The sequence below is a fragment of the Neovison vison genome, chromosome 8 (genome assembly GCF_020171115.1).
Source record: "Neovison vison isolate M4711 chromosome 8, ASM_NN_V1, whole genome shotgun sequence".
In the NCBI taxonomy this organism is placed as follows: domain Eukaryota; kingdom Metazoa; phylum Chordata; class Mammalia; order Carnivora; family Mustelidae; genus Neogale; species Neogale vison.
Genome location: NC_058098.1, coordinates 105,025,602 through 105,275,606, shown reverse-complemented (window position 1 = coordinate 105,275,606; position 250,005 = coordinate 105,025,602). Strand labels below are relative to the sequence as shown.

The following is a 250,005-nucleotide window of genomic DNA, read 5'->3' as shown; positions in this document are numbered from 1 at the left end:
GAAACTTCAACATCCCTTTCTCAGCAACTGATGGAACAACTAGCCAAAAAATCAGCAAGGATATAAAAGAGCTCAACGCCAACAACCAGCAGGATCTTGTCTTTATCTATTGAATACTTGACCCAATAACAGCAAAATACACATGCTCAAAATACAAGTGCTCATGGACATATACCAAGATAGATAATTTCCTGAACCATAAAACAATTCTCACTTAAACAAATCATACTAAGCATGTCATCCAAGCACAATGGAATCAAACTAGAAATAAATAACAGAAAGGTAATAGGAAAATATCCAAACATTTGGAATTAAACAACACATTTCTGAAGAATGCATGGGTCAAAGAGAAAGTCTCACCTCAAGAGACTCAGAAAATGAGTGCAAAACAGATTCAAAGCAAGCAGAGTAAAGAAATAATAAACATAAAAGCAGACAGCAATAAAATTGAAAATAGGAAAACAACAGAGAAAATCTGTAAAAGGAAATTAACCTCTATCAAGATTGACAAAGTATAAAAGAAGACACTAATTAGAAATACCAGGAATGAAACAGGGGATATCACAATAGACCCTGCAGACATCAAAAAGATAACAAGGAAATACTACTACAATTCTATATATATAAATTCAACAAGTTATATGAACTGGTTTCCCAAAAAACACCCAAACTATTACAACTCGCTCAATATGAAATAGGTTATTTGAAAGGTCCCAAGGCTATTAAGGAAATTGAATCCATAATTTTGAAACTCTCAAAAAAGAAATCTCTAGACTCACATAGTTTCCCTGGAGATTCTGCCAAACCTTTCAGGACCAATTAACACCAATTTTGTACAGTCTCTTCCAGTTTAAAATATGAGAGACTACTTTCCAATTCATTCTCTGAAACTAGTCTTACCCTGACACCAAAACCAGATAATGCTGGTAAGCCAAAAGAAAACTATGGGTCAGTCTATCTCATTGGATGTGAGGGCGATCTGGCTGCGACATCTGTCACCCCATTGATCGCCAGGGTTGATTTGGCTGATCTGGCTGGCTAGGCAGGTGTCCCCTTCCTCCCTCACCGCTCCATGTGTGTCCCTCCCGAAGCTGCGCACTCGGTGGAAGAGGATGACCTTCCCCGATAGAGGAGAGGACCGTTCTTCGGTCAAGGGTATACGAGTAGCTGCGCTCCCCTGCTAGAACCTCCAAACAAGCTCTCAAGGTTCAGTAAGGTATTTTGTAACGTATGCAATTTTACTATAAAATTTATGTGTAAAGGTACAGGAACTCTAATAACTAAAACAAAATTTTTTTTTATTTTCAGCATAACAGTATTCATTATTTTTTCACCACACCCAGTGCTCCATGCAATCCGTGCCCTCTATAATCCCACCACCTGGTACCCCAACTTCCCAACCCTCCGCCACTTCAAACCCCTCATATTGTTTTTCAGAGTCCACAGTCTCTCATGGTTCACCTCCCCTTCCAATTTCCCCCAACTCCTTTCTCCTCTCTAACTCCCCATGTCCTCCATGCTATTTGTTGTGCAGCCTCTTTGGAGAACAGTGTGGAGATTCCCCAAGAAATTAAAAATAGAACTTCCCTATGACCCTGCAATTGCACTCCTGGGTATTTACCCCAAAGATACAGATGTCATGAAAAGAAGGGCCATCTGTACCCCAATGTTATAGCAGCAATGGCCACGGTCGCCAAACTGTGGAAAGAATCAAGATGCCCTTCAACGGACAAATGGATAAGGAAAATGTGGTCCATATACACTATGGAGTATTATGCCTCCATCAGAAAGGATGAACACCCAACTTTTGTAGCAACATGGACGGGACTGGAAGAGATTATGCTGAGTGAAATAAGTCAAGCAGAGAGAGTCAATTACCATATGGTTTCACTTATTTGTGGAGCATAACAAATAGCATAAAACAAATTTTAAAAAGAATAAAATAGGAGGAATCATTCTATCTAGTTAAAATCTCAATATATATTGACAGTGAGCACTGTATGGTATTGGCCCAGGGATATGCATATAGCTCAATAGAATAGAATAGAGAACCCAGAAATAAGCTGACAGAAATATGTCCAAGTGATTTTAACAAAGGTGCAAAAGAAATCAATAGAGGAAGGATAGCCTTTTCAAGAAATAAGGTCATCAAGTAATTGGGTGTTCATGGGTGGCGGGGGGCGGGGGGAAGAAACAACATTAAGTCTCACACTTTTTACAAAAATTATCTCAAAATAGATTACTGACTTAGATGTTCAGCAGGTAAAGTAAAATGTAAAGCTTTAAAAAGTAGGCAAAAATTGGGGCACCTGGGTGGCTCAGTCGGTTAAGCATCTGTTTTCAGCTCCGGTCATGATCCCAGCATCGTGGGATAGAGTCCTGCACTGGGTTCCCTGCTCAACGGGGAGCCTGGTTCTCCCTCTCCCTACCACTTCCCCTGCTTCGACTCACTCTTTCTCTCTCTTTCATATAAATAAATAAAATCTTAAAAAGAAACTTTTAAAAATGGACAAAAATTTTTAAAAATGGACAAAAATCATTGGGACTTAGAGCTAAGCAAAGAATTTTCAGATTTGACACCAAAAACACAGTCCATAAAATGAAAAATTGATTAGTTGAACCTCATCAGAATTGAGAACTTGTGCTCTGTGAAAGATCCTGTAAAGAGAATGGAAAAGGCAAAGCTTAGACAGAGAAAACCGTAGATCTGCCAAAGCTCATGTATCTAGAATATATAAAGAACTCTCAAAATTCAATAGTAAAAAACTAAACAATCTAATCATAAAAAAGGCAAAGGATGTGAACATACTTACCACTGAAGATGGTATACAGATGGCAAATAAGCACATAAAAAGCTTACCAACAATCATTAGCAATTATAAAAATAAGAATGTAAACAATAATGAGGTATCACTACACACCTGTCAAGATGGCTACAATAAAGCATAGTGATATACCAAATAGGTAGGGATGCAGAGAAACTGGATCACTCATACATTGCTGGTGGGGACGTAAAAAGATACAGCCATTTTGGAGCAGAGTGTGGCAGTTTTATACAAAACTGCACATACACTTGCCATATAACCCAGAAAGTGCACTTTTGGGCGTTTATGCCAGAGAAATGAGAATTTATGTTCACACAAAAACCTGTGCACAAACGTTCACAGACGTTTTATTTGTGATAGCCCTAAATAGGAAATAGCACCAAGGTCCTTCACCAGGTGACTGGTTTAAAAAAACTGGTACAGCCATACCAGAGAGTACTACTCAGCAATAAAAAGGAATGAACTAATACGCAGTGCCTGGATGAATCTTAGGGGAGTTACACTGAGTGGAAGAAAAAAGCCAGTCTCAAAACTTTCCATTTATATCACATTCTTGAATAATGAAATTATAGAGATGAAGAAGAGATTGAGAATTGCCAGGGATTGGGGATAGTAGCAGGGACAGGCTGGCTGTGGCTGCAAAAGAGTAACATGAGGGATCTTTGTGATGGAACTCTTCTGTATCTTGATTGTGGTGGCCGTGCAATTCTAATATGTAATAAAATTGCATCAAAGTTTGTGTGAACACACACACAAGTGCGTGTGGAACTGGTGAAAACAATAAACTCAATGAAGTGTATACCAATGTGAATTTTCTCGGTGCAATATTGCACTATGCAGGAACTCTCTGTGTGTGAATCTCCAGTTGTCTCAAAAAGTGGTTTTTTTTTTTTTTGAAGATTTTATTTATTTATTTGTCAGAAAGAGAGAGCACAAGCAGGCAGAGAGGCAGGGAAAGGCAGAGAAAGCAGGCTCCCCACTGAGCAAGGAGCCTGATTCAGGACTTGATCCCAGGACCCTGGGATCATGACCTGAGCCAAAGGCAGCCAGCTTAACCAACTGAGCCACCCAGGAGTCCCAAAAAGGTTTTTTTTTTTTTTTAATTGGCCTTTTAAGATAATTATGATAATGAAGGGGGAAAGGCAACCACTCCTTCTACATCCAAAATTATTATAGCTACAGTCACTTCTCTTTGTTTTTAGGGTTACCTGGTTTACTTTTTCTAGTGATTAATTCCAACTTATGTTTAATCCCCCTTTTTCTCTCCTCTCCATTTTTCTTGTCAAATAATCAATAGGTTATTTTGGTCTGATGCAAGATTATTTAGAGTTACATTTCAGTATAGAGATTTGTGTTTCTCAGAACTAAGACTGGTCTTCCTCATCATCCCAAGGGCAGGGAGAGCTTTATGGATTTTGGATACTCTCTGGTGGACAGCACATAAAATGTGTGTAAGGAGCGTGCTTTTGTTGCTTCAAAAGACAAATGCCCCCATTACAAATCCTCTAAATCACCTTGTATGTTGAAATGAGTAGGGAGATTTTTCTGCTCAACTCATTCAAAGCTGCCTTTGCCCTTGGTTGAGAATTAGGCATTACTCTTTTCTAAAAAGAGTTGTGGCTTATTAGAATTCAGAGAGTATAGTGTTTACCAATAGAAATAAAGGTCAGAATTTGAAGAAGACCACATAATTGATTACGAACATCTGAAAGGAAAAGTAGCATATGTCCTTGGCAAGTACAGTGTTTTTTGTAGCAACCACACCTTAGCATATGCTATTCCATCTGTCTGGAGTGCCTTCTTTTCATGTTTCAAATTTTGCTTAGGTGTCTGTGAATCCTTCAGAGCCCTTTATCCTACAGATAAATAATAATTTACTATGCTGTACTATCACTTTTTTTTAAAGATTTTATTTATTTATTTGACACACAGAGAGAGAAATCACAAGTAGGCAAAGAGGCAGGCAGAGAGAGAGGGGGAAGCAGGCCAGGCTCTCTGCTGAGCAGAGAGCCCGATGTGGGGCTTGATCCCAGGACCTGAGTCAAAGGCAGAGGCTTAACCCACTGAGCCACCCAGGCATCCTGTGTACTATTTCTATGAAGAGTATATAATTCTATTATGATATATAAGACTGAAAGAAACGGTACAATATAGTGATTAAGAACTTAAACTCTTAAAAAAAAAAAAAAAGAACTTTCTGACACCAAACTGAGTTTGAATCCCAGCTCCACTGGCTGTGTGACAGTGAGAAAGTTATTTAATCTCTTGTTCCCTCAATTTCCTCATCTGTAAAATTGCAATAGTAATAATACTTCATAGATTTATTGTAAGGATTAAATTAATATATGTAAAATGCTTGGAAAGATACCTGGCATATAATAAGCACTACATAATATTAACTCTTCTCTTTATTTTTACATTTATTTCACTTAATTAGACCATAAACTACTTAAGGGCAGTATAAATTATCTATTGCTATATTTGAATTATTACAAAATTAATGACTAAAACAGCAAACATTATCTCATGGTTTTTGTGGGTCAAAAATCCAGGATCACTTAGTTGAGTCCTCTGGTTCAGGGTTTCTTACAAGACTGCAATCTGGGTGTTACCTAGGCTAGTTATCGGAAGGCTCAGCTAAGGAGGGATCACACGGTTGCCGGCAGGATTAAATTCCTCATGGATTATTGGACTGAGACCCCAGCTGCTCAGAGGCTACCCTCAGTTTCTTGCCAGTGGGCCTCTCCATAAGGTAGCTCACAACACAGCAGCTGGCTTCCCTCGAATGAACAAGCAGGAGAGGTTGAGCAGGACAGAAGTCACCCTATTTTAATAAGCTCACCTCATCCCTCACCTTTCCTGCATTCTGTTTGTTAGAAATGAGTCACTAGGTCCAGCCCACAGTAAAGTCAAAGGGATTATATAAGAGCAAAAATAGAGGAGGCAGGATCATTAGGAGCCATTTTAGAGGCTGCCTCCCAATTATTCCCATTATTCTCATTCCTCCCACATGCAAAATATACTCATTAGCTCCCAAAGTTCCCCAAAGTCTCATCTCCGTACAGGTAGGGACTATATCTTTTTCTTTCTTTCTTTCTTTCTTTTTAAGATTAAGAGACACAGCGAGAGAGGGAACACAGCAGGGGAAGTAGGAGAGGGGGAAACAGGTCTCCTGCTGAGCAGGGAGCCCAATGCAGGGCTCAGTCCCAGGACTCTGGGTCGACCTGAGCTGAAGGTAGAAATTTAATGACTGAGCACCCAGGCAGGGACTGTATCTTATTCATATTTGTAACTACAGCCACTTTTTTTTTTTTACTGATTTGATCAAAGGAAAAAGGGTAATACGCTTCTTTGTAATGAAAGAAGAGAATCTCATGTCACTAAAACTTAAGCTATACAAATAAAATTCTGTAAATAAAAATGTAATAAAGAACAAGATTTTGGGGGGCGTCTGGGTGACTCAGTTGGTTAAGTTCTGACTCTTGATTTTGGCTCAAGTCATGAGCTCATGGGTGATGAGATTGAGCCCTGCATCAGGCTCCATGCTCAATGGGGCATCTTATTGAGATTCTTTCTCTCCCTCTCTCCTCACCCCTCACCCTGACTCACTCTCTTCCTTTCTCTCTCTCTCAAATAAATAAATAAATCTTTAAAAAAAAATAAAGAACAAGATTTCTCTTATCTATTATTTTGAATGCCCTGAAATTTTTGGAGAATTTAATAACTACACAGATTTTAAGGATTCATCATTTTATTTCATTTCCATGTTTGGTTTGAGTATAAATATATTTCAAGAAATCAGAAGTCAAAACCTAATCTTGCATCTTAAATTTCTACAAGCTCATCCATATATTGTTTATCTTTTCTGTTTGCAGTTGGATTCATGATAGCAAGGAATATAGATATTTTAAGCTCCGTTTTTTCAAATCAGCACCTAGTCGTGGATGTCCAATAAGGTAAATACCAACTAAAACACAGCATTGCATTGAAATAGAACTTTTCTCATCCAGCCATATCTAGGACACGTCTCCAATCTCTAACTATAGGTGCATTTTGGAAGGAACACAGTAGGTATATGCCATACCATGTGATTCTTTGTCTCTATCCCTCGTCTTATCATCCACATTTTTCTGAGGCATAAGCAAAAGCCACAGAACCAACTGCCTTGCCCTTCGACCCTCAGCAGCCTTTTGGAGCAGGACATTTGGAGAAGGGACAGGGGAAGGGGATTTTTTTATCAAGAACTGGATTCAACGCCATGAGGAAAACCAAAGGAGTTGAACCTGGAGTATGTTGAACCTGGAGTATGTATGGAGTACAAGGTGTATGTTTGGATGGCAAAATAATTAAAATCAATTTTCTTGTTCCCAGTCCAGTGGGCCAGAAAACACATTGTTCTCTTTAAAAACTATGGGATTTTAACTTAAGTTTTTAGATTTAAATTATCTAAATAACAGGAGGTTTTTGAACTACTTCATTTATCAGGCTAAAGATTCTGGTACCCTGTTCTTATTTATTCCTGCCCCCAAAAGGTTATTAAAAAAAAAAAAACCTGTAAGGATCTTTAGGATACTAGTATTATTTTTTCATGAGAAACTATGACAGATATTATTCACAAAAAAAGATCAAACAAGGTTTAAAGAGAAAATAGTCTGTCCATGGGCCACCAGTCTCCTGAAATAACATTTCTAGGGATCTCCTTGCATGGCCCACTTACTAAATCTAGTAAACTTTCTTATGCTGCTCACTACTGACCTGTTTATTCTCAGAACTACTTCCTAACACGAACTTTCAGTTCTATTCTAAATCAGTCTCCTCCTTCCCTCTGTTCACACTGTTGTTGCTCCTGTCCCCATCCCTCTGCTAATCTAATGCCCTTCTCTCAATCCCCTAGTCTGATCCTATGCTTCAGAGCCCAGATGGTTTTTCTTCAAAGCCCCCCCACATCATGAGAGCTGTCCTCTAGACAGAATGTTCAGTGCTTAATTTGTTTCCTAACCAAATACCTCTTTTTAGTTAACATATAACCTTTTCATGAGTGAGCACCTATCATAAAGCTGTACCCTCAGGATATTTGTTATGTAATTTTAGACCTTTGGAGATGAATGGGTTATGAAGTATCCGTTATTCCCACAGATGCTGTATAGTGCTACCAAATGGTGGTAAACAGTGCTGCATATTCTTGACATTGAAAGGTCCAGGAGCCGAAGAATACGTTTTTCCCAAATTAAATAGTGGGTTTCTACATGACCTCATATCAAATCAGACTTTCAAATCAGAGTACCTAAATAAACTAAAACAACTTGCAATTTCATGTTGCCTAAAGGCGATATATCTTTGGAGCATGTGTGTATGATCTGTATGTTTGTATTTCATGATATATGTGGATTCTCTTCCTCATGGTTTTTATTTCTAAACCTCTTTAACTTTCAAATTTTCCTGAATACTGACTAAAACTAAGTCCTTTTCTGGTCAGTTTGTCAAGTTTGCTACTTTTTCTGGCAAGAATTTTATGCAGCTACTCCTGAGGCTCGGAAGAGCTACGTGCTTCTGAACTAAATTGCACTAAGAGTGACAGGTTTTTTTCACCCTTCCTTGGGCGGCTTCTCACATAATTTTCCAATCTCTCTAACTTTGTTCTCCATCTATTTCTCCATATAAAATACGCAGAACACTTTTATAGTCAGCAGCCAAAATTGCTTGTCTATTTTCCACCAAACAGAAGATAGTACTAAGCCAATTAGGAAAATCCATCTTAATTTTACCCTCTCCCATGGCCATCTCAGGCAGGGAGCCAATTAGCCAATTTGGCAATTTTTATTTACTGACCTAAGTTACCAATTTAACAACTTTTGCCGGTTTCCCCTGGCAAATGTGTGTGTGTGTGTGTGTGTGTGTGTGTGTGTATCTTGGTTCAGTAGTTTGCTTCATATTAAATTTAAAGTGACAGTCTCCCTTTCAGAGGAAGAGAAAAATAGCTGGTTTTATCACATTCCATGACTAAATTGTAGGTTTCTCTTTAATTTTCTCTTTCTTGTACCTCTCCCAACTTAGTACAAGTGTTTAAGTAGTACAGTAGTACTGAACTAATATTCTGTTTGTAATACAAAAATTGTAATATGTCAGAGTACTGACTATTACAAAAAGTTCTAGGGGCACCTGGCTGGCTCAGTTGGTAGAGCATGCAACTCTTGATCTCAGGGCTGTAAGTTTGGGCCCCACATTCGATATAGAGATTACTTAAAAAACAGAATCTTCTAAAAAAAACCTTTTAGGTGTCTTCTCCTATATTAATTAATGTTAACCATAATTCTATGAATTTCATTTGCTCTAAATGAAATTTTTTATTTTAAGACTAATGTATAATTAGCAATTTGGCAAATTATATTTTAAATATCTGATAATGAGGGTTCAAGACAGTGACATTCTTTAATTTCTTAACACATTGCCCTATACACACACAAAAAAAAGGAGAAAAAAGCTGTCTCTCAGACAACCCATGTTCTTGCTATGATCTGAGCCCCAGTTCTTTCTTTAGACTTAATGGAGTGCCTAAAAATAAAAATTAATTAATGGAGTGCCTAGAATCCATGACTCAACATAGAATAGAAGAAGTGATAAAACATTGATCCAACAACTCCCAAGAATGAAAACTCTTTAACAGTTTCTTGGGCTGGTCTTCCTCTCTCCAATATCCAACCCTTTGAACCCAGAATTAGTTGAGAATAAATGTCGTGATAGAGTTGTTATATTGGTTTTCTATCGCTGCATAGAAAATTATCCCCAAACTTAGCACCTTAAAACAACAAACATTAGTTATCTCACATAGTTTCTGAGGTTTAAAAATCCAAGAGTGGCTTACCTGGGTTGTTCTTGCTCAGCAGCTGAAAAACATGATTCTTTTAAATACATACATAGGGGACGCCTAGGTGGCTCAGTTGGTTGGACGACTGCCTTCGGCTCAGGGCGTGATCCTGGAGTCCCGGGATCGAGTCCCACATCGGGCTCCCAGCTCCATGGGGAGTCTGCTTCGCTCTCTGACCTTCTCCTCGCTCATGCTCTCTCTCACTGTCTCTCTCTCTCTCAAATAAATAAATAAAATCTTTAAAAAAAAAAAATAAATAAATACATACATAGAATTGCAAACAAGGAGGGGTGCCTGAGTGGCTCAGTGGGTTAAGTGTCTGCCCTCACCTCAGGTCATGATTCCAGGTTCCTGGGATCCAGGCACTCATTGGGCTCCCTGCTCAGTGTGGAACCTGCTTTTCCCTCTCCTTCTGGCTTGCACTCTCTTGCTATCTCTGTCTCTTTCTCTCAAATAAGTGAATAAAATCTTTAAAAAAAAAAAAGAATTGTAAACAAGCACACTTAATTTTACATGAATGTTACACCCAGTCAGAATGTATCATGTGTTTCATTGTCATTTCAATTGATTTCTGGTCTTTTAAAATTGAAGTATAATTAACATACAATGTCATATTAGTTTCAGGTGTACAAAGTGTTGATTCAACAATTCTATATCTTTTTCAGTGCTCACCGTGATAAATATAGTTGCCATCTGTCACTACACATTATTGCAATATTATTAACTATATTCCCTTGGCTGTACATTTCATCTCTGTGACATATTTATTTTATAACTGGAAGTTTGTACCTCTTATCCTCTTTATCTATCTTATCCTCTCCCCCCTCCACCTACTTCCCTTCTGGCAAACACCAGTTTGTTCTCTGCATTTAAGAATTTGTGTTTGTTTGTTCATTTCTGTTTTTTAGATTCCACATAAAGTGAATTCTTATGGAATTTGGCTTTCTCTGACTTGTTTAACTTAGTATAATACCTTCTAGGTCTATTCATGTTGTCACAAATGTTAAGATCTCGTTCTTTTTTTTTTTTTGGCTGAGTAATACTCCAGTGTATGTATATTACACATCTTTATCCATTCATCTATCAATGGACACTTGGGTTGCTTCTGTATCTTGACTATTGTTAAGAATGTGGCAATAAACATATGGGTGCATTTATCTTTTTGAATGTTTTTTTTTTTTTCATTTTCTTTGGGTAAATACCCAGGAAAGGAATTAATGGATTGTATAGTATTTCTATTTTTAATTTTTTGAGGAATCTGCATACTGTTTTCTACAGTGACTGCACCAATTTACATTCCCACCAACAAGTGTATGAGAGTCCCTTATTCTCCACATCCTTCCCAACACTTGTTATTTCTTATCTTTTTGATAGTAGCCATGAAACCATCATCAAAGTGCACACAGTGAGTGCAGTCATCACCCCCAAAAGGTTCTTGTACCCCTTGATAATCTCTCTCTCCTACACTGCCCTACCTTCTGTCTATCTACATGATCTACTTTTTGCTATTATAAATTACTTTGCTATTCTAGAGCTTTATGTAGATGGACTTATATAGTATGTACTCTTTTGTCTGGCCTCTTTGCATAATTATTTTGAGATTAATCCATGTTATAGCATATATGAATAGTTCATCCATTTTTATTGCTTAGTAGTGTTCCATTATAAGGATATACCACAATTTGTTTATCCATCCACCCATTTATGGACATTTGGGTCATTTCTAGTTTGACAATATTAACAAATAAAGCTGTTATATTTGTGTGCAAGTTATTGTATGGAGGTATACTTTAATTTCACTTGGATAAATACCTAGAAATAAAACGGATGGGTTATATAGTAAGTATATATTTAAATTTTAAGAAAGTGCCAAACTGTTTTTCAAAGTGGTTGTACCATTTTTCATTCCTAGCTCCACATCTTTCCTCCACATCCTTACCAACACTTGATGTGAACACTCTTCTAAATTTAAAACATTCTATTGGGGTATAGAAGTGTCTTACTGTGGTTTTTAGTTTGCATTTCCTTAATGACCAATGACTTTGAGCATCTTTTCATATGCTTATTTGCCATCTGTGGGTCTTTGGTGGTGAAGTATCTTCTTTTGCCCATTTCTATGTCAGATTGTCAGATTTTTTTTTAAGATTATGTATTTATTTGAGAGAGAGTACAAGTGGGAAGAGGAGAGGGAGATAGAGAAGCAGAGTCCCTGCTGAGCAGGGAGCCCAACATGAGACTTGATCCAACTGAGCCATCCAGGCACTCCTCAGATTTTCGGATTTTTTAAAACTTTAATGGTTTTGAGAGTATTTATATATCCTAGACTCAAGTCCCTAGCAATTATAGTGCCTATATCATTTATTTCTTATCTCTCAGGGATCACTGCCTATGGTACAGTGTTGAAAACTATTGTTTCAAATATTTTGTCTGATTCTGTTGTTGTTTCAGGTAGGAGGATAAATCCATTTGCCATCGCTCCATGTTGGCCAAAAGCTCAAGTCCATTAATCTTTTATGAAAGCAACACAAAAACCTTAAATAAGGTTAAATTTTACAGAGAATTCTGTGTGATTTTAAAATAATTAGTAATTTGAGAGTACCAGTTTATATGAGGACATGGTAAAAATTACCTTCAAAAGAATTCTCTTCAGGGAGAAAGTCCAGAAATAATAACAGAATATTTTTAACAATGAAAATCCTAGACAAAATATTTAAAAATCTTTGGGATAGAGCCAAAAACAAATATAAATATTGTTTTAAAAGCTTACATTGACCAAAAAAGAGAAAAGAAAACTGAGAAGATACAGTAATAAATTTAACAGTACAAGTATAGTATTAGAAAGTGATAACTGGGGCACCTGGGTGGCTTTAGGCCTCTGCCTTTGGCTCAGGTCATGACCCCAGGGTCCTACAGTCAAGCCCAAGTCAGGCTCTCTGCTCAGCAGGGAGCCTGTTTCTCCCTGTCCCTCTGCCTGCTTCTCCTTCTGCTTGTGCAGTCTCTCTCTCTCTCTCTCTCTTGCTCTGTCAAATAAATGAATAAAAATTTTTTTAAAAAGGAAAGTAATAACTTAGTATGAAAAATACAACTCCAAATTAACTATGATTAAAATGCAAGTAAACCACCAGCCCAACAAATTTTTTAAAAGATTTTATTTATTGGGCGCCTGGGTGGCTCAGTGGGTTAAGCCGCTGCCTTCGGCTCAGGTCATGATCTCGGGGTACTGGGATCGAGTCCCGCATCGGGCTCTCTGCTCAGCAGGGAGCCTGCTTCCTCCTCTCTCTCTCTGCCTGCCTCTCTGCCTATTTGTGGTCTCTCTCTGTCAAATAAAAAAAAAAAAAATCTTAAAAAAAAAAAAAAGATTTTATTTATTTATTCATGAAAGACAGAGAGAGAGAAAGGCAGAGGCAGAGGGAGAAGCAAGCCACCTGCAGAGCAGGGACTCTGATACGGGATTCCATCCCAGGGCCCTGGGATCATGACCTGAGCCAAAGGCAGACACTTAACCAACTTAGCCACCCAGACGCCCCAGCCCAACTAATCTTTAGAAGGCACAGAAAGTACATAAATTAAGAAGACCCAAATGAGAAAGAAGATATTGCACTGATAAACATACATAAGGAAATGATGTAGCCAAAATATTACTTAATAGTTATCATTGAGGGATGGGATTATAGGTAACTTTTATTTATCTTTTCTATGCCGGGTGGATGTGTGTTTTATATTTTTTGCAAAGAACATATGCTACTTTGTATAGAAGCAGCGTTTGGGAAAAAAATTATGCAACAACCATATTTAGAAAACTTAAAGAAAGAAAGAAAAAAATGTAATGTATCCAGTTGACTGACCAAAGGAGAAATTGGAGTAGCCAATAAAAGGCTGAAAAGATGTTCAGCCTCACTATTAATAAGTAGAGCACAAAATAAAACAATGTAAGACCATTTTACATCTTCGGGTTTGCATAAGTTAATAAACCTGATAATGTGATGTGTTGGCAAGGATATGAAAGCCTAGAATTCTCATATTCTGCTAGCAACAGTGTAAACTGGTAATGATATATCTTGATTCCCTAGGAAACAGGTTCTGAGACAGAAAGCTGTATAAGGGGTTATTGGGGAGTGTGCTTGGGAAAAACTCTTGTAAAGAAGGAGAAAAGTAGCATTCAGCAGAGGAAGAAGTTGAGCCACTATTCAATTGCAAAAGAGGAAACCATTGGGGATTTTGGAAGCTAGAGTGGCCCCAAGGCAAGGGGGCAGGACTTTGTATTTTTGTGTGGACCAGTTATTAGATATGGGCTATTCCTGAAGAGGGGACATAATCCTGGGTGAGGTGACTCTTTTCAGTCAGGGATAATTTCTAGAGAGAGACTCAACTATAAGCCATTAGCATGAAACAGTAGCTGAGGCAATGAGTACCTTGGTCCTCCAGGGGTTCTGTGCAGAACTGCACAGAATCCACGATAGGTACTGTTGGGTCCATGGTCAAAGGAGCAAGACTGATACAAAGCGAAGGTCAAGCAAAGCTTTATTTCGCGCCAAGCATCGAGAATCAAACTGACCAGTCAGGGCCGTCTCTTGCAAAGAGACGACCCCTCCCAGCCTCACAGACTAACTTTTATAGAGTAAAGGTCGTGTGGTTGAGCCTGGCCACACACAGGTGGCCAATTGAATTACAATTCACCCCATGTAGCTATTTGAACTAGCCTATCACCCTGGTCAGAATTGGCACCCAAAAGGCAGGGCCCACATTCTTGGGTGATTAGGGAGGTGTTTTCCTGATTGGATGTCTCCACCTGGCTTGACTCATCCTTGTATTCTGGGCTCTGTTACCTCCCCCTGACCTGACATGTCCTGGTATATGGGCTCTGTTATCAGGGACTGGTCAGTCATATTTTACTGGTTTCCCAGACTTGTTTCTAAGTAAGTTCCTCTGGGGAGACAGGGTCAATCTAAGCTTACTGCATAAACAACAAAATTGCTCGCTCTGGCTAAGGAGGCCCTTACAGTACTATGTTACCCTAGATAAAAGCCTCCCAAATTTGTGCACACCCTAATCCCAGGAACCTGTGACTATCAACCTGTGAATATATTGCCTTATGTGGTAAAAAAATTTGCAGATGTGATTAATTTAAGGATTTTGAGATGGGGAGATTATACCAGATTATTTGAACAAGCCCTCTGTAATCATGAGGGCCCTTATAAGAAGAGGCCAGAGAATGAGGGTGAGTAGTAAGATACGTGACAATGGAAGCAAGAGGCTGTAGAGGTATAAGGAAGGAGCCACCAGCTGAGGAATGCAAGCAACCTCTAAAAGCCGAAAAAGGCCAGGAAACATATTCTCCCCTGAAGTCTCCAGAAGGAATACAGCCCTGCCAACACCTTGACTCCAGACTTCTGGCTTCCAATACTATAAGAGAATACATTTGTGTTTTAACCTACTTAGTTTGTCATGATTCATAACAGTGGCAATGGGAAAATAATATAATTACCATCACTCAGACACCAATTTATCAATATTAATAGAGTTTGGACATATACATATTCTATGATCAGAAATCTTTTTTTTCCTTCTCCATTTCCCTTTCCTGCTCCATCCTTCAAAATGCCACCAAAAGTATATTGCTAAAATACATTTCATTCCTTTCTGCAAACATCTTCTGTGCTTATCCACCTCCTGTATCACACCTGCTCTGGCATTTGATTCTGTCATTGTCTGCAACAAAGCCCTTTTAGGCACTCTGTTCTGCAGCTATATCCTTGTAGTGCTCATTCCTGAATAGCACACTTTCATGATTTGAAGTCGTACTGGGACTTCAACACTACCTGAGAAGTACAGGAGGAGGAGAATACAGGGCTAGGATGGGTGAAACCAAAGAAGCTGCTGTCCTTTGAGGGTGGCACACCAGGCATGTTTGTCAGTTGTCCTTGTCTGACACTGCGGCATTTCTGGATGAGGGTGTGGCCATGTACCAGGATTCAATCAAGCATATTAGTATGCAGGGCCTCAATCTAGTCCCAAATGAGACCTTCTGTTCAAAGCAGGAGCCTGGCTAAGACATAGGAGATGCTTTCTTTCCCTGAGCCCTTGAGCTAGCACTACATCCAGAGATTTCATCTCTTCTACCTCTCTGATCTCATCTTTTACCCTTACACCTTCTACCCTTACACCTTTCCCACCTTGCTGGCTTTCATGTACTGCCTCCAATATGCAATGTTTATTCCTGCCTCAGGACCTTGGCACTTGCCGTAGCCTCTGCCTAGAATGCTCTTCTCCTATATAATTTTATTTTATTTTTTTAAAAAGATTTTATTTATTTATTTGACAGAGATCACAAGGAGGCAGAGAGGCAGGCAGAGAGAGAGAAAGGGAAGCAGGGAGTGCTTCACTAGGGAGTGAGCAGGGATTCCAGGACCCTGAGATCATGATCTGAGCTGAAGGCAGAGGCTTTAACCCACTGAGCCACCCAGGCTCCCCTCCTATATAATTTTAAAATACACATAATATAAAAGTCACCATTTTTTAAAAAGATTTTATTTATTTATTTGACAGACAGAATTCATGAGTAGGCAGAGAGGCAGGCAGAGAGAGAGGAAGGGAAGCAGGCTCCCTGCTGAGCAGAGAGCCCAATGTGGGGCTCAATCCCAGGACCCTGAGATCATGACCTGAGCTGAAGGCAGAGGCTTTAACCCACTGAGCCACCCAAGCACCCCCAAAAGTCACCATTTTAACAGCTTTAAAGTGTACAAATCAGGAGCATTTGGTACATTCACAATGTTGTACAATTCACCACTAGAAAATTCCAGACAATTTCCTCACTCTAAAAAGAAATCCTGTACCCACTAAGCAACCATTCTCTATATCTCTTCTCCACAGATCCTGACAACTGTAAATATGCTTTCTGTCTCTATGGATTTTATTTCATATAAATGTAATCATATGATACATGGCCTTTTGTAAATGGCTTTGTTCACTTAACAAAACTTTTCAGAGTTCATCCATATTGTAACATGTATTAATACTTCATTCCTTTTGATGGCTGAATTATATTCTATTGTATAGATATATCACATTTTGTTTATTCATTCCTCAGTTGATGAATAGTTGAGTTGCCTCTATCTTTTGGCTATCATGAATAGTACTACTATGAACATTCAGGTGCAAGTTTCTGAATGAACACCTATTTTCAGTTCTTTTGGGTATATACCCAGGAGTGGAATTTCTGGGTTGTATGGCAATTCTATTTTCAACTTATTGAAGAATTGTGAACTCTTTTTTGTAGCAGCTGCACCATTTTACATTCCACCAGCAATGTATAAGGACTCCACTTTACCTGTATCCTTGGCCAATACTTGTTATTTTCCCAACACTTGGTATTTTCTTGTTGTTTTTTGTTGTTTCTTTTTTTAAATTATTGTTATAGCCATCGCACCATGTGTGAAGTGGTATCACATTGTGGTTTTAATTTGCATTTCCCTAATGACTAATGACATTAAGCATCTTTACATGTGCTTATTGGCCATTTGTATATCTTCTTTGGAAAAATGCCCATTCTGAAGTGTTTTTCAACACCATCAAACAATTTGATTCTCAGCAGATGCTCACAAAGTGTCCTACAAATTTAACTCAATTCTGACATTCTCTACCTGGATAGAGCATCAAATCTCACAGGCTCAGTTGCACAAGACTGCTCCCCCCATCAGATACCAACTGTAAGTCCAGAGGTTCCTACAACCCCCACCTCCAGTTCAGTTATTTGTTAGAACAGCTTGCAGAGCTCAGGGAAACATTAATTTGGGTTTATCAGCATATTATAAGAATATTATAAAGGATAAAGATCAACAGCCAGATGAAGAGGTTCATAGAGCAAAGACCTGAGGGGTCCCATGCGCAGGAGCTTTTGTCCCTGTGGACGTAGCATGTGCCACACTCCAGCATGTGGATCCCTTCAGTAACAGAAGCTCATCAAATTATATGTTCAAGAGTTTTTATAGAACTTTATCTGCAGATCCTCCATGCTCCACACTCCCATACCCCCATGCTGTCCCTTCTCCAAGGTTGGTAGATGGAACTGAATGTTCCAACTTTCTAATCACTTCTGTCTTTCTGGCGATCAGTCCCAACCTGAGGCTATCAAGGGGTTCCACCCTTATTACCTCATTAGCATAAACTCCGGTGTGCTTTAAAGGGATGCTTTATGAATATCAAAAGACACTCCTATTACTCAGGAAATTCCCAGGGTTTTAGAAGCTTTGTACCTGGAACCCAGAGCAAACTCCAGATATATTTCTTATGATATCACTATTTATGCATTTGCCCATTTTTAAATTGGGTTGGTTGTCTATTTTTTGTTAAGTTATAAGTGTTTATGTATTCTGGATACTAGATCTTTATCAGATATATGATTTGCAAATATCTTCTCCTTTTCTATGGGTTTGTGTGTGTGTGTGTGTGTGTGTGTGAAATCTACTTTATGTATTTTTTTCTTTTGTTGCTTGTGCCTTTGGTGTTACATCTAGAATCCATTGCCAAATTGAGGTCATGAAAATTTACCCCTATATTTTCTTCTAATAGTTTTATAGGCCTATCTCTTATATTTAGGTCTTTGGTACATTTTGAGTTAGTTTTTGAAGGTAGTGTGAGTAAAGTGTTCAGCTTTTGCATGTGGATATCCAGTTTTTTCAGCACCATTTGTTGAAGATGATGCTGGCAGGCCGGGTCCAAGAACATGATGGGAACATAGAGGGTCCTTCAGGACCCTCCAATAGAGTCCTTGGCTTCGTGCAAGATGGAGATAAGATGTGAGCCAGCAGAAGGTGAATGCAGAGTTTATTGAAGATACAGAGAGGGAAGATAACATACAGAGCATCCAGGAGACTGAGAAAGGAAAGGAGCATCAGTCTTATCTTTGTTCAAGGTCTGAGATTTTTTAAATTGCGAATGTTGATCTGGTGTGGTGATCTGGTGTATCAGGCATCCAGGAACTGGTTAGAATAAAGACAGGGCCCAGGAGCCAGGAGGCCATGGCATCAAGTTGGCTAGCTCTGGTGGTCTGAAATATGCTGATTTCTTCATCTAGTCATTCTCACATGGTCCTTCCTTAGATGTTATCTATTCTAGAGAAATCATTAATTCCTCGTCCCTTGCAAGGAGGACATACGCTACTTGCGTTAAAAAGGCATGTGTGTAAGAGAATGGTCGAGTTTCATTCTTCTACATATAGCTGTCCAGTTTTCCCAGCACCATTTATTGAAGAGACTGTCTTTTTTCCACTGTATATTTTTTCCTGTTTTGTCAAAGATTAATTGACCATAGAGTTGAGGGTCCATATCAGGGCTCTCTACTCTGTTCCAAAGATCAACTCAAAATGGATAAAAGACCTCAATGTGAGACAGGAATCCATCAGAATCTTAGAGGAGAACATAGGCAGTAATCTCTTTGGTATCAGCCACAGCAACTTCTTTCAAGATACGTCTCCAAAGGCAAAGGAAACAAAAGCGAAAATAAACTTCTGGGACTTCATCAAAATCAAAAGCTTCTGCACAGCAAAGGAAACAGTCAAAAAAACAAAGAGGCAACCCACGGAATGGGTGAAGATATTTGCAAATGACAGTACAGACAAAAGGTTGATATCCAGGATCTATAATGAACTCCTCAAACTCAACCCACACGAAACAGACAAACACATCAAAAAATGGGCAGAAGATATGAACAGACACTTCTCCAATCAAGACATGGGTGGCTCAGTGGGTTAAGCCGCTCCTTCGGCTCAGGTCATGATCTCAGGGTCCTGGGATCGAGTCCCACATTGGGCACTCTGTTCAGCAGGGAGCCTGCTTCCTCCTCTCTCTCTCTCTGCCTGCCTCTCTGCCTACTTGTGATCTTTCTCTGTCAAATAAATAAATAAAATCTTTAAAAAAAAAAAAAGACATACAAATGGCTATCAGACACATGAAAAAATGCTCATCATCATTAGCCCTCAGGGAGATTCAAATTAAAACCACATTGAGATATCACCTTACACCAGTTAGAATGGCCAAAATTAACAAAACAGGAAACAACATGTGTTGGAGAGGATGTGGAGAAAGGGGAACCCTCTTCCACTGTTGGTGGGAATGCAAGTTGGTGCAGCCTCTTTGGAGAACAGTGTGGAGATTCCTCAAGAAATTAAAAATAGAGCTTCCCTATGACCCTGCAATTGCACTCCTGGGTATTTACCCCAAAGATACAGATGTCGTGAAAAGAAGGGCCACCTGTACCCCAATGTTTATAGCAGCAATGGCCACAGTCGCCAAACTATGGAAAGAACCAAGATGCACTTCAACGGATGAATGGATAAGGAAGATGTGGTCCATATACACTATGGAGTATTATGCCTCCATCAGAAAGGATGAATACCCAACTTTTGTAGCAACATGGACGGGACTGGAAGAGATTATGCTGAGTGAAATAAGTCAAGCAGAGAGAGTCAATTATCATATGGTTTCACTTATTTGTGGAGCATAACAAATAGCATGGAGGACAAGGGGCGTTAGAAAGGAGTAGGGAATTTGGGTAAATTGGGAGGGGAGGTGAGCCATGAGAGACTATGGACTCTGAAAAACAGTCTGAGGGGTTTGAAGTGGCGGAGGGTGGGAGGTTGGGGTACCAGGTGGTGGGTATTATAGAGGGCACGGCTTGCATGGAGCACTGGGTGTGGTGAAAAAATAATGAATACTGTTTTTCTGAAAATAAATAAATTGGAAAAAAAAAAAAAAGGCATGTGTGGAGTGCAGTGGGATACAGGTCCTGGCAAGAATAGAAGCAGGAAAAAGAGCAAAAAGATTTTATGGCGTCCTTCAGTTTCCCCGTCTTAAAGAGACTGCTCTTTTCCCAGTTGTGAATTGTCTTGTCACCTTCATTGAAAATCAATTCACCGTAGATGTGTGGGTTTTTTTTTTTTTTAAGATTTTATTTATTTATTTGACAGACAGAGATCACAAGCAGGCCGAGAGGCAGGCAGAGAGAGAGGAGGAAGCAGGCTCCCCGTTGAGCAGATGGGATGCAGGGCTCGAGCCCGGACCCTGGGATCATGACCCGAGCTAAAGGCAGAGGCTTTAACCCACTGAGCCACCCAGGTGCCCCAGATGTGTGGGTTTTGACTAGAATTCTATGGTTGGAATAGTAGCCTCTAAAGTGAGTGTATGCACACCTAAAAGTATTCAAAATGATCTAGTAGGTTACAGAAGGAAATGATTTAAACTATATTTTTATTTAATATGTAATATATAACTTATGTAATATGTAATTTGATTAAATATATATCCATAAACAACAAATTAAACTCCTTAATGTTTACCTTATCGTTTAACACTGTGATACACTTTTCTTTCTATATATCATGAACTATCACAGTGCATTTACTATAGGATATCATGAACATGATTAATTTTACTTAAAAAGTGTTAAAGGATAAGGCCTATACAATACTTTGTATTGATATGGGAAGACACAAGGCAACTTTTTGGTACCACAGAGAGAGTTCACTAGCAGTCTTTCTCAATCTTTTCTCTCTGGAGGAATTCTTGAAATAATTTTCAGGTCTCAGAGGACCTCTGTATAAAAATTATTTTACCTGCAGTTCATAGTACATTAGCATGATCAGTAAATTATGATAGAAAGATTCAATGATAATATCCAGTGTTCCTCTGAGTAGAGAATGATCTATATATTTGTGAGGATCTGTTTATTTTGATGAACTAATTAGCCTACACTTTTGTGTCATTCCTCCTCCTGATAAAAGATATTAACTCATAATACCTGCTTGATTTTTTTAACCTTGTCTGTGTAGATCTGAAATTCTTATCACAAATTCCTACTAAATGAGAGTCTAATGAGGTTGGTATGTGGTATATGATGTATGAAAGTGGAGTTATTTTCCTTATTTACCATTAAAATATCTTTTTAACCATCTATTCTTGAAAAAGAATCAGATAGTTAAGATTAGCTTATCTTTCTTGACATTTATTTCCTTATTGCCTTGTCATATATATTTCAAACTCACAAGGCAAAATAATACAGTTTTGTTAAGGAACTGGCTTAAGACAAAATGAAACTTAATTTTTTTTAAGGGAAAAGAAGTAGATTTAACTTACACAAAGGCTATAAATAGATTTTAATTAATGTTATTTACAATATGAAATTTATTGGCAATGTTGAAAAGAAAAGCTACTAAAGCCATAAAACAAGCAATATGAATAAAAATATGGCCTAAGACCATGTAAAAGCATTTCTTTAATGACCTACATGATCAGGCTCCCATTGCAAAATCACAAAATTCCTAGAGACATGTGTTACTTCTTGATCTCTTTTATCAGACTACTAGAAAAGAATTTAAAGTATTCTTTTTGAAACTAAAACTAAAGAATTACATTTTTATTAAAACCTATGCTTGTTTTTTTGTTGGTCCGACACAAAGATTTCATTTTTAACTGAAAAAGACAAATTCTGATGCTTGTTAAATAAGAAAAAAAACTTATTAACGTATTTTAAAAAGTTAAACTCTTCAGCAAAATGTTCGTTGCTTTCCCTTGAATAACAGGATCCCACTTTTGCACAGAAATTCAAAACTTGTCCAGAGACAGATCAGTAAATCTCATTTTGGGACTGCAGCTCACAAAGTCCTTCTCTCAAAGTCCTATTTCCAGGCTGACCAGAAGCTTCAGTATAGTTATCCAAGTCACTACCTTGTGGTGACAGGAAGGGAACATACCATCACAGTGGTTCTGTGGTATTCAATAAGATGTGAGATTTGAAAAAGCCCTTCTCACCTTAAAACCTAAACAACAGTGGAGACATGTCAAGATTTCCTTTTGCAACATAATTTAACAAAAGATTCCATTTCTTTTAAATCCAAGAATCTTGCCAGTTGAGGTCAAAACATCTTCTCTGAGCTTTTGGTTTACTTTTTTTTAGTCCAAAACTCCTCCTGAGAATTCTTCCTCTGCTAAACAAGCAGATTTCTCTTTGTAACAGATTTATGCACTTTTTAACCTGGGTCTTCACACCTTTTAAAAAACATTCTCCTGTGAATTGTTCTGTCCTTAATAAAGTTGACATTTTGGTCTCATCATCTGGACTTTTAACATTTCTTCATTAACAGGCTTCAACACCAGCACCTCTCTGTGAAGAAAACAGTGTGCTGTGAACAAAGTCAGATTTTCTTTGTTCATTAGAGGTAATGAATGGCTCTCCTGGAGCCAATTATTGGTGGGCCCTGTCAGTACAGATGTCCACAATCTTCCTCCAAGGACAGATCTCTTGATTTCCAATGAAGACTGAACATTAAATGTTATCTTGGTCTTAATTTGTTTGCACAGTTCTTTGCAACAGAAAAGCAAAAAAAAAAAAAAAAGTTCTCAATTTTCACACATCTTAACAAATGTTATAAGACATTTAGTGATAAATTCTGTTGATTCATCAACCTCTATAGAAAAGCAATTGTTCAACTTATTACACAAAACTTGTTTGGCATAATGTTACATGTCAACAGTATGTTGACTGATTGGGCTGCTAGCAAGTAACATTTTCATTGTCATACTACATCTTATCCTACCATTTTACTCCTCTAATTTTACACACTGGCATTATTAGGTTCCCACCAACTGGATGCCTTTTACTTTCTGGATAATAAATAAGTGCTATTAAATAGTTTGCTTCCTGACCCTCGTCACTGATTATGACTTTTTTAAAAATAAGAACTTTACTCTCATGTGTTGTGATGTGCACTGGGTGTTAATACATAACTAATGAATCATTGAACACCACATCAAAAACTAATGATGTACTATACAATGGTTAACTGAACATAATTTTAAAAAGATACATTTTTTGCAATTTCCCTCTGAAACTATAAGACAATAAGTCTGTTGTTGTCTTAAAAAAAAAAAAAGAACTTACTCTGCTTTGAGATCCTAATAGCCATTTAAAATACTTGTCAAATGACTCTGATTTAGAGCTGTCTTTGCAATCTAGGGGGTAACATTGCTTAATGTATAAGTTGTTTAATACACACAATGCATGAAGTAATAGAACAGCTTGGATTACCAGACTCCCTTGTCTCTGAGTGCAATGAGGTGCCTCAAAAAGAAGTGCCTCAAAAGATTGGAACACTTCATCATTAACTGTATTAGAAGGATCTATAGATGTAAACCCAGAATTGTTCTCTTCCATCTGACCCCTTGTCTTTAAAAATCACCATGTTGTTGGGAGATTACATATATATATATATAACATTTAATATATATGTGGTGGAATATTATTCAGCCATCATAAAAGATGAGATCTTACCATTTACATTGATGTGGATGGAAATGCAGGATATGGTATTATGTTGAGTGAAATAAGTCAATCAGAAAGATAATTACCATAAGATCTCATTCATATGTGGAATTTAAGAAACAAACAGAGCATCATAGGGGAAGGGAGAGAAAAATAAAATAAAATGGAATCAGAGAAGGAGACAAACCATAAGAGACTCTTAACCATAGGAAACAAACTGAGGGTTACTGGAGGGGAGGTGGGTGAAGAGATGGGGTAATAAGGTGATGGACATTAAAGAGGGCATGTGATATAATGAGCACCAGGTATTATATACAACTGATGAATTACTAAACTCTACATATGACATTAATTATATACTATATGTTAATTGATTTTTTTTTTAATTTATTTGACAGAGAGATCACAAGTAGGCAGAGAGGCAGGCAGAGAGAGAGGAAGGGAAGCAGGCTCCCTGCTGAGCAGAGAGCCCAACTCGGGGCTCGATCCCAAGACACTGGGATCATGACCTGAGCCGAAGGCAGAGGCTTAACCCACTGAGCCACCCAGGTGCCCCAAGCTAATTGAATTTAAGTAAAATAAGTTAAAATTTTTTCTTAAATAAAAATAACCATGTTGGACAACCACAAATGTTTAAAAACACAAACACCGGGGTACCTGGGTGGCTCAGTCAGTTAAACATCTGACTTCAGCTTGGGTCATGATCTTGGGTTACTGGGATAGAGCCCCGTGTTGGGCTACCTGCTCAGTGGGGAGTCTGCTTGTCCCTCTCCCTTTGCCCCGACCCCTGCTTGTGCTCTCAATCTTTCTCAAATAAATAAATAAGTAGTCTCCTTTAAAAACCCCAAACTGATAAAACATAAAATGGTAGAACAATAAGTACATGAAAAGAAAGGCTATCCATTTTCATTTCACACAGGGCCGTGCAAATTATGGAGCTGGTCCTATCCCAGGGTAGGAAGAAAGAGCAAAATCCAAGTACAAACTGCTCTCACTCTTTCTTTTTAGGACACCTACAAGCTGCCAGAACTCTTAGATGCTCCTAGGGGGACTTGGTGAGGAGAAGTTCTCCATCTCCAATGAAAATGGGTTTTGGCCAACTCTGGCAAATGGGGGATGAGCAAATTTTGTTTGATATTGGAACACTAAAGAGTATAACATTTCTTGCCATTCAGGTGTTACAGAGCAAATTCTTACCCTTTCCATGAAGATTTTACTACATCAATCTTATGTTTAAAATTCTATAGTGAAGGGGCACCTGGGTGGCTCTCTGAAGTTTTCCCAAATCTCACAAATCGCGATGGAAGATTATGTTCTTGGGAAACTAAACAGGCACTTTAAAATTAAACTGTAGGGGCCCCTGGGTGGCTCAGTGAGTTAAAGCCTCTGCCTTTGGCTCAGGTCATGATCCCAGGCTCCCGGGATTGAGCCCCGCATCAGGCTCTCGGCTTGGCTGGGAGCCTGCTTCCTTCTCTCTCTCTGCCTGCCTCTCTGCCTACTTGTGATCTCTGTCGGTCAAGTAAATAAATAAAATCTTTTAAAAAATTAAACTATAATTAGCTGTTTAATAAGTCAGATAGTGTCTTGGTTTTTATTCAACATGGCAAAAGACAGACTATATTAGGGAAAAATCATTTGGAAGAGCTGTTATTTGATAGTTTTGACTTAAAAATGGCATTTCAGGGGTGCCTGGGTAGCTCAGTCAGTTAAGTGTCCAACTCTTGATTTCCACTCGGGTCATGATCTCAGGGTCATAGGATCAAGCCGCATGCTGGCAGGCTCCACACTCAGGGTGGAGTTGGCTCCAGATTCTCTCTCTCCCTCTCACACTATCCCCTCCTCCATTTGCTCACTAGCTCTCTCAAATAAATAAACAAAATCTTTAAAATGGCATTTAATACAGGTAATCTAATAGATTTGAATTTAAATAAAACTTTCCCCTACCTCTTTGGTTTTTTTTTTTTTTTTAAGATTTTATTTATTTATTTGGGAGAGGGGGAGAGAGCATGAGAAGGGAGAAGAAGACTCCTCAAAGAGCTGGGAGCCTGATGTGGGACTCGATTCCAGAACTCCAGGATCATGACCTGAGCTGAAGGCAGTGGCTTAACCAACTGAGCCACCCAGGCATCCCGTCCTCTTTGGTTTCTTATAGGATTCTTTCTTTAATAACCAACAAGCCCAGCATTTAGTGACCTATTATCTTTTATTCCAATACTTCCCATCATTATATTAACCTTGTATGAATCTAAAGCTTTCTAGGTTTATGACTGTCTTTTATTTCCATATTATACATGGCTCTTACTCAACAGTGTAAGACCTTCTTTGACTTTCTCCTTCTTTGACTATCTCCACCATCATTATCATTAGCACAATCTGTAAATATTCTTATCAACTTTACAAATCTACTGCTTTGATAAGCAAAGCATGAAATCACTCAGATATTTCAGCGGGTGCTGCTTCCAACAATATTTTTCCTGCTCTGCTTACTAGTTCTAAATGAGGCTATAACAACAGTAGTTGGTGCATGCCAAATATCATGTTCAGGTTAGAAACTTGTGCTGAAGTTCTCCTCTTGCAGATGCACTCTCCATCCAGAGCAGGGAGCATGCCCTCAAACTTCTCTGGGCCCTCCGCCAAAGAATTCAGTGACGAACCCGAAGAAAAGAAAACCAGCCCAGTTAGAAAATGTTTGGACAAGGAATCTGATTGTTCTGGCTGAGGTCATATGCCTATCCCTGAACCGTCATTGTGGCCAGAGGGATGGAATAATATTATTGCCCAAGCACCAGGTTATTAACAGAAGAAACTTGGAAGGCAAAGGTATCCTGAATAGATAAGAACACTAAATACTATTCCATGTTGAATTGGAAGATTCCCCTACCTTCCCCTTTATCTTCTGGGATTTGTTTTACCTCTTCTGCTATATAAATACATGTTATATAAATAAGTTTAATCTCTTTTTCATAAGAAAACCTTCAAGTATGTTAACAGTGCATGTGTTTCCTTTGTTTCTTCCCTTTTCCAACCAGTGACCCCCCTGCTGGTTTCCCTCGGGCATCTAGCCATTCCTTCTTCCCCCTCTGGACTTTCTACCCTTGATGTTGCCTTGCCCTACCCTAAGATGTTGGCCCTTTTCTTCACCGTGCACATTCTCGCTGAGTTAATTAGCATTGTCCACTGCTCTATCATTAGCACACAGCAGCATTTCCTGTGCTTCCGACTCTCTCTGACTCTCTTCTAACAGGATTTACCCAAGTTTCATTTAAAATCTTGCAACACCCACCCTTAGGAATTTTATAAATTATTTCATCATTTGAAATAATTAGGATTTTATTTGCCTACAGGTAAAATATAGTTGGTATCTTAGTCCATCCAGGTTGCTATAACAAGAAAATATCATAGATGGGGTGTCTTAAACAACAAACATTTATTTCTCACTGTTCTGGAAGCTGAGAAGTCCAATATTAAGATGGGGCCAGACCTCCCTGAAGTCCCTTTGTTCTTCTGTAAAAAGAATATATTGATAAAAGCAATTTACAAGATCAACAGCAAAGATACAGTATTGATTTCTTTGCCTTTCCTTGAGTAGGATTTTCCTTTTTTCTATTTCTTCTATTTTCATCCATTGTTTAATGTTTCAAGCTCCCCAGCCCTGGAGAAATCCATCTGCCTAGCCCTGATTACTGTGAGCTGCCTACTCTAATCCCAGGAGAAAGCAACTCTATTTGCATTGTATGTGGCTGTTCACAGATAAAAAAGGACATACTAATAATACATGAGTCTTCTTTTATGGAGCTTGTCTTAAAGTGATAGTATGTGCACTAACAGTGGGAGTTGTGAATTGGTGCTATTTCTTTGAAGGGCAATTTGGAAAATGTATCAAAACATCTTTTAAATGTTCATCACCTTTTAAGAGAATTTATCCTGATTTGTAGAATCATGTGATAGAATCAAAGAGGTCAGCAAAGTCTTGTTTGGAATCTCAAATAATTGGAAATGTCTAAAATTAGGGGATCGATTAAATAGATACTTGTATATCCATACAAGTATTAATGATGTTGCAGAAACGCACCAACTAAAATGAAAAAAATTTCAGACTATATTGCTAAGTGAAGGAAACTATTTAAAAAAGTATATGTGGATCTGTTATTCCATTTTTTTTCTTTTAAGAATGTGTAGAAAAAGTTCTGGAAGGACTTCCACCAAGACATTAATAAATAGATGGGATCATGAAACTATGATTATGATTTTCTCTGCTTACTTGCTCATGTTTTTTTATTTTACTTTGAAGACCACAACTTACTTGTGCAATCAATGACAACAATAAACAATGTTTTGATTGCTGGAAGAGTTATGTGAAAAGTTAATGACCCTGCCAAGAGGTCTAGCATCACCTGCTCCTCCCAGGCCAGCTAAAGTAGGAGTATTCCACTCTAGGTCTGGCCTTCTGGCAAAGGGAGATACGTCTTCAAAAACCAGTCTTTGCATTTCACACCCTGACCATCAAGCAACTAACTGCAGAACTATCAGGAATTACAGGTTTCACAACTGGAAGCTCTGACACAGACAATTTTGCCCAAGTTTCAACATATTTGCCTGTTTGTTAAAGGAATGAAGACTTCAAACTTCATTCACTGTCTCCAGAATTAACTAGTATTTTGTCAAAATTTGGTACTGTTTCCATAAAAAAAAGAGCTTTCTGTATTTAACTTCTCTAAGATACACAGCAAAATTGGCAAAGCATCCCATACATCCTAAATTCTCTCAATTACAGCTTCAGTCTACATGGTTTTGGGATTATCATTGCCCTACTATAAAACTGTTATCATTATCAATCACATTATTGAGTACATACAACACACTAGTCACCACACTATATAATATTGAACATATTATTTAATTTGACTTCCCAACCTACTTTAAAGCACATGCTTTTATTACCATGTAAAATATATAACAATATATATGTGTATAATTTGTAATTATTAGCCCTTGTGGTAGACAAGTATAAATGGATAACCCAGGATTTCTCTTCCCATTTCCTAACAACACCCTGGAAAATGGGAATGATGAGAGCATCTATTCATAGGATGGTGATGAGCTTTATATAAGTGAATACATGACTATCACAAATAAAGTTGCTACACACATTCATTTCCAAGGCTTTGTATGGATATGTATTCTCTTGGATATGTATGGATATGTATTCGCCCCAAATGAGTAGAATGGCTGGTTCATATGGTTGGTATATGTTTAACTTTTTTTTTTAAAGATTTTATTTATTTATTTGACAAACAGAGAGAGAGATCACAAGTAAGCAGATAGGCAGAGAAAGGGGGAAGCAAGCTCCCTGCTGAGCAGAGAGCCTGATGCAGGGCTCAATCCCAGGACCCTGAGATCATGACCTGAGCTGAAGGCAGAGACTTTAACCCACTGAGCCAGCAAGGTGCACCCATGTTTAACTTTTTAAAATAATCTGCCAGGTGGTTTCTCCAAAGTTGACATACCATTTTATATCCTCATCAACAATGTGGGAGTTCAAGTTCCTTATATTGTCATCAACACTTGGAATAAGTGATTTTAGCCATTCTAGTGAGTATGTAGTAATATCTCATTGATATTAATTTATAGTTTCCTAGTAGCTAATGATGCTGAGCACCTTTTCATATATGTATTTGCCAGCTATATATCTTCTTTAAGTGTCTGTTCAAATCTTTTGCCAACTTATCATGGGTTATGTTTTGCTTATAACTGAGTTTTTTAAAATTTTTGTATATTCTGGATCTAAGTCTTCTATCAGATATGATTTAAAAATATTTTCTTTGTGGATACTCCTTTTATTCGCTTAACAGTGTCTTTTGAAGAATAGAAATGTTAAATTTTTACCAAGTCTAATCTACTAATTTTTTTTAATTTATTTGACAGATTACAAGTAGGCAGAGAGGCAGGCAGAGAGAGAGAGAGGAGGAAGCAGGCTGCCTCCTGAACAGAGAGCCCAATGCGGGGCTTGATGCAGGGCTCGATCCCAGGACCCTGGGATCATGACCTGAGCCGAAGGCAGAGGCTTTAACCCACTGAGCCACCCAGGTGCCCCAAATCTATTAATTTTTTAATGAACTGTACTTTTGGTAGCATCTCTAAGAAATCTTTATCTAAACCATTGCCACAAATATTGTCTCATATGTTTTCTTTTAAAAGTCTTATAGTTTTGGGGCACCTGGGTGGCTCAGTGGGTTAAAGCCTCTGCCTTCGGCTCAGGTCATGGTCTCAGGGTCTCAGGGTCTCTGCTCGGCAGGGAGCCTGCTTCCTCCTCTCCCTCTGCCTGCCTCTCTGCCTACTTGTGATCTCTCTGTGTCAAATAAATAAATAAAATATTAAAAAAAGAAGTCTTATAGTTTCAGGAGGTACCTGGGTGGCTCATTTGGATGAACATCCAACCCTTGATTTTAACTCTGATCATGGTCTTAGGGTCATAGAATTGAGTCCTGGGTTGGGCTCCATACTCAGCAGGGAGTCTGCTTGGGATTTTCCCTCTTCCTCTCCCTCTGCTCCTCCTCCTGCTTGTTCTCTCTCTCTCTCAAAAATAATAACTAAATAAATCTCTAAAATAATTTTGTAGTTTCAGATCTAAGATCTATTTTGAGTAAATTTTTGTATATAGCACAGATACAGACAGAAGTATACTTTATTTAGATTTCTTTGTATATTGATACCCAGTTGTTCCAGTACCATTTAAAAACGCTAAATTTTCTTTCACCTTTGTAAAAAATCAGTTTCCTGTATACATATGGTTTATTAGTGGACTTTATTGTTTCATGGATATTTTTCTACTTTTGTACTAATACTACACTGTCTTGGTTACTTTCATCTTACAATAATTTTTTAAATCAGTGTAAGTTTTTAATCTTCTACTTTTTCAATCATGTTTTCACTTTTTTTGGTCCTTTTCATTTTCAATAAACATATAATGTATTTTTATCCCCAGGGGTACAGGTCTGTGAATCGCCAGGTCTACACATTTCACAGCACTCATCATAGCACATACCCTCTCCAATGTCCATATCCCACCACTCTCTCCCATCCCCCCTTCCCCCCAGCAATCCTCAGTCTGTTTTTTGAGATTGAGTCTTTTATGGTTTTTCTCCCTCCTGATCCCATCTTCTTTCATCTTCTCTTTTCCTACCCCCCAAACCCCCCATGTTGCATCTTCACTTCCTCATATCAGGGAGATCATATGATAGTTGTCTTTCTCTGATTGACTTATTTCACTAAGCATAATACCCTCTAGTTCCATCCACGTTGTTGCAAATGGCAAGATTTCATTTCTTTCAATGGCTGCATAGTATTCCATTGCGTATATAAATACCACCTCTTCTTTATCCATTCATCTGTTGATGAACATCTAGGTTCTTTCCATAGTTTGGCTATTGTGGACATGCTGCCATAAACATTCGGGTGCACATGCCCCTTTGGATCACTACGTTTGTATGTTTAGGGTAAATACCCAGTAGTGCAATTGCTGGGTCATAGGGTAGCTCTATTTTCAACTTTTTGAGGAACATCCATGCTGTTTTCCAGAGTGGTTGCACCAACTTGCATTCCCACCAACAGTGTAGGAGGGTTCCCCTTTCTCTGAATCCTTGCCAGCATCTGTCATTTCCTGACCTGTTAATTTTAGCCATTCTGACTGGTGTGAGGTGGTATCTCATTGTGGTTTTGATTTGTATTTCTCTGATGCTGAGTGATGTAGAGCACTTTTTCATGTGTCTGTTGGCCATCTGGATGTCTTCTTTGCAGAAATGTCTGTTCATGTCCTCTGCCCATTTCTTGATTGGATTATTTGTTCTTTGGGTGTTGAGTTTGCTAAGCTCTTTATAGATTTTGGATACTAGCCCTTTATCTGATATGTCATTTGCAAATATCTTCTCCCATTCTGTCAGCTGTCTTTTGGTTTTGTTAACGGTTTCCTTTGCTGTGCAAAAGCTTTTGATCTTGATGAAATCCCAATAATTCATTTTTGCCCTTGCTTCTGTTGCCTTTGGCGATGTTCCTAGGAAAAAGTTACTGTGGTTGAGGTCAAAGAGGTTGCTGCCTGTGTTCTCCTCAAGGATTTTGATGAATTCCTTTCTCACATTAAGGTCCTTCATCCATTTTGAGTCTATTTTCGTGTGTGGTGTAAGGAAATAGTCCAATTTCATTTTTCCGCATGTGGCCGTCCAATTTTCCCAGCACCATTTGTTGAAGAAGCTGTCTCTTTTCCATTGGACATTCCTTCCTGCTTTGTCGAAGATTAGTTGACCATAGAGTTGAGGGTCTATTTCTGGACTCTCTATTCTGTTCCATTGATCTATGTGTCTGTTTTTGTGCCAGTACCATACTGTCTTGATGATGACAGCTTTGTAATAGAGCTTGAAGTCTGGAACTGTGATGCTGCCAACTTTGGCTTTTGTGATGCCGCCAACTTTGGCTTTCTTTTTCAATTTTCCTTTGGCTACTCGAGGTCTTTTCTTGTTCCATATAAATTTTAGGATTATTCGTTCTATTTTTTTGAAAAAAATGGATGGGATTTTGATAGGGACTGCATTAAATGTGTAGATTACTTTAGGTAGAATAGACATTTGCACAATATTTATTCTTCCAATCCAGGAGCATGGAACATTTTTCCATTTCTTTGTGTCTTCCTCAATTTCTTTCATGAGTACTTTATAGTTTTCTGAGTATAGATTCTTTGGCTCTTTGGTTAGGTTTATTCCCAGGTATCTTATGGTTTTGGGTGCAATTGTAAATGGGATTAACTCCTTAATTTCTCTTCTGTCTTGTTGTTAGTGTAAAGAAATGAAAGTGATTTCTGTGCATTTACTTTTAATCCTGACACTTTACTGAATTCCTGTACAAGTTCTACCAGTTTTGGAGTGGAACCTTTTGGGTTTTCCACATATAGTACCATATCATCTGCAAAGAGTGATAGTTTGACTTCTTCTTCGCCAATTTGGATGCCTTTAATTTCTTTTTGTTGTCTGATTGCTGAGGTTAGGACTTCTAGTACTATGTTGAATAGCAGTGGTGATAACAGACATCCCTGCCGTGTTCCTGACCTTAACGGAAAAGCTTTCAGTTTTTCTCCACTGATAATGATATTTGCAGTGGGTTTTTCATAGATGGCTTTGATAATATTGAGGTATGTGCCCTCTATCCCCACACTTTAAAGAGTTTTAATCAGGAAGGGATGCTGCACTTTGTCAAATGCTTTTTCAGCATCTATTGAGAGTATCATATGGTTCTTGTTCTTTCTTTTATTAATGTGCTGTATCGCATTGATTGATTTGCAGATGTTGAACCAACCTTGCAGCCCTGGAATAAATCCCACTTGATCGTGGTGAATAATGCTTTTAATGTACTGTTCAATCCTATTGGCCAGTATTTTGGTGAGAATTTTCACATCTGTGTTCATCAAGGATAATGGTCTGTAATGCTACTGCCCCTCGGAACAATTTGTTACTTAAACTATAACCCCTGGAGGATTTTACTAGTTGCCAAGCACATTTAGATATGGCCTTAAGAAAAACATACTGGCAACAGGGATGGTAACAGAAGGATGATACAAGACTGTGAAGCTGGGCAGCTGGGGATGCCTGGCTTGCTCAGGGCAGAAGGCCACCCCTTCACAGAAGCTGGGCAGCCGGGAATGCCCGGCCTGCCCAGGGCAGAACACCACCTGCTTCAGGGAAGCCTAGCACCTGGGAATGCCCAGTCAGCTCAGGGTGGAACAAAATACCGCCTGCTTCCCTTTTTCATTGTCACTCCTTTCTCTTCCCAGAAGTGCCTGCTGTTAGTTAGATGAGTTCTTTGAATGTGCTTGGTTAACTATAAACTTTATCCTTCTTGCTTGTCCGCAAGACATGTGACTAACGTTTGACCTTTGTTGGTCCTTCTGTTGGCTACTGTTTCTATCTAATAAAAGTGAGACTGTGGAGTTGCTCATGGCAGCAGTCTTTTCTACTGTTGTCCCCTGCTCCCAATCTCTTGCAGCTGACTTGTTTGTGCCTAATTCTTCTCCCGTCACCAAATGGAAGCAGCACTGTAATTCTCTTTTTTGATGGGATCCTTGTCTGGTTTTGGGATCAAGGCGATGTTGGCCTCATAAAGTGAGTTTGGAAGTTTTCCTTCCATTTCTATTCTTTGGAACAGTGTCAGGAGAATAGGAATTAATTCTTCTTTAAATGTTTGTTAGAATTCCCCTGGGAAGCCGTCTGGCCCTAGACTTTTGTTTGTTTGGAGATTTTTGATGACTGTTTCAATATCCTTCCTGGTTATGGGTCTGTTCAGGTTTTCTATTTCTTCCTGGTTCAGTTGTGGTAGTTTATATGTCTCTAGAAATATATCCATTTCTTCCAGATTGTCGAATTTGTTGGCGTAGAGTTGCTCATAGTATGTTCTTATAATTGTTTGTATTTCTTTGGTGTTGGTTGTGATCTCTCCTCTCTCATTCATGATTTTATTTATTTGGGTCCTTTCTCTTTTCTTTTTGATAAGTCTGGCCAGGGGGTTGTCAATCTTATTAATTCTTTCAAAGAACCAGCTCCTAGTTTTGTTGATTTGTTCTATTGTTTTTTTAGTTTCTATTTCATTGATTTCTGTTCTGATCTTTATGATTTCTCTTCTCCTGCTGGGTTTAGGCTTTCTTTGTTGTTCTTTCTCCAGCTCCTTTAGGTGTAGGGTTAGGTTGTGTATTTGAGACCTTTCCTGTTTCTTGAGAAAGGCTTGTACCACTATATATTTTCCCTCTCAGGACTGCCTTTGTTGTGTTCCACAGATTTTGAACTGTTGTGTTTTCATTATCATTTGTTTCCATGAACTTTTTCAATTCTTCTTTAATTTCCTGGTTGACCCATTCATTTTTTAGAAGGATGCTGTTTAGTCTCCATGTATTTGGGTTCTTTCCAAATTTCCTCTTGTGATTGAGTTCTAGCTTCAGAGCATTGTGGTCTGAAAATATGCAGGGAATGATCCCAATCTTTTGATACTGGTTGAGACCTGATTTATGACCCAGGATTTGGTCTATTCTGGAGAATGTTCCATGTGCACTAGAGAAGAATGTGTATTCTGTTATTTTGGGATGGAATGTTCTGAATATATCTGTGATGTCCATCTGGTCCAGTGTGCCATTTAAGACCTTTATTTCCTTGTTATCTTTTGCTTAGATGATGTGTCCATTTCAGTGAGGGGAGTGTTAAAGTCCCCTATTATTATTGTATTATTGTTGATGTATTTCTTTGATTTTGTTACTAATTGGTTTATATAATTGGCTGCTCCCATGTTAGGGGCATAGATATTAAAAATTGTTAGGTCTTCTTGTTGGACAGACCCTTTGAGTATGATATAGTGTCCTTCCTCATCTCTTATTATAGTCTTTGGCTTAAAATCTAATTGATCTGATATAAGGATTGCCACCCCAGTTTCTTTTGATGTCCATTAGCATGGTACATTTTTCTCCACCTCCTCACTTTAAATCTGGAGGTGTCTTTGGTTCTAAAATGAGTTTCTTGTAGGCAGCATATTGATGGGTTTTGTTTTTTTATCCATTCTGATACCCCATGTCTTTTGATTGGGGCATTTAGCCCATTAACATTCAGGGCAACTATTTAGAGATATGAATTTAGTGCCATTGTATTGCCTGTAAGGTGACTGTTACTGTATATTGTCTCTGTTTCTTTCTGATCTACTACTTTTAGGGTCTCTCTTTGCTTAGAGGACCCCTTTCAATATTTCCTGTAGAGCTGGTTTGGTGTTTGCAAATCCTTTCAGTTTTTATTTGTCCTGAAAGCTTTTTATCTCTCCTTCTATTTTCAATGATAGCCTAGCTGGGTATAGTATTCTTGGTTGCATGTTTTTCTCATTTAGTGCTCTGAATATATCATGCCAGTTCTTTCTGGCCTTCCAGGTCTCTGTGGATGAGTCTGCTGCCAATCTAATATTTTTACCATTGTATGTTACAGACTTGTTTTCCTGGGCTGCTTTCAGGATTTTCTCTTTGTCGTTAAGACTTGTAAATTTTACTCTCAGGTGATGGGGTGTGGACCTATTTTTATTGATTTTGAGGGGCATTCTTTGCATCTCCTGGACTTTGATGTTTGTTTCCTTTGCCATATTAGGGAAATTCTCTACAATAATTCTCTCCAATGTACCTTCTGCTCCCCTCTCTCTTTCTTCTTCTTCTGGAATCCCAATTATTCTAATGTTGTGTCATCTTATGGTGTCACTTATCTCTGAAATTCTCTCCTCGTGGTCTAGTATTTGTTTGTCTCTCTTTTGCTCAGCTTCTTTATACTCTGTCATTTGGTCTTCTATGTCCTAATTCTTTCTTCTGCCTCATTTATCCGAACAGTAAGGGCTTCCATTTTTGATGCACCTCATTAATAGCTTTTTAAATTTCAACTTGGTTAGATTTTAGTTTTTTTGTTTCTCCAGAAAGGACTTTTATCTCTCCGGAGAGGGTTTCTCTAATATCTTCTATGCCTTTTTCGAGCCCGGCTAGAACCTTGAGAATCGTCATTCTTAACTCTAGATCTGTCATATTACCAATATCCGTATTGATTAGGCCCCCAGCCTTTGGTACTGCCTCTTGTTCTTTTTTTTGTGGTGAGTTTTTCTGCCTTGTCATTTTGTCCAGATAAGATTTGCTTTCTCCTCCTCTGAAATTCCGCTGTTCTCCTTGGTAAGTGAAGCTGGTCTTGGCTGGGTTTCTTGTTGATCTTCTGGGGGAGGGGCCTGTTGTAGTGATTCTCAAGTGTGTTTGCCGGAGGCGGAATTGCCCCACCCTTATTGGGGGCCAGGCTAAGTAATCCGCTCAGGTTCGCATTTGGGAGCTTTTGTTCCCTGAAGGCTTTCCGTAGATTTCTGGAGGACGGAATGATAATGGTGGTTTCCCAATCTCCAGTCCGGAGTAGCCGAGAGCTCAGGGTCCCGCTTCTCAGTGCACACTCAGAGAAAAGTGCCCAATCACTCCTGTCTCCCTGCCCTCTGGTCGCGCTTGGAGAAAAGCGCTCAATCCATCGTGCTTGGAGAAAAGCGCTGGGTCGCTTACGTCTCCCTGGCCTCCACCCACATGCTTGGAGAAAAGTGCTCAGTCACTCTGTCTCCCTGGCCTCTGGCCGCGCTCTGAGCTCACCCAGCCTGTGCCCAGTTCAAGGTAACCCTGAGCTGAGAGCTCACTCCTTGGCTTTGTCACTGTAGCCAGCTTCCCCGCTCTAATACCTTCAAGCTCTGCGACATTCAGACACCCCTGGTCCTTCTGTGACCCCACGGGACCTGGAGTTACGCTGACCCCACGTGGGCTTCCCCCTGGAGCAATGTCCCTCAGTGGAGCAGACTTTTAAAAGTCCTGATTTTGTGCTCCATTGTTCCGCGGCTTGCCAGGATCCGGCCCCTCCCCCCACCGTCTATCTTCCCATCACTCTGGATTCACTTCTCCGCTGATCCTATCTTTCAGAAAGTGATCAATTTTCTGTTGCTCTTGTTCTCTTGTTCTGTTGCTCTTGTTGCTCTTCTTCTCTTTGACTTCCCGTTGGATTTGTAAGTGTTCACAATGGTTAGATAGCTATGTTCGCCTCACACAATGGTTAGATAGCTATCTAGCGATCCCCTGCTACCTGATGTTGTCTCAGCCTGCTACTTCTCCGCCATCTTGACTCCTCCTCTCCTTTTCATCTTCATATGAATTTTAGAATCAGTTTGTCAATTTCTACAAAAAGTCTGATGGGATTTGCATTAAGATTTCATTAAAACCACAGAACAATTTTGGGAGAAATGATATCATAGTATTGAGTCTTCTGAGCCATGAACACAGTATATCCATTTTATTAATTTCTTTAATTTCTCTCAGTGATGTATTATCATTTTCAGTGTACAAATCTTTCATATCTTTTGTCAGTTATCTCTATTCAATACTTTTATGTTATTATAAATGGTAATTTTTTACTTCAGTTTTCAATTGTTTATTGCCAGTATAAAGGACAACAATTTATTTTGTCTGTTGGTCTTATATTCTACAACCTTGCAGAACTCATATATTCTAAACCCATAATGGAATTGGGAGATTCTTTTGAATTTCCCACATAGACTCTCATATCTCAAATAAAAATAGTTTTACTTCTTCCTGCCCAATCTGGATGCCTTTCTAAAAAAAAGATTTATTTATTTATTTTAGGGGGGCCGAGTGAGAGAGCACTGAGCGCAGAGCTGGACATGGGGCTCAATCTCACAAGCCTGGGATCACAACCTGAGCTGAAAGGAAGAGTCCACCTCTTAACCGACTGTGCCACCCAGATGCCCCTGATGCGTTTTATTTCTTTTTTGTGCCTTATTGCACTGGCTAGAATCTCACATAATGTTAAATAGAGAGGGGGGAAAAAGCATTCAGTCTTTCTTTCTTTTTTTGTATTCAGTCTTTTACCATTAAGTGTATTACGGGTTTTTTGTTTTTGTTTTTGTTGTTGTTGTTTTTATAGATGCCCTTCATCACCTGGAGGAGGTTCTCTTCTATCTCTTATTTGCTGTATTCTTGGGAATTAATGTTAGATTTTGTCAAATGCTTCTCCTGCATCTACTTAGATAATTATATGACTTTTTTTTAGTTTATTAATAAGGCAAATTATATTGACTTATTTTCAAGTATTAAATGAACCTGGCACTCCTGGGGTAAGTTCCACTTGCTCACCATGTATTGTCTTTTTAATTCTTTGTTGATTTGAATCACTAAGATTTTGTTTAGAATTTTTACATGTGTGTTTACAAGGGATATTGTTATGTGGTTTTCTTCTGTAAAGTCTTTCTTTACCAGAGAAGAGTTTTTATAATACTATTTCTTTCTTAAATATTTGGTAGAATTCACCAATGAAGTAATTTGGACCTGGAGTTTTCTTTGTGGAAATATTTTTTAACTGCAGATTCAATTTCTTTAACAGATATGGGCTACTCAGCCCATCTATTTCTTCTTGAATAAACTTTAGTAGTTTGTGTCATTCAAGGAATTTGATCATTTCTTCTAAGTTTTTTAATTTATTTACAAAAGTTTTTTTAAGATTTTATTTATTTAACAGACAGAGATCACAAGTAGGCAGAGAGAGGAGGAAGCAGGCTCCCCACCGAGCAGAGAGCCCGATATGGGGCTTGATCCCAGGACCTGGGATCATGACCTGAGCTGAAGGCAAAGGCTCTAACCCACTGAGCCACCCAGGCGCCCCGCAAAAAAAATTTTTATAATAATCCCTGTTTATCCTTTAATATAATCTGTAAAGTATGTTGTGATGTCACCTTTCTTTTTTTTTTTTTTAAAGATTTTATTTATTTATTTGACAGAGAGAGATCACAAGTAGACGGAGAGGCAGGCAGAGAGAGAGAGAGGGAAGCAGGCTCCTTGCTGAGCAGAGAGCCCGATGCGGGACTCGATCCCAGGACCCTGAGATCATGACCTGAGCCGAAGGCAGCGGCTTAACCCACTGAGCCACCCAGGCACCCGTGATGTCACCTTTCTTTATGCTGTTGTCTTACATTTGCTAATACATCTGGTATAAGCCCCATAATGCATTTTTATTATTATTTCGTCATTATTTTCATTAGAAAGTAAGTTTTATTTTATTTTATTTTTATATTTATTTATTTATTTATTTTGAAAGAGAGAGAGAAAGAGATAGTGATAGAGATAGCGAGAGAGAGAACACACAGGGAGGAGAGGGAGAAACAGGCTCCCGCTGAGCATGAAACCCAATGTAGGTCTCAATCCCAGGACCGCAGCATGATGACCTGAGCCGAAGGCAGATGTCCAGCCAACTGAGCCACACAGGTGCCCCATACGTTCTCTTTTAAAGAGACCTAATAAGAAAATGTGATATGTTTACCATACAGTTGCCATTTACAGTGCTTTTTATTCCTTTGTGTAGATCTATATTTCCATCTGGTATCATTTTTCTTGTTTTAGGATTTTCTTTAACATTTCTTTCTTTCTTTTTCAGTGTACTTTCTTCTTTTTTATTTTTTGTAGTTTCATATACAGTGTACTTTCTTTTTTATTGCAGTTTCAAGTTTTATTAAAATTACAGTTAGTTAACAAATAGTGTAATATTAGATCCAGGAGTAGAATTTAGGGGTCACCTGGGTGGCTCTGCCTTCAGCTCAGGTCCTGATCTCAGGGTCCTGGGATCGAACCCCACGTTGGGCTTTCCACTCCATGGGGAGCCAGCTTCCCCATCTAACCCTCTGTCTGCCTCTCTGCCTATTTGTGATCTCTGTCTGTCAAATAAATAAATAAATAAAATCTTTAAAAAAAAAAAGAGTAGAATTTAGTGATTCATTATTACATATAACATCTAGTGCTCATCACAACTGCCCTCCTTAATACCCATCACCCATTTAACCCATCTTTCCATGCACCTCCCCTCCAGCTACCCTCAGTTTGATCTCTATAGTTGAGTCTGCTTTATGTTTTGCCTCTCTCTTTTTCCCTCCTATGTTCATCTGTTTTGTTTCTTAAATTCCACATATGAGTGAAATGATACAGAATTTGCCTTTCTCTGACTGACTTATTTTGTTTAGCATAATACACTCTAGTTACATTTGTGTTGTTGCAAATAGCAAGATTTCCTTTTTTTTAAAGATTTCATTATTTTTTATAGTTGAGTGATATATATACATATATGTATATATATCACTTCTTCTTTATTCATCAGTCAATGGACATTTGGGCTCCTTCCTCATCCTGGCTATTGTTGATAATGCTGCTATAAACATCAGGGTGCATTTATCCCATTAGATCACTATTTCTGTATCCTTTGGGCAAATACCCACTCGTACAATAGCTGGATTCATGGGTAGTTCTATTTTTAACTTTTTGACGAATCTCCACACTGTTTTTCAGAGTGGCTATATCAGTTTGCATTCCCACCAACAATGTAAGAGGGTTTCCCTTTCTCTGCATCCTCACCAAAATATATTGTTCCCTGTGTTGAGCATGTTTTCATGTGTCTATTAGCCATCTTTATGTCTTCTTTGGGAAGATGTCTATTCATGTCTTCTCCCCATTTTTAACTGGATTATTTGTTTTTTGGGGGGTATTAAGCTTACTAAGTTCTTTATAGATTTTGGATACTAACCTTTTATCAGATATGTCATTGAAACAAATATCTTCTTCCATTCTGAAGGTTGCCTTTTTAATTTTGTTGATTGTTTCATTCACTGTGCAGAAGCCTTCCTTGATGAAGTCCCTATAGTTCATTTTTGTTTTTGTTTCCCTTGCCTCAGGAGATGTATTTAGTAAGAAGTTGCTATGGAAGATATCAAAGAGTTTCTTCTGTGTTCTTCTCTAGAATTTTGATGGTTTCCTGTCTCACATTTAGGTCTTTAATCCATTTTGAACTTATTTTTGTGTATGGTTTAGAAAGTGGTCCAGTTTCATTCTTCTGCATGTTGCTGTCCGGTTTTCCCAACACCATTTGTTAAAAATACTGTCTTTTTTCCATTGGATATTCTTTCCTGCTTTGTCAAAGATTCATTGACCATAGAGTTGGTTGTGGATCTGTTTCTGGGTTCTCTACTCTTTTCTATTGATCTATATGTCTGTGTTTGTGCCAGTACTATACAGTCTTGATCACCACAGCTTTGTAATATAACTTGAAGTCCAGAATTGTGATGCCTCCAGCTTTGCTTTTCTTTTTCAAGATTGCTTTGGCCATTCAGGGTCTTTTGAGGTTCCATACAAGTTTTAGGATTGTGTATTCTAGCTCTGTGAAAAATGCTGGTGCTTTTTTAATAAGGATTGCATTAAATGTGTAGGTTGCTTGTAATATAGACATTTTTAACAGTATTTGTTCTTCCAATCCATGAGCATGGGATATTTTTCCATTTCTTTGTGTCCTTTTTGGTTTCTTTCATAAGTGTTCTATAGTTTTCAGAGTACAGATTATTTTTGTCTTTGCTTAGGTTTATTTCTAGGTATCTTTGATACCTAGGTTTTGATGCAGTTGTAAATGGGATCAATTCCTTGATTTCTTTCTGTTGCTTCATTATTGGTATATAGAAATGCAATAAATTTCTGTACATTAATTTTTTTATCCTGCACCATTATTGAATTTGTACATCAGTTCTAGCAATTTTTTTGGTGAAGTCTTTCAGGTTTCTACAAAGAGTATCATGTCATCCACAAATACTGAAAGTTTGACTTCTTCCTTGCCAATTTGGCTTTTTGGGTTCCTTGCCTTTCATTTCTTTCTGTTGTCTGATTGCTGGAACTAGAACTTCCAGTACTATGTTAATTGACAGTGGTGATAATAGACATCCCTTTCTTGTTCCTGACCTTAGAGGAAAAGCTCTCAGTTCTTCATTGAGTATAATATTAGCTGTGGGTCTTTCCTATATAGCCTTTATGATGTTGAGGTATGTTCTCTCTATCCCTACTTTGTTAAGATTTTTTTTTAGTATTTTATTTATTTATTTGAGAGTGAATAAGAAAAAGAGAGAGCATGATCTGGGAGAGAGGCCGAGGGAGAAGGAGAATCAGATTCCCGCTGAGCTCTCCGAGAGACCAATGTGGGACTCAATCCTAGGACACCGGGATCATGACCAGAGCTGAAGAAATTGCACCAAAGCACAGGAGTGTGGAATTTGGAGTAAAGCACAGCAAAGAGCCAGTGTCCGGGTTAGCTTCCCTCAGCAGATATCTCAGCACCTATGCTTTGGGTCAGGGAGGGAAATGGCACCCACCAGCTTTTTTGTCCCTGGAGAGGCAATGCCACTTCTCCCAGATGTGCTCCAAGAAAGGGAAACTATCTCTTCCAGTGCATCCCAGGGGATCATTGGATTGAGCCATCTGCCTCAGGGCTGTCTGCCCTCCTTCTCCACAGGAGCACTGCAGTGTCCTCAAGGCTCTACACTGGCCACCAGGGACTTCTAAAACTCCAGGCTTTGAGCCCTGCTGCTTATAAAAACTCACAAAAATCAGCCTCTCTGGTTTTCCCAGTCAGTGGCTTTAGGTAAGTGGTTTTTTGTGTGATCCCCTATGCAGTCCTCTTTCTCTCTCTCTGTCTCTATCTGTTTCTCCCTCCACCCTCAACCATGACCAGGGCTCCCATACCCTCCATAGGCCAAATAATATTCCATTGTGAATATATGCCACATCTTCTTTTTCCATTCACCTATTGATGGACACTTGGGTTACTTCCATATCTTGGCTATTGTAAATAATGCTGCAATGAACATAGTGGTGCATATACCTTTTTGAATTAGTGTTTTCGTTTTCTTAGAGTAATTACCCAGTAGTGGAATAACTGGATCATATGGTATTTCTATTTTTAATTTTTTGAGAAACCTCCATACTGTTTTCTACAGTGGGCACACCAGTTTGCATTCCCACCAGCAGCGCATGAGGGTTCCTTTTTCTCTACATCCTTGCCAACACTTGTTTCTTGTGTTTTTTATTTTAGCTATTCTGAAAAGGTGTGAGGTTTTAGCTCATTGCACCTTTTGCTTTACATTTCTTTGGCAATTAGTGATGTTGAGCTTCTTTTCATGTGTCTATTGGCCATCTGTGTATCTTCTATGGAGAAATGTCTGTTCATGTCTCCTGCCCATTTTTTATTTTGGCTTATTTGGGGTTTCTCTGGTGTTGAGTTGCATAATTTTTTAAATGTATTTTGGATACTAACCCTTTATCAGATATGTCATTTGCAAATATTATCTCCTATTCAATAGGTGTCTTTTAGTTTTATTTCCTTTGCTATGCAAAAGCTTTTTATTTTTATGTAATCCTAATAGTTTATTTTTGCTTTTGTTTCCTTTGCCTCAAAACATATCTAGAAAAATGTTGCTATAGTCAATGTCAAAGTAGGAGCACTGTCTGTGCTCTCCTAGTATTTTTATGGTTTCAAGTATCACATCGATACTTGAATCTTCAATCCATTTTGAGTTTATTTTTGTGTATGATGTAAGAAAGTGGTCCAGTTTCATTCTTTTGCATATAGTTGTCTAGTTTTCCCAACACCATTTGTTGAAGAGACATCTTTTCCCCATTGCTTTTTCTTGACTCCCTCATCAAAGATTAATTGACTAAATAATCATGGGTTTATTTTGGGGCTTTCTTTTCTGTTCTATTGGTCTATTTGTTGTTGGGATTTTTGGTGCCAGTACCAAACTGTTATGATTAATTATAGTTCTGTAGTGTATCTTGAAATCTGGGATTTTGATACCTCCAGTTTTGGGGGGTGGGGGATTGTTTATCTGTTTTTTCAGTACTGCTTTGGCTACTCAGGATCTTTTGGAATTCCATATAAATTTTAGAATTATTTGTTCTATCCTGTGAAAAATGCTGTTGGTTTTTTCATAGGGATTGCATTAAATCTGTAGATTGCTTTGGGTAGTATGAACATTTTAACAGTATTTTTTCTCCCAGTCCATGAGCATGGAATGTCTTTTCATTTGTTTACATCATCTTCAATTTCTTTCATAAATGTTTTATAGTCTTAGAGTACAGGTCTTTCATCTCCTTGATTAAGTTTGTCCCTAGGTATTTTATTATTTTTGGTGTAGTTGGAAATGGGGTAGTTTTATTAACTTCTCTTTCTGCTATTTCATTATTAGTGTATAGAAATGCAACAGATTTCTGTATGTTGATTGTATCCCATGACTTTGCTGAATTCATTTTTCAGTTCTAGTTGTTTCTTGGTGGAATCTTTAGAGTTTTCTGTGTGTGTATAATATCATGTCATCTGCAAATAGTCAAAGTTTTACTTCTTCCTTACCAGTATGGATGCCTTTTCTTTTTGTTATCAGATTGTTGTGGCTAGGACTTCAGTACTGTGTTTAATAAGTGGTAGAAATGAACATCTTTGTCTTGTTCCTGATCTTAGGAACAGTTTTTACCCATTGAGTAGCTTTTCCCCATGGAGTGTGAGATTAGATGTGGGGTTTTCAATCTTTTTGAATTTGTTGAGACTTGTTTTGTGACCTAATAGGTGATGTATTCTAGAGAATGTTTCATGTGCACTTGAAAAGTATGTGTATTCTGTTGTTTTAGGATAGAATCTGTTCTGAATGATCCATGTGTCATTCAAAGCCACTGTTTCCATGTTTATTTTCATTTGGGTGTTCTATCCATCAGTATAATTGGGCTGTTAAAGTCCCCTACTATCATGGCATCATTATCAATTAGTTCTTTTATGTTTATTATTAGCTGCTTTATGTATTTTGAGTTCATATGTTGGATGCATAAATATTTATAAGTGTTATATTTTTTGTTGAATCATTTCCTTTATGATTTATAGTGTTCTTCCTTCTCTCTTCTTACAGATTTTGTTTTGAAATTTATTTTGTCTGATAAAAGTATTGGTACCCTGGCTTACTTTTCACTTCCATTTGTATGATAAATGCTCTTCTATCCATTCACTTTCAATCTGCATGTATCTTTAGGCCTGAAATGAGTCTCTACTAGGCAGCATATAGAAGGCTTTTACTTTTTTATTCATCTGTCTCTCCATGTCTTTTGATTAGAAAGTTCAGAACATTTACACTTAAAGTCTTTATTGATAGGTATGTACTTATTGGCATTTTGTTGATTGTTTTGTGTTTTTTTTTTTCCCTAGTTTTTCCTTTCTTTCTTCCTTTGCTGTCTTATCTCAGTTTGCTGGCTTTCTTTAGTGATATGCTTAAATTCCTTTCTCTTCATTTTTTACACATCTATTACTGTTTTTTTTTATTTGTAGTTACCATTAATTTTGTATATAACATCTTCTGCATATAGCGGTCTATACTGAGTTGACTCCATTACTTCTCCCCTTACACACACACACACACACTCGTTAGGTGTATGATGTCCTACTTTATATCCTTTTATTTTGTCAATCCCTTGACAGATTTTTTATAGATAAACGTATTTTTATTCCTTTTATGCTTCCTGTTTTTCTTACTCCTACTTATGGTCTTTTCTTTCCACACTTTCCCTATGGGGTTTCCCTTGTATGTAACTATTTTCTTGTCTCTTGCTCTTTTACAATTCTCTCCTTATCACTACTTTTTTTATTTTAATTACTATTTGTCTTGGCATGGACCTCCTTGGGTTGATTTTGTTCGGGTCTCTCTGTGTCTCTTAGATCTAGATTCTGTTTCCTCCCCTGGTCTTGGGAACTTTTCAGCTCTTATTTCTTCAGATAAGTTTTTTGCCTCCTTTTCTCTCTTCTCCTTCTAGGATCCCTATAATGCAAATGTTATTATGCTCCTTGGTGTCACTGAGTTCCCTAAGTCTCTTTTCACTCTGTTATTATTTTTTCTCTCTCCTATTCAGCTTAATTGCTTTCCATTACTCTGTCCTCCAGATTGCTGATCCATTCTTCTGCTTCCTCTAGTCTACTATTTGTTCCATCTAGTATTTAGTTTCATTTGTTGAGTTCTTCATCTCTGATTGGTTTTTTATTATGTGTTCTATCTCTTTGTTAAGAGTCTCACTGAGGTCCTCCACTCTCTTCTCAAGTCCACTGAGTATCCTTATGGCCATTACTTTAAATTTTCTATCAGGCATATTACTTATATCATTTCATTTAGTTTTCTTGCTGGGGTTTTCTCCTGTTCTTTCATTTGGGACATAGTCCTTTGTCTCCTCATTTTGTCTAACTCCCTGTGTCTGTTTCTATGTGTTAGGAAAGTCAGCTACATCTTCTGATTTTGAAAGTAGTGGCTTTTCAAAGAAGAGGTCATGTAGTGCCCTGTGGTGCAGTTAGTTTCTCCTGTTCACCAGAACCTGGTGCTTCAGGAGTATCTCTTATGCATGTTGCATGCATCCTACTGTTGTGGCTGAGCTGCTTTTACCTTCAGCCCAGTCATCTACAATGGCTTTCTTTAACTGTTGTGGGCAGGATTTGGCCCCTATGTTGTTATTGGGCCAGTCTGGAGCTGCCTTGTGTTTGAGTTGATCCAGATCAAATGTTTGCCCGAGATGCAGTAGCATTAAACTCCAGGGCACTTTCCCTTGATAAGCTTTCATTGGTGAGTGGGCCCTGCAGTCATACCAGATGTCTGCCCCCAGCCCACTGTGGGGACTTCAGTTGGAATGGTGCGTATGGTTATCTTTCCCCCTTCCCAGGATAGAAGTCACTTTGGAGTGGTGCTGGTCCCACTGGTGCTGCTTGCCCACTGCTAGGTTTGTGGCACCATTTTGGATGGGCTCAATCCATATATAGGAAAGGATAGGTCCACAGAAGAACATGGTGGGCAGAGGCCAGCAGTGCTGGCAAGGTTTGTGCTGGCCTGCCCAAAGCTCCTGTCAAGACCACCAGGTTGGGGGCGCCTGGGTGGCTCAGTGGGTTAAGCCTCTGCCTTTGGCTCAGGTCATGGTACCAGGGTGCTGGGATTGAGCCCTGCATCGGGCTTTCTGCTCAGTGGGGAGCCTATTTCCACCTCTCTCTGCCTGTCTCTCTGCCTACTTGTGATTTCTCTCTCTGTCCAATAAATAAATAAAACCTTTAAAAAAAAAAAAAAAAAGACCACCAGGTTGGAGGTGGCAAATCCACAGAAGCACACAGGCAGAGCGAGCAGTGTTAGCAAGTAGGTGGAGAGTGTTGTCCCTGGGCTTGTTCTTGCAAGTGTCCATTTGTCCAGGCTGTGGGTTGAGGGAGGGAAATGGCACCCCCATCTCCTTTGCTCCTAAGAGGTCTCCCAACAATCCCTGCTCCTCCAGCACACCTCTGGGATTAGTAAACAAATCCACCTCCCTACAACCCAGGAGTTTTTTGAACTGCTGCCTACACTGTATTGCCCCAAGGCTGTTTGTTGTGCTGTCTCTTTAAGAGTGGGGACTAGGTTTCCTATCTCCCTCCAGCTCTCTCAGATCCCAGCATGCTGATTTTTAAAGATCTAGGTGTTAGACCTTCCTAATAGTAAGAACTTGCAAAATTTGGCTCTTCTGGTTTTCAAAAGCAAATCTTACAGAGGTTCATATTTCCTATGCCCAGGTGCCTGGGATGTCTATTTCTTCCCCCTCGTCTTCCCAACTATATCTCCACCCTTCTTACCCTCTTCAGTGTGTGTTCTCTACATTTAGCTATGAAGAGTCTGTCTGCCATTCTTTGGGTCATTTTCTGGGTTATTTACACTGATGTGGGTGCTATCTAGTTATATCCATGGAATGAAGTGAGCTTAGGGTCCTTCTACTTTGCAATCTTCTCTGGAACCCTCCTTTTTCTTTTTAAAATTCAACTTTCCTCTCTGTATTTCATTTGAATAGTTTCTAGTGCTGGGTCTTCACATTTACTAATCTTATTTCAGTCATGTCTTATCTGCCATTGATCACATCCAATGTATTTTCCATTCTAGACACTGTAGCTTTCAACTCTACAATTTCAGTTTGGATGGTTTTCTGTCTTCATGTTTCTACTTAAATTTTGAACATGAAGGATACAGTTATAATAACTTTTAATTTAGTTGATTGCTTATTCTAACAGCTGTGTCAGTTCCAGTTCATCTTTTATTGATTTTTCTCCTCATTTCAGGACACATTTTCCTGCTTCTTTGCATGTCTGGCAATCTTTGATTGGATTACAGACATTGGAAATTTCATCTTTTTGGGAGATAGATTTTTCTTAAGACTTTATCTTTTTTAGAGCAATTTTAAGTTTACAGCAATTTTGGATGGTACCAAGATCTCATATGCATAAGATATGCATGTTTCCTCACATGCTAAATTCCTCATTTTCAACATCACTCACCAAAAATGGTACATTTACCAAAGATGGATCTACATTGACACATAATCACCCAAAGTCCATAGTTTATCTTGTTTCACTTTTCATGTACATTTTATGGGTTTGGATAGAAGTATAATGACACACATCCATCACCATATTATACAGAGTATTTTCACTGCCCTAAAAATCCTCTGTCCTCTGCTTACTCATTTCCCCTCCTCAGTCCCTTTCCCAGGTGAATATTTTTGATCCCTACAAATATTCTTAAGCTTTGTTTTGGGATGCAGTTACATTAATTTTAAAAATTTAATATTTTTAGGGATGCCTGGGTGGCTCAGTCGGTTGGGCTGTTGCCTTCAGCTTGGGTCATGATCCTGGGGTCCTGGGATAGAGTCCCGCATCAGGCTCCTTGTGCAGGGAGCCTGCTTCTCTCTCTGCCTCTGCCTGCCACTCTGTCTGCCTGTGCTCTATCTCTGACAATAAATAAATTTTTTTAAAAATTAATATTTTGGGGTCTTACTTTCATGATTTGTCAGGTGGGACCAGACCACCTCTTAGTTTGGAGTTAAGTATTCCCCTATTGAGGTAACATCCTTCTTTGTATGCTACCCACTGCCCTGTAAATCATTATTTTTTTCAGTTTGGCAGGTGGAAAGAGGCTGTTCTTGGTGGAAAATGCCAGTCACTGTTACCAGCAATCTCTATGGGTGGTTCTTTACCTGACTTTGGGTACTTCCCTAAGACACATGTGCTGATCTATAATCAAGGGGATTATTATGAAAATCCTCAGAGTAGTCTTTCTGTGAAACTTCCTCCTCTCTGATAGTCTATCCTGCAAACTGTACCCCCCTTGGTCTTCATGAATCAGCTTCATATTCTCAATTCAAACACACCACTGACCTCTCCCTGGGCTTCTCCTCCTTGTCATTGCCTTGAAACTTTCCCCATACAGCGAATCGAGACAAGAAGCATCCCATATATACACAATTGTATAACTAAATAATTAAGGATATATAAGTAGTTCAGAGGCATGGATTTAGCCAAGAATGGGTTTGAGAAAAGGGGATTGTCAGCATGGGCTGAAGAAGCGGCTTGTGGCTTGAATGACACTGGGCTTGAGCTAGTCTCAGTAGAGGAAGAAGCAGGCCTGGGAGCAACTTTAGGAGAGGTTATCTCCTAGTGGGTAATACCATTACCTGAGATTCTAGTGACAGAAGAAGCAGCAAGATGGGGACATGAAGTAGCTTTGTGGAAAGGAAAAGAGTTAAAAATTTAAGAATGATTCTAAACTGGAAAAATGGTGAACAGAGGAAGATATTCCAAAGAAATAGTTTGAAGAAATGCTAATGTGTGGGAAAGTAAAGGTGAATGTAAAAAGGAGATCAGGAATGAGAGATATTTCCAAAGAAGGCTCTATGGAACTGGGTGTTCCATTTAAACTCAGATAGATCATGAATCCTGTCTCTACTTCTTACTACCTCTGTGATTCTCTCAAGTTACTTTCCTGATATATAAAATAAAAGCATATCTTGTTCTAAAGCCTGAAAACAGCCCCAGGCCTTGTTGGTCATCAAAGATCTTATCAAAACACAGATTATGCTTGGTTCATAGGATTTGGCTCTGTTAGGCACCAGGAAATTTCTGGAGTAAATAATACAGAGCTATTAAACCCTTACATTTATTCAACAGATACTTAAACCAGGTATCATTCTAGCTGTTGGAGATAGAGCAGAGAACAAATCAGGCAATAGCTCTACCATTTAAGAGTTTACATTCTATAAATGAAACAAGATGGGATGGGGTAGGAGACAAACCATAAGAGACTCTTAATGTCACAAAACAAACTGAGGGCTGCCGGGGGAGGGGGATATGGAGAGGGTGGTGGGGTTATGGACATTGGGAAAGGTATGTGCTATGAAGTGTGTAAACCTGGCTGTTCACAGACCTGTACTCCTGGGGCTAATAATACATTATATGTTAATAAAAAATTTTTTTAATTATTAAAAAAAGAGTTTACATTCTAGTTGTGGGATGTCAGATAATGTGTTAGTAAATTGGACATGATAATAAACACTATGGCAGAAAGAAAATAGGGTACTATATTAGAAAGTGACTTGGGAAAAGGCAGAGCAGGAAGAAAGTTACTTCAGCCAGGATGGTTAGGAAAGGCTTCTCTAATGAGGTAACACTTGAGCTGAGTTATGAAGGATAAGACTGAGCCAGCTATATGTATTAGTTACCTATTGCTGCATAACAAACTACCTCAAAACTTAGCAGCTTTAAACAATTAATGTTTATTGCCTCATGGTTTCTTTGGGTTGATGATCAGGGTGTGGCTTGGCTGGGAGTCTGTGTCTTGGCCTCTCACAAGACTAAAATCCAGATATTAACTGGGCATGCAATCAACTCAAGGCTCTACTGGGGAAGGATCAGCTTACAACCTCACACAAATGGCTGCTGGCAGCATTATGTCCTTGATGGCAACTGGCCTGAGATATCAGTTGCTTGCCACATGGGACTGTCTCTAGGGCAGTTCACAATAGGCATCTAGCTTCCTTCAAAGCAAGGCAGTAACAGAATGAGAAAGAGTGCACCCTGAATGGGAACCACCTTCTCTTCATAACCCATCACCTCTACTGCATTCTGCTTGCCAAAAGCAAGTCACTAAATACAATGCATACTCTAGGGCAGGGTATTACACAAAGGTATGAATACTAGGAGGCAGGAATGGTCAAGGTCATCTCAGAGGCTGCCTATCACACCATAGAAAGAACTGGGAAAGAGTTTTTAAGGCAGAAGAAAGAGAAAATGCAATGGTCCTGAGTGGGAGACATCCTACTAGTGTTTGAGGAAGCCAATGGAGGTAGAATGGACTAAATCAAATTAAAACAAAAGAAGTCATAGGATATTGGGTAGTCAGAAGGCACACCATGCAGGGCTGAAAAGAAGATTTGATTTTATTCTAAGTGCAGTGGGGAGCCAGTGAAGTGTTTTAAGTAAGGAAGTCAGCAATGCATTCCAACTACTTAACATTTTCCAGAGCTCTATGGTAGATGTGGCCCCAACAGAATTTGATGGAGCAAATGTGGTAGGTGAAGGAAAGGATCTCTTCTGCTAAAAAAAAAGTCTCAGTGACACCTAAGTACCTATTCAGCTAAGTAAAAAGACTTTAGGATCCTAATAAAATATTCTCAAGCTATCTCCAGCCTATCTCCCACTATTCCCCTAACCTCCAGTCAAAGTGAAGTTTCTTGAGCATATACTATGCTTTCCTGTCTTGAGCTTATGCCATTTCCTCTGCCTGGGGGTCTGTCTCTACCATCTCTACCTGTCAAACTTAAACACTTTTTGTCAATACCCTTCTTGAGTGCCACCTCCCATGTGAAGACTTTCCTGATTGTTTTCTTCTTTCAGTCCCCTCTGTTCTTTGTTTAATCCACTTTGGGATTTTACCAGGTCTTTTCTATTATCAGTAGTTCATTTCTAACTTGTTAAGTTCTTTGAGATCAAGAGCTCTGCTTTCTTTATTTCTGTAGCCTGCACTACCCAGAGCCTTAATAATCAGTATTCAACAAATGTTTGTCAGCTTGAATTAAACTGGGAACTAGATGATTACAGCACCTTTAGTTGGCCAAGAGGGCTTCCTGAGAAACAAGATTTTTTCTTTGGTCGATATTAAGTTATAATTTTCCTATTACAACTCACAAGTCCTACATGGTACGTTCTTTGACTATAATGGAATTATTATAGATTATTGTAATTATTATTAATTATTAGATATTAGTAACAGACATTTTTCTTAGAGAAACCTCCAAATATTTGGAAACAAAATAGCACATTTCTAAATAACACATGGGTGAAAGAAAGAATTAAAGGGGTAATTAAAATATATTTTGAACTGATAAAAATAAAAACATAACAAGTGAGAATTTGTAGGATGCTACTAAGGAAGTTTTGAGGAGGAAATTTATAACAGCAAGTATTAGAATAGAAGAAAGATTTCAAATCAATAACCTTAAAACATATGCATGCATACGTGCGTGACACACACACACACACACACAGAGCAAATTAAACTAAAGTAAGCAAAAAAAGAGAAAAATAGTAAGTATCAAAATATAAGTCAATAAAATAGAAAATAATAGAGGAATCAATAGAACAAAAGCTGCTTCTTTGAGAAAATCAATAAAGATAAAACACTGTGAGACTTATAAGAGAAAAAAGAAGACACAAATGACAAATAACAAGAACAAGATAGGTGACATCACTTCAGATTCTACACATATAAAAGGACAATAGGGATTATTATAAACAACTCTATGTCAATAAGTATGACAACTAAGATAAATAGTTTCCTTGAATTATAAAAATGATCAGAGCTCACTCAAGAAGAAATAAATGTCTCTACCTATATTCCTTATATCCATTTAGGAAAATGGGATACATCAAAACGTCCTCCAAAGAAATTTTAGGCTGAGATGACTTCATGACTAAGTTCTAGAAAAGACATAAGGAAGAAATAATGCCAATTCTACACAAACTCTTCCAAAAATAGCAAAGCAAGGAGAATCGTTCCCAAATCATTCTAGGAAGCCAGGATAAGTTAGTATCTTTAAAACGAAACAAGACAAAGTCATTATAAGAAAAGAATACTATAAACCATAATCCCTCATGAGCAAAAATTCTGTACAAAATGTATAACAAATTGAATTCAACACTGTATATATATATTTAACACTGTATTAAAGAGATAAAATATCAGGTGACCAAATAAATTTATCCCTGGAGTGCAAGTTTGAAAATCAGTCAATATACTTCAGCATACAAATTAAAAATAAAAATCATGTGCTTATCTGAATAAATGTCAAAAAAGCACTTAACAAAATCTAACATTTGTTCCTGATAAATACTCTCAATAAACTAAAAAGGGAGTTTCCTCAACTTCAGAAAGGTCATCTAAAGAAACCTACAATTACCATCATACTTGATGGTTAAAACCTAAATACTTCCTCCATAAGATCAGAAACCAGAAAGAATGTCTGCTATTATTACTTTAATCCAACACTCTTACTAGTAGTTCTAGCCAGTGCAATCAGGAAAGAAAAAAAGGCATTCAGATTCAAAAGGAAGAATTCAAACTATTTTTGTTTGCAGGTGACATGATCATTTATGTAGAAAATATGATGGAATCTTTTTCAGAAAAGCTATTAGAACTAATAACTGAGGGGCACAGTGGTTGGTTAAGTGTGACTCAGTTGATTAAGTGTCTTCCTTTGGCTCAGGTCATAATTTCAGTATCCTGGGATTGAGCCCCACATCTGGCTCCCTGCTTGGTGGAGAATCCGCTTCTCCCTCTCCCTCTGCCCTCCTCCCACTCATGCTCTCTCTCTCTCTCCCCTCCTCTCTCTCTCAAATAAATAAATAAAAATATTTTCTTTTTTTTTTTTAAGATTTCATTTATTTATTTGACAGAGAGAGATCACAAGTAGGCAGAGAGGCAGGCAGAGAGAGAGAGAGAGGAGGAAGCAGGTTCCCTGCCGAGCAGAGAGCCCGATGAGGGACTCAATCCCAGGACCCTGAGATCATGACCTGAGCTGAAGGCAGAGGCTTACCCACTGAGCCACCCAGGTGCCCCCAAATCTTTTTTTTTTTTTTTAAATAATAACTGAGATCAGTAAAGTTGCAGGTTACAAGATCAATATAAAAAATCAATTCTGGGGTGCCTACGTGACACAATGGGTTAAGCCTCTGCCTTTGGCTCAGGTCATGGTCTCAGGGTCCTGAGATCGAGCCCCGCCTCGGGCTCTCTGCTCAGTGGGAAGCCTGATTCCCCTCTCTCTGCCTGCCCCTCGGCTCACTTGTGATCTCTCTCTGTCAAATAAGTGAAAAAACTCTTTAAAAAAAATTCCATTTCTCGGTACTGGCAACAAGTAATCAGAAATTTGAATAGAAAAACATTACCAGGGGCATCTGGATGGCTCAGTGGGTTAAGCCTCTGCCTTCGGCTCAGGTTGTGATCTTAGGGTCCTGGGATGGAACCCCACATCGGGCTCTCTGCTCAGTGGAGAGCCTGCTTCCCCCCTATCTGCCTGCCTCTCTGCCTGCTTGTGATCTCTCTCTCTATCAACAAATAAATAAAGTCTTTTTAAAAAGAAGAAAAAGAAGAAAAACATTACCATATATAATAACATAAAAATATGAACTATTTAGAGATAAACTTGAAAATGAAGTGAAAGACTTGTACACTGAAACTATAAAATATGGCTGAAAGAAATTAAAGAAAACCTAAATGAAGGGAAGGGTATAACTTGTTCATGGATCAGAAAACTCAATATCATAAAGATGTCAACTGCCTTCAGATGAATCTGTAGATGCAATATAATGCTAGTCAAATTCCCAGTTGGATTTTTTTGTAGAAGCTGATTATAAATAGCTGATTATAAAATTTTTATGGAAATCCAAAGACTCTAGAATAGCCACACCACTCTGAAAAAGACAAACAAATTTGGAAGTGTAACACTGATTTTAAGAATTATTATGGGGCACCCGGGTGGCTCAGTCAGTTGAGTATCCAACTCTTGATTTCAGCTCAGGTCATGATCTCATTGTCATAGGATTGAGCCCCATATTGGGCTCCAAGCTCAGAAGGGAGTCTGTTTCTCTCTCTCTCTCTCTGCACCTGCCCCCACTTGCACACGCATGCTCGCTCGCTCTCTCTGTCTCTCAAATAAATAAATCTTTAAAAAAGAAGTTATTATAAAGTTACACTAATAAAAATAGTGCAATATTGATGCCTGGGTAGCCCAGTCAGTTAAGCATCTGTCTTTGGCTCAGGTCATGATCCTAGTGTCCTGGGATCAAGTCCCGCATCAGGCTTCCTGCTCAGTGGAAATCTTCCTTCTCTCTCTGCCTGCTTCTCCCTCTGCCTGCCACACCCCTGCCTTGTCTGTGTACTCTTTTTCTGTCTAAAAAATAAATAAAATCTACAAAAAAGTACAATTTTAGTGTAAGTTTAGAAAAATAAATCAATGGAACAAAATAGAAAGTCCAGAAATAAACCCATACGTATACCTGGACAACTGATTTTTGACAGAGGTGCAATGATAATACAAAAGAGAAAAGATAGTCTTTTCAAAAAATTGTGCAGGAACAAGTGCATACACATATGAAAAGTAGGAACTTAGATCTGTATCTCACAATCCTATGCAAAATTTAACTCAAAATGGACCTAAATGTACGGATACCTTGGTGGCTCAGTTGGTTAAGTGTCTGCCTTTGACTCCATCATGATCCCAGAGTCCTGGAATCCAGTCCCACATTGGTCTCCCTGCTCAACAGGGGCATCTGCTTCTCCCTCTCCTTCTGTCCCTGTTCATGATCTCTCTCTTGCTCACTCTCTCTCTCTTAAATAAATAAATAAAATCTTTTGGGGCGCCTGGGTGGCTCAGTGGGTTAAGCCGCTGCCTTCGGCTCAGGTCATGATCTCAGGGTCCTGGGATCGAGTCCCGCATCGGGCTCTCTGCTCAGCAGGGAGCCTGCTTCCCTCTCTCTCTGCCTGCCTCTCTGTCTACTTGTGATTTCTCTCTGTCAAATAAATAAATAAAATCTTTAAAAATAAATAAATAAATAAATAAATAAAATCTTTTTAAAAATGGACCTAAATGGAGATATATAAATCTGTGAAACTTCTGGGAGAAAATAGAAGCAAATCTTTGTGATCTCAGGTTAATCAAGGATTTCTTACATACAACATCAAAAGCATAATTCATAAAAGAAGAAAATGATTAATTGGACTTGGTTAAATTAATAGCTTCTACTCTTTAAAAGACACTCTAGGGGCACCTGGGTGGCTCCTTAAAGCCTCTGCCTTCAGCTTAGGTCATGATCCAGGGTCCTGGGATCGAGGCCCGCATCGGGCTCCCTGCTCAGCAGGGAGCCTGCTTCCTCCTCTCTCTGCCTGCCTCTCTGCCTACTTGTGATCTCTGTCTGTCAAATAAATTTAAAAATATTTTAAAAAATAAAAATAAAAAAATAAAAGACACTCTAAAGATAATGAAAAAGCAAGACACAGACTGGGAAAAAGAATGTTTGCAAAACCTACATCTGGGGATGCCTGGGTGGCTCCCGCATTGAGCCTCTTGCTCAGTGGGGAGCCTGCTTTTCCCTTTTCCCCTGCTTGCATGCTCTCTCTCCCTCTGACAAATAAATAAATAAAATCCTTAAAAAAGAAGTACATCTGATAAAGGATTTGTTCCAGAGTATATATTCTCAAAATTCAGCAATAAGATAAACAAACCAATAAAAAAACTGAATAAAACAGTTGAACTGACAATTTAAGACACATAGGCAGCAAATAAACATAAGACAAAGATGCTCTATGTTTTTAGTCATTAGGGAAATGCAAATTAAGACTACAATGAAAAATAAGCCATAATGAATAACACTACATAGCTATTAGAATGGCTAAAATTTAAAAAAAAAATTTACCGTACCAAGCTTGACGAGGATGTGGAAGAGCTGAAACTCTTGTGAACTTCTGGTGACAATGTCAATGTTACACCCACCCAAAAAAACAATTTGGCAGTTTTTTAAGAAGCTGAACATATGATGAATATATGATCTTCCCAGTTCATTCATAGGTATTTATTTACTCAAAAGAAAAATAAATTTATGAGTACACAAAGACTCGAACACAAATGTTTACAGAAGCTTTATTTGTAATAGCCAAAGTCTTGAAACAGCTTTAATCAGTAGGTAAACAATGACATATGTGGAATCCTACTCAGCATTAAAAAAGAGTGAACTATTGCTATGTATAACAACATGGATGAATCTTAAAATCATCATGCACAGTGAAAGAAGCCAGCCAAAAAAAATGTATGTATTACATGATTAAACTATAGAAAATTTAGAACTAATTGATAGTGACAGGAAAGCAACTGGTGGCTTCTTGGAGATGGGGATGAGGAGGTATGGGAGGGAGGAATTATAAAGGTACAAGCAAAAACTTTTGGAGATGACAGATAGCTTCACTATCTTAATTGTAGTGATGATTTTACAGGTATATACATGTGTAAAAATTATGTACTTTATTTTTTTAAAGATTTTATCCATTTATCTGAGAGAGAAAGAGAGAGAACAAACATGAGGATGTGGGCAAGGCAGAGGGAGAGGGAGGATCAGACTCCCCACTGAGCAGGGAACCCAATGCCAGAACCTGAGATCATGACCTGAACCAAAGGCAGACACCTAAACAACTAAGCCCCCTAGGCACCCCAAAATTTTGTACTTTAAACGTGTAGTTTATCGTAGACTCTCTATATAAGCTTTAGTAAAAATAAGTATGTATAAACTTCAGCTGTATATAAAATTATACCTCTTTATTGAGTGTACCTGAGATATAATGAACTATACATATAATTTTCTTTTAAACTTGGACCCAGAAATGAACATGTCACTTCCTGTCATGTTTCACTGGCCAGTGAAAGTCATATGTCCACTCCTAACTCCAAAGGGCCAGGAAAGTGTGTTCTTACTATGTGCCTGGAAGGATAGAGTTGGCTATTTGTGTATATTCCTAATGACTACCATACTCAGCAGTAAGCATGCTGGGTTTTTTTTATAAATAGTATATGTGCTGCCTAAGCGAACACTGGTTTTTTATAAATAGAACACTTGTCCCAGTTGTTACGTAAGAGAATTCACATGCATTTGCAGAACCACCAAACAATAGTAAACTTAGTAACCCTTACTCAAAAGTGCTGCTAATATTCAACCAGTTTGTTTGCAATGGTGAGGAACACAATTTAAATAAAATTGGACAAGTAACCCAGAACTTTTGCTACTAATTCTGAAATTAGTGCTTTTTAGAATCTAAGAAAATAAATGGAACTGGGAGAAAACGTGTACCACCATTTGGTGTAGCTTCTGTTTCCTAGTCATTTTTTTAAAAAGATTTTGTTTATTTATTTATTTATTTATTTGAGAGAGAGAGAGAGAGAGAGCATGAGCAGGGCAGAGGGAGAAGCGGACTCCCCAGTGAGCAGGGAAGCCTTTATCCCCAGGTCCCTGAGATCATGACCTGGGCTGTAGGCAGACACTCAAGCAATTGAGCCACCCAGGTGCCATTTTAGTTGATTAAGTATAACAGGAGTCCTTTAAGACAAAGGAAGGGTCAGAGATTCCATTATGACAAATTCCTTTTCTTTCATTTATTCTCTTCACAGTTAAGAAATTGTTTCTCATGTCCAACTAAAAAAAATTTTTTTCTAATTTAAACTAATTTCCTTTTGTTCTGATCTTACCAGTGACTTTGATGAACTGGTCTGACATATTAAAACAAACACTCTATGGGATAGGAAAAGGTTAACATTCTTAATGTACTAAAAACTCTTGCACATCAGGATGCATAAAAGACAAACATTTTACTTATTTTTCTAACAACGTGGCAGACTGTTAATACAGCACGTATCTCATTTCACCAGGGCTTCTTTCTGTAAAACACATTGAAATGCAGTGTCTGTTATATTATCCTCAGTATTTTGTATATAATTTTAAATATTTCTAATTTTTTAAAAGAAAAACATCCTAATTAAAAACGATCTAAGGGTACAGGAAATTCACAAGAGAAAAAATTATGTATCTGAACAATAAACATAAGAGATAAAGAAAGAAGTAATTTATTATTAAAAAGAAGTAATTAAGTCAAAATAGAAATTAGATGCCACTTCAGGTGTACAGTTGGAAAATACTTTTTAAAATGAAAATGTCCAGTATTATCAAGGGGATCCCACCTATATTCACAGTAGGATCCTCAATTAGTACAAAATTCTTCATTGTGTGAGTGATGGGATTGAGCATATTTTCGATTTTCTTCTTTTTGCTAATATACATCTTCTAAGTTTTTTAAAATAACCACATACCACATTATTAACAAAACAAACACTTTTAATTGAAAGCAATAGTGCTTTTAAAAAAATTCTCTCTTATCCTTCTCTTCTCCACGTTAACCAATTCTGATTTCTTTCATCTTTTCATACAAGCCCTTCTTTATTCTGAAATTGTATTTACCAAGATTTTCAGAACTTTCTTCATTTTCTCTATGTGCTTGATTCAGTTGAGCTTACTTTCTAAAATATTCTACCATAACTGGTTTGAATTTTTGAAAAATGCTTTCCGGTTTCTCTTTTAAATAAAAAGCGTAGTCAGGCTGCCAGTTAGTTCAGCTGGTTAGAGCGTGCTGCTAATAATAAAGTTATATTTGCATTGCATTTCACCAAACGCATCCATTTGCCAGACTGACATTTAAGAACGTGTCATACCATGTTCTTTTATCTAAAAGAATAGACTTTATTAAGTACCTTTTAGGTGTTCTGATACTGTTAGAGCAGAGATGTATGGGTATCAGTGTATGTGAGTAAATATATATATGTGCGTATGTCCATTTGTATAAAATATGTGCCAGTCACTGATCTTAGTGCCTTCTAAGCTTGGCTTCACTAAGTACTCACAGCAATCGGATGAGATTACTGTTATCATTTCTATTTAACAGATAAGGCTTCAAGGGGGGGCTATAATGTGCCAGAGAAGAGCTGGTAAGCTAAGCCTTGCAGATGGCATCCAGGAAAGGAAGCAGTTTATGCACAGAAATAAAACTATGTACAGGCAGCCTATGAGAAATGCCACAAAATTTTATCATTTTTTATCAGAATGTAGAATTTTCTGGACCTTCGTTGACTTCAGTAAGTCTACCCCACACAATCGGCTTCCTGGGTGTGTGAACGAGCAGTTGCACAGGACCCCAAGTGCAGAAGGACCCTAAACACTTGGAGTTTAATGTTCTGCAGTTGTCATCTTGAAATTCTAAGTAATTTTTCCTTTGAATTTGTGTTTTGTAAGTGAAATCTGATGAACATCAGAGCATGTGCCAAGACCTTGGAGCCTTCAGCTCACATGCGGTCTGCCGGCTGTCAGCTCCCCACCTCCTGGCAGCCAGCTAGCTCCCCAGTCTCGTTGGCAGTCTGCTTTCTGTCACCTGGTGCCTGGAGCCCTGCCCACCTTCCCCCCACTTTCCCCCACCCCTCCCCAGGTCAGCATTTCCCTCTGTGAAGGGGGCAGCAACAGAGCTATTTCCACAGTATGAAAGAAGGTGTGGGGGTGTCCATGTTCTGCTGTGGCCCTCTGCACCCAGTGGGGTCTTGGACTCAGGACCTGGAGGATTGGGGTTGGGCACGCTGGGGTGTTCTGAGGCAAGGTTGGCAGCAGCCATCCTTACCCAGGGTTGGCAGCACCACAACTATTTCCAGTGAGACTCTTAGGGGACACGTCTCTTGCCCACCTCCAATCCAGGTACTGAGCAAGTCCCAGTGTTGAGGTTGCAATTGTTTCAGAACCCACTGTCAGCTGCAGGGTCTAGGGCAGGAGGGAGGGAGTCTGGGTTCCTGTGAGGACCTGCGCTTACCCCATGAGTAGCCCCTGACCCAGGGAGAGTTAATTAAATGGCAAATCAAAAACACCATGACAGGTCAAGAAAGCCACCAGAAAAGAAAGGAAAAACTCTATATTGTACCCTTTTTTGAAGATGTATTTATTTGAGAGAGCACCCCCTCCCCACCTTCCACCCCCCTGGGTCAGGGAGAGGCAGAGGGAGAAGGAGAGAGAATCCTCAAGCGGACTTCTCCCTGAGTGCAGAGCTAGGTAAGGGACTTGATCCCATAACCCAGAAATCAAGAGTAAGCCACTTAACCAACTGAGCCATTCAGGTGCCCCTCTATAGTACCTTTTAAAGGTGACTTTTTCCTGCATTTTGAACAAGGAAGCATGCATTTTCATTTAGTACTGGGTGGGGGATGGTGGAGGGGGCTTGTACTTATGTAGTCAGCCCTGTCGGGCTCTAGTCAGACCCTGTGTCATTGTAGCTTCAGGTGATCAGAGGAGGAATGGTTTTCTCCAGGAGGAAAGGTGACTTTCTATTTGCTTACTCCACCCTTATTTACCTTTGTCTTATGAGTGTTTATATAGAGCTTTACAGCTAGATGTTCCTGGGTTGGAAGATGAAATCTCTGGTGACTCTGGCTGGCTGGCTGGCCCAGTAGTGGAGAAGGGCTGTTTATCATATGGACGGAAGTGTAGGGAGCAGCACTCCCCCAGGGTGCATTCATTTCAGTGTCCTGCAGGTATCTCTCAGTGAAAAGAGGTTTATTTTCTTTTTCTTTCTTTCTTTCTTTTTTTTTGAAGATTCCAGCGTGAGTGCCAAGTAGGTCTCTGAGTATTGCTTTGGGACATCTTCTATTCCAGCAAATAATGGCCTTAATGCACTGGAAACCCAACTTACCGATGCCATGGTGATAGTCACTAGGGTCATGTCCATACGGAAAGGGCAGGTTGGACAGTTCTCACAATCATAGCAGGGGATGCTCCTGGTGAAGGCATTTGGGAAACTGCTTTTCTCATGGAAACAATGTAGTAGCTACAGGCCTAAAACCTTAATCGTAATGCTTCTCTTTTAATGAACATAAATGCCATATTCAAATCAGCTGAAGTATGTAATAGTACCCTGTCCAACAGTAACCTTTCAAAATGTGAATCATTTGGCCTGGCAATAAAGAAATAGATCATTTCAGTTATCTTTGCTTGGTTGTTTGACAATTGTTTGCTATGGACAGAGAGGGGGAAAGCCCTCTCTGTCATCATCTCATACGAGAGCGAAGAGCTCCTAGGAGACAGAGCTGAAGGTGAGCTGATCTAAGTCAACGGCTACCCATATCATCATTTTATTATTAGTTATGAATGAAATGAACATTTCTGTGCTGAAATGGGAAATATCAAATATGTTTATATGCTGGAGACAGACTTAAAATGATTCCCTTACCTGCCTTGAATCTGTGCTTAGCAGGGTGTATCAATCAAACGTAAGATGATAAATACTTAACCTACCCACATAGGACTAAGATTTCTAGCCTTTCTTTTAACCATTGCTAGCCAATTTTACCACCTTCCCCCCTCCCTTTTTCTTTTTTTAACCAAAATGTGTTCTTCATAATGGGGTTAGAGATCAAAGCAAAGAAAATGGGGTTATTTCCTTTTCATAGGTCATTCTCCTTTGTCCTCACCAGAAGGTAAATTGGTAAATGTTGGCATCACTTCTCCTATACTCCTTGTCTACCATTCTGAGCTTCTTGCAAGCCCCACTCTTGCTCCTCTGGCTCAGTTCAACAGATTGAGTCTCAGATTTAGAGATGTAGAGACAGAAAATAGAAACTTAAGAACAAATCCGAGGGGCCCCAGGCCTGCTGCAGTACAAAGGTCTCAGGGCTGTTCTCTCCGTCATCTCTCTCCCTGGCTACCTAATCTTCTCAGGCTGGAGGCCGTTTATGAGGGCCAGGCTTGAAAGAGGTATACATCCCTACTTGCCTTCCACTGCTCTCAATTCAGTCACTTACCCAACCTAACTACAAGAAAGGCTAAAAGCTGTTCTCTGTCTAGACCGCTGGTCAGAGGCCGTGGTGTAGGGGACCTGTGTCACTACCTCTACTACACTAAACACTTGGTGCCACAGAATTCCAGAAAGGTTCTGAAATTGGAAGCATGATATTTTGGAAGCCCAAGGTGGTGGGTGGGGCTGAAAACAGGAAAGCTTATGAAAAATTTCATGAGGTACAATTTGATCCTGTTTAGCCAAGCACTTGTCCCTCTCTGACCCTATAGGAAGACGGGAAGTTTGTCTTCTGAAATGAACAGACTGGTTCTGGACTTAGAAATTCCTGTCATGGTCATATGAGGGAGATGAGGAACCCTAATGGCTGAGACTTGATATTCCCAGCCTCCTTCTCCCACTCAGTCCCAGGATGCTGATAACCATACCTGAAGTTTCCAGGCAGGATTTCTCTCTGAAGAAAACAATCAGCTGAGGAGAAAAATTTATAGATCCTCCTAGTGAAATGGCTGTAGCTTGGCCATTAACCCTTCAGTGAGCCCCACTCACACTCAGAGAACTTTTCAGTACCTCCCATTTATGAATCTATGAACAAGGAGAGAGCCAGGGGTCACAAAGTAATTAAAGACAGCCTCTAAGGTGAAAGACTAAGTCCAAAATAAAGAGATCGAAAATGAACCCAGGTCTAAGAAGCAATGCAAAAAGCAAAAGAAAATTTAGGGGGGAAATTACAATTAATTAATATCTTCAGAGAGATATGAGAACGTATTGCATGCATTTTTTTAAAAAAGGGAACAGAGTGTTACAGAAAAGGCACATCCCTGTGACAAGAAAGAACTTTTGAAAATTAAAAATAGGATAGACAAAATTAAGAATTCAGTAGAAGGGGTGAAAAATGAAGTTGAAAAAAAAAACTCCCAGAAAGTAGAACAAAAGGCAAAAAGAGGAAAACTAGAGAGAGAAAAGAATAAAATTATAGGATCAATGTAGGAGTTTCAAAATCTCATTAACAGGAGTTCCAGAAAAGTGAGAAACAGAGGAAATTATCAAAGAATCTCGCTGAACTGAAGGTAACGAGTGGCAACTCATATTAAAAGGGCCACTGGGCTCAATACAATGAAGGAGAGGAGACTTGCACTCAGGCACGTCATCATAAAAGTCCAGAATACCAAGGATGAAAAGAAGAGTTGAGAGCTTACAGAGAGAAAACACAAGTCACAACAGAAGCCAGAAGTTTCAGAATTCTGAGCGGAAGGGATTTCTAATTTAGAATTATATGCTTGGCCAAGTTATCATTTAAACATGAAGGGTAACTGAAACCAATTCTTAAATGGCTCAAGGAAAAAAAAATGTATATACAATATAGAGAGCAAACATGGCAAAAACGTTAATTGGTGAATTGGTGAAGGGCATAAAGGAGGTTTTGGTAATAGTCTTGTAAGTCTTCCCTAACTTTGAAAAAAGAAAAGAATGAGGCTAGAGTAAAAGAATTTTTAGATATGTAAGGTCTCTGAAGCTTATCTCAATGCCCGCTTTTTTAATAAGTCACTGCAGGATGAGATGTGTTCCATGCAAACAAAGAGGTGAAAGAACAAACATGCAACCATGGGATCAAGAAAACAGAATCTAACATAGAAGGGTTGTGAAAGGGAAGTCCTGGGATGAAGCTGCATATAGTCTGGAGAGGAGTTGGTCTAGCATGGAACAGGAAGACCTGGACAGAGGATTTAGTTCCAATAAAATATGGAATTGATACATTAACGATTTGACCTGTTTTGTAGTTCAGACAGAGAATTTGGGGATGAATAAATGGACAGAGCCATCGAAGATAGAACAAACCAAAATCTGAGTTAATTATTAACCCCAGGGAAAATGGACGATTGCACAAGAAAGGAAATATAAATGATGTAGTTTAGCCATCAACGAGATTTATGTGGTCACATTAACATAAAAATGAATGTAGAATATAATCACTGGGAGTGAGAGAGGGAAATGGAGTGTGCATGAGGGCGTAAAAGAGATCATTCCTCATTTTCTGTAGTAAGAAATCAATAGATAATGTAACAAATGAAAAGATTAAGAAAAGTAATAGAAACCGCTAATTTGGAAATATAAAGAAAACATGAGAAAAATACTTCAAAGAATTGAAGGTAGTTTTCTCTGAGAAATGGTAGTTTTGTCCTAGTGGGTAGGAATAAACAGAGGATGTGTTTTTTCATAGATAGGGTTTGTTGGGATAGTCCCAGCTTACCCTTGTTAGTCTGGTATAATTTTATTACCACTGTCTTGGGATGCCTGGGTGGCTCAGTGGGTTAAGCCTCTGCCTTCGGCTCAGGTCATGATCTCAGGGTCCTGGGACTGAGCCCCACATTGGGCTTTCTGCTCAGCTTCCCCCTTCTCTCTCTCTGCCTGCCTTTCTGCCTACTTGTGATCTCTGTCAAATGAAAAAATAAAAATCTTAAAAAATTTTATTACCATTGTCCCTTTCACTTTCAAAATTGTTCTGATTTGGATGAAGACTTGAAGTGTTATTTGACTTTTTTGTTGTTGTTATTTGACTTTTCAAACTGTGTATAGGTGATATTTTGATAGAAGTAAAATAAAAAGTGAGAACTCTTTGGATCCTAAATAAAATAACCATATTCCATATTCCATCCAGCTCAGCCAAAGACTTTGATTTTTTTCCTCTAAAATTAATTCTTCATTTTAAATTAAATACAAGCAGGCTTCCAGTTATAGAATGAAGTCACAAGAATAAAAGGCACAGCACAGGGAGTATAGTCAATGATATTATAATAGTGTTGTACGGTGACAGATGGTAGCTACACTTGTGGTGAGCATAACACAACGTGTACAGAAGCTGAGTTACTATGTTGAATACCTGAAACTAATGGCTGTGTGTCAACTATATTCAAATACAAAAAATTTTAAATTATTTTTTAAAGATTTTTATTTATTTATTTGAGAGAGAGAGAGAGAGAGAGCATGAGCAGGTTGAGGGGCAGAGGGAGAAGCAGACTCCCTGCTGAGCTGGGAGCCCCATGCGGGGCTTGATCGTGGGACTCTGGAATCATGACCTGAGCCAAAATCAGATGCTTAACCAACTGAGCCACCGAGGCGCTCCTCAAATACAAAATTTTTAAAAAAATAAATGAAAGTTATAAAAGAAAACAGATGATGAAATATATTCATTGAAACCCATAAAACCAGGAACTAGCTTCTATTTTTTTTCTATATTTTCATTTGTACCTCTAAATAGATTCTGCACTTTATATTACTTTAGAGAACTTGTATCTGTATTTTTCGTGTATTTCTGCTATAAGGTCTACAAGAGGTCTATACTTTTCTTTTAAATTTTTTTAAAAATATGCAATTTTGGAAAGTTTTCCCTACTAGACTTCAAATAACCTGGCAACAAGATCCTGTTTGACGTCGTCTCAGTAACAAAGCTCAGTGATTCGTCATAAATATTGCTTGAATAAAGGAATGAATGCAAAATATCTACCTACCTACATATAAGCAATATGTCTGTTTCGAAGCACTTTTTACACTCACTGCCTCATTTAATCCTTACAACTGCTTCATGGGATAAACATAGCATCCCATTTAGCAGATGAGAAAAATGAGGTTCGGACAGATATTGTGATTTTCTAACAAGGCGATACAGCTAATAGATACTAGGTGACACTGGACCAGGCCCATTAAGATGGTTCCCATGTTCTTGCCACAATATCACATGATAAGGATTTATGTCATCCCACAAATAAACAGAATCTGAGAAGCAAAATCAAGAACTCAGGTTAATAGCCTGGCTGTTAGAGAAACAGATTATGAAAACCAATGAATAATTCAAACATCCTTCTGTCAGACTGGTCTTTGAACAGAAATTATAATTAGTCTGCCCAGTTAGGCAACGTGGAAACTGAAATCACCCTCATGGAAAGACAGCCCACCCCTCAGAGTCTCAGAGGATAAATCCCTGCTGCAAACCTCTAGACCAGGGAAGCAGTCTTAATGGTTGTTTTATTTTTTAAAACATATCTTAAAATTATAAAAATAATGCATGATTATTTCAGAAAAAATAATGAAATAGAGATAAAACACAAAATTAAAGAATTTCAATTATCCAAATCCCATCATCTAACAATGAACGTGGTTTACATTTCAGTGTATATATATCTCTACCTTTGTCTAATACTAACACAAAAAATAGGATTATATGATCCAAAATTCTTAGTAACCTGCTTTCCTTCTCCAAACACTCTCTCTTTTGGACATAGGTTCATGTCTACAGTCATTTGTCTATATGGTTCTTAGTAGCTGCCTAGTAGCTCACCATTTAGATTACTGTATTTGACTAGTCTTCTGTTGCTAGATATTTGGGTTCCTTGTTCTTACTCTTTTTTCCTATTATTAGTAGTTAATAATTATTTTTTCTATTATTTTCTATTATTATTCTTTTACAGCAACAACAAAACTCTGCACACATATCTCTGTGCACATGTCCAATTATTTCCTCAGGATAACTTCCCTGAAGTGGGATTGCTGGGCCAATCATCATGTATTTCGGGGCACCTTCTAACTCCTATTGTAAATTGCCCTTTGGAAAGTTATACATCCTATTGAAAAAGGATGTAAATGCCCCTACCACTGTATCCCACCAGTCCTGTTCATTCTTTGATCAGTGCTGTTATTTTTTCTAAGAGCTTAACCAGGAGGGAACAAGGCAAGGGGATTGAGATCACAGGCAGATGAAACAAAAAGAAATGCCAAAAGAGTTCTTTACTTCCTTTTTTGGAGTCCCTCCCACACTCTAGTATTTTTCCAGTTTGAAACTCTAGCCTGGATGGTTCCCTCCTCAGCTCACAGTCCAACCTTCCCCACCTGTCCCCCTCTTTTATATTATTTGATTTGGGGTCAGTCTCTCTTTACCAATGAGTACATTGCTTTGAGATGAGGGTTCACCTTATATGTCAAGGTTTGGACAGTAACACTGCCCAGTCACAGGGTCACTTGACATGCCTAAGGATTCCGAAATTTCAGAAACAATCTTGTTAGAATGAACTGTTTAATATAGCCTCCCAGGTTGATTTGCCAGCCATGGAAACAAAGCCACATTAAAGCTAGTTAAGACACAGGAGCAGAGGCCTAGAGCTGGGGATGCATTCTCATATCTGTTCCTCTGATTCTTCCTGCCTGCTCCCTTGGGTCCATCCCCTCCCAAGTTCTCCTCCACTAGCTGGCCACGGAAATACCTTTGTGTGCTTTATTTTAAAGGGGTGCCGTTCTGAGGCTACATTCTCATGGTCCGTTTTTTTGGTTTCCATTTCTCATTTGCTCCATGATGGAAGATCACACCTTCATTCTTCCTGAAACTACACCCTCTCCACTCCCTGGTTCAGGACATTTGACGGCTTTGCAGCTTTGCACAATTCCTGGGTCTTTTCTTTCCTGATCAAGGGAGCTGGTAGAAGCCAGCCTCCTCAGTTTAATTATGCAACCTCTTTCTCCCTCAAGACTGGTACAGGGTTTGACAGAAAAGAGTATGCTCCAAGGAGGTTAAATACAGAACTGGATAGTGCATAGTCACCCACATCACTCACTTTATGTATGTTCCTCTTGCTAGCAGTGGCCACACTCAGGAAAGGTAACAGAAGAAAAGACATGTAAACTTTGCCCAGGGACATATCAACACTCAGCCACGTTTGTCCTGGGAACTCACCGACCCAATACCCGGCTTTTAACACCCCTAACATTGAAGAGGGAGAGAAAAAATTATATACCGGAGGGACAAGTGGGCCTGGTTCTAACTCCCGTTTTGGCCAAACCTCCTCCAATACACGTCGTGCACAAACTACATTCTCACTCGAGAAACGGAAAATCATTGTTTTTTACCCTCTCAAACGACAGGGCCCAAATTTTTCCACTGCACCAGGACCTAGCATGAACGTACTCATCTAGTTTTACCGATTTTAAGAGGATCATTAACTGCCCTATTTGTACGAAAAATACACAAAGTGACAGAGTCCAAAGTCCAACCCTTAGCCCAAAATCATGTGCTGAACATCTTCAGGGCAAAAAGGAAAGAGTGAAGAAGGCACCGGACAGGCAACTTTGGGAGCTGTTCTGAAGCCCAACGGAGGCTGCGGCCCCGCACCGCTTTCCAGACCCCTGCTTTAGCCACCCGCTTCCCCCTCCACGCCCACTTGTCCCCAACGCGGCCCGGGCGAGAGCTCCATCGTGGCCCCGCCCCTGCCCCGCCCCAGGCCCCGCCCCTCCGTCGACGTCAGTTGTTATGTCTCGGCCCGGGCCGCGGCCCCAGCTGATCCTCCGCTCCCGAGGCGACCGCTGCGGCCTCGCGAGGTGGCGGGGGCGTAGGTGACGGCGGCCGAGACCCGCGCCGCCCATTTGAGCGGGGCGGGCGCTCCGAGGCCAGGAAGCCGCCCCAGGGCCGCCCGGGGAGCCCTCTCAGGCCTGTTTTTGCTTTTCTTCTTCAGGACCGTCGGCCCGCGCGCCCTATTTCTCTCTGCAGAGACCGCGACGCCCCCTCCCGGGCCGGGCCGCGGTGCCCGCCCGCCTGAAAGGCGCCGCCCGCCGGCCTGAGAGAACCTGGAGCCGCCGCCGCGGTGCTCGCCGCGCCTTTCGCGGATCCTGGGCGGCCGGCGGGGCCTGGGGCCTGGGCTCCGGGCGCTGCGCTGCGGCGGCCGCTCCTCCCCGAGCTGGGCCCGGGGCCTGGCCGGGCGGAGCCCCTCGCCCTCCTGACCAGCCGCCGCCCGCCGCCGGTCGGCCCCAACCGCCTCCCGGGCTCGCCGCCCCTCCAGCCCCGGCCTCCCGCCAGAACCCCGCTTCCTTTGTGGATCTGAATGATTTTGGGGGGGCCTCCTCCCTCCCCTTGAGATTACGGTGCTGGAAGGCCGACCCGCCACCTCGGTCAGTGCCCCCCGCCCGGGTAACGTCCCTCGTTTTGTTCCTCCCAGCCGGCCCTCCCGCGTCCCGCTCCTTTCGGTGTTTGACTGATGGGTTTTTTCTAGTTTTTTTCCCTTTTATTCTTCTCATCTCCTGACTGGAAGGCCCCGCGAGAGGCTCTGCGCCTGGGCCCCTCCTCCTCTTTTCCTCACCCCCGCACCGGGAGCCAAACCCCCAGCCCCGCGGCCGGCGATGGCGAGACAGTGAGGGCGGCGAGGCCGGACCACGCTGGGACAGTGCCCGCGCCCCGGCGGGCGTGAGCACACACTCCCCCGCTCTGCGCCCCTCTTTTTCGTCTTCCGAGCTCTCTGTAAAGAGAGAAGACGCAGGGGAAGATGTGGCTGAAGCTATTCTTCCTGCTCCTCTATTTTCTGGTCCTGTTCGTCCTGGCCAGGTTTTTTGAAGCCATTGTGTGGTATGAAACTGGCATCTTGGCCACCCAGCTGGTGGATCCGGTGGCGCTGAGCTTCAAGAAGCTGAAGACCATTCTGGAGTGCCGGGGGTTGGGATATTCAGGGCTGCCCGAGAAGAAGGATGTCCGGGAGCTGGTGGAGAAGTCAGGCGAGTATCGGACGCCCCTGGGGTCCCCTCCACCGGGTGGAGGGGGTGACTTGGGCTTCCTCGTACTTGCTGTTTCCTCCAGACTGAGACATTACCTAGAAGGGTTAAGCCGACTACTCCGAGAGCTGTCCAGGTTTTCTACCAAAAAAAAAAAAGTGAATCCAGTTTTGAGAAGAGGGCTGGAATTATTTGCCCGGGTGTTGCTGTGTCTTTTTAAGCTTTTTTTTTTTTTTTTTTAAATAACAGATATAAGTGCAAGTTCTTAACATTGTTTACTAAGAAACAATTTTTTTAAAATTAGAGAATGTCACCCAGTTGCAGGCAAACTAGAAAGCATTATTTGTCGGTTGAAATTCATAGGGATATAAGAAAAGGAAAACCCCAAAACGTTGTCTGTAGATAGCAGTATTTGTCAGGATAGTAATCATAGTATAATGACAGGAGGAAAAAATGTTGGAATCCTTAATATCTATCAAAGAGGCATTTAGGGCTAAGATTTAAATTTTAAATCATGAGTTTATAGAGAAAGTGTTAACTGTATACAGTATTAGTTTTTCATACTTTATGGTGAAAATAAAGTGAGTATGTTTTGTGAATGCCTACCTTGTTTTGTTTTGGAAGAGTTTATATTTCTGTCAGTGTTTAAAAAACCTTTATGTCTTGGATGTAAACTTTTATTTTTCCTTTTAGAAGTCGGATACAGCTGCATCAACTTAAATGGAATGAGAAATAGAATGGAAATAGCTAAGAGAATATTTATTTAACATCTTAAGCAGTGTATTGTCAGTGACTGTTGGTTTGGGGGTAGGATTGAATAAGAAATATGGTTAATTTTTTTTTCACCCCTGGACAAAATTTATCTTTGTTTAGGTAAATGTCTAGAAGGGGAATGTACTGTAACTTGAGAAAGACATTCTGGGTTGCTGTAGGAAGCAGTTGAAACTGATGGTTATCTTTATTGTTGTTTCAAATATATCTGTCTGTTGTGTCCTTTACAAGACAGTTTTTTTCCTTATTTAGTACCCTGTAGCCATTAAGAATACTAACTCCAGACGACTTTAGCACTACATATTTGTAGGTTGAGGGTTGTCAAATTTGTATCTCACTACTGGAGTAGAGGAGGGAACCCTCTGTAGATGTGATGCTTTTTTTTTTTTTTTTTTTAAAGAAAACGGTAAAACCCATTTTTTTTCCTTGCCTCTTGTTTACTTACTGGTTTATGGTGACTTCTACCACAGGGGTGGGGGATGGGAAATGGAGTAAAGTAAATCTCTAATAAATTAATTTTCTACGTTTAGAAGTATCAGAACTACCAAAGCCAAATCATTTCTCATGGTAAAAAAATTAGTAACACTTTTTTCTTTTGACTTTTATTTAGTGTTGCTTCCTTTGGGCCTAAAAATTCTTGTCACTGTGGGTATACAAAGAATGTGCATATCATTTAAAGAATACACACAGCTCACAACAGTATGACTAGGATCACACATTTTATAGCAGAGAGGTCTTGGTGTAGCAATTTAACTTTATAATTTAAATGTTTGTTGTAAATGATCTTGCTGCAGTCATGCTTGTTTTTACATTAAGGCAAAAATTAATTTGACAGTAGTGTTTACTTTTTATTTGATGACAAGCTCTCAATTTACACTGTAAATTTGAGTTTAATGTAGAGTTTTTTTTTCTTACAGGTAATATTTTGTATCTAACCATCAAGTCTTAAAAGCCTTATGCTATTTTAAGCAAGTGATAATGGCAAATTCTGTAAACCCATTTCTAAATCTTGTAAGTCAGAAGTATATAAATCATACTGTTTAAAAATTATTTGAAGCCCAGCATGTTACACACAAAACTAAATAATACCGTGATGGCTTTTTGGACTTAGCAGGAAATTAAGTAATTTCCTAGCAGGTTATGTGATGACCCCACTAGAATATATGCTCCATGAGACGGTGGATTTTTGTCTGTTCATATTTGCCTGATACTAGTAGGTTCTTATGACATATTTACTGAGTGAATCTTAAATGGGTATATTCAGGTTCTACTTTTCTTTTCTATAGACTGAGATGAAAGTACTGTGATATGACTTTTAACAGTGTAAAATGGATTTATTGAAGTTGGGAATGTAGATTTTTTTTTTTAAAGATTTTATTCATTTGAGGGAGAAGAAGCACAAGCAAGAGGAGAGGCAGAGGGAGAGAGAGAGAAGCAGACTCCCCACTGACGTGGAAGCTCATGACCTGAGCCCAAGGCAGACGTTTAACCACTGAGCCACCCAGGTGCCCCAGGAATGTAGAATTTTTGAAATCTAACTGGTGTTATTTTTTTCATTTCTTCAGGTGACTTGATGGAAGGTGAGCTCTATTCTGCCCTCAAGGAAGAAGAAGCATCCGAATCCGTTTCTAGTACCAATTTCAGTGGTGAAATGCACTTCTATGAGCTTGTAGAAGACACAAAGGATGGCATCTGGCTGGTTCAGGTATAAGAAACAGTGATAGAAGTAAAATTATTTTTTACCAGAATAGTATTCACTCGCCAGTTAGTGACACTTTTGTGTACCTGTGTCATTTTTCTTAAACATAAGTCAGCCCGCATAGGGAGGCTCCAGTGACCTCTTAAAGAGGTTTTGCAGACCAAGGAAAATGAAAATTGAAGAGAGGGGAGAGAAAGCTTTGGGAAAACAGAGTTGACAAATCAATCCATTGTAGTTGTTGGATCTTCATTAAAGTAAGAACTACACAGATATATTCCTTTTGTTGAGCTATTTGCACTGTTTCAGTTTTGGTTAACAGTTTTTAATTCAGTGAACCAAGCGGTTTTTGTATCTAAAGGAAGAACCTGGAAGTCAAAGTAAGAAAATCCTTCTATTGGGGAAATAGCCAACTTCGTGACTATAGAGGATGAGATATTGTGGGGCATGGTGGGGAGTGCTCATTACTCAGCTTGTGAAATTGATGAAATGATCATTTTAAACCCTAAATTCTTGTGATATCAAAACTGTGAAATTTAATTAGCATATTAGAGCTATGTAGAGCTATGAAGGGCCTAAAAAATAGTCTTTTATGCTTCACAGAGTGTGCTTTATATATCACTCATGGTAAATGAGTGGGCATACATCATCATTTATGGATTTTAATGCAAATTAGCCAGTATTATATTGAACATGTAATTTCATAAATATTATTTAGGGCAAGGCTAAAGTTAAATTTTTAAAAATATAAGATCACTTAAAATAAAATATCAAATAAATTAACAGCATGATTTTGGCTAAAATTATGATTATTGAATCAGGATCAAATCCCAGGGCCCCAGATTTCTTGTCTAGTACTCTTGTCATTTCACTCTGGGGTTGGCTAAGTTAGATTCACAGCTTCTTTAGATTTCTTTCTGAGGACAGTAATGTCAAAACATAGTAAAAAAAAGCTAGGAGTTCAGAGACCTTAGATGCAGATCTGGTCCTGTTGTAGATTTGCAATATAATTATGAATAGACAGATTTTGTCTTGTACATGGCCTCAAATAAAACATATACATGTAAAGAGAGTGGAATAATACTGTGGTCCACGGAGTTAAATATTAAAGAGTTGAGGTTTGGGAATTCTTCAGGTGATTACATAAGCTATTTGTCACTTTCCTTGACATGCAGTCTTCCAATTGTGTTTGACCTTTTACCTGTCAAATAACCTAATTCTGTAATTTTTAAATTCAGCAAAGGGAGAACCTGGGAGGTTATGGGTGTAGTCTGTGCATTATCCATCAAATTCTAGTTTATTTCTCTGTCAGTTAATTGTATTTGAAAAATAAACTAGCATCTCTAAAGCTTTAATTCATAAGTAAATAGTTATTCCATTTCCTTTCCCAGATATTTATATCTGATGGTCTGATCAAGAAAGACTTGTTGGCTTTGATAATTTTTAATTTTATTTACTGATCCTGAGTTGAATAGCCTGTCCCATTTATCTGTATTCTCTATCTAAATGTTTCTCCATACATTGAGTGATCCCATAAAGATGAATGATAAATTGATGCTGAACACCTTCCAAACTTGAAAAAACCATGTCAAAGTTTAAATATTCTTTTGGTATGTAGGATTCTGCCTATAGACAATGAACACATTCTGGTTCACTAATTAACATATATTCTAGGCTTATAAATGATCTACTGTTTTTTAATGTTCTTTTTTTTTTTTTTAAGACTTTTTAAAAGAAGCTTTTATTTACTTATTTGAGAGAGAGAAAGAACATGCACAAGCAGGGGAGACTGGGCAGAAGGAAAGGGAGAAGCAGGCTCCCGGCTGAGCAGGGAGCCCAATGTGGGACTGGTTCCCAGGACCCTGAGAGTAACCTGAGCCAAAGGCACACACTTAACCCACTGAGCCACCCAGGCACCCTCACTGCTCTTTAATGTTCTATTAAAGATAACCGTCAGGGGGCACCTGGGTGGCTCAGTGGGTTAAGCCTCTGCCTTCAGCTCAGGTCATGATCTCAGGGTCCTGGGATCAAGCCCTGCATCAGGCTCTCTGCTCAGCAGGGAGCCTGCTTCCCCTCTCTATCTGCCTATCTCTGTGCCTACTTGTGATCTCTCTCTCTGTCAAATAAATAAATAAAATCTTGAGGGGGAAAAAAAAAAAAGATAACTGTGGGGGCATCAGGGTAACTCAATTGGTTAAGCTTCTGACTCTTGGGTTCAGTTCAGGTCGTGATCTCACAGTTGTGGAATCAAGCCCCTCATGTGAACGTGGAGCCTGCTTCACATTCTTTCTCCCTCTCCTCCTCTGCCTCTTCTGCTTGCGCTCTCTCTCTCTCTCAAATAAATAAATAAAATCTAAAAAATAATAATACAGATAAACATAAATTAAACTCTGTTAATAGGTGACAAAATTCAACTAGTTTATTTAGCAGCTAGTTGTATGCCAGGCCCTGGAGATATACCAGGAACATACATCAGGCTAAGTCCTTGCTTTCTCAGGTGCCTCACATTCCAGTTGGGAGAGGTATGCAATAAATAAGTAAGTATTTAATATAGCATCAAGTTAGTGGAAAATACTAAGAAGAAGAATAAGGAGATAGAGAGTGGCAAAAAAATTCTGATAAAGGGACACCTGAATGAAATGTAGAACAAATAATGAATGATAGTGAATGTTAGCATTATAAATTCTAATCACTAAATTATTTTCCTCTAAAATATTTTTAAGCCTCACAATGTATTAGTAGTTGAAAAATGACTCCTAAGGAAAATGGAATATATTTATGTGGTTTTCCATGTGTTAATGATAGTAGGACATACATTTAATTTTTCTAATGACATTCAGTGTTTGCACTGATCACCAGTGTCTGGCTTGTGTCCCTTGGGGCCAGTCGCTTACATCTGTCAGATGGCTGGCTTGGGTTAGAACAATCATCTCTGGCAGGACAACTGACAAGACTGAGATTGAAACTCTGTATTCTGGCATTCTGAAGTCACCAGCTAAGCTAATTAGCACAAACATTGGTTTTAGCTCTTAAGAGAGAGCTGTTGGTTTTTGTTTTTAAATTGAAAATGTCTGCTAGAATCAAGATAAGTATTCTCTCGGTTGCTTGTCATTCTTTCAGCTCAGGTCATATTTATGATAACTTTAAAAAATTTTCTTAGTGATTTGAATTATTCATTTCTATTTACTTTAAAAGAACCTGACTAATTTCAGTTTGCTCTGTCATTTTTTTAAAAAATTTAAAAAAATTTTTTCAAAAAATTTTGAATAGATCCTGGCCAGTTCAATCCTCCTTAGATTGCTTTTATTTTAGGTATGCTGTTTAAGAAATATTGAAGCACATCAGAGTTCTTTCCTCTCATCCCATTTTTCTAATATTATTCCTTACTCCTATGAATTGTGGTTTTCTTTTGTATTTATTGAGAAAAAAATGTATTTTTGCTATATGCTATGTATATTTGTTATATGCTAGATGGCATATAACTGATAATAAACACTTTGGATTTATAAATCATATCATTGAAAGGATGTCTGGATTTGCTTATTTAGGGAAAATGTAACTTTAATAAATGGGTATTAGTTATTACTTAGTTATTCTATCACGTGGTCATTTCATTTTTCTGGAATAGATTAGTAATCTGGGTTGATTATAGATTATAGATTGGTAATCTAGGTTGATTATCTTTTTTGGTGACACCACATGTGGAATTGTGATATTACACAAGAAAAATTGAATTTGTATAGTTTATTTAATTCTTCCTATATTTCTTATAATTTGTATCTTATGTGCAATTCATGCTTTTATTTTCTGCATGATACATGTTAATGCCTTTTTATTTTTCTCTTAATTGTTTTAAGATGTATTAATGCTCATGAATTATCTTTACATTGAACCAGAGTATTAGGATGCTCCTTTTCATGTCAAGGTTTTCCATGTCTGTCCTGTATTCTCTGTAATATGAGGTGAAAAGAAAGGAGCTAATTTTAGTTTTCCAGGCAGCAACACATATGGGACATCTTTATCATCAGTATACTATGTAACCCATGGAACAACTGAGTCCTCTTTTTTTTCTAACAGTTCTTTGTAACATTCGGAGTTTTCCTACTTTGTTCCTAACCTCAGCTCATATCTCTCGTCAGTTATTTATCACTTAGTTTGTGGATTCTTTGGTTTTTACCACCACCCAATCTTCTGAGCGTCACAAATTAAAGATAGTTATTTTTTTTTTTTTTCCTGTTCAAAAAACGCTTAGAGAGGCAGATGGAATAGTGGTTAGGCTTCTGAAATGGAAAAGTTAGCATGCTCTGTGGGTTTTATGGGTTCATCCTTATCTTAACATTTCTATTTCTCCTTTCTCACCTTGTTCAAAGAAGGACTGTGATATTTTTTCCCTACTGGCTTTATCCCCATCATAAGGAATTTAACGTCACTAGACTTGAGGTAGCAATGAAAAACATCATGTGATTTAAAGTAAAGCTTTGGGTCAATATTTGCTGAAGTATTATGTTACTATATTTCGTGTTTGGCTAAAAAGAGTTAATAGCTGTCTTAAAACTTGTTTAGCTTTGTTCTAGACAATCGTCTTTTCCATGGAGAGCCTAACCTATTAATAAATAAATAAAAGTAAATAAGTGTCTTTCTTGACACTACCCTAAAGGTAAAATACATGGTAAGCCATTTTATCATTTATTTTGTACTAGTGAAAAACTTTTACTTTTGTTTACTCATAAAGAAAGCTAGTGGGGATACCAAAGAAATAATTAAATGCCATTTAATTTTGTTTCTGTCAATCAATCACTTGTCCTCACTTTTAATGATCTTATATAATTTGCATATATTTATTTAAGTTGGGCTATGATTTTGAAAGTAGAAACTCCCCATTAGTAATGAAATATAGGGGGATACCTGGGTGGCTCAACTGGTTTAAACATCTGCCTTCGACTCAGTTCACAGTCCCACGGTCCTGGAATCAAGTCCTGCATGGGGTCGGGGAGGCGGTGGGAAACCTTGCTCAGTGGGGAACCTGCTTCTTCCTCTGCCTCCTGCTCCCCACTGCTTGTGCTTTGTCTCTCTCCCTCTCTTTCTTTCTCGGACAAATAAATAAATAAATCTTTAAAAAAAACAATGAAATACTGACAAATGCAGAAAATATCATAGCCCAGCACTCCTGTTCTATGGAGTTTTATTTAATTTAGCCTAAATTTATATGGCACATGTTCTAATTAGTAATAAAACCCACATCTAAAAATTAGGCAAAAGTATATGGTTTTTTTCTTATACAATTGTAACACCTGTAATACAGGAGGAAGGGAATAGACAATAACCCGAGGTGCAGTTTTTCTTTGAAGGTTTAACCGGACCACACTAGTTTGACATCAGAGAATATGGGCAGTTAGCATCACACATTATCCAACACAGTTCCATGCGTGGTGTGCTGGAGCCAGCTTATACTGCTTCATGAAGGATGATTGTTAACATCTCTTCCCAGTTCCATGTTCAGAGATAGCATGTTGGGAAATTGAAATCACCATATGGTAGTATTTATACCAACTGAATCAACAAGTAATAGAAATAAGAAGTTCCTTTTTCTTTTGGAGAGCTAGTTATTAAATGTCTACCAGCAAACCAGTGGTTTCATCCATTCATCTAACCATGCAACAAATATTTTTTGAAATCTAATGTGAGCCAACTGAACCTTGGGATTAGCACTGAGGGCACAAAGGTGAATAAACTATAGCCTGTGCCTTAAGACAGCTTAGAGTTTGGTTTACTGAAATGTGTAGACCAGTAAAAATCTTAGTATATGATTATCTTTCAGCTGAGTTAGATGGCCCGTGATGGTACTAACATCTTGATGCTAAAGAACTCTATTAGACTGTGAAGTGGAACCTAGGCAGAAAGAAAGGAGGTGCAGGCTCTCCGCTGAGCAGTGAGCCCAATGCCAGGCTCAATCCCAGGACCCTGGGACCGTGACCTGAGTCAAAGGCAGCCACTTAACTGACTGACCCACCCAGGCACTTCTGGAAAAAGTGTATTTTTAAATTCATTGAATTGAAAGTCCTCATATCTGACTGGGGTCCAAAACATTAATATACAATTGCATAGCAAGGTACTGTTTATGCTGATGTTTGTCCAGAAAATATTCCAGATGATAGGTTGCTAGGGAAGAGACTTATAACACATACCAAAAACTTGGTGGCTTTAGAGAACTTTAGTCAGATATAGAAGAATGAAGTTACTAAGCTGTAAAAAGCTGAAATAATTTAGGTCAGCATACATGTTTAATGAGTACCCAGATGAATTAGACACTGTATTAACTGCAGGAAATGCAATGGTGAGCAAGTGTAGGGATACCAGTTAGAGAGGCAGATAACTAGGGAAGAAAGAGGGTAAGATTCCTTCACTTCCAGCTTATGCTACCAACTCTGTTACAGACTTGGAACTCAGGCTGCACTTTCATCTAGTTTTTTTCTAGTCCTGAAAATATTTCCCACAGAGAACACAACATCTTTCCTGAACTGCCAAGGAATATGTCTCTACTTTTAATAAGACCAGCAATGTGAGTGTCACTCAGAATCGTCATGCATACTTTTGGACATGAGCTGGTGTGACATTACTACTGGTGTGACACAGTAGTAATAGGCCTAGAGTATTTGTTAGTGCCATGTGACTCAGCCAGGTGGGCTATTTTGTGAAAATATTAAATTTTTTAATGGTGATTTAATTCAACTTCTGTAAAATTTAATTTATGCCAAGCCATAAGTTGAATAATAGAACTATATAGGACATTGAACAGAGCAATTTCTAATTGCATAAATAGAACTTCAGAGTTAAATAAAACGCTTTCATGCAATGAATGCCTACAGGAGTTTTCATTTTTGTGTGGCCCTCTGTGTTAGGGGTGATTAAACTCTTCAAAAGCAGGTGTGGGTACAGCTTGCTGAATAAATAAGGCCCTGGGGTTACACATTGTCATGTACCTGCTCAGATGTTCCTACCTCTGATCACAAACTTGTGTTGTCTATGCTGTAACCAGCAGTGCCTGCCAATGACCCCCTCTCATTCCTACTTCCTTTCCTAGAATTGTGCTCTTTTAAGTCTGAAAGATACTTGTACAGTGGACAGGATATTCACTGAAAGATGCCCCTAGATATAGGGCATAACTTACATTGATTAGAACAACCTCTTAATTAACCCCTTGGTGCAATGTCATTATAAACACTGACCTGAAATGTTTGGGTCATTTGCAGCCTTGATCAGGAAATGGGAGTGAAAAGAAATTCTTTAAGAGTTATTTTAAAAAGTAGGGAGTAGAGTGGTATATGATTGCACGGAGACTTCTTAAACATTCTTAGTAAACTGAAAAATAAGTTTGAGCTTTCTTTGATTACTTGTTGGAAAGAAGAACTACCATATTGATTCTTGAGTAGTGGGGGGGGGGGAAGGAAGAGAAATGCCTGCCCTGCTTTTTCTCCTGACTATTCAGATAAAATGTATCCAAACCTTTTGGTCCACGGAAAAATGAAAACTAGGGACTTAGTGGGTAACGTAACTGGCATGAACCTCCTCAGAAAGAGCTTTCATGTCCCCAGATTACCCTCTTTCTGCTTACCTCCACCATCTGAGCATTTGAATAAATAATTCATGTCTCCCTTGGGCACCTGGGTGGCTCAGTGGGTTGAGCTGCTGCCTTCGGCTTAGGTCATGATCTCAGGGTCCTGGGATCGAGTCCTGCATCGGGCTCTCTGCTCGGCGGGGAGCCTGCTTCCTCCTCTCTCTCTCTCTGCCTGCCTCTCTGCGTATTTATCATCTCTCTCTGTCAAATGAATAAATAAAATCTTTAAAAAATAATAATAATTCATGTCTCCCTCAACAAGACCTCTATTTTTACTAAAAAGCACATTATAACCATTTGTTTAATGCTCTAAATTGTGTATATGTTCGTGTATTTATGAAGCATCAGAGTTACTACAAAATGTTATGTATAGCATGTAAGTCTCTATAGATGTGGGGATGATAGTAGCAATGGTGTAGGGCAGGGGTTAGTGGACATAAAGTGAATTTCAAGTCACTTGTCACCACCACATGCTCTGTCTCTTTCTGCTGCCCTTTGTTAGGCTTCCCAGCAGAGAGGCCACAATGAGGTGCTGTACCACTCTTGTGTCTCCCAGGGGTATATATTGGCACTCATTTCACTCATGCACCTGGGATTTCATTTCCTGGAGGCATTGTGAACATGAAAATGGCCCTTCCTCCTAGAAAGGACCCCCGAGTATTGTGTTGTAATTTTGAATTAGATAACATCAGTTACATAGCCTTTGTAAAAATAAACTTGGCCTATATACCCTAGGTTTAAAATAAATCAAACAGATGGTTTTGTGAAGACTAGAGACATTCTGACTTTCCTTTAAGTTCCTATTCAGTTGTTTTTGGTTTTAACATATAATTTTGTTTTTTACTGGTGTGTCTGTTGAAGTCCTGCCTTCATTCAAAGCAGAAAGATTAGGGAATAAAAGGAAAAGGTGTTAACGATTAGAAAGTCTAAGAAGCCATGACTCATTTTGGAGGTTAACTTATTAGAGTTTTTTCTTTTTCCTTCTTTTCTTTTTTTAAAATATCTTTTACTTCTCCCAGTCTTACTTGTGTTTGAAAGCTATTTGCAAATTTGAAGTAGAAGTTCAAGGGTGTAGAATTCATTACGGCAATTTTTTTTATATGTTAGAACCTTTTCATGATTGTTAAGAAAAAGCTGTAGAAGTAATAGTATTGGTTTAGTTAAAGCATAGTTTAATAGAAAACATATGTTTGACTCTCGGTTCCTTAATAAAATTTTTAAAAAGTGAAATTTGAACTCATTAAACCCACATATGATAATTTCTAGTAAGCCTTATTTGGATTATTGTTTAAAATTTTTGGAGCCGAGAAATGCCTCCAAAGGCCATTTACTTCCTGTGTAACTTATTTCTAGAGAATAGACCTACAGGGTGAAGAATGTGGCTAGCTTTTTAATATGGTTTTGATTCCCCCTCTATGTAACTGCCACAGAGTGTGGAAGTTTAATGCACTGTATTCAGTGTTTTAAGCCTTTTCAGCTGGACAGTAGTTCTTTCTACAAGAATTGCTGTGATGATGTAATTGGGAACAGAATCTTTTTGCAAAAGATAAAAGTGTATTGTAGATAGTAAGTGGTTAGTTCGATTTCATTTTAGGTAATTAAAGTTTCTGTTTTTCTTTCTGGGCAAACAGGTCATAGCAAATGACAGAAGTCCCTTGGTTGGTAAAATCCACTGGGAGAAAATGGTGAAAAAGGTGTCAAGATTTGGAATACGAACAGGCACTTTTAATTGTTCCAGTGACCCCAGGTGAGTTGATTAGGCATTTCTTAGAATTTGAGTTCTGACCAGAATTGTCTTAACTAATGAAGACAATGATATGAGAAGCCTATTTGAACTAAAAGCTAACTATAATGTTTAGCACACTGTTAGTTATACAGGTGCTTGATTAATAGTTTTTGATAAACTGACAGCTATTTACTTTCTTTCTGAGATGACTTTCTCTATCACATTCTTCTATATTCTTTCTAGTGGAGGTGACTCAAGACTATGTCTTCAGTCCTTCTAGTTTCACTTTTCTTCCCAAAAAGAGTTCAGCTCATTTATAGCTTTGTACTGATTGAAATCTTTTGTCATAATTCTAACCTCTGCTTTGCGTGAGGATGGTCATTTCCATCTCCCCTACTCCTAAATGTGTCCTTCTCCCTAAACTGTCCAAATTCAGATTCATCCTTTTTTTCTTTCATCAGGCATGTACCCTTTCTACCTTTCCTTTTTCTGTTCTTTACTGTTGTGTTTTGTTTTGTTTTCCCATTTTCTCAGACAAGAATCCTTGCGGGCATTTCTCTTTTTTCTTTTGTCATCATCTACAGTATTTTATTTATTGTGTTATTTCTTGTTTCATTATTAAATTATTTCTTTGAAATGCTTCTTATTTGGGGGCACCTGGGTGGCTCAGTGGGTTAAAGCCTCTGCCTTCAGCTAGGGTCATGATCCCAGGGTCCTGGGATCGAGCTCTGCTCAGCGGGGAGCCTGTTTCCTCCTCTCTCTCTCTCTCTGCCTGCTGCTCTGTCTACTTGTGATCTCTGTCTGTCAAATAAACAAATGAATGAAATCTTTTTTAAAAAAATTTTTTAAGAAATGCTTTTTATGGGCGCCTGGTTGGCTCATTGGGTTAAGCCACTGCCTTCGGCTCAGGTCACGATCTCAGGGTCCTGGGATCGAGTCCCGCATCGGGCTCTCTGCTCAGCAGGGAGCCTGCTTCCCTCTCACTCTGCCTGCCTCTCTGCCTGCTTGTGATCTCTGTCAAAAAAAAAAATAAAATCTTTTAAAAAAAAGAAATGCTTTTTATTTCAACTTCTAGTGCCATCAAGTTTTAACTTTTACATATATTCATTCATTTAATTACTCTTTCAGTAAATATTAATAAAAGATTAGCATGTACAGCATGTTCTGTTTAGTTCTGAGGATAGGACATATGATGTGTATGTAGAAAACCCCACAACATTGGATAGTTTCTAATGTAAGTAATAGATCTGATTTATCTGTGTCCCTTTTATGTGGCCCCAGTGAGAAGTCCGTTAGCTGTAGAAAACCCTTCAATACTACTGTATTATACTACTCAGATTTTCCTTTCTTCTTTAAATCCATGTTTGCTTCATTTTACCTCAAGATTGTTTTGCTTATTGGTATTATAGGGTGTGATCCACACCCTAAGGTGTAGAGTCCCTAGAGAACTGGAGATAAGAAAGAAAGTTCTTGTATCTCCTAACTCACAGTCTCCTCATCTACCCACAAAATTTGCATTCTCATCTTCACCACAGAATCTTGAATATATCTAATGCCTTTTGTTGAAATGTCCAGAACAGCCCTAGTGTTAATGTTCTGATGAAAAGGAAATTGTTGTTACTTTTTTCCTTTATTTATCAAAGATAGTTGCATTTGGTCTGATCTCATCATTCCCAAATAGTCTCTGAGTGAAAGATCTTTCTCCCCTGTACTAGTGATTGCTATACCAGAACAAATTAAAATACCAATATTTTTATTTTTTTTCAGGTAATCCCAAAAGTCAGTATCACTCTTGTTTTTTTAACATTTTATTTATTTATTTGACAGGGATCACAAGTAGGCAGAGAGGCAGGCAGAGAAGGAGGAAGAAGCAGGCTCCCTGCGGAGCAGAGAGCCTGACGTGGGGCTCGATCCCAGGACCCTGGGATCATGACCTGAGCCAAAGGCAGAGGCTTTAACCCACTGACCCACCAGGCGCTCCCAGTATCACTGTTTTTCAAAAAATATTCAGAATTGATTGTAAAAAATCCATGAGCTAATTAATACATTTCAACACTGTAACTTATAAATGTATTAGAAAATATAAAGGTTAAACACATAGTCTAATATAAATTGTTATATAACATTAAGAATTCAAAAGTAAACTAAGCACAACAGAAAATGATAATCTATTAATATGAAAAACTGAAGGAAACAGTAGTATTTTACTTTTTTTGGTGTAATCTTATAAAGCAGAATGCATCAGAAGTATCATAATTGAGTCTAACAGATTTTAATGCAACTTTTTCTAGCTTTTCTTTAGAAAAACTCTGAGTCTGTACTAGCTGAAGATTGGTAAAGAGATAGTAAAAGCAACCTCCATATATTTTTCTCTAAATCCTTCATCTTCAAATAATCTCACCTCTTACTTATGATAGAACAGATCATTTTTAAGAAAATTTTGCTTTTTTTGTTGATTGCAACTATTTTTTGTTATTAAGACACTTTTCGGGGCACCTGGGTGGCTCAGTCAGTTAAGCGTCTGTCTTGTTATTTCCATTCAGGTCATAATCTCATGGGTCATGAGATCAAGCCCTGTGATGGGCTCTGTGCTCAATGCAGAGTCGGCTTGGAATTCTCTGCCTCTCCCTCTCCTCCTTCCCCTTCCTCTGCTCATGCACATATGGTTCATCCAAAGGTGAACGTTTTGATGCATAGTTACTCATAAGTTTCTTTCTTTTTTTTTTAAGTTTTTTTTTTTTAATTTTTTTGACAGGGAGAGAGATCACAAGTAGGCAGGGGTGGGGGGGAAGCAGGCTCCTTGCTGAGCAGAGAGCCCGATGTGGGACTTGATCCCAGGACCCTGAGATCATGGCCTGAACTGAAGGCAGAGGCTTTAACCCACTGAGTCACCCAGGAACCCCTACTCATCAGTTTCAGTATTGTCATATTCATATTTCCTTTTATTGGGAAGGTCTTACAACCAGAGTAACAACTATTGTTGCCATAAAAGCTGTGCTTAGTCAGGATCATTTTTTTTCTCCTTGTGAGGATTTTGGAGATACAGAAGAATAAAATAGATATGGAAAAGTGTGTTCAGAATGTCAAGGCAGGGGTGCCTGGGTGTCTCAGTCTGTTAAGTGTCCACCTGTTGATCTCAGTTCAGGTCTTGATCTCAGGGTCATGAGTTCAGGCCCTGCCCTGGGCTCCATGTTGAGCGTGGAGCCTACTTTAAAAAAAAAAAAAAAAAAAAAAGGAATGTATACCCGGGCAGGGAATAGTGTTTTTCAGCAAGTGTTTTAATCATATGTTGAATAATTAAGTCATCATCTTCATTTCAGATTTTTATAGACACCAGGCTCTCTGCTCCACTATTTGTATTGGTTTCTTTACTGGCGTTTCTTCTCTGGGGTGGTCTCAGGGCACCCTCTTCTGATGTGCTGGTCCCATTGGATAGCAGTACTTTCCTGACCTTGTTAGCTGCCCTAAGAATATTCAGGGCCACCACCTTTGGGCAGCACCTGACTCTGTTGGATAGCAGTTTTAATTTCTTTGTTCACATTCTCAACTTACCTCTCATTCCCCAATCAAGCAATATGGCTTACAAGGCTAAAAAACCCCTCTGTTACATCTATTCTCTTGCCTTTTCTTGAAGAAAGTAGAAAACAAGGTGGGGTGTGTCTTTGAGGGGTTGGAGAGATGGGGGATAGTAAAGAGCAGATGGAGAACGTTGAAATTGTAGGAGCTAAAAGGCAAGTGGGTCAGAAGGGCTTATGGTGAGAGTGAAAGGGTAGAGGGCCGGTGGAATAAGCAGAGAAGGGAAAGCGAAGGGGAGATTGGAGAGCAGGCCTGCAACGTCAGTGAGGCCAATGACCTCATCTGAAGAAACCACATTGCCTAAACAGAAAACACTAAGGTTTCTTTTTAAGTACGGAATGTCACACAAGAAACTGGAGTAACAAACTAACCATGTTTTCTGTCATTTTTAGTCTTCAAGTTCTCTAAGAGATCTCAAAAGGCTTACTTGAAGAACTAGAGGTTATTTTTATGGTATTATCAATCAGGATAACCTTAAAGCCGTCACCCAACTGTGAACTGAAAAGAAAGCATGTGATACTTTTTTTTTTACATGAAGAAATGTATGCACTAAGACCTTCTTTGCCTATTTTATTCAGTAAGGTTTCCTGTCAGAAAATTGGCGTTTAATTTATGGCACAACTCAGTAGCCAATATTCTCTGAGGTAGTTATAGAAAGATTAAAAAGAATGACCTTGAGTAGAAATGTGTCATCACAAGTGTCATATGAAATTTAAAAATTAAAGCTACTTAAAGATATTTAAGATGTAAATAAGGCAATTATCTATTTGACTTATTGCTTCTGGGGGTGGAGGGTAAAAATAGAATTCATGTCAATGAATTATTACTTTGCATTTTACAAATACAGGGTTAAGAGACACAGGATATTTTCTTTGTAGGAATTCATTATTCCAGAACCGTTTCACTTAAAGCAGTATTGATATTAGTGGAATCTATACTGTTAAGGAAGTGAATCAACTCAACAAGAAGCTGAATCATGGTCTGTGATTCTGAGTCACCCAGGTAGTTTCTTAGAGTCATTACTAATCTTGTCTTTATGACATAACATACTCTCTTCATTTATCTGAAGTTGTATCACAAAATTCCTGAGATACAACTAATTGTATTATCAATACAAAACCATATGACCTATGTTGAGACTTTCACTCTGATCATATAAATGTGTAGTGTGCTTATTTCAATAAAATATAATACATGCTGGGGCACCTGGCTGGCTTAGTCAGAGGAGCATGTGACTCTTGATGTCAAGGTCCTGAGTTTGAACCCCATATTGGGTGTAGAGATTACTTAAAATAAATCAAACTTAAAATATATATGTGTGTGTGTGTGTGTGTGTGTGTGTATACACACATGATGAAGTATACACACACACATAATCCATATTTACTAAGTAAAGTGTAACACTTATGATTTTATTTTTTTTAAGATTTTATTTATTTTTTGACAAATCACAAGCAGGCAGAGAGGCAGGCAGAGAGAGAGGGGGAAGCAGGCTCCCCGCTGAGCAGAGAGCCCAATGTGGGGCTCCATTCCAGGATCCTGAGATCATGACCTGAGCCGAAGGCAGAGGCTTAACCCACTGAGCCACCTAGGCGTCCTGATTTTATGATTTTTATATCAATATTTTAAATAGCAAAATAAGAGGTTAAATATTCATTACTATCCATTTACAAATCCGTAATGAAAAAAATGTACCTGCATGATAGATTTTCTTTTTTCCAACTTTATTGAGTTAAATTTACATATCATAAAACTTCACATGGTAGGTTTTTGGGGAAAAAAATACATTTTTTTAAAAAATGGGAAATGCTGCACCTACAATCTCTCCACTGTCCTACAACAACTGTTTTTGTTTTTCAGTATTTCCTTTTATTTCTCATCTGGTTTTTTAGGGGGAAGGTGATGTCACAAATTATATAGCAAGAACTTGTCCATTTCCAAAAGGATTGGAGTCATGACCACACTGGTTAAATCTAAACAAATGGGGGTGCCTGGGTGGCTCAGTCAGTTAAGCATCTGCCTTTAGCTCAGGGTATGATCCTGGGTACTGGGATTGAACCCCGCATCAGGCTCCCTGCTCAGCAGAGAGCCTACTTCTCCCTCTGTCCCTCACCCCGCTCATGGTCTCTCTTGCTCTTACTCTCTCTCTCAAGTAAAAAAAAAAAATCTTTAAAAAAAACAACAACAACAAATGATTTAATTTTAATTAAATTCTTCTATACTTACTCATCCTCTAACTGAATCTCTTCTTAATCTGAAAACTTACTTTGTTTCATCTGCATTAAATACTCCTCTTCATGATCTTCATTAAAGGGATGAAAGAGTACAAGAAAGTATGGGACTTGCTCCTTCTTAGGTGAGCTTTTTGTATGAATTGCTTTTTACCGTGCCCATGTGTGTCAGGTATTCGGTGGGTGCTTGGGTTAATAAGTGGGTAGAGCTTGGCTCCTACCCTCAAGGAGCTTGCATTCAAGTCAGGGACTTGGCATGTAGGATAATCTATTCTCTCTTCTTTGCCCATCTGAATCTAACCACCTTCGAGACCTCATTCAGTTCCCAAACCTTTCATGACATCTTCACCAGCTCAAACTCTCAGTGATACTCCTTTTTTGAACCTTTTTTTACCTTATTTAGTAATTAAATATATACGGTTTTATATTTCTGTTTTGTTTCCTTATTGGGATTTTAAATTCCTTATGAACAAGAATTATTTTCCTATTTTTTTTATCTTATAAGCACATAATGAAGTAGTAGGCACATAAAAGATGCTGAAGTATTTACTGATTTCCTTGACTAAAGCCTTTTCTTAAAAAAAAACAGAGTTATGAAACAAAACTACAAAAAGAGAGCTTGCTTTTGTTCTTGTATGACTGCCAGGTATTGGTACTGCTTTTGATTATTTGGATGTTATTTGGTTTTGGGGAGAGAGTATCTTTCAGTGCCAAAGAAGTTCATTAGGGGAAAACAAATTGTGCGACAGTAAAGATGAGCAAGCTAGCTCATCCATGAGCCTACCTTTCACTTAAAGTTTACTCTCTTACAGATACTGCAGGAGAAGAGGCTGGGTACGATCCACACTCATTATGTCTGTCCCACAAACAAGCACTTCTAAGGGGAAAGTCATGCTTAAAGAATATAGTGGACGCAAAATTGAAGTAGAGCACATTTTTAAGTGGATAACTGCTCACGCAGCATCTCGGATCAAAACCATTTATAATGCTGAACATTTGAAAGAAGAATGGAATAAAAGTGATCAGTATTGGGTAAAAATATACCTATTTGCAAACCTTGACCAACCCCCAGCTTTCTTCTCTGCACTAAGTATAAAGTTTACTGGAAGAGTTGAGTTTATTTTTGTTAATGTGGAAAATTGGGACAATAAGAGTTACATGACAGATATTGGTGTATATAACATGCCATCATACATTCTTAGAACTCCTGAAGGAATTTACAGATACGGAAACCACACAGGTGAATTTATATCCCTTCAGGCCATGGATTCATTTTTGCGCTCATTGCAACCTGAAGTAAATGATCTGTTTGTTTTGAGCTTGGTTCTAGTTAATCTTATGGCTTGGATGGACTTATTTATCACACAAGGAGCAACCATAAAGCGATTTGTGGTTCTCATAAGCACTTTAGGGACATATAATTCTCTATTAATTATTTCCTGGCTACCTGTGTTGGGCTTTTTACAGCTCCCTTACCTAGATAGCTTTTATGAATATAGCTTAAAATTGTTGAGATATTCCAATACAACCACACTGGCTTCATGGGTGAGGGCAGACTGGATGTTCTATTCTTCACACCCAGCCCTGTTTCTCAGTACGTACCTTGGACATGGTTTACTAATCGATTACTTTGAGAAGAAGAGACGGCGCAACAACAACAATGATGAAGTCAATGCCAATAACTTAGAATGGTTATCAAGTCTGTGGGACTGGTACACCAGCTACCTCTTCCACCCGATTGCTTCTTTTCAGAACTTTCCTGTAGAATCTGATTGGGACGAAGACCCTGACTTATTCTTGGAGCGGTTAGCTTTCCCTGACCTTTGGCTTCACCCTCTGATACCAACTGATTACATAAAAAATTTGCCAATGTGGCGATTTAAATGTCTTGGAGTCCAGTCTGAAGAGGAAATGTCGGAGGGTTCTCAAGATATTGAAAATGACTCAGATAGCGAGAGCACAGACACTTTTAGCAGTGAAAAGGAAGTATTTGAAGATAAGCAAAGCATAGTTCACAATTCTCCAGGAAGAGCAAGTCACTGTGATGCTGAGGCTTGTTCATGTGCCAATAAATATTGTCAGACCAGCCCGTATGAAAGGAAGGGGAGGTCATATGGATCATATAATACTAATGAAGATATGGAACCTGATTGGTTAACTTGGCCTGCTGATATGCTGCACTGTACTGAATGTGTTGTTTGCCTAGAGAATTTTGAAGATGGATGTTTGCTAATGGGGTTGCCTTGTGGTCATGTGTTTCATCAGAATTGCATTGTGATGTGGTTGGCTGGAGGCCGACACTGTTGCCCTGTTTGCCGGTGGCCTTCTTATAAAAAAAAGCAGCCATATGCACAACACCAGCCCTTGTCAAATGATGTCCCATCTTAACTATGTGCAATTTGTCCTTTATAAGCTTTGAGTATCTTACAGCTTGCCTTTTTAATGTTAGTCACAATGTTTTTGTGGTTTGAAGTTTAGTTTAATGTTAGTGCAGTGACAGGAAATACACATTATGCTAATGTTGATGACAATTACTTGGTTGCCTTGTGTGTCAATTGAATGCATACTTAATTGTAAAAATTTTTATTTACAACATTGGAAATTCAGAAGTTAATGTTTTTTGTAAGCACAAAAGAAGTGTGATAGAAATTTATCCTAGCAAGACTTTACAAGGTAGGATCAAATTCTAATGGAATTGAGGCAGTTTCTTATCCTAAATGTTTCCTCCCTTTTTACAATCTCTGTCCAGCACCTCTTGGTTAAATAATGTATGCTCTGAGACATGAAATTAAAACAGACCTATGAAATAAATTATTTTAAAACCAGAAGATTACAGCTTTTCCAATGTTAAATTGTTTTGATGAGGTGGCTGAATGCTATAGGTGTTTTGCTAGTTTGTTAATTTTACAGGTAAGTCAAACATGATCCTTGACTCATGAGGAAAAACAAAAAGATGAATTATGTTGCCAATACTAGCCAGAGGTGGCATTAATCAGCCTCTTAGCCTGGTTAGCTTTGATGGAGAAGAATTTCATGGTGGGCGCTTGCTTTTTTTTTTTTTTTTTTTTTTAAAGTATTAAGTCATTTATGAGTAGTATATTCATCTAAGTAAAATCAACTATAGCATATTAGCCACACATTGATTACTTACATTTTTCCTGACTTTGATTTTTAAAAATTATAAAACTACAGAAAAATTGGAAACCATACAATGAGCATCCATTTTTCTAATTCACAAAGTGTATTTTGTTACCTTTGCTTTATCTTCTCTATGTGTTTATTTAACTTTTTTCTTTCTTTTCTCTGAATGTTTTTTGTTTATTGCTGATCCCTTTGAAAATAAATGTTAGTCATCTTAGTACTGCTTTACCACTGAATATATCACCATGTGTCTCCTAAGAATAAGAATTTTTTACCTAACCACTGTACCATCATCACACCCAAGATGTTTATTAACATTGACTCAGTAATACTTAATATATAATCCCTACTTCCCACTTGCTCCCCAAATATCCTTTATATCTTTATATGCTTTTGTTTTATTTTTGTTGTGAACCTCACATAAGGTTCATGAATTGGGTTGGTTTTCCTTTCATGTTCTCTCTAGAGCAGTTCCTTGCTTTTTTTTTTTTTTTAATTGTCTTCCCTGATAAATTTTTGAAGAGTAAAAGCTAGTGGCTTATAAAATGTTCTACATTCTGGATTTGTCTGTTTCCTCATGATTAGATTTAAATTAAACAATATTGCCTGGGTGATATGTACCTCCCATTTGTATGTCATCAGTAGACACTTTGTATTAGTTCATCCCATTACTGGTGAAGCTAAATTTGGTTAAAGTAATATCTATCCATTGTAAGATACTTTTTCACTTAAGAGGGAACCTGTGAGGCTATGTGAATATCCAGTTTAAAAAAAAAAAATTAATTCCAGTGTAGTTAACGTTTAGTGTTATGTTAGTAAACCAAAGTTTTTAACATCCACTGATGATTATTAGTCTAAATTGGGTATTAAATAGGAGTTGTACCATGGGGATTTTCTTTTCTTTTTTTTTTTAAGATTGGTTGATTTATTCTAGAGTGAGCGAGAGTGGGGGCAATGAGATGGGATTAGGAGGGGCAGAGGGAGAGAGAGAATCTCAAGCAGACTCCCCACTAAGCATGGAATCTGACTCAGGGCTCAGTCCCACGACCTTGAGATCATGAGCTGAAATCTAGAGTCAGATACTCAACTGACTGAGCCAGCCAGTTACCCCATAACAGGGGGTTTTCTTTTCTTTTCTTTTCTTTTTTAAGATTTTATTTATTTTTTGGACAGAGATTACAAGTAGGTGGAGAGGCAGACAGGAGGAAGCAGGCTCCCTGCTCAGAGAGAGAGCCCGATGTGGGGCTCGATCCCAGGACCCCGAGATCATGACCTGAGCCAAAGGCAGAGGCCTTAACCCACTGAGCCACCCAGGTGCCCCAACATGGGGATTTTGTAATTGCATCCTTTATTCTACATTTTTTAGGTGGCATTTGTGTGTGTATATGTATGAAAAACAGCTATTTTTCCATTTTTCTTTCTCACATACTTTGAATATTACTGGACTTACTTTCTTTTTACAGTCAGTGTGTAAATATTCATTATTCTTTTCTGTTTCCAAATCATCCCAAATCTGGTAAGTGGGAGCTCCTCTAGGCCACTCTTCTGTGCTATTGATATATCCCTTTTAATCTTGAAGCACTTGCTTGCTTTTTGACCAAAGGTGTTCCAGACTCATTTTGTATTTTCCCCGGCCCAGTGCTGAGATCAGGTCTGAGTTTCATGGTGCACTTTTAAAATCTTTTCTTGACCTCCAAAATGGTAAGAAAATGTAATTTTCTTATTCTGAATTACTGCTAGCTTATTAGCAGAAACTTTTTTTCCCCTTCGTGGTAGTCTGAACCTAATTTTCATACGTTAATGACAATATTAAGGACCAGCTGTTACTTAATGTTTGGGAGTTCTTTTTATTTTATTTTTTAAAATATTTTATTTATTTATTTGACAGAGAGAAAGAGATCACAACTAGGCAGAGAGGCAGGCAGAAAGAGAGGGGGAAGAAGGATCTCTGCTGAGCGGAGAGCCCGATGTGGGGCTCTATCCCAGGACCCTGAGATCATGACCTGAGCTGAAGCAGAGGCTTAACCCACTGAGCCACCCAGGTGCCCCTGAGAGCTCTTTTTAAATAAAAATGCAAACATTGCTCCTTGTGCTTTTAATTTTCCTTTTGAAAAAAAGGTAATCACGTTATTGTAAATGTTAGTGTTTCTTAGAGTTCTGCCATTGGTCCACTGTTCTTTCTTGTTTTCAGTGGATATCCCCAGTCTACATGTCCAGACAAAGGCCCCTCCCCAGACCTCCAGTTTTATATTCAGCCATCTGCTGAACAGCCTCTCCTGGATGCTTTTCAGTACTTAGTAGAACAGCTTTTCATTGTCTCTCCTACCCCCGGTCCTCTTAGGGTCCTGATTTCAGTTAGTGGGTCATAATATTGTCCCATTATGAGATACACAAAAGCATAGACATTTTAAAAAACAATTAAAATTTCTTTAGCTTCCTAGGGCACATCATACTTTGGAGACTACTACCCTAGAAGATAAACCAATCTCCTTAAAATCAGCTTTCAAGGCCCTTCATGATCTTCCTACCTGACTTCTTAGAGACATTACCACACTCTGGGCTGTTTATCTCTCCAGGTCCATGCTCTAGCTTTTCTCAGCTTGCTGCTTGGTTCTTAACATCTACCTAATGTTCTCCACCCCTTCTCTGGTTTGTCTGGCTAGATCCCACTTTATCCAGAATTTCTACACCCTCCTACCCATCCCCCCCCACCAGGCTTATAAAGAGATAAAGATATCTTTACACTGAAAGCTCAGCCAGCTGTCCTCTTACTCAAGTGATCAAACTTAGTATCACCAACAGTGGAGCAGATTGATATGTGCCCTTCTTCTAATCTCAGTGATACTTGCCCTTTCTTGATATGTGTGATATGTGCCCTTACATCCCACTGATACCTTGCACACATCTGTCATACTTAACTGCATTGTGTTGAAACTATGCATGTGCCTCTTTTGGGTGAACTACTTTAAGGTAGCACCTGTGCACTATTTATCTAAATATCAACAGGGCAGGGCATAAAATAAACATACATTTAGAATGTTAGACATACAGTAAAAACAATACAATGAAGTTGAGGAGGAAATAATTGCCAGAAGATCAGATCTCCCGGGAAGCTTAACTCTTCCCTTAATTGTTAAGCATAGCGAATAATGCTTTTTGTCAGATTTTCCTGGAGGCAGTGAATTGAAGGAAATAGTCAAGGTTGACGCTACACTTGAACTGTGTTTAAAAAGAAAGTTTGAATTCATAGAGCTACCTATTGAATTTAAAGAACTAAATTTTCCAAGTGTGTGGGCTTTGTTGTTACTGAACTCTGGTTAACTGTATAGTAGGATATATGATTGTGTTCTGTTCAAAAGTTTTTCTACAGTCTTCTCATGTTTTTGTGTAAGTCTGCTTTAAGGATAAGAGATCCTTGAGGGCAGGAGTAATGCTATAATCTACTGTTATAGCCTTAACATGTCAGACCCAGAGTTGATATTCATTAGGTAATTATTGGCTTGAATTTTAAAAATCTATTTTAATTTTGCCCTTTGCCAAACTTTTTATCACCCATCTAGTGTAGGTAGAAAAGATAAATTATATTTTTATTAGTACTGACAAAGACATCAGTATTTATGGCCTGCTCCAAGACAAAAAAATCTTGATTTTTTTCTTTTTTTAAATTTTTGTAGTCCCATACTTCTTTTCATCTCTAGAATATTTGGGAACCTGAAGATTATTTATGTGCTCTTTCTTCTTGCTCCCACATTTTTCCCCTTGGCCATTTTATTGTTACTTTAAAAACTATCCAAGGGACAAAAGGTAGCAGAGGTGAAGTGTTGGGTCCTTTTTGCTACTGGATTTGGTTAAAATATAGAGAAGAGTGCCTGGGTGGCTCATTTGTTAAACGTCTGCCTTGGATTGGGTCATGATCCCAAGGTCCTGAGATTGAGTCCACGTCGGGCTCCTTGCTCAGTGGGGAGCCTGCTTCTTCTTCTCCCACTCCCCTTGCTTGTGTTCCCTCTCTCACTGTGTCTCTTTCTGTCAAATAAATAAATAAAATCTTTAAAAATAAAATTTAGAGAAGAAAGAATGGAAATTTCATTGTTAAAATGACATTTTGAATCATCTGTGTTTTAATCATTCTATTCTGGTTCTTGTTGCCAAAATTTATCGATTAATGATCAGTTTAGACGATCTCTTTACTTAATTTTTTGTGCCATCTTCTCAGCCAAAGTTTTTTTTTCAGCCAAAGTTTTTATTGACCTGTATATAATAGATCATTTTACTTAATAATATCCATGTGCAACAGGTAGATGAGAAGGAATCCCCGCTAAATAGGTGGTCGAAATTCAGAACAACCAAGATAGTTAAAGATGTGACTAGGACACAGCTTCCAAATCTGAATGTCGTCAGGGCCCAGTGAAACAGTTTGAGAAGGAGTGGTGGGGGCAACAGTGTGCGTGTGTTTTAAGAGATGACATCAGCCAGTCAAAGCTGTGGTGGCGGCTTTAAAACCTCTGGATAAGATTCTATCTTGTTCAAGGCTCTTTCTACGATTGTTTCACTTAGAAATAAGTGCATCTGTGGAAAAGACAATAGGAAAAGTCTTTTGTCAAATTTGCATTATCCTTTATGCCGATGCTAAATTGTATACTTGTTACTGTCAAGTTCTCTTAGTTTATGTGATGATGGACTAAAAGGTGCTTTGTATTATATGCTAAACAAATAGGGCTTGAATATTCTCATATACAGTCTGTTTTAAAACACACTCTTAGAATTGACAATACCTAACTGAATTTATAACATATTTATCTAATAACAAAAATAAGCTTAAAAGTACAGACGCACTGAAACAGATGTCAAAGATACTATCTGTTTTCTTTTTTTGTTTGTTTTTTAATTTATTTTTCTAACTTTATTGAGATAAAACTGACATAAAACATTGTGTAAGTTTAAGATGTACAACATGTTACTTAATAGATAAATATATTACGGTTTAATGGCCATGGTATCATTAGCTAACACCTCCATCACATCACATAATTATTTCTAGTAACTTTTAAGATCCACTCTCTTAGCAACTTCCAAGTGAATAAGTACAATATTTTTAACTATAATCACAATGCTGTGCGTTAGAGTCCCCAGACTTACAAATCTACTAACTGGAATGTGTACTCTTTTTTTTTTTTTTAAGATTTTATTTAATTATTTGACAGAGAAAGAGAGAACACAAGCAAGGGGAGTGGCAGGCAGAGGGAGAAGCAGACTCCCTGTGGAGCAAGGAGCCTGCTGTGGGGCTCGATTGTAGGACCCTGGGATCATGACCTGAGCCAAAGGCAGATGCTTAAGCAACTGAGCCACCCCGGTGCCCGAGTCTGTACTCTTTGACAAGCATCTCCCCATTTCCCCCACCCTCCAGTCCCTGATAACCACCATTCTACTTTCTGTTTCTGAGTTTGGCCTTTTTGTTCTTTTTTGGGTTTTTTTCCCCCTTTTTTGTAGATTCCACATGTAAGTGATATTGTATAGTTTTTGTCTTTGTCTGACTTATTTCATTTAGCATAATGCCTTCAAGAACCATCCATGTTGTCACTAATGGCAAGATTTCCTTGTTTCTTGTAGCTGAATAATATTCCATTATATATATCTGGTATATACAATGTAGGGGTACAAATATGGTGATATATATATATACCGTATTTCTAGCCATATACCCATTGATGGATACTTAGTGTTTTCTTAAAGTATCTACTGAATGAATGAAGAGTCACACAGATGCTTACTCAGAATTTATTCTTACTTTACACAGAACTTGAATGAGTTTGGTGATTTAGCTTCCCAATCTATAGAACCAAAGCTACACAGATAGAGATTTTGGAAGGCAGCTATGCTCACCGTGTACCACCCAACGCTGACAGATAGGGACTTGGAAGTAGGAGGTGGAGCCTACTAGAGGCAGGGCAGGCAAAGAAATCATAGTTACAATAGTTTGACAGCTAGAGGTTAAAGGTATTAAGAAAGAAAAAAAAAAAACCCAAAAACGAAACAGTAGTTTGTGGCCAGTAAGTACAGTGTCAGTTTCCTGAATTTCACTATCTCACTGACAATGATTCTGTGTTTGTCCAGAAAAACATTTTATCAGTACCATTTGCAGAAGAAGTAAGGAAAATTCATTTTATTATATTCAAAATAGTTTTAAAACTATTGAATTTTAAAATGCTTTAAAACATTCCAACAAAGTGGAGTTTCTGTTTCCCACCCATTTAGGGAGATGGGTGGGACAGTCTCACCAATTATCCATGACATGCCCCCAGTTGTAGAGTAGAAAGATGATGTTCATGTATATTATTTATCTAGACACTGTCACTACTGTTGGTAAAATTCTATGACCTCTTCTAATTTGGGAATGTACGTTGAGACCATCGTCTATTTGTTGATGATGTGGGGTCTGGTGACATATTCCTACATGGGTAACTTACTTGGGGTTTTATGAAGTCCTTGCACAAAAACAAAGTGGTTGGATATCAGACCAATAAAACAGAAGTTAGAATTCTGGTATCTCCAGGACCGCTTTTGTTTTTATTATTTAAATGCTCCCCGTTTAGTTTCACTTAATTCCTGAGTCAAGTGGCTAAAACAGTAGGTTTCTGGAACAAAATGCCTCAAGCTGACTCCCAGCTTTGTTGCCAGAGGCTTGGGTTAGAGACACCTCTTGCCAAACACAAATATCTTGGGCTTTTAAAACAGTATTGTTCAAATTATTTGTTAGTATTGAACATGGTGGACTGTGACCAAACTTGATGTATATTGCTTTGCTTTAAAAGCACTTTAACTTGTCTGATGAGAAGGAAAAATAAAAGAAGAGTGTCATTCTTTTTTTCTTTTTTTTTTTTTTAAGATTTTATTTATTTGACAGAGAGACCGCACAAGTAGGCAGAGCAGCAGGCAGAGGGAGAGGGAGAAGCACACTGTCGTCTGAGCAAGGAGCCTGATGCAGGACTCAATCCCAGGATCCTGGGAAGACGACCTGAGCTGAAGGCAGCTGCTCAACCGACTGAGCCACCCAGGTGCCCCAGAAGAGTGTCATTCTTAACAGATTTCCTGTTTAAAATAATAGAATCTGAGTGTCAGAAGCAAATGTAAAAACTGTTTTGTCCAATCTTCTACCTTAGTTTAGGTTGTGAATGTCCCTGTCAAGAATAGATTGGCACACTCATCATCTAACAAAAGGCATGCTACGTTTGCAAAAATCTATAAACAGTCCCCCTGCCAGGATCCACAGAAAAGCATGCAGTTACCTGGCAATATAACCGTAACAGGTGCTGAATGGTCAGATTTGGATACATTCCATGTCACCATGGGAAGGAGAATGAAATCTGTTAAAAAAAAAAAAAAACTAGTTCTAATATAACCTCACTCTGAAATATATTATGATATCTACATCTATTCTTCAAAATGGCACATATTTAATCAGGATTTTTATTTAGAGAGAAACCTGTGAACTGTTAAGGTATTAAAGCCCAACCTCATGAGTCCAGCGACCAACTCATCCGGTTGCCCTGAATTATCTCCAAAACAGGGAAAAGGTGACATGAGATCAGCTTTCTTCTACTTCCGCTGAGCGTGTTCTCTGCTATTACCAAATCACGGCAGATCTACAGACCGCTGTATATTCATGACTGTGGAAAGGTTGAGTGGTAAAAGACAGTTTACAGCATGATATGCACCAGACTAGGTTATATAGAAATTGGAGAAAGGACCCTTAATTTCAGAGTTTTTGGGGTTTTGTTTGTTCGTTCGTTCTTTAAGATTTTATTTATTTAAGAGAGAGTGGGCGCTCAAGCACGGAGGAGGGTCAGGAAAAGGAGAAGCAAGCTTCCCATGGAGCGAGGTTGCAGGACACCATCCTGGGACCCTGAGATCATGACCTAAGCCAAAGGCAGACACTTAACTGACTGAGCCACCCAGGCACCCTTAAACCATTTTTTTCCTCAGAAAATTGCCTACGTGGCTCAGTTAGTTAGACATCCAACTCTTGGTCTTAGCTCAGATCTTGGTCTTGGGGTTGTGAGTTCAAGTCCTGTGCTGGGCTCCATGCCTAAAAAAAAAAATTTTTAATCACATACAAAAGTAGAGAGATTCATATAATGAATTCCCATGTATCCCAATTTCAACAAGTCTCAACTCATGGCCAATCACATTTCAGCAATTATCTGCAATAAAAGTCACTCTCTTGCATTGCCCTTATCTCTCCTTTTGTTTTCATTATTAACCCTTTAGGCCTTTATTTCTTTATTCAACATTCATTTGTTTATTATTCGTAACTATTTGGATTAATCCCAATTGAATTTTTAAAAAGATTTTGTTTATTTATTTGAGAGAGAGAGAAAGCATGAGAAAGAGCAGTGGGGGGTAGGAGGGTGGAGCGAAGGGAGAGGGACAAGCAAATTCCATGCTGAGCATGGAGCCCCAGGAGGGGCTCAATCCCACAACTCAGATCGTGGCCTGAGCAGAAATCAGGAGTCCGGGACTTAACTGTCTGAGCCACCCACACAGCCCCAGTTGAATTAATAATTAAATCTGATGAATGCATTTTTGTACTTACAGTACTTTCTGCATATGGTGACTTTATTCACCACTCCCTCCTTGAAATTCCTTTCCCTCAGGTTTCTCTGGTACTACTCTACCTGATTTTCCTCCTACTTCTTGGATCCTTTTTTAAAATAATTTCCTTCCTGGGATGGTCCTCCCTTGCTCCATCAGAGTCATTGTTCCTCTAGAGTTCTGTTCCAGTTCTCAACTCATTTGGGTGATTTCATCAATATTCATGTCCTCAACTCCTACTTATATGCTAACGGCTTCGGAATCCACCTCTCCGGTTCAGATTACTCTATTCCATACCAGGTCCCCATATGGAACTATCTGCTGGGCATTTCACTAGGATGACCCATACTCAACTCATGCCAGACTTGCTGATTGTTGTTCTCCCCCTCCCTGCTCTCCATTCTCCCATTCTTCCATTATACTAGAATTTTAGCTGAATAAATTCCTAGCTATCAACTATATTTCTCAGCCCACATTGTAGTTAGGTGTGACCAGTGTGACTAATTCTTAACAGTACAATGTAAGCAAAAGTGATACACGCCACTTCTGGATCTTGACTTAAAACACTGGGTATATGTGTTATCACTTTCTCTTCTCTACTTCTAACCTGCCAGGTATGGTGACAGCCGATGCAACCTTGGAAGTTAGGTGAGACAATTACACAGAGATGCCTCACCAGCCTGGGTTCCTGAATGACCTCAAACTGAGCTACCTGGCTAGAATCTTCCACAAAACAAATTTCCATTTAATTTAAGTCATTGCATTTTGAGGCCTTTCTGTGATAACAGATTAACCTTTAACTATGACAGCAACCCAGTCACAACGTATCCAAAATTTGCTGATCATCATTTCACCTAAATATCCTAAGTCTGTAGTTCCAGCATGCTTAAAGTCTCCTGCAATTACCTAGTGAGTGTTCCTCTCTCAACCGTTTTTCCTAGGTGCAGTTCCTACTACTTCTTAAAATAACTCAAGATTTCTACTCCTGACCATGATGCAGTAACTGGTACTGGACTGGTCTTCTTACCATAACTATAAATCCAGACAAAAGTACATTAGCAATTGTTTTGGGGCAGTGGACAACAGGGAATATGAGATTGAGATTGCTGAGAGGAAGGAAACAGACAGGGTAAAGCCCCTGATTACTTGGCTCTCTGCACAGGGCACTTTCTTGAGTACTTTACACAGAATTCAAGTCCAAGAAATGCATAGTAAGCAATTCCACCGAGATTCAACTATGATGTTGTGTCTACAGTTCTTTTTTTGTATTGCTGTATTAATTAGTATATTGTTATACGAATATATCACAAGTTGGACATTTATTTCCAGTTTTTGCCATTATGAATAAAGCAACTTTGAATATTATACATGTCTTTTAATGGACAAACACTTATGTTGAGTATATAATAAACCATGGAATTGCTATATCAAAAAGTTAATATGTATAGTAGCTTTAGTGGCTACTGCTAAAGAATTTTCCAAACTAAATGTACCAATGTGTACTTTAACCAGCAGTATATGAGTCCCCATGTTTTTTCCAGCACTTGGCATTGTCAGTGCTTTTAATGTTAACCATTCTTGTGGGGATGTAGTAGTATTTAATTATGGTTTTAGTTTTTATCTCTCTGATGAATCATGAAGTGGATCATCTTTTCATAATCTCAATAGCAATTTGAAGATTCTCCTATGAAGTGTCTATTCAAGTATTTTGCTCATTAAAAAATTGGGATGTGTCTATTGTTATTAATATGTAAGTGTCCTTTATATATGCTAGATATGAGTGTTTTTATTTTGAAAATATTAAGCAGTTTTTGGCTTTCCTTTTCACCCTCATCTTTTGATGAATAAAAGTTCTTAATGTTAAAAAATCCAACTTAATGATTGTTTTATAGTTGTTTAAAATTTATTTTCTGTTTAAGTCATCTTTGCCTACCCCAAAGTCAGGAAAATATTTTCCTATGTTTTGTTCTAGCAGCTTTACTTTTTTACCTATCATATTTTAGTCTATGGCTCCATCTGAAATGAATTTGGCATGAGGTAGGGACCAAAGACCTTTTTTTTTTTCTTTTTCTCATGGAGATCTAAATTGACCTTGTGGAATTTAATGGAAAGAATATAATTTTCCTTGATGAATTGTGGTGGTGTTTGTTATAAACCAGGTTCTGCTACTGGGTTCTCTACTCTGTTCCATTATTCTCTATAATAATTTTACACCAACACCTCACAACATTAGTTATTAGACTTTTATAATACTGTTGATATCAGGTAGCATATATCTTCCAATGTTAGTATTTTGCATTTCCACATGAACTTTTCAAATTGGCTTATCAAAATTCACTGCAACAAACCCTTCTAGGTTTTGGGATTGCATTAAGTCTATAGATCACTTTGGTGGTGAATTGATGTCTTTACAATACTGAGTTCCAGTTCATGAATACGGCATATATCTCCATTTATTTAGATATTATTTAACATATATCAGCAGTGCTTTGTAGTTGCCTATAAAGGGGTCTTGTATATTTTCATTCAATTTATTCCTACTTGATTGACTTTTTGTGACATTGTAAATAAGTGTTTTATAATTTTTTTAAGTTTTTATTTGAAGTCCAGTTAGTTAACATATAGTATATGAGCTTCAGAGGTACAATTTAGTGATTCAACACTTACATACAACACCTGGTGCTTACAACATCACAAGTGCACTCCTTAATCCCCATCACCTACTTAACTCATCTCCCCACTGACCTCTCCTCTGGTAACCATTAGTGTGTTCTCTATAGTTAAGAGCTGGTTTGCCTCTCTCTATTTTTTCCCCATGCTCATTTGTTTTTCTTAAGTTCCACATGTGAGTGAAATCATATGGTATTTGTCTTTCCTTGAGTGACTTATTTCATTTAACATAATGCTGTCTTGCTCCATCCCACGTCATTGTCAATGGCAAGATTTCATTTTTTTTATTGTTGAGTAATACTCCATTGTATCTATATGCCATGTCTCCTTTGTTCATTCATCAGTCAGTGGACAGTTAGGTTCTTTGCACAATTTGGCTAGTGTAGATAATGCTGCTATAAACATTGGGGTGCATGTATCCCTTTGAATTAGTATTTTTGTGTTCTTTGGGTAAATACCTAGTAGTTCAATTACTGAATTGTAAGGTAGTTCTATTTTTAACTTTTCAAGGCAACTCCACCTTGTTTTCCAGAATGGCTGCACCAGTTTGCCTTTCCACCAACAGTGCAGGAGGGTTCTCCTTTCTCCATATCCTCACCAACCCCTGCTGCTTCTTGTGTTGTTGACATTAGCCCTTCTAACAGGTGTGAGGTGACACCTGATTATAGTTTTGATTTGTATTTTCCTGATAAAGAGTGATGGTAAGCATATTTTCATGTGTCTATTGGCCATCTGTATGTCTTCTTTGGAAAAATGTCTATTCATGTCTTTTGCCCATTTTTCAATTGGATTACTTACTTTTTAGGTATTGAGTTTTATAAGGTTATATACTTTGAATACTAAGCCTTTATCAGACATATCATTTGAAAATATCTTCTCCCGGGCGCCTGGGTGGCTCAGTGGGTTAAGCCGCTGCCTTCGGCTCAGGTCATGATCTCAGGGTCCTGGGATCGAGTCCCGCATCGGGCTCTCTGCTCAGCGGGGAGCCTGCTTCCTCCTCTCTCTCTCTGCCTGCCTCTCTGCCTACTTGTGATCTGTCTCTGTCAAATGGATAAATAAAATCTTTAAAAAAAAAAAGAAAGAAAATATCTTCTCCCATTCTGTAGGTTGCCTTTTAGTTTTGTTGACTGTTTCCTTTCTGTGCAGAATTTTTTTTTTACGTAATCCCAGCAGTTTAGTTTTGCTTTTGTTTCCCTTGCCCCAAGAGACATACCTAGTAAGAAGTTGCTAGGGCCAACAAATTTTGTTCTTTAATTGTTAATTGTATACAGAAATAATGTATTTTTGTAGTTAGCTTTTTTCAAGGCAAGAATTGTGTTAAACCTGTATATTTATGTGGAGAGCACTGATATCTTTATCACATTGTGTTTCCAATCTCTGAACATTGTATGCATCTCCATTTTATTTAGATCTTTGATTCTTTCATGATTCTGTCAGTGTTATCTAATTTTCAGCATGCAAGTCCTATATATGTTTTGTTAGATTTAAACCTAAGTATTTCATTTTTTGAGTGATTATAAATGGCATTATATTTTTAATTTTGGTGTCCATATGTTCATCACTAGTATATAGAAATATCATGTAAAATATTTTTTGTACATTTGTCTTTTATTCTGTGACCTTACTGAAATCTCTTTTAGTTCTTTAGAGGTTTTGGGTAGATTTCTTGAAATTTCTACGTAAGCAATTATGTCATTTGTAAATAACAGTTTAATTTCTCCCTTTCTGATTTGTATGTCTCTAATTTGTTTTTCTTATCTTATTGCAGTGGTTAAAACTTTTCAGCACTAAATTGAATAAGAGTGGTGAAAGTGGATATCACGGTCTTAGGGGAAAGTATTCAATCTTTCACCATTAAATTTAATGTTAGTAGGACTCCTGGGTGGCTCACTTAGTTAAGCTTCAGACCTTCGCTCAGGTCATGAACTCAGGCTCCTGGGCTCAAGCCCCATGCCAAGTTCTATGTTCAGCCAGGAGTCTGTTTGTCCGCTCTCTCTGCCCCTACCCATGCTCATGCACTCTGTCTCTCTCTCAAATAAATTAATAAAACCTTTTAAAAAGTAAATTTAATTTTAGCTGCAGGGGTTTTTGTAAATGATTTTTATCAAGTTGAAGAACTTCCCCTGCTACTATATTTTGAAAGTTTATTTATTTATTTAGTCACAAAAGGATATTGAACTTTGTCAAAAAATTTTTTCTGCATTGAGTGATATGGTCATGTGATTTTTTTCTTCTTTAGCCTGTTACAGTAGATTATACTGATTAATTTTCAAATACTGAACCAGCACCCCCCCAACTTTGGAATAAACCCCTCGGTCATGGTGTTTAATCTTCTTACATATTACTGAATTATCTTTGCTGTATTTTGTTAAGAGTTTTTGTGTTTATATTCATGAGAGATATTGATCACTAGTTTTCTTATTTTATACTTTTTTTTTTGGTCTGGTTTTGGTATAGGATAATACTACCTGCATAAAATGAACTGGGACATTTGCTTCTCTTCTATTTTCTAGGAGAGTTTGTGTATAGTTGGTGTAAATTATTATTTCTTTTTTTTTCTTGTTTCCTTTTTTAAATTGAAATATAGTTGACAACCAATGTTTACATTAGTTTCAGGCATACAACATAGTGACTCACAACTCTATTCATCATCTTATGCTCACCACAAGTGTAGCTACCATCTGTCACCTTACACCACTATTACAGTACCACTAACTATATTCCCTATGCTGTACCTTTCATCCTCATGAATTATTCATTCTACAACTGGAAGCCTGAACCTCCCATTCCCTTTCACTCATTTTGTCACTCTTGGCAACCATCAGTTTACTCTCTGTATTTATGCATCAATCTCTGCACTAATTATTCTTCAAACATTCGATAGAATTCTCCAGTTTATCCAGCTGAGCTCAGAAATATCTTTTTTGGGAAAAATCCTTTTATATAGATTTTTTGTATTTATTTGGTAATTGTTTTTAAATTATGATTAAGTTTCCTTAATTGAATATTATCCATCATTCTACCTTCAATACTATCTATCATATTATCCATTTCATGTTAGGTGAGTTGTGGTAACATTTGTTTTTCTAGAAACTGTCCATTTCAACCCTTATTAGCTCTTTGGTGTCTGTAAATCCTGTATTGATATTCTACTTCATTCCTGACACTGGTCATTTGTGTTCTCTCTTTTTTTTATTTTTACGTCTTTTTTTCTAGAAGTCTGTCAATTTTGTTTGTATTTTCAAAGAACCAGCTCTGTTTCATTAATTTCCTCTATTGCCTTTCTATTTTTAATTTCATTGATTTCTGCTTTTTATTTTGTCCCTCCTTCTGCTTTAGGTTTACTTAGCTCTTCTTTTTTTATATTCTCAAGGTGGAAACTTAGATTATTGATCTAAAACTTTTCTTCTTTTCTAATGGTACATTTAATGCAATAATTTTTTCTTTCAATAATGATTTAGCTATGTCCCACAAACATTGATATGTTGTATTTTCTTTTCTTTTATTAATGATTTTATTTATTCATTTGAGAGAGGGCAAGAGACAGAGAGAACACAAGCAGGGGGAGAGGCAGAAGAAGAGGGAGACACAGACTCCTCACTGAGATGGGAGCACAATGTGGTGTGCTGGAGGTCATGACCTGAGATGAAGGTAGACTCTTAATGACTGAGCCACCCAGACACCCCAATATGTTGTATTTTCATTTTCATTCTGTTCAAATGCATTTTTAAATTTCTCTTGAAACTTTCTCTTTGTTCCATTAATTATTTAGAAGTGTGTTGTTTAGTTTCAATGTGTTTGGAGAATTTTTCTGTTATTTATTTTTTTTTTAGATTTTATTTATTTATTTGACAGAGAGAAATCACAAGTAGATGAAGAGGCAGGCAGAGAGAGAGGGAAGCAGGCTCCCTGCTGAGCAGAGAGCCCGATGCGGGACTCGATCCCAGGACCCTGAGATCATGACCTGAGCCGAAGGCAGCGGCTTAACCCACTGAGCCACCCAGGCGCCCCGAATTTTTCTGTTATTGATTTCTTGTTTGATTCCACTGTTGCTAGAGAACATACTTGGTATGACTTAACTTATTTTAAATTTCTTGAGATTTATTTTATGGCCCATGATATTGTCTCCCTTGATATGTGGCCTGTAGACACTTGAAAAGAGTATGCATTCTGTTGTGTGTAGAGTGTTCTATATATGTCATTTAGATCCTATCCAGTTGGTTGATGATGTTCTTCATCATGAGGTCCTTGTTGATTTTCTTAGTTGTTCTATCAGTATTTAGACAGTAGTATTGAAATCTCAAACTCTAATTGTGTATTTGTCTGTTTCTTTATTTCTGTTCTATCAATTTTTATTTCCTATTTTTTTTTACTTCTGTTGTTGGTGTGTGCACATTTGGGATTGCCATGTCTTCTTGGTGGATTGACACTTTTATCATGGTATAGTGTACATCTTTGTTTCTGGTGAATTTATTTGATCTTAGGTGAAAATTTTCTGATAATTTAGCCACTCCTGCTTTCTTTTGATTAATGTTTGCATGAAATAACTTTGCCATTCTTTACTTTCATTCTGCCTATATCATTTTATTTGAACTGAGTTTATTGTACTAACATATAATTGTATTTTTAATCCTTTCTATAAATCTCTTTTAATTGTATTTAGACCATTACATTTAATATAATTCTCGATATGCTCAGACTAAGTGTGATTGTTTTTATTTTATTTTGTTTGTTCTCTCTGTTTTCTTTTCCTCTCATCCTATGGATTACTTGAACATTTTTTTTAGAATCCCATTTTGATATATCTATATTGTTTGTTTTTAAAAAAAAAACTGCTGTACTGAAACAGAATTCACATACTACATTATTTGTTCATTTAAAAATCTTCACAGTATTTAATGCTCACCACAGTAAGCGTAGTTATCATTTGTCACCATACATTATTACAGTACTATTTACTCATTTTCTATGTTGTACTTTTCATCTCCATATGTACAATTCAATAACTTTTACTACATTCACAAAGTTGTGCAACCATCACCACTATATAATTTCAGAACACTTTCATCACTCCAAAAAGAATGCCCATACCTATTAGCAATCACATTCCATTTTGCCTTTTTCGCATTTCCTGGAAACCACTGATCTATGTTCTCTCACTATGGATTTGCTTATTCTATGCAAAATTATGTGTCCTTTGGATTTAATATAGTGTTTTCAATTTTTCATCCACATTGTAGCATGAATCAGTATTTCATTCCTTTTTTATGACCAAATAATATTTGATTACATGGATAATATATTTTATGTATCCATTTGCCAGTTGATGGACATTTGGGTTAATTCTACTTTTTGACTATCATGAACAATGCTGCTATGAATATCTGTGTACAAGTTCTTATGTGGACATTTATTTTCATTTTGATATATATGTTTCTATAGTAGAATTGCTAAATCATATGGTATCATACCTCTTATGGAACTGCCAAACTGCATCATTTTACATTCCCACTGTCAGCGTATGAGAGATCCAATTCTTTGTATCCTCAATAACACTTTGTCTTTTTTTTTTAATTATACCCATTCAAGTGTATTTGAAGTCATTTCACTTGGTTTTGATGTTCATTTCCCTGATGGCCAATATCTCTATGGTATTTTTTAGTGTACTTCTTCGTATAGATTTTTAGTGGTTGCTCTAGGTATTACATTATATGTATATAACTTATCACAGTCTACCAGTGTCACCATTTTACCAGTTCAAGTGAAGTATAAAAACCTTATTTCTTGGGGCGCCTGGGTGGCTCAGTTGGTTAAGCATCTGCCTTCGGCTCAGGTCATGATCCCAGGGTCCTGGGATTAAGTCCCGCATCAGGATCCCTGCTCAGTGGGAGACCTGCTTCTCCCTCTGCTTGCTGCTCACCCTACTTGTGCGTGTGCTCTCTCTCTCTTTCTCACTATCAAATAAATAAATAAAACCTTTAAAAAAACCTTATTTATCTTTAGATCTCTTTTCCTTCCCCCATTTATAATATAATTATCTTAAGTATTTCTTCTACCTTTATTTAGAATCACATTAGGCAATATTACAATTTTTGCTTCAATCACTGAACACAGTTTAGAAAACTCAAAAGGAGAGCAAAAGCCCATTGTATTCAATCCATATTTTTGCCTAGTCTGTTCTTTTTTGCTCCCTAATGTTCTTAGATTCCTTCTTTTATTGTTTCATTCCTGTTTAGAAAATATCTTTTCTTGAGGCACCTGAGTGGTTCAGCCAGTTAAGCATCTGTCTTCAGCTCAGGTCATGATCTCAGTATGCTGGGATCAAGCCCTGTGCCCAGCCCTGCATCCAACCCCACACCAGGCTCCCTGCTTTGCAGGGGAGTCTACTTCTCCCTCTCCCTCTGCCCCCACCTCATGTGCTCACTTGCTCTCTTTTTTTCTCTATCTCTCAAATAAGTAAAATCTTAAAAAAAAAAAAAAAAGAAAGAAACTATCTTTTCCTTTAAGGTAGTTTTCTGGGGACACATTCTCTTAGTTTTCCTTCAACTTGAAAATGTCTTCATTTCCCCTTCATTCTGAAGAATATTATCTTGGGATATAAGATTCTGATGATTCTTTTCTTCTAGTACTTGAAAAATATTGTGCTACTTCCTTCTGTCTCCCGTGGATTGATAAGAGACCCACTTCCATTTGAATTGTTTATCCCAGATAGGTAAGATGCCATTTTTCTTCGGCTGCTTTTGAGATGTTTTTCGTTTTCAAAAGTTGAATCTACCATTCATCTTGAGGTATATTTCTTTTTATCTTTTTTGGGGTTTGCTCAGTCTCTCAAATCTGCAGGTTTATGTTCCTTGCCAATTTAGAATTTTCAGTAATTATTTCTTTTCTTATCCTTGCCCATTATTTCTTAAAGTACTTTTTCAGTCCTGATATATTTCTTTTCTTCCATGAATCTGATGACATAAATGCTTTATCTTTTGTTACAGTCCCACAGGTCTCTGAGATACTATTTATTCTTTTTCCGTTTATTTTCTGTCATTCAGATTGGGTACTGGCTTATTGTTCTATCTTCCATTTCACTGATTCCTTCTTCTGTCTTCTCCATTGTGCTGTTGAGCCTACCTAATGAACTTTTTAATTTTAGTTATTGTGTTTTTTAATTCTAAAATTTCCCTTTGGTTCTTCTTTGTGTGTTCCTTTTTTCCTGAGATTTAAAAAATTTGTTTCAGTCATGTTTTAAGTCACTTGTTGAAGCATTTAAAAACTCATGGAATTTAATCTTTATTGAGTAATTTGAAAATTTTTGTTATTTCATTCTTAGCATCTATATTAAGTTTATTGGGGCTGCCACAACAAATGACCACAACTAGGTGGCTTAAAACAACAGACATTTATTCTCTCATATTTCTTCAGGCTAGAAATTAAAGTGAAATCAAGGCTGAAATCCAGGTTTTTGGCAGAGCCATACTTTCTCTGAAGGACTTGCCTCTTCAAGCTTTTGCTTCCTCTAGCTTTTGATAGTTCAATCTTCTGTGTTTCTTGACTTACAGATACCCACTCTCGTCTATGCCTCTGTCTCCACATGGTTTTCTCTACTATGTGCCTGTGTCCAAATTTCTCTCTTCTTAAAGGACATCAGCTTTATTGTATTTAAGACCCAACTTAATCCCATATAATCTTTACTCAATTTAATTTATGTGCAAAGACCCTGTTTTTTTAAGACCCTATTTTCAAATAAGGTAAAACTCAAAGTTTCCAGGGGACATGAATTTTTGGGAAACACTGTTCAACTTAGTAAAGCATATATTGATTTTATTTTTTTCATTTAGTTTGAGATCATCCAGATTCTTGGTATGATGAGTGATTTTCACTTGAAACCTGGACATTTCCCATTAAGTTCTGAGATACTGCATCTTATTTAAACCTGTTTCTGCTGTTCTTTTGTGGAGGCACCACCTCATTACCTACAAGTGAAGGTAGAAGTCCAAGTTCCCTACTTAGCCTTCAGTGAGACATGAGAGGTGTTCCTCTTTTTTTTTTCGTTTTTTAAAACAATTTTATTTATTTAAGTAATCTTTACACCCCACATGGCTCTTGAACTCATGAGCCTGAGGTCAAAAGTCACATACTCTTCCATCTGAGCCAGCCAGGGACACTGAGAAGCATTCGACCTAAATGCTAAGTAGAGATGAGAGTTCCAGTTCTCCACCACACTATGGTTAGGGTCATCTCAGTATCACAGGGTGATAGTGAAAGTCTTGAGTCTCTATTAGGTCTCCTCTAACTCCATCCCAGTGAGGAGAGGAAAGGTTGTCTTGTGACTACCAGGTGTGGTAGGAGTCCAGGCTCCCCAATTTCCATTAAGATCTATTCTTTGACTTATGAATTATTTGGAAAAATATTTTCACATTTCAAAAATAATTTAAATTTTGTTTTTTGTCATTGATTTTTAACCCAGTTGAAATGTGGTCATATAGTGGGGTGTATCAGGATGACTTCTTCATTTGTCTTATATTCTAGTACACAGTCAACTTTGTTAAACATTTGCTATGCGATAACTTGTTCTGTCTGTTGTATACAAAATATGACAATTAGATCACCAGTTCATGTCTTGTTTTTATGTCTTCTCTGTCTTTATAAAATGATTGTCTTCCTGATCACTTATTGAAAAAAAAGTTCAGATTTACCCCTATGATAGTGGGTTTATGTATTTCTCTTTGAAATTGTCAGTTCTTGGGGTGCCTGGGTGGCTCAGTCTGTTGGGTGACTGCCTTCAGCTCAGGTCATGATCCCAGGATCCTGGGATAGAGTCCCATGTTGGGATCCTTGCTCAGTGGAGAGTCTGCTTCTCCCTCTGCCCCTCTTTCTTTTTAAAATAAAGATAATATGATTAGCTTCCTGGTGGACTGAAATTTGTACATTATAAACTTCTTTGTACATAAAAAGCTATTTTGCTATAAAATAATATAGCTATAACAGCTTTGTTTGGGTTCATAATTGCTTGATAAATATGTTTTTGTAGGTCTTTCTTCCATTTTTTAGAAATTTTATGTTGCATTTGTGTCCCTTTTAAGTAGCTTAAACCTAAATGTAAAAAATACTTAGTCTGGAATCTCTTTTCAATGGTGAGTTTAGAGGATTTCATTATGAATACTGATATGTCTTTATTTCTAACAGTGTTTTTTGTGCCTCCTACTTTCCCCAACTTTTCTGTCTTCTTTTCTACCTTATTTATTTAAAAGGATTTTAATTACCTGAGAAAGAGACTGAGAATGCATGAGTGTGAGGAAGGGTGGAGGGAGAGGGAGAAACAGACTTCCTAGTGAGCAGGGAGCCTGATGTGGAGCTCAGTCCCAGGAATCCGAGATCATGACCTGAGCCAAAGTAGGACACTTAACGGACTGAGCCACCCAGGCATCCCTATACCTTATTTAGATTAATATTCTTTTTTAAAAAAAAGATTTTTTTATTTATTTAAGAGAGAGTGAGAGAGAGCACAAGTGCAGGGAAGGACAGAGTAAGAGGGAGAGGAAAAGCATACTCCTTTCTGAGCAGGGAGCCTGCCCTGGGTCTTGATTCCAGGACCCTCAGATCATGACTTGAGCCGAAGGCAGCCACTTTACTGACTGAGCCACCCAGGTTCCCCTAGATTAATATTCTTAATTCCATTTTTCCTCTACTATTTTGGAAATACTGTTTTTATTTTAGTGATTATCCTTAAATTCTAACAAATTTATGTAATATTTAAAATTATTCAATATCTTTACTCCTTCCCAAAGAATATTAAATTTTATCTTGTTTTCATTATCTCACTGTTATGGGGAAATAAGGGAAGATGTGTGACTCCGCTGTGATCATTTTAATTCCAATGACTTCCCACCCATTTATTTCATATTAGTGTTGTGGAATGACTTAGTTTTACCCTTTTAGTCTCCCCAAATTCAATATTATTATTGTTTATTCAATCAACTCTTTTCAGATTGACCACAGTATTCACTAAATTATTTGTTATCATTTTTTCTTGTATCTAAGGCCTTCCTTTTAAGGTCAACACTATTATCTGTAAAGCACATTCTTTAGATTTTTGTTTATTGTTGATCTGTCCATTTGTGGACTTTTTGGTCTGTTTCTAACCATTTTTTACTCTTTTTTTTAAAGATTTTTTATTTATTTGTCAGAGAGAGAGAGGGAGCGAGAGTGAGCACAGGCAGACAGAATGGCAGGCAGAGACAGAGGGAGAAGCAGGCTCCCTGCGGAGCAAGGAGCCCGATGTGGGACTCTATCCCAGGACACTGGGATGATGACCTGAGCCGAAGGCAGTTGCTTAACCAACTGAGCCACCCAGGCGTCCCGACCATTTTTACTCTTAAAGATGTCTTTATTTTGCCCCCATTTTGGAATGATGGTTTAGCAGGTTATACAATTACAAGTTAACAGGTCCCCATAAAGTTTTCAACAGTTTAAATTAGGAACAGTTTAATTAATTAAAATTAGGAACAGTTTAATTTAATATCTAGGCCTAGGGTTTGCAACACAAAGGAAGTACTGTTTTTTTTTTTGGAAGTACTGTTTATTTAAACCCACAGAAAAGCAACCTTATAATTACGGTTTCTTTTTTTTTTTTTTTAAAGATTTTATTTGTTTATTTGACAGACAGAGATTACAAGTAGACGAGAGGCAGGCAGAGAGAGAGAGGGAAGCAGGCTCCCTGCTGAGCAGAGAGCCCGATGCGGGACTCGATCCCAGGACCCTGGGATCATGACCTGAGCCGAAGGCAGCGGCTTAACCCACTGAGCCACCCAGGCACCCATAATTACGGTTTCTTAAGGAAGCCTTTTAATTTTATTTTTTCACCAGATATGTGGCCTGAAACAAACATTTTCTTCTTAACCCTCTTTGTCAGCAGATAGATTTCTCTCCATAGTCTGTCCTTTTACTGGGAGTGGAGTCTGGAAGGCTCTTCTCTTCAGGGAGTCTCAATTTTGCTTTACCATTTCCCATCCTTTAAAGCCTTACCTCCTATTCCTCTGCCCAATCATTAAAACCAAGCATACTATTTGATTTCATTATGTGACATGAAAGCCAAGCATACTATTTGATTTCATTATGTGACATCAAGAAGAGAGAAAACTAATCTATGGAGATACAAGTCAGAATAATGATTATCTTTGGTGGGTACTGACTGGAAATAGGCATGATAGAGCCTTCTAAGATTTTGGAAATGTTTTAAATGTTGATCTACATAGTAGTATATGTAAAACTACCTAGGAGTAAGACTCCTAGTAGTCTTACTTTAAAACATTTCCAAAATGTTTCCAAATGTTTCCAAAGACTACTAGTAGTCTTACTACTATGTAGTTTTACATATACATATGTAAAAATTTATATGTAAATATGTATGTAAATACATATGTAAAAATTTTACATATGTAGTAAAATTTTTAAATGTTGATTTAAAAGTTTTAAATATTGATCTACATAGTAGTATATGTAAAACTACATTGTAGTAAGACTACATAGTAGTCTTAGTATAGTAGACTTACTACTATGTAGTTTTACATATACATATGTAAAAATTTACATATACATATGTAAAAAATTTTATGTATACATATGTAAAAATTCAACAGAAAAATTCAACAGATCATACACTTAAGATCTGTGTACTTTACCATCTATAAGCTACATAGAATTTTTAAAAACACAAACACAAGGTTCTAAGTTTCTGTTATTGGCAGATATTACCAATTTCTCTTAATTTTTTGGAGATCAACCATGCACATAAAATAGTTCTGGTTATATTTTAACAAGACTCTGTGTTTGTAGCTAGTTTTTCAGAATATTCAGCCTAGCATCATGTTGAATGTGTGAGTCACATGCTACTCTTTCAATTCTGATATTCTGATACTATTTTTGGCAACTTTAGTAATGTATCACTTAAATATTCCAGCTGGATCTGCCAAAGTTCAGGCTTTGTCTCTGCTATGCTGTGTGGAAGTAAGAAAAGTCGCGTGAGTCTCCCATGAGAATATTAATGGTGGAGATGTTACTTTAGAGGGCAATATGTGGTGGCCATAGTAATTACTATGATTTCCTAGGGAAAGTACATCCTTCAGGATAGAGTCAGGCCTCAGATATCTACTTACCCCTTCCAAGTGGAAACTGTCCCTACTTTTGGGCCACTCAGGGAAGATGGAAGTCTATTTTGAAAGGATTCAGCTAAACATTTTCCACCCATCCTCTATCCCCTTCTCTCTTCTCCAAAGTTGAGAATTCATGTATAAATGAATTTGTACCCTTTCAAAAGATATGTTGAAGTCCTAACCTCCAGTATCTCAGAATGTGATCTTATCTGGAAATAGGATCATTGTAGATACAATTAGTTAGGACAAGGTCGTGGTGGATTTGGATGGGTCCGTAATGTGGCTGGTTTAGTTATAAGAAGAGGAAGAGAGACACAGAGGGAACATTGCTATTGACTGAATTGTGTCATCCTTAAAAATGCATTTGTGCCCAATGTGTTGGCATTTGGAGATGGAACCTTTAGGAGATAATTAGGTTTAGATGAGATTATGAGGGTAGGGACCTCATGATGAGCTTAGTACCCTCATTAGAGAGGGAGATACCACAACTTGCTCTCTCTACCATGTAAGGACATGGCAAGAAGTCCAAACCAGGAAGAGATCTCTCTCTAGAACCTGACCATGCTCGTACTTATCTCGGACTTCCAGCCTCCAGAACTGTGAGAAAATACATTTCTGTTGTTTAAGCTGTCCAATTTATGGTATCCTGTTATGACAGCCCAAGCTGACTCATATAAACATCATGTAATGACAGAAGCAGAGATTGGAGTAATGCACCTACAAGCCAAGGAATGCCACTGATTGATAGCCGTCAGCAGAACCTAGGGAAAGGAAAGGACAAATTCTATCCATAGTCTCAGAGGAAGCATGGCTCTGCTGACACCTTGATTTTAGATTTCTAGTCTTCAGAACAGTGAGAGAATGAATTTCTGTTGTTCTAAACCACCTGTTTTGGTGTACTCTGTTAGAGCAGCCCTGGGGAACCAGTACAGGGTAATCGCAGGGTTGGTGGAGGAATGCTGGAAATCAGCAGATGACTGACTCAAGGTCTTTCTTAGCCTTCTCTCAAGTCATAAGCTGTGGCTAGGAACCCCTGAGATCTGAAGATTAGCCAGAAATTTAAATAGATCCATCCCCAAATTATTATATAAGGCATGGAAAGGAATTCAATTTTCCATAGTTCAGTTTACATCTAACATTTTCAGAATTCACCTGTTATATAAAACAAAGTGTATTTTGGTTTCATTAGGCCAAAATTCCTGCTAGGAATTGGGTTGTGATTTTCTTGCCCAAAACATTTCATTTAACAGCCTACCTGGTGAATGGGGAGCAGTTGTGAGCTACAATGCTCTGTAAGATGGGAAATATTGCAGAAATGAGCAAGGACAAACTAGTCCTTTCTGTTTTTTGTTCAGGGAAATTTTTTTCAGGGAAATATTTAAAGCCTCAGGCATTGCAGTACCTTTCAAGTGAGGGATATGCATCTATTTATAATATTTTTCAGGGATCAGGAGAACGCACATAAAACCTTTGAAATTGTGTGTGAATAAACGTCTTTGTGAACATATGGCAAGGGAGTGTGATCCTGTTAAACACTTGCTGTGTTTGGCAGGAGCAGAGAGCTAGAATGCCTGCTCACTTAGTTCTTCCCACCCCCTCAGATGTGAGTCTTAGCAGGTGGGAGGATCTGGTGCATGCTTCCTGAGGTCCATGCATGAAGGACAAACTATAGCTGTAGCCAGTTTAGTCTAGTGCCAAAGCAATATCAGGACACAAGTAGAGGGTATGTTGCTTCGAGAGTGGAGCCTGGAAAATGTGTGGATGATGCATGGTGCCCTTTTAGTCACTGAGGAAAACTGCACTGATGTTTTACAGGGCTCTATCAGTAGCTATGGACTCTGCATTTCAGTTAGATGCCACATGCCCAGTCCAGCCTTTCTCCACTCTCTCTTTGGCCTCTCCACCCTTGATAACCAGCTTTAAAACAAGTACAGCTTTAGGAACTGAAGTGCCTGTGGCCCAAAACCCACCCCCAGACCTGGGAAGGCTCTTAGGCACATGCTGTTTCTTTTGTACTGGATATTTCTCATACCTCTGCTGGCTCACCCTTCAAGGCTCTCTTGTTTATGACCTTCAGGGATGACTCACTAACCATCGTGTTCTTTTTAGGGTCAGAATTTTGTGCATTTGTAGTAATTTACTTATGGATCACCATTGTTTAATACCTGTCCTCACCAGATTGTATGAGGCTCTTTTTTGTTCACTCTAGTTTTCCTAGAGCCTACAGAATGTTTGAACCATAGTAGGCATTTGATAAATATTGTTGAATCAATGGAAGTTCAGTATCTTTCTACATGAAAATTTGCTGCCTTATAGTTCATTCAAAAAGAAAGAAAGAAAGAGTAGAGGAGTGATATGGTGAAGGAAACTTTAAAAACATGTCTGCAGGGGCGCCTGGGTGGCTCAGCAGGTTAAAGCCTCTGCCTTCGGCTCAGGTCGTGATCCTGGGATTGAGCCCCACATTGGGCTCTCTGCTCAGCAGGGAGCCTACTTCCCTTCCTCTCTCTCTGCCTACCTGTGATCTCTGTCATCAAATAAATAAAATCTTAAAAAATGTCTGCAGATTTCTCATTTTCAAAGAGTTACTTCACATTAAAAAAAAAAGAAAGAGGAAAGGAAAGAAGGAAAACAATTCAATGGAAAATGGGCAAAGGATAAAAGAAGTAATTAACAGAATTTCAGATAGCTAATGAATATAAAAAAAGATGCTCACCTAGACTAGTAATCCTAGAAATGAAAATTAAAAACAATATTTTATACCCTCAGATTGGCAAAAGTACAAAATATTGATTAACATTTATTGTTAGCAAGGATTTAGGGAATAGGATGCTCTCATACACTGTTGGTAGTTCAAAACTGTGCAACCTATATGGACAACATTGGCTGTACTTTTAAAATTTAAACTATGTCTACATTTATTATTTAATAGGGAAAACTTGGAAATCACTTGACCTCATACAATAGTGAAATGATTTAAAAAATTTAGTGCATTCCTGCCACAGAATTCCTTAGCTATAAATATTAACGGCAATGAAAATCTATGTAAAATATTTTTTAAAAAAGAGATTATAGTGGCACGTGGGTGGCTCAGTCTTTGGGCATCTGACTTCTGGTCGGGTCATGGTCCTGGAATCCTGGGATGGAGCCCCCCACCGGGCTTCCTGCTCAGTGGGAGGCCTTCTTCTCCTTCTCCCACTTCTCCTGCTTGTGTTCCCTCTCTCGATGTGTCTCTGTAAAATAAATCAATAAAATCATTTTTAAAACAAGGAGATTGCAAAACAATACATGTAATATGATCCCAACTAAGTAAAAATATATAAAAGCATATTCTCCGATGGAAAAGATCTCAAACGATTCACACTATGTAACGTATATTTTTAGAGATTTTATTTATCTATTTGAGAAAGAGTAAGAGAGAGGACATGAGCAGGGAAAGGGAGAAAGAGAAGCAGACTCCCTACTGAGCTTGATCCCAGGACTCAGGGATCATGACCTGAGAGGAAGGCAGACATTTAAACAACTGAGCCACCCAGGTGTCCTTATAATTATAATAACTTAATTATAAGGTCCTTTGATAACTTTTCCCCTGAGGAACTAAGAATGGGATTTTAATTTTTACAATGAAACTGTACTGCTATTTTTAAAACTTTATTTAAGTATGATTGACATAAACTACACGTATTGAAAGTATCCATTTGTTTTGACATTGTATACATCTGTGAAACCAACACCACAATTAAGAGAATATCCATCACCCCCAAAAGCTTCCTTATGTGTCTCAGTAGTCTGTCCTTCCTGCCTCTTCCTAAACTAACCCGTCCCCTAGCAACCACTGAGCTACTTTCTGTCACTATAGACTAGTTTGCATTTTTTAGAATGCTATATAAATGTAATCTTACAGTACTACTCTTATTTCTGGCTTCTTTCAGCATAATTATTTTGAGATTCATCCATGTTGTCCCGTGTATCAATGGTTTGTTCATTTTTATTGCTGAGTAGTATTCCATTGCATGGGTCTATCACAACTGATTTATCCATTTATCTTTCGATGGACATTTGGACTAGTTCTGGCTTTGGGCTATTACAAATAAAGGTGCCACGAACAGCCATTTATGTCTTTGTAAAAGACCTATGCTTTACCTCCACTAACTAGCAGTGGAATGGCATAAGTCAGGTGTATGTTTAGCATTTAATAAGTTGCCAAAGCCTTCCCAAAATGGTTGTACCATTTTACATTCCCACGAGAGACGGAGTATGGAGTTGTGGGCACTAAATGAGTGGTCCCTTCACCAAGACCTTTGGTAATGACAGCAACCATCAGCTCACTGCACAGGTTCAATCGGCTTACCAGGCTAAAATGAGTCTGGTCCTTTTAAATCAGATACCTTTGAGAATTTGATTAAGGTCATGGTCCATGCGGCGCGCAGGACGACACACACACAAATGCCAGGCAGGAATCATCCACGTAGGAAATGATGATGGCTTGAACATTGTGACACTATGACAGCGGGAGTTCGAACACATTGAGATGTTACCATTGTTGAGAAAGAGGAGAGAAGATAATGCCCAGGTTAGAATGATTAGGTGATAGGGGCGACAACACGGTAGGAGTAAGTCTAGAGGGAGGAAGAAGGGGTCATTTCTGGCTTTCTGCATGTGATGTGCCTAGGAGATACACGCCGTTCGCAAAGTGGTTGTAACTGGACCTTGTCCAGGCGGAGATACAGATTTCTGTGCAACAACATACAGGTTTAGCGGAAGTATGAGGAGCAGGGGCAACCACCACATGTAGCTAATAAATTCGTATCTTCCAAAGGAATCACTTCCACACCGGGCTAAAACACGCCTAACTCGTCGGTATCTACAAAACACAGAAGATGCGCAACACCACCAACCTTTCCGACGAAACCCCGCCCAGCTCAATTCTGCGCATGCGCCAGACGCCTGCGCACGACCCTCCCTGCGGCCGCTCCTTTTTCTGGGAGTCTGGGCTCCTTCCCTATCGCCTGCCCCGCCCAGGCGGCTGCCCGTGACCTGCCTGGGCGCAGGGAACGGAAAGCCGGAAGGGGCAAGACGAGTTCGGTTCGCCATGGGGCTGTTTGGGAAAACCCAGGAGAAGCCGCCCAAAGAGCTGGTAAGGGCTAGGGGGATGGCAGAAGAGTCGGGGGACTTGCGTGGGGCGTAGTGGAGTTCGTAAGCGACTGGCCACTCTCCCTCCCGGCTGGCCAGGTGCCGCTCGGCCCCCATTTCCGGGGCCTTCCACTCCACCGAGGGGCCAGAGGAGGACTCTCTAAGGAGGCGGCTGTGGCTAAAGAGAGCCTTGCTCCTTCAGAACTCCACAGAGGGGCCGAGGGCCGGATAAAGAGTTTCGGAGCCCCGGCACCGGGCGCGGAGGTAGCCAGGCGGTTCTGGCCGCAGGAAAGCCTTTCCCCTGCGCGCGTTGGTACGTCCCGCCCGGAACCTTTCCCTGGCCGACGCCCCGCCCCTAACGCCCGCCTCCGGACAGTTGGCGGACCTACGGGTAGCCCGAGAGTCGTCCCCAGGGTGTCCTGCCACCGCCGACCCTTCCCTCTAACCTGCTGTGTTAAATGGGAGGGTCTCCTTCCTTTTTCCTCCTTCCCTGCCCTACAACGTGATGTTGAATGCAGGCACGTTAATTATAGTAAGGACCCGACTGGTGGGAATGGTACTAGAGCTAACTCGGGACCTGGCTTCGAATTCCGGATCTACCTGTAAACGGAGATAATGGTGTAGTGTGTAGCGGTTCAGTGGCCCGCAGAATCAGTTTTCCTGTTTGAATCCTGGTTCCCCAGCATTGTCATCTAAGGAAAGTTCATTTCTCTGTGCCTTAGTCTTGTCGAGTAGAAATGATGAAAGTTTCACTTCAGAGTCATGGAAGATGGAAAAAAAAAAAAAACAAACTGTAAAGTTTTGTTAAGTTTTTTAGTGGTGCTAGTTAGGGTTAATTCTTTATATATTCTACAGCCTGGCCACCCAACTGCAGATCAGCATCGTCAGCATTACCTGGCAGCTAGTTAGAAATCTGAGGCCCTGCCCAAGAGCTTTTTAACCATAATTTGAATTCTAACAAGATCTTCACTGATTTTTGTGAACGCTGAAGTTTGAGAAGCATTGCTTTACAACACCCAGTACAAATTTACCCATAATGAAGAAAAAAAAAAAAACCCGAAATCCTGTATTTAATGATCTCACCTGTGCAGCTTTTGCAGGCATGTTTTTATTATTTATTTATTTATTATTATTATTATTTTTTAAGATTTTATCTGTCAGAGAGAGAGAGGGAGAGCGAGCGAGCACAGGCAGACAGAATGGCAGGCAGAGGCAGAGGGAGAAGCAGGCTCCCTGACGAGAAAGGAGCCCGATGTGGGACTCGATCCCAGGACGCTGGGATCTGGACCTGAGCCGAGGCAGCTGCTTAACCAACTGAGCCACCCAGGCGTCCCTGCAGGCATTTTTTTTTTTTTTTAAGATTTTTTACTTATTTATTTGACAGAGAGAGATGACAAGCAAGCAGAGAGGCAGGCAGAGAGAGAGGAGGAAGCAGGCTCCCCGCTGAGCAGAGAGCCCCACGTGGGGCTCCATCCCAGGACCCTGGGATCATGACCTGAGCCGAAGGCAGCGGCTTAACCACTGAGCCACCCAGGCGCCCCTGCAGGCATGTTTTTAAAAAGCAATGTCCTACATCATGAAGTTGCTTACACATAATGTGTGTTAATGATGGTTATATTTGTTAACCATAGGTCCTAGAATACTACATCCTCTATAAATGTTAATTTCTGTAGGCAACTTACTCGGTTTTACTCCCTGGTAAAATAAAAATTGTGGAGCTGAAATGAGGTAAGAGCGTGTGATATTACTTTGTAAGCTGTAGAGCATTCTGCAGATGCACATTTTGTAGTGTGTGTGTGTATTCAAAGATGCTTGTTGTTGTAGAAGTGTATTTTTGATGTTAGGGAAAGATTATTTTCCTCCAGTGTTTGACCTTAGCTTTGCCATTCATAAAACAAGATTCTGGGAAAACTGTTCCATTACTGTTTAAACTGATCTCTTGTGTATGTGTTTCTTGTATAACACTTAGAGTATTTTTAAATGATAAATATAATTGCTAAGAATATGTCAGAATACCTTCCAGTACGGCATCATACCTAGGAAAGTGAGTCAAAAACCAGTACATTTTAGGATTTATGGATGAGATTGGTTTTTAAAATAATGCCTGTCAGGGAGCACCTGGTGGCACAGTCAGTTGGGCATCCAGCGTGGTTTCTGCTCAGATTGTGATCTTGTGGGTCATGAAATCGAGCCTCATGCAGGACTCTGCTCTCTGTGTGGAGTTGTCTTGGGTTTCTCTGTGCTTGGGTTTCTCTCTCCCTCTACACTCTCTCTCTTATAAATAAATATATCTTTTAAAAAAATATATTCCTGCCAGTGGGATATCATACAGATGAAATAAACACTGAAGGAATGTATCATCTAGCAAGTAAGATAAGCATTTCAAGAACAACTCTTGATTGGGTACTATATAAACAGGTACAGGAGTTCAGAGGTTGGAGTGATCACCCCCAAACTGGGATGATCAGAAATGATTTGGCCCTTTACTGTCATTTTTTCCACACATCACCTTCCTATGAATTGTTCTTGACTGTTTATAGGATTTTTAGTATTATTTAATTGGTGGTCAAATATTCCTAAAGCCAAATGGTCTTAAGATGAACAGTGTTTCAAGGGATATATCAGGGAAACATTATAGCTACTTAAGGAGCCTTACAGACTAAAGTTATTGCCCGCAGGCATCCCTGATGCATTGATGGAGACTTTTTATTTTTTTATTTTTTTTAAGATTTTATTTATTTATTTGACAGAGAGAAATCACAAGTAGATGGAGAGGCAGGCAGAGAGAGAGAGAGAAGCAGGCTCCCTGCTGAGCAGAGAGCCCGACGCGGGACTCCATCCCAGGACCCCGAGATCATGACCTGAGCCGAAGGCAGCGGCTTAACCAACTGAGCCACCCAGGCGCCCCGAGATGGAGACTTTTTAGTGGTGAAACTTGTTCTACCTTTAAGTGCTCATGTGATGAATAGATTGGGCCTGCTAAGGATGAGGGAGCCTTGTAATTTAGTTAGAAACCTGTGACTATGTTGTGATGGAAATCAAGAGGACATGAGATTGTGTTGGAAAGAGATTGTTCTGTTAGACTTAAGGTACTTCTGGAAAATTGTGCTATCCTTACACAGGGATTTCGCTGATTTACCCTTTGGCTAGAGTAGTATAGTCATAGCATCAGAATTCCTAAATCCTATGACTAACTTCTATCCTTAAACGAAGTCATGTCTCATGGTTATGGGTTGTTGTCAGAAAAAAAAGATGAGACGGGGCGCCTGGGTGGCTCAGTGGGTTAAGCCACTGCCTTCAGCTCAGGTCATGATCTCAGGGTCCTGGGATGGAGTCCCGCATCAGGTTCTCTGCTCAGCGGGGAGCCTGTTTCCCTCTCTCTCTCCCTGCCTGCCTCTCTGCCTACTTGTGATCTCTCTCTGTCAAATAAATAAATAAAATCTTTAAAAAAAGAATAGAAAAAAAGATGAGACAGGGAGATGGAGAATAAGAGAAGGGTTGATTTACTTACTTCATATAATAAACATTTATTGAGATATTTTCATGTGTATTGGGATGGATACCAGGTTTTCAAAATAAGACACTGGATTACAACATCAAAGAATACCAAGTTTACTGGGGGAGACTGGCATGTGAATAAATACTCTTATTTTAGAGTAAATAAGGGCAATGGTGTAAGTGTATACAAGATCTGTGATGTCACAGTGGGGGCAGTGATTAACTGTTCAATGCGGGGAAGAAGACCCGATCAGGGAGGGTTTCTAGATCTTATCACAAGATCAGATGGATGATCAGAAAAGAGGGGGCATCCCAAGGAAAGTAAACTGCATGTGCAAGGCATGGAAGTGTGGAACATAGATTGGAGGAACCAGAAAGAACTCAGGTGTGGTTAGAGGATGAAATAACTGAATGGGATGCAGGGGGAAGTGATGGCAGTGTCAAATATAAAATTGCAGAGGTAGATAGAGGGTAGATTAGCAAAGTCCTGTGAGTCGTACCCACTAGAGATGGGAGCATTCAGAATAGTGGTTTGGAGCAAGAATTGGAGGGAAGAGAATTAGGTATGGGAGTCAGTTTGTGGTCCAGGTGAGAGATGATGCTGGTCTTAACCAGTAGTGGAATTATGGGGATAGAGAGGATGGATTTTAGAAATATTTAGGATGTGGTCGGAATTTGCTGATCTACTGGGTTTGGAATAAGAGGGCAAAGCTGATTCTTAGGGTTGAGTGGAGGTGAGGTTAAACAGCAACCTGTTATTCCCCTCAGTTTGGTACCATGAACTGAAAAGAGGAGAATTCAGGAAAACAGCAGGTTTGATGGGATACTGATGGTGGAGGGGAAGGAACCACAGTGTCCAGTTTTGGAGAGAATTCAGGAGATCAAGGAAAACAGAGAAAAGGTTATCCTGGGAGAATATTTTTCTACTTGTGTCCACTCAGCAAAATTGTAAGCTTCTTGAGAGTAAATATCATGTTTTTATCATTCACTGAGTCAGCGTAGTGTTGAATTCCCTTAACAAGAGCAAGGTGCCTGTCAGATACTTGCTTGATGAGCAGAAGTAGAGGTAATGAGAGAACAGTTACATATTTGAAGTACATCTCACTTGTCCTTTTGTATATCTATCTGACAGTGATCACAGTAGGCACATTTTGACCTAAGTTCAGTTATTTGTTCCTTTTGGTGAATTTCTAGTTATATATATGTTTTAAATCTTGAAGAATACACAGAATCCCAGTTTACAGACATCACCTTTAGGAAGAGGTGCTAGGAAGCTAAGGGTCAAAAGTAGGGGGGAACTAAAACAGTAGCCTGTTTTAGTTTGCGCAGACTGCTGTAACAAAATACTGTTGACTACACTATTTCTGTGAGAAATAGAAACTTATTTCTCACAGTTCTGGAAACTAAGAAGTCTTAAGACCAAGGTACCCAGTGATTCAGTTGTCTGGTGAGGACATGATTCTTAATTATAGATGGCTGTCTTTTCACTGTGTCTTCATGGCAGAAGGAGGAATCAAGCTTTCTGGGGTTGGCTTTTGTAAGGTCACTAAACTCATTCATGAGGGTTTGGCACTCATGACCCAGTCACTTCCATAAGGCCCGGCATCCAAACACTATCACATTGGGGATTAAGTTTTAACATAGGAATTTTGGGGAGACATAAACATTCTGTCTGTAGCAGTGTGATTAGAATCTCCTAGCCTGGGACCTGGAATCAGCCATTTCTCTAAGGAGCACTGGTTTCTTTTAGAGGGAATGGTATTTAGAAAACAAAATTTAGGTGCTCATGGTACTTAATGCTACTGGAGTGTTCTTGCTTCTAGGCCTTTTAATTGGACAGAACTAAGAAATCATCCTTTAAAAAACACATGAGGTGATGAGAGACCAGGTTGTTTGGAACCAGCCCTTCTGCCAAATATAACTAGAAGAGCTAGATAAAAAGCCTAACTATTTGTAATCACTTAAAATTATTAAAGCAGTGAAGAATTGCAAAATCAAAATCCCAGAAAAAAAGGAAAACTCGATTACATGAGCCTAGTCATCTGGGACCACTGTCCCACTAAAGAGATCCCCTAATTCCTAATGCAGTGGTTAAGAAACTGAGGATTTGAGTGGTGTTCTTCACAGACCCTATGGTTAGATATAGTTCAAAGGTTAGAGTTCAGGGCATACCAGTGATAATACGATTCAGGTAAATTCCCAAGGCTTTTGGTTGGGTCTCTGAGAAGGGTACACTTGAGCAGTGGCTGTGAGCTGGGAGTAAAATGGCTTTCACAAAGACTGAAGTCCGGTTTCAAATCTCTGAATGCATTCATTAAGTTTAATTAAAAACCAATTGCCAATGCCCTTAGGCTAGGTGTTTGCCAAAAGCAAATGTAAGTCTTCTCTGGAAGGAGATAACATTATCCAGAGACAAATTATCCTGTGGATTTTTCATATAGTGTGCAGAATTCAGGGGAAAAAAATTGACTCATAGGAAACCTCTATTCTGAATATGTCTTTATATATTCTGGATACCAACTTTTTATAAATGCTTTTTATTTGTAACCATTTATGTGGTGAGATCTCCAAATTTGTGGTCTTTTTCCTTTCTTTAAATAGTGTCTTATGATGAATAAAAATTCTTAATTTCAACGTAGTTAAAAATATCAGTCTTTTACACTTACTGATTTTTTTTTTTAAGATTTATTTATTTGTCAGAGTGAGAGAGTGCACGCACACGCGAGCGTGCCATCATGAGGGAGCAAGCACAAGCAGGGCAAGTGGCAGGCAGAAGAAGCAGGCTCCCCTCTGAGCGGAGAGCCTGATGTGGGACTCCATCCTAGGACCTTGGGATCATGACCTGAGCCAAAGGCAGACGCTTACCCAACTGAGCCACCCATCGGTCCCTGATTTTTGCTGCTTATTTAAGAAACCCTTTCCTAAATCTAAAATCATAAAAGGTACTCTTCTGTACTATCTTTTTAGAGTAACACAGTTTTGTACTCTGTATTTAAATTATCAGTCCATCTGGAATTAATTTCAGTGATGGATGGTAACAGAAATTCAATAATCTCGTTTTTCATTTATTTGGCTTACTGTTCATCTCCACACTGTTATTGGAAAATGCCCTCTTACTTATTTCCTGTGCCTAGTTTGCTTGGCATGTCATATACTCTATGAATGAACTTGTATAAAGTGTTTTCTTGATATTGTGAAACTCTGTAGATTCCTTTTGGTTTTCATAGCATATTATCTACTTTACAGATGGATTTGTTTAATACTGTGTCCATTTTTAAATTTTCACCTTTACTTATCGATTACATATACTTTTCATTTATTATTAAGATAATACCGGCACTAAAACGTTAATTTCCTTTTTATCTATTTTCAATTTCCTGTTTTTGTAGTGATCTTTACAGTTCTAAGAAAATGTATCTTGAGCTGTTTGTCTTGGACTAATAGAACATTACCCTAATAGAACATTAGAATCACCTAGAGAGTTTAAGTCTATCATTTGGGCTCTACTACTAGCCCAGTTAAGTTGGTATTAAAGTTGCCCAGGTGACTTCTATATACAGTCAGGTGGAGAACCATGGGTATGGCAGGATAATTTTGGTTGTTCCCATTTCTCCCTAGATATATTTTTGTTTTGCAAAGTCTCTTTTGATTTTTAAAGTTATTTCTTTTCTTTTTAACAAGATTTTATGAAACTTTGACATTTAAAAACATATACAGAAAGTTTCTTTAGATTTTTTATTGTTACTAATCGCTGAAATTTTATGCCCCTTCACAATGCATATTCCACGCAATTGAATTCAACATAAGTTATTGAGCATCTGCTTTGTGCCAGACATTGTGCAAAGGCTAAATGAATAAGAAAAGATCTTTGACCTTTTGACTTTTGACAGTCTGTAAGTAATTATAATATGCAATTGTATACAAGTATATAATATACAAAATATACAGGTGTATATATATATACAAGTTCAGAAAACATATTCTTTAACTATTTTTCTGACTATTGCTAACATTTGGGGAAAGAAATATTTTCTGGTGGTCATTTGAAATTGTTCTATCCGCTAGTTGCTGCTGCCTTCTTCTTTTTTAAAGATGTTATTTATTTGTCAGAGAGCACATGCAGTGGAAGCAGCAAGCAGAGGGAGAAACAGGCTTCCCGCAGAGCAAGAAGCCCAGTGTGGGATCCCACATGATCCTGGGATCATGACCTGAGCGGAAGACCGACACTTAGCTGACTAAGCCACCCGTGTGTCCCTAGTTACCACCTTCTACGTAGTTATTAAATTGTTCCAATTCACGTCTCAGTGCTTCTAGTTATCAAAATACTTCAAGTATAAATTTAGGGTATAATTTATTATATTAAGATGTTATTAAAATGAAAATTGAGCTTAATCAGCATTATCTGCAAGATTTGAATTTAGACCATTTAAAAATGAGTTTGTTTCAGTTAATTATTAAAAAAAAAACTACTTTCAGGGGTGCCTGGGTGGCTCAGTCATTAAGTGTCTGCCTTTGGCTCAGGTTATGGTCCCAGGGCTCTAGGATCGAGCCCCACATTGGGCTCCCTGCGAGCCTGCTTCTCCATCTCCCACTCCCCCTGCTTACGTTTCCTCTCTCGCTGTGTCTCTTTCTCTGTCAAATGAATAAATAAAATCTTTTTTTTTATAATCTACTTTCAGTCCACAAGAGCCAAAATATGGAAAGAGCCTAGGTGTCCATCAAAGATGAGTGGTTAAAGAAGAAGTGGTATATATACATAATGGAATATTATGCAGTCAACAAAAATGAAATTTCACCATTTGCAACAACACAGATGGAACTAGAGGGTATTATGCTAAGTGATATAAGTCATTTGGAGAAAGACAATTATCATATCTTACTGATAAGAGGAATTTGAGAAATAAGACAATCATCGGGCAAGGGGAAAAATAAGACAAAAGGAGAGGGAGACAAACCATAAGAGACTCTTAACCTAAGGAAACAAACTGAGGGTTGCTGGAGTGAGGGAGGTGGGAGGAATGGGGTACCTGGGTGATGAACAGTGGGGAGGGTTTGTGCTGTGGTAGTTGCTGTGAATTGTGTAAGACTGATGAATCATAGACCCGTACCCCTGAAACAATAAATTATATGTTAATTTTTAAATATCTACTTTCATGTATATAGTTGAGTATATTTATGTGGGTCAAATTCTAGGACTCCATTCTGTTCTACTGATCTGTGTGTCTGTTCCTTGGCTGATACTATTCTGTTGAGTACTGTACCTTTTATAGTAAGTCTTGAAGTTTGATAGTGGGGAATCCCTCAGCTTTGTTTTTCTTCACTGTTATGTTGGTTATTCTTGGTCATTTGTCTTTACATATAGATTTTAGAATTTCTTTGTTGATATCTACAATTATAGATAGTAGTAATTTTGATTGGGATTGCATTGAATCTGCAGAGCTTCAATGCTTTAATGATGCCTTAATGTTGAGTCTTCCAGTCCATGAACATGGACTGGTCTCTCCATTTATATCTTCTTTGATTTCTTTCATCAGCAATTTATAGTTTTCCAGTAGATCTTATCTATACATATTGTTTGATTTATACTTGATTGGCTTTTTTGTTTGGTTGGTGCTGTTGTAAAGCCTCCCCCCAACCAAATTTCAGTTTCTAGTTATTACTGGTATATTGGAAAACAGTCAACTTTCATATATTTACATTCTGTCTTACAAATTTGCTATACTTTTTAGTACTGGGAGGTTTCTTTTTTTTTTTTTTTTTTTTTGATATTAATGATTCTTAGTGATTTTTTTTCCCCATAGAAAACAGTGTTCTCTGTTTAAAAAAAAAAAAAAGGCTGTTTAATTGCTTTCTTCCCAATCTGTATGCCTTTTATTTCTTTTGCATGTCTTACGGTATTAGTGGGGACTTCACTACAATGTTGAATAGGAGTAGAGGCTTTGTTCCAACCTTAGGGTGAAAGCTTCTAATTTTCTACCATTACTTATGATGTTAGGTGTAATTGGAGGGGCTACAATTTTTTTTTTTTAAGATTTATTTAGAGAGCAAGCACAAGTGGGAGGGGCAGAGGGAGAGAGAGTCTTAGGCAGACTTCATGGTGAGGACAGAGCCTGATGCAGGACTTGATCTCATGACTGATATGATCTGAGCCAGAACCAAGAGATGTATCCTTAACTGACTGTGCCACTCAGGTGCCCTGGGGGTTGTGATTTTTTAAATTATTATTAAATTGAGGGGGTTTTCCTTCATTCAGGTTTGCTGTGAGGTTTTAGTGTGAGTAGGTGTTGGATCTTGTCAGATTTTCTTTGTCAATTCTTATGATTTTTCTTATTTAGCTTACTGATGTGTGGTGGATTACAGTGATTGATTATTGAATTTTAAACCAGCCTTCCATACCTGGAATAAATTGTACTTGGTAATTATAAACTAAGGTTTATAATTATTTTTATATATTTTTGTATTCAATCTGCTAACATTTTGTAGAGGGCTTTTCCGTCTGTGTTCATGAACAATACTAACTACTCTGTACTTTTCCTTTCTTGTAATGTCTTTGGGTTTGGTATTAGGATAATGCTGGTCTCCTAGAAATGAGTTAATAAGCTCCCTCCTCAGTGGAGAGCCTGCTTCTCCCTCTCTCTCTGCCTGCAGCTCTGCCTACTTATACACGCTTTCTATCAAATAAATAAATAAAATCTTTAAAAAAGAAGTGTTCCCACATACTTTTCTTGAAGATTTTATTTTGAAATTTGTTACCACTTTTTTCTTAAATGTTTGAGTACCTGTTTTCAATTTTTGGGAGTATATACCTAAGAGTAGAATTGTTGGATCATATGGTAATTCTTTTTTTTTCTTTTTTCTTTTTTTTAAGATTTTATTTATTTATTTGACAGACAGAGATCACAAGTAGGCAGAGAGACAGCAGAGAGAGGAAGGGAAGCAGGCTCCCAGCTGAGCAGAGAGCCTGACTCGTAGCTTGATCCCAGGACCCTGGGATCATGACCTGAGCTGAAGGCAGAGGTTTTAACCCAATGAGCCACCCAGTGCCCCTCATAAGGTAATTCTTTATTTACCTTCTTAAGAAACTCCAAAACTGTTTTTAACAGTGACTTCACCATTTTACATTCCCACCAGCAACATAAAATAGTACCTGTTTCTCTACATCCTTGACAACAATGTTTTTTGTTTGTGTTTTGATTACCCAGTTGCTGGGGGTTGAGGTAGTATCTCATGGTTTTGACTTGCAGTTCTTTAATGACCAATGAAGTAGAATATCTTTTCATGTGCTTCCGGACCATTTGTCTATCTTTTTTGAAGAAATGTCTATTTATTTATGTCCTTGCACAATTTTTAATTAGGCTGACTTTGTTGTCGAGTTGTCAGAGTTCATTACATATAATAAGCTCTTATCAGATACATGATTTGCAAATATTTTCTCCAAATTTATAGTTATCTTTTTACGTTCTTAATAATCTTTACACAGTTTTTAAATTTTTTTTAAAATAGATTTGTTTGAGAGAGAGCATGAGGGGCAGAGGGAGAAGCAGACTCCCCACTGAGCACAGAGCCTGACACAGGGCTCCATCCGGGGACTCTGAGATCTTGACCTGAGCCTAAACCAAGAGTGGAGGCTTAACCAACTGAGCCACCAGGTCCCCCAGTTGTTTTTAATTTTAACGAGGTTCAGTTTATGTATTTTTTCTGTTTTTATTCATGCTTTTGGGACATTTCTAATTATCCATTGCTAAATCTGATACTTTGAGAGTTTTATAGATTTAGCTAGGTCTTTGACTCATGTAACTGGACTCCATATACTGGAGGTAGGAGTACAGCTTGCTTTTTAAAAATTTTTTTTTTAAAGATTTTATTTATTAGAGAGAAACAGAGAATGAGCAGGGAGTGAGGGGGAGAGAAAGAAACAGACTACCTGCTGAGCGGGGAGCCTGACATGGGGCTCAATCCCAGGATCGTGAGATCATGACAAGAGCCGAAGGCACTTAACTGACTGAGTCACCCAGGCGCCCACAGCTTGCTTTTAATTAGTGTTTGCATGGTATATTTCTGTATGCCTTAACCTTTTAATCTTAGTCTTTATATTTAAGTGGGTATTTGGTAGGCAACATATAGTTGGGTCTTGATTTTAATTCCTCCTTCCCCCACTCTGGCACACCATCTTTTAATTGATTTACTTAGACTCTTCACATTTAAAACTACTATTGATATAGCTGCATCAACATCTACAGTGTTGTAACTGGTGTCTATAATACTTTGTTACTTTTTCCCATCTCAAAAAAAGTTTTTTTTGCCTTGTGTTGTTTTAATTGAGCACTTTATGAATCATTTTATCTCATGTTTTTACATATCAATTGTATATTTTTAAGAAAATTCTAGCAATTATCCCAGATTTTGAAATACATTTGCAATTAACAAACTTAATTTATAACTAATAACTTATTAACTAATAACATAATGCTGTTTCACATGAAATGTGAAATGAGGTATCTTCTAACACTGTATTCCCAATCCTCCCTCCTGTCCAATATGACATTGTATTCTTTCATTTCACTTATCTGTATAGTGTTTTCATCCAGTACACATTTACTATTATTACTTTAAATAGTTATTTTTTAAATCACTTAAGAATAAGGAAAGTAAAAATTTGCTTTTCTTTTTTTGATACCCTTTCTTTATATAGATGCAAGTTTTTAACTATATAATTTTTCTTCTCCCTAAAGAGCTGTGTTTAAACATTTCTGGTAGGCCAAATCTGTGATGAATTCCCTCAATTTTTACTTGAGAGTCTTTATTTCTCCTTCTCGTTTGAAAGATCATTTTGTTGGACATAGAATTCTAGGTTGGTGATTTTTTTTTCCAACACTTTAAATATCTCTATCCTCTTTGTACTTGCATAGTCTCTAACAGGAAGTCCTTGGTAATTCTCAGCCTTGTTCTCCTATAGGTAAAGTGGTTTTCTTTCTGCTTTGTTTTCCTCCAAGATTTTCTCTTTGCTTTGGTGTTTTGCAGCTTGAATATGATATCTACTATTTGTCATTTTTTTGGACCGTTATTCTCATTTGTGTTCTCTTTGCTTCCTGGATCTTTGGTTTGGTGTCTGTCATTAATTTTGGAACATTCTCAGCCATCATTATTTCAAGTAATTTTTCTGTTCCTTTTCCTCTTTTATCTCCTTCAGGTATTCCAATTATGTATTACATCTTTTGAAATTGTTTCGCAGTTCTTAGACATTCTTTTCTTTTCATTTTCATGTTTTTCTTTTTAAAATTTCAGTGTCTCCAATTCATTGATTCATTCCTTGGCTATGTCCTGTTTACTGATCAGCCTCTCAAAGGTATTCTTCATTTCTGCTATGATATTATATTTCTAGCATTTCCTTTTGATTCTTAGTGTTTCCATCCCTGTACTTGCCTTCATTTATCCATCTCTTCTTGGATAATATCGACTTTTTTTTCCATAAAAATCACAAAATGTCAGACTTTATGTCACATCTAATCTTCTGATGCTTGCTTTGTTTCTTCAGACTGTGCTTTTTCTTGCCTTTTAGAATGCCTTGAAATTTCATGTTGAAAACTGGACATGATATATAAGGTAATAGGAACTGAGGTAAATTGGTCTGAAGTATGAGGTTTTATTTTAGTCAGGCTAGGAGTTTGTTAATATTTGCTATAGCTGTAGGTGCTATAGGATTAAAGTTATTCTAGTGTCCTTGAATTTATCTCCTTTGTTATCTTGAACATACATAACAACTCCATTTTGCATCTCTTTTAGCTCTAATTGGTTGTTATTCTGTAGCCCTGTTGGTGTGGTGGGAAGATGTGGGGGACTGGAAGCATTCTACAATTTATTAAGTCTATGTTTAGTGGCCTATGTCCCTGGACTATGACATTCCTAAGTATTTAATTTCTTGCCCACTTCTGGTGACACAAGAAGACTAAAAAAAGATAAGTCTGGGGCGCCTGGGTGGCTCAGTGGGTTAAGCCGCTGCCTTCGGCTCAGGTCATGATCTCAGGGTCCTGGGATCGAGTCCCGCATCGGGCTCTCTGCTCCGCGGGGAGCCTGCTTCCTCCTCTCTCTCTCTTTGCCTGCTTGTGATCTCTCTCTGTCAAATAAATAAAATAAAAAATCTTTAAAAAAAAAAAAGATAAGTCTGGTAAATTTCCTTTCCCAAAGTGGGACAGGGAAATGTGCAGCCATTTGCACAATTTTCTTTCTTGCTATTTTTTTTCCTGTTGTTATCCTATATATGCTTTATATTGGTCCTTAAAATGAAATGTATGACTTACGACATTAAGGTCTTTTTTAAGAGATGAAAATCTATTTTTCACTAAGCCAAAAAACTTGTGACTTCATTTTGCTCTGGTTTGGAAGTAAGTGTAGGTAATCCATCAATTGTTATTTTTCCCTGTAATGAAGATACATTGACTTTAATCTTCAATTATCATTTGTCACACATTTTACTTTTTTCAACCTTTTATTGTAGAAGAAGCTGATTAAATGTCATTTATGAAACTGAAACAAAATTTCGGTTTAACTGTTTTCAAGTTTTGGGTGACTGTATAACAGAAGGGAGTGTGATATCTAAAACAATTTAAAAAGAAGATTCAATGAGTCTTTCTAATATTATGAGATAGAATTTTTAAGTATTTCTAACAAAGATGATTTAAAAGCACTTATAAACTCAGTTTTTAAAATTTGTAAAATTGTCTTACATTTTAAAATTTTAATTGGGGGCGCCTGGGTGGCTCAGTGGGTTAAAGCCTCTGCCTTCGGCTCAGGTCATGATCCCAGGGTCCTGGGATCAAGCCCCACATCGGGCTCTCTGCTCTGAGGGAGCCTGCTTCCTCCTCTCTCTCTCTCTCTCTCTCTCTCTCTGCCTCCCTCTCTGCCTACTTGTGATCTCTGTCTGTCAAATAAATAAATAAAATCTTTAAAAATAAAATATTTAATTGAAATATAGTTGTTATGCAATAAGTTTTAGTTATACAACCTAGAGATCAGTAATTGTATAAATTATGAATATCAGTAATAAATGTCTTACAATATTATTGACTGAATTCTCTGTTGAACTTTCATTCCCATGACTCATTTATTTTATAATTGGAAGTTTGTATCTCTTAATCCCCTTCACCCATTTTGCCCATCCTCCCACTTCTCTTCCCTTTGGCAACCAGTACTCTGTATTTATGAGTTCGTTTCTCTCTTTTTTGTTATTTTTTTGTGTTTGTTTTTTAGATCATCTATATAAATGAAACCATGTCATACTTGTTTTTGTTTGGCTTATTTCATTTAGCAGAGTACCCTCTAGATCCATTCTTGTCACAAATGACAAGATATCATTCCTCTTTACAGCTGAGTTGTGTGTGTGTGTGTGTGTGTCTTCTTTATTCATTTATTTATAGACAGACACTTAGGCTGCTTCCATATCTTTGCTGTTGTAAAGAATGCTACAATAAACATGGGGTGTATGTATCTTTCTGAATTAGTGTTTTCATTTTCTTCTGGTAAATACCCAGAAGTAGAATTACTGGGTTGTATGGTAGTTCTGTTTTTAATTTTTTGAGGAAACTCCATACGGTTTTCCATAGTAGTTGGTCCAGTTTACATTCCTGCCAGAATGTGTGAGCACTTTCTTTTCTCCACATCCTCACCAACACTTGTTTCTTGTCTTTTTGATGTTATCCATTTTGACTAGTGTGAGGTAATACCTCATTGTGGTTTTGCTTTGCATTTCCCTAATGATTGGTCATGTTGAGCATCTCTTCATGTGTCTTTTGATCATCTGTATGTCTTCTTTGGAAAAATTCTATTTATGTCTTCTGCCTGTTAATCAGATTATTTGTTTCTGGTGTTGAGTTACAGGAGTTCCATATATATTTTGCATATTAACCCTTATTGGATATATCATTTGCAAATATTTTCTCCCACTCAGTTAGTTGCCTTTCCATCTTATTGATGGTTTCCTTCACGGTGCAGAAGCTTTCTAGTTCAGTATCATCTAGTTCGCTATCATCTAGCTCAGTATCATCCTAATGATTTATTTTTGCTTTTGTTTCCCTTGCCTGAGGAAAATATTGCTGTAGTTGATGTCCAAGAGATTACTGCCTAAAATTTTCTTTTAGGAGTTTTATGGTCCACATTTAGGCCTTTAATCCATTTTGGGTTTATTTTTGTGAATGGTGTAAAAAAGTAGGCCAATTTCATTCATTGACATGAAGCTGTCCAGTTTTCCAGCACCATTTATTGAAGAGATTGTGTTTTCTCCATTTTATATTCTTGCCTCCTTTGTCATAGATTAACTGGCTATATATACTTGGGTTTTATTTTTGAATTCTCACTTCTGTTCCACTGATCTATTTTTCTACCAATACCATATTGTTACTACATATAACTTTGTGATATATTTTAAAATCAGTATTATGATACCTTGAGCTTCTTTCTCAAGTTTGCTTTGGCTATTCAGAGTCTTTTGTGGTTGCATACAAATTTTAGTATTCTTGTTCTGTGAAAAATGATGTTGGTATTTTGGTAGGAATTGCGTTGAATTTGTGGGTTCCTTTGGGTAACATGGACATTTAAACAGTATTCTTCCAATCCAGAACCTGATATTTTCCTTATTCGTTTTTTAAAAATATTGTTTGAAATAGATTATATTTGTACATACTATAAAATTCAAAAGGCAGCAAAGTATATCTTTATGTATCCTGAAAACTAAATCTGGGGTGCCTGGGTGGCTCAGTGGGTTAAAGCCTCTGCCTTCAGCTTGGGTCATGATCACAGGGTCCTGAGATGGAGCCCCACATAGGGCTTTCTGCTCAGTGGGGAGCCTGCCTCTCTGCCTACTAATAAATAAATAAAATCTTAAAAATAAAAAAAAAGTCTTTCAGTCTTGTTCACAAATTATTCAGTTTCCAACCCTGAAAGCAGCCTAATTTCTTATGGATTTTCCCAGTGATAGTCTGTTGTATATGAACATATAAATATCTGTCTTTCCCTTTTTCCACCTCTTTTCCTCTCCTTCTCTGTTCCTTCTCTTTCTCCTTTCTCTCTTTATCCCTCTTTCTCTAACATATATGTCATACTGCAAATGTCGTTTACATTGCTGTTTTCCTTTATATTTTGGGAGTTAATTCCATGAGTAGTCCTCATTGCATTGCTTTTTTTCTTTTTAGTTAGAGCATAATGTCAGTTTATGGAAATTCTCTAATATGTTTAGTGTTCTATTGATATATGTTAGGTAGTTTCTAGTCTTTTGCTACTATGAACAGTGCAATGGTGCATTTTTACAAAAGTCATTTCACAATTGTCATCTAATGTATTGGATTGAGTACTCACCCCTTGAATATGAGCAGTTAAGCACTGTAATGAGAAACTTTGAAACAAGTTTTTTTTTTGTTTTTTGTCTTTTTAAATTGAAGATTCATTTGTTTTTAGGGAGAAAGTGTATGCACACGGCACGGGAGGGGGAGGTGGACAGAGGGACAAGGAGAGAGAAATGCAAGTTGACTCTACGCTGAGCATAGAGTCCAATGTGGGGCTTGATCTCATGACCCGGAGATCACGACCTGAACCGAAACGAAGAATCAGATGCTTAACCAACTATGCCACTTAGGCGCCCTAAAACAGCCAGTTTTTAATGACTTATTTTGAGCTTCTGGGTTTATTTAAGCAATGGATAACATTAAGTTGAAAGACAAACTGTAGTAATAGCATAAGAATTAGAATTAGAATTTTTGAATTAGAATTTTTTTGAATTAGAATTTTTGAATTAGAATTTTCTCAGTACTGGACATGGAAACAAAATACAGTAATAAGTTGGATGCTAAGGTTGGTGTAACACTGTAACAGCTCATTTAAAATTTTGTCTTTCATCGAGACAGATAACCTATCATTTACTTATAGTAGTAAAAATTTTCAATCTGATCATGTATAAGTGTGTATTGATATTATACTTCTTATATTTGTGGAGTTTCATGTTAGATTTATTTGAAAGATTCCATTACTAAAAACAAGTTTGAAAATCACTGCACTGGTTCATTCTGCCTTGCATTAAGATTTGGATTTAAATTGTGAAACTTATCTTACATGTGGTTCCTGGAATTCTTGTAACTACTACAGGTTTGTACTCATGGTGCCTTGCTTCCACCTGACTGGGTATCCTCAGGAATTAGCAGTTGAAAGCATTAGAAATAATAGGAGCTAATCATAATCAGTACTTTGACTGATGAGAATAAAAATCTAAAATTTATGTTTAGCTTTATAATGAATAGGATTAGGAGTAACTTGCTGCCTTATAAAACTATAATATAAAAAATAATTTTTTTTCCTTTTTTGCTTTCTTTCAGAGAGAGTGCACATAGATGGAATTGCGGGGAGAGGTGTAGGGAGAGGGAGAGAGAAAATATTAAACAGACTCCATGCTCAGTGTGGACCTGGACGCAGGGCTTGATCTTACAACCTTGTCATCATGGCCTGAGCTGAAATCAAGAGTCAGATGTTTAACTGACTGAGTCACCCAGGAGTCCCAGTATTTTTTCTATAAACCTGAATCAAATAGCTTTACCCATCCATGTTGCTAGTTCAAACAAAATTATTTAACCAAATTCATTTTTGGTCTACAGGGAAGGATACTCTTTTGTTTAGGTCCCTTAGTGGTGTTTGTTTTCACTCTGATTAAAATGTTAGAGTCCTCCCTGCCCCCCATAGTGGATGGTCACATGGTTTCCTTTCAAATTTTTCGAAGTCTGCTCAAAAGTCACCTTAGCTGTTGAGCTTTCTTCCACCACCCTGTATGAAATTGTGAACCTCCCCCCAACAACTGCCCTCATCCTATTTTCCTTGCTTCATTTTCTCCCTAGCTCTCATTTTGTGACAGAGTATTTCCTTTTTTATTTACTATCTTTATTTCCTTAGAATGTAAGTTCATAAGGTAGAATCTTTGTTTCCTGCCGCATCAGTAGCACATTGAGCTCAGTGAACATTTGAATTGTGAGACTTGGATTTCCTTTTCTGCTGATTCTGAAAGTTCTGGTTAGATTATAACAGTGTTTTCAAATTTTTTCATGTATCTCCTGAAATAATTTTGACTACTTGTGTGCCCTTTTGAATACTTATAAATCATCATTTAATTTTTTTTATCATAATGAGGTTTTAAGTAGAGTCATACAGGTTTTAATTTTTGGCATATTGTAAATATTGTAAAATTATTACATCACTCTCTTAAAAGTATCACAAGAATGTGATTCCCATCAATATTCATTTAAAACATACATGCACACATTCTTATTTATAGTCAGACATTTTAAATTATTCTCTTTCTTCTTGAAAGGAGAAATGCCATTTACTTCCATTCTGTTTTCACCATATGGGTTTCTCTTAATGTAGCACTTCTATGCTTGAAATAAAAGTCATCCTATTAGACTTGAAACAAAATACATATATACCTTTTGTGATTAAAAACACTCAGCAAACTAAGAATAGAAGGGAACTTTCTTAACATGATAAAGGGCATTTATGAAAACTACAGCTAATTTTATAGTGAATTGTGAAAAACTAAAGCTTTTTTCCTAAGATCAGGAACAAGACAAAGATAACCTGGTTTTGCCACTACTATTCAACATTGTACTAGAAGTTCTAGCCAGAGCACTTGGGCAAGAAAAAGAAATAAAAGATACCCACACTGAAAAGGAAAAAGTGAAACTATTTCTTTGCAGATGGCATGATTCCATATACAGAAAACTCCAAAGAATCCTCACTCATACTTATAAGTGAATTCAGCAAATTGACAGGTTTTAAGACAAGCATAAAGTATTTCATTGTTTTTCACACCAGTGAAAAATCTAAAAAGGAAATAAAATCATTTACAAAGGTATCTAGAAGAACAAAATACCGAGGAAAGAATTTAACCAAGGAAACAAATCACTGAAAATTACAATATATTGCTGGAAAAAATTTCAAATTCATGGATTGTGAAACTTAATGCTGTTATGATGGCAGTACCACCCAAAGATTCAGTACAATGCCTATCAAAATTCCAAAATAAATAGTTGACCTCCAACTTCATATGGAGTACAACTGGCCCTGAATAGCCAAAACAATCCTGAAAAAGAAAAACATTTGGTGGACTCACAGTTCCTGATTTCAAAAGTTACTGTGAAGCTATGGTAATGTTAAGAGTGTGGTACTGGCATAAGGATAGATGTATAGACTAGGAATAAAATTGTGTTTAGAAGCAAACCCATCATGTATAGCCAGTTAATTTTCTGCAAGGGTGCTAAGATCATTTAATAGTGGAAGGGTAGTCTTTTTCAACAAATAGTGCTGGGATAAGTGGATATTCACATGCAGAGGAGTGAAGCTCAACCCCTACATCATTCCATATACAGAAATTAAAACCCTTATTAAGCTATAAAATTCTTAGATAAAAACCTAGTGGCAAATCTTCATGACCTCCTCTGGCAGTGGATTCTTAACTATGACATCAGAAGCATGAGCACCAAAAGAAAAAATAGACAAATTGAAAATCATCAAAATTAAAGCTTTTGTGCATCTTAAGGACATGATCAAGAATGTGAGAAGATAACTTACAGAATGGGGGAATTTATTTGTAAATGTTACATCTGATACGGTTCTATTAGAATGTATAAAGAACTCATACAGCAACAAAAAGACAATTAAAAATGAATAGATGTGAATAGACATTTCTCCAAAAAATATGTTCCAGTGGCCAAACAAGCACATGAAAAGATACTTAACTTCATTGGTCTTTAAGGAAATGCAAATCAAAACCATAATGAAATAACTGCTTCATTTCATCCAGGAGGTTGATTGTTATTAAAAAATTGGAGGCTGAGTATTGGCAAGGATGTAGAGAAATAAGAACCCTTGAACATTCCTGGAGGGAATGTAAAATGGTGAAACTAATTTGTAAAATAGTTTTGGAGTTCTTTGAAAAGATAAACATAGAATCACCATATGACCCAGCAATTCTGCTCCTACTGGATACATATTCCAAAGAATCAAAAATAGGAATTCAAGTAAATACTTGTATACAAGTGTTCTTAGCAGCACTATTCACAGTAACTAAAAGATGGAAACAATCCAGAGGTCCATCAAAGGATGTATGAAAGAACAAGTTGTGTTGTATAACAAATATTATTCAGCCATGAAAAGGACTGAAGTATTGATATATGCCACAACATGGATAAACTCCCAAAACACTACGCTAAATGAAAGAAGCCAGGCACAAGGGACCACATGTTGTATGATCCCTTTTATATGAAAGTAAAAATAAGATCAAAAGAGGTAAAGCAAATTAGTGGTTGCCAGGGATTGGGGGAAGGAGGACATAGGGAGAGGGAGAGATTATTTAAAGAGTATAGTGTGTTCTTCTGATGTGTTAATAAGTTTTTGAGACTAGGGAGAGTTGATGATTCTACAACATTATGAAGTCATTAAATGCCATTGAATTGTATATTTTGAAATGGTTATTTTTATGTTATATGAATTTTACCTTAAGAAATATATAAACCTAATGTTAAAATTCTAAAAATCACATATCCATGTAATTTTAAGTACCTTAATATTTCTTCTGGTTGGAGTTACTACAACTTTTGCAAAATAAATTTTTATATATTTTGTTAAATAATGATTTTAATGAAATCATTAAAAAGTGAAATTTATTGGAAATCTACTTTCTCTTAATTGTATAGATTTTTTTTTTTTTTTAAATTTTTTTAGAACAGTCAAAAGGAGAAGCAGGCTCCTCACTGAGCAAGGAGCCTGATGTGGAACTCAATCCCAGGACCCCGGGATCATGACCTGAGCCAAAGGTGTCCCAATATTTTTATAAATTTTTTAATGCTGTTTAGTTATGTCCCCATGGATGAATGATACAAGGTTCAGCATCAATTCTATTCCTGTTTCATTATTTGTAAGTTTAAATCCCGCAGTCATTGCTTTTTGTAAAGGTGAATCCTGATTCTCCTGATGGGCTTACTGGCTCGATTTTTGGTAGTGATCACAGGCAACCTTTTTGGATTTGCAGTGATGGGGGTCAGCTCCCAGCAGCATCTAGTCGTACTAGATGAAGATGTCTTTAATCTTCTTGGAAGCCTAACCACCTATTTCTGGTAACAGGCCTCCCTGGCTTGGAGGTGGACTGACTGTGTGAATCTGTGTCTTACGACCACCACCCTTCATAGTCTGAGGGTTCCATGCCAGCTAATCACTCCTTGCCCAGAAACAGAAGAGGGTTCAGTAGCTTGGATTGCATTGTGCATGGTTGGATCATTTCCAGGGAACGCCCATCCACCTAATGAGGCTATTACCCCATTGGCAGAGTGCCAGAGCTGTGCCCATCTTCCTGCCTCTAAAGACCTGCACCAACTGTAGAGAGTCTGTGGACTGCAGGGCTGTGGGCACAGACAAGAGATCCTTATCACAAGCTGCCACAACTGGAAGAAAGCCCTGTTTTATGTCTTATAAGACTCCAGTGCTGAGAAACACCCTTAATATAAATAAATCGATGGTAATGGAAGTTATATTATGACATTGTCACTAAGTTATTTGAAATTCGGTGTCCTATGGCAAAGGGCATATAGTTATTTAATATAAATTTCATTTTAATGATTATCAGCTGACAACTGATTTTCCTTCAATTTCTTTTGAAACTGAAGAATTAGAAAACACTTCAGTTGCATAAGAATTTGATAGACATTAGAGTAGTTCGGTGCTTTTTCAACACCCACACTATTATTTCCATTTGGCTCTATGTTTAGTGCTTTAGATTTTTTTGCCTCTAAGGGAAATATATCATTATAATAGACATAGGTCAGAGGAATTTCTGTCCTTTGTAAAATGAAGAAGCATTATTGTTGAAAAGAGGAAGGAAAAGGTGAACTCTTGACACAGGAAGTACAGGTTTTGAAATAGGTTTCAAAAGATTTTCAACTTTTATTTTTTTATTAATGTATAATGTATTACTTGCTTCAGGGGTACAGGTCTGTGAATGATCAGTCTTAACACAATTCATAGCACTCACTATAGCACATACCCTCCCCAATGAAAGATTTTCAATTTTTAAAGATCACTTTTTACTATGCCTGGGCACCTCCTGAAAAATGTTTATGTACCTACAGGGTCCTGAACTCTCTCTGAGGTCTTGTATAAAGTACTTCTTACTGCCTGCCTTCAGATAAGAATTTTTAAATAAATTGGGACTTCTGTACTGTGAATAAAAAGATGAAAAAAAAATAGAATTTGGCCCTAAAGCTTTTGTTTGAAATGAATTTATTTATTTTTTGTCTAGAATAAATGTAGAATTTTTTAAAAATTTGGTGAATTAGGAGTGTTGGCTTTTCTTACAATTTTTTTCTAAAATTTTTCCCAGGTCAATGAATGGTCATTGAAGATAAGAAAGGAAATGAGAGTTGTTGACAGGCAAATAAGAGGTAAATTATAATTTTGTCTCCTATTCCTTACCCTCTTGTTAATCTTATATTCATAAAAATAAATTGCATCTACCCCATTGTAAGGCCTAGTTTATTCTTATATTAATTATTTATGGTTGTCTTAAGTATTTTGCTTTTTAATCATTATAAGAAAAACCTTTACATTTTATAAGAACTAAATCTTTCCTTTGGTCTGCAGTTCAGCTCAGAAAGGGGGAGGGGCTGTGTTCCTTTATCTCTGATTTCCTAGAGATCAGGTTAGTGTTGGAAACAAAGCAGGTGCTAACATTATTGCGATAGGTAGAATAATGGCCTTCCAAAGATGTTCACATTCTCATCTCAAGAACCTGTGAATATGTTACCTTATGTGGCAAAGGGGACTTTTCAAATCTGATTAAATTAGGAATCTTCAGGTGGGGAGATTATGCTAGGTTGTCTGGGTGGAACAAATATAATCACAAGGGTTTTTACAAGAAGGAATTAATATGCTGAGAAAAAGTGAGAGAAAAGGAGAGGTAACCATGGAACCAGATGTTAGGAAAATGTCCTTTGAAGATGGAGGAAGAGGCCACAGGCCACAGAAGGCAGTTGTCCTGTAGAAGTTAGAGAAGGCAAGATACTGATTCCTCCCTGAAGATTCCAGAACATAGCCTTTCCAACACCTTGATTTTAGACTTCTGACCACCAGAATTGTAAAAGAATCAGTTGTGTTGTAAACCATTGTAAAACAAACAAAAAAACAAACACCTCATCCTACTTATAAAGGAATGTTTTATGGAATTCAGATTAAATTGTGCATAAATAAGGAATGGAATTCCATTTTCATGACTAATTGTCTATCTTAGCATGGCTGTAAATTGAGGAAAAAAAATATGTATTTTTTTAAAGACTTTATTTATTTATTTGACAGATCACAAGTAGGCAGAGAGGCAGGAGAGGGGGTTGGTGGGGAAGCAGGCTTCCTGCCGAGCAGAGAGCCTGATGTGGGGCTCGATCCCAGGACCCTGGGATCATGACCTGAGCCGAAGGCAGAGGCTTAACCCACTGAGCCACCCAGGCCCCCCTTATATATTTGTAAATAAAGTTGATTTTTAGGAAGTACAGTGACTTGACACAGAGATAGTAATGTTTAAAACTTCTATGATTTTTAACTTTTATGATTGGAGAAAAATTAATACCATAAGGATATTTCAGTATCACTCCCTTAAGAAAGGAATTGGAGAGAGCAATTATATTCCCAGCCATGATGGAATAATGTTTTTGAATTTGCACTTGCACTCCCATCATAAATAAAAAACTGGACAAAAATCTGTGAAACATTGGTTTTCAAAACTTGGACAACTGAGTGAAGCATTTTGATTACCAGGAAGTGGAAAACAGTCTTAATATGGTCCTGATTTTCAGCCTGGAAAAACCTGGATCATGGCACATGGAAGGAGGTTCTAAGCAGAGCATGGTGGTCTTGGGGTTGAGGAGACAGAGATCAGGATTTATAGAGGCTACAGTCACTGGAATTTGTGGGGCATAATATCAGAAGGGTAGAAGCCAGAGAGAGAACTCTAATGTCTACACAGTGTACCACTGAGTCTTTAGCTGAATACTAAGCTGTGCAAGTATAGAGATTTCAAGAGGTTAGGCAAAGAACAATTACTGGGGAACAGCACAAATATCAGGACACTATAAGCTAAACAATTCTTAGAGGTAACAAAGAATTGAGGGATTGCAGTGTGCTGATCAGACACAGGAAGAGGCATTGTTGGAACATTTTGGATATTCAGTAGAGAACCTAGAAAGAGCATGCCTTTACTATTAAGGCTAAGGTAGACCTAGATTAAAGGCTACCATAGGCCTCACCAACAGAGCTTAAAAACCGTTCTTGAAAGTTGATCTGCAGAGAACTTAACTGCCTGTCAAAATAACACTGAACACACTTTAAAGGAAGACTCAAGAAAAGACCCTGAATCACCAGGGGAATATTGAAAAAGAAAACCAAATCTGAAGGTATCACAGTGCCTGACTTCAAGCTACATAGCAAAGCTGTGATCATCAAGACAGCATGGTACTGGCACAAAACAGACACATAGATCATTGGTCAGAACAGCCCAGACCATCGTCAGCTAATCTTTGACAAAACAGGAAAGAATATCCAATGAAAAAGATAGCCTCTTCAATAAATGGTGCTGGGAAAATTGGACAGCTACATGCAGAGCAATGAAACTGGACCATTCTCTTAAACCATACACAAAGATAAACTCTAAACAGATGAAAGACCTAAATGTGAGACAGGAATCCATCAGAATCCTAGAGGAGAGTACAGACAGTAACCTCTTGGACCTCGGCCAGAGCAACTTCTCTCTAAAGGCAAGGGCAACAAAAGCAAAAATGAACTCTTGGGACTTCATCAAGATAAAAAGCTTCTGTACAGCAAAGGAAATAGTCTATGAAACCAAAAGGCAATCTACAGAATGGGAGATATTTGCAAATGACATAATAGATAAAGGGCTGATATCCAATCTCTATAAAGAACTTACCAAATTCAACACCCAAGAATCAAATGATATAGTCAAGAAATGGGCAGAAGACATGAACAGATACTTCTCCAAAGACATACGCATTGCTAACAGGCACAGGAAAAAGTGTTCCACATTATTTGCCATCAGGGAAGTACAAATCGAAACCACAATGAGATACCACCTTACACCAGTTAGAATGACAAAAATTAACAAGACAGAGAACAACAAATGTTGGCAAGGATGTGGAGAAAGGGAAACCCTCTTACACTGCAAGCTGGTATAGCCACTCTGGAAAACAATGTGGAGGTTCCTCAAGATGTTAAAAATAGAGATACCCTATGACCCAGCAATTGTACTACTGGGTATTTACCCCAAAGATACAGGCATAGTGAAAAAAAGGGGCAGCTGCACCCTAATGTTCCTAGCAGCAATGTCCACAATAGCCAAATTGTGGAAGGAGCTGAGATGTCCTTCAACAGATGAATTGATAAAGAAGATGAGGCTCGGGGCGCCTGGGTGGCTCAGTGGTTTAAGCTTCTGCCTTCAGCTCGGGTCATGATCTCAGGGTCCTGGGATCGAGCCCCACATCGGGCTCTCTGCTCAGCGGGGAGCCTGCTTCCCCCTCTCTCTCTGCCTGCCTCTCTGCCTACTTGTGATCTCTGTCTATCAAATAAATAAATAAAACTTATTTAAAAAAAAGATGAGGCTCATATATACAATGGAATATTAATCAGCCATCAGAAAGGATGAGTACTACTATTTGCATTGACATGAGTGGAGCTGGAGGATATTATGTTAAGTGAAATAAGTCAAGCAGAGAAAGACTATTACATGGTTTCGCTAATATGTGGAATATAAGGAATCAGGCAGAGGACAATAGGAGGGAGGGAAGGGAGGTAAACCCGAATGGGAAGAAATCTGAGAGGGAGACAAACCATGAGAGACTCTGGACTCCAGGAAATAAATTAAGGGTTTCAGAAGGGAGGGTGGTGGGGGATGGGGTAATTGGGCAATGGGTATTAAGGAGGGCACATGATCTGATGAGTACTGGATGTTATACACAGCTAATGAATCATTGAGCACTATGTAAAAACTACCGATGAACTATATGTTGGCTGATTGGACTAAATAAGAAAATAAAAATAAAATACACAAAGTAAAAAAAAAGAGAGAGAGAAAAGAAGACCCCCAAATTCAGACACTCAAAAATGAAACAGTTTATTAGGTAACTAACTCTAACATGGTATCAGAAAAAGATCATGGGTTTTGGAGTCAACACTACCAAGTTTAAACCCTGTGTTTATTGTCAATTAGCCATCTATCCCTATTAAAATTCTTTGAAACTCACTGAATTTTTAATACCACTCTCCCTCTCCAGACTTTTCCTTCATCCCATACTAAAACTCTGTACCCATTAAATAGTAACTCTCTGTCCACCCCTTCCACCCCACCCGTGTAAATGACACCAAATCCCCTGGTAACCACTATGCTATTTTCTGTCTTTGTATATAATATGACTATTCTAAATACCTCATATAAGTGGAATCAAAGAATATTTGTCCCTGTGTGCCTGGCTTATTTTACTTACCATAATTTTTTTTTTTTTAAAGATTTTATTTATTTATTTGACAGAGAGAGATCACAAGTAGGCAGAGAGGCAGGCAGAGAGAGAGAGGAGGAAGCAGGCTCCCTGCTGAGCAGAGAGCCCGATGCGGGACTCGATCCCAGGACCCTGAGATCATGACCTGAGCCGAAGGCAGCGGCCTAACCCACTGAGCCACCCAGGCGCCCTACCATGTTTTTTGACATTCATCCATTATATATAGCATGAATCAGAGTTAACTTCCTTTTTAAGATTGAGCAGTACTTCATTGTATGCATGCTTCACTTTGTTTATTCATCTTCAAATGGACATTTGGGTGTTTCTACCTTTGCGTTATTGTGAATAATGCTGCTTTGAACATGAGTGTATAAGTATCTCTTTGAATCCCTGTTCTCATCTTTTCTTTTTTTTTCCCCCTGTACCCTATACCCTATAGTGGAATTGCTGGGTCAAATGGTAATTCTGTATTTAATTTTTGAGGAAACACCATAGTGCTTTCCATAGTGCACTGCACCATCTTACGTTCCTGATATCAAGGACTAAGACATTCAAAAACACATATATGGCAGAACAGAAAAGGTAATTGTGCAAACCCAAGGCAAGCTACAGCTCTGCAAAGACCAGAGAATACTTTTAAGTTTACAGTGTAGGTTGATCCCCAGCACAATGATACCTTGCAGCAGTAAAAACAACAAACAACAAACCCTGCTAAAGTGGGAGAATCTGACTTCAGACTTATAAGATTTAAATGTCTCATTTTCAGCAACAACAACAAAATCACAAGATGTACAAATAGGAAAATATGGCCCATCCAAAGGAAAATAAATGAACAGAAAATGTCCCTGAGAAAGACCAGATGACCATTTTACTCAACAGATACTTTAAAACAACTTTTAAAGATGGGCAAAGAGCCAAAGTAAAATGTGGACAAAGTCAAGAAAATGAAACATGAATAAAGTGGAAATATCAATAAAAAGATAGAAAACCTGAAAAGAAACCAAAAAGAAATTCTGCTGCTGAAAAGTACAATAACTGAAATGAAAATTTTATTAAAGTTACTTGAAAGCACATTTGAGCAGGCAGAATTGGTGAAGTTGAAAATAGTACAATTGGAATTATCAAGTCTGAGGAGAAGGGAAAAAATTTGAAGTAAACTGAGCCTAAGGGATCTGTAGAATACCATGAAGTAGACCAGCAGATACTTTGTGGAAGTCCCAGAAGAAAAATAGAAAGGGGCAGGGAGATGATTTAAAAGACTAGTGACAGAAACAGCTCAAATTTTATGAAAGACATGAATATAATCATCCAAGAAGCTCCACATACTTCAAATAGTGTATACTCAGAGACCCATGCCAATGCACATTGTAATGCCACATTATAATAGCAAACTTCAGGTAATGTTCAAAGCAGTGAGAAAGGACTTACCATATAAAAGGATCTCAGTAAGATTTTCAGCAGATTCCGTACCAGAAGTGTTGAGGGTCAGAAGGCAGTGGGTTGATATTTTCAAATCAAAGAAATATCAGCCAAGAATCTTATATCCAGCAAAACAAGGGAGAAATCAAGGCATTCCTAGATAAACAAAAGCTGAGGGAGTTTGTTACCACTTGATCAGCCTGGCAGGATATGCTACAGGGTGCCCTTCTGGTTGAAATTAAAGTGTGATAGTAACTTGAAGCCATATGAAAAAATAAATAGCTCTGTTAAAGGTAAATAATGGGTAATTATAAAAGCTAGCATTTTTGTAACTCAGTTTGTCACTCAATTTTTTGTTTTCTGCATGAGTTGGGAGACGTGGACATTTGAAAAAATATATATTAGGCTATGTTTTTGAACTCAGCCTACAGAAAGATGTACTTTTGTGACATGAGTAACTGAATGGGGGTGGGGACAGAAATGTATAGAATTTAAGTTTTTATATGCTATTGAAGTTAAGCTCATATAAACTCAAATTAGTGTTATAACTTTAGTATATTAACTGTAATCCCAATGTAACCACAAAGAAAATAGCTATAGGTTATACAAAAGAGCCAAGAAATAGGATTTGAGAAGTTTCACTATTAAGAGAAGTAAACAGAAAAGAAGACATTAATGCAGGAAATGAAAGACGAAAAAGCTGTAAGGCCTACAGAAAAATTGGCAAAATGGCAGAAGTAGGCACCTCTTTGTCAGTAATTAAAATGTAAATGGATTAAACTCTTCAGTTGAAAGAGCTTGGCAAAATTGATTTTTAAAAATGATCCTACTCTGTACTATCTATAAGGCATTCACTTTAGATCCAAAAGTACATGTCAGTTGAGAGTGAAAGGACAGAAGAAGATGCCCCATGGAAATGGTAACCAAAAGAGAGTAGAAGTTGCCGTACTAATATAAAACAAACTTTAAATAAAAAAGATTATGTCAAACCTTTTATATTACTAACAGTTTCAGTAGAATAAGAGGATACAACAATTAACTATACATATCTGTGCACCTAAAAACAGATTGTCAGAATATGTGAAGCAAAAATTGACAAAGGGGGAAATCATTCTGCAATAATAGCCGGAGACTTAATAATAACCTACTCTCAAAAGTGAATATAACAGCCAGGGGCACCTGAATGGTTCAGTTGGCTAAGCGTTGATTTTGGCTCAGGTCGTGATTCGGGGTTGTGAGATCGAGCCTTGAGTCAGGCTCCATGCTCAGTGTGGAGTCTGCTTGAGATTCTCTTTTTCCTGCTTTCTCTCTCCCTGCTGCTCATGTGCACAGTCTCTAAATAAATAAATAAGTCTTTTTAAAAATGTGAATAAACAACCAGACTGAAGATAAATAAAAAATAAGAGTACTTGAACAACACAATCAACTAGATCTAATAGACCTCTACAGAATTCCAAACAACAGAATACACATTTTTCTCATGTGCACTTGGGACATTCTTCAGAATGGACCATATGTTAGCTCAAGAATCAAGTCTCGATCAAATTTTAAAATATGTAAAGTATCTTCTCTGACTACAAGGGTTGATTGGAAATCGGTAGAAGGAGGAACACTGGAAAATTCACAAATATTGGGAAAAAAACACACTCTTAAAACAACAGATGGGTCAAAAAAAATTCACAAGGGAAACTAGCAAGTATTTAGAGATGAGTGAAAACCACAACACAATATATCCAAACTTGTGGTATATACCAGAAGCAGTCCCAGAAGGAAATTATAGCTATAAAAATGCTAACATTAAAAAAGAAGGAAGATCTCAAACCAGCCACCTCTAACTTTGTATCTTAAAGATTTAGAACAAGAAACTTACCTAAAATTAGCAGAATAAATGAAGTAATAAGGATTAGAGCTGAGATAAGTAAAATAGAGAATAAGAAGACAGAATAAGAAACCAACCGTGAGTTCTTTGAAAAGACCGACACAATTAGCTAGTCTTTGGCTAGATTGACTAAAAATGGGAGGAAAGAGAGAGAGGACTCAAGTCCCTAAAATTAGAAATGAAAGTGGGACTGTTACTATGATTCTACAGAAACTAAATATATAAGGTTACTATGAACAGTTGTGTACCAATGAATTGGATAACACATTTTGAAATGGACAAATCTCTAAAATAGTAAAACCTACCAAGACTGAAACTAAAGAGCAAATCTGAACAGACTGATTGAATTAGTAATGAAAAAATTTTGTGACAAAGAAAAGTCTCCAACCTGATGTATTCACTGGTGATTTCTACCAAATATTTAAAGAACCTCAGTTCTTCTCAAACTTTTCCCAAAAAAGTTGCTTTATAAAGCCATCGTTACCTTGATATCCAAGTCAACTGACAATACAGGAATATGAACACCAATGCAGAAATTTTTTTAAAAATGCAGAGACTTCAAAAGGATTATACACCATGACCAAGTGGGATTCCTGGAATGCAAGGATAGTTCAATATATGTAAATCAACCAGTGTAGGGAGGGGGGTTGGGAGAAGGGGGGTAGGGTTATGGACATTGGGGAGGGTGTGTGCTTTTGGGTAAATTGGAAGGGGAGATGAACCATGAGAGACTATGGACTCTGAAAAACAATCTGAGGGGTTTGAAGTGGCGGGGGGGTGGGAGGTTGGGGGTACCAGGTGGTGGGTATTATAGAGGGCACAGCTTGCATGGAGCACTGGGTGTGGTGAAAAAATAATGAATACTGTTTTTCTGAAAATAAATAAATTGGAAAAAAAATCAACCAGTGTAATATAACACATCAACAAAATAAAGGGGGAAAAACACATAAGCATCTCAGTTGATGCAGAAAAGCGTTTGACAGAATTTGACACCCTTTTATGGTAACATTCAACAAACTAGGAATAGAAGGAAAATGCCTCAGTGTAATAAAAGCCATATGTGAAGAATCCATAGCAAACATTACACTCAGTTGTGAAAGAAAGGTTTTTCTCTACAATCAGGAACAATGCAAGGATGTTTGTCTGCCTTTGGCTGCTTCTCCTCAACAGATACTGGAAGCTCTAACCAGAGCAATTAAGTAAAAGAAAGAAAAGGCATCCAAATTGGAAAGGAAGATGTAAAATTACTTTAAGATTTTATTTGTTTATTTGACAGAGCAATCACAAGTAGGCAGAAAGGCAGGGAGAGAGAGAGGGGGGAAAGCAGGCTCTCTGCAGAGAGCCTGATGTGGGGCTTAATCCCAGGACTCTGAGACCATGACCTAAGCTGGAGGCAGAGGCTTAACTCACTGAGCCACCCAGGCACCTGTAAAATTACATGTTTGTAGATAGTATGATCTTGTGTGTATAAACCCTAAAGATTCCAAACAAATCTATTCTAACAAAAGTGTTAGAACTAATAGATGAATTCAGCAAATTAGCAGGATACAAAACACCCAAAAGTCAGTTGCATTTCTGTTCACTAACAGTGAACAGTCTGAAAGGGAAATTAAGAAAGCAATCGTATTTACAGTAGCAACAAAAAGAATGATGAAATCCTTAGGAATTATTAGCCAAGGAGGTGAAAGACTTACACAGTGAAAAGTATAAAAACATTACTGAAAAAAAATTAAAGATATAAATAAAGGGAAAGACCTGCTGTGTCCATGGATTGGAATACTTAATATTGTAGCACCCAATCTGATCTGCAGATTCGGTGCAATCCCTATCAAAATCCCAATGACTTTTTGTTTTTTTAGAAATAGAAAAATTCATTTAGAAATTCATATAGAATCTCCAGAAAGAGCTAAAACAGTTTTGGGGGGGGAGCAAAGATGGAGGACTTACACTGCCTTAATCTCAAAACTTACTATAAAGCTGTAGAAATAAAACCAGTGTTCTACCTGCATGTAGACAGTCATAAAGACCAATGAAATAGAATAGAAAGCCTAGAAATAATATATGGCCAAATGATTTTTGACAGAGGTGCCAAGACCATTTGGTGGGGAAAAGACGGTCTTTTCAGCAGGCGGTGCTGGGAGAACTGGATAAACCATACGCAAAAGAATGAGGTTGGACTTTTACCTATTGCCATATACAAATTAACTCAAAATGGATCAACGACCTAAACGTAAAAGCTATAAAACTCCTAGAAGAAAATATAGGGCAAAAGCATCATGACAATGGATTTGGCAATGATTTCTTGGATATGACCTTAAAGCCACAGTCAACAACAGAAATAGAATAAATTGGACTTCATGAAAATTAAAAGCTTTACGAATCACAGAATGTATTAAAAATAAATAGAATAAAAAGATAACTCACCAAATGGAAGAAAATATTTGTAAATCATGTATCTAATGAGGGATTAATATCCAGAATATATATATAAAATTCTTAGGACTCAACTGAAAAAAAAAAATCCTATTCAAAAATACACAAAAGGACTTGAATAGACTTTAAAGTCCTTAGAACATTTCTCCAAAGAAGGTATACAAGTGGTCAATAGCACTTGAAAAGATAGTCAGAATTACTAATGATTAAGGAAATGTGTGTTAAAACCACAATGAGGATGCCTGGGTGGCTCAGTTGATTAAGCCGCTGCCTTCGGCTCAGGTCGTGATCCCAGGGTCCTGGGATTGAGTCCCACATCAGGCTCTCTGCTCAGCCGGGAGCCTTTTTCTCTCTCTGCCTCTGCCTGCCACTCTGCCTGCTTGTGCTCGCTCGCTCTCTCTCTCTGACAAATCTTAGGGGAAAAAAAAACTACAATGAGATAACACCTCAGACCCACTAGGATGCCTGCTATCAATCAAACCAAACCAGAAAATAAGTGTGGGCAGGATGTAGAGAAACTGGAACCAGTGGTCACTGTTGGTGGTAGTGTAAAATGACAGAGCAGCTGTGGAAAACAGTATGGCTATTCCTCAAAGAGTTAAAAATTGAATTGCCATGTGATGCCACAATTACACTTTCAAGTATTACTGTGGACTGAATGTTTTGCTCCCAAAATTCATATGTTGAATTCCTAATCCCCAGTGTGATAGTATGGAGGTGGTGGTAGGGTCTGGGAATAATTAGACTATGAAGGTGGAGCCCTTATGGATGGGATTAGTGCCCTTTTCTGAAGAGACACAAGAAAGATAATGTGTCCATGATGTCAGGATACAGCAAGAAGGTGTCTATGTACAAACTCGAAAGAGGGCTCTTAGGAATTGAACTAGCCAGCACTTTCATCTTGGATTTCCCAGTCTCCAGAATGGTTTGAAATGAGTTCTGTTGTTTAATTCACCAAATCTTCCGTATTTGTTATAGCAGCCTGACCTAATACATACATTCATACCACGAAGTAGGGTGCTGCTATAACAAACGTCTAAAAATGTGGAAGCGGCTTTGGAACTGGGTAATTGGTGGAGACTAGGAGAGTGTTGAGTTGCATGCTAAGAAAAACCTACTTTGCCAGGAATGGAACTTTAATGGCAGTTCTGGGGAGGGCTTAGTGGGAAAAAAAAAAATAAAGCTGGAGAGAAAGCTCCCATCTTGTTAGAGAACACTTAAATAACTGTACATAAATTGGTAAAGATATGGATGTTAAAGGTCATTCTGCTGAGGTGTCAGATGGAAATGGGGAACAGATTATTGGACAATGGAGAAAACACATTTGTTTATAAAATGGCAAAGAATTTGCCTGAACTATATTTGGGGTCTAGTGTTTATTGGAAGTTAGAACTTGCAAGCAATGAAGTTACAGATTTAGCTAAAGAATTCTTTTTTTTTTTTTTTTTAAAGATTTTAAAAGATCACAAATAGGCAGAAAGGAGGGGGGGGAGCAGGCTCTCTGAGGAGCAGAGAGCCTGATGCAGGTCTCTATCCCAGGACCCTGAGATCACAGCCTGCCTGAGCTGAAGGCAGAAGCTTAACCCACTGAGCTAAGTGAAGTATTGGAGGGATAGCTTGGTTCTTCCTGTTTACGGTAGAATGCAAGGAGAAATAGAGAAACTGAAGAATGAATTGTTTTTTTCTTTCTTTTATTCAAGTATAGTTGACACGTGTTGTTACATTAGTTTCAGCTTTACAACTTAGTGATTTAACTTCTCTGTACATTATGCTATGTTCACCTCAAATGTAACTACCATCTGTTACTGTACAACACTATTACAATACCCTACACTGTACCTTTTAATCCCAGTGATTTATTCATTCCATAACTGGAAGCCTTCACCCATTTTTGCCCATCCTCCACCCCCCACCCCTCTGACAACCATAAGTTTGTTTTCTGTGGATCTGTTTCTACTTTTCTTTCATTTTTATTTTTTAGATTCCAGATATAAGAGAAATGATACAGTATTTGTCTTTCTCTGACATAATTCACTTAACATAATAATCTTTAGGTTCATCCATGTTGTCAAAAAAAATGACAAGATTTCATTAGTTTTTATGGCTGAGTAATATTACATTGTGTGTATATAGCCCATCTTGATCCATTCGTGTATTGATGGATACTTGGGCTACTTCCAAATCCTGACTGTTGCAAAGAGTGCTGCAGTAGACGTAGGGGTGCATATGTCTCCTCAAATTAGTCTTTTTGTGTTCTTTGGGTAAATACTCAGGAGTGGAATTACTGGTTGACCAACTGTTTGGTAAGGAGATTAGAATGTGTGTTAACCGCAGACTACTTCAGCGACCCCAGCAGGATCACTGACAGTTTGAACGGGAAGAGATGGATATAGGTCCGGAATGAAGGAGGGCTGTCAGACTTAGATTCTTCAGGACAGGACGATAAACAAACCATTAGACTTTGAACCTGCACTGTTTTTCAAGAAAGGAAAGAATGTTCCAAAAGCTGGTTCAGAGATCATCAGGGCTACTATCTTGGTTCTAGTAATCCAGTCTGCTTCCAGCCAAAGCCATAGAAAAGGACTGCTGGCAGGGCCCTAAGGAGGTGACCCCCTGCCTGGCAGAGCCTCAAGTTGGGTGGGTCCTCCACAGAAAGCCACAGCATGGTGGTGCCCCACCAAGGCATGGGGTTGATATTGCCACCTCAGTGGGTCTGGAAGTCAGATCACTGGATCAATGAGGATTCTTAAGTCTTAAGACCTTGTGGAGTTTGCCTTGTTAGGTTTTGAAATTGCTGGGGACTGTTACCCCTTCTTCTTTCCTATTTCTCCCTTTTGGAATGGAAATATCTATCCTATGCTAGTGACATGTTCATAGCTGGAGAGGAATTTTGCCTCAGGATCAATCATACCTTGAGTCTTACTCATCTGATTTGGATATTTATTAATTATTTTATTTTTCTAGTATAGTTGACATACAATGTTACATTAGTTTCACATGTAAGGTTTAGATGATATTTAGATGAGACTTTGGACTTTAGAAGTTAAAGTTGAAAAAAAAAAAAAAAGTTGAAGGGCACGTGGGTGGCTCAGAGGATTAAGCCTCTGCCTTTCAGCTCAGGTCATGGTCTCAGGGTCCTGGAATAGAGCCCGGCATCAGGCTCTCTGCTCAGCGGGGAGCCTGCTTCCACCTCCCTCTCTGCCTGCCTCTCTGCCTACTTGTGATCTCTTTGTGTCAAATAAATAAATAAAATCTTTAAAAAAAAAAAGTTGAAGTTGATGCTGAAACGAGTTAACACTTTTGAGGTTGTTGGGATGGAATGAATACATTTTACATGTGAGAAGGGCATAAATTTGGGCAGAGGTAGAATGCTGTGGACTGGATGTTTGTATCTCTTGGGCATGTGAGGCTACAGCAATAAGTTATCTAACTGCAAACCAGGAAATAGGTTCTCAGCAGGAACCAGATTGGTTGTTGGCACCTTGGTCTTCCAGCCTCCAGAACAGTGAGAAGTAAATTTATGTTGTTTAAACTACCCAGTCTATGGTAACATGGTGTGTACACAAAAGATTTGAAAGGGCCTCCAGGAGATATTTGTATACTTCTGTTCATAACATCATTATTCGCAATAGCTCGGAATTAAAAGCAGCCCAGATGTCTGTTGATGAATAAACAGAATTTGGTATTTGGTATATACATGCAATGGGGTATCAATTCAGTTTTAGAAAGAAAGGAAAATCTGATACGTGTAACAATATGGATCAGTCTTAAGGATGTTATGCCAAGTGAAATAAGTTAGTCACCAAAAGACAAATAGTCTATGTTTTATTTATATAAGGTACCTAGAGTAGTCATTCAGAAAGGCAGAAAGTAGAATGATGGATGGTTACCAGGGGCTGGTGAGAGGAGGGAATATTTTGATAATTTTAATATGTTCGGGTTTTCCTTTAAGTTGCAGGATTTTATAAGTCATTAGTGAATGTAGTGATTATATTCTCATAATCGTGGGAGCACTGCTGATTATTAGAGCAAGCTCTGGAATACATTTACAGTATTTTTAAAGGTCCTTAGTACCAATACCAACAAATGCCCTTGCCAGAGCAGTTTTGAAATTTTGCCTAATTATACTAGGATTTACTTTTACGTTACTTTAAACTGTTTTTGGAAATAATGAAAGCCTATTATATTAATTATTTTAATTTTGTTTATATCTTCCTTTCTCTTTTCCTTTTATTTTTAATCTTTTTTAAGATTTTATTTTTAAGAAATCTCTACACCCAACGTGGGGCTCAAACTCACAACCCTGAGATCCAGAGTCACAACCTTCACAGACTGAGCCAGCCAGCTGCCCCTATTTTCTTTTTAATAGGCACACTTAGATCACCCTAAGAACAGATTAGAGTGCCAATACATCTCCTGTATTTAATTTAATTTAATTTTTAAAATTTAATTTAATTTAAAAATTTAATTTAATTTTTTGGTTTTTTTGTGTTATGTTCTAAATTTAGATATCCAAAGAGAAGAAGAAAAAGTGAAACGGTCAGTGAAAGATGCTGCCAAGAAGGGTCAGAAGGACGTCTGTGTGGTTCTAGCCAAGGAGATGATCAGGTCAAGGAAGGCTGTGAGCAAGCTCTACGCTTCCAAAGCGCACATGAACTCCGTGCTCATGGGGATGAAGAACCAGCTGGGTAAGAGGGCAGTTACCTTACAGCGTCTTCATCGGTGCGGACGCTCTTGCTCTTGTTACCAATCCTGGCTGCTGCCGTGAGTAGGAAAAGTCTCAGCTCTGGTTTTTATTCTTTATATTGTCTTTGGAGTGTTAACACAAATGCAAAATATGATTATTACTATCATTTTATGATTCATTTTCCTTTGCCAGTGTTGTTAAATAATGGCAAGATATGCATATCAATCTGCTTTACTTGGAATATTTTCCCTCATGTGAATAGTGTCTTAAAAGTGACCTGAGCATTGAGTTTTGGGAGTAAGAAGTACGTTAGAGGAGGAAGAGGAGCATTTCCCTGGTTTGGGTGCAGACCACCGGAGCCAGAATTTTTTTTTTTTAAGATTTATTTATTTATTTATTTGACAAACAGAGATCATAAGTAGGCAGAGAGGCGGGCAGAGAGAGATGGGGGAGCAGGGAGCCCAATGTGGGGCTCGATCCCAGTACCCTGAGTTCACGACCTGAGCCAAAGGCAGAGGCTTTAACCCACTGAGCCACCCAGGTGCCCCCTAGCCAGAATTTTAAAATAGTCCATGTTTGTCTTTAGCTTTCACCCACTTCCTTTTGTGCCTTATCTCTGGCCCTTTAATGCTTCCTTACATCTTAGGAATCTGTACACTATGTAATGGGTGTTCAGCACACATGGGAACTATCAGTTTAATTTTAAAAACATGTTATAATATTTAAAACAAAATAAACATAATTGAGTTTTCTTTTATTGTCCATATAATACTGTTGTGATCTTTCACAGTATCTATCTCCAGGTCAGAGGCAGCTTGAGTCATAGATTAAATTTTATATCCAGTTGGTTTCTGGTTTTTTACTTAATTTCTGTTAAATTAAGAAGTCCTAACTCAGAAGTATCATTCCTTGAGAATGGCAGCAAGTGACTCTCAGATATTTAGACTTGAGTACTGACTCAGAAATTACAGTGAAATTTTTCACTAAGGAATGTTTTCAGCTGTCAGATACAACATTGATGATACGGCACATTCAAAAGCTAGGAGACTTGAATGTTTCAGATTAGGGGCTGGTGCCAAATGAGTACCTGATCCATTATTTGGTTTTATTTGGTTCTGAAAGTATTCCTTTGGGTTCAGTGTTAACACTGAGAAGTGGTTGTTAAAAACACCTAGTAATGAGTAAATCATCAGTTTCTTTCTGAAGATACTGAAAATAGTAATAATGGATTGGGAAGGAGGGAAAAAAAAAACCATACCACATCTTCTTAACTTCAAAATCTATTATTTCAGCTCTAAGTAATTATATGTACACATATTTATACACACGCACACACACACACGCACATGCTTTTTAAATACTAGATATATAATCTAGATACATGCCTTTGAAGAAGCCAGAGTAGAGAGAGAGAGAGAGCGTGAGCGTACCTGGAAGAAATAATCTAATCTAATCTGTCATTTTGAAAGCTTAAGTATACTCTTGCCTTTCACAGCCAGCAAGGATTTCTTACTTACATCCTGTTCTTTCTGCAGCATACATGTTTAGTTGCCCATGATGAACTTACTGTAAAATTTTTCAGTATCTCCTTTACTGAATCATCATTAGAAAACGTACAGCTTACTGTGCTCCCCCGCTTCTCCCACTAATAAAGCACTATATGCACAGCCTCTTTAGGTTCCCCAGTTGCAAAGATAAAAGTTCACCGGATAATACACTAGATGCTTAGGTTCCTATCACCCAGAATTAATAAAATTTGATACTTGTTATATTTGCTTCAGTTTTATATTATAGAAGAAGCCATATTACTACAGTTGAAGCTCCTTTAATAAGCCTTCCCAGTTCCAGCCCCTTCTCTCTCAGCCTCCCCACAGGTAACCACTGTCATGAATGAGTTCAGTGGATGAGAGTTCTTTTTTCCATACCTCTTTACCAGTCTTTGTCAGACTTTGTAATTTTTGAGAAATGTTACCTTGTTCATAGCAAATAACATTTCTCGGGGAACTAGTGTACTTGATCACAGTCTTCACCTTTTCTTTCTGTGTACTGATTCCTAAAAACCTTTTCAAACAGTTACAGCTCACAAGTAATCTGCATGAAAAATCTCTTCTCCTGTAGCGTGTTCTTTCTTTTTTTTTTTCCCCAATTTATTTATTTTCAGAAAAACATTATTCATTATTTTTTCACCACACCCAGTGCTCCATGCAAGCCGTGCCCTCTATAATACCCACCACCTGGTACCCCAACCTCCCACCCCCCCCGCCACTTCAAACCCCTCAGACTGTTTTTCAGAGTCCATAGTCTCTCATGGTTCACCTCCCCTTCCAATTTACCCAAATCCCCTACTCCTAACGCCCCTTGTCCTCCATGCTATTTGTTATGCTCCACAAATAAGTGAAACCATATGATAATTGACTCTCTCTGCTTGACTTATTTCACTCAGCATAATCTCTTCCAGTCCCGTCCATGTTGCTACAAAAGTTGGGTATTCATCCTTTCTGATGGAGGCATAATACTCCATAGTGTATATGGACCACATCTTCCTTATCCATTAATCCGTTGAAGGGCATCTTGCGTGTTCTTTCAATAGTGAGCATAACGAAAACTCTCGTATGTACTGCAGAGAAGTCAGAAGCCTGTTATCCTTTTTACACCCATAATAATATATTTTATTGTTGGTTTCAAATATATATTATTTGTGGTTTTATCACAACCAAGAAGTAAGATACCTGTTTGGTCTTTAAATGTCCAAGTGCTCCAAAGCTCCATTCTAGATCCTCTGCTGTTTTCCAGGTTCTCTGTCCCCGTATGACTTCACCTAACCTCGTTCCTCCAGGTGTTGCTTTGCACATTTTGATCTACAAGCTCAACTTTGCCACCTAGTGTATGGGTGGCGTCTCCACTTCTGTCTTTGTGGGTGTGTCACAGTTGCCATGCCTGCACAGAAATCTTGGCTGGTGCACCTCAGCTGCACCCACTCCTCCTCCCTGCATTTTCCTCTGGGAGCCCAAGACCTCGAACACTTTCATCTGGGAATATTTCCACATGGCTTCCTAAGACAGGGGTTCTGTCCCTTCTATTCCCTGTACTCTTAGTTCTTGGATGTGTTCATGTGATTATTTCCTTGCCATTGTATTTTCTGTTTCTTTCTGGAAGCAAAAGATTTTAGTTGTCAGATTTCCCAGACCGATTCTGAAATTTCTTACCTTTCCTGTTTTCCATTTTGAAAATCATAATAGCACCTTCCTCATAGGGTAGGTGTGAGGCTTATTCAACACCTGGCGTGGGGTGATTGCTTTACATGTAGGTTCAGAATATCAGCTGTCATCAGTTTTGTCACTGTGTTTTCCTTTCTGAGAAATTTCCTCAACTTTATTTTCCATTTCTTTTCTTGAATTCTTTATTTTGGCTGTTTTAATTTTATTTACAGAGAAGAGATCTCTATTTTTTTTAATCATCCTGTTCTTACTTCATAAACACAATTTGTTCCCCATACTGATTGTCTTCTTTCTGAAATATTCTAGTGTTCCTTGAACTGTGTTTCTCAGAGCTCCTTCCCACCACCCCCTTCTTCCCTTTTTCTCTCTCTCTCTCTCTTTTTTTTTTTTTTTTTTAAGGAAGAAAGAGAGAGGGAGAAAAGGATGGGGAGGCTAGATTGAGTGTAGGCTGCGTGTCTTCTCAGGCAGATAGACTAAGCTACAAATAGCAAAATGATAATGCATTTGATCCATTTTTTTAGCCCATATTATGTGCCAGATATATTGTTGGGCACAGGGAATGAATTAATCAACATTATAGGACAGTCATTGCCCTCTAGAGTATGGGGTGGAAAACAAATAATCAGATAAAATTAACAAAAATAAAAATACATAATAAATAATAAATTTAAGAAGTAAGTAGATGCCCTGCAAATTCGCTGTAAGCACCAGGGGACTTGTAAAAGGGAACTGATGATACCTGAAGAAGGAAGTGGGCGGCAGGGGATGGGGAAGGGTCCAACCAGACTGCCAGAAAGCCCCGGGGCTGAAAAGAACTGTGCACTTAAAGCACTGAAGAAAGTTCTGGGAGGTTGGGGTGCCTGAGAGCAAGGGGGAGGGGTGGTCAGAGAGGCTGAGCAGGAAGGTGAGGATGGTTTTTACAGCTGTTGGGAGAGGAAGGGTTTTCAGAGGCAAGCTCCGGTTTAGACGGCAGTGGTGATGGCACAGGTGATATGCAAGGGGAGTTCAGAGGAAGAGTATCTTGGGGAGAATCGGAGTCCTCTGTGTTGACCGGTTAGGGTGTACCGAGGCACAGGTGAACGTTTTGGGCTGTGTTCAGCAAACAGCACTTGATTCCATTTGACAAGAGCACATTAAGGGGGGCAGTGGGAGGTAAAGCTCCAAAGGCAACTTGGAGTCAGTTAACCTGAGGAGCTGTCCTTCATCTCATAGGCAGCGGAGCACCGCGGCCCCCTGCGAGCACAGAGGGCAGTGCGGCGAGGATCTGGCCCCGTGGAATGGTGGCAGTGGGTGGGGCCGGTGGTGGCTGGAGCTGCCGCAGCGGGCAGGGCCTGAGTGGCTCAGTCTGACGGCTCCCAGTGTGCTCGCTTCGGCAGCACATACACTAAAACTGACGGCTCCCAGTGACAAGAGGACGCTGGGAAGGCCTAGTCTGGATGCAGAGTAAATGGCCTTAGCGAAGGTATAAATGAGCTGGAAATGCTCTAAGCCCTTGAACCTGGGAAGAATGCAGGGCCATTAAAAGACACTGGAAACCAAGGGGAGGGAAGAGGCTCTAAAGAGAAAATGGAGATTCTGTTTGGGGCTGTCCAGACTGACTCCAGCAGGATCCCCCTGCTTCTCAGCACCTAAGCACAGTACCTGGTGGGAGGAACTCCCAGGGAGGGTTGTTGCCAGGGTCTGTAGTAAGAAGTTCCTGTTGGCAAATTAATAAATACAGCAGAGAAGGTAACTGAAGGTGGCAGCAAGGACAAGGCAGGAGGGAGGAGTCTACATTTTAGAATGAGAAAAGAGAAAATCAGTAATACTGTACTGAGAGTTCCTGAGATATTAGGGTCTTGCCCTTGATGTCCGCCCCCCTTCCCTCCTCTGCCTGCTTCTGCTTTGAAAAGCCAACATTTGATGAAGTCATTTTCCTTAAGATGTTCTTCAGTTAAAATGCAGATGTGCCTGGGAGGGGTAATATGTTAAACCTTGTCAGCTATTAATACACTGTCATGATTAGATGGTTTGCAAGTGATCGCTTTCTGACAGCATCTTCTTGCAGAATAAGACAGGTGATGAGTATGTTTTAATTAGGGGAGTAAATTAAAAGAGAGGTTTGAAGGTGGGGCAGGAAAGAGAAATGCCTTGTGATCCAGAAAGTCCAGCTCTGGGTATACCCCTAAAAGAATTGAAAGCAGGGACTCAGATATTTGTACATCCATGTTCATAGTCACATTATTGACAGTAGGCAAAAGTTTAAGTTAATCTGAGTGTCCATTGAAGGATGAATGGATAAACAAAATGTGTGTACACACAGCGGAATGTCATTCAACTTCAGTTAAAAAGGAAGGAAATACTGACGTGCTGTTATAGTGTGAATGAACCCTGAAGGCATTATGCTAAGTATAATAGCCCTGTCACCAAAGGATAGGTAGCAACTATATGTCACTTGCGGGAGGAGGTACCTAGAACAGTCAGATCTGTAAAGACAAAGTACAGTGGTGTGTGCCGGGCATTGGAAAGAGGGGAAATGGGACATAGAGTTTAATGGAGACAGAATTTCAGTTTGGGAAGATGAAAAAAGATCTAGAGACGGTGGTGATGGTTGCACAACAGTGTGAATGTGACACTTAAAAATGATGAAAACAGTAAGTTTTATGTTATGCATATTTTGTAAAGGTGGGCCAGGCCTGGATGCTGAGCCATCGTGGAAATGGGAGCTCTGAGCCCGTGGGTAGTTGGGGCAGAGTGACCAGAGGAGCAAGAAAGGCAATGAAAAGAGAGGGTCAGCCTAGAGCAGCCCCTCCACCTAGGAACCTGTTCCGCTTTCCTTCTGTGGCTCTCTGTTTTGTTTTCTTGCTTTGATTGGAGCACTTGAAAGCGAGTTTGCCAAGTGTGGATCTTTGAGGTGAAACACAGTGTTTGTGAAATTTAAACTGATGGTCAATCAGAAATTTTTAATTTAAAAGTTATGCAGGCTTACTGTATTAAAAAAGTACTACATAAATATATAAAATAAAAAGTATTGTTTTGGCCTCAGCCCTCTTCTCCACCAGTAACTACTATTACAGTGTCATTTGAACTTCTGGGCAGTTTATTTTCTTTACTCTAGTAGTGTGTCATTTTATATATAAATGATCCATAATATAAGGACATACTGTTCTTATGTACATAAACATAAAATTATATGTATTATATATAATGGATAATACAGAAATAGATATGCCTGTGTACATATTTCTTACCCACGTCTCCAAATCTAACCCCATAAATAAACACATAGGAACACATGGGCTTTTCCCTTTATTTGGCATTTAATGTTTAATATGATCTGGCATATACAAAATTAAAACTCAATTTCTGTAAGATTTGCTGAACAATAATCTTCTAAAATAAATATGTATCTGTGTTATATATTGTCCATGTGTTTATTCAGTGGTTTTAAATGTTTTCCTTTAAAACTTCCACAAATCCAAAATCTGTAGAACAAATGGTCTTTTTCAAATGAAATATTTTTCCTTTGCACAAACAAAATACAGTATTAGTAGAAGTTTTTAAAAGGATAAAAAATACCTCCCTAACAAATTGATTGATTCTGTTTGTTTTCTTTTTAGTTTTAGTTATAGTTGATAGGAATACTTTATGGAGCTGTAAGTGTACAAGAACATATAATTGACATTAAGTGAGTGACATGACATAGTTGTCCTCGAAGTTTTAAGGTCCCATCTGTAGCAAGCTGGATCATCAAAAAGCCACATTTTCACCCCTCTCAGCTTTACTGCCCACAGAAATGGCTTTCCTGAGCTGTATTTGCACAATATTCTTTTGCTTGTTTTTTAGTGGATAAGATACAGCTAAATGAAAACTATTTCTCTAACTTCTATACAATTACTGGTATAGGCAGTAAAGATTGGGGTATGAAATTTCTGTTAGAACCCAGTGCTGGAAAAAAATGATCTTCCCTAATGAAACAGAATGCTACGACCACTGAGTGTCCTTACCGAGGCTCAGAACACTGTTAACCTCTTTGCCTCAGCTGTCGAGATGCTAAAGGTAAATTTATTCTCAGTTACAGTAACTCTACCAGTCCAAGTCAGTGATCCCAAGCAGAGGGCGGTTATGCCCTTCAGGGGACATTTGGCAGTGTTTGGAGACATTTTTGCTTGTCCCAACTGGAGAGGGCTGGGGGGGAATGGTTAATGGCATGCCGTGGGTGGAAGCCAGGGATGCTGCTGAACATTGTGAATGCGTAGAACAGGCGCCTGCAGCAGAACTGTCCAGCACAAACCATTCATCGTGCCATTGTTGAGAAACTTAGGCCTACATTTGTGGAATCAACTCACCCTTTTTTGCTTTTCTATTTTTTTTTTTTAAGATTTTATTTACTTTTTCGAGAACGAAAGAGATAGTAACAGGGGTACCAAGAGAGAGCAAAGTGGGGAGGAAGGAGAAGCAGATTCCCTCCTGAGCAGGGAGCCCAACGTGGGGCTTGATCCTAGGACCCTGGGATCACGACCTGAGCCGAAAGCAGATGCTTAATAGACTAAGCCACTGAGGAGCCCCACTTCTGTATTTTATCATACCTGCTAATGCAATGTCTTTGTAGTAAACTGTTTCAAATTATTTTTTTAAGTGGTAATATAAATTATAAATAAACTTAATTTTAAATTTTGAAAGTTTCCCAAATGTGCATGGTTCCAATAATTTTTAATGACTATAATTCTCTTTTATGGCCTTTGGTTAAGTTCCCCATATTATAGGATGTTTATTGTCTCCTTTTTAATTTTTATCTTTCTGTTCTTTATTTCTTACGTATCAGATGTTTCTTGTAAATCATTTGTCTTTTTTTTATATCATTTATCTTTTAACTTTTTCTGAACCTTATTATAAGGAAGAAGTATCTTACTCTCTTCAAAGATACTTATTTTGAGTCTTTTATTTTTCTCTGTATATATAATCTTCTTTATTTTGAGTTTTCATTATACAGTGCACATACATTTATTTGTGGCCTTTTAAAAAATCCACTTGCCACAATCCTGATTATCAAATTAAATTTTTTGGAATTTTATTTCTAGGTTTATTTTTGCTTCCTCTTGTCCCCACTATATTGACTCTTCCCTTTTTTGACAATCAGAAATTTATACCTTTTTCAAAGTACTAATGTTTTAGTATTTTAACACTTTGGTCCCACCATTTTTTTTTTCTGTCTCCCATCATTTTATTTGTTTTTACTAATTCAGCTCAATAAAATATTGAACACATGTCATGTTCAAGCACACTTGGATCCACACAGGATGGATGTCCACACGGGCCCAAGTTTTATTCTAATCTGGACTCAGGGTCTAGATTAGGATAGAACTTGGGCCTGTGTGGACATCAAACATGACAGTTCAGAAAGAACTGTATGGAATCAGCTTCATTTCTGTCCTTCTTCCCATCACTTACCTTTTTACAATAATGAATTGTAACTAATATTTTAGAACTTTTTTGTATCATTGTAATGGCATATATAATTTATTATTTCTGCCATACAGATTCTTGGTATTTCTGCTGTAATCTCAATAAATAGGTCAGTATTTTACTTCTTCATGCTCATGTGAAGGGGATGATGAAGTATTCTCCAACTAGCAAGCTTCCTTGCTCCTTTGGAAGAACCTCAAAATTGTGTGTTAGTCATTTCTGCAGTCACTCATTTCCTTGCCTCTTGTCTTCCCTTAGATGTGAAAGCAGTTGTTGAACAGCTCAGAACTTTAAGTCTCATGAAAGTCCAGAACAGATTTGGAGGGGTGCAAAATCTCTATTTGGACACATTTCAGATGTGTGTGTGGCCAGGGGGCAGGGCAGAGGGATGATTAGCTGCTATGTTTGTGATTTCTTAGATAGAATATATAGAATGGATATGATCAGACTACCAAAAATGTTTCCTTAACAAGGAACAGTAACCACCATATTGTGACACATAGACTCACTATGGATCTTGTCCTTATTTCTCTGGTTTTCCTGAGGACCAGTGACAGGTCTCTCTCAGAGCAGCCGCTGTCCATTGGCTGGTGTAGGAACACCGGTTGGGTAGCCTAAAGTGTGGAATTTTTCAGTGTGGCTGTTCTCCTGTAGGTGACTTGTCTTGGGTGTCAACAGTCATTCCTAGCTGACTTCTTCCTTAAAGATCAGGTGCATGCCTTCAGGCCACTCTCTAGTCTGTGTGCATGCTCAGAGAATGTGTACCTGTTGTAGCCAAAGTCACATACAATTCGGAAAAGTCAGTCTCTGGGTCAGCTAGCAGAGGAATGCAGTCTGTATGTTCGTAAATAGCTTTGGGAGTCCACCTCCCAAAAAACAACCCAGCACCTGTTGCTGTTCTATTAGAATACCTTATAACTGTTACTCTTTGTACCAGTCCTATGTCACATTCTGTTAAACAATCCTGTTACTTTTCCCCCAGCGGTTTTGCGAGTGGCTGGTTCCCTGCAGAAGAGCACAGAAGTGATGAAGGCCATGCAGAGTCTCGTGAAGATCCCAGAAATCCAGGCCACCATGAGGGAGCTATCCAAAGAGATGATGAAGGTGACTGGGGCCACTCCTGCATCCCATTCCTAGGAGTCACTCCCAGCGGATGGTGGGGGCTAGGGCCAGGAGTGGGCAGGAATGGATAGATCACTGTTGCCAGACGGAAAGGATTTTGAAGACAGAGGAGCAGCTCTTAACGCTGGTCGAAACTGTTTGAGTTGACCATGGCAGAGGCTGGGTCGTATTGCCAGTGTCCCAGGATCAAGGCCTTAAAAGGAATTCTACGGGTGGCCTTCAGACAGGGACAAGGCTCAGGAGAACATTGTTACTGAGCCCCCCCACCAGCCAGTGGTATATCATACATGTGGTCCTAGAGAGTCCTCCTAGTGATCCTGTGAGGAAGCTATTTTTTTTTAACCCCATTTTACACAGGAGGATATCAAGTCTTAAGATTGCCAGGTAATTTACCTAAGTGACTTTGGTAGTAATGACAGATCTGGGGTTGGAGCACACACGTCTGACCTTATTGCCTGAGCTGTGTCACAAGTGGTGATAGTAAGTTCCTCAGACAGATGTGTTTCTCACTTTGGACTTGTAACCTGAGCACCAACATTGGATACCTCAGATTCTTATATATTAGCTTATGTAGAAAAATTTCTTTTCTTCCTTGGGAATTTCATTTATGAATTGAAATCTCTGCAGAGCTTTAGGGCATGGGAGAGAGGAATGGGAGGAAATTGATGGAATGACAACATATAATAATGCCCAGAACCCGGTCTTTGGAACCAGAAGTGCTTGGGCAGTAGTAGGGAGGAGGAAATGGGGTCAGGAGTGTGTGTCCTTTCAAAGTGGTGTGTGGATCTTTTTTCCCAAGTTGTGATGACTGTCCATGTAGAACTGGATAAAAAGTTCTGTGGTTTTTTTTTTTAAGATTTTATTTGTTTATTTGAGAGAGAGATACACGGCGAGAGAGGGAACAAAGCAGTGGGGGTGGTAGAGGGAGAAGCAGGCCTCCCATTGAGCAGGAAGCCCGATGTGGGGCTCGATCTCGGGACCCTGGGGTCATTACCTGAGCCTGAGCTGAAGGCAGACGCTTAACAACTGAGCCACCCAGGCGCCCTTCACAGCAGCTTCTGAATGCTGAAAGTAATACAGTAATGCAGACCTGCATGTGATACCGGTTCCAGGCTCCATCCTCAAGTACAAACTGAAGCCTCTGGTAGGGGCCCAGCTCCTTGAGGGCAGGAAACGTGATGTTAGTCATCCCGTTTGTTCCCAGACCCCGGCCTGTTGTGTGGCACAGAGCAGGCATTTGACGAATGGTTGCAGATAGAATAAGTGAATAAATGACTGAATGACGTCTGCCTCCGGGATGTGGAAGGCTGTTACAGTCAGGACTCCAGTAGGCTCTGTCAGCCGGCTATGGAGCACGTCCTGAACCTCCGGCATGGTAGCCCCCAGCACCAAGTTGACATCCATTCCTTCAGGTCACAGGGCTCCACCTGTGCATTTGTTGATTTGTTCATTTAGGTTGGGAGGAAAGGATCTGAGAATGGGTAGAACACGGCTATTAGTCTGATTCATGTCAGTAAGAATGGTCTGGCAGTAGAAAGGCGGGAGAAAGGGCTTCATCTACTGTCATCGGCATGGTCCATGAGCACACACCATGCCCTGCCAATGCCGGGGAGCCAGGGCCGGAGCTGCCACAAGGGACCCTCTGCTCCATGAGTCTCTGGATCAAGGTACAAAGCAAAGGGGCTCAGCTCTTGCAAATGGCAAAGGAATTAGGATTTTTCTGTCTGGCCACTTCTCAGAAGCCTAAACCCATACTTTCCTTCTGCTTCTCATCCCTTCCTATGTCTTCTGCCCGGGGATGCCAGGGGCCTCTTTCATTAGAGGGTGCTCTTAGGACCTTTTGCTTTAAAACCAAACAAAAAACAGTAGGGTCTCACTTGGGAGCCGAGGACACTGCTCCGCAAGGAAGGCTGTGGGTCCATTTTGTGTTGGGCAGTGCTCAAGAATGGTTTTCTTTTGCCCGGTGGTGGCACCGTGCTACCTCGAGAACAAAGGAGGCTGAGTGATTGGCTTCAGGCTGCCAGACCTGAGGCTTCCAGTAGAGTCTGGGAGTGACCTTGTTGGGTCCAGAAACCTTGTCTTATTGATTCTCTCAGGAATGGAGTCAGTCCTTGGTGAACCGATTGATCCTTGCCAGACTCCCCTTGGACTGGCCTGTACCAGCAGCTGTAACCTAGACACGCTGAAGTACTCTTTATGCCTCTTCAGGGTTCCATGGAACCCTGCTCTACTCTTAGTACATGTTATCATAGAGTCTATGAAGACTCCACTCCATTTTCTTTTGTTTTTCTTTTAAGATTTTATTTATTTGACAGAGAGAGAGAGTGAGGGAGAGCATAAGCAGGGGCTGGGGCAGTGGCAGATGAAGAGGGAGAGGGAGAAGCAGGCTCCCCAGTGAGCAGAGAGCCCAATGCTGGGCTCAATCTCAGGACCCTGAGATCAGGACTTGAGCCCAAGGCAGAAGCTTAACCAACTGAACCACCCAGGCGCCCCAGGGCACATGCTTCCTAAGAGAGCTCAGAGCACACTCATTTTCAGCAGGTTCTTCCCAAGTCTGTCTAATTACAGTCTGGGTTACTACGAGGCTCTGCTGAGAGAGGCCCCCCACTCCCAGCCCTGGTGCTGAATATGGAGAACAGTATCCCTGAGGCCTTTGCCTTTTTTCGGAGAGGGAGAGAGCATCGTTTTTTTCCTGTGGCCATCTGTCTTGGTGTTAGCCCTCAGAAGGGTGGTCTGGACTTGGAGACACTAGAGCTTGGGTGGAACTGGACCCACAGAGGAGTCCAGATTGACCTATTGAGGGAAATGATGTGATTTTTTCTGTCTTTAGGCTGGTATCATAGAAGAAATGTTAGAGGACACTTTTGAAAGCATGGATGATCAGGAAGAAATGGAAGAAGCAGCAGAAATGGAAATTGATAAAATTCTTTTTGAAATCACAGCAGGTATAGCCTCGAGATTCTTCCTCTTTCTCCCCTCCTGTGGTCATTCTTCTTGCAGCCACTAAGTTACCTAGTAGCTTTTTCTTTAGGACTCTCTTATGTCTACATGTTTTAGATTATAAAATTAGTATTTGAAAAAGAAGCACAATATCCATAACCATCTTTTTTAAAACGCCAAGATTTTTTAAAAATTCCTAGAGTTTTCAAGTGGTAAGGAGAAACAGTGCTCTCACAACACTGCCATTGGGAGCTTAAGTTGGTAAGACTTTCTTGAAAGCCGTTCGGCAGTAGCTGTCAAAAGCCCTGGACCTAACAAATTGATTTCCAGGAGTTTATTCTATAATTAAGGATGTGAATGAAAGATATAAATTCAAGGACGTCTATAGGAGCATTATTTATCATACTGGAAACTTTGAAACCAGTTGTGCGTAATAATAGAGTATTGGTTAAACTGTATTGTATCTGTTTGAATGGAATACTTTATAGCTGTGGTAATGCAGAAATGCATTCACTGACATGGAAAGATGTTCACAGTACAATGTGTGAGAAAAGTCTTGTTTACTGTGATATATACTCTGCTGTGAAAAACTGGCCTATAGAAGAAGTCTGGAAAGGGAATAAACAAAAATAGTAGTTATCTCCGAAAGATTGTTAATGAGGTTTTAAACTTCATTTTTACTTGTGGATTTTGGTTTAATAAAAAATTGGTAACATTTAATTTTTATGTTTTAAAATTAATTATTTCTTTCTTTTTGAAATGGTTGGGAGAAAGACTAGTTGCTCCAGGAAAACGTTTTTGTGGAGGTTTAGAAACCATTTAGCTTTACTGAGAAGCATTTAACATCTTCATGAATCTTGAAAATTAAGTATTTGGTGTTTAGGATTTTAAACCAAGAGTGTCAGAACCAAAATTCTAAAACTCAGAATCCTCAGTTATTGTAACCTTGGTCTCCTGACAAGCTGGTGTTTGCATGTTTGTCATAGTGAGCAAAACCCCATGCAAACAGCTCACTCATTGCCCCTTTTCTGTTTCTTGTTGGTCTCGTCCAGGCATGAAAGGCGGAGAGGATGAGGGACCACTTTAAAGGATACTTGGTTAATTGATTTGCTATTTCTCTTCAGGGGCATTGGGCAAAGCACCTAGTAAAGTGACCGACGCCCTTCCAGAGCCAGAACCTCCAGGAGCCATGGCAGCATCAGAAGACGAGGAGGAGGAGGAGGAGGCCCTGGAGGCCATGCAGTCCCGGCTGGCCACACTCCGCAGCTAGGGGCCGCCCCGCCGGGCCCTCGCGCTCCTTCCCTGCCTGCCAGGAGCCGGCACACTCCTCTGAAGCGGCCACCATTTTATGTGTCTCTTGCACTACACCTCTGAACGAGCACTGCGTTCTGAGAAGGTTCTCTGCTCATATCTCTCCATCTTTGCCGAGGTTTTGGGATCTCAACGGGTTTGTCCTTGAGAGGCGGGGTTATAAATGCATCATTTTCAGGGGTATACATAGAAGTATCTTTTGGGGGGGCAGAGGAATCGGTCTTCTCGCAGTGCATCATCTTCAGGAATATAGACAGAAGTTTCTTTTGGAGGAAAGGGCAAAGGAATCGGTCTCTCCAGAAGCACTTCGGAAATTAGAGTTGATTGCCTGAATGTTGAGAACTCTATCTTTTTTGTCCCTAAAACACTATATAAAGTGGATTTTAATAAATTTCTGCTTTAACACTTTGTCTCATCGTAGATTGTCATGTGCAGTCAATTTTCAAGGTGTTTGCAGTCTCAAATTCTATGTTGACCTTGGAAAGAGAGCAGGTGCTATAGCCAGTCGTACGGGACGTGGGAACTCAGCACAAGAGGCTTCTGCTCCGAGGATGCTGTTCCCCAGCCTTCACAGATGTGGTGTGGAGCCACACTTTGCTTTCTGTCATCTGTTTAACCAAAAGGATCCTCGAGAAAGGTGACTCCTTGTCCTGTTGGCTGGATGTGTGTACTGTGTCCGGACAGGTGTGTGTATGTAGTTTTCATTGCCCTCCTTCCCAGTGCAAGCTGGACCCAGAACAGACAGCTGTGAGAGCAGGATTCTCTCATTCTCGAATCGCTTTTCTCTGCTGTTGCTGCTGCTGTTCAGCTCACTTGGGTAAATACCAAGGAGCACAGTTGCTGGAACACTGGTAAGACTGTCTGCTTTTCTGAAAAACTGCCAAGCTGGCTTCCAAAGTGGCTGTACCATTCTGCTTTCCCACCAGCCATGACTCAGTTCCTAATCCTCACATCCTTGGGAGTAGTTGATGTTATCAGTGTTTTGGATCTTGACCATTCTAACAGGTATGTAGTAGTATCTCACTGTTGTTTTAATTTGCAATTCCTATGCAAATTATGATGCTGGAACATTTTTTCATATGCTTTTTTTTTTGGTCATCTGTGTATCTTTCCTGGTGAGGTGTTTAGGCCTTTTGCCCATTTTTAATTGAGTGGTTCATTTTCTTACTGTTGAGTTTGAAGAGTTCTTTGCATACTTTGGTAACACTCCTTTCTCACATGTGTCTTTTATTATGAATATTTTCTCCCACCTGTGGCTTGTCTTCTCACTCCTTCATATTGTCTTTCACAGACCAGTTTCAAATTTAAATGAAGTCCAGCTTCCCAATGATTTCTTTCATGATCATGCCTTTGGTGTTAGATCTTATGTCATGGTCATACCCATGGTCTTCTATATTCTCTTTGGGGAATTTTGTGTTTTGCATTTAGGTTTTGACGCATTTTGATTTAATTCTTGTGAAGTGTGTAAGGTCTGTGCATATATTCTTTTTTTTTTGCATGTGGGATGTCCAGTTCCAGCATGATTTGCTGGAAAGACAATCTTTGCTGCATTGTATTGTCCTTACTCCTTTTTCAAAGATCAAAAGATCAGTTGACTGTACTTATGTGGGCCTGTTTCAGGCTCTCGGTTCTGTTCCATTGATGTGTTTGCCTCCTTTCACCAATACCACCCTGTCTTAATTGCTGTATCTTTATAGTAAGTCTTAAAGTCAGATAGCATCAGTCCCTCCACTTTGTTCGTCAGTATTGTGTTGGCTATTCTGGGTCTTTTGCCTCTTCATATAAATTTTAGAATTCACTTGTCAATATCCACAAACTAACTTGCTGTGATTTCAACTGGGATTGCTTTGAATCTGTAAATCAACTTGAGGAGAACAGACATATTGACAGGATATAGTTTCACGATTTCATTTATCTGGCTAGTTTATTCACAGAATGATAATGGAATTAAGGGATGCTCATAATCCCTGAACATTTTTGTCTTATGTGAATAATCAAAATTTATTCAGGTGGATGGATGGACAGAATATTTATAGTCACTCTTCCAACCATTCAAATAAAATGATCTAAATGTAGGGTTGGTTTGTTTTCATTGTTTGAAGAAGCCCTGTTTCTCCATTTCTGCTTTCAGGTTAAGGAAAGAGCATTGTTGGCTTATTACCATGTCATATAGTCCATTTTCCCTCCATATTCTTTTGGGCATCATTGGAAACAAGGGCTAACACAGTAAGATACTGCCCTGGCCCTGGAAGGTCCACAATCTGGGAAAGGAAATAATGGTGTAAATATCTGTACTAAAGTTCTCCTCTGTCCTCAGCCTCTCAACATAGGGCCAGCACCAGCTGGCACTCTCTCCGCCCCAACTACAGACTGAATCTACTTGGTGCCCTAAAAAAAAACAATAATAATGTCAAGAGTACTCAGAATAGTATCTCATACCACCAATCCATTTGTTTTGTTTTATTTGGAAGTATAGCTTATCTAAAATAATCATCCAGCTTGTGGTGATCACCCACCATTTCCCTCTAGATGGGTTGTTACCTCCCTTTCCTCATCCCTCCCCATTCTCCCCATATTGCCATGCCTTCCTGAGCACTTCCCACTTGTATAGCTCACATGACTTTAGGCCTCCTTGTCATATATTTCCTTGTCTGTCTCAGAACTTCTTAAAAGAAGGGGTTATGACTCATATCTATTCCTAAATAGTAGTAGCCATCCTGCCTCTGACCTTTTCCTGCCACCCAACCCCTAGCTGAAGAACTAGGACTTTTCTTGTCCTACTGTAGTGACACAGACGTTCTTCAAATGCTGATTATCAATAGGAAAGGCTCTTATATGAAATAAATGGGAAATTTTGGGTTCAAATAAACAAAAAGCAGGTTTCTATACAATTTTTCAGAGCCTATCATATGCTTTTCCCAAATTTATTCAAAACAGGTTTTTTTTGAGATGCAAGAAACATTTCTTTAGCCACTGAAACCTTTGCAGAAGTGCAGATCTAAACCACAGTAGGAAAATAACTTTTTAAGCTAATGAATTTCTCTTCAGATATTAATTATAGTTTTAAAAAAATATATAGAATAACATCAGCAAAATGGTGTAGATAGCTCTGTATACCCATTCCTCCAGAGGAACATTTTAAAAAGTACCAGAAACTTCAGGAACCAGCTTTGTCAGAACTGGAAAGCAAGAGTTTACCTCAACCAAGTGAACACTGTATTAAGAAAAAAGCACCTGGGGCTCCTGGGTGGCTCAGTTGGTTAAGCGACTGCCTTCGGCTCAGGTCATGATCCTGGAGTCCCGGGATCGAGTCCCACATCGGGCTTCCTGCTCAGCAGAAGTCTGCTTCTCCCACTGACTTCTCTTCTCTTAATGCTCTCTCAATTTCATTGTCTCTCTCTGCCTCTCAAATAAATAAATATTTAAAAAAAGAAAAAGAAAAAAGCAACTTAAAAACAGTATGAAAGCCTTGTGGCATTTTACTTGCTCTTGCCAAAATCCCTCTCCCAGCTTGGCTTGGGAGAGTCTTGAAGATAGGAGCTCACTTTCTCACTATAGGACTCTGGTCCCTAGTTCCAGTGAAAGAGAGTATATATACTTAAGTCACAAATTACCTGTTTGTCTAAACCTGTGGGCCGTCATGAAGGGCTAACACAAGGTGCTCATCTCTGGTTTGCCTATCTTGTAACTTAGGGAGGAAAAGCAGTAAGCACTGCTTGAAAACATGTTAAGGAAACAATTTTTAAAAAGTGAAACCTTCACCTGGGGCAGCATGTTACAGTTGAGACATACAATAGCTTGCTTAAAACCTAGGAGGAAAAGCCTAGGAGAGCATTTCTTTGGGATATTAGGACATTCAAAAGCATGTAGAGAGCGACATGCATGTCCAGCACAGGAAATATCAGAAAAGATCTGAGAAGACCCCAAACTTTCACCACTGGCTGATCTACAGGCTTGGTGCAAATAGGAACTGAAGGCTGAGACAGAATTGTCAATAATCTGGCTGTTAAGCATGTCCAAGCACAGGGCCAGTCCATAAAGACTGGGACAGGTGTCTTTGTTTTTTAAGGTCCTGGTGTTCAAAGAGATCTCTGTCAAAATACTGACTGACCACAGCAAAGCCTTCAGTTAAGAAGTACAAATCCTGGGGAAGGGGAAGACCATGATTTCCAGAATTACTCTGGCATATTCAGATGTCCAGTTTTTAACAATAACAATCACAAAGCATACAAAGAAAGTGGAAAGTATGGACCCTTCAAAAGAAAAAATTAAATTAATAGAAACCATCCTCAAAGAAGCCCAGACATTGCACTTCCTAGACAAAAACTTTAAACCAACTGCCTTAAATATACTCCAAAGGTAAAAAACAAACAAAAAAGTAAGACAATGAATTAAGACATTATTTAAAAGAAAACCACATGGAAATTCTGGACCTGAAGAGTACAAAAATTAAAGTGCAGAAATACATTAAAGGTGTTTAACAGCAGATTTGAGTAGGCAGAAGAAAGAACTGGTGACCCTGATGATAGAACAGCTGAAATCCAGTTTGAGAAGGAAAAAGAAAAGTGAACAGCCTGATGGACTTGTGAGACTCTCAAGCTCATATGCATTATGGGAGTTCTAAGAGAAGAGACTAATGAACAGAAACAATATTTAAAGAAATAATGGCTAAAAACATTTCATATGAAATATATGAATCTACACATCCAAGAAATCTCGACAAATTCCAAACAGATTTAAGGGATCCACACTGAGACACATAGTCAAGTTGTAGAACAGTAGAGACAATAGTGAAAGTAGTAGAAGAGAAACAACAACTCATGTACAAGGGGAGCCTCAGTAAGATTAATTTTTCATCAGAAACCATGGAAGTCAGAGGCACTGAGATGACCTATTTAAGGTTCTGAAAGAAAAAACTGTAAATGAATTTTATACCCAGTATAATTATTCTTCCAGAATGAAGGATAAATTAAGGTATTCCCTAATAATGGGAGTCCTTCAGGCTGAAATGAAAAAAAAAGACAATAGACAATAACTTAAAGCCAAATGAATAAAAAACATCATAAAGACAACTTCATTGAAAAACAAAAGTTAGCATTATACTTTTGGTTTGTAATTGTTTTTTTTTCATAGGAGTTCAAGCCAAATATGTGTAAAATAATTATAAATCCATGTTAATGAGCACACAATGTATAGAGATGTAAGCTGTGACAACAATATAAAGAGGGGCAGAGATATATAAAAGTGGAGTTTTTGGATACTATTTAAATGTAATTGGTATTCAAATTAGATTGTTATAAGATGTAATCTCAAAAATAATTACAAAGAATATACCTAGGACAGAACAAGGGAATAAAAATGGAACAGTATAAGATTTAGATAAGTATGAAAAAAAGGAATTGAACTACATATACAGAAAACAGCTAAACGGGAGAAGTCTTTTATGAGTAATTAAATATAAATGGATGAAATTCTCCAACTAAAAGGGAGATTGGGAGAACAGATAAAAAACATCTATATGCTGATTCATTTTAGATACAGATACAAAAGGTCGAAAGTAAAAAATGGGGAGGGTGCCAAGGAAGATGTTCGAGTAGGACACCTCTAAGCCTGCACTGTCCCACATTTACAATTACATTATCATTCACTTCCAAGTCAATAAACCAGAGTGTGATTTGAAGATTGACAGAACAAACTCCACAACTAAAGGTAGGAAAGAAGCCCCATCAGAAAGGTTAGGAAGAGCAGAGAATGGTGGTTGGAAGCTTCCCACAGCAGGGAGCGAGCTGTGGTTAACAGAGAGGAGAAAGTGCCAAGGAGCCCACACTGGGAAAATGAATCCCCATAATGTCTGGCCTTGAAAACCAGAGGGGCTGAGTTCTGTGAGTTGGTATTACCAGTGTGACTTAGAGCCATGAACTTTTTAAAAAGTCAGCCAACTTAGCCCTGGGCAAGCTGGGAGAGTGAGTAACAGCCAGGGGTCCCAGTCCAGTGAAAGATAATGGCCTGACAAGAAGCAATGTAGACGTGATAGCTTGCACAATGGGAGTGAGGTCTTTTATACGATTTCAGAGTATGTTCTATCAGACAAAACAAATGTCAACAAAGCCTGTAATAAGAGACAAAAGGACACTATATAATACTAAAGGGGACAATCCAACAAAAAGATGTAACAGTTGTAAATAATATATAGGCACCAAACAGGGGAGCACCCAAATACATAAAACAGTAACAAACAAGGACCTAATCAATAGTAATACAATAATAGTATGGGACTTTAACACCCCACTTACATCAATGGATAGATCATCCAAATAAAACGGAAACTGGCTTTGAATGAAACACTGGACCAGATGGAACTAACACATATATTCTGGGCATTTCTACCCTAAAAAAAAGCAGAGTACACATTCTTTTCAAGTGTACACAGAATATTCTCCAGAACAGATCACCTATTAGGCCACAGAACAAGCCTCAACAAATTGAAAAAGATCAAAGTCCTACCATGCATCTCTTCTGACCACAATGATATGAAATTAGAAATCAATCCCCCCCAAAAATCTGGAAAGACCACAAAATGGAGTTTAACTAACATGCTACTAAACAATGAATGGGTTAATCAAGAAATCAAAGAGATCAAAAACCACGGGGACAAAAAAATGAAAACACAATGGTCCAAAACCTTTGGGATGCAGCAAAACTGATTGTAAGACGAAGTTTATAGAGATATAGGCCTAACAAGAAGAACCAGAAAAAGCTCCAATAACCTAGCCTTACACCCAAAGGACCCAGAAAAAGAGCAAACAACACCCAAAACCAGCAGAAAGAAGAGAATAACAAACATTTGAGCAGAAATAAGTGATTCAGAAACAAACAACAACAAAACAAACAAAAGATCAATAAAACCAGAAGTTGGTTCTTTGACAACAAAATGATAAACCTCTAGCCAGACTCATTGAGAGAGAAAAAGAGAGGACTCAAATGAACAAAATCACCAATGAAAGAGGAGAAATAACCAACACTACAGAAATACAAACAGTTGTAAGAGAATATTATAAAAAACTATATGCCAACAAATCAGACAACCTTGAAGAAATGGACAAATGCCCACAAACCTGTAACTTCTCCACCTGAAACAGGAAGAAAGAAAATTTTAACATACCTATTATGAAATTGAATCAGTAATCAAAAAACTCCACAAACAAAAGGCCAGGTAGGACTAGACAGCTTCACAGGTGAATTCTACCAAACATTTAAAGAAAAATTAATACCTATTCTACTCAAACTATTCCAGAAAACAGAAGAATGAACACTTCTAAATTCATTCAGAGGCAAGTATCACCCTGATACGAAAAACAGATGAAAACACCACAAAAAAAGGAGAACTACAGGCCAATATCCCTGATGAACATGGATGCAAAAATTCTCAATATGTGCAAAACAAATAAATACATTTAAAAAAAGTACACCACGAAAATACACTACGATCAAGTGGGATTTATTCCCAGGATGCAAGAATAGTTCAATGTTTGCAAATCATTGTGATACATTACATCATTAAGAAGATAAAAACCAGGACGCCTGGGTGGCTCAGTGGGTTAAGCCGCTGCCTTCAGTGCAGGTCATGCTCTCAGGGTCCTGGAATCGAGCCCCACATCAGGATCTCTGCTTAGCAGGGATCCTGCTTCCCCCCACACACACACTGCCTGCGTCTCTGCCTACTTGTGATCTCTCTGTCAAACAAATAAAATCTTTTTTAAAAAAAAAAAGATAAAAACCATAATGATCATCTCAATAAATGCAGGAAAATGCATTTGTCAAAGTACAACATCCATTGATGACAAAAGCCTTCAACTAAAGTAGGTTTAGAACATACCTCAATGTAATAAAGTCTATATGAAAAATCCACATCAAACATCATACTCAGCAGGGAAAAACTGAGCGTTTTCTCCCCAAGGTCCTGAACAAGACAAAGATCTCCACTCTCACCACTTTTACTCAACATAGTGTTGGAAGTCCTAGCCACAGCAATTAGACAACAAAAAGAAAAGGCATCAAAATTCGTAAGGAAGAAGTAAAACTTGCACTATTTGTAGATGACATATATCGAAAACCCTAAAAATTTCCACACACAGAAATAGAACTGATAATACAATCAACATACAGAGGGGTGCCTGGGTGGCTCAGTCATTAAGCATCTGCCTTTGGCTCAGGTCATGATCCCAGGATCCTGGGATCGAGTCGCGCATCGAGTTCCCTGCTCACCTGGAAACCTGATTTTCCCTTTTCCACTCCCCCTGCTTGTGTTCCCTTTCTAGTTGCCTGTCCAATAAATATATAAAATCTTAAAAAAAAAAGTTATGTTGCATTTCTATAACAATGAAGCTGAAAGAGAAATTAAGAAAACAAGCCCATTTACAGTTGCACCAAAAATAGTAAGCTAACTAGGAGTAAACCTAACCAAAGAGGTGAAATACCTGAACTCTGAAAACTATAAACCATTGATGAAAGAAACTAAATAACACAAAGAAATGGAAAGACCTTCAATGCTCATGGATTGGAAGAACAAATATTGTTAAAATATCTATACTACCAGAAGCAACCTACAGATTTAATGCAATCCCTATCAAAATACCAAGAGCATTTTTCACAGACCTAGAACTAGGAAAAAAAAATACTAAAATTATATGGAACAACAAAAGACCCCAAATAGCCAAAGCAGTTTTGAAAAAGAAAAGCAGAGCTGGAGATATCACAATTCCGACTTCAGGTTATATATTACAAAGCGGCAGTAATCCAAACAGGATGGTACTGACATAAAAACACACACATAGATCAATGGAACTGAATAGAAAACCCAGAAATAAGCTCATACGGTCAATTAATCTTTAACAAAGCAAGAAAGAATATCAAATGGAAAAAGTCTCTTCAACAAATGGTGTTTGGGAAACTGGACAGCTAAATGCAAAACAATGAAACGGGGCCACTGTCTTCCATCATACACAAAAATAAACTCAAAATGGATTAAAGTAGTAATGTGAAACCATAAAAATCCTAGAAGAGAGAACAAAGAGTAGTATCTCTGACACTGGACATAGCAACATTTTTTAGATAAATGTCCTAAGGCAAGGGGAATAAAAGTAAAAAAAAATAAACTACTGGAATTACGTAAAAATAAAAACCTCCTGCACATAAACATAAAGTGTCTGCTTTATGAAGGAAACAACAAAACTAAAAGGCAACCTACTGAATGGGAGAAGATATTTACAAATAACAAATCAGATAAAAGTATCCAAAATACTTGAAGAGCTTATACAACTCAACACCTACAAAACAAATAATCCAAATAAAAAATGGGAAGACATGAACAGAAATTTCTCCACAGAAGATATCCAGATGATGGTCAACAGACACCTGAAAAGATGCTCAATATCACTCATCATCAGGGAAATGCAAATCAAAACTATGAGTTATCACTCACACCTGTCAGAATGGCTAAAACCAAAAACACAAAAAACAAGTGTTGGTGAGGATGTGGAGAAAAGGAAACCCTCGTGCACGGTTGGTGGGAATACAAACTGGTGTACCCACTCCATAAAACAGTATGGAGGTTCCTCAGAAAGTTAAATAAAAATAGGACTACCATATGATCCAGTAATTGCACCACTGGGTATTTATCCAAAAAATACAAAAACGCTAATTCAAAAAGATACATGCCTCCATGATTATAGCAGCATTATTTATAATATCAAATAATGGAAGCAGCCCAAGTGGCATATCTTATCCATTCATCTTATTGATGAACATGTACACACACACAAAGAGGAATATTATTCAGCCATAAAAAGGAATAAAATCTTGCCATTTGCAATGATATGGACGGAGCCTAAAGGGTATAATGCTAAGCAAAATAAGTCAGTGAGAGGAAGACAAATACGTTATGATTTCATTCACATGTGGAATTTATGAAACAAAAAAATGAAAGGAAAAAAAAGAGACAAGCCAGGAAATAGACTCTTAGCTATAGAGAACTGATGGTTACCAGGATGGGTAAAACAGGTGATGGGGACTAAGGAGTAAGTACACTTGTGATGAGCACGGGTGATGGACGGAATTGCTGGGTCACTATACTGTACACCTGAAATGAATACAACACTGTATGTTAAATATAGTGGAATAAAAGCAAAAAACTCAGTGGCTAAAACAGTACAAATGTTTAAAAAAAAGGCAAAAAGATAATCCATATCAACAATACTCAAATGTGATACACTATGGGGTTTCTATATTATTATCAGACCGAAATAGATTTTAAGATGGGATGCCTGGCTGACTCAGGTGGTAGAGCATGTGACTCTTGATCTTGGGGTTGTGAAAGCTCAACCCCCAAGCTGGGAATAGAGCTTACATTTAAAACAAAACAAAATAAAACAAACAACAACCACCAAAAAAATGATTAAAAAAAAACCCAAGTGATTAAAAGGATGAAAAATGAGTAAGTATATAATATATGGTGTCATGAAAACTGGACAGCCATAGGCAAAAGAATCAAACTGGACCACCATCTTACACCATACCCAAAAATTAACTCAAAATGGATTAAAGATTTGAACATAAGACCAGAAGCCATAAAATGTTTAGAAGATGAACATAGGTCGTAAGCCACTTGGCATAGGTCATGGAGAGGATTTTTTTTTTTAATCTGACACCAAAAGTAAAAGGAACAAATGGAAAAATAAATAAAACAAGTGATGAGGGACTTTAAAAAAAAAACCTTGCTATTGATTTCACTCAGCACACTTAGTATCTGAGCTATATTACTCCTCTCGCATCTTCCATACATAGCACACTTGTTAAGTGATCAAATTTAGTTTTTCCTATGGAGATTATAAAAAAAAAAAGAATTTCTCAGCCTCAGGTCCTACAGAAAGAGAAAGAAATTGTAGTTTAATCAGACACTGAAAATCTAGATGGTAAGATGGGAAACTGAAAGTCTGGGAGGAAAAAAAAAACCAACACCTGTGGGATTACAAAGTTAAGTGCGAAATGGAATCCAGAGTTAATCCTCCATGGCAACAACTTTCCTAATTATCCGAAAAAAAGAAAGTGTGTCACAAAAATATAGGGAAAAGAGCAAGGGGAGAGTTGTGTGGATTTATTTGAATATATAAGCATAAGCAGGGAAGCAAAAAAAAAAAAAAAAAAAGATCACAAGACAAGGATGCCTGCTTTGAAGTGCTTTTATTCCCACTGGGAATAAAATTTATCCTCTGGAAGTTCTGGCAAGAGCAAATAGGTAAGAAAAAGAATGTTAAGGTATCCAGACTGAAAAGGAAGATGTGGAATTATTTTTTGTTCATATGGTCTTACATGTAGAAAACTCTTACACATACATACACTCCGTCAGAACTGATAAATTCAGCAAAGTTGCAGAATAAAAAATCGTGCAAAAACTGGTAGAAAGAAAAACCAGTTGCATTTCTATATACTATCAAGGAATGATCCAAAACCAATTCTATTTTCAGTAGTATCAAACAGAATAAAATACATAGGAATAAATTTAAACAAGGAAGCATAAAATTTGTACACTGAAAACTAGAAAACAGTGCTGAAAGAAATTAAAGACACCACTAGATAATCACTTAGGAATATGTAAATATATCAGATGAATACCTCGCACATCTTAAACTTACACAGTATGACAATTATGTCTCATAAAGCTGGGAGGGAAAAGATGACACCAATAAATTGAAAGACATATTGATGACTGGAAGTCTTAACATTGTTAAGATAGTACTACTCAAACCAATATATGTAGTTTCAGTGTAATCTCTTTCAAAACTCAGATGCGTTTTAGTTTTTAGAGATGGAAAGACCTAGATTCAAGATTCATGTGGAATTTAAAGGGACCCTGAATTAAAAAAAAAAAAATTAAAGAACAACAGAGTTAAGATTTATGATTCTTTATTTTAATACTTATTACAAAGCTACAAGAATAAAAACAGTGCATCACTGTCATAAGGATAGCTATATAGTCTAATAGAAGATACTGGAAGCTTAGTAGAACCCTCACATCTATGATCAACAGTTTTCTGAACGGGGATGTCAAGACCATTCAATGGGGAAAGAACAATCTCTTCAACAAATGGTGCTAAAATATCCATATTCAAAATAGTGAGCTTCAAACATTACTTTACTCAAAATAGTTCAAACCTAAATTTAAGAGTTAAACTAGAAAATTCCTAGAAGAAAACATAAGAGCAAATCTTATGACTGAATTCGGCATTTTTTCCTAAATATAGCACCAAAAGCACAGCCAAAGGAGTAAAAAATAGGTAAGTCTGACATATCCTTCTCTGTTTGCATCAAAGGACACTAGCAAGAGAGTGAAAAGACAACCCACAGAATGGGAGAAAATATATGCAAATGGCATGTCTTAACTATTAATGGTTTAATATCTAAAACACATAAAGAACCCATAGCTACAAAAAGACAACCCAGTTAAAAAATGTGCAAAGACTTAAGTAGACATTTCTCCAAAGAAGATATTCAAGTAGCCAATATGCACACAAAAATATACTCAACATCATTAGGAAGAAGCAAACAACGAGAGGACATTTTACCCCTATGAATATGAGAAAATGGAAAATAGCATGTGTTGGTGATTTAAAAAACTGAACTAACATGGTGGGAATGTATAATGGTACTGCCACTGTGGAAAACACTATGGGGGTACCTCCATCAGGTGAATATATAATTACCACTGACTCAGATATCCACTCTCAGGTTATATTCTCCAAAGGATTGAGAACAGGGACTCAGATACTTGTACATAAGTGTTCATAGCAGCATTATTCATAATAGCCAAAAGGTGGAAACAACTCAAGTATCCATCGTCAAGTGAACAGATTAACAAAATGCGTTATGCAGTGGATGACTCAGCCGTATATACCATAGTATGAATTCTAGTAACATGTCACAATACGGATGCATCTTGATGCATTATGCTGAGTAAAATAAGTTACACACAAAAGCATAGATATTAAGATTCCATTTATAAGAAATATCTAAAATATATAAATTCCGATAGAAATTGACTAGAGGCTACCAAGTGCTAGAGGTGAGGGAGAAGAGGGTTATTTCTTAAAGGATACAGAGTTTCTGTTGGGGTGATGAAATCTTTTGGAAAGAGATAATGTTGCTAGTTACAGAGATCTGTGAATGCCACTCAATTATACAATTAAACATAAATCTATATTGATTTTATTACTTTTTGTATATTTGAGATGATCACATGGATTTTTGTCTTCTTCTGTTAAATATGTTAGCTAATATCTAAATATTGATACTAAATAAGACTTTCATTTCTTAATCTTTTTGTAATGACACACCATGTTTTATACATGCTGGATTTGAACTTATCAATAATTTACCTAGGATTTTTGCCAGTATGTTTATAAGTAATACTGGCCTGTAATTTCCTTTTCTTTTACTACTCTTGTCTCTTTTTGGTATCAAGTGTACAAGCCTTATAAAATCCACTAAGTAGTCTTTGTTTTCTATCCTCTAGGCGATTTTGCATAAAATAAAGATTGTTTTCTAAGCTTGTATAAACTCTTCTTTAAATTGTGCCTGCTGCCTTTAGGGCATCTGGATATTGCAAAAGTTTTTAGTAATTCAGTTATTTTAATACTATTTATCCAGATTTTCAGAGTCAATTTTGGTAATTTTTCTAGAATAATATTTCATCTGTTTTAAATTAAAATATTTGGGCACCTGGGTGGCTCAGTGGGTTAAAGCCTCTGTCTTCGGCTCAGGTCATGATCCCAGGGTTCTGGGATCAAGCCCCACACCAGGCTCTCTGCTTAGCAGGGAGCCTGCTTCCTCCTCTCTCTCTCTCTCTGCCTGCCTCTCTGCCTACTTGTGATCTCTGTCTGTCAAATGAATAAATAAAATCTTTAAAAAAACAAATTAAAATATTAACAATAATTCACTTAAGATTTTTTAAATCTCTGCCATATTTGTACTCATATTTTCATTTTTACTCTCAATATGTTCACTTGTACTTTTTCTTCATCAGTCTTGCCAGAAGTTTACTTTACTATTTTTTTTAAATTCAGCTTCCATTTTGTCATTCTATTTCTTAACTTGTATTAGTACAAATTGTATTAGTATGCTTGTATTAGTCTCTTCCTTTTGTGTACTCTTATTTTTCTAGTTTTTTGAGTTACATGTTTAACTTCTTCTTTTTGTTTTCCAGTAAGTGCTTTTAAAGCGACATATTTTCCTTCTGTGTCATTATTCCACTGCATTCTTTTTTTTTTTTTTAAAAAGATTTTGTTTATTTGTTTGGGAGAGAGACAGTGAGAGACAACATGAGCGAGGAAGTCAGAGGGAGACGCAGATTCCCATGGAGCTGGGAGCCTGATGCGGGACTCGATCCCAGGACTCCAGGATTATGACCTGAGCTGAAGGCAGTTGCCCAACCAACTGAGCCACCCAGATGCCCCTATTCCACTGCATTCTACAAGCATCTTACTCTATGTACATACTAACAAGTTAGCTTGTCACATTTTCATGGATGCCAGTAAAGGATTTGAAACTATATATATATGTATGTATATATATAAAACTTTGGGGGGGCAGTGCTAGTCCCAATTCCCACAGTGGTGTCAAGAGGGCCAGATGATACCTCCATATACAAAGGTTTATTACAGGAGAGGGATTCTGAACTTAAAGAATCCAAATCTTTTATAAATGGCTAGTTTTCTTCCAGACGGACATAATATCTCTTATAAGGCTATTTACTATCAAACAGCTTTGAGAAGATAGTCCAAAATAAAGGGTAGTCAGTGCCTCACTCACAGTATATGCAGAAACATGAGAGAACCAGAAAGTGTTGTCTTCTAACAATGTTGGGGGAAACTGACATCTGAACAATATTGAGTCTTCTAACCTAGAAGCATGGTATACTTTTCCTTCTATGTAAGTCTCTAATTTTAGTCATACTTATAGTCTTCAATATAAAAGTCTTGCATATCTTTCATTATATTTCTTCTGAGGAATTTTATTTTCTCTTGCTGCTACTATGTCATTAAAAATTTTCATTTTAAACTCGTTTATTGTTAATATTTAGAAATACAACTGATTTTTATATAGTTATTATGACCTTACTAAATTAGTTTATAGTAGTTTGTAATTTCTTTTGGATTTTTTGTGTACACAGTCATGCCATCTGTGAATAAAGACAATTTTACTTCTTACTTTCAAATATTTTTCTTCCCTCGTTGAACTGATTAGAATCTCTAGTATGATATTGTGTACATATGGTTAGAAAGAGAACATAACTGATCTATTCCTGCCTTTGGGAGAAAGTAGTCTTCAATAAGTGCCCTTTATCATAGTTTACTGAGAATTTTTATCAAAAAAGACTGAATTTTATCAAAAGCTTTTTAACCTACTGATACTACCTCAGCTAATGCATTGATTTGCAAACATTAAACTATTCTTGCACCCTTGGGATAAACCCACATGGTCATACTACCCTTTAAATATATCTATATGTAAAACACACATACATATTATTAACATATATATTAATAATTATATAATTAACATTATATAATACAAATATTATAGTAAGAGACCAAAAGAGCATTACATATTGATAAAGGGGTCAATCCAATAAAAGGATATACATTTATAAATATTTATGCACTCAAGACAGGCACACCTAAATATATATAAAGCAAATATTAACAGATCTCAAGGAGAAATAGGCAGTAATATAATAGTAGAAGGGGATCTTAACACCCAACTTACACCAACAGATAGATTATCCAGACAAAAAACAATAAGGAACACATCAGTGTTCAACAACACATTACACCAGATGGACTTAACAGATATATACTAGAAACTTTGCACCCCAAATTAAAAGAATACACATTCTTCTCAGTGCACATGGAACTTGTCCAGAATAGATCATATGTCAGGCCACAAGATAAGGCTTACTAAATTTCAGATGACTAAAATCATAAGCATTTTTTCCAGTGATAATTGTATGAAACTAGAAATCAACTGAAAGAAAAAAACTAGAAAATTCACAAATATGTGGCGATTAAATATGCTATGAACAGTGTGTCAAAGAAGAAATCAAAAGACAAATAAAAAAATACCGGAGACAAATGAAAACAGAGATAAAACATACCAAATCTTATGGGATGTAGGAAAAGTAGTTCTAAGAGGGAGGTCCATGGCCAGAAAGCCTACATCAAGAAACAAGAACAATCTCAAAACAACCCAACATTATACCTTTATACCTTAAGGAATTAGAAAAAAAAAAGAATAAAGTCCAAAGTTAGTAGAAGGAAGGAAATAACAAAGATGAATAGAAAACAATGAAATAGAGACTAAAAAGACAATAGAATAAAATCAACAAAACTAAGAGCTGGTTCTTTCAAAGACAAAACTGAAAAACCTTTAACTAGACTCACCAAGCAGAAAGACTCAAATAAATTAAAGTCCAAAATAAAAGAAAAAATACAACCTATACTACAGAAATACAAAGGATTATAAGAGACTACCATGAACAACTAACTATTCACCAACAAATTTTACAACCTAGAATGGATAAATAAATACCAAGAAACATACAACTTACCAACACTGAAACATGGAGAAATAGAAATCAGGAAATCTAAACAAATTGAATACTAGAGTAAGGACAATGAATTAGTAACCAAAAACCTCCCAACAACAAAAAATGTCCAGGGCCAGATGGCTTCCCTAGTGAATTCTCCCAAATATTCAAAGAAGAATTAATAATCCTTTCCAAAGGTTTATCCTTTGGAAATTATCTTTTCCAAACTCTTCCCAAAAAAATAGAAGAGGAGGGAACACTTCCAAACTTATTTTACAAGGCCATCATTACACTGATATAAAAAACAGACAAGACACCACAAAAAATTACAAGCCAATATTCCTGATGAACACAGATGCAAAAATCTCAATAAAATATTAGCAAACTGGAGCACCTGGGTGGCTCAGTCACTTAAGCGTCTGCCTGCAGCTCAGGTCATGATCCCAGGGTCCTGGGCTGGAGCCCACCATTGGGCTCCCTGCTCAGAGGGAAGACTGCTTTTTCCCCTCTCCCTCTTGCCACTACCCCTGCTTGGTGCTTGCAAGTTCTCTCTCAAATAAATAAAATCTTATAAAAAATATTAGCAAACCAAATTCAACAGTACAGTAAAAGGATCATACACCGTGACCAAATGGGATTTATCCTACGGGAACAAGGGTGGTTCAACCTCTGCAAATCAACATGATACATGTTAACAAAAGGAAGCTTAAAAATCAGATGATCATGTCAATAGATGCAGAAAAAGCATGTGATAGAATTCCACATGTTTACGATAAAAACTCTCAAACAAGTGTGTATAGGGAGGATGTACCTCAACACAGTAAAAGCCATATAGGACAGGCCAATAGCTAAAATAAAATTAGAAAACACTGAAATTATAAAGTATGAAACTGGAGTAGTCTGTACAGTTGACCCTTGTACAACACAGAGGTTTGGAGTGCTGACCTCCCAAGCAGTCAAAAATCTGCCTATAACTTTTGACTCTCCAAAAACCCAATAACTTACTTTTGACTAGAAGTCTTATGAAAATGTAAACAGTCGATTAATATGTATTTGGCATGTTATATGTATTATACACTATATTATTAGAATAAAGTAAGTCAGAGAATAGAAAATGTCAAGAACATCACTGAGAAAAATACACTTACAGTACTGTATGGTATTTATCAATAATGTAAACTTACGTCATCTGTTTACAAGATGGATCATCTGTCAATACCTACATCAGTATTATTTTATATGATACAAAACACTGTAAATGTTACATGTATTACTAACTTTAGATATAAAAAAATGAAAAGATGTGAAAAAGAACTTCATATTTACAAGCAATTCATGCATTGATAATGAAGCAGCAATAGGACTCTGTAATGTAGCCTAGTACAATCGATACAAATGCTTCACAATACCCTAGCCTATGCACTAATGAATTACTGTAAGACTTTCATGACATACAGTATTATGTATCATATTCATAGTATTGGGAATGTTACATAAAAATCTGGGATAGGTGATAATGGGCAGGCACACAATTTCTCAAATTACATACTATACGGTAATGTAAGTCTTTGAAAGCAGTTATAGAACAGTAAAAAGACTAATATGTAATTTTATATTAAATATTACTCACCTTATGTCTATGTAAGGATAGGCTGTCCACTTCCATGCAAGTCTTACATCTGATGTTCTACACAATGCATACTTGATGATGACAACTAAAGAATGCCTCATACCATTCTTGCCACACAGTTACTATATTCTCAAATACAGGCACACATACAACAACTAAGCTTATTAACTGTGTGGCATGATTACTTACGATTGACTAAGTGGATCCTCATAAAAGACTTCACTCTCATCTTCACGTTGAGTCATCTAAAGAGTTGGGAAAGGAGTTGCTCTTGCTGTCTCAGGAGTGGCGGGGTGGAAGAGGAGGCAGAGGAAGGCAGGCACACTCAGAGTAACTTTACGGGTATATATCATGTCTAACTTTCACTTCTCTTAATGTTTCTATTTGGTAGCAATCCTTCTTCCCCCACTTGCTCTAGTTCCAGTGCCTGTATCATCAAAGGGTCCAGATTATAAAATAAGTCAAAATTAGTCTTGAATAATCAGAACTCTTCTCCCAAATTGTCTAATGTCAATTTGTTTCTGGCCATTGCTTCATTGCACCTTTCCCCTCAATGTTTAGCACTGTTAACTCCTATCAGGTCTTCAATAATTTCTCTGATACAGGGTCTTTTAGCTCTTGAGTTTCTCCAACGTCTGTTTCTTGACACCCTTCACCCCCTACCATGTTTGCCATATTCACAATCTATTTCCTTGATTGGCTATCATAAATCCCATTAAGTCATGTACAACACCTGAACAGTTCATTCCAGCAAGAATTCATTATTTCAGGCTTGATGGCTTTCACAGCTTTTTCGGTATCAAAAAATGATGTAATCCTTCCAGATTTCCATGATGTTCCATCAGGGTTCTCTCCCATAGCATTGACAATCCTTTCCATGGAGTAGAATGCACCATTAATATATCTACAGCTCACTGATCTAGAGGCTCAATTGATGTGTTTGGGGGCAAGTAGACACTTCAGTGTTAAACTCAAGAGTTCTGAGAAGCCCGGGCGTGACCCAGTATCAAAAGAACTTGAATACACAGTCCCTTGAGGGCAAGGCACTTCCTGACTTCAGGGGCAAGGCATGAATGTAACCAATACAGAAAAAGGGTTCTCATTTGTCCAGACCTTGTACAACCAAAAGACCCACAGCTGGTATTTATCTTTTCCCTTCAATGCCTGCATGTCAGGAGCTTTAAAGATAAGGGCAGTCCTGATCAGAAATCCAACCGCATTTGCACGTAATAATAGAATTAGCCTATCTAACCCTTCCTGCCTTAAATCCTAGTACTTGCTTCTCTTCCTAATAAATGTTCTTTGTGACTTCTCCCCCTAAGTAATGCCATTGGTCTATACTAAAAACCTGCTCAAATACTCTTTTTCCACAATGATTTTAATGGCTCATGGGAATTCCTCTACGGCCTCTTGGTCAGTAGAAACTGCTTCTTTCGTGATCTTGACTTTTTTTTTTTTTTGCATTTTTTAAAATTTATTTTCAGCATAACAGTATTCATTATTTTTGCACCACATCCAGTGCTCCATGCAATCCATGCCCTCTATAATACCCACCACCTGGTACTCCAACCTCCCACCCCCCGCCACTTCAAACCCCTCAGATTGTTTTTCAGAGTCCATAGTCTCTCATGGTTCACCTCCCCTTCCAATTTCCCCCAACTCTCTTCTCCTAACTCCCCATGTCCTCCATGCTATTTGTTATGCTCCACAAATAAGTGAAACCATATGATAATTGACTCTCTCTGCTTGACTTATTTCACTCAGCATAATCTCTTCCAGTCCCATCCATGTTGCTACAAAAGTTGGGTATTCATCCTTTCTGATGGAGGCATAATACTCCATAGTGTATATGGACCACATCTTCCTTATCCATTCGTCCGTTGAAGGGCATCTTGGTTCTTTCCACAGTTTGGCGACCGTGGCCATTGCTGCTATGAACACTGGGGTACAGATGGCCCTTCTTTTCACTACATCTGTCTGTATCTTTGGGGTAAATACCCAGGAGTGCAATGGCAGGGTCATAGGGAAGTTCTAATTTCTAATTAATTTCTAACTAATTTCTAGTTTTTAATTTCTTGAGGAATCTCCACATTGTTCTCCAAAGAGGCTGCACCAACTTGCATTCCTACCAACAGTGTAAGAGGGTTCCCCTTTCTCCACATCCTCTCCAACACATGTTGTTTCCTGTCTTGCTAATTTTGGCCATTCTAACTGGTGTAAGGTGATATCTCAATGTGGTTTTAATTTGAATCTCCCTGAGGGCTAGTGATGATGAACATTTTTTCATGTGTCTGACAGCCATTTGTATGTCTTCATTGGAGAAGTGTCTGTTCATATCTTCTGCCCATTTTTTTGATATGATTGTCTGTTTTGTGTGAGTTTGAGTTCTTTATAGATCCTGGATATCAACCTTTTGTCTGTACTGTCATTTGCAAATATCTTCTCCCATTCCGTGGGTTGCCTCTTTGTTTTCTTGACTGTTTCCTTTGCTGTGTAGAAGCTTTTGATTTTAATGAAGTCCCAAAAGTTTATTTGACCTTGACATTTTTTAAAGCCAAACCTTTCTATCAAATCATCCTTTGCAGGCACTAAAGTCTCCAGCTTTAAATCCTTTGCCTTCCTTTTGCTTTAAGCTGTTGCCAATATTAGTCTGTGGGTATGCCTTTCTTATAGCAATCCTGCACCCACATAAATATTTTCAATACACTAAAAAGGTATTTCACAAAAGATGTTTTGCATCTGCTGGTGTAGCACAACCATGACTTCGGGAATTTCGTTTTCTTTTCTTCTTTTAACAACAGTCCCTAAGTTTGATTCATTTATCTCGAAATGGTGGGCATCTGCAGCAGATCTCAATCTACAGTACATATCAAGCAATTCAACTTCTTCTTGTAATCATAACTTTGCTTCTTGGGAGTACCTCCAGCATCTTTAGTGGCACTTCGTATGGGTCCCCTGGTGTTCTGTTTATGCTATTGCACTAAATACAAAAATAAGTGACAACTCCGAGAGCACTTTGTACGACAATATGCAATTTACTGAAGACATGAACTGCTCAAGCAGAGATGACTAGTGTTACATGGTGTTTTAAGTGAGTTCACCTCAACAGCAAGAGGAGGTGGTTATGAAATTACTGAAGTGGCACAATATATACAATTAATTTCATGCAGTTATTTCACACTGCATCTTTATGTTTTCTTGACTGGGAATGGCAGCATGCACAGTCTGTTTATGTGCCTCAGTTTCATTAAATTTTAACTTTTCATAATAGATTTGTGTATATTTTATGGTAATAAATGAAAAAAGACTAGTACCTACTTACATCTCATGCATTTGACATACCTCTTTAATTTTTTTTTTGATATTTCTAGTCTACAGGGTTTATCAGTTTTTAAAATCGTTGCAAATCTTCAAAGAAATTTTCCTACTGAAATAAACCCATTTATAAATGGGCGTGTGCAGTGCAAAGGCTGTTGTTGTTCAAGGACCAACTGTATGTATTTTTTTCGGAGTAGATGAAAACGTTCCCCAACTTGTTTTAGGTTATCCTAACTTTGATATCATAACCTGACATTAAAAGAACATTTCAAAATTTTAGACCCATACACTTCCATTAACAAAGATGCAAAAATCTCCAAAATATTCTATATTACTTCTGTGTAATTTAAACCTTCTTTTTCTAATACATACATTGAAAACTATACATTCCTCTCTAAGCCCTGTTGTGACTGAATCCCATTTTTTTAATCCTACTATTTTTTGAAGTGTTATATTTTTATTACTCAGTTTCAAATATTCAATTCCATCCTGATTTCTTCTTTGATCAATGGGTTACTTAGAAGTATGCTGCCTATTTTCTCAGCACTTGGGAATTTTGCAGTTATCTTTTTACCATTTTTCGTTAAATCCCACTATCATCACATCAAGAACATACTCTATACAATTTCAGTTTATGTAATCCTTTGAAATGCATGCAGTGTCTGGTCTTCCTGGGTGAACAATCTACATGCCCTTGAAAGAAGCGTGTTATTTACAGTGTTAGTTTTAGTGTTCTAATGTTGATTTGGCTGATAGGTTCAACTGTTTTGTACTTATACTGGTTTTATAGTTACTACGGAAAGAGGCAGAATGACCAGACGTAATTGTGAGTTTCTTTTCCCCTTTAATTCTGTCAAATTTTGCTTCATTTTGAAGCTCTGCTATTAGCTGTGTACCCAACAGGATTACTGTATCTTCCAACTGAGTTGACCGACCCTGTTATGCCTGCTAAAACTTTTTCTCTCAAGACAAATACCTTATGACTTCATGTATATGTGGAATCTTTAAGAAAAAAAAGAAGGGGTGCCTGGGTGGCTCAGTGGGTTAAAGCCTCTGCCTTCAGCTCAGGTCATGATCCCAGGGTCCTGGGATCAAGACCCACATCGGCTCTCTGGTCAGCGTGGAGCCTGCTTCCCTTCTTCTCTCTCTGCCTGCCTGTCTACTTGTGATCTCTGTCTGTCAAATAAATAAGTTAAAAGAAGAAGAAGAAGAAGAAGAGGAAGAAGAAGAAACAAAAAGAACCAGACCTATAAATATAGAGGATAACCTGATGATCATCAGAGGAGAAGGAGGTGGGGGATGGGCAAAATGGGTGAAGGGGAGGGGGAGATTGAGGCTTCCAAGTTGCAGGATGATTAAGTCACCAGAAATAAAAGGTACAACATAGGGAATGTAGTCAACGATCATGTAACAGCACTGTAAGGTGACAGATGTAGCTACACTTGGGGTGAGCATATATAATGTATAGAGTTGTTCAATCATGTTGTACACCTGAAACTGATGTAACAGCGTCAACTCTAAGCAAATAAAAAAATTTTCTAAAAAAAAAAAAAAAATTCCCCCCCCTAAAAACCAACCAAACAACACACACTTTCTGGTAATACTCTTTCTCTTAAAAACTTAAAATTGGTATCAATATAGCCATACTTACTTTCATATGACTAGTGTTTACATGAACCTACAGTCAATCCATACCTTTCATAAGCAGCATATAGTCGAGTCTTTTATTACAGTCAGACCATCTTTATCTTGCATTCGGAGTATTCAGGAAAGTCCCATTTTTTCCTTCTTTCCTGCTTTTCTACTCAGTTTTTAAAAAACAAGGAGGTCATTTTCTCATTCAACTTCAAAGGCTTTCCCTATTTGGGAGGTGATTTTTATTTTGGTAAAATATACATAATAAAAAATTGAGCATTTTAACCACTTGTAAGGATACAGTTCAGTGGTAGTAAGTACATTTACAATGTTGTGCAACCATCACCACCCACCTCCAGACCTTCATCAACCCAGACAGATACAAATACTCTGTACCCATTAAGTAGGAACTCCCATTACCCCTTCCTCCCAGCCCTGGCAACCGAGTCTACTTCGTCTCTATGAAATTTGACTATTCTAGGAATAGGATTATATTTCTCCTGTAAGTGGAATCATGTATTTGTCCTTTGGGTCTGGCTTAATTATCCATGTTGTAGCATGTGCCAGAATTTCATTTTTAAAATCGAAAAATGCTCCATTGTATGTATAAGCCACATCTTGTTTATCCCTTTATCTGTGATGGACTCTTGGGTTGTTTGCACTGTTTGGCTCTTGTGAATAATGCTGCCATGAACATGTGTGTACAGGTATCGGAATCCTTACTTTCAATCCTTTGAGTAAACCTAAGAGTGGAGCTGCTATATCATAACTGTTTAACTTTTTAAGAAAAATTAACCTGCCTTCTGAAAGTATTGTTTAATGCTATTATTGTTTAAGTGTATCCAGGAGTTTGTAATTTCCTTGTTTTCCATTTTTTTCTTGCATGCTATGGGTTAATTATCACTCCTAAGGAGATCTTTAAAAGTTCCTTCAGTGAGGGACCGAAAATAAATTCTGGTTTTTGTCCGAAAGTTTCCATAAAGTACAGGGAAAGAATTTGGCTGGGTCTGTGCTGCTGTTTCGGGCTCTGGTCTTTAGCACAGAGAGAACAGCGTCTACTTTCTTCTGACCTCCACTGTTGCCATGGAGAAGTCACCTGTTAGTCAGTCACTTCTTTGAGGATCAGGTTTTCCCCACTCTGGCTGCTTTTAAGAACCTACTTGTTTTAAGTATTAATTCATTATATGTGGATTTTTAAAATTTACCTTGCTTCACACATAGGTGGGCTTCTCACAACCTGATGACTTTGTGAGTACTGAGAAACTGTCTCTCAAGACAACACCCCCCTCTCACCATCCTCTTGGCTTTCAGTCCCTGATCACCAGATCTGTTATTTTTTTGGTGTCCTGCTTATCAGTTAACATCTCTTTATAGAATCCTATTTTCCAATGCTGTATTCTGTATTTTTACCAATTTCCCAGTTCATAAAAGAACTTTTTTTTGTTGTTTAACTCAGCTGCTAAGTTTCTTACTTTAACTGTCATGTCTCATTTCTATAAATTCCATTCAGCTTCTTCCCATATCTGGTCATTTCTGGAAATCACGTTTTTCCACCATATTCCTATACTCTCATTTCTTTTAAGAAGAGCAAACATTTCAGAATATAAAATAACACTGGGTCATTTCAGTCTGTAAACCTCTGCAGGTTTAATATGGCAATCTGAAGGCCCTTGCTGACTCATGCAGGGTGGCTTTCAGTTTTCATATTTGTTGTTATAATGTTGTTATAATGTATTTTATTGTGAATAACAATCTTGGAACTGTCATTCCCTTGAGGCCTGGCTTGAAGCTGGTTTCCTTTACAAACGACCCAAGTTTTCCTATTCCAGCTGAGGGAAATTTCTAAGTAGCAGTCCCAATTTGAGAGCCAAACCTGCAAAAGAACTTCTGATAAATTCCCAGGGAAGATATTTCCCACTGATATGGGCAGATACGTCTACCTATCTTTTCCAGGAAATTTATGTTTCTCAAAGTTCATCCATTACAGGCTTTAGCTTGAAGAGGGGGCTGGCATTAGGCAGGGATCTTTGACCTCCTACTCTGAGCACATACGAAAAAAACCCATGCTCTAGGCCTTGTCTCTTCTACTCGATTTCAATTTCATTCCTTTTCTTTAGTATAACTATAGCTGTCTAAGAATCAGGGAGATACAATACATAATATGAATTTCTTCCATCAAAAAGGACTATTTTAGGTACTGCCATTCTAAAACTTCTAAGAGTCTCCTTTTCCTTTGTGAACTCTTACTTTATGAAAGGCCAAAAGAAAGACAATGTACTTCGATCACTTTGAAATCCCTTTTTAGAACCATTTAACCAATCACTGTTATTTTGTTGTTAACTTCCTCTCCAAATTTAGCTAACTGGTGATGTTTCTTTGCAGAAGGGTTTTGAAAAGGTTTCTACTTCGTTGGGAAGAAACTTATGTCCATGTTAGCATTATTATAATAATCCCAAATCACTATAGCATCTAATTTCGTTGTTTTTAAGATGTGCTCCTGAAGCAACCTCTTAGACTTGTAACATTTGAGAAAAGTGTGTTAAACCTACAACCAGAGGATAACAATGCCAATAAGTAGAGTCAAAATATTATAGGAATACTTTAATGCAAAATGCTTAACACTTAAAATTAGCAAAGCTTCATTTAAATTAAAACTCCATTGAACTAAAGAAAGATGGTTAAACCCAAGAATCGTACAGTAGTTGATTTCTGCTATCTAATGCCAGTCCTAATGCAACACAGCAGGGACTGCACCGTGGCTGTCGCTTCCTCCGTTGCTCATCTGAGCCCTACGGGGTGAGGGAGAGGGTACTCAGACACAGAACAAAATACAACCAAATAAACTGCGCAGTGATTCCTAATAGTAATAACCCATTCTGACTAAGCTGTCCACCCAACAGCTGGGGAGTAACTGCAGGTACTGTTCCCAAGCGGATACGAGGCTTTGTTTTTACAGCATGGTAGAAGTTCTGCACTAGGTGGAAAGTCACAGTTTAAGGATGCATGTTCTGTAAATAGTTCCTACATATACACATTTAGTGTGTGTAAACACTAGAAATATACATTAGACAGAGTACCCTTACCAGTTGGGTACAGTTTAAAAAAGAAGATGAGGTAACATGAATCTCAAAGTCCACAGGAATCCTGCCTGAAGAGTTTGAACAGCTGCCAGTAATTCACTTCCAATGTACAGGGGTTAAGGCGTCTCTGGGACCCCTAGGGTTTGCCAAAACTGGATTCACTGGCTTTCAGCATAGCAACTGCATCTTTCACTGCATGGTAGATCACATTCTTCACCTAAAAGAATGGCATAAATTATGGTAGGTTATCACTAAATCCACAATCTGTCACTAAGACTATATATTTCCTCTGCCAGTTTTACTACCATTCTCTCTAAAGTTCAAACTTGGTATTCAAAATGTCAGTACTTAAAAGGGACCTAGACTCCTTTAGGCCAGTATCTCATACACATTTTAAACTCATGCCTCCTTTTCCCCCTTCCATAGGTTTTGATGTCCCATGACCCTGAGCCTGGTGAGTACAGGGAGAGGCAAGCCCCAAGGTACAACTTTTCAAAACTTGTATATTCCCCTAGTTTTCCAAACATAAAACTACATTACATAACTCACTATTGAAATCATCTTTAAACCCACTCTCTGAAATCTTCTTTGGATCCCAGAGATTGTTCTGCTCTACTCAAGGATGAGAACACCACAGCACTAAAAGTCTCTGTTCAAGACCAATGTCTGGCAGTTGAGCCAGGGTCAGATGTCAAATATGTATTTTTTTCTTTCTTTAAGATTTATTTGAGAGACAGTCAGAAAGAGCATGTGCACTCAAGCACAAGCAGGACAGAGGGAGAGGGAGAGAATCCCAAACAGACTCTGCCCTCAGTGTAGAGCCCAGACATGGTCCTCAATCTCACGACCCTAAGATCACAACCCAAACTGAAACCTCAGACACTTGACCGACTGTCCCAACCTGGTCCCTCAAAGATCGACTTGTTTTAATTACCCAAGTGTTTCTCTTGGGGCAGAGTCCCTTAGAGTATAAACCAATCACATACCAAGATGAGACTTCCTCTATGTTCATTCCTCCTTGGCCTAAGTAGACAGTGAAACTACACGTGAAGCCAATTCAACTCACTACACCCAGTGTGACACAGTCAAGTTCACGGACTCTCTTACTTAGGTCAGTAATGGGCCATGAAGCAAGAGAGAGAGAATGCCAAGAATCAGTGATATTGTTACCTGTAATTTATCTTCATGATTGGTATGAGTCTGTGACAGGTAACGGAATTCCTGAGTAAGCCAGAAACAGTGTTTAACATGCTCTGGAGAAACAAAATCTTCAGCCACTTTAATACAGCTATATAAGTTATGAACCTGGAAAACACAAGTTACATCAGTAATACACATGCAAAAGAACTTACAGTGTAAAGAGAATAAAGTAATGTTTCTTGCCTGATGTGGAGCTCCCGCTGGGATAAATACCACATCCCCAAGAAACTGTACAATAGCCCAGCCTTGAACTCCGTACTCTTGATGAAGACGCTTTCTTAGTGATCGGTCTAAATACCAGCTCTGATCATGAATGGGATCATGGTCTGCTGGGTTTTCTTGACCTTGCTCTTCTGATACCTAGAATACATTTGAAATATTATGAAACTGAGTAACACACTGAGGCACAATAAGGGCATTCCCCCACTCCCTGCCCCAGGCCCCCAGATAGTGTGGGCAGACAATAGATGTCATCAGGCCTTCCTTAACAGGTACCCCACTGGCAGAAAAAGACAAGTAACACTCAAAGACATTAACTGAAAGAACCAGGAGAAGATTGAAAGAAAATGTGGCTTTCCCTTCTGTCATTTCCAACACTCTCTGACTGGCAGTCTACATTATTTTTCTAAATACTATGTTTGGACAATAGTTTGGTCTAGATTTTTGAACATAAGTAGGCTCGAGTTCCTTAGATATAGACTTCCTGTATAGCAGCTATTAAAAATCTATAATCATTTCAAAATCCGTGTCACTGAGCAGTCCTAAAGACAGCTACAAATTAAATATATTTATTCTAGACACAGTATTTGGCAGCAGAGACCCACAAACTCAGGGAGATGCTATCAGAGGAACAATATGGTGACCAGCAGGTTTTGGAAGAGTCAAATTATCCTAAGTCAGAAACAGCTCAATTCAAACCAATGCTGGTTAAGGACCTACCTGATACCAGGTAACAGAGTAGGGTGTTCAGATCTGATCCTCATGAACAACTAAAGAGTATCAGCCACAGATACCCTGGCTGATAAAAACCGAATGCACCCATCTTTCCAGGTGCCTAGAATTTCCACACACAGGCCTTGCTGAACAAACTGACAACTACTAGAAACTTGGAATCTTAAAAGCCCCGGTATTCCTCTTTCCAATGTCCCTTTGCAAGCTAATGGCCACAAGTAATGCCTGAGGCTTTCCTGACCTACTACTAAATGAGGGTGGATAAAACCCACAGGGACTTTAGTAACTCACTCCAGAACACAGGCATCAAGGACCAAGGAATTATACATGAATTTCTGAGGTACTCAGATTTTTAAAGCAGTAAAAATAAATAGTTGCTGAACAATCGGAGGAACAAACTTGGAGAGCACAAAAATCACCAAATGCCCTGTAATGTAGAACACAGTCATAGGGACACGTGGGTGGCTCAGTGGGTTAAAGCCTCTGCCTACGGCTCAGGTCATGGTTCCAGGGTCCTGGGATCGAGCCCCACATTGGGCTCTCTGCTCAGCAGGAAGCCTGCTTCCCTTCCTCTCTCTCTGCCTACTTGTGATCTCTGTCAAATTAATAAATAAAATCTTTAAAAAAAAAAGCACAGTCATAAGACAAGGTCCTCTTCTCAGAGGTGTGCGCTTGATCATTTAGAAATCTTTGTACCTTAGCAACCAGCTTCAGCCTAGTCAATCTGACACGCAGAGATTAAACTTTTGAGGTTATGGTTATTGCCCGACAGCCAGTCAGTTCTCCACGTGGAGTAGTTTCTAAGAGTGCTATTCTCCATGCCTGTCTTCATAAGCCATAGGACAGAAAAGCACACCTTTTTAAGGAATTCTCGTATTTTCTCCGTGTCCTTTGCAGCATATATGTGCCAGAGGGCTCCTGGCTTCTCTTTTCCTTCAATAAATCGCTTTATTGTGAGTTCATCAGAATCTCCATCTTGGATGGTTTTAAGGACTTCTGGAGCAAGAAAAAAAGCAAGTATCAGACCACAGTCTCCAGATTACAGAGTAAGTCTCACTTCTATGCTTAGCACCCTACCTTCTTCTTGGTCACACTGTCCTTTGGGAATTCCCACATACACCATAACATTAGCTGCATCAGATACATCTAAGTGAAGATTTGTTGTTCCGTATTTCCTGTCTTCTGGAGTAATTAATCCTGTCAACAGAAAACACCTTAAATTTATGAAGGCTGCCACTGTCTCTCCCACTTCCTGGGAGAGATCTGGTCACAAAATTTAAAAGCTGCCTCTTATATAAATCGTGTAAAAGAGAACAATATTTAAGTTATGTTACCCTTTCAATTTTGCAAGAAAATAATCTCATCAAATAATTAATTATAAAAATAAAAAACCAAGTCCTAACACTAGGACTTGTTTCTGATGATAGGCAAAGTAGGTCCTTGATAGACTCTCCTGCCAAGAACAACTAAAAATCCTGGGTGAAATCATTGAAAAAAAATTCTTTTAATGAAACAGTGTGCTGGCAAGAAAAGAAGATATACTCATAAACCAAAAAACTGGAAAGCAGGACTCGGGAATGGTGAAGTGGCTCCTCAAGCCAGAATCTGCCGAAAGGACATGTGCTCAACCAGTTCTCAAACTTTGGCTGTCACAGCCTAGAGTGCTCTGGGGCAAAACATAAGGCCCAGGGTCCACTCCAGATGGGGAGTCTAACAGAAAGCCCCCTCACATACGCATAAAGCTGGAACCTTGAATGGCTATACACTCAGAATAAGAGAGAACACTGCCCAATCAGTTCCCCTGGGTTCCCTCAACTGTCCAAAAAAAAAAAAAAAGGTGGGGAGGAGGGTAGTGAGCTAACACATGAAGTCCTGGTTGGTGCTCATAGTCTGAAATTTTCATCTCTTAGCCCAGGAAAAGACTTGCCTTGCTCAGCAGTCACCCTGAGGCTAACCAAGGGCTGTGGTCACCATGGACAGCCCACCCTGACATGTATGGGCAGCAGAGAGAAGTATGGCTCATAGGGGGCAAGCAGAGGCCATCTGCTAACCCACCGGCCCCTGAAACAGCTATCAGTTATTTGGAAGAGGCCAAGGGACTTCCCTCCGGCTTGCCAGAGCCTTGCAGCTTGACACAGGAGAGGGCACCCCTAACTTCAACCTGGAGTGGCAGCCTTAGGAGCCCTGTACTGTAGTGATTTCCTTTCTTTGCATTTAGCCAAACTATCTGTCCTAGGAGAGGGCTGAGCATTAAGTATTTAGGCAAAATCAAAGGATATGCTTTAAAGGGGATTTGTTCTAAAATGGTGAAGGAAAAATAGAATGGGAGGGAATAATGAAACAATCATGGCAAAAAAACTGATAGCTGCTATAACTGGAGGTTAAGTATATGGGGAGTCACTGTATTAGACGCCAAGTTCTGTGTGCATTTAAGAAGGAAAAGCAATTAACGGCATAGAATGAAAATTATTGAAATGGACAGTTATAAATGACAGCATGGATGATTACCCAAAAGTCTGATTCTATTTATATAAAGCTCAAACAGGTTAAAACCGAAAAGAATATTCTGCGAGAATACAAGCATACACGGCGGTGTTACAAGTGTACAGGCATGCTGAGCACAAATGGTAGGAGCACAAACCCTGCGCCGGGAAGGGCGGGCAGGAGATGGGAGGAATGGGAGGAAGAGTGAACAGGTCTCAGAGCTCGGTCAGGCTGCCTGCTCCTTGGCCAGTGCCAAAGGGAGGAAAAGCATTGTGACAAACAAAGATGGAAGCAACACCTACCCAGCTACCAGCCCAACACTCATCCACAGGCAGCTACGGGGACTGCACGCTGCTAAAACGGTCTGTAAATGGAGAGTCTAAACTCCAACAGAACCGAGATTATAAAAACATAAAGGTCCCAGGGAAAGGATTCCTGAACGTAACACCGTGGACAATCATGAAGACCACACAAGCAGATACAACGGGGACTGCTGGGTGACAGCACTGGGGTTCAGGGCAGAGAGCAGCAAAACTGGCCTGGAAATCAGGAGACCCAACGACCTAGTTCCAGACCTGCTACTGACGGACCTAGCTAGGTACGACCTGAGCAGGTCACTGTCCCTGCCACTGTCCTGAAGTCCCTGCCCCCAAGGGTAACACTGGTGGTAGTACTGGGGATGGAGAGATGCTGACTCTCTCTCCAAAGAGCTTTTTCACCCTACTCTGCCTGAGGACTCTCAGCTCAATCATCCAACCTTTGAAAATGAACATATTTCATATTTTCAATCCCTACCTGCTGACTCTGGACAGGAACAAGAGTAACACTGCCATCTATCTGTTCTTGTCTATGCTGCTAAGCTGTTTAAACCAGGCCGACAATTTATTCTGGAAACTTCTTAGGTAACCACTTCTACCCCATAAAGCTTTAAGAGGCATACAAAGCATGGATAATCATTATGCAACACTATACCATTTACTTTAGTGGAAAAATACTTTCATTCACGTAAGTTTACGTAAATATCTGCTAGAAGCAGAGTACGTCTTGAGACCCCAGCCAACTAGCTGCTCTGCAGGGCCTGAGAGAAGGAAACTCAGCCAGTGAACATGGTACAGGCCCACAGCGTACACAGGGCTCTCCAAACTGAAACCCGACATGTAAAGGGAATACACTAGGGGACTTCACCTGCTGTGTCCTCTCTCCCAATAACAATAACAATAAAGAATTCCTCTCTCCCACAGACCATTTTCTCACCCTACCCTCACAGAATGTTCTCAGACATCTAATCTGTGGGAGCTCCCCAACATAAACTCCATTCTCAAAATGTTTCCTGACCCCACCCCTGATCCCTGGACTAACTCTACCACAGCAGAAGAACTGTGGGGCTGAGATCCAAGGCCCCGCTCTTCTCGGCCCCCAACAGTTTCTGGAGAACATGGCAAAGATGCCAAAGGACTCTCCTTTTTTTAGGGGGGTTGTCAGCCTCAGGACCGAGAGACTGGACTTTAGAGTAATTATGGGAGGACAGAATAAAATTGAAGTAGTAATTTCTAGAAGGACTGGGAAAAATGGGGTCCAAATAGTATAAAAGACTAAAGCAAAGTCAATAAATGATCCAAACAACTGAAACTTCATTCAACAATCCATCAATAAACAATTCCTTCAAAACAGCCAACTACAGTCAAGATCTAAATAAAGACCCAACAGAAAACTGGTCAAGGTCACAGCAATAATGATGAAACACAACTCTGGTTACCGAGGAAATCAATCTCTATCCTGTGCAATCCCCCTTGCTGGATAGCTTAGGGAGTCATGCCTACACAACAGAAATCCAATTTAGAGGGTGCTTCTGATACTAACTTAAGTAACAAACTACTACCCCCAACATGGGGGTATTTAAGTGTGGCAGATGTTGAAATAGCTAGAATGCTAGCAGACTGACTTTAAAATGAGTAACAAAGCTACATCAATTTAATACAACCACCAAAATTAAAAACTATTAAGCAACACAAAGATTTTTCGATAGAACGAGGTGTAGAAAAGAGAAAAATAAAAAATCGCACACATCCCTACAACTGCAACTATGAAAAGGAAATACACCTACACGTGGAAAAACAATGAAAGGAAATATGCAAAAATGAAGCCCACTGCTGTGTGAAGTGTTAGGACTATAGAGGTCTTCCATTTCCACCTTCCTCAAGAGCAATTTTCCAAACATTTTGACATGCTCTATTTCCATTATAATTTTTTCAAGTTAGCCATTTCTTTCTTACCATAAGCATTATACATCTTGGGACCGAGATCTGGCCTCACAAAGTAGTTAGGCAGCCTGGAGGCCAAGTTTAGTTTGCCATCTCTCCTTGTGTACTCAGGCAGTGGAATATTGGCCATCAGATCATCAAACCTGGAACAAGAGAACCAAGCATTTGCAAAATAAGCTTGCCTTATCTATGGATAAGGATTAGATAAGGATCTAATCCATCACTGTGTGATCTGTTTTGTTCCTTCTTACCAAAAGGAACAAATAAAAATATGTGCAGTTGTAAAGATGGAGAAAGCTTTCCTTGAACAATATTTAAGAGTAGAATTACAGTAGTTATGAACAAAGATATCGTCTTTCTCTCACACATCACCCACCTTTATCAAAATGATCTGGAATATTTCAGACAAAAGATGTGAGCAGGAACTTCCTGATAAGACGTGACCTTCAGGGATTTATTATTTATTAGTTCTAAGGATCCTTTCCAAGGTTCAAGCTCAAATCAGGAAAATGGATCTACCAATTCAGCTATCTTGTTGTCTAATGCACTATCATTACACTGAACCCTGATAGGTCCAATCCCAATATTGCCTCCAAGTCAGAGGCTGCACACCTCATTTGGCCTCTTCTCTGGCACAGCACTAAAATGGAAATGTGTGAAGCTTTCATTGGCCAAATCTCATAGTAACTTCTTTATCTTATTTAAAACACAGATTTCCAAAGACTATAGTCTAAAAATAAAATATCAGCACCAGTAAAACTATTCTATATTTCCAACCCCCGCCCCCACTTTTTTAGATTTCTAAGAGAGAGAACACAAGAGGGGAGAGGGTCAGAGGGAGAAGCAGACTCCCCACTGAGCAGGGAGCCCAATGTGGGACTCCGGGATCATGACCCGAGCTGAAGGTAGTCACTTCACCAACTGAGCCACCCAGGCGCCTTCACCTTCCCCTTTTGAAAAACTCTTTTCTCACCACCTCAAGAAGAATTTATCCTATCAAGTCAAGGACAGAATCATCCCTCCCCCTGGCCAACAATCATACCTAGAAGGCATCATATCTCTAAAATCCTCTCCTGGTGGCCAGTCCTTAAGTTTCAACACCATTGGTTCTTTTTCATTTTTCAAGCGGTCTGAAAGGTAACCAGAATTACTGATTTGTTACTATTCACAACTCAGAAACAGACCAAAATAAATGGCAAATTAGCATTTTATGCTTAACAATGTGAATAAAATTCTTGTCTGCAAAATCTTCATAACCCAATACATTTAGTACACACTTTTTTCTTTAACAATTCCCCGCCTGCCAATGACCAACTATTACATTTCTACACTGCCCAGAAACCCATTCATACCTAGGAGGCAGCACGGAAATAGCAAAATAAAAATTACAATCTAATCTTTTCTAGATGTTTATTAAACTGCTGCTCCTCATTCTTTGAGATTTCAGCCACCCCCTTTTGCCCATTACACACAGTTGGGTGTTTTGACAGTTGTCTCTCAGATCCAGCATTTTCCTAATATATAGCATTCTGGAAGGAGAGAGCAGCTCCCTAACTAATAAACAGCAATGCACTTTAACAATAAGAGGTCACAAATGTTTAGGAGACAAGGTTTTCTAAAGCTACTATGAAATAAAAATGACTTGTCTTGCTCAAAGAGACTGAAACTAGCTGATGTTCTGTCCAGGGACAAGTAGGGCCAATAGCACCACACAATACAGTCAGAACTATTACCTGCGGCAAATAATGCCAAGGAACCAAGAACCAAGTTCTGATCGAAAAAGACACTGATAATTACAATCAACAGTAATGACAACTACTATTTCATTTCTTACTGTGCTCTAGTCTCTGCCAACTGTCTTAACCATTTAATCCTTACAACTAAACCCGATATCCCAATGAGATTAGGCATCGTTTAATATTCCTATTAGGGGACGAGGAAACTGACAGACATACCCAAGGTCATCCAGCTACTAAGTGGCAGAATTGGGATGGAACCCAGGTTTGACTTTAGACCCCGTACTCTTGAGGACTAAGTCTGTGTAATGTTTTGTAGTCAACCAAGTACTGTCCCATAACCTAGTTTAAATAAATGCATACTCCAGGAAGAAACAGAAAAATACAGGGTAACAGTGTGTGTTCAGAATAGCAGCAGTATGTCACTGTGGGTGGGGTGCTGGGGATGTGCGCAACAGAATCTTCAGCATAGAATGAGCAAGCTATAGTTGACTTGGAGCTGTTTTCACCATCGGCCGGCATGAGGAAGCTTGAGTCCCAAGAAAATTAAGCTACCAAGCTCCTATACACAACAAGGATGTATCAAGAGACGGGACTTGAATTCAGGCCTCAGTGGAAAGCTTCAAAAGACCTGCTGTCCAGACACAGCATTTAGGGGCTGCCTCAGCTGCATAGCACTGCCACACCAGGTCAGGTCCTTTTCCCAGGGCACCAGTATCTACAGACTGAGGGAGACAGGGGGACAAAGGCCCCGCCATGTCCCACTTCAGCCCAGTCTGAGACAATGAAGGTTAATTACTTGTTTCAGAACTCCCTGAAGACTGGCTGAGGATCTGAGGAGCTTGCACTGCAGCTGACTCCTTTCCCTGCTCAGTTCTGCTTTCTCCTCCTTTGTTTCATAGATGCTGATCCCTAAGTAACCATCTTCTGCCTGAAACTCCATTTCAGCAGCTACTTGTGGAAAACATCTTCACACCTTATATTAAAAAGTCAGCCATAACTTCGTTATAAAGTTTACTGAAGGTATGAACTATAATCTGTAAATGTGGGTAAAAAGGAGTAAGGAAGCAGTAGATTAAAGGTGTTAAGTGTGTCTAAAAAAATGAGAGTGATGAATGAGGGAACTTGAATTATTGAGCATCTGAAGAATTAACTGGTCAAACCCTCCAGCGGGGATGGGGGCCTGGTGATGGTGATGTGAATCCTGGTAACAGTTTACTGATGGGCCAGTACACAGAAAGGGCCAAGCCTCAGGACCAGACACACAAACCCCCAGTGGAGGCGCAGCAGGCAGTGACCAGGATACCCGCCGTGTTAAGTGAATTCACATTCCCTGGCATCTTCAGGTCCACTTAACTTGTTAAACAGTAGTTAAAATTTTTAAAGCAAAAAAGGATGCATGCAGGTCAAACACACATAAACCCACCAGCCTTGAGTCACAAGCCCTGGCTTTGTGCTCTGCTCCCCACAGGCACAAATGAAAGCATAGAACACCTGTCACAGGACAGAGGTGGCGCCACCTGTAGAACAGATGCCCGAAACCTCACCCAAGGAACCACAAAGTGAATGCTGCCTTGGTTCTAAAGCATAATAAACTTTAAAAAAAGGGGTAGGGATGGAGAAGAGATAAGACACGAATTTTAAACTCCAACTCATGGAGTTGTCACTGAAGGGCTTCAGACTCCTGCTACTCCTGTGCCCTCCTTTTACATCCTAACTCCCTTCGAAGGTCTTTCATACATACTTGGAACATCTTCAAATCCATCCCAGAAGTCTCCTACTGTGGCTCCAGTGATGATTTCATTGGTCCTACAGTTAACCAGGTCGACTTCCTGATTCCCAAACTCTTTCCTGAAGGATTCAGGTTTCCAAAGCTCAGAGTTCAATTTATGATGCACTCCGGACACCATCACTGGCTAAAAGAAGAGAATGAAGACTTTAGTTTGAACTCCCCCAGCTCTGTCCCCAAACCAAAGGCAGCCCCTTTCCAAACAGCTGCTTGTTCGTTTCTTGGTGACTGGTCCTCCGTGGCAGACCCTGAGGTGATAGCTTAGTGCTCTGAGCTCCCACAGCACCGCCTGTCTTCATGTACTCCTTCCTCCTTGCTCTCAAACTACATTAGTAAGCTTCCAAAAGCAAGGAGCCCATCTTCTGACTAGGAGGCCATCACTCACAGAATACCAACACCAAGGCTCAGGACCAGGCAGGGAATGTAAAGGAGGGACAAAGGTGGTAGGACTGTCCTGTCCACAAGGGGTGCTGCCAACGGTCTCCAGCCTATTCCTCTCAGGTAGGCATATGGACCTGCAGTTGCCAAGACAAGCCAGAAATCCCAATCTTTACATGAAATAGCCTAACTAAAATATGGAAAGTTCAATTTTTTTTTTTTTAAAACATTATGGAATCCAAACAAAACATGGCTGGTAGATTGTATTCAGCCTATTGTCATCATCATGAGCAAATCTTATCTAGTATACAGGGCTGAAAAATTATGTGGGAACTTCTTCTTGGTTAAATACATATATTTCTCTATTTGACAATTCCCCAAGTCCTGGCCTTGTCTAAAAATACAGTGTTCCTTTAGTGAGGACTCCATTTGGCCCAGAAGAAAAGCCAAAGATCCAGAATACTAAAGCCAAAACAAGAAAGCAGAGGAGCAGTTCCACAAAGCTATGCATCTCCCAAACCATCAATCAAAAAACAATGCAGGCCCCTGGGAGACCACACACCACTCCAAGAGGGCACCATGTGGCTCTGGCAAACCTAAAATCGCCTTCAGCGTAAGGGTTTTAATTCAGGACAGAGGGATACGTGATTTTGACTGTATTCTGTCTAATCCCCCAAGCCCCAACAGCCTTACTCTTGCTCATTCCTCCCACTGAGGTTCATCACCCAAGAATCACAGAGCCCAAAAAGCATACATCAAATATCCAAAGATGACTGGTTTAGGAATAATCAAAACCTCACTGGAAGAGAGCTCAGGAATGTCTGCAGTAAAAAAAAATAGGACTCACAGCTACAGTGCCTTAATTACATTCACCCTAAACAATAAAGTACAAAAAGAGCAGATAAAGTATATACCACTTACAACTGAAGGGTGGCGGGATGCGGGGACAGGACTGTCAGAAGCCTACTGAAAGAACAGAGGAAGGGGCTCTGAACTGAGTTGGGGGGAAAGAGGCCCCTCCTACCTGTCCTTGTTTCCAGCATTCCCTAAACACATTCCAGTTGCTCTTGTTGTTGGGATCTTGGAGGCATAGCAAGCGATTATCACATAGCCAATAGTGAGGAGTGTCAAAGCCCAGAATGCTGGGCTTAATAGTCAGTCCTTGAGGCCTCTTAGAAAAATCAGAAGACGTCTTATTTTGCACCAAAGAGGCAAAGATGTCATCAAGGATTTTTGGTGTATTTTTCAGTCCATTTTCTGTCTGAATTTAAGAAAGAACACAAGTCTTTAAATAGGTCATTCCCTTCCATCAAAAAATCCATTCCTACAATGCTAGCGTTAAGTATTAAATACCCAGAACAGTCCAAGTCAGGATCCTAAGACAAATAGGTAAGTTCCCTTCCCCCACTTGACATTACAACTCATAGAAGTAGGTAAAGAAAAAGTTTAACGGGAAAAAAATGGCCCATCTCGGTACACTAACCCTGCAAAGCCCACCTGCCAACGAAACCTTCTATACCCATGAAAGAAAGCCTAAGATTCCTATCTTCTTTCTACTGTCTGTTTCAATTTTTTTGGTCTCTTCCTATTCTGACTCTATTCATTTTTACAAGACAAAATATAAATAAAGCAAATATATACCTTTCCTGCAGAAGAATTCAAGAGATTTCGGAGGAAACCAGAATTGTTGTTGCTTACAGGTGTTAAAATTGTGCTGTTAAAGGTGTGGAGGACTGTGCTGGATTTGCTCAAAGGAGGGAGGGGTGGAAGGCATTTGATTTCATTCTTCAGAATTGGCATCGTTGGTTGTTTTTCTAGAAACAAAACCAAAACCATCCAGATGGAAAAGCATTCCAAAAGGCAAATCCCTTATTTGTCTTCTATTAATAGAATTACTTTGGGACTCGGATTTCATTTACTTTAGAACAAAAAAACTTAAGAGGATAAATACCAATAAATCATTGATTGAGACAAGGATTTCCAACTGGTATTAAAACAAGAAGTACACAACATTCACGGTAATATCATATTAATTGGGTTTTTAAAAATTTCTTCCCCCCAGTGTAGCTGACAATATTCCTTTAGTTTCAGGTGTCCAGCATCGTGATTCAATTTCTCTGTTATGCTGTGCTTACTGCAAGTATAGCTCCCATCTGTCAGCATACGACACTGTTAAAATACCATGGACTGTAATCCCTATTGTTGTGCCTTTTATTCCCATGTCACCTTCATTCCATAACTGGAATTCTGTATCTCCCACCCCCCTTCATCCATCCCCACCACCCCACCACCCCATATCCCCCTTTGGTAATCATAGGTCTAACTCTACTTTTTGTTTATTTATTTGTTTTTTTAGATTCCACGCATGAGTGAAATCATGGTGCAAATGATATTTCTTAAACTTCCATTTCTATCTGCTTGCTCCCGGTACACATAACATCATTTTTATAAATTAACATTGTAACTGGCAATCTTGATAGATAGTATTTATTAGATATAGATACTTTTATTTTTTACATGTATAATCAGGTTGTCTAGAATATCAACAGCTTTATCATTTTCTTCCAATCCTAAAATCTTTTCCTGTTTGTTTGCCTTATTGCAATAGCCAGGAATTTCAGTACAATGTTTAACAGTGACGGCAGATATCCTCTTATCCCTGAACAGAGGCACACTGTTTAAAAAACTATTCAAACAATTAAAAAAAAAAATCAATCATTATGATGTCTGCTGTCAGTTTGATTGTAAAAACTCATTAATGATTAAGGATGTTCCCTTTTGTTCCAAATTTATTTTTTTTAAATCATGAATAGGTATTGAATTTTACTACTTTCTCTGTCTTGTCATGTGACTATTATATTTTCAATGTTAAATGACACCTGCATTTCCGAAGCCCTGGTTGGTCTTACTGTAGAAATTCCTTTATTTAGAGTTCTGAAACTTGTTTAGGATCTCTGCATAAAAGAAATTAACCTGCAATTTTTCTTTCTTATAACATAGCTAAAAAGCAGAATCACCTAAATTCTAATTTAATGGTCTCACTCCAAAGCCTATATTCTTTACACTGTCATCAAGCATCTTAAGACCATAGGACAGAGGAGAAAAATAAAGCTGAAGCCACAACGTTCTAATTAGACAAAATAGGAACAAACAGGATAAGGACAGAAAGGTTGAAATCATTTACTAAAACAAGTCTCAGCCCACTCCTTTCTTGCCAAACACAATCTCAGCCTAGAGTTCAACTGTCAGCAGAAATTCTACCTTTTGGGACTGCCCCCCTGCCCCTTAATGTAGGCTCCACATTCAGCATGGAGTCCAACATGGGGCTTGAACTCACAACCCTGCTATCAAGAACTGAGCTGAAGAGTTGAACGCTTAATCCAGGTGAGTCATCCAGGTGCCCCTTGGGATTGCATTTTAAATATACTTGCATTTATGACAGGTCTCCCTGGTGAATACAGGGAACCACCCCTTTCCACTCCACACACTTCCAATCACACTGCTCTCACAGCAACTGAGGTTGCCAGTCCCCTCCCAGAATGGACTGAAGTTCCCAGGAACCCAGAGGAAAGCAGGAAACCCTCACCCTTGTTTTCCTTGTTGACATTCCCGCTGGTCAGGTCTGCCAGCCAGTTTAAGGGAGAAGTGCTGGCAGGGCAAGCAGGCTTCATGCTGCTGGCTGGCTTGGAAGTGGCTTCCCCAGCCACAGGCACTGGCTCCAACACCAAGGGATTCTGCTGGAACACGGCACCAAGAGTAGGTTTTTCTCCAGCAAAAGAAGTCTGTGTTGAGTTTAAAAAGAGAATTTTCCACAAGCTGAAACATTACATTTCCTTTTCCTTACCTTCTCCCCTAACAGCTCAGCAGTGAGAAATATCCCACACAAAACCACCTAATAGCCCTGGACAATATCAAAACTGCAGGGCTCTTAAAATAATAGAGCACAATTAGATCAAGTAGAAGAGATTTTAATTTTTTTTTTTTTTTTTAGCTTTTAAGTCTTACTGGTGAAAACAAAAGACATGTTAAGAATTTAAATACAGCAAGATTTCCCTCCCTAACCCTAATCAACCATTTCCTGCTCATACATATCTCTTATCACTCCACCTACCATGTTGCTTTAAATAATGACCAGTTTCTGCTCAGCTCCCCTGTGAACTCACAGTAGCTGGAATAAGCACTCACAATATGGTTGCTGAATGAATGAATGAGTGAATGAATGAGTGAGGCAGAGCAGGAACGGTACAGCTCTGGTTTCAGAAGAAAATGAGATGCAGAGGGAAAAAAATGGTCTTTTGTTTCAGCATAGCATAGCAGGCTTTAAAAATGAGATAAACAGCTCTTAAAAGAACTCAAACATTAAAAAAAAAAAACAGACAGAGCACACCACTTATTTTTCTGTTACTTAGAAACTGCCCTGACTTAGCTGATGAATTTATACAAACAGAAGAAGAAAAACCAGTCAAATTCCTGCTATGGTCCCCGCCTTTTTCTTTTCTTTTCTTTACGTGTGATGGATTTTTGTGATACTCAATTATCAGTATTGTTTATTATTCCTCGTCGTTTATTTTTTTAAAAGTAGGCTCCATGCCTAGCGCAGAGTCCGACGTGGGTCTGGAACTCACAACCCTGAGATCAAGAGTTGGACGCTTAACCAACTGAGCCATTCAGGTGCCCCCACTCCTCTGTTGTTGATGAGGAAGCAGAAGCATATTGAAATCAGCTCATGTCATACAACTAGAAAGTGGCAGAATAAAAATTCAAATTCAGTTCTGAATCTAAAGAGCACAGCTCTTCTACCTCTACTGTCTTTGACACCATAGCTTTATGAAAAATGTGGAATTCTGCTTATCAAGTACGATGTGGGTGAAGACACTGGGGAGAAGGGGAGGAACGAAGAGAGAATAGGGTAGATGTGATGGTTGCAGATGAAGGGGAAGCTACCAGGAAGAGGCATGTGAGCACCATAGAAATGCACAGTTTTTATGGTGAGTGATGGGTATTTAAAATTCAATATACTTGGTAATTTTAAACGATTATCTTAACTTTGTAAAACATGAAAAGTTTTTTACAAACCCACATAAAATTCAAGAGCAACTTATTAAGATAGAAGATATTTTTGCTTTTTCAATGAATAAAAATAAAAACCTACTAAAAGAGGCTACAGAAATGAGGTCCACAGAAATGTGAAAAGTGAGAATGGGTCCATGAAGTATCACATGAAATGTAGGAGCTGTTTCTTTCCACTGAACACTGTCCCCATGTTCCTTTCAAATATACTACAGAAATCCTTCTGTTATTTGGAAAGACAGATCAAGAACAGTGAATCTAGCAAAAACAATATACCTGTTTTATGTCTTCCTTGGAGGCTGGCTTTGAGAAGAGTTTGAATTGCCTGTTTGAACAGGGACAATTTGCTTTTATTCCCCATTTTGCTCTCACAGAATGAACAATATCTCCAACATCATAGAGGGCTAAAAAAAGGACACAGACAAACATCTCAACAAGGGTATTAGGCACATTCAACCTTAATATAACAAAGCAGAAACTGGTATTTCCAATAGTTTTACTTTTTTTTTTTTTTTAAGCAACATGGTGCTTAGATTCTCTCTCCTTTTCATACTAAGTATACCTTCCGCTGCAAATGAATCATTTTCTTTCCTTCTACAAAACCATTCACAAAACCTTAATTAAAAAGTTCTTAGGGCATGATTTAATACATCTTTGGACAATTTACGGCATATACTAAGGTAAGTTATCAAGTAATTATACTACATAAAGTAAAACCAAACCACCAGACCCTATGAGCTAACCAAAACAAGGGGGAAAGAACATCACTGCACCACACGGAATACCTTTCCCAGGGATGATTTGTGTAGGCATTAGGTTCTCTGGTTCATGTATCTGACTCTTCACACATCTCAGCCAAGAGAAAGTCTTGTAGGCAGCACCTGCAGAAAATGATTCATAGTAACTGCTCCTGGACTCTGGCGTGCTTCAGAAATCCATCAACCACAAATCAGTAAAAGGCTTCATTTAAGAGTGTAAAGGGGAGCTTGGAGGAGAATCAAGTTATTTCTCACCTTGTTGGCAATTCTTCCTCTTCATCCGGTAGCAATCCACACATACTCCAAACCCACACCTAGGACACACCCAGTGCAGGTTGAAGATAGTGGTGTCACACACATCACACATTTCCCGAACACCTTTGACAGCTCGCTTCCAAGCAACCTGTCCTACAAAAATCAATAAATCACTTAGTCTTGGGGGGGAGACGATTTTTGAAATAAAATGTAAAAGGGGAGGGAAACTGATGTCATTCCTCCCTCTCAGTGGAGTTCCTACCAACTCCGTTCAGCCTTCAAAGACCATCTCAAATGGCCCCCCAACCTCTCCCCACTTGACCATGAAGCTCTCCTGGATTTCTTCAGCACTCTCATCAACCTGAATTTGTACTTTAGACTCAGGCTTCTTCACACTGTATACAGTCAGGTGTGGCTTTACCTCTCCTTAGGAGAGGAAGCTCTGTACAAGCAGAATCCCTGCTTGAAGGGCTGTGCCTTGTCCCCACTGACTCTGCACAGTGCTGGTACATATGAAGTACTGTAGAAGTAATCGATTAAAAAAAAGAAGCAGTGATTACAGAAACTGCAGTTCAGACACAGGTATTATACAGCAGTGGTTCTTTCACCTTTTGGATCATGGGCCCCTTTCAGAATCTGAAGACAGCATGGACCATGCTTCCTCCAAAGGAGAAAAAAAAAGACTCAGATACACAAAGCCAACACAGATTGTCAGGTTATTCCCACAAGCCCTGAATCCATTCACACAGCCTATGAAAAATCCCAGGGTGTTAGGGAACCTGGAGGGAGCAGCACATTAACTTAATAATAGTACAAAGTTGGTTTCTTCATGGGCCAGAGCCAGAAACCTGACTTTTTTAGTGTCAATAGTGATGCAGGCATCCAGGACTAACCAAATAACCAACAGGTTGAGGCATAATCCAAGATTCTACAAAGTGGTATCTTCTGTGGCAGTGGCCAAGCCCTGATAACTAGATGGGGTCGCCTTCCAGGACTGGGTAGGACATCATGCCCCTCTCCCCATATGGAGGAATGTCTCTTGAATAAGACTGGATCAATACGGTTACATTCTTTTTTTTATGGAAAATATCTTTTTCCACATAATCCAATCTGTGGTTTATTCATGCTTTCTTCTAGGAACTGACCAAAACACAAATGATCAACTTCAGTTTTTACCAAATTAATCCAACTGCTAAACGAACTTCTGCCATTCCATTGTAACATAACAGCTCACCGCAAAATACACAGAGCTTTAGGCATTTTACAAATGAGGTGTTGTGAACTTTCCCTTAGTTACTTGGATTAGACTATTAGATATTCTTAGATCTCTTAGCCACCCATTTAACAATTATATGTCATTGGAAAGGCAGGATAAATATATCAAGGTTGACACCTGCTTCCTTATCTCAGGATCAGAGAGTAAGCCCTCTAGGAACATCTTACAGTACATTCGTCAATATCATTCACAGTGAGTTCCTCTCTTCAACTGACCAGTTTGTCACAGAGGAAAGAGAGGAACTGGATAGGCGAGAAGGAAAGGTAATCCTATTTAAATCTTTAAGAACAGAGTTTCTTAATTATATTCTTAAAAAACAACTATCTATACCTTTTTCTGTACATTATTCAGACAACTTCCCTTGAATAAAGTAAAAACATCAGTTGCTTACAACAAGCCCTGCTAATTCAGGAGTGAAGCTACTAATATATCCCAAGTGTTTCTACACTGCAGCTCACTTATATAATACCTACCTAAGTAACTTCTAAAATCAGTTACTTAAGAATTTCTCTTTAACCTCACTACTCTTACTTAAATGTATATAATTAGGAAACTCTTTATCTCTACTAAAAACAGAAAACAGTGTCACTCATTCTAAATAAAAGATTACAGAGAAAAAACTTCAGTAAGATCCTTGATTTGTCAGAGTCTCTTCTCCAACAGAACAGAGTGATTCTATAGCTACTCTTTATTGTGGCCAAGTACTTTGGCTCATGACTTTGGCTGTCCCCCAGAGTTGACGATTCCATTCTCCTTCTAGCTCTGAATTCCTGCTCCTCAGAATGCCTGTGTTCCCATTCTGCAGACTTGGAAATTCAACAATATCCATACCTATCTAGTGAATTATTTTTGTGAAGCTAGTTTCAATTAGTTTCTGGTACCTACAACCAAAATTCTCAAGATGGTATGTATGGAAGCTTGTACTGAAACATATTTGATTATGCAAAGTCTGAAAAGATACCTAGGAGAAATGAAAGGCTTCACTTTTAAGTTTCAACCATTCGGGAAAGATAAAATGTGGAAGGACGCCTAAGACTTTAAAAATAACTGCTCTTAGAGAGGAGAAGACATTGACATTCACCCAGGTGGAACCTCCATGTATCCTGTTAAAACCCTGACTCTAAAGGGAATCCTTTTCACCTGAGCTTGTTCTCATTCTCATGCCTGTGAACCAGCTCCCCAGATTCTGATTCAGTAGGTCTAGAGCCTGTGTGTTCTATTTTCTCTGAAATGCATTCCTGATTATGAACATTTGTCTTAAAAATAACCCAACCTGGGGGTGCCTGAGTGGATCAGTGGGTTAAAGCCTCTGCCTTCAGCTCAGGTCATGATCTCAGGGTCCTGGGATCGAGCCCCGAGTTGCGCTCTCTGCTCAGTGGGAAGCCTGCTTCTCCCTCTCTCTCTGCCTGCCTCTCTGCCTACTTGTGATCTCTGTCAAATGAATAAATCTTAAAAAATTAAAAAAAAAAAATAACCCAACCTAAGGCCTCTTCCCCTTCTGATGAGCCCACACTGAGAAAGGCTGTGCAAATTCTACCACTACCTTACTTTCACCTTTCTTAACAACAAAGGAGTTTCACTCCTGTAGTAACTACCCCAAAATAAACCCCAGAGACAGTGACTGATAAAACCAAAAGGCAGTTATAAAAGGGAAAATGCAACCTCATTATACCAAAATCATCCAAACTTCTGGATACAAATGAAACCCATGCAGTTAGAACTTGGGTGTCATTTAGAAACAAAATCAAGTTGGACTCTAAATTCCTACCCCCTAAGAGATGCTCTTACTGTGTGGCTCAATAGTTGACATAGCTTCCTTTTCAGAAATCACCATTTGACAGAAGTGGTCTCCAATGTTGGCCAGGATATACTTTGCAGTGTCCAAATCAGTCCCCACAACATTTTTGGTTAAAGGCAACCACAAGCCAATTGCTTCACTGTCGTACTTGTTTGGTGTTAAAAAGCCTTCTACCCGCAACACACCATGTTTGTTGAACTGTAACCTAGAGGAAGTGGAGGGGAAAAAAAGTTTGTTACATACACACAAAGTTGATTTACATCTTGTAGTTACAATTTAAATCAACAAGTTCCTTCCCAGTTTTCTATCATCTCCATGGCCAATCACAGTCAATTGTTACTACTTGGCAATGTCAGTGGAAAGACTTAAAAAATCTAAAAATTTCCAAGTTTTTCCTCAGAGGACATGGGGAGGAAAGCAGGGGAGAGATGTTTTGCACTTCAACCAAGATCAAATCATACTGCCTCCAGGGGCAGCTATCAAACCTTCCAGACTTGGGATGTAATAGCAAGCACAATCACAAGTCACCACAGAAGAAAACGGAAAACGTATAGAAGGTAATAGATAATCTGATCAGATTTTAATACAACCACTCCTTCAAGAGTAACACTCAGCAAAAGAAGGCTAACCCTAGACAGTCAATGAAGCCATGACCATGTAGATCCATGAGGAATTCAGCACCCATATGAATCCTAGCTGCCAATTATTGTGTAAGCTTCTGCAATCAGAGGCCGTATTCAGACAGACCTAAGTACCTCAAGTGGAGCAAAAAGGCAGAATACTTTCTCAAGATTCTCTTTCAACATCTCTGACACCTGTTTTTCCTAAGTACTGGTTTTGAATTTTTCCAAAATTCATTCATATTGACATGTCAATCTAGCTGGAGACACAGAAGTAGACATAAAATACATGTGAAGTAGGTAGGATATGACAGATATTATAATGATCATTAAATCTTATAGGAGCCAGAGGGGCGCCTGGGTGGCTCAGTGGGTTTAGCCGCTGCCTTCGGCTCAGGTCATGATCTCAGGGTCCTGGGATCGAGTCCCGCATCGGGCTCTCTGCTCGGCGGGGAGCCTGCTTCTCTCTCTCTCTCTGCCTGCCTCTCCATCTACTTGTGATTTCTCTCTGTCAAATAAATAAATAAAATCTAAAAAAAAAAAAAAAAAATCTTATAGGAGCCAGAGAATTACTGACTGTGAGTTTTGTGGGACTAATAGTAAGATTTCATGGTAGTGATAATGATTAAGAGTGGCATTACTAAAAAAGGAAGACATTAGCTAAAAAAAAGCAAGTCAAGAAAACTGTATTTCATACAAAAGAAAGAAAAATGCAGGGATCTTGATTTCTCCATTGGTCCCTGGCCAGCTACCAAGTCTTTCAGCCTGTAAGACATACCTAAAGTTGTACTTTAGACAAATCATTTGTCCAGAAGAGTGTAGAATGAACTGGAAGGATACTGGGAGTTGCTTAACAGATGCAAATTAATTTCAATCAGTCCAAAGGAGAGATGCAAATTTTTAATTGACAGCCCAAATTAAGACAGTTTTAATACTAAAAAATGAATTTGAAAGCTATTTCAAAGGGGGAGATGGCAAATAGGATTTGGCAACTGGGCTTCAGTAGAAGACCCTAACCGTTTTATTTTATCTGCAGGAGAATTTAATAAGAAACAAACTTGAGGAGGAGGCCAATGACAGCTGATACCTACTCTCTAAAAATCAGGGAGATAAAAAGAAGCTCTATTCTTTAAATTATGACATTCTTTTTACCAAAGTGGTGAATTCATTCTAGTTTCCACTAGACTGGCTTCTCCTATGCAACATTAAGCAAAGACAGTTTCCTCTTTGAAGAGGTCAAAAATGGGAAAACAGCTAAGTCATAAAATCAGTGATTTCTAGATGGATACAAAATAGTGGTTTAAAAAAAGTTCTAGTAATATCTGAAAGAAAAAACTAATTGTTTCCTCCTTAAAAGGCCTCTGCCACTTAAAACCAAAATCAAACAATCTCTCCCCTCCAGTCTGCTTATACCTTTCAGAGCAAGGAACCATAAAGAAACCAAATGTGTAATAGGAATAGACAGACCAGATTTCTACAAAGCATAACATTTTGTGCTCTCTACAAAATATACGTCAGAGGGGCGCTTGGGTGGCTCAGTGGGTTGAGCCTCTGCCTTTGGCTCAGGTCATGATCTCAGGGTCCTAGGATTGAGCCCCGCACATCAGGCTCTCTGCCCGGCGGGGAGCCTGCTTCCCCCTCTCCCGCCTCCGCCTGCCTCTCTGCCTACTTGTGATCTCTGTCAAATAAATGAATAATAAAATCTGTAAAAAATATATACATATATACGTCAGAACCCACTTAACACTTAACACACTTACCTGTGTAAAAAATTCTCCAGAGAGAAAGTAGAACTAACCTTCATTAGAACTTATTCTGGACCACATGTTATTCAAAATATGTTAATATAATGGTATGCTAACATGCTAGCTGTTATTATAGTTCTAAATACTAGACATTTCATCATGGTGCTTCTGCAATTTACTCAGGAACGAATGGGGCAAACTATCATCTAAAAACCTCTACAGTTCATTAAAATGAGCCTAAATCTGAAAGTTACCAGAACAGATATAATCAATGGCCTAAAATACCTGTGCATTCAACTCAGTTCTTCAGCACTCCTTAATCTTGATAAAACCAAAGGGTGGGGAGGTGAATAGAAAGAAATTCAAATCAACACTTCTGTTTATCATTAGGACTACTCAAGTCTGAAAGTATCTATACTTCTGAGAAAGTGAATCATACTTAAAGTTAACCTATATGCAGAACAACACTGATTCTTTATCAAAAAATAGGTGACGACCAAAAAGAAAAAACAGCCTTTTTCTTCACTAATGATAGAAGAATTTAGGGAAAATTTGACTTAACAAAACATAAAAATGAAAGGTTTTGCCTATAAAATTAAGGAAGATTTTTTAAAAAAAGATATGCCTCTTCCTGCTGGCAAAGTACAGAGACAGGAATGTTTAAATGCTGCCAGAGGGCCTGGCCACAGGTGCAACCTTCCTGTAGGGCAATTTGGCAGAACATATGTATCAAAGCCTTAAAACACACATGGCTTCTGACCCAGTAATGCCACTTCCAGTAATCCTTCCAAAGTAAACAATGAGAGATGGGAACAAGGAGATGATTGTTTGTGAATTATTTTTAGTGACAAAAACAACAAAATAATCTTAACCCCAATAAGAAAATTGGTTAAGTAAACTTGTTTCAAATACTGTTATGGGTTCCTACCTAGTCATTCAAAGTTTTTGCAGAAAAAACCTAACATGTCCAAGGGGTTCTTACTAAGTAATGAAGAAAGTTAAGATCCAACACAATATATACTATATACCCAAGTTAAGTATGCCTGAAAATAATTTTATAACCATAGAAACACTAAAATGCACTGAAAAGTTGTGTTCATTTGTAGTGAGTTTTAAAGAAATTTCAGCATTTTTCTATAATGTTTGTTAGTTTCAGGAAAAGAATGTTGTGTATTTAGGCTTTTCTACTTTAAAAACAAATTGAAAGGGAGATTGAGAAGGAAATAACATGGGATAAGATCTAGACGCTCAAAGCCAGAGAGTAAACATGCAATCTTCACCCTCTGTAGTTCTAGATTTACTGCTGATAGAAAAGGAAGGAAAAAAAAATGCTATTAAGATCCAGATTATCTGAGCTTTTCCCCAAATGCCTCACCTCCTGAAGTGAAAGAAGCGACAAAACACTGGTGAGTCTTTCTGCTGCTCCTTATCCTTGCGGAGGCTGTCCAAGCGACACTCTCGGCACTTGGGCAGCTGTGCGATGATGTTCACACAGGAGTCATCCTGTACAAAGGCCTCGCCACTCTGCTGCAGCTTCTTGAGTTTGGCAGGGTCTGTCAAAACTGACTTCCGGGAGGGGGCTAGAAAAAAAGAAGATTAAAGAAATTGGACCTCAAATTCTTAAGCCACCCCAACATTTGACTGAATTCTTTTCCAAAGGCCAGCTTTCCCAAAGGGAGAACTCCTTAAATACTGATTCAACTGTAATTTCTAAAGCTGGCTTAACATAAAACAACCATCAGAATATTTGGAAAGCTTTACTCGCTTATAAAATAATTCTCATCTGGTAAATCCATTTAGCAAGGCAACTTAAAACCCCAAATTCACCAACTAGTCTCGTAATTCCAAGGCAGTGTACACTTCTATTCACAATCCTCGATCAGAAAAATATTTTAGGAAGACTCTTTTCAAATCAGATATTTAGACTCACTGCAACATTAACAATGCACAGAGATAGGTTCACCTCAACAGACATCTGTGTGCAAGTCAATTCTGTCACTTTTCAAAGACTGTGTTTCAAAACACACAAAGTGTATTTTCTAGAGCATTGTGCAAAAGCTAACCATTCTAAACATAGTAACACCAAACAGCTTTCCCACACAGGCCCCTGGGTCTATAAAATGAGAGCTATCTTCCAAATGCTTCCAAGAGGTGTCACTTGACCCTTGATATTTCTTCAATTTCCTTCACACATATGTTCCATTCAGGATGAAGGGCAGTGACTAAAGACAGGATTATGATTTTAAGTAAAGGCATGTTTCAAGTTTTAACTTGTAATGGGTAGGAGAATTTGAAACATTAACACAGTTTCTAAAGAAAAAGTGGAGAAAAAGTAGAGATTCAACAGGAAAGACTGATCTTTGTGTCAGCTGCCACAACCCAAACAACACAGAAATGAATCTATTTATAAACCAAGAGCCTTGAGGAGTATTTCATATGAAACCAACAGAAAAGACCTTCCCTCCAAGGGAACAGGTATGTGGATTCTTTGGCAAACAAACAAAAAACAAAAACAAAACCCAATAAACAAATTTTGGGGAACTAGCCGAGAGAGAGCTGTTAAAAAGGTCAGTAGTTGTGGAGAAAGACCTCAAAGCAAAGAAGGCTTTAAATAAAATAAGTATCTTTAAGAATGACCTTAGCAGTATTCTCATCTTACCTCTTTTATTTTTTTAAAAGATTTTATTTGTCAGAGAGTACATGCACACACACAAGCAGGGGGAGCAGCAGGCAAAGTGAGAAACAGGCTCCCTGCTGAACAAGGAGCCCAGTGCAATGCAGGAATCAATCCCCAGACCCTGGGATCATGACCTGAGCCTAAAGCAGACACTTAACTGTTGACCGAGCCACCCAGGCGTCCCATTTTACCTCCCTTTAAAGTAGAGCCCGAGCACACTGTAAAATGCTAAATGGATGCTATCTTGCCATGACCCCTTAAGCATTCTTAGTCAGTTATAGTGGGGAAAAAAAAAAAAAGGTACAGCAAAAAAGAACAGAAAATAAAGAGACCAGCAGTTCAAGGATGGCATTTAAATCACTCAGATGCTAAAAAAAACATCACCCTCTAGGCTGGACCAGGTTTCACAAACCATTGGCAAAGAGTCCAAAAGGTTACGGGTCTGCCCTCACTTACAAGAGGCATTATCTTTAAGTAAGCAAGTTGTACTATGTAAATCTAGCTCTTCATCGAGAATAGCAATAGTTAACCCAGTCAATGATTCTCACAAACTGGAAGCAGACCAAGGGAAAAAAGACATGTCAACTTCTGAGGAGTCACAAATCTACCGAACAGAAGACAGCTGTTTTTCAGACTAGATCCTCAGACTGCTTTGGTTTTCTAGCCCCAAACTGGAGAAGGACACAGGGGACAAAATAGCTTCCAGTCAAGTCTTTCCAAACCCATAAACAGTACCAGTGGACACAGTGTAGAGCTCCTGATCACACTCCCTCTTCAGACATCCCAGTAGACAGCATACACCAGTACATTTAATTGGGTTTTTAATTTCTCTAAAAATAACTTCACCTATACAGTATACAGTTGTACAACATATAAAAAGCAAGACTCTGTAACTCATTTACATACCTATAATGTGCTTATCGATGTAGAATTTTTACTGTTTCTTTACATAATATTAATTTGCCTCAAAAACTATCTGAATGTAAGGCCTGATGACTCAAACAGAGTAATAAAACAGAGCAGAAATATGCTTATGAATATTCACTTTCTTTGGAGAGTTACGTAATTCAAGAGGAAAAGTATAATCTTATGCAATTAATTCTATGCAAATTAACAGCCCTATCAACTCAAGCCCAAGAATGTAGAAGCTGGGCTAGAAGTATTACTAGGCCAAGACAGGTTTTCCTAGTCCTCCAATTCTGCATCCAAAGCCCAAGAGTCAAATCTATCCATTTCCTCTCTAGCTTCAGAGGCCCCAAGTAAAAGCTAAATTGTGGATACATTTGTTTCCTACTTATCCAAGTGCATAGTGTTTTTTATTAAGTTTTCTAAAAGCTATCAAAATCCATGCTAATTTTCCCACACAGCTGACAATTATCAAAGGTATTTTTAAACTGTAATAGCTCTGAACCTTTTGACATACCAAAGCCATTTAGTTCTAATAATTCTAATAGGTGAACTCGTATTAACTACCATCAGTGGAATGTATCCTCAAGCTTAACAGAAATAGTACAAAATACAGTGTAGCATTTCCTCTGAAGAGTACAGGCATATCTTGGGGACACAGCAGATGCGGTTCTAGACCATCTCAATAAAGCGAGTACCACAGTAAAGCAAATCAAATGAATTTTTTGGTTTCCCAGTGCATATGAAAGTTATATTTACACTGTACTGCAGTCTAGTAAGTGTACAATTGCCTAGATCCATCAAAAAAAAACATTATCTATGGTAGCTATAGTCTTAAAAAATGTATTTCTTAAATAAGATTTGTAATACAAAATTATTCTTTCACCCATGGGCTGCAGAACGGCACAGCCGGCATGGAAACACAAATCTTGTGTATCTCCGTTAGAGCTCTTGGGTGAAGAGGGACATTGCCAGCGAGCAGCAGTATTTTGAAAGGTATTTTCTTTTTCTGAGCAGTAGGCCTCAACAGTGGGCTTAAAATATTCAGCAAACCATGTTGTTGTAAACAAGCATGCTGTCATCCAGGCTTTGCTGTTCCACTTACAGAGCACAGGCAGAGTGGATGTGGCATGAGCTAAAGGCCATAAGGTTTTCAGAACAGTAAATGGACGCTGCTTCATCTTAAAGCCACCAGCCTGTTCTCGGAAGCTTTGAAGCCAAGTGCTGACTTCTCCTCCCTAGCTATGATAGTCCTAGCTGGCATCTTCTTCCAATCTGTCGTGTAGTGTAGCCATCTTCATGAATGACCTGAACTAGATCTTGGGCTGACTTGCTGCAGCTTCCCCATCAGCACTTGCTGCTTCACTTCACACTTTTATGTTATGGAGACACTTCTTTCCTTAAGCCTCATGAACTGACCTCTGGTAACTTCAAATTTTTCTGCAGCTTCCTCACACCTCTCAGCCTTCAGAGAACTGAAGAAAGTAACAGCCTTGCTCTGGACTAGGCTCTGGCTTAAGGGAATGTTGGAGATGGTTTGCTCTTACATCCAGACTGCTAAAACTTCTCTGTATCAGCAGTAAGACTGTTCTACTTTCTTATCATTCCTGTGTTCACTAGACTAGTACCCTTAAATTTCCTTCCTAAATTTTTATTTTGGATTCACAGCTTGGCCAGCTGTCTGGCATGACAAGCCTCGCTTTACCCTGGCTTTTGACATGCCTTCCTCCCTAAGCCTAATTATTGCTAGCTTTTGGTTTAAAGTGAGAGATGTGCAACTCTTCCTTTCACTTGAACCCTTAAAAGCCACTGTGGGGTTATTACTTGGCCTAATTTCAGTATTTTTGTGTCTCAGGGAATAGCCAGGCCAGAGGAGAGGGAGAGAGATGAGGAAATAGTTGGTTGGTGGAGCAGTCAAAACAAATGTACATTTATCTACTAAGCTGGTCATCCTATATGGGTGTAGTATGTGGTGCCCCAAAATAATTACAACAGTAACATAAAACATCACTGATCACAAATCACCATAATATATAATGATAATGAAAGGGTTTGAAATAGTTCAAGAATTACCAAAATGTGACAAAAGGATTACAAGTGAGCAAATATTGTTGGGAAAATGGTGCTGAGAGACTAGGTTAACACAGGGTTTCCACAAACCTTCAATCTGTAACAAAACAAAACAAGGAAGCAGTACCTGCAAAGTGCAATAAAACAAAATACAAAACACAATAAAATCAAGTATGCTTGTACACAGTTCTTAAATTCTGAGTGCAGTAGGGCATCCCCTTAAGCGAAGAAACTCTGCCCAGTGTTTGAGTCTGTCCTTAAAATCTTTAACCAAAAGCCATTTTTCTAGAGATGGTGGTATAAGTCTTGAAAAAAAAAATGCAGATCTGAACTACTTGCATGAGCATTAAGTATCAATTATCTCTTCCATCTCTCTCTCTCTCTTTTCTTTTAAGAGGTAGGGAGGGAGTAGAGGAGGGCAGAGGGAGAGGGAGAGGAAGAATCCAAGGCAGGCTCCATGCCCAGTGCAGAGCCAAAATGTCGCTTGATCTCACAACCTTGAGATCACGATCTGAGCCGAAATCAAGAGTTGGATGTTTAACCGAATGAGCCACCTAGGCGCCCCTCCATCTCTTCTATCACACAAAAATCAGTGAGAAACTGAAAATAAAAATAATCATCAGATTACTTTAGGTTTTGTTTCAAAACTATTTTTTTACAACCAGAAACTGGGAACCACCTCTTTACCACTCTAACGGGAACCAATTAAGTCATCTGATAAATGCATACATAATGGAATCCTTGCAGCCTTTAAAATGTTCATAGACACCTATACTAATTCACAAGGTAAAACTGTTGGCATTAAACCTATTTGTGTTAATAGCCTGTCTGTACTTCTAATATACGTGGAACCAGGTACACCAAGATATTAACAGTAATCATTTCTGAGGAGATTTTGGGAGGTTACTTTCTCCTTTGAATTGTATGAACTTTCTTTTCCTTTTTCTTCCTAAAGATTTATTTAGTTATGAAAGAGAGAGAGAGAGCACGCAAGCATGTGTATGCGTGCAAGTGTGCACAAGCCAGAGGAGGGGCAGAGAAGAGGAGAGGGAGAAAGAGAGAAAATCCTCAAGCAAACTCCCCAGTGAGCAAGGAGCCCAAAACGGGACTCGATCCCAGGACCCCAAGATCATGACCTGTGCCGAAATAAAGAGCTGGCTGCTTAACAAACTGAGCCACCCACGTGCCCATGTCTGAACTTTTTCTATAGTCATTTTCACATTATTTTCTCATAAGGTAAGAAAATATATTATGTACCCACTACCATCTCTTACCTTCTACTAATAAAGACAAGTAGAAACACTCACCATTCTGGATTTTATTGTTGCTTCTTGTACAACAGCTTTCATTATCTGTTTTTACTGAGGATTCCTTCAAATTCTGTGACAGACATCCTAAAGCTGAAGGTTCTATCAACTTCTTTTCCACACAACTACTAGGGCTATTACTACTGACACCTGCTTTCTCTTCTGGCTTATCTGAAAGGCCATCAGAGGTGGAAGGTGCATATTCTAGGTGCTTCTGCAGTTCAGGAGTACTGGCAATTTCCAGCTCTGCTGTAGAAGGCTTTGTAGGTAAGCACTCCACAGGAAGGCCAGTTGATGACTGAGAAACAGATTCCAATTTGTTTTCCTTATCACTGTTGGTCTTCAGTTGGGTACAGCTACCTTTTGGTTCACTAAGGGGTTTTAAGTCTTCTGTTCCAATCTGAGAGAACTTTGAAGACAGTAATCCTACTTTGCAGACCATGTCCGGTTTTGTTCTCAGTATTTCAGGCTTTGTATTGAGAGAGGAAGAAAGTTCTTCTGGTAAAATCTGTTTATGACATCTGAAACAGAGAATATGAAAAACTAGCATCTAGGTCTCTTTTGCCTCTCCTCTACCTTTCAAAAAAATTGTTTGGTACCCTAAGGCAACCAATATGAAGGAGAAAAAAAAGCTAATGTTATGAGAGAACATAGGATAGGTTCCTGTGAGCTGGAGTTAAAAATAATCAATGGCTCTGCAAAAACATCTTAAAACACTCAGGAAAATACAACCCTAAATCCTATGTGTATGTGCTCATAAACCCTTCACTACTTCAAGTTAGTTTTATATATCACAGCGTAACGAACCTTAGCTCAAACAAAACCAAACAAACTGAGCATCAAATGGAACAAAACCACCAGTAGCACAAAACCCAGCCTGTGAACAACATGTAACCAGCCCTGACACTGACACTGTGTAATTCCATTCTTATTTGGTCAGTGATCAGGACTCAAAGCAACTGAAGCGCCAGTTGATTACTTGCTTGTTCACAGATGATCTGGTATTCCTTCTATCACCTACCCTAACAGAGGATATATCCTTGAAGAACTTTCGTTTCCCTGAAATTCATCCTCAAGTTGTTTCCCAGCAAAACACAAAGTCCTTTTTCCCTAATAACTTTTTTTTCCATGCCTCTAACAAAAGATTTCATCCTTGATAAGAAAAAACAATTTTTTTGAGCTCTATGCCCAACTGGGGCTTGAACTGAGATCAAAGGTCACATGCCCCACCAACTGATCCAGTCTCGGTACCCCAAGAATTTCTTTAAGTACTCACTTTAGACTTGAGTATACAGCATTACTGTTCTTACTATTCCCTCTTTCTACTCTGAAGACAGCTCCTCCTTCCATCTAACAGCTCTGTGGCTACCTTCCAAGCTCACCCCCGATAGCCTACTTTCCTCCCAGTTAACCAATGTGCTCAGCCACTTGGCCCCCTTACAGCAGCGCTCTTCCAAATCCACCTTTTTTTTTTTTTTTTAAGATTTTAGTTATTTATTTGAGAGAGAGAGGGAGAGGGGGCATGAGCAGGGGAAGGGCAGAGGCAGCAGCAGACTCCCCACTGAGCAGGGAGCCTGATGTGGGGCTCTATCCTGAGATTCTGGGATCATGATCTGAGCCAAAGGCAGATGCTTAACTGACTGAGCCACCCAGGTGCCCCAAACCCACCTTCCCATACCATTGTCTTTCTGACCTATATCCTAAGCTTTTTATCAACTACCTACACAGGCCCCACCTCTTCCAAGAGAGAGTATTCCCTTAAAACTCTTGTCTGTGTAATCTTGTAGCCACTTTCAATCTCTGGTTACACTTTACATTTCTCTCTCCTTTTCTTCACCTATAAAATTAGCAACCTATTCCTCCTATGGCTACTGCATCCTCATTTCCCAGACTTATTTTCTCTGCAGCCACGTCTTTTCACCTGTATTTGAGGTCTGAGCTGCTAAGAACACTTACTATCACCATGTCTTCCTGTTCTCCACACTCCGCTGACCACAGTCTTCCACATACATGCAACCTGCTCCCTTTCCCTTAAAGCAGACATTTATTCTTCAGCGGTCTACAGCATTCCAATGGACTCTTCTCACTTTATCAAGAAGTTGCTCTTTCCTCACAACTCCTTCATTTTTTAAAAACATTTTCCACATTGTTCTGTATGCCTATCACCTTTTTTACCTCTGAAGGCACATGACCAATTCTAAAACGCTAATGAAAAACCTCCCTGGACAACCTGAGATATGATGAAGGACCAGTCATTCTACCAAGCGTAGTGCACTACCATCTCTCTCTGAAACACCAGCTCCTGGGCAGAGGTAAGCTCACACATGATGAACCACGGCTAAAATCATTTTTTCCTCTTATTACGATTGAGCACCTTTAACAAACAACTCTACTTACCCTTGAGGAATTTTTGCTCCAAGGTTAGGTGGCGAGTTGGCAGCCTGGGGAGTGCTCTGCTGCCTTGGGTCCTTACTGGGTGGAGTTGCTGCAGTGCAGCCGAGCAGTATCTCCTTAAAGACTGTTGGGGGAACAGACTGCACAGGACACATACTGGGAGAGGCCTAGAAGATACCAAACCAACAGACAGTAAAAGGAAAATTCCTGGTTATGAAGTCCTAGCAAGATTCAAATTTATTTGCTTGGTTTAGTATTAAATAAGCACAAATACCATTTGCAAATAAAAAGAACAGGACAGTAGAACAAGTGATAAATCACAAAATTAAGAACTTCTATCCAAAGGCTGTTCCATAAATCATGCCAGCTTTTCACAAAACTTGAGTCTTCCTTTGAAAGATCACCAGCTGATCTTTTACAGACCTCTGACTCATTATGTCAGGAAAATGCAGTCGTGTGGCAACTCTTTTAACAATGCAATGCAGAAAAGGGAGTTTTAACTGACAGTCTTCAGATGGTAGCAGCTTCACACGCATTCAGTTCAGCATTACTTGTGTGCCTACCATGCACTTACTGCACAGGCTGGCAGGAGACAATACCATCTAGGACTCCTGCAGGCAGTGGTGCCTACTGGGTACCAAGAGAAGCCTTTACAATGCAGTAAAGGTTGAGAACCATGGTTCTTGCTCTTAAATGGCTCTTCAAGTCACAAAGGCCACTCCAAGCTGCAAAAAATACCAAGTCATGACAATCCTATGGGACAGAGCTGGGACACCTTCTCTTTTCACGCAGTTGTATCTTCACAAAAAAATAACAAATGGACCCCACACCTTCCCAATTTACTCTTTCCCACCAGGGAAAAAGGAGGAAGAGATTAAACTCAACTCCACATGGGCAGCCTCAAGCTAAACCAGGAGAAATCATTCCCTCTCTTCACCCACCTCTTTGTACGCACTTCTTTTAAGTCCTGTGCCCTTCCCAGTTGCAACCCTTTCATTCCACAATGACCTTTACATTTACCTTAGTACCAAACTCAACCTGAAGAATCTTCAAAATTTCTTCATCTTCTAAGAATCTGTTTCTAAAATTTGAGGTAGAACCTGACCTTAACTTGGTAAGTTTTTAAAACTTCACAATTCTGAGTATAGTTACATGTAGTCACTCATGAATCTTTCTCGGACATTTAACCCTGGCAGCCTTGAAGAGTGCCTAATGTGTGTTAAATAGAAACATTTGAAAAATAAGAATTTACTTAATCACTATCAAAGTTTTGTCATGCTTCAAATTATTTTAAAATACAAAACTATCAGTTCACATATTATTTGTCAACTCAATTACGGTTACATATTAACCTACTGTTCCCCCAAAAAAACATTTTTCGGGGGAGGCTTTGGCTATCCTAAGAATGTCCTTGGGACGGTCAACTTTAGCTTTCTGGCACTCAGTTTCTTAATCCTTAAACTGAGGATATTAGAGAAATTTAGTCCTAATCAAGTCCTTTTTTGACTCTGTTTTAGAATTCTGGTATCACCTATAAAACAATTCCCTACCCAAAGCTGAACTGCCAAATCATTTCAAAATGCTCACTCCAGGCTCACTTCCACCAAGCATCAGCCTTTGTATCCTCTTCCTTGTTCTGAATTATGTTTAGAATTGATGCAGTAACACATATCTTTTCTTAAATTACTTTCCTGAGAGTAGTCTCCTTAAGACATTTTGATTGCAAACCTACAGTAACATACTGAAGAAATTTAGATCGCACAAATTTTTACTCTGCATAACAGCCACTGTGCTGCTGTAGTCAAAACCCCTTCTTCTCATTTTCTATATGCAATGAACCAGTAAGTTCTGCCTCTATTTCTAAAATATTCATGGAATCTAGCCAATTTCTTTCCACGCCACCACTACCACCAATTTCCCCCTAGACTACCATGTGTCTCCTAACTGGCCCGACTTCCATTTCTGCCTAAGTGTTCAGCCTCCTACTCAATTTTATTCTAACACAGAGCAATCTTTATAAAATTTAAATCAATCAGGACGCCTGACTAGCTCTGTTGGTTAAGTGTCTGCTTTCAGCTCAGATCATCATCATCAGGTCCTGGGATCAAATCCCACTCCAGGCTCCCTGCTCAGCGGGGAGCCTGCTTCTCCCTCTCCCTCTGCCTGCTGCTCCCCCTGCTTATGCTCTGTCAAATAAATAAATAAAATCTTTAAAACATATGTGGTGTGTAGGTGTGTATTGTGTATGTGCGTTTGTGTTCCCTGCACACACACACATATATAAATCAGATCACAGCTCCTCTGCCTATAAGAATTCTATGTGGTCTGGTCTCTGCCAACCCTCTCCACTCATCTCAGTCTACTTGTTCACAGTGCTTCAACTACAGTGGCTTCCTTTCTGGTCTTCAGATGGTCTAAACTCTTTCTTGCCTGCATGCACGTTTGTACTTGGTATTCCCTCTCTAGATAGTTTTCATGTGGCTTTTTCTATCCCTTCACTCTCAAATCTGCTCTATTGTCACCTCCTCAGAATCTGATTACTCTTTCCATACCAGTGCCCCACAGGACATCCCCTTTCTCTTAATCATGTTACTGTGTTTATAACTGTCATTGCACAGTGATACTGTACTTATGCTTTATCTAAATTACTTTTTTATTGTCAGTTGCCTCACAATGAATCTCACACTCCTATGGGCAGAACCTGATTCTACATCCACTGTTAAACCTTGTAAAGCAAGCATACAGCAGATGCTCAAATAAGACTGGTGGAATACATGAAGGAATGAATGAATGAATGAATGCTGTTAAGCACTTAGTTATTTCAAAACAGCTATGTCAGTCCCGTAAGTCACCCTCAAGAGCCAGGCAGTATTGCTCACCAATATGTCTAACATATATTTCATATTCAATAAATACTTACTGCAAAGATGGATGGAAAAATAGAGGGAAGGAAGTAGGAATCTACTGTTTTTACAATGGTGACTCACCATACCAAGGAAAAGATTTGAAGAGGAGTGGTAACACCAGCACAGTGGTTAAGAGCACTGGGCTTTGGTGGCAGACCTTGGTTGGAATCTGGTCTCTGACACTTCCTAGCACATTATTTAAGCTCTCTGAGTTCAGTTTCCTCAACTGTAAAATGAGAATAATGAAGCATACTTTATAGGGCTGCACTTTACCAAAGTGCCTGGCACACACATTAGCTCACTCAAAGCAGAAAAATACAAAAATTTTCTCAGTATAGTCACAATGTGCTCCAAACAGCATAACTTAGGATGCTTTTCCTTTTAGAAACAAAACATATCACTCTAGAAATTTCTAAGGGTTAGCTCAACAGGGACAGGGCTCCAATTCCAAAACCCATCTCCACGTGCACACCACTGCACTGGCCTCTGACTTGACAAGGGTCAAGGTTTCTTCTTACCTGAAGAGTTTTCCCTGAAGGTCTTCTATACCAGTCATGGCAATAGTTCCTCCCTGCCAGCAGACGGAGATAATATAATTGAGTGTATGATGGTATTCTAAATAGGACACTGCTGGCTCACTCTACTCAGCAGACTCTCTCAATTAACCAAGCAATGTCCTAACTCTGAGAAATAGTCTGCTAGGCAGAGAAGACCTTCAAGGAACCAGACGTTTCTGGCAAGTAGGTTTATTCTATGCAAAAGTATTCACCAAGGCAATCAAGAGTCTTGTCTACCTAATTCCAAACACCTGTCTTCCAAAGACCACCCTAAAAGTAGAGTCCGTGCCAGTCCAACACATCTGGGGTTGCAAGAGTGAGATGTGTGCCAAGTATGTCACTGTACTCACCTTTCACTCCCATATTTAAACGACCTCTCTTTCCCCACCTCTTCCTTTACCAGTCTAGGTCTTTTGAATCTAGCCCCAGCCAGTGTTTCCAAAATTTGCCTGGTAACAAGAAACACCCAGGATAAAAAAGGGGGGTAGGTATTTTTTCATATGGAAAAATATACACAACATACTAGAAAGGAATCAAAGAGGCTATAAAAGTTCGTTTTTTAGTTTGTTTTTTAAAGGCCTCCATGATTACACAGGAGAAAACAATTTTAAAAAAAGACAGGAGGAGGACAGGTATTCCAAAATGTAAACAGTGAGAGTTGAAAAGAGTAAGTGACATTTCTTTCCTGTTTTTCTGGATTAACTAAAAATTTTAAAGAGTAACTTTTTTTTTTTAATGTGAGAATCTTTATTTGACAAATAAGTGCAATATAAAGGAAAATACCTTTACAGTAACAATAACAAAAACAATTTCTAAAAATGCCAATAACTATCTCCAGCCAAATCTACCATCCCAATTTCCTTTAGAATCAGAATCTTAGTACAGAGTTTAAGAGCTCAAACAGGCATTTTTAAAACATCAAATTTAGTTTCTCATTTTAGGTGCAGAAATTAAGCTCAAACAGGTTATGGGAACTTATCTTCTAGTCAAAGTTTAGCTTTTTTCAAAATAGCATGTACTGTACTCAACAATCAGTTCAGCAGCACACAAAGCTACTGAGCTGGACAAAATGCTGACAGAGTTCAGAAAGACATGCTCCCTGCCCTTGAAGAGGAGGAGTCAGGCAGAGAGGATCACTTATGTATGTATATATTACCACTTTTTACACATGCCTCCTTGAAGGCTATACATTTACTTGCAATTCAATTATCTGTTCCATCACTGATAAACCTGTCACTGTGAAGATCTGGCACCTCTTCCATTGGAGTTTCCCTGACCCCAGTCCTGCCTGTACCCCAGGATGACTCTTCAAAGATCCATCAGGATGCCACTTCCTATTCTCTAGCCCCTTCCTAAACACAGCATGTGGTTCTCCTTTTCATCTCACCAACTATTTACACTGATGCATTCTCCATGATAGACTATTGCTAACAATTTATCTAACGTCAAAACCTAACAAGTTATTACTGTACTCTGTTTCTCCCTCGGCTTCTGAAACTGTGGACTACTTGAAAATATCCTCTGTGAGCTTAAATCCAACCCAAGAATCACTTGCTTGACCTCCTCACTTCACAGTCCCTATCACATTACTTCTCTCTTGTAAACTTCAAGAGAAAATGAAAAATGTAATATTAATTTCCAATAATAACTTCTTCATTCTTCCTGAAAACCTGAGGTGAGACCTACACACTTGGAAGGAAGAGAGAGATATTAGGTATCTTGGTTTACAAAGTTGGTCAAGTGTCGAAGTTCCTGCTGCCTAGAGGCTTAAGACTCAGGAAAGCCAATCATCTTAGCCAGTCAGATTCTTATACATGTGTGTAGCACAGTGCTTACGTTGGTTCTAGTTGATGTTGTAGTCTGGTCTATCCTGACCCAGAGCCCTACATGCCTTAATTCTGGCCCACTCCCTATCACTTCTCCCTGGCTTCCTCCCACAAACCCCAGAGTTCCCTCTCAGGTGCCGCTAACAATGTGAACACCAGCCTGGTCAATTTTAAAATTCTCAACTCCACATAACACAAGTGCATCTGGATACCTAAGTTGTAAAAAGTTACTTATATTGTAACAGGTTCTAAGGATTCAACTCACCTAAAAAGAGAAAAGCCCTAAGTTTCCTGATCTAAATCCTAACCAACTGAGGACAGAATTAAATCCAGTACTTGAACACACAGTGGCATTCATACCAACATATACTCTTCTGGGCAGAAATTAGTAACAGCAAACCAACCACTTCCTTTAAGAAACTAATGTCCGTTTAACCAATCTTAACTATCAACCAAACCTATTATTGGGGGAAGGGGAGAGTCCCATTTCAATATGTACTCAATTTCTAAGGTTCTTTCCCTCCTCTCATGCCAGGCTTTCTTCTAGTTTGATATACACAACTCAGTTTACCCTCAAAAACACTCCTTATGGGTGAAACTGTCAAATCTATAGAAAATTTTCGCCAAATATTAAAAAAAAAAATGTTTTACACAAACTTATATTATCTCCATCTGCTTGAGTGTAGAAATTATGGCCAAGATCTGGAACCAGCAAAGAAGAACAGACAACACAGAACAGAATAGCACAGAAGAGAGCTTTATAACCACTAACAAGCTGGCCACGCACTATAAGAGTTAAGGAAACCTTTACATAAGTGACAAACTTAAGTCAGGTTACCTCAGAGCAAGATTTTGCTTGTTTGGAAACTAGGCTTCCATTATTCTCAGAAGACTTGCGTTTTACAGCGCCAATTTTTGTAGAATTACCTAAAATATTTAAAAAAAAGTAAGTTCACTTCCCTGTTTCTCTTAACATGGAAAAGAGAAAGGAGAAAGAAGAAAGGAAGGAGAACTAAGGGTTTAATCAAATAATGTATCTTACCACATGTCACAAAGTTATCATGTACAACTTCAACATGAATCAGTGATGGATCGACAATTTTCAGAGCTGGAATCTTAAAAATAAATAAAACAAAGATACTAGAAAACTTAAAACTGCTCAGGCACATAAATTAGCTGTTAACAAGCAAAAGAAGCTTCTTACAAATAATTTCTTTTAAAAAACATCATTCTCTTTTTCTACTCTAATATTTTAATATAAAGTAATAAGCTGTCTAGCTCCTATAAGATATTATAATTCCTTTTTAGAATTATATTCCTCTGTCAAGTTATGTTACATGCAATTAGCATCATCTTTTACCTCCTCACAGTTGACTTGAAGAGTTTTTGATGCTGGGTTTCCATTTACAATGGTTGCAGAAAACCACTGAGTAGATGGGTCCAAGCTATAAATTTTAACTTCTGAACCAACTAAGTTTTTGTCACCTGAGGGGGGGGAAAAAAATCCTTAGAGCAATTTGCATTATTTCCCAACATACCATCATCCAGAATAGTAACTTCTCAAGTCTTTAAAAAAGCAGTAGATAAAAATAAACATTAAATGATACTACTATAAACTACTATAAACACAAGAAGACAGCATTTCAAAAAAGCTAGTAGAAAATTTAAACTTTTTATTTTCAACTTTGAGGTAAATTGATAGGAAAATGGAAAAAAAAATAACAATATATGTCAACATTTATATAAGACCAAGTAGTACCAGACAACTAACTCACTGAGCCCTAATTCACTGTCCTGTGCAGAGTTTTAGCGAATCCAAATTCAGGAACCCCAAAAGAACTGGCAAGTCTTACAAAATAATTATGACTGTGAAACTGACCAGAAACTCAGTAATATATGGGAAGATCAGGATTACTACATTCATGTTTCACTCATTTTTTAACACTGAAATTTCAAACATACCAAATTCTTTGTCAAAATACAGCTGAGCTTTTTTTGATATTTACCTTACTAGTTTTCACATAAGCCCTGAGCTTTCCAAAGGGGGCTTTAGAATATATCAAGCCCTTCACTCATCATCTACTTGCATGAGGAAACCAAAAGCAATCTCTAAAAAATCAGAAATCTCATTAAAAGAAAAAGTGAGGACTAAAACGTACCTTTTTACAAGCTAATCATTAGTCAACTCAAACTGTCACCAACAGATAAACTATATACCTTGTAAAAGATGGCTTTCATCCAAATGCTTCACAATCAAAGCCTGAAATTCTTTACTGACATTCTGATTATCCATAAGGGAAAGTCGAAGATTGTTTACATCCTGAAGAAAGGAAGAGCATTACATTTTAAGGTAATAAGTAATAAGAGCTGTTTAAATTCCAGTGGAAATTTCAATCAACCTAATGTCAAAGTACTGTCATTAGCCATTTGATGACACCAAACCACTCAAACTCCAATGAATATAACAGGTCAAATAGTAGGAACACATTAGAAACCACAGATACAAGGGAGACTAAAGTGAAGTCACCCCAAGCTAAGAGCGTGAGTGACAAATACTATGAGTGGCTCAAAGCACAATTTTAAATAGGACACAACTTTGACTATGGGAAATATAATAAGGAAACAAATTGCTCAACCCACAGGAATTCCCAGGAGCAAAACACACAAACACAGAACCACACAGATATGTAACATCAATTCACTGAAACTGTTCTTAACAAATCACTTCAAACAGATTGATTTAACCTAACTAGGATTCCAAATGCACTCTTGTTTATAAATGGTTAAGGGGGGGGGGGATGGAGAGGGACAAAATCTGAAAAAACAGCCTAAGTTTTTATCAAGTCAGTTTTGAAACACTCAGTTCTTGGCAGCAGCTCCATTTTGGGCACTATTCCATAGTCTTTTGGCTTTGTGTGCACACTAAGTTATGATAAATGTATACAGAAACTGTCAATAGGAATAACCTGCCAAACACAAAACTATGAAGCACAGAAGCCCTTCTAATATCAGGCCTGCACACTTTCTTGATACTGAAATGGATACATAGTGGCCAAAAATAGTTCATCCATTTCTCCCACTAGGAAGACTAACTAGTTTTTCAGAGAGGCCATGCTGGAAAAATGCAGTTCTTAAGCCAAATTACATTAGACTAAACACAGGGTCTTCAGAAGTGCTCAACATTAATTACCAGAATGGGCCAATGTGTGGGTTTCTTTTTTCCCTCATGCTGCAATTTCAAAAAATGTAAATGTGTGCTCCAATTCCTACTAAAAGATAAATAGCACATTAATGGGAAGAGCCACAAATGGCTCTTAAACAAGGTAGAATGATTTTACTCTGCCTAGGAGAGTTTAAATGACAGACAGTTGACCTGAGTATTTTGTCTTTCTTCTTACCCACAGATAAGTAAGTCAAATTCAATCCAAAAAACAGACCTTAAGCTTCAAATCCAACTTCTACATATGCCAAATGATTTTCAGGTTCTCTGCGCATTATTTATTGACAAGCACTCAATACTGCAGTAGTCACATCCCCCAACATAGTTTCCTACAGAAACCTAATATAATCATCCACATCTACAAAGAATGCCCCAGAGCACTGTACTTTGACCACTATTATCAGTAAAAGTCAAGACCACACATCATAATCTCCCTCAATTAATATTAATAGTAGTATTCATCTGACAACCACAGTGCATCACCCTGAGAACAAATAAAAACCAACTGATCCAGCTTTTGCTTTTCCAATGTCAAGAAACAAGTTTCTACTTTGTTTCTACAAGTTCTACTTTGACTGAAAGGCTTGGACACACAAAACATGTAAAGCAGAACTCTCCAGAAAACAATGCTGAGAAGAAAGAACTACTCTATCACTAAGTAAAGCAAGGTATCCAAAGCCCCTCCTGTATATTCCCTGGTCCTTAAGAGCAGGTCATTCTTCCTTTTAAGGCAGGAAAACTATCAACACGCCTACGTGACATGATAAAAGTAACTTGCATCTGAAATTAACTTAAGCAATAGCATCTTCCTTGTTCTATTTATTTAAACATTAAAATAAGGTCAGAATGTGGACTTTGTTTTCACTTATTTTCACAATAAGAAAATGAGATTTGGTGGCACCTGAGTGGCTCAGTGGGTTAAGCCCATAGGTCATGATCTCAGAGTCCTGGGATCGAGCCCCGCATCGGGCTCTCTGCTCAGCAGGGAGCCTGCTTCCTCCTCTCTCTCTGCCTGCCTCTCTGCCTGCTTGTGATCTCTCTCTGTCAAATAAATAAATAAAATCTTTAAAAAAAAAAAAAAAAGAAAGAAAAGAAAAAGAAAATGAGATTTAAAAGGGAAAGTCAGTGCTTTGGGTTTTGAATACAGGCACATCAATGGCAATGACCACAGGCCCCAAAGCTTGCTAAATATGGCATGACTTGTTAAAACTGCCTTTTAACAAGTAAGTGACTTTAACTTTTGTACAGCCCACAGAAACATGTCAGATCACCAAACGCAAGTGGGTAAAGAGGATTAATTTTCAAAAATGACATCTAAAAGATGAATGTTATTACATGACCAACATTATTCCCAAGGAGTACTCTAGAGATAATCTGTGTGTTCCTTCCTCTCTCCCAACATTTTTGTAAAGAAAGTAATCACTTATATAAGTAAGACTCAAGAGCCTAAATGTTACAAAGAAAAGGGTGGGAGTTTTCCAAACTAAGTGGAAGAACACGTATGTGCTCTCAATTCTCATTATTCATGATAGTTACATTTCACTAAGTCATCACAAACACTGACTTAATGAACAGTGAACCACTGCTTCTAGTGGAAAGAGAGGGTTAGGCTCCTTTGAGCCTCTTGGTTAAGTTTCATCAACCAACCTATCTACAACCATGTTTTAAGTGTATGTGGAAAACACATTATTTAACATACACTGGTACATTATTAACCTGGAAATCACAGCCAACTGCTGTGATTAAGAATGATTAATAATAACTCACAACTGAATGAAATCTATCTAACATATGTATTTCCTAAGACACATCATGGCCTTCTTGCACTTAGGAACACTAGACAGCACTTCAGCACTACATTTGGTATAGTGAAACCACCAATTAAGAAAAAAAAAAAAAAAAAGCACAAAAATTCAGCACTAAATAGACCTCAAAAAGCACATCTGTTTACAGTATGAGATGAAACAAGAAGGCAGAATGAGTCACTTTATCTGACTTTAGTTGGGAACACTTGTCAGGTAACTCAAATATTTCACCACTCTGCCAATGTCTGTGAATGACCATGGAAAGTGCCCAAGGACTGATTTGGGGGTTATAAATATATTCTAGCAAGTCGTCAAAATCTCATATAGAAGACATAATGATGGCCATATATGGATATATGTGGCCATATAATATCTAATCCTATAAATTAATTAAATCTTATAAATATATAATCTTATAAAAGATTATAAATAATCTTTTAAAAATGATTTTCGTATCATCTAGGTGTCTCCATACATAAACACAAACCATCAACTGTACTACCTCTGTCCTTCCAACCCCAAATGGACAGCACCAACCCAATGGCTAAAACTAAAGGATGATATCTAACAACTAACTGCTGATGAGATGGGTCCTTTTCTCTGTCAGGTATCTATTAGAATTAAAGCAATCAATAGCAGTATTTTAGCTCTCATATTGAAAAATTTGTATTTCTATCCTTAGAGATTAATATAATTTTTATCTTTTACCTGTATAGGCTTCAGAAGATCTTTAGAAAGAAAGACTCTTTGTTGATCTCCCAGAAAGCGAATAGAGGTTATGGATCCCAAACCAGCTTTGTCCAATAGAGACTTATACACCTAGAATAAAACAAAACATTCTGGCATCACAACTGCCATCAGCATAATTCTGAAAATGGAAACTAGCAATTTTCCACACATGCAGAGAGACAAAACCATTAGATTTTTTATTTACTGCTGGTATCTCAATAACAATGATTCATGCAACAACGAGATCGCACAATTTTCATCCAGAATCAATCATGTAAACCAGACACACATTTGGGAGTCATTAACATACAGGTCTGGGTTCAGAGATAAAGGGCTTCTCTAAAATTTATGTGAAAAATTGTGTGTATACATTTTTCTGGGGAGATAGGGCCAAGTTTTCAGCAAACTCTTAATAGCAGGGGGCGGTGGGGAAGATACAAAGAGCAAAATACAACTTTAACCAAAACCCTATACCACTCAAAAACCTCCAGCAGCTCTTCTTACCCACAGGCAAAATCTTTACTTTGCTAGCACAGCATGCTAGGCCCTTCACAACCTGGTCAGCCTTTCAGCCACCTTTCCAGCTGTCTAAACCTGGCCCTTCTACAGTTAAAACTTGTGTCTCACAAAACCTGAATTGTCCTCTCCAGACACTGTGATCATTCTCATCATCTAACTACACCAGATTTACGATGTGGAAATGGCATAATCATGTACAGAATGCCAGCACTTTCAGAGCCAAAGAATACTATGAGTCAGAGAGAACCATAGAGATCATGGGGCTGAGACTTAGCAACCCCTGAGAGAGCCAGGCAACAGCCAGACTTTAAGGTATACTCTCCATGTTTTAAAAGCAAACAACTAATTCAAATTTTCTTAAAACTCTATGAAGGTCAAGCCAAACATACATATATATGTATGCCTATATACATATGCTGGTTTCTGACCTCTGACCTAGACAGTCCCCCACATTACCTCCATCCCTATTTTTCAAGTGAAGAAAATGAGGCAGGAGAAAGTCAGGGGCCCAGAGTAACAGGCTGCCTAGCAGGACTGACTCCTCTACCTTGTCACATGTCTGTACTATTATTAACTAGAAGCCAAATATAGACATTACATATATATCTTCCTTGCTTCACTCATAATGCATTAAATACCCTGTTCTCATAACCCCAAGAGGTACTCACTATTGCAGGCCACTGAACAACTTGTTCAGAAATTTCAGGAGACTTTCGTTCAGCCAAAACCAAGTTATGCTCTACTAAAAATGCTCTCCTTAGAAGGTTGTAGACTTCTATCCATCTTCTCTTCCTCCAAGATTCCCCATCAAACTCCACACACACCTAAACAGAAGTTAAAAAAAAAAAAAAAAAAGGCAGATTCAATTAATGAAAATAAACACTAAAAATGCCAAAGCTGAATTATGCCCTGATTTTCTACTTGAATCTTTATCTAAATGTGCTGTCGCTCTTTCCCACTCTTACTTCCCTTCACCGTCCACAATAAACCAACCAAACAGGTTAATCAAACCATCAAGCTTTGGCTCCCAAATAATTTTGGGAAGCAGTAGTCAAGGATTTTGGAGGCCAGTCTCTGCCCCAAAAGTAACTTCTAGAAACCCCACACAGCAAAGAACCCCCAAGTAGAAGGTTTTTACATATGTCAGACATCAGAGCTTTGAGAATCAAAAGAAAGAAATTTGAAACCCTAAAGAAAATACTTATTGGGGGTCATTGTAATTCTAAAATGACACTGTGAGCTTAAGACGACCCCCCCCCCATCAGCATAATCCACCACTGGTTCTGAATCCCTTTGGTATGCTTAGGATTTAACTTCACAAGGCCTAGTAGACAGCACATCCTCAACATCTCTTTCAGTTGAATAAACTGGGAGTTTGGAGTCAATGGCTACTTTGCTAAATACAGAAACAAACACTGATAAATTGACCCTAGAGTTGAACTACTTCAATTTTTTATGTAAAAATCACTATTTTTATTTGACTTAAAATCCCTTTTCTTACTAAAGAGGCCTCTCAGTTTTAGCTTCAAAGAATTAGTTAATGAACACAACAACCCTGTTCATAATTTCACAATCACATCTCCCTTTCCAACCTTTAACTTAAAAAAAGGTTTAACTTCCATTCATCTGTCAGAATTCAATTAAAAAAATCCTTTCCTTTAAAAAAAAAATAAAGCATCCTTTCCTCAAAGAAGCCCTCCCTTACCAAAGAGCAAACTCCCCCACCCCCCAAAAGAGTTCCCCTGGTTAACTATACTCAAATGCCTATACTTTTCCTTCCTAGCACTTACCCACACTTTGACTTATTATTTATTTGCAGCTAACTGATTCTAATAGATTCTAACAGATTCTAACAGAAATTTTAATAGGTCAAAATCTAATCTGTTTTTACCTACCATTGTACTTCACTGATATCCAGTCCCTAGTCAGTACTCAAAACACTTGTTGAATGAATAAATTAAATTACTCTCTGAACCGGCCTCTTACTTTCTATTCCTCTCGACCATTCAGCAGGTAGGACATTCCCAACTGGTATACCACTAGTCCCAATCCCGAACCTTTTCCAGTTTTATGGCTTTATGATATCAATCTTTAAAAACCAGTGAAAATTTAAAACCCATCCTACCCTTCTCCCCCAACAGTAAAATCTGCATCCCTAACTTTCAGGCAACTTCCCCGGAGAAGTTGTGTTATCTTCTTGGTATGGCAGGCTTTTAATCTTGCAGTTATCCCAGAATCCATACAGATGGTGAGCACCTACTATGTGACAAGGCCCTGTTCCACTCTCCTTGGTTCTATGCATTCCATCTATCACTATACCCAATCAAATGGTCCTTCACAGAATTGGCTGGAGACTGCTCATCTTCTTGCCTCCCCAGCCACAGGTCCTATGATAGCTCCCCTAAACTGGATAGTCCTTCTGCCCCACATCACATCAACCTCAAACCCACACTAGATTTAGATGAGTTTTCCCATCTATGAGATGTAAGAGGAATGAGCATATACAAACTACAGCACCAGAGAAATCTGGATTTGAATCCCAGCTATGCTGTAGCTTTTTCAGAATGATTTTACCTGCACAAAACAATATACACAGTTTTTTTTTACAAAAAAAAACCAATTAGTCTGTATGCCAGGTTAAGAACCCTTGCTTAAATCTAAGCGGCCTGAAATTGGTTTTGCTAGCTCCAAAATGAAAATATTAATACCTACCCCTCACTGAATTGTTTGGTAAAATTTTACGACAAGGTAAGTAAATTATCTGGCAAGGAGATTAGGTAGCTTTAAGACTTCCATGGTAATTCAAATCTTAATTTATCAGGGTATGAGTTCGGTTAGGAATGGGGGGAAAGAAGATCCTGAACATGACTGTCCAAGATCTATTCAGAAAGAAAGAAAGAATGAATGAATTAAGATCTTTAAGGACGCCTGGGTGGCTCAGTCAGTTAAGCCACTGCCTTTGGCTCAGGTCATGATCCCAGGGTCTTGGGATGGAGTCCCACATCAGGCTCCTTGCTGGGCAGCGAGCCTGCTTCTCTCTCCACCTCTGCCTATCATTCTGCCTGCTTGTGTGTTCTCAGTCTTTCTCTCTGACAAATAAATAAATAAACTCTTTTAAAAAAAAATTAAGATCTTTAGCAGTTTTCCAAAGCTTAAGCAACATCACAACTCTTATCACATCACTAATCTAGGAAGCTTACGATCAACCCAAAACCAAAATTTAGATAGGGCCCCTTCCTTATATCCCAATTCTTGAGTGATTCAAAAATTAAGTTAAACTCCTTAAAAAAACTTAGTTTATAACTTCACAGTATTAGGTTGCACTGGTCAAATACTCACATTAACTTCACTTTGAAAAAAGGTGAACTTTTAAAAAAATATAATGAAACCAACAAATTGTAAGCCCTCTTCATACTTTCAAAAGTTTCCTATCATAACCACAAATGTCTCTCATTTGTGCCTTGAAACCTAAGGCATATGTATAAGGGATCCCCCCCAAGCCTCCTATGCAAAAATTTCTATAAAAAGACACACCAAGGCCGTCTTGGTGGCTCAGTGGGTTAAGCATCTGACTCTTGCTTGCTTTTGACTCAGGTCACGATCTCTGGGTTGTGAGACAGAGCACCGCACTGGGCTCCGGCATTAGGCATGGAGCCTGCTTGTGATTCTCTCTCTGCGCCCCCGCCCCAAAAGGACACCAATAAAAATTCAAATACGGAAGAACTAAAGCGACCTGACCAAGCTTCTGCAAGCTTATTGATGTAACTAGTTCTCATTTAAATTGTGTTATTCCCCTCATGGTCCTTTGGTGCACAAAATAGATGTTATTTATGCTGTCTGATTCCAAAGGCCAAAAAGAGGCCAATTAATTATGATTTGCTCCCTACAATTTCCAAACTTACTTTTTTAAAAATAAGATATTTGATAAATGTGTACCTTATTAGCCTATTAAATATCTGGACCAGATGAATATTTCAAATTATTTCAAGTTAATTTTTCCCCAACAGAAAATCTTTTTAATACATGAGTATATATCTAATCAAGCTAACCTCAAAACCTCCCACTCTTAATCTACATTAATCTCACCTAAGTATGATTAAGAAAACCATCAGAAAGGCCAAGTAAGATATTTCCAAGTTTAAAAGTAGGCACTTACAGAATGGCATGAGTTTCAGTCAAGTTTTTAATTATATACCTATTTTATTCCCAGCACTATAATGCAGAATTCCACTCATTCCACTCTACACAATTTAGGAAATTATTTCTTTATGCTTCTGTTTATGTATTCTTACGCCTAAATAAAATACTCACTTAAAATCCCACAGTCTCACATTCAATTATGGGGGTAAACTGATTTTATTACACAGGTAGGAATTTCTCATTTTACATGGTTTGACTAGCAGCAGGCTGAAAAGTCTAGGCACTGGTCAAGGCACCCAACTGCAAAGGGAATTTTAACAGCAAGAAATAGTACACAAGAGGTGGCAAGTACTACTTATCTGCTACTAAGGGATATCCCTAAGAACTAAGAAGCAGCAGAACATTCAAGTATAAGTTCGTTCAAAGAAAGGAAACTGGAAAAGACCCAGATAAGTAGAGGAAGAAAGACATTCCCAACATGCACAATGAATGAAGCCACTTGTCTCACACTCAAATAGAAAGAGTAGGATAAAAAGACATTCTTACAACCATACTAATAAAGATTTGTTATTCTAGAGCAAGAGGATGCCACTGCTCCATTAGTAGATTTCTAAAACTGCTTTTTAATGTAGAATAATTGTGGTTTCTTCCATTTATTCATTCAAATATTTCAGCAAATAGTTCATGCCAAGTAGTGTTCCAAGTGCTAAAGATTTAAAGGCCCACAAAACACAGTACTTTAATCTTACTCTACCTGAACACTAAAGCCCAGTGTTTAAGATCCAGAGACGAACTTAGGCAAGTTACTTAATTTCTTCAAGCCTCAATTTCTTTTTTTTTTTTTTTTTTTATTTATTTATTTGAGAGAGAGAGACAGTGAGAGAGAGCACGAGCGAGGAGAAGGTCAGAGAGCGAAGCAGACTCCCCATGGAGCTGGGAGCCTGATGCGGGACTCGATCCCGGGACTCCAGGATCACGCCCTGAGCCGAAGGCAGTCGTCCAACCAACTGAGCCACCCAGGCGTCCCTCAAGCCTCAATTTCTAACACTAAAAAATGTGGTTCACCATCTAGAATATTTGTGAGAATTAAATACAATGCCACATAATAAGCATTTAATCATTATTATGTCTTCACCCTGTCTTTTTGTAATCAACAACCAGACACATTATATCTGAGTGAGTGACTTTGTTATAAAGTATCTCTCGAGGTGAAACAAAGTTAACAAGCCTTGGCCTTGTTAACATCATCCTTAACTAATAGCAAATCAGTCTAGACAAACTTGTACTTCTAATACCAAACCAGCTGCATACACTTGAATTTTATTCATTTATATTCGTCTTCGACCTCAGTCCCACTCCACCCCCCAAAACTTAATACATTAAGCCCTACTGTAAGCATGGTCTTCGTTACTTACTAGCTCCCGGCTGCATTTCCCCAAGCATAACTTGGTTCCAGTTTTTTGAAATTCTGTGTTTTTGCTAATACAATAAGCCCTTAAAATTTAAACCACCTGGTAGCCAATGAAGGAACATAATGACAGGGCACCTAGGTGGCTCAGTTAGTTAAGTGCCTGCCTTCAGCTCAAGTCATGATCCAAGGGTCCTGGTATTGAGTCCCGCACTGGGCTCCCTGCCCTGCAGGGAATCTGCTTCTCCCTCAACCGCTACTCCCACTCATTTTCTCAATTTCTCTCCTCTCTCAAATAAATTAAATCTTTAAAAAAAAAAAAGGAAATAATGACAAATCATGGTTAGATAAAAGAAATCAAGTAATTTTTACCTTATATGAAGACTGAATTACAAAGTCTGCAAGTAAGCCAAAAATAAAATATAGTTAAAATTGTTCTTCAAATGAAAATCCCTTGAGGCATCAGGGTGGCTCAGAGGGTTAAGCCTCTGCCTTCAGCTTAGGTCATGATCTCAGGGTCCTGGGATCAAGCCCACATGGGCTCTCTGCTCGGCGAGGAGCCTGCTTCCCCCTCTCTCTCTGTCTGCCTCTCTGCCTACTTGTGATCTGTCAAATAAATAAATAAAATCGTAAAAAAAAAAAAAAAAAAAAGAAAGAAAGAAAGAAAATCCCTGTTTATCTTCAGGTGAGGCACCTTAATGCAAAGGAGAAGATAGAGCCAAACCTGGATTCAAATCCTCCCTCCATCACTGAGTAGCTAACTACACAAATCTAAACAAGACTCCTTTCCCAAACCGATCTTCTCATTCTAAAAACAAAGATAGACCACCACCTCAAAGACTGGAGGTGGCAAAAAAGTGGAGATTAAAAAGAATACCTGAAAAGGACCTCCTGGACTGCCTTCCTAATCCAACGGGTCTATAATTAGGTCCTGCTGGGGAAGAAAACACTTCTACTCTGTTATCATCTGCCAAAGAACTAAAGACTTAAATCTCATTCCCATTCATATCAGATAAAAACAAACACACGAGAAACTTTTACTTGGCAGGTGAAATAAACCACAACAACTACAACTGAAATCTGGTACACAAAGCCCACTTTATGGAAAAAGATTAGCCTGAAACAAATAGGTTGGCCATCTTTTTACTATACCACTTTCCTTATATAACAGCAAAACCCGGTTTGCTGGGAGGAATGAAGAGGAGAAAATCCAAACTTCACAGTGTTATGACAGGAGTCCTTTTGTGGCACAGGGAGCATAAAGGTAAAGACGGTGGGCTCAAGTATCAAAACTTCTCGGTTTGAACATGGGCTATGCCAAATTCTAGGTGTATGACTTTGGTAAAATACTTAATCTCCCCCAATCCTAATAGTTCTGTCTGTAAAATGCAGCAGTATTAGGACCTACTCCCGAAGACATGAAGTAAGGACTGATAAGATCATGGCTATGAAGTGTTCAGCAGGATGCCTGGCATGTGGCTAAGTGCTCAACAGTCACTCCTCCTTTTCAACATGAAGACAAGGCACACTGCAAGCTCTAAAAACATATGACCAGATATCCTTTTTCAACAACCCTTTGCAGACTAAACTGGTTTGGGCATATACTCTCACCTTAAAGTGTCTAAATGAACAATATGTCAGAAATCAACATGTATGCAACTGCCAATGCTAATTGTCCCAACTGGAACACTGTTTTCAAGAAAAAGCAATAACAATCCAGTGAAGATGACAAAACATATCCACTAACCAGGGTGGAAATCTCTTCCAACAAGCTTCCTTCAAGTTATTACCACTTTGGAGTCTTTGTTAGGGATCTTTCTCCAGTTATTTTTTGCACAAAGGAGTCTCTGTTGGTAGAACAGCTCCTTTACTGGTTGTTCCCAAACAATCCTTTGCCACCAATACTTCTATTAGGAAGTACAATTAGAATTCATCTCTCTTTGAAAAGATCTAACTGAAAAACGTCCTCATTGTCTTTCTGATTTAAAATCACTGTCCACACTTGTTCCCGTTTCTCTCCCTCCGCCCCCACCCCAGGTGGAGTATTTCAAAGCCATTCCTCTAACACACCATATAAGGGGTTGGTCCCACCCCTGCCCTCCATATATGGTCAAAGCCCACACCTACCTACAGACTCATCACAGGCAACCAGGAACCCACTTCCACCCTGACCCACCATATACGGACAAGTACCCACCCTAATATGCCACACAAAACTAAGCTCCTCCCTCTTCACTCACTTCATTTCCATCAAGTCTGAAAGTTTAACAAGTTGGGTGAAGAAATTAAGAGAAGCAAACAAAAAAACCACCTGGAAGCGCTAGCCCTCAATTCTTAATGATTCCTAACATCATCTACTTGACCAATCTAATATTAACAATACTCCCCCTTTGCAGAAATAATCATACAGTCCTTGTAGGGCACAGCGCGGGCAGTAACGAAGCGTGTCTGAGCAACCCCAAGGCCGTCATTAAACACAGGCAATTGTAGGCCAAACACAAACACACCTCGGTTCTACAGAACCGTTTCAAAGACTTCCAAGGTCTAGTTTTCTGCACCTTCAGATCAGATGCCAACTTTCTGGTGGCCCTTTTCAGAAGAGGGGAGGAGGCCCCCCCACTGACTGTCTCGTTACCAAGGTAACTACAAAACGTCCGACAGCTGAAGCCCGGGAGCGGATTTTACCTTCAGGTCCTTCTTGGTAACGTCGGTGTGAGAGACGGCTCGAATGGTCCCCGAAAGCCAGGGCCACTCGGCGACGCGCTCCACGTCCCAGCTGTCGTGGCTGCCGTCGCTACCGTCGGTTGCGGACAGACTGAGGAATCGCTTCCCCACCAATACTGGCCAACTTTCTCCGAGCGTGAGCACCATGGTTTCCACGCCTGCAGGAAGGGCTCCTCCCTGCAAAAATACAAATACAGAATGCAACGGGGGCTGTCGGTGGGAGGGGGTCGGGAAGAGAGGACGCGGGGGAAGCGGGGGCGGAGGGATGGGTCCCAACCCAGCTCGGAGCACCGGATCCCTGGCGGCCGCGACGGCGGCCGGTGCGAGGGAGGACCCAACACCCGATCTCTGCACCGGCGCCCTCCCCCGCCCCCCGGATCCCTCCCCCACAGCAAACACGGGCCCAAGCGCCGCGTGACCCCCGTTCTCCCAAGTTTCGCTTTTTCAAAACCTTAAAACCTGAACGCAGAAGGAGTGAGGGGAGAATTATTCTACAGCTTAAGTGGATTTTAAAGTGCTCGCCCCCCACCCTGGGAAAGAAAAGGCCAGAAGCGAGGGCCCGTCCGGGGCGCCCGCGTCCCCGCCCCGGGCGGCCCCGCGGGAGGGGCGAGCCCGCGGTTCCGCACTTGCCCCGCCGCCCCGCCCCGACACAGCGCTTTCCCGGCGGCCGACCCCCGGGCGTCCCTCGCCCCGGCCTG

The 250,005-nt window shown here is 38.6% G+C and overlaps 2 protein-coding genes across 7 annotated transcripts; one reads left to right on the top strand and one right to left on the bottom strand.

The window, feature by feature from the left end:
- Positions 1-69,998: 69,998 nt before the first annotated feature.
- Positions 69,999-171,904, top strand: LOC122915068 (charged multivesicular body protein 3). 3 transcript variants are annotated; one of them, XM_044261574.1, is made up of 7 exons: positions 70,357-70,683; positions 73,017-73,156; positions 142,869-142,929; positions 157,282-157,461; positions 167,106-167,227; positions 170,076-170,190; positions 171,310-171,904. In XM_044261574.1, the coding sequence occupies exons 1-7, from the start codon at positions 70,458-70,460 to the stop codon at positions 171,453-171,455; spliced, it is 990 nt and encodes a 329-aa protein (XP_044117509.1). In that variant the 5' UTR covers positions 70,357-70,457; the 3' UTR covers positions 171,456-171,904. The 3 variants fall into 3 exon arrangements, with proteins under 3 accessions (XP_044117507.1, XP_044117509.1, XP_044117508.1); XM_044261573.1 differs by lacking the exons at positions 70,357-70,683; positions 73,017-73,156 and adding an exon at positions 119,896-119,972; XM_044261572.1 differs by lacking the exons at positions 142,869-142,929; positions 157,282-157,461; positions 167,106-167,227; positions 170,076-170,190; positions 171,310-171,904 and adding exons at positions 82,394-82,509; positions 89,108-91,123 and having other exon boundaries at positions 69,999-70,683.
- A 25,400-nt stretch (positions 171,905-197,304) lies between these two features.
- On the bottom strand, positions 197,305-249,639 carry KDM3A (lysine demethylase 3A). Of its 4 annotated transcripts, none has more exons than XM_044261568.1 (25): positions 249,269-249,639; positions 241,704-241,859; positions 240,496-240,606; positions 236,980-237,082; positions 236,123-236,247; positions 235,805-235,877; positions 235,601-235,689; positions 229,477-229,640; positions 227,080-227,600; positions 221,495-221,699; positions 217,745-217,959; positions 214,681-214,833; positions 214,453-214,548; positions 213,944-214,071; positions 212,184-212,379; positions 210,239-210,411; positions 209,622-209,858; positions 208,175-208,346; positions 205,737-205,824; positions 204,707-204,837; positions 201,027-201,146; positions 200,806-200,945; positions 199,182-199,358; positions 198,969-199,103; positions 197,305-198,015 (listed from the first exon to the last, which is right to left on the bottom strand). In XM_044261568.1, the coding sequence occupies exons 1-25, from the start codon at positions 249,452-249,454 to the stop codon at positions 197,935-197,937; spliced, it is 3,975 nt and encodes a 1,324-aa protein (XP_044117503.1). In that variant the 5' UTR covers positions 249,455-249,639; the 3' UTR covers positions 197,305-197,934. The 4 variants fall into 4 exon arrangements, with proteins under 4 accessions (XP_044117503.1, XP_044117504.1, XP_044117506.1 ...); XM_044261569.1 differs by having other exon boundaries at positions 212,184-212,334; XM_044261571.1 differs by having other exon boundaries at positions 212,184-212,331.
- Positions 249,640-250,005: the final 366 nt, after the last annotated feature.

Coding starts and splice junctions, on each gene's coding strand:
- KDM3A (XM_044261568.1), bottom strand. CDS start 249,454: ATGGTGCTCACGCTCGGAGAAAGTTGGCCAGTATTGGTGGGGAAGCGA. Junction 237,083..240,495: donor ATCTTCTGAAGCCTATACAG/GTAAAAGATAAA, acceptor TCCTTTCTTCAG/GATGTAAACAATCTTCGACT. Junction 212,380..213,943: donor CCAAGGAAGACATAAAACAG/GTATATTGTTTT, acceptor AACTCAACACAG/ACTTCTTTTGCTGGAGAAAA.
- LOC122915068 (XM_044261572.1), top strand. CDS start 70,458: ATGTGGCTGAAGCTATTCTTCCTGCTCCTCTATTTTCTGGTCCTGTTC. Junction 73,157..82,393: donor ATGGCATCTGGCTGGTTCAG/GTATAAGAAACA, acceptor CTGGGCAAACAG/GTCATAGCAAATGACAGAAG. Junction 82,510..89,107: donor AATTGTTCCAGTGACCCCAG/GTGAGTTGATTA, acceptor ACTCTCTTACAG/ATACTGCAGGAGAAGAGGCT.